General features: G+C 42.2%; 6 protein-coding genes and 4 long non-coding RNA genes across 15 annotated transcripts; 3 read left to right on the top strand and 7 right to left on the bottom strand.

The window, feature by feature from the left end:
- Positions 1 to 74,057: 74,057 nt before the first annotated feature.
- Positions 74,058 to 74,983, bottom strand: LOC120443145. Its single transcript, XR_005615183.1, has 3 exons — positions 74,953 to 74,983; positions 74,743 to 74,831; positions 74,058 to 74,077 (listed from the first exon to the last, which is right to left on the bottom strand). It is a non-coding gene; the product is annotated as an uncharacterized LOC120443145 (long non-coding RNA).
- Position 74,984: 1 nt separating this feature from the next.
- LOC120443144 lies at positions 74,985 to 75,990 on the bottom strand. The gene is made up of 3 exons (XR_005615181.1): positions 75,902 to 75,990; positions 75,691 to 75,813; positions 74,985 to 75,018 (listed from the first exon to the last, which is right to left on the bottom strand). It is a non-coding gene; the product is annotated as an uncharacterized LOC120443144 (long non-coding RNA).
- Positions 75,991 to 83,153: 7,163 nt separating this feature from the next.
- Positions 83,154 to 83,689, bottom strand: LOC120443010. Its single transcript, XR_005615060.1, has 2 exons — positions 83,605 to 83,689; positions 83,154 to 83,261 (listed from the first exon to the last, which is right to left on the bottom strand). It is a non-coding gene; the product is annotated as an uncharacterized LOC120443010 (long non-coding RNA).
- Positions 83,690 to 117,173: 33,484 nt separating this feature from the next.
- sub1b (SUB1 regulator of transcription b) lies at positions 117,174 to 122,659 on the bottom strand. 2 transcript variants are annotated; one of them, XM_039621025.1, is made up of 5 exons: positions 122,516 to 122,659; positions 121,062 to 121,134; positions 118,442 to 118,561; positions 118,050 to 118,158; positions 117,174 to 117,903 (listed from the first exon to the last, which is right to left on the bottom strand). In XM_039621025.1, exons 2-5 carry the CDS (start codon positions 121,128 to 121,130, stop codon positions 117,824 to 117,826), a joined length of 378 nt encoding a protein of 125 aa, XP_039476959.1. In that variant the 5' UTR covers positions 121,131 to 121,134; positions 122,516 to 122,659; the 3' UTR covers positions 117,174 to 117,823. The 2 variants fall into 2 exon arrangements, with proteins under 2 accessions (XP_039476959.1, XP_039476960.1); XM_039621026.1 differs by having other exon boundaries at positions 121,062 to 121,131; positions 122,516 to 122,625.
- A 730-nt stretch (positions 122,660 to 123,389) lies between these two features.
- On the bottom strand, positions 123,390 to 125,164 carry LOC116331645 (ubiquinol-cytochrome-c reductase complex assembly factor 3). The gene is made up of 2 exons (XM_031754397.2): positions 124,894 to 125,164; positions 123,390 to 123,714 (listed from the first exon to the last, which is right to left on the bottom strand). Exons 1-2 carry the CDS (start codon positions 125,008 to 125,010, stop codon positions 123,586 to 123,588), a joined length of 246 nt encoding a protein of 81 aa, XP_031610257.1. The 5' UTR covers positions 125,011 to 125,164; the 3' UTR covers positions 123,390 to 123,585.
- A 10,799-nt stretch (positions 125,165 to 135,963) lies between these two features.
- Positions 135,964 to 194,299, top strand: zfr (zinc finger RNA binding protein). Of its 2 annotated transcripts, XM_031754392.2 has the most exons (20): positions 135,964 to 136,122; positions 136,271 to 136,352; positions 140,372 to 140,654; positions 149,760 to 149,898; positions 153,956 to 154,174; positions 154,573 to 154,808; positions 159,086 to 159,289; positions 159,601 to 159,913; positions 160,616 to 160,806; positions 160,889 to 161,008; positions 161,615 to 161,760; positions 172,842 to 173,007; positions 174,444 to 174,646; positions 175,119 to 175,269; positions 175,832 to 175,973; positions 177,921 to 178,018; positions 178,850 to 178,945; positions 181,935 to 182,046; positions 191,339 to 191,436; positions 193,284 to 194,299. In XM_031754392.2, the coding sequence occupies exons 1-20, from the start codon at positions 136,086 to 136,088 to the stop codon at positions 193,464 to 193,466; spliced, it is 3,219 nt and encodes a 1,072-aa protein (XP_031610252.1). In that variant the 5' UTR covers positions 135,964 to 136,085; the 3' UTR covers positions 193,467 to 194,299. The 2 variants fall into 2 exon arrangements, 1 of the variants encoding a protein (XP_031610252.1); XR_005615219.1 differs by lacking the exons at positions 177,921 to 178,018; positions 191,339 to 191,436; positions 193,284 to 194,299 and having other exon boundaries at positions 181,935 to 181,979.
- A 2,717-nt stretch (positions 194,300 to 197,016) lies between these two features.
- On the top strand, positions 197,017 to 208,137 carry fam151b (family with sequence similarity 151 member B). 3 transcript variants are annotated; one of them, XR_004200322.2, is made up of 7 exons: positions 197,017 to 197,165; positions 197,286 to 197,411; positions 198,407 to 198,566; positions 198,643 to 198,860; positions 202,840 to 202,975; positions 203,505 to 205,276; positions 207,953 to 207,971. XR_004200322.2 is itself a non-coding variant. In XM_039621178.1 (6 exons), the coding sequence occupies exons 1-6, from the start codon at positions 197,078 to 197,080 to the stop codon at positions 208,022 to 208,024; spliced, it is 750 nt and encodes a 249-aa protein (XP_039477112.1). In that variant the 5' UTR covers positions 197,017 to 197,077; the 3' UTR covers positions 208,025 to 208,137. The 3 variants fall into 3 exon arrangements, 2 of the variants coding, with proteins under 2 accessions (XP_039477112.1, XP_031610259.1); XM_039621178.1 differs by lacking the exon at positions 202,840 to 202,975 and having other exon boundaries at positions 205,191 to 205,276; positions 207,953 to 208,137; XM_031754399.2 differs by lacking the exon at positions 207,953 to 207,971 and having other exon boundaries at positions 203,505 to 206,049.
- A 29,010-nt stretch (positions 208,138 to 237,147) lies between these two features.
- On the top strand, positions 237,148 to 239,773 carry LOC120443187 (protein ANTAGONIST OF LIKE HETEROCHROMATIN PROTEIN 1-like). Its single transcript, XM_039621303.1, has 3 exons — positions 237,148 to 237,692; positions 238,400 to 238,505; positions 238,598 to 239,773. The coding sequence occupies exons 1-3, from the start codon at positions 237,148 to 237,150 to the stop codon at positions 239,015 to 239,017; spliced, it is 1,071 nt and encodes a 356-aa protein (XP_039477237.1). The 3' UTR covers positions 239,018 to 239,773.
- Positions 239,774 to 245,155: 5,382 nt separating this feature from the next.
- On the bottom strand, positions 245,156 to 249,793 carry LOC120443113. Of its 2 annotated transcripts, none has more exons than XR_005615151.1 (5): positions 249,754 to 249,793; positions 246,043 to 246,152; positions 245,794 to 245,853; positions 245,609 to 245,699; positions 245,156 to 245,441 (listed from the first exon to the last, which is right to left on the bottom strand). It is a non-coding gene; the product is annotated as an uncharacterized LOC120443113 (long non-coding RNA). The 2 variants fall into 2 exon arrangements; XR_005615150.1 differs by having other exon boundaries at positions 245,157 to 245,441; positions 249,749 to 249,792.
- A 34,500-nt stretch (positions 249,794 to 284,293) lies between these two features.
- Positions 284,294 to 286,068, bottom strand: ankrd34bb (ankyrin repeat domain 34Bb). The gene is made up of 2 exons (XM_031735966.1): positions 285,866 to 286,068; positions 284,294 to 285,767 (listed from the first exon to the last, which is right to left on the bottom strand). Exons 1-2 carry the CDS (start codon positions 286,066 to 286,068, stop codon positions 284,294 to 284,296), a joined length of 1,677 nt encoding a protein of 558 aa, XP_031591826.1.
- Positions 286,069 to 288,358: the final 2,290 nt, after the last annotated feature.

Below are 288,358 nucleotides of genomic sequence, written 5' to 3'. Positions count from 1 at the left end.
GCATGACCTGCGACACAGCCACCCTCAGACTTAAACAGTCCATAAAAGCATGCATCCCCCATGCCTTATACCACTGGTTCAGGCTTCTGCTGGTGTAATAGTGTTTGGAATATTTTCTTGGCTTTCTTTGGGCCCCTTGGTACTATTAGAGTATCATTAGCCAACCTGAGTACTGTTGCAGACCATGTCCATCTTTTATGGCCACAGTGTACCCATCTTTTAGTAAGTAAAATTTATTTATATAGCACTTTTTAAGCCAGGAATTTACTACATAATGCTTTACAGGGAGTTTAAAAATATATCAGACAGAAACAACACATTACACAATAACATTACCCAAATGCCTGTCTAAATAGATGAGCTTCCAGCTGTTTTTCAAAAGAAGCCACAGAGTCAATGGTGCGTAGAGGAGGAGGTAAATGGTTCCACAGTTTTGGCACTAAGGTTAGGAAAGCATGATCCCCCTTTATTTTCAGACAGGTCCGTGGAATAGCAGAAGACCACTATCAGTGGATCTAAGCATCTGGTATGGCCTCTCCTCCTCAGGCCATAAAAGCAAGAGTGAGGATTTGAAACTGATATCTGTACCTAACGGATGGAGGGATATGTGGGAATGTCTGACTGTGAGTCTTGCTGCAGCATTTTCGACAGCTTGAAGGTGATTTAAAGAAGCCTTTGAGGAGGAGGAGGAGATGAAGACATTCGATTGTTCAGATTGGGTGGACAGCCAGCTCTAGGAAGAAACCTGGTGATTCCAAACTTTTTCCATTTGCACATGATGGAAGCCACTGTGATTATTGGGACCTTCTGTACCCTTATGTCAGAAAATGACATTAAATTTCAGTGATCATAATATGTGCTGTACAGATTAGATCAATGTGAAATTAGGATATTAATATGGTCACTGACATGATGAGAGCTCTAGATTGGCATGAAGTGATTAATGAAATGATGTAAATTTAGCATGGAAGAACTTTGAAATTCAGTTGAAAGTTGTGGATGTTGTTGCAGAAAAGACTCAAACAAGGTACAGAATCATGGTTTTCTAGTGATTTGTTAAAACTCATCAGTGAAAGACACCATGCTTGGATAAGGTTTACAAATTATAATGACAGTTCATGCTGCATATAACAAATTAAGACACCCTACTTGATATGCAATGTGAACACTTAAAAAAATTATATTAAAAAAAATTTGAGGAACATTCACATTCTCCCAAAAAATTATGGAAAGTTTTCAAGAAAATAGGTATGACACACGCTAAAGGTATGTTCTGTAATACTGGTTTCCCACCAGGGAAATAAATGTTTGTCATTACGTTTTAGTGCTCCTTCTTCTGGTACTCATTGCATGCACACTATCATGGGCTTAATGTGTATGCATGTGTTGGTCTGTGATATTCTTTTGGTTTGGATTGAAATAAAATCAATGGACGAATCTGTGCCACCAAACAAGCCTCAGAGCTCTGCGGACGTGTCCTGGGAGTGTATGGCTGGTTTGTGCTCTGACATGCATGTCAACTATGGGACCTGTTATAGGTCAGCCTTGCTCAGTTTGGAGCAACATGGCAAAGGCTGTGCGTGCGTGCGTGCGTGCGTGTATTTAATTTGGAAGAATTTTAAGCATACCTTTTTTGATTTGGTCATTATGGGCTATTGTGTGTAGAATTTTGAGGAAAAAAAAATGAATTGAATCCATTTTCTAATAAGTTTGTAACATGATTAAAAAAAAAAAAAAGGAACAAGTTCAGGACATTTTCAGGATGCACTGTAAAGGATTTAGAGAGGAGTGGTCCAGAAACAAACCTGCTGACCAACTACAAGAGGTGACTTAAACCTTTGTTGCTAACAAGGGTCTCTCAGCCAAGTACGAAATCATGTTTTACTTACTGTTACGACCCGGCTCAAAAGCCACAACATAAAAAAGGAGATGAATACCAGAGTGCTAGTGAGAAGAAGTTTTATCTTAAAATGGAATCGCAGTTTGGCTAAAATGGCTGGTGCCACCAAGGCAAAGACAAGTGAGCTCTCCGGGAAGCTTGCCTCAGGTATGCTTTTATCCACACCTGCCTAGGTGTGGCCAATTAGCACCAGCTGAACACATTGAGATGATTAGGGGCTGCAGAGGGACGTAACACTTACCCTCTTAAGCCCCAAAGGGGTTTCTGAGCTTCCTGCTCGAAAATGAAATGTCCCAAATTAATTGATTATTTCTCTGCAATTACAAACTCTGTGCTTACAACCTTGGTATCAAAATAAAGCTAACACTTGTGAAATTTCATCAGAGGTGTAAATATTGAAGCAGATATTACTGTGTCAAAGTTACTGAGACTGGAACACAGTAAAAGTAAGTAGATTTTATTCTCGCCTAATTTTTTTTTATCTTTTAGCATATAACCCTTTTAAAAATATGCATCAGTTCACATATCATTCCAGAAATTCAGTAACCAACATATAAACATCATCTGTGCAAAGATTTATGTTTGTAAAGTGAAACAGTGAAAAATTACAGCACTGCCAATACATGAATATCCATGAATATCCAGAACAAATACTTTTTTCACCCAATGACATGCAAATTAATTTATAACTGTTTATATTCTTTGGTCTGTTCTTTTGGTCTTTATTAAAATTAGAATACCATGAAGAAATAGAGGTTGTTCGTTTATTTTTAAGTGAGCAAACTTACAGAGTGAGCACAGGATAAAATAATGATTTGCCCCCTCGGTAAGCTGTATTCATTCTTTGGACCCAATATGGCAACTGCAGCCTGCTTCAGCTGTCATGGGATGACCAGGTCAAATAGCCTGAATTAAATGAAAGTGCTACTGTGCATGGATTTTTCTGTGTAGTTAGTTATTTATTTGTCTAGAGCACGTGGTGCTTGGATTTTACAGTGAAAGATAAAACCCTCAGTTGACATTATGCAGTTGCATGTGAGGCTGAAAAACATTGGCACTGAGGCGGGATGTTTAGCTTGATAACTGACGTGTGATTAGTATCAGTGTTGTAAACATCCCCAAAGAAGCAACTCAGCATTGGCCTCAACAAAGAAGACTCATTTTGCCCATTTCCTTATCATCCTATTATGATGTTGATTCAGACATTTTCCATCTAGCCATCATCTGCCCACTTGGATGACGTCAAAAACCTTTAATCAGATAAAATTCTCACACTCTACATGGCCAAGTTGACGATTTGCGGCGGAATGCGTTCCCTCTCAGCTCTGGAAGAAATAGTTTCCTTCCTTCTTTACTTTATGCTTCCTTTCCCATTAGTCCTGTACAAGCCCTCATGCTTGTTTGAGGTTTTTTCCGTTGTGTGTGTGTGTGTGTGTGTGTGTGTGTGTGTGTGTGTGTGTGTGTGTGTGTGTGTGTGTGTGTGTGTGTGTTTGTTTGTTTTTTTTAGACCACCGTGCAGTTTCTGAGTTAAAATAACAAAACACCCGTACTTCTATGAGGTTTCACAGATTTGTTTTGAATGGATTATAATGAATATTTTTGTGAATCAGTAAAAACAAAACTATATTTGTATATATTATATTTATTTGTATATGAAATGTTGCTCCCTTTGCAACAGCAAAGAGAAGCCTCCAGTAAGCGTCTCTGGGCTTATACTGCAATGCAGAGACCAACACTCCCAGTGAACACAGAGCACCTGGTAGTGGTCTAACATTCACAGCTCCAAACTCAGCGGGAACTTCAATAAACAGCATGAAAATGCTGAGCTCACTGCTGCAGTACCGGTCAGTGTTAAGGAATTAGATGACCACCAACCACCTCTAAGAGTGGGACAACATGGAAGCTCCACTCAGGAGTTATAGCAGCTAAGTATAGATGTAAGCCGATTCTTGTTTTTAGTCATTTGTATCCAGAGATGTCTGCCCAACACGGTCACTTTCAGTAAAGACACAGTCAATATAATTTGGTTTTATATCTTCCAGCCCTAGACAAGTTGGACTGTAATGCCGTTCTGCAGTGTATTGTTGACCTGTCCAGGATGTGCAATGTCTTTTGCCCTGGGACAACTACAATAGGTTCCAGCTTCCCTTAACCCTTTAAAGCCGGTGTTCCAGATCAACTGGCGTTTAGATCAACTGGCGTTGGTCGAACAGATGTGTGGCAGTCTTGCGTTTCAGGAGCTGCTACCGACAAACCAGCAAAAAAAATGCCAAATGTGTCATCTGTGACACTTGTGAGGTTATCTCAAACACACTCCGTCAGTCTTGATGCTGTTGAACAACAAAAAGTTTAAAAATGACGCGAGTTTACCTGGTGATATCCTCATGCGCAACGCGATCGCAAAAACAGCAAACAATTAACACCACGCCGGTGTTGTTCACAGGACAGCAAGAGTAAACGATCGGGAGACTCTTGTCGTTGTTATCGTTCCCCTCGCACGTTTTATTTCTCCGGTTTCAGCATTTTTGCTTCACAACTAAAGCGTGCAGTTTACTTTGTGTGCACTAACATGGACTCGAGTCAACCAGCGCCACCTCTGGCCGAGTGCCACAGCCTACAGCCAGATCAACTTGTGACACACATCTGCAGCACGTTTGAATTCGTTTCATGCACAACACATTTGTACCTTTCAATTGTGTCTGTTTGTGCGTCATGCAAATAAACCTTTGAAAAGAATGAAATGATATCATATATTTATTATTGGCCTACATTTGTACAAAATTCCAAATTATATACACAAAGTCATAGAAATCACCACTCCAATTGGTCATCATGGTTTTAATATTCTCTTTTTCCATAACAATGAAATACGCCTTGGACAAATATGACACATCAATAGTTCATTGGTGTTGTCACATCACATCCTGTAAGCATCTTCTGTCTGTGTCTTTTCTCTGGAAATGAATATTTCCAGCCAATATAGGCAATCCATCAACATGGCTGGAGAGTTGGTAGTTACAGTCTGTATAAGTGTGGTTAATCTAATGAACATTTGTAAGGAGATGGCAGTTACTGTGAATTTACAGCAGTTACACAGTGATTAGTAATAAACAGAGCCAGTGAGAGTGAGTGGATTTAAGAAAGTCAGTGACTCGGGTGTGTTGATTGGTTTGTCATCTGTTTTTGAGGCTGGAGGAGACGTAGAAATCTTTTGTTTTAAATCTAAGTTTTAAAACAAGCACCTTTTGTGAGAAATGCAAGAAGTACATCTGCAGAAAGCACACAGTTACATTCTGTCCATGATGTGGACAAAATTGAAAATGTTGAACATTGAAAAACTGAGAAGGTTGGGCAAGTTCAAAAGAACTTGCCCAGAAATGTGTTTGTAAGAACGAAAAACCTTTGCCAAATTGTTCCTAAAATAGTTATGGAAAGTCTAACTGTTGTATGTCTGTGTTCTACATGTTTATCTAATCGAAAATAAAGTTGCTATTGTCATATTGCAGTTTCTTGAAAATTCTGAGTGGATTTCCACACCTTTGTAAAAATGGTATTTTCGTATCCAACAGTTAACACAAGCCATCATATTAATAAGCACACAATACACCAACTACACACTGATGGTATGAATAAAAAACACGCCTGGCTTTTGCTTTCTCTGTGCACAAGGTAGGCTATGTCAGTTTGAGCTCATACTTTTGTCATAGATCCGTAAGCATAGAGGGATCCAAACTTCAAGTACTGGTGTTTATTCACACACATCAAAACAAACACAAGTGTTTATTTCCAAGTATAGGATTATTTGCAATCGCCATATTGACTATATGGGTTTCTTGGTCTGCAGTGAACATGCTTCCTCTGCCCCCAGCATCTGGTCGTCTAGCAATTCTGTAAAGTAACAATTTCAGTATTTTTACATCTATGGTATTGTTGTGTTTCTCATTAGCATGGCAGTGCTACAAATCTTAGTGCAAAGTGACTGTACGAACCGACTCTCATTTCAAAATGTCCTTATGATGCTTGCTACAGTGTAGCGGCTCGAGTTAGGCTGAACCCGTTGGCCAGCTTCCCTCAGGGTCACTCCATGGTTGATTACATGGTTCACTGTTGTAGCTCTGATGTCATCAGCAATTCTATTTCTTACTCTTCTTACCCTTCTTCTCCCCCCTCCCCGTCTTCCTCTCCCCCCTCCTCGTCCTCCTCTTGCTCCTCCTTGTCCTTGTTGTCCTCTTCATCCTACTTCTTCACCTCCACGTCCTCTTCCTCGGCCTCCTCTACTTCTCACTCTTCCTGCTCCCTCCATTGTACTCCACACACAGAGCTTACCTGTATTATAGTGCTTAGGCTGATTGCAAAGTGAACTAACTATCTAAAAAAGTTTTCACGTGTGACAGTGTGCCAGACAGTTGGCAAAATAGTGTAAATAATGGCCATAAATGTGTATAGTTTTGCTAGGAGTGTGTTGATCATTTGGAAATTGAGTGTAAAGCAGTGAGTTGTGTTTACAGTTCTGCAAAAAGAGTGCTGTGCAGTGGATTGTAGCTACAGGTTTGCAAAGTGTATGTTACAAAATGGCAAACTGAGTGCAAAGCAGTGTTTGTGCTTTTAGTTTTGCAAACTCAGTGAGTGGTTTTGCTATAAGTATTAATAGTTTTAGAAATTGTGCTATAAGAATCACAGTTAGGGTTTAAGCATTCAGAAAAAACTGTAACTTGTGACACATCTGCACCTGCTGCTATGATCACATTGAGTAGAGGCTGAGTGGCTGCACTTACCCCTGGTGCATCCAAATCTACCCACAAACATGTTGAAAGATGCAATCCCAGCAATGTGGATTGTCAACACTAAAAACAATCAGTAAGCAAAGACAACACGGATCAATTTTTTCTGTTTATTTAGCACCCACAACATTTGTAGTCGCCTTCTGCACAGGGGAAGTCCACACACACTGTGTGGTACCACTTTCCGCAGAAGGTGCATTAAATCTGCAAGATTGAATGAGATTGTCAGGGTCATTGTCTGACTGTTTATTACTAATCACCTGCTGTACATTCACAGTAACTGCCATCTCCTTACAAATGTTTATTGAATTAACCACACTTATACAGACTGTATATAACTACCAACTCTCCAGCCATGTTGATGGATTGCCTATATTGGCTGGAAATATTCATTTCCAGAGAAAAGACACAGACAGAAGATGCTCACAGGATGTGATGTGACAACACCAATGAACTATTGATGTGTCATATTTGTCCAAGGCGTGTTTCATTGTTATGGAGTGTTGATTTCTATGACTTTGTGTATATAATTTGGAATTTTGTACAAATGTAGGCCACAATAAATATATGATATCATTTCATTCTTTTCAAAGGTTTATTTGCATGACGCACAAACAGACACAATTGAAAGGTACAAATGTGTTGTGCATGAAATGAATTCAAACGTGGTGCAGATGTGTGTCACAAGTTGACCTGGCTGTAGGCTGTGGCACTTGGCCAGAGGTGGCGCTGGTTGACTCGAGTCCATGTTAGTGCACACAAAGTAAACTGCACGCTTTAGTTGTGAAGCAAAAACGCTGAAACCGGAGAAATAAAACGTGCGAGGGGGACGATAACGACGACAGGAGTCTCCCGATCATTTACTCTTGCTGTCCTGTGAACAACACCGGCGTGGTGTTAATTGTTTGCCGTTTTCGCGATCGCGTTGCGCATGAGGATATCACCAGGTAAACACGTCATTTTTAAACATTTTGTTGTTCAACGGCATCAAGACTGACGGAGTGTGTTTGAGATAACCTCACAAGTGTCACAGATGACACATTTGGCGTTTTTTTTGCTGGTTTGTCGGTAGCAGCTCCTGAAACGCAAGACTGCCACACATCTGTTCGACCAACGCCAGTTGATCTGGAACACCGGTCGGAGCGGGCACGCTCCGTTTTGCGTAACTATTTTTAAATCCCTGTAAAACCGGAACCACATAAGCCTAGTGCAATAAATTTTTTTGCATATGAAACCGGAGGAGTTGTACTTACATCTTATGCCATCAGCTTGTCCTAGGTCACGGTTTCCTTCCACATATAGCTTTGCAAAAATTGCATAAAAACCACTTGCAGCAACAAAAACATAATATTCCAGAAACACGGTTTGTCGATCCGATCAGCTGTTCGTAACACTTCCTAGGTTGGAATAGACGTCAGCGCGAACTATCGCATGTCCGCCATTACTGTCCCCAAACCAGAAGTGACGTCATTTTCGCGGAAAATGTAGTTTTTTACTTCTAGACATTATAAGCCTGTACTGGTGTTTTTAAAAGTCATGTTTGACTTCATGCTTTTCTGAATACTTTCTGGGATGTTTAGAACTCAAATTGCACTGCTTTAAATAGTTTATTTTATGCACATGCTGTTTTCTTTGCAAATTTGCAATATAGGATTTGTCACGATGAGTTGTGTGGCTGTCAGTGGCTGGACCCACGTGCAGGACTCGGAGACAAAGCATTGACTTAAACGGCAGCTTTATTTGCTGGTGAGTCACGCTTGGCAATACATAAACAACAACTTAAACTAACTAGACTGGAGATGCTGAAGGTAGACGACAATGAATACACACACAACAAACATGGAGGACGCAACAACTGGCAGGGAAAAACACAGGGCTTAAATACATACAGAGGTAATTAGGGAATGAGAAACAGGAGGAGAGCACAGCTGGGACTCATCAGACATGACAAGACAAGGGGAGGCAAAACTCAACACACTGACATAGTACACAGACTTTCAAAGTAAAACAGGAAACTGAACAGAAGTAACACAGAACCACAACCTAAGAACTAGAACACAAGAAATGCCAAGGAACTAGGGATACTAGCGACAGAAATCAAAACACATCATGAAATCAAGGAAAACTAATACAAACAGAAAAACACTGAGTCCACAGACTCAGGACCGTAACAGGATTGTTTTTTGTTTTTTCTGCAGTATATAAAAATTGGTGTATCTCAAAAATAAAACTATGAAGACACTCAAAATAAATTTCCTGTTGTTGTCAACTATTTTTTGCAGCTTTTTTGTATTTAAAGTTTTGAGGGATAAACCTCTTAAATTTCTCTAAGTAGAAATATATATAAAAAACCCAAAAACAATTTTCAATTTTTTTGTAGTATATTGCACTTTTTTGCAATTTATGTAGTTACTATGGACTTAATGCATACATATTGTTATAATTTGCGCTATAACAGTTGTATTGATGTGTAGCAGCTTGAAATGCTCCCAAAAATGGCACTACAGCATGTAAAAATATAAAGTGAGCTCTGGCGGACTTGGTTCTATGGTAGGTCTTAAAGGGTTAATATCCCTGAACTGAATAAGCTGTTAGCCTGTTAGCCCAAACCCTAACCCATCACAGCTAAATTTTCAGGAGAAAATTAATGCAATATATAGCAGCTTTCACGACAACAGTTGGCTCATGGCACTTTATATTTTGAGACTCACCAATATTAAAGTCAGACAAGCCCTTGTGAGCAATCATTTGGCAACAGTGGGAAGCAAAACCTCTCTTTTAACAGGAAGACCTCTCTGACAAAATCAGACTCAGGGGGGAGCAACAACTAACTGTGACCATTTGGGGAGAGGGCAAAGACGAGGAAACGAGGCAAACTGTGGGACAAAGAGACAGAATGCGAAAATGACTGAGAGTCAAACACAGCAGTGGTGTATAAACACATGGAAAACAGATGAAGGAAAAACACTCTGCATCATGGGAAGCCCACTAAGAAAGTAGCCTAGTATTTACTCACTGTGCACACTGAAGGACCTGTCCTAGTCAAAAATGACTCCCGGGTTAATCAGTGTTATCGCTGGAAACCAAGGTAATGACATCAAACGTAAGAATCTGATTGGACACTATTGTTTCCAAGATTTTCAGGTTAGAGGACAATAACCTCAGTTTCGTCTGAATTTAGAATGAAATTAGATGTCAAGATTTAGCTAGCTGATCGGTATTATCTGGCTTCATTGATTTATAAATCAATCAATCTGGGTATCATCTACATAGCAATGAAATTGTTATGATACTGCATAAGGGAAGCATGTATAATGTAAACAGTACTACACACTGTGGAAAAAGACTCCCCATTTACTGTACACACAACCACACTGGACTCTATCAGATATGATACACACCACTGCAGCAGAGTTTCTTTAATACCAAAGTGTGTTCTACTCTCTGTAGTAAAATATTGTGGTAAACCTTCGCATACAGATCAATATTTAAGGTTTGACTCTCATCATCCACTGGAACATAAAGTGGGTGTCATCAGGACGCTACAACACAGAGCGAACACCATCCCCACAGACACAGTGGCCAGGGAGGCAGAAGAACAGCACATCAAGAAGGCCCTGAGTAAATGTGGTTATCCCAGCTGGACTTTTGTCAAAGCTGGGAAGGCTCCTTCAAGTCACTTCAAGTGAAGAAAAACTTTTTCCTTCACAAGAGTGTGAAACAGAAGCAAAACATATGTACATACAGATGTAGTTTGATACTGTATACATCCAGAGAGAGGATGTTCGAGTACCAACAGCTTCAGTAGCAGATGAGGATATAAACATCATTAGCACACGTTACTTTGCAACGTAAAGCCACTCCTTCAATGGTGGATGGCAGTAATATCCTTATAGAACCCACACAGCAGAGCCATTGTCCCCAGTGTTTCATACATGTCTCATACTCTAAATTCACTAAAAACTTCATTTTTTCCATCTTATAAATCTCCAGAGTAACTTCAGTCCGGCTGCTTGATGTTGGTGGATCCTGCGTTCAGTCGCCTTTTTACTTGCAGCCAGCAGCACACCAAGTATTTATTTATACCCTTTATGTCTGAGGGTGTGTATCCTACACATATGGATTTGAAGGGTAACTATGTGCTATAGATGTTTTGCATCACTTTGTGAACATCTCTCCAGTAATTTTTAATATTCTTACAGTCCCAAAATATATGGTAGTGGTGTGCTGCTTCGTAGCCATTCAGAGCCTCCATCATCAGAGTGCGCCTTTAGAGCTGGCCAATAAAAACACAGGTAAGACTTTTACAGCAGAGCTCCACTAAAGCACTAAATGTGATTCAGTGCTTTTCCAATAAAATGAACAAATGTCTGGCCATTCTTCTTCTGTGACCGCCAGCTTATTTTCTTTTATCACCATTTTCCAAATCTCTACTGTGGCTTTTACCTGTGGATTTCTTATTTTAACCATGAAGTCATGTAGATTTGTATCTGTCAGCACTGCCTGTATATGCATATTGGTTATTGTTTTGCATTCAATTTCCTTCCATGCTGCTGCACATCATGGATCACACCAGTGCAGCACTAATCATTGCTAAATTGTAGTACTTTTTTAAACATGGTAGGCCCCAGTCACCGTTCTCTTTGGGCAGTTGTAATGCTTTATATCGTATCCTGGGTCGTTTCTCTTGCCATATAAATCTAGAGCTCATTTTATCTCATTCAATGAAATCTTTTTCTTTAATCCAGAGTGCGATGGTTTGAAACAAATATAGAAATCTTAGTAAAATGTTCATTTTGGTGGTTTCAGTTCTAGAGCTTATTCTCAAACAAGAGATGTGATTCCATTTTGCAAGATCATCTTTGACTCTTTGATATAAATTGTTGTAGTTTTTATCAAATAGTGTTATTAGGATCTTTATTAGTATCTTTAGTAAGTTTTACCCCCCCCAGGTATTTAATTAATTTAGTGGGTATGCCTGTTTGAGTTTTTTGGATAGACTATAATTATAGGGAAGGGTTTCAGTTTTACTTAGGTTCAGTTTGTATCCTGTTATCGGGCCAAAGTTTTTAAGACAGTTTATTACCTCTGGCAAGGATCGGCAGGAGTATAAAAGTACATCATCAGCATAACATGCTATTTTGTGTTCTGCATCGCTAATTGTAATACTTGTGATTTTTCTGTTTTGCCTCATGTGTTGAACTAGCAGCTCCAAGAATATAGCAAGAGGAGACCAAGCACAGCCTTGTCTCACTCCTCTCTCGATGTCGAGTTATGTGACCATTATTTTCAGCCTTGCAGTTGGATTGTCATATAATGCCTTTACACTGTTTATCACCAGCTCATTAAAACCAAATTTATGCAGTACTCTGTATAGGTACTGCCAACTAACCGAGTCAAATGCCTTTCTCAGGATCACAGCCTGCTCTGTATGTTATTTTATGTTCTTCACAAATAACATTTTAACCATTAGAGAAAAAATTACCAATAATCATCCCACAGATGTAATATTATCTACAGCTACTTTTAGTACCATTGATGTTAAGTTAGACTCTTTTTCTCCAATTGATCTTTCTGAGTTAACTTCAATAATTAATTCCTCCAAACCATCAACGTGTCTTTTAGACCCCATTCCTACAAAACTGCTCAAAGAAGTCCTGCCATTAATTAATGCTTCAATCTTAAATATGATCAACCTATCTCTAATAATTGGCTATGTACCACAGGCCTTCAAGGTGGCTGTAGTTAAACCTTTACTTAAAAAGCATCTCTAGATCCAGCTGTCTTAGCTAATTATAGGCCAATCTCCAACCTTCCTTTCATATCAAACATCCTTGAAAGAGTAGTTGTCAAACAGCTAACAGATCATCTGCAGAGGAATGGCTTATTTGAACTCCAGCCATAACTATATGCTTTAATAAAAAAGTTTTAAGCCTAATCTTAAAAGTGGAAGAGGCTGTGTGTCTCCTTAAGATGTGTGTGAAGTTGCCCCATGCGACACCACCGTCTGCACCTCCTCGGACCAAAGGGTAGCAGCTGGAATGGCCACTCAGTTTCTGGCCACTTACTTGCCACCACTGTGGCCTCAAACGTATCCAAAAAGAAATGTAGGTGGTCAGAGTCTCCCATCTGATGAGTGTGTGATGGTAGGGGGACATGACGGCGGCTGAACCGTTGAACCACACAGAGCCAGCAGGTTTTCCAGCACTTGTGCCTCTCGACTTTGGCCCGAAAGGCCTGAAGCCGTTTTCTCTGCACTGCCTCCTGCTCTTGATGCATGGAGGCCAATTCTGCCACCACCTACCCCGGTGTTTGTGCTGGATACATGGGTTGGCCGTCTCTGTTGGGCACTGATGCTCAGGATAACTCTTTATTGCTAATTTGACACAATGTTTGTACTTCTGCCCACACATCTCCAGCTGTCATCTTCTCTCCTGCTGCCACACACACACACACACACACCAGTCCAGCACAATACTGCATAAAATATAGAGTCATAATTAGCTGGTGTCTACCAGCTGTGCCAACCAGCATCCCCTGCCACTACAATGTGAACTGGCTGCCCCCCCCGGTTCAAAGTTAGCAGCTGCAATAACTGCATATATCAGCCTTTATAATGTTTTGAATCATGATCAAAACAAGAATGGAGCCAGAGCCTTCGAGTAAAACAAAGACGACACGGACAACAGAGTTTTTAAGACCTCTTTGACAATGCATGTGAAGTAAGCATGACATGTAGATCTGCGGTCCCTAAAACAGAGGAGATATTTGAAAACATCTGAAATCTGCCATGGCAACACAAATGGCTAATGAAATCGATTATGTTTAATCGAAATCTATCGAGATATCTAGGTGAACATATAGCCTGAGATGGAACTTTATCTAATTTCTTGAACATAATAAACTGTGTTTATTTTGCATAGTTTGCTATTTTATGAAAGGATATGTAGAATCTTTTTCAAATGAATCCAGATTTATGTAACCAACTTAAATGAAACTATCAATAGAAAGCTGTTGTCATTGTGACTTCACTGTATTAAAATGCTGTTAAATGTATCTGAGAATTTTCCTTTCAAATATAAACTGAACGCATGAGCGCTCAGTTTCCATAGTAACCACAGAGCCATGCGGAGTGGCAGCTTGTTGCAGCAGCGTTTGTATTTTCTGTTATGTTTTTCTCTTTATTTTTCACTGACTCCACCATTCTTAATTACAGATAAATTAGTCGCTTTGTTACTTTACGCAGCTTTTCTTTCCAGCCTGTGGTGTGTTTTGTTTGATTTTTGTGTATAAATCTTGTTTTCTTGATGCTCAGATGGTGAAGAGGAGAGGAGGTCACTAAGCAAACTGTTATCTCATATGGATGGACAGGCAACAGAGCCCCTTCTCTAACAGATTGATTCAGCTCCACTGCAGCAGTGGCAGATACGAGAAATTTTCTATATCACATGCTATCACACTTTATAATGCATTAATATTATATCTGTGTGGCATACAGTATATTCCCAAAAGTATTCACTCGACCATCCTAATCAGTGAATTCACGTGTTCAAGTCAGTTAATCGATTGTGAAATTTCCTGTTAGGGGTTTTATAACAAAGTTGAAACGATTGGGAATGACAGCAACTCAGCCACAAAGTGCCAATGACAGTTTCTGGAGGGGTTATGATGGTGTAGCGTTGTTTTTCAGGAGTTGGGCTTGTTGTATATCTTGTTGTAATAAGAAACAAGCCTTTTGAAACTTAGAATATGTGGAGGACACAGGTAAGGCTTGCAGTTAAAACAGATCTTTGAATATCTGACTTAAAAATATAAAAACATTTAACTACATGTAAACATATACTACATGTATATGTGTATTCATGCATTCCAGTTGCCCTCTGAGCACTGGGAAGTACTTAAAGTCTACAATGAACTGCACAATGACCCAAAATTCTGACCCCCCACTAACTTCCTGACTTACTTATTCTCCTTTTTGGCAGAGAGCAAAATATATGGTCCCATTAACCACAGCAAGTTGTCCAGATGCTGAAGCAGCAGAGCAGTCCTAAAGCTTCACACCACCATGTTTGACTGTTGATATGATGTTGGTCTTATTAACAGCTATTAGTTTCAGGCGAGGTGACTCCAGCCGACAGAGTGATGGAGTCCAACTTTGGGCTTTTAGCTCACTTTGTTCCACAGGTTCCATTTAAGTGATCTCTTCTTTTAATACATTGTCCTGTGCAGAGATGGGCAGTAACGCATTACAAGTAATGCGTTACTGTAATCCGATTACTTTTTTCAAGTAACGAGTAGGGTAAGGGATTACTATTGCAAAAAAGGTCATTAGATTACCGTTACTTTCCCGTAAGAACGCTGCATTACTGCATTACTGAAAACGTGATTTTTTGCGAGAGTGTCTCATGACAGTGACGTAAGCGAGTGCGATGTTCGTGACAACAGCTGTCTGCAGATCAACAATGGATAATATATCGAGTGCGGGAGAGAGTATGAGCGTGCAGCGTTTAAAGCATGGAAGTACTGACCTTACTTTGAGTTTGATTCCATAAAAAGTGACAAAAACATTAGTGTCCGCTGTTCACTGCGTGGGAAGAAAACTTATTTTTACAGCGAAAAAAACCCCCTGAACTAATGGCATTTATTTCAATTGTCATCTTGCGGGGGGTTACTAGGGTTCCATTACTACGTGACTGCTGGTCAGCAAACCTGGGAAACCCACAGATCATTGGAACTATGCCGCGTAACCAATTCCAAGACATCATGCAACACCTACGCTTTGATGACAGGTCCACCCGCAGTGATCGAGCAAAGACTGATAAGTTCGCTGCAATTTCCAGTGTGTGGGGATCATTTGTCACCAACTGCATCGCGTGCTACAACCCTGGTCTACATATCACCATTGATGAACAGCTCTTCCCATCAAAGACTCGGTGCTGTTTCCTGCAGTATATTGCAAGTAAACCTGACAAGTTTGGGATCAAGTTTTGGGTGGCCTGCGACCTAAAATCCAAGTACATTTGCAATGTCCTCCCATATCTTGGCAAGGACCCCAATCGTCCCAGTGGGGAGAGACTGTCTGAAAATGTAGTGATGAGGCTGATGGAACCATTCCTAGACAAGGGCAGAAATGTTACCATGGACAATTTCTTCACATCGCTTTCACTTGCGCAAAAACTTCTTAGACGGAAAACCACCATCCTCAGCACAGTCAACAAGATTCGCCGGGAAATTCCTCAATCCGCTAAATACAGAGATCGCAATGAATTCACCACTCAGGTAGGCTGCAGGTCTTTTGTGGTTCTATGTTTATGTGTTTCATTGTGTGTAAAAGTGCTATGGAAATAACAATTTATCTTATTTCTTAGGTGTTTTCAACCTCTGCTGCCACGCTGACGGCGTATGCGGCCAAACGGAAGAAGACAGTCTATGTTCTTAGCAGCATGCACAGCGTGGTTCAGACTGATAACACCACCAAAAGGAAGCCAAACACTGTCACCCTTTACAACACCACAAAGTGTGGCATGGATGTGATGGACCAGATGGTGCGGGAGTACACGGTCCGCAGAGGAACACGGCGCTGGCCAGTTGCCGTGTTCTATAACATGATTGACATGGCAGCACTGAATGCACACGTGCTGTATCAAGCATGCACCGGGACGCAGGAAAGACGGGTGGACTTCCTGGTGGAGCTTGCAAGAGAGTTGGCTAACTCTCATATGGCTGGGAAGAAGGCAAGAAAAGAACAGTTGCTTCGGACACAACCCTCCACACCTAGCCCTGGAAAAAGAGCCACGTGTCAGGTCAAACACAAATGCAAGAACAATCATGCCACTGTGCGATGTGTTCACTGCTACAGATACACATGTGGTAAATGCAGACTACAGATACCATGGCAGTGCCAGGATTGTGAGTGATTGCTGAAAATGTTGAAATGTACTCACTCACTTTTTATTGTTATTTGTAAATATGTGTACAAATGGTTGTTTTTTTGTTTTGTTTTTTTTGTACTGTTTTATCAATAAATCTCAGCAACAAAGGAAATACACCCATGTGTGTTGATTTCTCCCTAAGGCAAACTGAAACACAAGTTTCCTTGTGGCTCAGGAAACTAACCACTCCAAGTGGTTCAGCATAGCCCCACCTTATTTACATAACAAAAACAGCTGTTCACAGGTGATTAAGGATATTAGCTAAAAGCCTACCAGCCATTTGGCTCGACGGCGGGTTTTAAAGGTAGAAAAGCCAAATGGCTGCTCTCTGGGACTTCTAGTGTTAACTTCTGAGCAAACACCGAGTGCGCTACCACAGAATGAGAAATTCACAGACAAACTCGCGGATTCTTCCACTGACCGGTGCGGCACACCTGCACCAGGGCAAACATCCGCCTGCTATACAGGTGAAAATAGAGCAACAGGACCGCTGAGTCTTTGATTTTATTTATTTTCTGCTGTGTTTCACCTGCATTTATTTGAAAGAGTGAGTGTAAACACAAAAAAATATTTTATTTTATGTGCTGGAATGTGCAGAAAATAGGTTTAAATGTTAAACAAATTTCTTCCAGTCAGAGAATGTTGCATATAATTTAATTTTTGCTTGATGCATAATGTTAAAAGATTAAAACTAATAAAACAAGTTTTAAAAAGAGACGTTTCCATTTGATTACATTTTGTATGATGGATTATGCAGAAAAAGTAGAATTGGGCTGAAAGATCTATCGCTTTATCACCTATTCAGGTTGTAAATCATGTTTTTAAAAAGTAACTAAGTAACTAAGTAATTAATTACTTTTGAAAATAAGTAATCAGTAAAGTAACAGGATTACTTTTGGGGGGAAGTAATCAGTAATTAGTTACTGATTACTTTTTTCAAGTAACTTGACCAAAACTGGTCCTGTGTCATCATTAATTAACCTTTCTGCCTGTACATTTGTAACCTTCTTTCCATGCACTGCTCAACAATATCAAAGAAGCACTGATTCATCAAGTTACACTTCTGGGATATTGATGTGGTCAGTTAATTAGCAGAGGGGGCATTAATCAGTTTTAGCTGCTTTGGCTAGGATCAGTTTCACTACTGACAGCGACATTTCCACCAAACAATGTGGCGTCCTTTCATTCCCAACACATCGTGTCAGTGTAAATATCCTGCAGGATTTTCACCCACTGAGACCTGATGTGTTTTCAGAGTAGTTCCTTTCCCAGACAGAGGACACAGGATGAGATGGAGGTGACAGGAAGTGTAAGAGGAACTGTCAGGGGAGGTTAACAGCTAAGCTAGAGACTACTATGTGCAGAACACCACTTCCATTATTTTGCTCGTTTAAGTCCACTCTCTAGAAAATAAACTAGACTATCTAAGATCTATCTGTATATCTATAGATCGAATGATAAAATGGGGGGGGGTGAGAGACTTCTGTCCGATGATCCCGCAACAAACTTTGCTGAACGTGGCTGTTTCTGATGCCGATAGCTTGCAGGGATAACAAAGTTTTGGCTAGATAGGAGCCAAGCTTCTTAGTGTGAAATCCTGTGGTGTTGGTTTATGCATGTATACCAACAACACATGATGTAACAACGAAGCAGTGGTCCTATGTCAGTGTTTTCCTGACATAGAGCTGCTGACTGTGACATGCAGACCCATTTACCACAATTATCATCACAGCTGTTTACATTCACCTAATGCAAACATAAATCAGAGTGTTGAGGCTCAGAAAGGTGAGAGCTAAGCTCAACCATGCGACGAGAACAGCAAAGCGTACCCATGCTGGTAGGATTCAAAATGTCTACTGTGACCACAGTAACACCAGACACATGTGCAGGGTAACAGATTATAGGGCTGCTCTTCCATTCTGTGACAACATTCTCAATGAAATGAACATAGTTTTCTGTTGATTTGCAGCAACAAACAACACCCCTGCAATAAAAGCCAGTCTTTAGCCTGCACCTAATCTGACTGAGCTTTACTGGCCAAAATGCTCCACAGAGTACACAATTTCCTCTGCTCTTCACCTGAGTTTGGCATTTCTGGAGGAGAACACTTATGCACAAATTTATTTTTTGGACTTGAGTTTAGTAGTAAGTATAATAATCCCTCAGTAGCTGTTGAGAAATCTGAGTCTCCTGGGTATCAGCATCCCCATTTCTAACTGGCTGCTAGGATTCCTCACCAACAGACCTCATCTGCTTCAAATCACATCACCAAGGATGGGGACGGGCCATTAGAGACAACAGTTATCCTATAGACAGGTGGTTAATGATGGGAGGAATGATGAAAATCTGATTCTGAAAATCACGGAGATCAGACAGATGATAATCAACTTCAGACATAGTCCTGAAGTGTTTCACCCCTTGCCACTGACAGCAGAGCTGTGGAGGTAGTCAGCAGCATTTTCCTGGTGGTGCAGATAACTGATAGTCTGTATGGGTCAGTAAACACATCATCAATGGTTAAATGGGCTCAGCAGCATCTGTACTTCCTGCACACCTTCTCCTCAGACCCTCACCACTCTCTCCTTTGGCAACATAGAGATGATCTGCTGAATCTCTCTCTAGTTTGGAAGTTCCAGTCTTTCGAGATATCACTACAGAGAGTGGTGAGGACCAAACACTGTCTCAGCAGAGCCCACAACATCAGAGTCCGCCCAGCCCCACCACACACTGTTCTCCCTGCTCCTAGAAAGAAGCATGAGGACCAGAAAAGCCAGCTTACCCTCTCATCCAAATATACTGAGTGCACATTTACTGCTCCTGGACTGTTTAAATGACTGAACATTTAGGCAGTGCAATATTTTTGGAATGGTGATGTACACTTTTGTTGTTTTTGCTATATTGTTGTGTATTTATGTCCAGTACAGTACAGTTAGTATAATTTTTTTGTATTTTATACTTTTAGATTTGGGTTTGTTTATACATATCTTATTAATCAGATGATGAAATTTTGTTAGGATGTGCGCTAACCTGTGTATATTGTAAATGACAATAAAGCAGGTATTATTTATCTATTGTAGAGGAAAATGGCTGGATGTGGCTTGTTGTAGTGTAGTACAGTGCATGTGGAGGGAGCTTCACTTGTTCCACTTTGTCATGTTACAGCTTTATTTTAAAATAGATTAAATTATTTTCTTTAACCTCAAAATTTCATAATAACAAAGTGAAAAAAGTTTGCTTGAAATTCTTGTAAATTTACTCAAAATAAATAAAATAAAACATGTACACATATATTCACAGCCTTTGCTCAATACTTTGTTGCAATTAAAGCCTCAAGTCTTTTTTTTAGTATGATGCTTTAAGCTCAGCACACCTATTTTGGGGCAGTTTGTCCCTGACAGGGGATTTCTTTAAATACACACAGATAGACATTTGCGCGCTAATTTGTCATGAAGTAATTCACAGTCACTTCTAAAACCACTCTAAACACAGTTCCTTGTGGCGAACTTAAACCTTATTTGTCACGAAGTATTTGACGGCTACTTCTAAAACCAACCTAAACTTAGTTCCTTCCGGCGAACTCAACCTATTTCACGTGTTTTTTCGAAGTAGTTAGGGTTACTTCCAACCTATTTTGCGCATTCTTCTAAACCCTTCTGGCGGTTTAAGACCAAACAGTGTTTTCTCACCCTCAGCTGTCTTTTGCTGGTTGTTCAGGTCATCTGGATCCCAGGGTCGTGGACCACGACCGGCCTGGATGCGAATTTACGCCCAGGATTCTCACCTCTACCTGGAGAGGGCTGTCGACAGACTTCGGTGCTGGTTTACCCACGACGTCAGGATGCAGAAGTCAGACCTTATTGGAGTCACAGAAACGTGTCTGTTGTTTCCATCGCTAGGCTCGAAGGACCAATTTAAATGACAGGGGATTTCTTTAAATCACCCTGCCGTTCTTTCTTTAGCCAAGACTCCTGAGTTTAGAAAACACAAACACTGCAGTTCTTTCGGTTGCGAGGGCAGCCATGAAACACAGGATCTGCGTCTCATCTCTGTCTGCGTTTTTTATTTATACTTCTGTGTCTCCAAAAGTTGAATCTGTTCATCTGGACGTAGCGTTTTGTGGGAGAAACGTTTCGTCACTCATCCAAGTGACTTCTTCAGTCTCAGCTGACTGCAGGTTTCCCCAAACCTTATAAACAGTACATTTGCATAATGACTGAAACCAGCCCACTGAAGGAACAATGGGCTGTGAGGTCAGTTCCTTAATCATAATTATGCAAATTCCCATGACCATTGATCAACAATCACTGACCAAAACCCACTGATCAAAGAACACTGATCAATGGCCATGAGTACCATTCACAGAGAGTTGGGGAATGGCTGCAATCACAGCATTGTAAGATGGTGATAGATGGACCCTTAGGCCCCCTCCTCGATTCAGAGATGGTCTTTCCCTTTTCACGTAAATGGCCTCCTTGACTCCGCGCTCAAACCAGTGTTCCTCCCTGTCCAGGATGTGTACATCCTCATCATTGAAAGAGTGTCCACTGGCCTGTAGGTGTAAATAAACTGCAGAGTCCTGGCCTGATGAGGTAGCTCTTCTGTGTTGTGCCATCTGCTTCGCTAGAGGTTGTTTGGTTTCCCCGATGTATAAATCCTGGCAATCCTCCTGGCACTTAACAGCGTACACTATGTTACTCTGTTTGTGTCGGGGGACCCGATCCTTGGGGTGGACCAGTTTTTGGCGCAGCGTATTTTGGGGTTTAAAAGCCACAGAGACCCAGTGTTTAGAAAAAATGCGTCTCAGCTGCTCCGATACTCCTGACACATATGGGATCACTGCAGGTTTTCGCCTGGGCAGCGGTTGTCCTTCTCTCCTGGATCGGCTGGAGCTTTCTTTAGGTGCCTTCCCAGCTTTGACAAAAGTCCAGCTGGGATAACCACATTTACTCAGGGCCTTCTTGATGTGCTGTTCTTCTGCCTCCCTGGCCGCTGTGTCAGTGGGGATGGTGTTCGCTCTGTGTTGTAGCGTCCTGATGACACCCAGTTTGTGCTCCAGTGGATGATGAGAGTCAAACCTTAGATACTGATCCGTATGTGTAGGTTTACGGTACACGTCAGCTTTTAGATGTCCCCCATTACTGATGGAAATCTCACAGTCTAAGAAGGCTAACCTGCCACTTTTCATATCCTCCCTGGTGAATTTGATGTGTTGGTCCACCGAGTTAATGTGATCCGTGAAATGTAGTACGTCCTGAGATTTGATTTTCACCCAGGTGTCATCCACATATCTGAACCAATGGCTTGGTGGTTTTCCAGGGTAGGATAGCAACGCCCTCTTTTCCACTTCTTCCATGTACAAATTGGCCACAATGGGTGAAACTGGGGAGCCCATGGCACACCCATGTTTCTGCCTGTAGAACTGACCCTTGTATGTGAAGTAGGTGGAATGAAGACACAGTTCCAAAAGCAAACACACTTGGTGGATGCTGAGAGTGGTCCTGTTGCTGAGGTTGGTGTCATCCTGTAATCTCTTACGGACTACCTCCAACGCTTCCGTGACTGGGATGCAAGTGAAGAGAGATGTAACATCGTACGAGACCATGGTTTCATCTGCCTCCATAATGACATCTCTCACCTTCTCAACAAAATCCAGGGTGTTCTGGATGTGGTGATCAGAGCTGCCCACCAGCGGGTTGAGGATCGAAGCCAGAAACTTAGAGATGTTATAGGTGACCGAGCTGATCATGCAGACAATTGGTCTTAAAGGTGCACCCTGCTTATGTATTTTCGGTAAACCATACAGACTTTGTGTAGACTCCCCTGGGTACAGCCTGTGGTATGAGGTCCGGTCGATAGCCTTGTCTTGTTCTAACTGCTTCAGACAGTCTATGACCCTCTTCCTGTAGCCACTTCCTGGGTCTCGTTTCAGGGGCTCATAGGTATTTTCATCACTGAGTAGTGACAAAATCTTCTCATGATAGTCTTTCTGGTTAAGCAATACTGTGCACCTACCCTTGTCTGCGGAAGGATGATAATGTTGTTGTCATCACTAAGTGATGTGAGTGCCTTCCTCTCCTCCATGGTGATGTTGGATGCTGGGGGCTTTGCATTGCTGAGACAGGCCGAAACTTTCGTCCGTAGTTGCTCTGCTTCCACTTCTGCAATATTGTTGTTACAAATTGCTGTTTCTGTGGCTGTGATCAGCTCCACTAGAGGGATTTGTCTCGGTGTGACGGCAAAATTCAACCCTTTAGCAAGGATGTTTTTCTCTGTTTGGGTGAGCTGTCTGTCAGACAAATTCTTCACCCACTTGTCCACATCCTCCATGTCGCATCCTTGTCTCTTCTGGCCACTGAGGACACCCTCCGTATTTTGTGGTGGTTTCCGACGTACAAAAAGTAAGTCAAACTTCCTTTGTTGCCTGGTCTTAGACTTCTTGTGCTGTGCTAGACGAGCCTTCTCAGTGAAGTCAAAGACCTTTGTAAGAGTATTCTCATCTAAAAGCATAGTCAGTCTCCGTCGGATCCGCTCCTCTTGAGATTTTAGCATGTCGATGGTAAAATTTGTCTGCCTCACCCGTTCATTAAGCAACTGATGCTGTGCCTTCTGGAGGATTTTTTGTTGCCCGGAAGCCTTTAACTGAAGAGCTCATTTGCAGACTTTTAGGAGTAATCCTGTTTTGTCGGCATCTGAGGCTGAATCTCAGGTGGTTCCTGTAGTCCGCCATGTTTCGTGCTGTTTGCTCATACTGACGTACAAGCTTTAGGCAGTCCTTGCCAAAGTGGGTTAAAACGTCTTGATGCATTCTCAATCATCCAGGAAAGTAAATCTCCAAAAGTTGAATCTGTTCATCTGGACGTAGCGTTTGGTGGGAGAAACGTTTAAGTCACTCATCCAAGTGACTTCTTCAGTCTCAGCTGACTGCAGGTTTCCCCAAACCTTATAAACAGTACATTTGCATAATGACTGAAACCAGCCCACTGAAGGAACAATGGGCTGTGAGGTCAGTTCCTTAATCATAATTATGCAAATTCCCATGACCATTGATCAACAATCACTGACCAAAACCCACTGATCAAAGAACACTGATCAATGGCCATGAGTACCATTCACAGAGAGTTGGGGAATGGCTGCAATCACAGCATTGTAAGATGGCGAAAGATGTACCCTTAGGCCCCCTCCTCGATTCAGAGATGGTCTTTCCCTTTTTACGTAAAAAGGGAACCTGCAGTCAGCTGAGACTGAAGAAGTCACTTGGATGAGTGACGAAACGTTTCTCCCACAAAACGCTACGTCCAGATGAACAGATTCAACTTTTGGAGATTTACTTTCCTGGATGATTGAGAATGCATCAAGATATACTTCTGTGTGTGTGTGTGTGTGTGTGTGTGTGTGTGTGTGTGTGTGTGTGTGTGTGTGTGTGTACAAAGATAACAGAGTTATTCTCAGAACTCAGAGCTGAGGTTTCACTTCTCTATATCTAAATGTTCTCTGAAGACAGGAAGCGGTTAGTAGCTGCACACAAGTTACTAGGTGAAAAGTCACTTAGACATGTGCTTAATAATGAATTAAGGAATACATTTCATGGAGCTGATCACATATATGTTCAATAATCTTTTAACAGTCCCATTCTTCTTTGCAGAACCTCTCAAGCTCCGACTGCAGATTTGCTGGGCAGTGTCGGTGCACAACATGTTCAGATCTCTGAGAAGTGTTCGGTCAGACTGGGCTTTGGTTCGGCCATTTGAGGACATTGTCTTTGTTATGTTGGCTGTGTTCTTCACCATCACCCCAGTCCCAGGTTCAGAGCACTGAAGCAGGTTGTCATCAAGGATGTCGACATTGTTGCATTCATTTTTTCCTTGACCCTGACTAGTCTCCTATTTCCTGCTGTCAGAAGCCATCGCCACAGCATGGATGGTACTGGCAGGTGATGAGTGGTGCCTGGCTTCGTCCGGCTTGGCATTTAGGCCAAAGAGTTCAATATTTGTTTCATCAGACCAGATAATTTTCTCTCCCATGGTCTAAGAGTCCTTCAGGTGCCTTTTGGTAAACTCCTGGTGGGCTCTCATCTTTTATTGAGGATTCGCTTCCATCTGCTCACTTTATCATACAGGTCTGATTGGTGTAGTGCTACATGGTTGTCCTTCTAGAAGGTTCTGCTGTCTCTACAGAGCAATGTTGGTGCTCTGTCAGAGTAACTATTGGGTTCTAGGTGACCTTGATGATTACAGTCCTTCCAAACCGCAGACTGGCCAGTCGGCCAGCTCTAGGAAGAGTCCTGGTGGTTCCTAACGTATTCCATTTACAGATGATGGGGACGCTGTGCTCACTGGGATGTTTCTATACAATCCTGTCTCAGAGGTCTACAGATAATTCCTTGGACTTGGTTTATGCTCTAACATGCAGTGGCAACTATGGGAACTTATATGTATACAGATGTATACATTTAATCCACATCATTTGGTAGAATTTACCAAAGATGGACTCCAATGAAGTTAAAGAAACATGACTGATGGTCAATGGAAACAGGATGCACCATATTTCAGTGTCATGGCAAAAGGGGTGAATTCTTGTGTATAGGTTTTTGTTTGGAATGTCACCTCTCTGGTGGGGAAGGAGCCTGAGTTAGTGCGTGAGGTTGAGAGGTACCGGCTAGATATAGTCGGGCTCACCTCTACGCATGGCTTGGGCTCTGGAACCAGTCTCCTGGAGAGGGGCTGGACTCTGTCTCAGCCTGGAGTTGCCCCTGGTGAGAGGCGGCGGGCTGGGGTGGGTATTCTAATATCCCCTCGGCTTGCTGCCGGTACGTTGGGGTTTTTCCCGGTGGATGAGAGGGTTTGTTCCCTGCGCATCAGGGTCAGGGAACGGGTCCTGACTGTCATCTGCGCTTATGCGCTGAGTGGCAGTTCAGAGTACCCAGCCTTCTTAGAGTCCCTGGGGGGGTGCTGGAAGGTGCCCCACCTGGAGACTCTGTTGTCCTGCTGGGAGACTTCAATGCTCACGTGGGTAACAACAGCGAGACCTGGAGGGGCGTGATTGGGAGGAACGGCCTCCCTGATCTGAATCCGAGCGGTGTTTTGTTATTGGACTTCTGTGCAAATCACAGTTTGGCCATAACGAACACCTTGTTCGAACATAAGAGTGTCCATAAGTGCACGTGGCACCAGGACGCTCTAGGCCGCAGGTCGATGATCGATTTTGTAATCGTATCACCAGACCTGCGACCATATGTTCTGGACACTCGGGTAAAGAGAGGGGCTGAGCTGTCAACTGATCACCACCTGGTGGTGACTTGGATCAGGTGGCGGGAGAGGACGCTGGACAGACCTGGTGCACCTAAACGCGTAGTGAGGGTGTGCTGGGAATGTCTAGCAGAGGCCCCAGTCCGCGAGATCTTCAACGCACACCTCCGGCAGAGCTTCAACAGCATTCCGAGGGAAACTGGGGACATTGAGTCCGAATGGACCATGTTCAGCGTCTCCATCGCCGAAGCTGCTGCATTGAGTTGCGGCCGCAAGGTGGTTGGTGCCTGCCGTGGTGGTAATCCCCGAACCAAATGGTGGACACCAGAGGTGAAGGGAGCCACCAGGCTGAAGAAGGAGTCCTATCGGGCTTGGTTAGCCTGTGGCACTTCGGAGGCAGCTGACAGGTATCGACAGGCCAAGCGGAATGAGGCTCGGGCAGTGGCTGAAGCAAAAACTCGGGTGTGGGAGGAGTTCGGAGAGGCCATGGAAAAAGACTTTCGGACTGCCTCGAAGAGATTCTGGCAAACCGTCAGGCGTCTCAGGAGGGGAAAGCGGTGCTCTACCTGCACTGTGTATAGTGCTGGCGGAGCGCTGCTGACGTCGACTGAGAAAATTGTCAGGCGGTGGAAGGAATACTTCGAGGACCTCCTTAATCCCACTGACACGTCTTCCGAGGAGGAAGCAGAGTCTGGGGATGAAGGGAATGACCCGCCAATTTCCGGGGGCGAGGTCACTGAGGCAGTTAAACAACTCCTTGGTGGCAGAGCCCCTGGTGTTGATGAGGTCCGCCCCGAGTTCCTGAAGGCTCTGGACGTTGTAGGGCTGTCCTGGTTGACACGCCTCTACAATGTTGCGTGGAGATCAGGGGCAGTACCCCTGGACTGGCAGACCGGGGTGGTCGTCCCCATCTTTAAGAAGGGAGACCGGAGGGTGTGTTCCAACTACAGGGGGATCACACTCCTCAGCCTCCCTGGGAAAGTCTATGCCAGGGTGCTGGAAAGGAGAGTTCGTCCGCTAGTCGAACCTCGGATACAGGAGGAACAATGCGGTTTTCGTCCTGGTCGCGGAACACTGGACCAGCTCTTTATCCTCTCAAGGATACTTGAGGGTGCATGGGAGTTTGCCCAACCAGTCTACATGTGTTTTGTGGACTTGGAGAAGGCATTCGACCGTGTCCCTCGGGGTGTCCTGTGGGAGGTGTTGCGGGAGTATGGGGTGTCTGGCCCATTGCTACGGGCCATTCGATCCCTATACAACCACTGCAAGAGTTTGGTTCGCAATAAGTCGGACTTGTTCCCGGTGGGTGATGGGCTCTGCCAGGGCTGCCCTTTGTCACCGGTTCTGTTCATAATTTTTATGGACAGGATTTCTAGGCGCAAGTGGCGGAGGGCCTTCACTTCGGTGGCCTCAGAATCTCATCTCTGCTTTTTGCGGATGATGTGGTTCTGTTGGCTTCATCAGGTGAAGGCCTCCAGCTCGCACTGGAACGGTTTGCAGCCGAGTGTGAAGCAGCGGGAAGGAGGATCAGCACCTCCAAATCTGAGGCCATGGTTCTCAGCCGGAAAATGGTGGAGTGCCCACTCCGGGTCGGGGATGAGTTCCTGCCCCAAGTGGAGGAGTTCAAGTATCTCGGGGTCTTGTTCGTGAGTGATGGAAGAAGGGAGCCAGAGATCGACAGATGGATTGGTGCTGCGGCTGCAGTGATGCGGACGCTGCACCGGTCCGTCGTGGTGAAGAGGGAGCTGAGTGTAAAAGCGAAGCTCTCAATTTACCGGTCGATCTACGTCCCTACCCTCACCTATGGCCACGAGCTGTGGGTAGTGACCGAAAGAACGAGATCGCAGATACAACCGGCAGAAATGAGCTTCCTCCGAAGGGTGGCTGGCCTCTCCCTTAGAGATAGGGTGAGAAGTTCGGCCATCCGGGAGGGGCTCAGAGTAGAGCCGCTGCTCCTCCACATCGAAAGGAGCCAGTTGAGGTGGTTCGGGCATCTGACAAGGATGCCTCCTGGGCGCCTCCTGGGTGAGGTGTTCGGGCATGTCCCACCGGGAGGAGGCCCAGGGCAGACCCAGGACATGCTGGAGAGATTATATCTCTCGGCTGGCCTGGGAACGCCTTGGTGTTCCCCCGGATAAGCTGGAGGAGGTGGCTGGGGAGAGGGAGGTCTGGGCTTCTCTGCTTAGGCTGCTGCCCCCGCGACCCAGTCTCGGATAAAGCGGATGAAGATGGATGGATGGAAGTTTTTGTTTTTTATTTTTAATGAATTTGCAAGAACTTCAAGGAAACTTTGTTCACTTTGTGATGATGGAGTGTCGTGTGTAGAAGTTAGAGGTGAAAAATGAATGTAATCCACAATCTACTACTGAGATCGTTCAGATTGGCTGGGCAGCCAGCACTTGGAAGACATGGAGCCCCCTGTTCTCATTGGGACCTTCAATTTTGCTGTAATTTTTTCTGTAACCTTCCCCAGATTTATGCCTCAATACAATCCTCTCTCAGAGGTCTGTAGGCAGCTACTTGAACTTCATGTTTTGACTTGTGGTCTCACATGCACCATCAACTGTGGGACCTTATATAGACAGATGTGTGCCTTTCCAAATCATGTCCAATCCACTGAATTTACCACAGCTGGATTGGAATCAACATCTGACAGATGCTGAGGGGAAGCAGGATGAACCTGAGCTCAATTCTGATTGTCCTGGCAAAGGCTGTGAATGCTTGTGCACATGTTATATTTTGTTTTTTATTTTTCAAGCAAACTTCTCTTTGACTTTGTGATGATGGAGTATCGTGTGTAGAATTTAGAGGTGAACAATGAATTTAATTTATGCTTGAATAAGGCAGCAACATGACAGGAGTCAGCAGAAGTGAAGTGCTGTGAATACTTTCCAGATGCACCATATAGTTTCGATAATATGAAAGCAGCACCGATTGTTGCAGAAGTTCCACAAGTTAAATTGTTTTGCATGTATGTTTCTACCAGGATTCATCTACTTAGACATGTTTTATTAATACATCAAAGTCTGATGTTTGCCATGTTAATCTCTGAGTGCATCAAGGATAAAGTGCTCCCATTTGTTCCCCAAATCTTAGAACATCAAATACGGCTCTGGCTGCTCATTTCCCTGCATTTAGCATCTCAAGGGACGAACGAGGAAAGGGAAAACAAGCAGTGCTCCACAGTCTTATCAGCGATCACCTACCTAAAGCATGCAGTAAATAGGGAGACTGTGACAGTCCTTAGAGCAAAGACCTGGATTGTATTTATAAGTCATACAGTAACTTCCTTTTCATTTGTGTATGGCTTTTTTGTCATGTTTGCTTTTCTTGTACTTTAGTGTTCTCTTTTGATCGTTTAGTTTCTGTTAGGTTGTAGCTCTTAAGTTCTCTTGTTGTCTCTGTGTTTCATCTTCCCAGTTACTGTGTCAAGCTCACGTTCATTCATCTGTCGTGTATCTTGTTGTATCTGTGTTTAATTTCGATAGTCCTTGTCCTGCGTTCAGTGTAATCAGTTTTACTTCCCCTCCTTCTCGTTATGTCAGATTAGTCCCAGCTAGTGTTCACACCTGTTCCCCATCCTCCATCCATCTGTCAGTCAGTTTTCCATCTCAGAGTCCTGCGTTTGGGCCCTATACTAGCCTGCCACACAGCTTATCATGACATTTTTTAATTAAGTATAAATAAGTAAAACGTAGGAACCATACTATTTAACCCTACTGTCAACAAATAAATGCCATGTCAAATGGGCTGCTGGTTGAATGCATGCTCTGTGCACACTGATACCTTGAACAAACAGACTCAATCCATTTAATTGTGCCAGATGTTCCATCATCAGATCCAGCATCACATTTTTATGGCCTTTGAAATCACAGAGTAATGACAATAAAGCAGAGTAAATAAGAGCTGTATTGTTTTGTGATGTTAGGCCTTAGGCTGCAGCCACAGCAGATTAACAGATCTGATAATTTCCATTAATTTTCTTTAGAATTATGAATCACCAGAATACACAATCCAAGTGGCAAATATGTAAAAGCTGTTTTTGGTTTTATGAAAAATACTTGAGCCACATTTGCAGTTGCAGCATCAAATGCAGTCTGAAAAAGATCAAACATGACTTTTTTTGTGTGTGTTTTTTTTTGTAAATAAAAAGCCAGGCCAGGTTAAAAACTTTTCCTTTAAAAAGTGTTCGTTACTCCATGCAACTAAGCTCCAACTGTTCTCTACAGCCCCCCTGCTTCCTGTCTCTCCATACATGTCTTCAACTTTCTTTCCCCTTTGTAGAGGAAATGAAGGGTCCCAAACCCACACCAGTCAACTTCACACTGTACTCAACTCCAAATAGTTGGCAGTTGGACTAGAGTAGCACTTCCACTCATACATGGTGTGGCCTGACACATAACCAAAAAAAGCATGCAGTAATTGAAACAGACAACAAAAATCATAACTGAGTCCATGTCTATGCGGTTTTGTTTGAAAACACATCTTTTTCTCTCCGTTTTGGCCTTCCGTCCCCATTGAGACGGCGTTTTTGGTCAAGGAAAACGCAGCGTTTTGAAAACGCTCTCCAAAGTGGATACATTTGAAAACACTTTCAAATGTACACTTTCGAAAACGATGACTTATTTGTAGTCATATGAGGCGATCATGTGACCAATTCAGCTAAGGTGGCGGACGGCAGTGTACAGCAGTTGCTTTGTTTGCTCTCAATTTTGACAGCCCTATTAAAGATTAATATCAGTTTGCACATATTCCAGATAGCTCCAGATAAAACTCAGTGCTTTTCCTCAACATTTTGCCGCAACGTTTCAAAGAGCCGGCAGATAAATAAACGGCAGACGGGAATGACGCAGTTTGAATCGTCTTAAGTTACATTTACATGCTACATTTTACAAAACCAATCAAAAACAAAAACAGGAGGTTGTGTCAGAGATGAATATGAGATTAGGAATTAAGGGATGTTAGTTCACCATAGCTAGGGACAAAATGTCCAGCAAGCCTAAAAAAAGCTCTAACATGCAGTAGGAGTGGGCCAGTTTAACCTTTGATTCAGTCGCTCTCACCATAACCTCTGGAATATTTCTTCCAAATGTGTGACGAAAAGTCAAGTGAGTATATTGTGTCAAATATACTATAAAATATAAATATACTAAAAGGGAGTATGCTAACTAGACACTCAAACACTGCTGCATCAACCACTAGAATCTTACAGGGGCATTACAGAGGGGAGAAGCACAGGTTCAAACTCAAACCCCCCAGAAGGGTTGCAATTTCTGCTCATCTCTAGAATGCATCTCTACCTACCAGTGCTAGGACCAATTCTGTTTACATTATACATGCTTCCCCTAGGCAGCATCATTAGAAGACATAGCATACATTTTCACTGCTATGCAGATGACACGCAGCTCTGTCTGTCCATGAAGCCAGGTAACACACACCAATTAGTTAAACTGCAGGAATGTCTTAAAGACATAAAGACCTGGATGGCCGCTAACTTTCTGCTTCTTAATTCAGATCAAACTGAGGTTATTGTACTCGGCCCTGAAAATCTTAGAAATATGGTATCTAAGCAGATTCTTACTCTGGATGGCATTACCTTGGCCTCCAGTAATGCTGTGAGGAACCTTGGAGTCATTTTTGACCAGAATATCCTTCAATGCACATATTAAACAAATATGTAAAACTGCTTTCTTCCATTTGCGCAACATCTCCAAAATTAGAAATATCCTGTCTCAGAGTGATGCTGAAAAACTAGTTCATGCATTTATTACTTCCAGGCTGGACAACTGTAATTCATTATTATCAGGATGTCCTAAAAACTACCTGAAAAGCTTTCAGTTGATCCAAAATGCTGCAGCAAGAGTCCTGACAGGGACTAGAAAGAGAGAGCAGATTTCTCCTGTTTTGGCTTCCCTTCATTGGCTTCCTGTTAAATCCAGAATTCAAAATCCTGCTCCTCACATACAAGGTCTTAAATAATCAGGCCCCATCTTATCTTAATGACCTTGTAGTACCATATCACCCTATTAGAGCACTTCGCTCTCACACTGCAGGCTTACTTGTTGTTCCTAGAGTATTTAAAAGTAGAATGGGAGGCAGAGCCTTCAGTTTTCAGGCCCCTCTTCTGTGGAACCAGCTTCCAGTTTGGATTCAGGAGACAGACACTATCTCTACTTTTAAGATTAGGCTTCAAACTTTCCTTTTTGCTAAAGCATATAGTTAGGGCTGGACCAGGTGACCCTGAATCCTCCCTTAGTTATGCTGCAATAGGCTGCTGGGGGATTCCCATGATGCATTGAGTTTTTCCTTTTCACTCACCTTTTTCACTCACTATGTGTTAATACTAGTACTTGTTATTAATCTCTGTCTCTCTTCCACAGCATGTCTTTATCCTGTCTTCCTTCTCTCACCCCAACCGGTCGCAGCAGATGGCCCCGCCCCTCCCTGAGCCTGGTTCTGTCGGAGGTTTCTTCCTGTTAAAAGGGAGTTTTTCCTTCCCGCTGTCGCCAAAGTGCTTGCTCATAGGGGGTCATATGATTGTTGGGTTTTTCTCTCTATGTATTATTGTATGATCTACCTTACAATATAAAGCGCCTTGAGGCGACTGTTGTTGTGATTTGGTGCTATATAAATAAAATTGAATTGAATTGAACAGTACCTTCTAGCAAGCACAAGCTTGGAAAACTCTCCTTTAGTCAGGTGGTTCAGAGTTTCCTTTGTCCTGAGGAAAAGGAATGTGTTCTTGTGAGTAGCAGCATTTATCTTCCTATAATGAACCCAGCCAGCAATGACCATCTTTCTTTTGTGCCAGAACAGTACGGGCAGTGGCTCTCACCTTTCTCCAATGTTCCCATCAGCAGTGTCTTTATCTCTTTATAGGAGAGTGAATTCATTTCATGTTGCACTAGGTGTGTCCTGCCAAAATCATCTTCACCACCACCACCTTTACAGGGCTTGAGGTTGGTTAGCTCTCCAAAGCCAGTGGCGAACCAGTGGTAGTAACCAGCCAGCCACAAGAACCGTCTCACCTCCTTTTTGGTCTTAGCAAGGATGCATTGGCTGTTGTTTTCTGACATCTGTCCACATCCTGGTACCCACACCCTGGGTGTGGTTTGTGGCTCAGCTGCAGGGGAGGGTTGGAGCAGGGGTTCGGGGGGCAATGCAAAGGGAGGCTGGCTGTCAGTTGTTATCCATCACACCAACTCTACCTTTTCTATTTCAGTGGCTGCCAGGGCCTGTAGAGGTGTGTGGTGTGTGCGAGCTGGAGAGGGCAGCTGAAAAGCTACATGTACATAAAAAGCACTGTAAATAAAAATGCACTGTTACCCAACCCTCAAGCACTGTGATCATTTTGCTTGATCTCAGCACAGCCTTTGATACCATTGATCACAAAATCCTACTTAACAGGCTGGAGGTTTTGGCTGGTATATCTGGCTCTGCCTTGGACTGGTTTTCTTCGTTCTTATCAGACAGGATGACCTTTTCTGTTAGGACTGACAGGTTCACCTCTACCGTTGCCCGCCTAACCTGTGGGATTCCACAGGGTTCAGTTTTGGGTCCATTATTATTTTCTTTTAACATTCTCCCTTTAGCTGGCATTATTCAATCTTTTAGTGACCTTTGTTATCATTTCTATGCCGATGACCAAGGGCGTAGATTTGGCATGGACGGAAGGGACATGTCCCCACCAATATCCAGCAATTATTGAATTGTCCCCACCAATAATTTGATCTCTTCGATTAAAGAAAAACAAAAACGATAGAAAGAAAAAAACGATCTGTCAACATGTCATTCACCTAGCGGTGCACAAAAAGTTACAAGTTCTCTACTGGAGTCCTACATCATGTGACAAATATGGCAAATGTGATTGGCTGTGCCTTTCCGGGAGCTCTGTTTAGTTTTAGCAGCGGCAAGCCTGCGCTGCGAGGACCTGAAAGGAAGAGAGGATGATGGCAACAAAAAGGAAGAACCTGGATATAAGAAAGTATTTTTCAAAGAAACCTGTAAGTCACTTAAAGTCAAGTTCACTCATAATGAACTGGACATGTGTCTGCTTAATAAACTGGCAAATTACAGCAGGATATTCCTATCCTCGGTCAGAAGGCACAGGTGACTTATATGATGGAAGAGAGGGTCCACAGCGATGATCATTTAGGTTCCTTTAATTCAAACATCTTCAGAAGTGAATTTGTGGGAGTATACATAAGTATGTGTGTGGTTCTGTAAAGTAACAGAAATTACAATTAGCAAACAAAGTCAACCAAACTGGTCTAAATAATACAGAAAGGGTTGAACAGAAATCTAATTCGAAAATGACTAAACACCACCCCTGGTGGACACAAATGGGCTGCTGCACAGGATCGACTCCATCTTTACTTTGGGCAGCTCAGTTCACAAGTGTGGCGCCATTTGGTCAAATCAGCGTGATTATACAGTGTCTCGTGGCTACACAAACCGCCGGAAAACTCTATAAAAGCATCACACAATGTACATGGGCAAGTATATGATAAGTTACAACCATAGAACAAACAAATACAAGGCACTTACTTATCATTCACGCACACGCACGACACATGTTCAGTACAACAGCCCAGCTCCACCAGCGCTATCACGGTGAACCAGCGCAAACACAAACAAAGGATGGGAGGAATGTACCATCTTAGCAGTGGTTAGAGGGGGTGCGTGGACCAGTCTATATACACAAATCACAGGGGTTTTATACAGCCGCCCCCTAATGTGTATAGCACATTAGTAAACATTAAAAACCCATGTGACTATAACTAAGGACATTCGGCTGACAGTTCAGGTAAAGTGATAAGTTTTGACACCGGCCGTTGGTATTTATGTTGCCCAATGGCGACTTCAGCCACTCGCACCTGTCCATCCGGGCTGGGAAACACCTGTGTTACCTGTCCTACGGGCCAGGAAGCCCGTGGGAGCTGATAGTCCACCACCATGACAGTCTGTCCCACCTTCAAAGGTGGAGTGGTCTGGTTCCACTTCTGGCGATGCTGCAGTCCAGGCAGGTAGCGCTGAGTGAACTGAGTCCAGAACTGATCCGCTATGACTTGGCTGTGACGCCATTTGCGCCTTCCAAGTTTTTCTCTGGTGCCATAAACTGCCTGGGGAAGAGAAGCATCACGCCGCCCCATGAGCAGCATGTTGGGCGTGATCGGATCAACATCTGCAATATCCGAGGAAACGTATCCCAGTGGCTTGGAATTAAGTATGCCCTCTACTTCAATAAGAACGGTAAGCAACAGATCCTCTGGCACCGCTTGACCTTTGAGAGCTACTTGAAGTGCAGATTTGACTGAACGGATCTCCCGTTCCCAGGCTCCCCCAAAATGTGGAGCATGCGGAGGGTTGAAGTGGAAAGTGATGCTCTGTTCACTGAGCTTCTCCTGCAGCCGCGGCTCCATCGCTTTGAATGCCTCCTGCAGCTCTCTGTCTCCTCCTCTAAAATTGGTGCCCTGATCACTCAGTAGTTCAAAGGGTTTTCCTCTTCGAGCAATAAATCTGCGCAGAGCCATGAGAAAGGAGTCAGTGTCCATACCAGTGAGAAGGTCGAGGTGAAGGCAGCGTGTTGTAAGGCATTTAAATATAATGCCCCACCTTTTCTCTTGTCTCCTGCCTATCTTTATAGTGAAAGGGCCAAAACAGTCAATTCCTGTGGACCAGAATGGCGGCTGATGTAATCGCAAGCGGGTAGCAGGGAGATCAGACATCTTCGGTGAAACAGGCTTGGCTCTCCACTTCTTACACTCCAAACAGCGATACTGATGCTTCCTTATGGCCTGTCTGCCTCTTAATATCCAATACCTGCGTCTCAATTCGGCAAAGACACGTTCTGGACCAGGATGCAGGAGACGTGTATCATAGTCTTTAATGATGAGATGAGTAGTAGGGTGGTCTGGTGACATCACGATAGGATGCAGAGTGTCAACATCCATCTGCTCTGCTCGCCGGAGACGTCCACCTACTCGTATGAGGCCAAGCTGACTGTCATATTCTGGAGAAAGGTTGCTCAGTCTGCTGTCTTTCTGCACCTCTTTCCCAGATTTGAGTGTGTGTACTTCAGCAGGGAAGCTGTCCTGTTGTGCCTGTTTGAGAATTTGAACTTCTGTCTCTAGTCGTTGTGCTGCTGACATAGGAGGGGCAGCCGCCCCGTGAGAAGACAGGTAGGTGGCCTGCACCAAATCAGCCCAGGTGTTGTATATAGGATCAGACTGAACCAAACCTGCAGTGACATAGGCACAGAAAGCTGATTTCTTTAACTCAGTGTTATCTTCAGTGTCTGTACTCACAGCAGGTCGTGCTGGCCACTGCTCGGATGCTTGTCTCAGGAAGGGGGGCCCATCCATCCACTGGCTAGGTTTTGACAGCTTACGTAATGGTTTTCCCCGGGTGATGTCATCTGCTGGGTTCAAAGCCGAGGGGACATACCTCCAGCTGGCGGCCTCAGTCAGCTCCTGTATTTCGGCAATACGAGTACCTACAAATACTTTATAGTGGCAGGACTCAGACTGGATCCAATTCAACACAGTGGTAGAATCGGTCCATAAAGTAGTCTCACTGATGGGCAGAGTAAGCTCATCGAGGAGGAGTCTAGACAGTTGTGCGCCTGCCAATCCAGCACACAGCTCCAAACGGGGAATCGACAGTTTCTTGCGGGGGGCTACACGTGATCTGGCCATGATAAAGGCGGTGTGGACCTCATGTTCTGCCGCTTTAAATCTCAAATATGCCACTGCTCCGTAAGCACTCTCTGATGCATCACAGAATACATGAAGCTGGAAAGTTCCCTCTTGAGTTGTTGAGGCTGTGTAACATCTAGGCAGACAGATTTCTGGTAGATACTGTAGCTCACTCACCCACTCTTGCCACCGCTGGAGTAACTCGCCCTCGATGGGATCGTCCCAGTTCCTGTCGTTCTGCCACAGACGTTGAACAATAACCTTTGCCCGGGTCGTAAAGGGGATGATGAAACCCAGTGGGTCATATTGAGAGGCGAGAATGCTGTAGATGTTTCTCATGGTCGAGTCCTGAGGAACCACTGGCCGACATCTGTAGGCGATCTGGTCTGCGGAGCAGTGCCATGTCAAGCCTAGGGTTGGTTCTTGAGGATCTGGTTGGTGTTCAGTCAACCACAGCTCACAGGTAGGGGACTTTGCTTCAGAGGGGAGATGAGCAATGGCCTCCGGATAGTTACTGGCCCACTGTCGAATTTCGAAACCACCAGTAGATAGCAACTCTCTGATGTTATCGACGAGTGGTCGCGCCTGCAAAGCAAGGGGCAGAGATTGTAAGCAATTGTCAACATAAAATGAGCGCAGCACTGAGTCTAGTACTTGTTCATTGCCATCTTTATGATCCTGCACATGGCGCTGAAGGGCATACGTGGCACAACAGGGGCTGCATGTGGTTCCAAAGGGCAGGACACACCACTCATAAATGTCCGGGCTCCGGTCTCTCTGCATATCTCTCCACACGAATCTCAGCAGAGGTCGGTCATGAGGAAGAAGCCGCACCTGATGGAACATGCCTCGTATGTCCCCACTCACAGCAACAGGGTGCTCCCTAAATCTTAACAGGACACCTATTAAGGATGGACCGAGAGTTGGACCTGGTAGCAGCTGGTCGTTAAGGCAGTCTTGCCTGTATTGAAAAGAGCAGTTGAAAACTATCCTAGGCTTATTGTTATGATGCACAATATGATGGGGAATGAACCAGGATTCATCTGTGCGGTTTGCCTCTTCAGGAGTGAGTTTTCTTACATAACCTGCTTGTTCCAGTTTGTGTATCTCTGCATTGTACACAGCCGCAAGATCAGGATCTTGAATCAGGCGCTTCTCTGTGGACCGAAGGAGAGCCATCACTGCTTCATGACCAGCTCGTAGTTTAGGGGAGTCTCTGCGGCGGAGCAGAGGAGTAGCATAACGAGCTATCCCATCCACCTGTACACGTTCTGTGGTTTTCTGCAGTAACTCCAGTGCCTCTTTGTCTTGTTTAGAGCGAGTTACCTCTTTCTCTGATCGAAAGGGGAGCACATCTAACTGCCACAGCTTCTCAATGTTCTGTCTTAGTGCTTGAGAGGGAGTTGGTAACAGGGATGTGTGCAGACATGAAGCTTCAGTAGGTTGATGTAGAAAGGTAGCCGGTCCCTGGATGGCCCAACCGAGGTTAGTGTTGACAGCAACAGGACTGCCTAGTGGACCAACTTTGACAGGTGACAGAGGGGTGATGAGCTGGACGTTATCTGAGCCTATGAGAAGCATAGGCTGCACATCCTTGAATGCTTTGATGGGAACGTCAGCCAGATGTGGATATCTCTGACGGAGTATGTCCACTGGACAGGATTGTTTTGCCAGATTAAGTTCTTTAGCAGTAAAAGCATGTCTGATGTGATGTTTGATTTGGGGAGAGCTGAGTGCACTTAGTTCAAAAGAAACAGATGCGCCTTGTAACTGTGCCACCTCCTGCCTGATGGTTCGTAGTTTGAGGGACTCCTCTGTGATATTTAATTGCAGGTAATGAACTGCTGCAGATAGAACAATAGTCCGCTCTGATCCATCGTCAAGAATGGCGTAGGTGGACAGAGATCGCCCATTATTGTGGAGGGTAACTGGGACCACTTTAAGCATAACTCTGCCTGAATGAGTGACTTGGTCTAAATACACCATACTGGAGGCTGTACTCAGTGTCAGGATACTCTTGTTTGAGCTGGAGGCAGCTTCATGAAGGATCTGCAGGTGTTGTTCTCCACAAGTGGCACAAAGTTTCTTCAGATTACAACTGTCAGGCTGATGACTCCGACCACATCTCCAACATCTCTTATTGTCATTAATCCACGTAATGACCTGTGTAGTACTCAGCTTGCTGAAGTCAGAACAGGAACTCAAGTAATGTTCTGTACTGCTACAAAAGGGGCAGTAGGGCTTGAATTTCTCTCTTTTCTTCCCTTTCATAGGTTCTCTACTCTCAGTAGGGGCTGAAGTGGTATTAGCCAACGGTGTTGTAGACTTGTCAGTGCCATAGTAGACTGATGAGGATGTCTTTAATGGTCTCGATGACTTATCTCTACGATCTGAGCGGGGTTTATCAGATATGTAGCTTTCTGTAGCTCTTCGTGATATCTGTATGGCCTGTGACTTCCTCTCCAACCACTGTGCAAAGTCAGGGAGAGTATAGGTGTTAGCTGAGTCACTCTGCAAGATGCCCTTTGCAAGACAATATTCAGCAAAACTGTCTTGATAGGAGAAGGGGAGTTTACTCAAAAGCCTGTCCACATGGGAGCCACACTCCAGTTCACTCTTGGCAGCTCCTTCCATGGAGTTTAGTAGTCCCACCAGACTACTAACTGATAGAGCAAAGTCTTCAAACCCCTGTGCATCTCCAGCTTTCACCGTAGGAGCTCTCAAAATGTTGTTAATTTCACCTTGGACTAGTTGGCGTGGCTGTCCATAGCGCTGCTGTAGAGCCTGCATCGCTTTAGTGAAGGGCATAGGGTCATGCACATATCTCTTTGCAAGCTGAAATGCAGGAGGGAACTTCAGATGATCCAGCAGTACTTGGAATTTGTAATCCTCAGAGAGATGTGGGTGTGGTCCCAAAACTCCATCCAAACCTTTCTTCAGTAGCAGAAAATCACTCTCTTTTCCTGTGGTGAAACGGATCAGATTGGGTTTAGGAATGCCATATGAAGAGGAAATAGCCATCTCCATCAAGTTCGGTCTCTGAGAGGAAGGCAGAGATGAGGAGTGTTGTGGGCTGCTCTGAATTACATCATGCTGTGAACTGACAGGTGGCGGTGCAGCTGGAGCAGGATGCTGATAGGGATACTGTGAGCTAACAGCAGGTGGCAGCACTTGTGTAACGTATGGCTGACCGAGAGGTGGGCCTGAAGTCCAAGGCGGATAACCTGGAGTGGGCATGCCAGGTGGCAGCGTGGCAGGGTAGTGCATAGTGCCAGGGATACTAAACTGAGCAGCACTGTGTGGCACAGACCACTGTGGGGTTGATGACACCCAATTCAGGTCTCTTTGTTGATACCAGGGAGGATGTGGCTGATCTGTTGCTGTAAATGCAGACCGGGGTACTACTGGTGTTGGCTGAGCAGCTGAGGGCATAGAAGAGTGGACGTATAGAGGAGGCTGAGGAACAGGTTGGTTAACAGGGAGAGCAGGAGCTGTTGACTGAAATATTTGAGGATTATCAACATGATGAGCTGTGGAAGGAGAGGTCTGCTGTACAGTATGAAACTGAGGGCCAGGTATTACTGGAGATATGGGAGGGATGTTTTCTAGTCCGCCCATAGGAGGATCTTGTGTAGGATTATTATCCACAGTTAGTAAAGGCATACTATGGCTCCGGACCTGGGTTTGTAACTGTACTTGGGGGGTTCTTTGGCCAAGGTTCAAAGATACTTGTATAGCGCTCTGTATCTCCCTCATCTGCTTCTGTACCTGAGTAACACACTGCTCCATCCTCCTTATTCTCTCCATGTCTGGTGAGCCGTCGATGACAGCTGTCTGGTGTATTGGAGTAGATGTTTGGAGCACTGGAATAGTTGCGTTAGTATTCGGTGGAACTGGGTTAGTCGGTTGGGGGGGATAGGTCCAGATGAAGTCATCCAGATATCTTGGAACCCTATGTGTTCTCCTGTGCCGGGCACCTTGTTGTTCTTCATCATATTTTGATGTCGCCATGTTAGGAAAAGCTGTAATTTATCCGGCTCGAAGGACCACTTGAACTGGACATGTGTCTGCTTAATAAACTGGCAAATTACAGCAGGATATTCCTATCCTCGGTCAGAAGGCACAGGTGACTTATATGATGGAAGAGAGGGTCCACAGCGATGATCATTTAGGTTCCTTTAATTCAAACATCTTCAGAAGTGAATTTGTGGGAGTATACATAAGTATGTGTGTGGTTCTGTAAAGTAACAGAAATTACAATTAGCAAACAAAGTCAACCAAACTGGTCTAAATAATACAGAAAGGGTTGAACAGAAATCTAATTCGAAAATGACTAAACACCACCCCCTGGTGGACACAAATGGGCTGCTGCACAGGGATCGACTCCATCTTTACTTTGGGCAGCTCAGTTCACAAGTGTGGCGCCATTTGGTCAAATCAGCGTGATTATACAGTGTCTCGTGGCTACACAAACCGCCGGAAAACTCTATAAAAGCATCACACAATGTACATGGGCAAGTATATGATAAGTTACAACCATAGAACAAACAAATACAAGGCACTTACTTATCATTCACGCACACGCACGACACATGTTCAGTACAACAGCCCAGCTCCACCAGCGCTATCACGGTGAACCAGCGCAAACACAAACAAAGGATGGGAGGAATGTACCATCTTAGCAGTGGTTAGAGGGGGTGCGTGGACCAGTCTATATACACAAATCACAGGGGTTTTATACACATAATGTGTCCGTCAAAATAACGTTACAGGCTATGCTAGGCCATACATGCCAACCCTCCCGATTTTTCTGTGAGAATCCCAAATTTCAGTGCCCCTCCTGAAAATCTCCCGGAGCCACCATTCTCCCCAATTTCTCCCGATTTTCCACCCGGACAACAAAATCGAAAAACCACATTCCAGATTGGCCCAGCCAATTCCAGTTTCCAACAATAGCTACAATTACCACAGCTACTTAGTTTTAATATTACTCTTATTACTCTTTCTGGGTTGCAAAATAAACTTTTAACATATTTTCAACCGAGGACGTAGCTGTGTAAACTTCAAATATCTGAGCCGACGAGAACAGCAAACTCCGGGCACATCGTTTTCAAACTGCCGCAGTCTTTCGCTACTCAGGTTAAATATGATATATAAGTTACTTAAATAACTTAAACATGTTATTGTTTGGCCTTTTTCAGTGTTTAATTTGTTTGTGAGTAAATCGGTTTGGCTGAGATTAAAGTTTTTAGATTAGATTAGATTAGATTACATAAAACTTTATTAATCCCTCTGGGGGATTCCTCCGGGGGTTTTCACACAGCTGAATAAACGTCAAACAGAAAACTGATTAAACAGAAGTGTGACATGGTTGAGAATTTACGCTAGCGTCCGGTTATATTTTAGATAGCAAGAAGCAGACAGCAGAGTTTCACTTCACCGAGAGAGCTCGTGACGTCATTCTGAAGGCCCACTTAGACCGCAAAGGCCGGGTCCTCAGAACGCAGCCTCTGAATTTTGACACCCCTAGCCTGTTTCCGGCCCGACAATAATAACGGTGAAATTTAACTTATTTTATCCGATAAATAAACAATGTAAGATTCACGGAATATATAAATATATATATATTAGGGGTGCAACAATACATGTATTGGTATTGAACCGTTCGATACAGTGCTTAGGGTACGGTATGCATATGTATCGAACAATACAAACTTTTACATTTATTTTATCAACTTTTCTTCTGACGATGCTGTCTGTGTTGAGAGCTCAGTGGATCTGCGTTCGACTTATCCGCCTAGGCTGCACTGTCAAGCGCAGATCCACTGAGCGCAGCGCAAGCTAGCAAGACAGAAGCTAAGCTCGTTGCAACATGGCGACTGCCTCAACGCTACCCGAAATTGAACCTCCCCCACCCTCATTCAGATCTGGCGTTTGGAACTATTTTGGTTTTCATGTGAAGCATGACCCTGATGGTAAGAGTGTCATGGGAAAAAGTAAAACAGTATGTCGGATGTGCCACGCAATCCTCAATTACATTGGTGGGAACTAGTGCATTAGCGCAGTTAGCTCGTTGACATGTTGACGCCATCCAGCCCCACGCACGGGACGATCCGTGGTGACTCGTTAACGGAGATTTGCCGTGTTGTGGCGTTGACGTCATTTTAACGAGATTAACGCTGACAGCACTAGTGGGAACACAACGAATATGACTGCACATTTACGCCGACATCATCCTGGTGCAAAGACAAGTGGAAGCAGACAAAAACAACAAGCACGCATGCTACAAAATTTACACGCGTCATTTAGACAGCCGTTAGCACATGATTCTCCTTATGGGGACCTGATATGTTTAATATGCTGCTGAGAATATAGCCCAGAAGAAGGGTATAGTATAGCTTTTATTTTGGAAAGAGCTCTTTCTCTGTAATAAACTCTCTTTTCTAAAGATGAGTGATTTCTCGATCAGATAGATTTATTTTTTTTAATTATTTTGTTGTTTCAGCAACATTAAATTTAAAAACTATACTTTTGAGTTACAATATATATTTATAATTTTAATAAATGACAAATTAAAAAGGCATGAACATTTCTTTGTATCGAAAAAATATCGAACCGTGACACCAAAGTATCGAACCGTACCGAACCGTGAGTTTTGTGTATCGTTGCACCCCTTATATATATACATATATGTATATATATATATGTATATATATAAGTAGCCCTCCGTGCTACTTTGATCTTGCCCTCTAGCCTCCTTCTCCATGGAGGGTACTGCCCCTTGTGGCTGTTCACCTTGTAGCCAAGCATCTCACTGATCACTGCTGCCGTAGTGTAGATCAGCTTGTTAGTGTCGGTAGGGAGGTTAGCCAACTAACGGAGTTGCAGAAAGGCGCGACAAAGAAGGTGCATAAGAAATACAGCAAGCTGTCCATACCTGAGGCCTTGGAAACTGCCAAGCAAAGACTCACAGCCTTGGCCAGCCGCTTGAGGAGGTACACCAGAGAGATAGAAGGCAGGAGAATAAACCAGCTGTTCTCCACAGAACCAGCAAAGGTGTACTCTCAGTGGCAAGGGAACAATAAGAGAACAGCACCACCAAGGCTGGAGACGGAGCAATACTGGAAGAGCATATGGGAGAAGGACACAACCCATAACGGCAATGCTCAGTGGCTAGTGGATCTGAGGGCAGACCACAGCAACCTCCTGAACAGGGTCCAGTAACCATCACAGTGGCAGATATCCAAGAAAGGGTCTCCAGTATGAAGAGTTGGACAGCACCAGGGCCCGACATGGTTCACGCCTACTGGCTGAAGAAGCTGACTGCACTCCACGAGCGTCTGGCAGCACAAATGAACCAGCTGCTAGTTAACGAGAGACACCCGAATGGCTAACTGAAGGTCGGACGGTCCTGATCCCCAAGGACCCCAAGAAGGGACCGGTCCCATCCAACTACCGACCAATAACCTGCCTCAGTACTACATGGAAGCTCCTGTCAGGCATCATATCGGCTAAGATGAACGGGCACATGGGTCAATACATGAGCGGGGCACAGAAAGGGATTGGCAAGAATACCAGAGGCGCAAAACACCAGCTACTGGTAGACAGAACAGTCAGCCGAGACTGCAAGACCAGACTGACCAACCTGTGCACAGCCTGGATTGATTACAAGAAGGCCTATGACTCAATGCCCCACAGCTGGATACTGGAATGCCTAGAATTGTACAAGATCAACAGGACCCTAAGAGCCTTCATCAGGAACTCAATGGGATGTGGCGCACAACACTAGAGGCCAACTCCAAGCCCATAGCACAAGTCACCATCAAGTGCGGGATCTACCAAGGAGATGCTCTGTCCCCACTGCTGTTCTGCATAGGCCTGAACCCCTTCAGTGAGATCATTAACAAGACTGGCTACGGATACCGACTACGAAACGGAGCGGTTGTCAGCCACCTCCTGTACATGGATGACATCAAGCTGTATGCCAAGAGTGAACGAGACATCGATTCACTGATCCACACTACCAGGTTATACAGCAATGACATCGGGATGTCATTCGGGCTGGAGAAGTGTAGTCGGATGGTAACAAAGAGAGGAAAGGTAGTCAGAACTGAGGGGATCGAACTACCAGAAGGCAACATTGCAGACATAGAGGACAGTTACAAGTACCTGGGGATCCCGCAGGCGAATGGGAACCATGAAGAGGTCGCTAGAAAAGCTGCAACCACCAAGTACCTGCAGAGGGTCAGGCAAGTCCTGAGGAGTCAGCTGAACGGTAAGAACAAGATCCGGGCCATCAACACCCACGCCCTGCCCGTGATCAGGTACCCTGCTGGGGTAATAGGCTGGCCAAAGGAGGAGATAGAAGCCACTGACATAAAGACAAGAAAGCTCCTTACCATGCATGGAGGGTTTCACCCCAAGTCCAGCACCCTGAGGCTGTACGCTAAGCGGAAGGAAGGGGCCGAGGACTGGTGAGTGTCAGCACCACAGTCCAGGATGAGACAACGAACATCCAAGAATACATTGGGAAGATGGCCCCAACTGACCGAGTGCTCAGTGAATACCTCAGGCAGCAGAAACCCAAGAAAGAGGAGGGAGACGATGAACCATCATGGAAGGACAGGCCCCTGCACGGTATGTACCACCGGCAGATAGAGGAGGTGGCTGATATCCAGAAATCCTACCAGTGGCTGGACAAAGCTGGACTGAAAGACAGCACAGAGGCACTAATCATGGCAGCACAAGAACAAGCTCTGAGTACAAGATCCATAGAGGCTGGGGTCTATCACACCAGGCAAGACCCCAGGTGCAGGCTGTGTAAAGATGCCCCAGAGACAATCCAGCACATAACAGCAGGGTGCAAGATGCTAGCAGGCAAGGCATACATGGAATGCCATAACCAAGTGGCCGGCATAGTGTACAGGAACATCTGTGCCGAGTATAACCTGGAAGTCCCGAGGTCAAAATGGGAGATGCCCCCAAGGGTGATGGAGAATGACCGAGCTAAGATCCTGTGGGACTTCCAGATACAGACGGACAAAATGGTGGTGGCTAACCAACCGGACATAGTGGTGGTAGACAAACAGGAGAAGACGGCCGTGGTGATCGATGTAGTGGTTCCGAATGACAGCAATATCAGGAAGAAGGAACACGAAGCTGGAGAAATACCAAGGGCTCAGAGAAGAGCTCGAGAGGATGTGGAGGGTGAAGGTAACGGTGGTCCCCGTGGTAATCGGAGCACTAGGTGCGGTGACTCCCAAGCTAGGCGAGTGGCTCCAGCAGATCCCGGGAACAACATCGGAGATCTCTGTCCAGAAGAGCGCAGTCCTGGGAACAGCTAAGATACTGCGCAGGACCCTCAAGCTCCCAGGCCTCTGGTAGAGGACCCGAGCTTGAAGGATAAACCGCCCGTAGGGGCGTGCTGGGTACATATACATATATATATATATATATATATATACATACATATATATTTAAAAAAACAACAACAAAAAAACACCCATCTCGCCCCTGAGGGCGGTTTATCCTTCAAGCTCGGGTCCTCTACCAGAGGCCTGGGAGCTTGAGGGTCCTGCGCAGTATCTTAGCTGTTCCCAGGACTGCGCTCTTCTGGACAGAGATCTCCGATGTTGTTCCCGGGATCTGCTGGAGCCACTCGCCTAGCTTGGGAGTCACCGCACCTAGTGCTCCGATTACCACGGGACCACCGCTACCTTCACCCTCCACATCCTCTCGAGCTCTTCTCTGAGCCCTTGGTATTTCTCCAGCTTCTCGTGTTCCTTCTTCCTGATATTGCTGTCATTCGGAACCGCTACATCGATCACTACGGCCGTCTTCTCCTGTTTGTCTACCACCACTATGTCCGGTTGGTTAGCCACCACCATTTTGTTCGTCTGCATCTGGAAGTCCCACAGGATCTTAGCTCGGTCATTCTCCATCACCCTTGAGGGCATCTCCCATTTTGACCTCGGAACTTCTAGGCCATACTTGGCACAGATGTTTCTGTATACTATGCCGGCCACTTGGTTATGGCGTTCCATGTATGCCTTGCCTGCTAGCATCTTGCACCCTGCTGTTATGTGCTGGATTGTCTCTGGGGCATCTTTACACAGCCTGCACCTGGGGTCTTGCCTGGTGTGATAGACCCCAGCCTCTATGGATCTTGTACTCAGAGCTTGTTCTTGTGCTGCCATGATTAGTGCCTCTGTGCTGTCTTTCTTGGACCCTTTCTTGGATGTCTGCCACTGTGATGGTTAATGGACCCTGTTCAGGGAGGTCGCTATGGTCTGCCTTCAGATCCACTAGCCACTGAGCATTGCCGTTATGGGTTGCGTCTTTCTCCCATATGCTCTTCCAGTATTGCTCCATCTCCAGCCAGGTGGTGCTGTTCTGTTATTGTTCCCTTGCCACTGAGAGTACACCTTTGCTGGTTCTGTGGAGAACAGCTGGTTTATTCTCCTGCCTTCTATCTCTCTGGTGTACCTCCTCAAGCGGGTGGCCAAGGCTGTGAGTCTTTGCTTGGCAGTTTCCAAGGCCTCAGGTATGCACCTTCTTTGTCGCGCCTTTCTGCAACTCCGTTAGTTGGCTAACCTCCCTCCGTGCTACTTTGATCTTGCCCTCTAGCCTCCTTCTCCATGGAGGGTACTGCCCCTTGTGGCTGTTCAACTTGTAGCCAAGCATCTCACTGATCACTGCTGCCGTAGTGTAGATCAGCTTGTTAGTGTCGGTAATCGTGGTTGTAGGTATCATCCGTAGTGCTGCATTAACATCATCTAGCAGACCTTCTGATCTTGGTAACCGGCTACGGGGGATCCAGGTTTCAAGCTTGACCATGATCCTATCTTTCAGGTCAGTTCCTCTCGCACTCAACGATCCTTCTCCTATCGCACTTGGGGCTATGTACCCAATCTCGGGTGGGGTGATGATATCTCCCCTGACCTGGCGTCCCTGACTCCTCCTTGCCGTAGCATTTATGTTGTACCTCGTCAATCACTAGCTGTGAGAGCAGTCCCTTCTTTCGAATGTTGGAACACTGAGCTACTAGTTGTTTCGCCGTCATTGTGGATGTTGGGTATCGAAGAATCCATAGGTCCCTCATCCTATTCATGTAACCCCTTCCGCCAGGGTTACTTGCGTAGTAGCATTCCAACAACGCCCTGTTTTCGTCTCTTGTCCACCGATGCCTTCTTGTTCCAGTAGCCCACTTGTCGTCAGGGTGCCCTGGTTTTTATCGGCCTGCTGAAGTTCTCATGACCCAAAAGCTCTGGAAGTAGCTTAGCAACGAAGTTGGTTGGGTTGCCTTTCTCATCCCCTTCCTTAACTCCCACAATCTTCACGTTGAGTCGGCGAGAGCACCCCTCTAGATCGTTGACCTGTAACTCTTTGCACGATGCTTCAAGCGTTGTTAATCGGCTATCGTTAGCAGACATAGCTTCATCAAGGTCTTCAAACCGGCGCTCAGACTCATGATATTTCTTCTGGTGAGAAGTTAGCGTTGCATCAATTGCATCGAGACGGCCCTCAACCGACTTCTTTAACCCGTCCACGAGCGAGGTTATTTTGGAAAGCTCAGCTCCATGCTTAGCGATAGCCGATAATATGGCATCATTACCGGCCGCCGACTGGCTCGCCTTGGACATATCCCTCTGGCTCTCATCTTTCTTCGGCATGATGACAAAAGATCGGCTCCAGCAGTCCACGAAACGAATTTTAAAACTACCCAGCTAGGAATAAACTTAAAGTGCAACTTTAAAAAAACACGTCTACTCCATAGCTGCACACGAGCCCCCCAACAACCCTGAATTTTGACCAGAGATTTGACTGTTAGTTTCTTTCATTATATCAACAGTTTGATCATCTAACACACATTAGTTACGTACATTGATTGTTCAGCGTCTTTTAGACCATGGAGTGCAGGACATACTAAGATGATATGCCAGTATTGAATACAAAAATTGAGGAAAATATTCATTGTCCTAGCAAAACATTAAACTCTGTTCATTTTATAAATTCAGGAAGTCATTTTACTATGCTTATTATGATAACTGTTTAATTGTGTGCCTATATTATTTTTACAGTACATAAAAGAAATTTATCGGCGATGTTGTATTATGTTGTACACTCAAAAAAATAACTCTTTAAATGAACATAAAAAAATCATGGAAAGAATTTCCATGTGATTAAATTGCTTTATTTTAGCCTTATGCAATTCTGTTATTCCAACTTATTGTACTCAAGTTGGACCAACATAATTAATGATTGATGAATCAAGTTATTTCCTGCATTTGGATCCAATATAATTTAATAGTGTTGATCCAACTTAAAGGGTTTTGTTCCAACTAAATTCAGTCGGTTTTCTCCAACTAATTTACTAAATTTGGTCCCAGCTTAAGTTAATTGAGTTGAACCAACTCATACAAATTAAGTTATTCCAACACAAGTGTTTAATAGAAAGCCATTTAATCACGTGGAAATTCTTTCCATGATTATTTTAAGTTCATTTAAAGAGTAATTTTTATGGAGTGTTAAACAAAGTCTAGAGTCTGGTTAACATACATTTCACTACATCTAAAACTAAAAAAATGGTCATACACATATTTTTGTTTTCTCCCATTTATTGGATTTATAGCAAATTTCACATAACATGTAAAGAATACATGAAATGCAAGTGCAAGTTAAATCACAGAAAAACAAGTAGTGGACATAGCAGAAACTTGTTAAACCTGTTAAAACTTTTTTTTTTAACCACGATGAATGGCTGAATCAGGTGATTTTCTGATTACCAATACTACAACTACTTTAAAGGTCAACAGATGCACTTTCAAAGAACAAAGAGCACCAATTTTGTTTTTCTCAAAAGGAATTAAAAAAAATGCATGGTATCATCTCTCTGCAGTTCTTTCAGGTTCATGGTCCAGATACATGGTGTAGCTGTTGTACTGGCAACATTTCTCAATGAGAAAGTAGTTTTGAGAACCTGTACATTGTTGGATAGTTTGTGTGCATCCAATTCCATAAGAATCTTCTGTAGAACCTCAAAGGTGTACCTGAGTGCCGGAGGGTAGCTCAGGTTCAGTGAATAGACCAGACCAAGCAACATTGCCACTGCAAAAGCTACATTGCCCAACTCACCCATCACTTCCACCCCCTCTAGAACAATCATAACATCCTGAGGGTCATCGCCAGGCTCCGCACCTTCTGATTGAATGACACAGATTCCAAAGACTGTCTCTGCTATGGCAGTGGCGATGCTTTTATCAACGTCCTGTGACAATAAAACAAAAAAGAGAGATAATGATTTCTCATTAATGTCCATTGCAAACAGTTTTAAAAGTACACATCTGTTTTTCCATTAATGTAAAATACCTAAAAGCTTTATTCATTCAAGCTTTATAATAATGTAAACTTATAGCAATGTAAATCAAAAATGACTGCCTGATATTTTTCCTGACTCAAGACAAGCTAATTCAATATCTCAACAGTGTCCTGTCTTTTAAAATCTTGACTTGAGATAGGTGTAGCTGTGGCTCAGGAGGTAGAGCAAGTCTACTGGTTAATCCCTGGCTTCTCCAGTCTGAATACTAAAACTATCCATGGGTACGATACTGAACGCCAACTTGCTCCTGATACATCAATCGTAGTGTAAATGTTACATAGAAATTCTTGTATGAATGTATGTATGAATGAGGTTATTATAATGATTTTATAATAAGGTTAGTATAAAACACTCAAGAATGGTGCATGTATTATCAAGTGAGAAAAATAAAGCTCATAATTCATAATTCCTATTTTAAAAGGTAATTTTTAAAGCCACTGGTAATTTACAAGAAAACCCCATCCCCTGAAACTTTTTGTGTGTATTTCAAGCCTATCTTTGATCATCTCCTTAGTTAAGGATACAAGCAAATTAACATACCAGGTAATCCTGCACCAGGTTCTCTGGATCTTCATTCAGGCACACGCAAAGACCTTTGAGGATGCACTCTCTTCTGATTTCAACAGCATCAGTCTTAATACACAGAGGGAAATAAATAAATTATATATACATACATATATATATATATATATACATATACATATATATATATACATATATGGAAATCCATCTCAACAACCTAGCAGTGGGGTTAAAGAACTTTTAGTTGAATTAACAGGAATTTGTGACAAATTTAGAGGCTATTGTTTTCCAGTCTTAATCTTTTGGAATAGTTTTTACGCATTTTAGACAAATCTGTCATTTTAATATTATTTATTCCTTTGTGTATCAATTTAATCATGCCATACCACCCCCAATTCAAGAAAGTTTGGATGATGTGTAAATGGACATAAAATCATAATGCAATGATTTCCTAGTCTCAAAACTATATGTCACTTATAAATAAACACATTAAATTTTTAAGCTGAGAAAATTTTATAATTTTTAAGAAAAATATTAGCGCATCTTGAATTTAATGAACTGGCCTGCCAGCTCTCCAGACCTTTCACCGCCTGGTAACATTTGGTACATGATAAAATGAAAAATATGACAAAAGACAGCGCCGGACTGAGGCCTACAAAGCAGGATTTGGGCTTATTCAGGTACCATTAGTTTTAACTCTGGATTTTTCGTATTACAAAGGTGGCTCCGTTCTTACTGGGGTAAATGACCAAGGTAAAATATGGAGGAGCAGGTTAGGTTAAAGAGGATGGTGTCACCATTCCTGGGCCACTCCTTGGATCTCAGGAGGAGAAGGGTCTACTGTTTTTCAGTAGCATCTAAAGTCTTAGTCACACTCATCAGGGAAACACACAGAAATATATTTTGCATATTTTTTTTGTTGGCACCAAACAATTTTATAATAATTTCACTGTATCTATAAGCACTAATATATGATCCTAAAACAGGACACCTATACTGTACATCTCATCATGATAAGCACTCACACAAAGTTGGTTATTAACTCATTAACTTAACCTAGGATTTTCCCGGCTCATTTCCATGAAAAGGGTGGTGGTGCAATATCTAACCAATCTAAAAGGAGGGCTTCATGGGTGATATGACTCTTCTTCCATAAAATAGTCCCTATATGTATACTCTAGAGCACAGGTGTTGAACTCCAGGCCTCGAGGGCCAGTGTCCTGCAGGTTTTAGATGTGTCCTTGATCCAACACAGCTGATTTAAATGGCAAAATGACCTCCTCAACATGTCCTGAAGTTCTCCAGAAGCCTGGTAATGAACTAATCATTTGATTCACGTGTGTTGACCCAGGGTGATATCTAAAACTTGCAGGACACCGGCCCTCGAGGCCTGGAGTTCGACACCCCTGCTCTAGAGACATTAACAGTTGGGGATTAAAAATCAAAATAAGACTAAAATAGAATAGTAAAAAGCACTAATGCTGTTTACAGACTAGCGACGAATGGTGCAGCAAATGTTGAATCTGATGTTTTAATAAACAGAGCAGTAAAATAAACATTGTAGTTCCAGTAAATTATTTTTCAGTGAAGTTGCTTAAAGTGCTGTTGTTTATTTGTAAGGTGACATCCGCACATTAGAGTCTGAACATTTAATCTGGACTCACTTAAACACTAAAGCTTACCATCCCGCAGCCTAATAAAGGAGACATGGAAATCACATTAGCTTATCTCCATATCAAAGTGAAATCAATGTCACTGAACAGATATTTTAGGTGAATTACAATTTTAACTGATTAGTTTTTTTAAACTGTTTTCTAGAGGCTGCAGTTCAAGCAGAGTAAAAACGACTCAGCAGCAGATTAGAATCAAGTACAAAAACATTTACAAATGTTTCTAACTCACCAAATTTCTTTTGGTTTTGAAATGCAAATCACTGCATTCTGGTTTTAGTTACACTTTACACAAATTCCAAACTTTCTTCAGTTGAGCTTGTATAAATATATCTTGTCATACCTGGGTTGTATATGTCATAATGGTCTTAATTTTTCTCCCTTGTACTTCACCCTTCTTGGCATATATCTTCATAAAGTTTGCCAAATAACTATCCAGCTGGGAGATGAACTTCGACTGCAAATGGAGTGTCGCAAGTCTTTTGAATTCTGCACTCACCTACAAAAGGCAGAATAATAATCCAATAGACAAAACTCAGTATGGCTAATAATAAGAATACATTTATAACTGAGATGTACACAGCACCTTTCAAAAACCCCAAGATACTTAAAAAAGGAAGACACCACAAATAATTAACTAAGGATTGTGTTGTCATTATTCAGTACACATTTAAAGATCAGTCAAGTCTGTTCAATACATGTGAATGCATAATCCATTATGTGGCAGTAGCAGAAATAATAAAACCAGCAACAATAAAGTAGAGCAAATGTCTACAACAAACCCCAAACAGAAACAATGGTCAGTCACAAGCTTTACATATTATAGTGTGTTTTTCATCTTATTTTACAATCATACAGTTTCGTAGAAGCAAGCAGATCCTTTATCATACACACACACTCACATGCCCATGAACTTATTGAGAGGCTATTTTGGGTTTAGTACCTTGGCTTTTACACTTTCATATGTGCGCTGGCGACTCAAGAATCAAACCTCCAGCCTTCTAATTGGTGTTCAACACACTTGATCTCCGTCACAGCCACACAACAGAAAACCTAAAGCCTAATTTGCAGTGGTATCACATCAGCTACCTGTCCATTTTAACATGGCTCAAACCCTACCTGTTTTAGTGTGGATAACAGGTATACAGCTTTATGTAGTTACTGACAAGAAGTCTCGGGAGCCCAGAGCCCTCTAATAGTTAGAAAAACATGCTGCTGTTGACTGGGCAGCCGAGGTTTACTGAAAAGACTCTTTTGTTACTACTAACAAACTGCTGTATGATCACACAATGGACCAGAAATAGCAGTAGCATCCTGATATAAGCTAATATAAGGTTAAAATATGTCAAGGAGGCAGGAAAGGCTTTTTGTTAACACTAATCCTTGAATATTTGACTAAAATCTACAAAACTGTGGTTGTTAAAAGTGTATTTTCATGTTTACATCATCCGTCATATTGCAGAGTTTTACAATGCATACAAAACTGCAAAATCTAACATCTGTCTGAGTTTATTTTTGACCTTTGAAATCCTATTTGGATATTTCACCCTTTTGTAGAAGTCTTATTACACATATATAAATACTGAGTAAAATTCCAAATATACTTGTGTGACATTAGTTTGCAGTTATCGACACATTACACTCACAAAGCTATTCAGTGTAAGCAAAAATAGCCCACTCATAAGCAGTTCAAACAGAGTTGTAACATGGTCATTATTGAGAATTGCCTACAGCTGCCTCCACACCAACCGTTACCAAGGGAACAGAGTGTTATGCTTGCTTACATGCATCAGTTTCCTCTTGACTTGTTACTTTGACAACAGGAATGTCAGTTGGCTGTGCTGACAAAGAAACATTTTGACCAGCTATTTGCTGTTCACCTCATTTCTTGTAAGGGTAATTGGAGCTGCAGGAACAGTTGATGTAAATCAACATGGTTTCTCATTAATATGGTTCAGCCACCTACTTTACACATGCATTCCACAGCCTAATGCTACGTGTTAACATGTTGCACATGCATGCATTGTGTTTATCTTGTTATCTGCTATCTGACTTTCAGTTGTGTTTACATTTCAAAACAAGTCATGCTTTCTCTTGATCTTTGATCCCCATTCTGTCCTTTCCATCTGGTCTTTTCCTTAATGAAATCTAAATTTAACAGCTACATAACTTTTGGCGTTTGTTTTTCTTGGTCAAATGTGTCAATCTCCTCTTTGGTGGTAAGGGAAAGAATAAATATACAAAGACAATTCCACAGAAACCTCAGTTAAAGCATGCTGCTGAGAAATCTACACTCTCACAATCCAAAGTGTTCTTTTTTATTTATACCTTTGAAACTACAGGAGGAGAATATTTATGAAACCCAAGGCTTAAACACCTTTAGTGCTGAGTGACCTTCTACTAATAAGATTACATTCCATGGTTTGTCATTCACTTGTGTTTGCTGCTCCACTAAGCCCAGAGAACGCTGACACCACAGGTGGGCGATGGATTCTTCAGTCTTTAGAAAAAGCTATTAGATGGCCAGCAGATTTTGAGACTTCTGGTCTGAAATCTGCTTCACCACTGAAAAATAGTGGGTTAGGTGTATGTGGGTGAAAACAATGTGCATAGAAGGTATCAAACACCAAGAGAAGCTTGGGGACTTCTTGTAATAAATGTTCACGGTTTAGTAAGTAGCGAGTATAATTGCTATCGTTCTTTTACTAAATTATTCAATTTACAACCCTGTTCAATCACTGTTTACATAGACAAGCTCTTGCATGCATGCAGAATCATCTTTGCTACAGTCATCATTTATTTCCATGAAGCAGGGTTCATTAGCTTGATACCTAGAAAATACAAGAGAGATTTGCTTTATGGTTCTCTACCAGTCGTTCTCAAACTTTTCTAGCATGTCTACCCTAAAAGCCATAAAAGGTTCATGCTCTTGTTATACTTGCACTCTAGCCCTCACATTAGTGTGTTACATAAACCTGTCTGATATTGTAGGGGTACATTGTAACTTTGATTTTCTAAGTGACAAGAACACCTCTGCAATTGGCTACTTACTCCATATGTAAGGAGAATGAAATCATTTTTAAGGGTGTAAAGCCACAGTGGCTGCCCATATTTTAGATTCCAGAAAGTAGCCACCCTTTGCCTTGTTGACAGCGCTGCAAACCCTCGGCCTGCTCTTAGTGAGCTTCATGATGTAGTCACCTAAAATGGTTTCACTTCACAGGTGTGCCTGTCAGGGTTCATTTGTGGAATTTCTTGCCTTCTTAATGGGGTTGGGACCATCAGTTGAGTTGTGCAGAAGTCAGGTTGGTACACAGCTGACAGCCCTATATGACTGTTAGAATTCATATTATGTCAAGAACCAATCAGCTAAGTAAAGAGAAACATCAGGCCATCATTACTTTAAGAACTGAGGGTCAGTCAGTCTGGGAGATTACTAAAACTTTGAATGTGTCCTCAAGTGCAGGCGCAAAATCATCAAGTGCTACAATGAAATTGTCTCACATGAGGACACCCCAGGAAAGGGAGACCAAGAGTCCCCTCTGCTGCTGAGGATACATTCATCCGAGTCACCAGCCTCAGAAATCACAAGTTAACAGCAGCTCAGATTAGAGTCCAGATAAATGCCACACAGAGCTCCAGTAGCAGACACATCTCTACATGTTCAGAGGAGACTGTGTGAATCAGGCCTTTATGGTCAAATAGCTGCTAAGAAACCACGACTAAGGAAAAGCAACAAGCAGAAGAAATTTGTTTGGGCCAAGAAACACAAGAAATGGACATTAGACCAGTGGAAATCTGTGTTTTGGTCTGATGAGTCCAAATTTGAGATCTTTGGTTCCACCAGCTGTGTCTTTGTGCAAAACAGAAAGGGTGAAAATATGGTCTCTATATGCATGGTTTCCACCATGAAGCAGGAAGGAGGAGGTGTGATAGTTTTTTCAACAGCACAATGACCCCAAACACACCTCCAGGCTGTGTCAGGGCTATTTGACCAAGAAGGAGCGTGATGGAGTGCTGCAGCAGATGGCCTGGCCTCCACAGTCACATGACCTAAACCCAATGGAGATGGTTTGGGATGAGATGGACCACAGAGTGAAGGCAAAAGGGCAAACAAGTGCTCAGCATCTCTGGGACCTCCTTCAAGACTGTTGGAAAACCATTTCAGGTGCCGACTTCATGAAGCTCATCAAGAGAATGGCAAGAGTGTGCAAAGCAGTAATCAAACCAAAGTTTGGCTATAACAGTCATGAACATAACAAAAAACTATTAAATAAGAAGGCGTATCCAAACTTTTGATTGGTAGTGTACATGTTCACACGCCAACCAGGTCAAGACCCTGCTAAATATGAAGTCCAAGCCTAAAAGGCAGAGAGACTTTCAGTCAGTAATAAGAACTATTAGCCTATTAGCCTGCTACTAGCCTGCCACGGGCTAATAGCAGATTTGGACACCCGCAGGAAATGCAGAATTGCCTGTGCCATGGTGCACTATGCAACCGAACCCAAACGTGGACTGTTGTTCTGCAAGGTTGACCTCTGCCCTTCCAACCAGATGCCAGATCTGCTCAATCACCTGAGAATAGTCTCCAGGCTCCTACAATAGGGCTTGTTCTTGACATGATGTCTCCTGCCAAGTTCAGTGACATAGGACATGTACTTCTCGGAGAGAACTAAAGAGAAAGGGAGCCCACTGCCACAACTTAGTAGCTAGCTTGCAGAGGACAGGAAAGTGCAGTCCCCGCTGCCTGATGAAAAATGCAGCGGTGGCCATGCTACCTGCCCTTACAATAACATAATAGCCTCTCAATATCAGAACTGCCAGAGCCAAAAAGGACAGTGCTTGGTCTCCCCAATGGCCAATCTCCAGAGCCCAACTGGACAGTCCCCCAGCCAATGGGGGATGTGTCTGTGAAAACCAACTTGTATTGAGTCACGGGTCCAACTGTGCATCTGCACTGTTGGTTGGATGGGTTCCTCCACCAGTAGAGGTCTTAGTGGAGTCCCTGTGAAACCAAAATCCCTGACTGATGAAACAGGCCCAGACTCAGCAGGCATCATTGAACTGGTGATACATGTAGGACAGCTAAAGGGACCATGGTTGCCACGAGGTCCATGAGGTGGAGGTCCAGTCCCCAGCTGGCCCAAGACTGTAGCCTGATGCAGTGGAGGCAATGTTTAAAGGCCTGTTGTCACTCTAAGGGAAATAGTGGCCCTGCTGCAGTCCAGAGTCATGCCCAGAAACATTTTTACCAAAGAACAAAGAAACATGGTGAGGGAAGCAACAATCTCAGAGGGTTTTTATCGTTAACTCGGTTTCCCTGGGTCTTTTCCCGTGTTGTAGTTGTGTGTCTTATTTTGAAAGAAATATTTACGCGTTACCATAGCGACCAGGGAACATTAAGGGGCAGAGAGGAGGATGTTACTCTCAATGTTGTTGGCACATTTCAAGAGGACGCTGCTAATAAACTTACACAATTACACAATGAATTTGCGTTTATTATTATATTTACAAAATACCACAGTTTTTGTCTTGGTCATTTTATTTTGTTGTATTTATCCGCCACACCTTAAAAGCCGGTCCGTTAAAATATTGTCTGACGTTAAACCGGTCTGTGGCGCAAAAAAAGTTGAGGACCGCTATAATAGAGGGTCACTTGATCCAGCCCTAAGCTGTATGTTTTATCAAAAAGGAAACTTGTTGTTGGAGAATGTCTCCAGAATCGAAACTGGGAGCTGGTTCCACAGAGTACCTACTCGGCTCTCACATCAACTTGATTTTTAGGATTTCCACATAATGTGGTAGTACTGGTACCCCTTTTTTAGCACCGACTCAGCCAGGGTTCCAAGCGAACTGAGTCAAGATGAAAATGTCACATCAACAGACTGTTGCAAGTGACTGGTCAGGAAGTGGCATCACTGAATGAGTCATGAGAGCAATGCCAACCATTTTTTAAAAACTTAGCAATAATGGCTAAACACGAACCATAGCTGTGGTCCAATGACCACATTTTGACATTTATCACTGGTTTAGCAGCAAGTATATCATTGCCTTGATGTATCTATTGGTTTATTGTTTGTGTCACCTGCAAATGATGTCACAGGACTTTGGGGCCATGTTGCTTTAACATCCCCACAAACACACTGTGGTGGTTACTGAACAATTGAAATTGAGAGAGTTGAGCCAAGTAGGTGCTAGTGGTGCTAATTCTAATTCCTGCTGCTTAACACTTGACTCCAGTGCAAGCTGGAGGCCTCCACCCGATGAAGGCAACAGAATCACATCATCTGCAAGAAGCAGAGATGAGATTGTGAGGCCACCAAGTAGCAAGGGATGTAGTCAAATACCTTCTCCAAGTCTACAAAACACATGCGGACAGCTCTTCAAACAAAGATTACTAAATACTTTAGGATCAGTGCTCCCTTTGTTGGGTTCCACAACTGAACATTGAACTACAATGCTGAACTACACTCACCTGGTTGCACTGACAAAATTCATAGTTGAAAAGTCAAAGAAGATGTTAAAGGCATAATGTTTCCTTTTTATCCTGAGTTAAATGCCACTTTGGGAGCTCCCTATTAGCTCCTGGGATCCTGTGCAGTGCTGTCCCTGTCTTACCTCTGCCTGCCCCTTCACTGCTGTACTAACAGGGAAAGTCCTAAAAAATTAAAATTATTTCTGTAGCCTGATTAAGCTGGAAACCTCAGGGAGTGACCTCAGGGACTTCTAGTAAAACTCGCAGCAAGTGAGTGAATGTTGTTTTTTCCTTCTATCCTTCATGTGTTCCATTAGACTCAGTAGCAATTAGCAAAACCCTAAAGTTTATTTTTTTTTCTTTGTAAATGTTTAGGAATTGGTTTGTTTGTTCAGGAAAAACACAATTTAGAATCTCTTGTGTTTTGTCCACTGTACTTCTGACATATCCACCAGAACTCCATGAACTGCACAGAGTTAAAGGCTGTACGAAGAGTCCCGTCAAGTCCACACTTTGATATATACAAGAAAGAATACACGTTTGCAGTACACACCTGCATCGCTATTATAAGTGTTGTTAGAATTTACTCTGAACAACCAAAATATCTTATGCATTAATAGTAACTGCACTCCCCTTTTCAAGATTGTCAAAGTATGGCATTGTGTTTGGTTTTGAAATATGCATAAAAAATTTAAAAAAGACTTTATTTTATTGATTTGTAAGAGATTGGAGGCTGGAAATCAACTGTTTTCTTAACTGCTTCGTTTGAGAACAGAGGCAAAATTATCAAAACTGTTGTTGTTTCCAAATAGGTATTGACCTAACTACTGTTCAGCAATATAAATATGCATACATATATAAAACATACATCTATAAAATCCTTCTTACATACAAGGGCCCATTTTATCTGAAATACCTCATAGTATCATATCACTCCAATAAAGCACTTTCTCTCAGACTGCTGGTTTACCTGTTCACCTGTTGATTCCTGGAGTATTTAAAAGTAGAATGGGAGGCAGAGCCTTCAGTTTTCAGGCCCCTCTTCTGTGGAACCAGCTTCCAGTTTGGATTCAGGAGACAGACACTATCTCTACTTTTAAGATTAGGCTTAAAACTTTCCTTTTTGCTAAAGCATATAGTTAGGGCTGGACCAGGTGACCCTGAATCCTTCTTGCACCGAGTGTTTCTCCTTCACTCACCATGTTTATACACTCTGCATGTAATCATTAGTTATTAGTTCTCTGTCTCTCTTCCACACCGTGCCTTTTGTTCTGTCTTCCTCCTCTCACATCCAGCCAGCTGCAGCAGATGAGTCTCAGTCTGCCTGAGGTTTCGTCTTGTTGTCACTAACTGCTTGCTCAAAGGGGGGTTGTTTGATTGTTAGGGTATTATTGTAGTGTCTTTATCTTACCTTACAATATAAAATGGCTTGAGGCAACTGCTGTTGTGATTGAGTGCTATATAATAAAACCAAATTGAAGTTGCTTTACAATATTGTTGTTTTTACAATATTGTGTTGACACAGTTCCCAAAGAAAGAACGACGACACTCAGTGTCTTGGACCCTGTAGCATAATCCCCTTCGTTAGTACTCTTTTAGTCAGTTGAGACAAATGAGCGAACGCACACACGAGTCAACAGTGACCAGAAGTCCTAACATCTGTAGAGTAGGTTTTTCATCCTGGCTTTGTTTGGTGTCATTCCTGTGGAAGAGACAGGTCCAGCCAGCAGCAAGTGCCTGGGAAATGTCAACAAATACTCTACACCCCCTCCATACTAGACAAGTCATTAGTAAACAGTTTGTTCAAATAGTTACCACCATGCTGTCTTCTTAGCAGGCATAATGATGTGAACTTTACTCAAAGTCGGGATGCAAATATGGTTGAAGAATGTGTTTAAAAAGAACAATAAGTATGTTAGCAGTCCTGCAATAGTTTCATGTGGAGAAAGGCTGATATGGACTGTGAAATACAGGCTTGACTTACGGCTGGAATGTCTCTGTGAACAAGTGGATTTCTAGCTTGAAAAGTTACTTTTCAGAGAAAGTGTGAGAGAAAGAGCTGACAGAGATTTGAACCTTCCTGCTGTAGAACAGCAGAACTACAGTTCAATTCTGTTGGCTAGAGTTGTAGATACGTTCTTCAGTGGAACGTAATTAAAGTCAAGGACATGGAACCTGTTGTCCATTAACTGGAAGGCCAGTTGTTAGAGCCTCTCAGATGTCTTTAGTGATAGTGAGTAGCACGATCTGATATCGTCATGTTGGTGTTGTTCCCAGATCAACATAATAAATGTTGTTCCAGGATCAACATTGGAAGTGACCAATCAGAATGTTGTGACGTCATACTTTTGCGACTTCGGGAAAAACCGCCGTAAAACAAAAAACTGTACTTAAGCTCCGCCGATCAACGGACTCCGACCCTAACCCTAACCCTAACCCCAACCCTTTAATAAACGCTAAGCAGAATTGATATTGTCCTTGCAACATTGGAATTTCATAAATGCACGAATGGCTTGGCGCACCAAAGAATAACATCACAACATTCTGATTGGTCACTTCCAATGTTGATCCTGGAACAACATTTACTATGTTGATCTGGGAACAACACCAACACGACAATATCAGATCATCCTAGTGAGTACTAAAAACATTGTGATAGAAACAGTGCTAGAATAAAAGCACTGTGTGAAGGCGTAACTCTCTTGGAGAGGTTGAGAAGACTACAAAGGTCCTACATAAATACCAGAGCACTTACTTTTCTGGCCAACCCTCATGAAAGGTTTCAAACTGACCACATCACCGGCTGTGTTCACTCACACACACTATAGTTCTGACCTCTTTTCTCAGTCGTTTTAATAATTTGATTTGATTGTAATTTGATCCCAGATCTCTTGGTTTTTCAATATATTTGGAGCATCACACAGCAACATGAAGGCAAACTAACTCAGGAGCAGGTGTATGATATTGTTGAATGAAACTATGGAATGGGACTGATGAGGTCAGTTGTGTAACATTGTGCTTCAGACTGTCCTTTCAGTAGAGCTCACCTAGGGTGCTCTTTAATTGCCACTTGGGACTAGTACTTATGTTACAGCTTTCTACTGAATTTGAACATTTAAATTGATATTTGTGCACCACTTTGCATTTTATCATGAGTTATTATTAACATCTGGCTCTCTTCTACAGAGTGTCTGTTGACCTGTCCTTCTCACCAGCAGATGGCTCCGCCCCTCCCTGAGCTGGTTCTGCCGGAGGTTTCTTCCTGTTAAAGGGAGGTTTTCTTCCCACTGTCACCAAGTGCTTGCTTGTTATCTGATTGTTGGGGTTTTCTCTGTATTTTTGTAGGGTCTTTACCTTGTAACATAAAGTGCCATGAGGCAACTGTTATATAAATAAATGAAAATTAATTTAAGCACTTTCTACTACAAGTCTCATTCAATCAGTCATACAGTACTTTTATCTATAACCTAAGCATTCACAGGCACTCTGCTGCTTGAATTCGGGGCAACTTGGGGTACGATGTATTTAATTACATCGATGTATTTAATTACTCCTGCCCATGCATTAAGAGGAGCCAGGGTTTGAGACACTTGATGACCCACGCTACCACCCCAGCCACAGCTGCCTCTAAGCTGTTGATGTGGAATTTCATGACATTCCAAACTGGTTTTCCTCCTCACTAAATAAATGCTGCTTTGCATTCCAGCATGTCTACTTTACCGTCTCTCGAGGACTTTGACTTGTCTGCGAAATATGGCAGGAATGTGCATCTGACACTGCATTCAAAACCCGTAAATCTGGTGAACACCAAGACTGTCACTACATTAATTTAGCGCTGTCTGCAACAAAGTGTAAGTACTTTCACTGAGAGCTGTTACCTCCCACCTCAGGCTAGATGATCACTGAAAGAACAGCAGGTACAGCTGAGGATGTTCACAGCCCTCAGTTCTGAGAATTTGCATTCCAGACAAATCTAAAAGTGCTTCGAGAGCTCAGGCAGTAGAAACGCTCCATATAAGAACCATTTCATTTACATTTGTACTTTTACCATTTGTAGTGTATCGCACAAAGTTAGACGAAAAAATCTCACAGTGGGAAAAGAATAATATGTTTTATATTTAAAATCTATGTTTTAAATACAAAGTCAGAGTCTAGTTTTTTATATTTTAAATCTGGACTCAACCTGTCACTCTGATTACTCAGGCACAGCTCTGAAAGTTGATCTGCATTACCCCAACATCAATAACGAACCACCACCATGGATCATCTCAAACCAGGGGCCAGTTCCAGGAAGGAGGTTTAACAAACTCTGATTCCAACCCTGCAACTCTGTTTATGACCTCCACCAGTCTCTGTTTGCAGCAGATTAGAAGCCAGTCGAGCAGAAGTTGACTCTGTGTCAGAGCAGACATTTACCTTAACAAATGCTAACACAACAAAATAAAAAGAATTTATTAATAAAAGTTATTTTATTGGAAAAATTGTGTTTGGCTTGTATTCGTTCGATGGTCCTTGGGTTAGTCATGTGTGTCAGCTGCAGGACTGGCAGTAGGCTGGGTGATATAATGTGTGTTTGAACATGGCATGTTAATACATATTCATAGCAATGCATGGATGATCTATGAGCAAAAGCCTTCAGCTGGGCGAGAGCTCACTCACATTCTGCAGGCGCCATCTTGTGATACAAGACAGGAAATTCCTAGAAAATGTGGCTGCTTATGTCTGGAAGTTCAGACAAGGTTTGCTGCACATAATAAACACAAGATAATTCATTTGTTTTTATAACACTAATGATAATAATACATTTTATTTATAGGCACCTTTTAAAGACCCTCAAGGTCGCCTTACATTAGTACAAAATAAATAAAAACATAAGGTAAATGAAAAATAAAAAGTATGAAAGTTAAAAAGCGAAACAAGGTAAAAACAGACTAAGACAGGATCCTTTTTCTGTCCTGTAGACGTCTCACACACAGCCACACATGCTTCAGTTAAGCAGGCAAAGGTAAACCTGGGCTATGCTCGCTCCTGTTGCAGTCTGGTACACTGTTTGACATCTGAGGACTAACTTCAGTATGTTTATGTTTAACATGCACTACCAGCTTAAACTGGCATAAATCACAACACACAATCATCTCATTAAGACAATGATTAATACTACATTCTAGGGTATTTATATTGCACCAGCACTGTATGCAATTATAAAGTCATTTGGTACCCTGCTGCTAATCTAATAGTTAGTTTCTGCTGCACTTCATGGTTGACCTGTCAAATGTTGCACCGTGGCTCTAAGAAAAGCATATTTCAAGATCCAACACTTGTACCCAAACCCTCAAAGCTTGATGGTTTTATAGTGTTTATTGTAGTTACTGTGACTTGAACTTGAGTCTTTCTTGAATTTAGCATAAAAGCTGAATCTCACTCCCAAGGAGTTTTTACTGACACAATGGTGTGAACATGATGCTATCTATCTGCAATACAGCCCTTTGCTTCCTCCTTATGTAGCATTAAGTGTGCAGAAATGGTAGAGAACAACAACAGGAAACTTAGATGAGGAATTGATAAGGACCTGGAGGGGAAGTAGTAGCAGGGCCTGAAAGTGTTTATCAGGATATCATGATAGATCTGGCAGTTTAAGTCCAGGAGAAAAAGAGCCCATTTACCAGAAGCCAGATACCCAGAGCACACAAAGAAAGCAATTCATGTACACGGCGACTTCTGTTTTTCTTAACATTGTGCGCAGAGACATTATAGCTCTGTGTTGTACAGTGAAGCAGTCTGCACCATACAAGAGTCAGGAGATGGCAGAACCCACTGAGATGATGCTGAACAAAAAAGTTTGAGATCACTACAGGGAACTGTGCGGGGAAGTAACCAAAAAGCAGCCAAGATTACAGCCACCAAATCATAATACATACATACATATATATATATATTTATATATATATTTTATTTTTATTTATTTATTTTTTTTACAGAAAACTCCATGTGCTGCAGTTAACAGTTAAATCTGTTATTCTTATTTGTTTGATAATGTTTTGTTTTATTTTTTTAAACACACCTTTGAACCTACTTAAAATAGATTTACTCTTAAAGAATTAAGGTGATATAGTAACAAAATTGTTAGTAATATATATATATCCTTAATTAGAGATGGCCACCCGAACAGCTGTTGGATAAATGTAATCGTACGCTTGTCTCGATGCATGTTCAGTCATCCAGGTTAGTAAATCCCAGTCTCTGAAGAAGTCACTTGGATGAGTGACGAAACGTTTCTCCCATTGAAAACGATACGTCCAGATGAACAGAATCAACCTTTTGGGGTTAATTGGACAGGACAATTAATTCGTAGGAGGTGAAGAATTGTTGAGACAGTGCATTGGCCTTGATGTCATGGGAACCAGGTCTGTAAGTAATAGGGAAAGTGAATTTTGTAAAAATTCAGTGCCCACCTGGCTTGCTGACTGTCATTTTGTCATTTTGCATGCTAGAGGTAGTCGAGGTTTCTGTGGTCCTTCCACAGAGTGTAAGGATGTTCGGCCCTCTCCAGCCAGTGCCTCCATTGCTCCAGAGTGAGTTTCATGGCTAGCAGCTGTTGATCCACAACATCATAATTCAGTCTGCAAGACAAAGACGACATGGAAGGAAGGCACAAGTTTGCATTTTACCTTCGCCTTTTTGAGAGAGACTCCCATGCCAGAGTTTGAAGATGTGCACCTCCATGATGAAGTGGTAGGAGGGATCAGGCTGAGACAGAATGAATGCAAAAGCAAAGCATTGTTTCGGGAGGTCAAAAGTGGACTAGGGTGAGGAATTCCAATGAAAGGTGAATTTTGGAGAGATGAGCTGGGTTAATGGAAGGGCGATCTTAAGAATAAATAAGACCCCCACCCACTCCACGTTTTGTTAGATTCATGTAGTTATCTTAAGCTCCTAAGTCTGTCAGGGTTCCCGGGTCGTTGACCCAGTGTTTTTGGTTTCGTCAGGTTCAGTTTATTTCTCACCCTTCACGTTGCCTGTGTGTTGTGTTCCAGTTATTTCCATGTATCATTAGTTAGATTATGTTCAGCTGTGTACTCACCGGTCCCTCATCATTACCATCAGCCTGTGTATTTAAGTCCTCAGTTCCCTCCTGTTCGTTGTCATGTCATTGTTGATGTTGTTAATGCCATGTGTTCAGTCAGTCAGCCATCAGATGTTCTGCTCATCCCACTCACTGTAATAAACTCCATCAACTCTCAGCGTGAGTCCTGCGTTTGGGTCCCTTCTTCTCTTCCTCTCATCCACACACGTCCCTGACAAAGTTGCTTAGTCTTTAGTTCTGTTTATTAGGTCACTTTGTGTCATCACCTTCTGTGTTTAGTTTTCCTTGTTGGTTCATGTCTTAAGCTGTCATGTTTCATGTCTGCGTGGTTCATGTTTGTCAAGCTCATGTCATGCATCCTGTCATGTTTCCTGGTTATTTTGAAGAGTTTTGTTTCATGTTCTGTGCTTAGTGCACACTTCCCCCGTTGAGTCATTATGTGCATTTGTGTCAGCTGTGTTTCCATTTCCCATGACCACCCCTTGTGTATTTAGTCCGTGTGTTTCCAGTTGTTCTCTGTGGCGTCGTCTGTGTTACCACCTCCCATGTCTTCATAGCCATAGTTGTCACAGTCTTAGTCTTTGTGTTCATGGTTTTCTTCGTCATAGTCTTCTGAGTTGTCATAGTTGTACGACAGTATTAGTTTCCCAGTTTAGTTCTAGTTCTGTTTCGCCACTGTGCTTTTTGCCTTGTTTGGACTCAGTGACACCAGCCATAATAAAGGTTCGCTTTTCGTTTAAACTGTTTTGTCTCCTCGCCTGTGTCTGCGCCTGGGTCCTCACTCACACACAGTCTGCCCCCGCAAGCCATGACAGCAATTAATACATATTAATACAATTATTACATAAACAAGCTTAGGGACCCACCTACAGGGAAGGTGGTAGCGGTAGGTAGCACGACTTCCTCCACCTGGCAGTGGTACAGTCTGATGGATGCTGGGCTCCAGGGGCAGCACTCATCAGGTCCACCCCTGGTAGTTGCAGCAAACCTGACATCCACTACAGGTGGTTCAGTCATCACTCCGGCCTCGTCCCCTTCTACTGAAGAGTCGAGGAAGAGCCAGAGGAAGAGGCCCAGGGACAGCCAGGCTATCCTACAGAGGAAGACAGAGAGAGCCAGGCTCTGGCTAGGGAGGAAGAGAGGGAAAGGGCAGCTACTCTAAGGGCAGAGCGATATCTGTCACTGTCTGACAAACTTGTGAACAAATTTTGAATAAAGAACTTTGAAATGTCAAAGGTCTGAAGTGAGGTTTTTTTCTCCGTGTGTAACAGATAAATCTCTTCAGTGAAAGTAAAACAAATAATTTAAACAAGTGTAATATACATGAACAGGTTCCTGTCTGCGCCTATGCTTTCTTCTTTTTGGGCTTCTGGTCCTGCTTGTACCGGGCTCCTCCTCCTCTCCTTCTTCTTTCAAGACATCATCTGTTGCCATTTTATGTGGTTCCCAGGTGGAAGAATCCAGATGTGGAATCCCATCAACTGCACCATCAGTCAATGTCATCAATGTCATCAGTGACATTGATTACAAAATGACAGACTCTAATCTCTACATCTAATCATGCCATGATCTTACATATTCATGGTAAAGTAGCTCTGACCTGACGTCAGAGCTACTGGCTGCTGCAGTCCTTTGCCCTGCAGCCATCCTTTGAACATCATTGAGTTTAACTTTGCTAAAATACCAGATAGTTGCTGTGCTATCAGATGATTAATCAACATTTACTTCCAGGTGCGAGAAGGACACAGAGTATGGCACAAACATGTGGGCACACCTCTCCTAACCCTGCCTGCACCAATCCCCGATTCTCCACAGACACCCAGGCTGGCAGTGGCAGATTTACCTGACATCAGAAAAATACTCTGTCAACTTTATTGTTATGACATGACATTAATGACAAATTAATGCCACATTTCAGACCCTACACTGTCAACAAAGTCCAAGTCAACAAAACATAAGATTTACGTGTGCTATTTCATTCGAGCAGCTATGTAGCACTTACTTTTGTTTTAATGATTAACAATTTCTTGTTCTTCAGATGAAAACTACATGTACAGAAGCTTTCAAACTAGTCTTTACTTGCAGTTTTCATCATGGCAGCACTGTGGCAGCACTGTTTAAGGTGAGAGATTCTCTACAGAATAATGCAGGTATCAGAAACTGGAGCTCTGTGAGAGATGTTGCCACTTTCAGGGATTTAAATAAAGCTGCCAGGGCAGAATATTTTTCAGTTTTCAGTTGTTAATTTTCTGGATGGTGGAGGTGTCTCCATAATTCCTTGCAAGTGGTTTACAGGAAGATTCTTGTTTCTGGCCACCAGGGAGAGTCAGTATCAGTAAGGCTGTAAAGGATGGAGTTACTCCAGATGCAAACTGGCCACAGTACAGAGTTCACATCTTGGGGAAAGCTGGTAAGAAGCATTATTGTTGCTACCAAATATTCCATCATTAAAGGCAGAACAAGACGTTTTGCTGTAATTCCCCTAACAACAATATGTTCATGTCTGTATGTCAAACATTTGGAGAAAACTATGAAAGCGCCAGCGTGAAACCCCCGAGGTCCGAACAACCTCTGATCTGCAGACTGAGTCTGTAAACAGTTTGGGAAAAAGGAAACGGAAAAGGAAAACACCTTTAAAGCAACAGTTTATTATGGAGATTATAATTAACAAAAACAAACTATCTGAGGCAGACCATTGTTGCTCACCAAGGTCAGATATAATCTTAAAAGAGCAACTTTAACTTTCTGACTTTTAAAAATGTTTTAAATGTTTAAACTTTTTTCAACTTTAACTTTTAAAACTCAGTTTAAAAGTCTTTTTGGATGCAGGCTTTACATTCATGTTTTTAGCTTGGAGCACTAAGCCAATGTGTGTGTGTGTGTGTGTGTGTGTGTGTGTGTGTGTGTGTGTGTGTGTGTGTGTGTGTGTTGGGCAGAGACCTCACCACCATCAGCAATGGAGAGTAGACATTAAAGGGAAACTCCCCACCTGAGCATCACTCATCCATTTGTTCAGCCGTGCTTTCACAGCCAGTTCTGAGATGACTTGTACAAGCCACCAGGACCAGCAGGTTTGGACATGTTCTGACCCTCCTGGAAGACATTAAGGAGACTCAGAGGGTCCACAGTCGAATGCTACAGTCTCTCCTCAAACAACGTGATGGACCTGTTGCTGCAGGATTACCCGAGGATGCTTTCCCCTCCAGATGTGGCAGCAAACATTGGCAGACCCTGTCTTCCTAAAGGAAGTGGTAAACAATGTTGATTCAGAATTTTTTTCTTAAGTATTTTTATTCATCTGTAGGCATAAAAATAGATTTTTGAACTTCGTTTTTTAAACATACTTTTCAAAGAGTTTGTTACATGTTCACTTAGGTAACACTGTATGCGGTGACACAGCAGTGTCCAGTATAGTGGTTTATGTGCAAGTATACCATCAACACTGACACAAATACAAGAAAACAGCCTTTGAACAGCTGTCCACTGTAGTGACCACTATGCATGAAAGGGTTAATAATAATAGTATCAATAATATAATATAATAATATTGAATATTCATTGATTGAGGCATTAATCAATCTTTGTTTCATACTAGCAGTCATGATCAAGGAAAGTTGCTGTTTGTTCAAACACGGTCAGTGAAATGAAGCAGTGGAAGGAGAGCTGCACAACAGCTGCTGTTTTTGAAAATAAGTCCTACAAACATTACCTGTTATGAGGCGTGCTGTGCCATTCCCAAATCTTAAGAACTTACCTGTGCAGGATTAATCTTTTAGCTCTTTGCATTTGCATCAGACAGTGTTTGACTTTGACACTTTCTCAGTCAGATAGCATCGATATTATTGAGCCTAATTACTGTGGAGCTGTATTCTTTTCGCTGTGACTGACGGTACTACGGTCAGTAAATTTTATGTCCTTGTGTGTCGTAGGTTGCTGTTGCAGAGACCAGAGGGAGCGCTGTTGATGAAGCCACCACAAGAATGATGGCCTTCATGGAGACGATGGATTGGTCAATGAGCTCTGGTTTGCTGCATTACTTTTTCTTTTAAAATGTATAACACTGACTTGTTAATTTTCACTATTTGTTGTGTACTGTGGACATTTTTGTTAACATGTAAACAAAAAAATGTGCCATATAACAAAAAAGCATAGCGTTTCAAAATTGTGTATGAATCAGTCTTAATAAAAAAATAACTGACTTTGTTGTACTTGTATCACTTTAGGCTGTTTTAAATATTAGAGAATGGGTATCTGTGATAAAACTGAAATGCAAGATTCGGTGTTTGTGGTCTAAACCAAGTTGAACTCATGAGGAAGCTCATGAAATTCTATACTGATGGTGTGAAAAACTTGGGGTCTAATATGAGGCCCATCCAAGTCTGGGCACACTTACTTTGGGCCACCATGGAAACTGTGTCCCAGGTCGGTAACCCAAGTAGAGCGTAAATATGAGTGCAGCTACTCCCCATTCGGGCCTCACATGTGCGTGTTGGCTGGGCTAGTTTTGCATATGACAATGTTATTTATTAAAATAAGTGTGTGTGCCAGTTTTTACATTTTGTTGATGGGCCACTAAAACCAGAGTTATGATGAAAAACATATGCGATGCTTTTCTCTGAATACTATCGTCACGTTTAGTGCAGGAAGACAGTAAAATCGACATTTTCTAAGGACAGCGCAAAAAAAGAAAGAAAAAAAGCCGCTGTTGTATCCTATTGGTGGAAAAATGTACCAAGTTGACCAAGCAAAAACTGATATGGCAACACATGGGGTTGGGTTGTTTAGGTATAAGGGAAAGTGATGGCAGCGAGAGAGAGCAATTCCGGCTGTGAGTGATTTGCAGTGTTGGGTAAGTTACTTTAAATTAGTAACTTAGTTACATTACTAGTTACTTCTCTAAAAAAGTAACTCAGTTACTTCAAGTTACTCGTTACTTTCAAAGTAACTAGTTACTGGGGAAAGTAACTTTGGTTTTACTCAGAATTCTCTTGTTAATGTGTTGCTTCCGTAACTGGATACCCAGCAAGATTGTCAGTCTTCTATCTTGCTTACTTGCCACAAGTGCACTGTTCCACCTACCAATAGAAAGGAAAAAATAATGTGCACATTTCCACGAGAGAAATCCCACGCCTGGACCGTCGTTGACCGCCGCCATGATTCTAGCCTGCTTTTTACATCCAACACAAAAACTGCAGTCGTGGTGCTTTTGATTGTACTCAGAACTTGGAAATTCTGCCTTCTGAATAGGAAGATGTAGGTAACACCAGACTGCAGATGAGCTGCATACAGAGCTGGACTGGGACAAAACAATCGTCCTGGGCATTTTGACTAGAGACCGGCCCACCATTATAGGAAAAATCAGAAAGCCTTTGAATGAAAATAAACACTGTTGTGACAGTGATGTACACTGTTCTGATGGTATATATGTATCAATCTATCAATTGTTTGTTGTAAGACTCAGATAATTTTTTTTTTTTTTAAAGCGAGACATTTTAAATGAGAATAATAAAGAAAAGTATTTCCTTGTGCCCCCTTTTCCTGTTAATGCCCTACCTGCCCCCTGGCAACACTTTGCTAGATCCGCCCCTGCACAGTTACCAGCTGTCAGCTACTTAGAAAAGGATCCTGGTGTTATTTGTCTCTCAGAAACAGTTCATAACTTCCTTCAACTCATTCATGTCACCTAAAAGGTAAACCTGTTTCTCCATCACCTGTTCAGCTCTGATGATTCAGTAAGGACATCTCCTGGTTTCATCTGCATGTTTCCTCTCACCAGATAACCAAACCGACATCATGACCAGCAGCTTTACAGCTGTGGCTCCAGCAAACATCAGCTGATACTAGAAATTAATATTAAATAAATTCTAACAACAGCTGATCAAGCTTAAACGTGCTGCTGTTGTTTAACGCGACATCCGCTGGTTTCCTCTTTCTGGCGCAAAGTGGGCGATAAATAAACAAGAGAGAAAAGCCGATCAGCTGATCATTGATCAGTTTCGTGATTGAAGTAGAAACGGGAGAGAATGAGAGAAGAAGAGGCAGCTGTGCAGCTTCAGCTTTGTGTCTTTTTCATTGTAGCTGAAGTCCGGGACAAACTGTGTTCCTTTTCACCTCAGTACGAAACGCGCGTAATATTTTCTCTGAATACCAGACGATTCTGTTTTTTACTGGACGGTTGGCAACTCTAATAATTAACCGTATGAACAAAATAAAGTTCAACATCAGTAACATAGCACCCACACAGCTGTATAGAAACTCCGTCATGCTAGCTAGCACGCAGTACGAAAATGTCAGCATACCGAAAATAAACTCCACCTAAACTTGGTTTATATCTGACTCAGATAGACTGCAGGTCATAACTTCTTAAATGAAGTTCAGTTCACCTGACACGCGGACCGGTGTTGTGCCAAAGTAGTTACCCCCGTCAAAAATTGTTTCCCCATTCACGGGAGCGCGCAAAGTAGGAGGAGCCACTTGCCCAGCTCCGTTCTGTACGCTACTTGTCACTGATCTGCAGTCGACGCAATAAAGAGTAAAAGCTGGAAAACAGCAGACTCGATGAATTTAATATTAGTTTCGTGACATTGTACTGTGCCGTGTGGAAGACAATTTACCTTAAACTGTACACTGAAATAACCTGCTGGGAATACTTTGTCTAGAAAAAGACTTTAAAACTATAATACGGTAAAACCAGACGCGATCATGGAAACACGTCGCTCTCAAGTGAATTTACACTGTTTACACTTTGTAGCGAAGTACAGTAACTTTGGAGACGATGTCTTATTCACAGCAAAAGTTATGGAGGGATACAGATTTTATCAGGCTCTGTGGCATCGGCTGCCAAAATGTGTGCCCCCCCCCATCTATAATGCACATTGGCTTTGCTATCACAAAACGTATATTTGCCAAATAAGTCACAGTATAACCAATAAGTACAGTAACTTTGGAGACGATGTCTTATTCACAGCAAAAGTTATGGAGGGATACAGATTTTATCAGGCTCTGTGGCATCGGCTGCCAAAATGTGTGCCCCCCCCATCTATAATGCACATTGGCTTTGCTATCACAAAGGGTGTATTTGCCAAATAAGTCACAGTATAACCAATAAGTACAGTAACTTTGGAGACGATGTCTTATTCACAGCAAAAGTTATGGAGGGATACAGATTTTATCAGGCTCTGTAGCATCGGCTGCCAAAATGTGTGCCCCCCCCATCTATAATGCACATTGGCTTTGCTATCACAAAGGGTATATTTGCCAAATAAGTCACAGTATAACCAATAAGTACAGTAACTTTGGAGACGATGTCTTATTCACAGCAAAAGTTATGGAGGGATACAGATTTTATCAGGCTCTGTGGCATCGGCTGCCAAAATGTGTGCCCCCCCATCTATAATGCACATTGGCGGTGCAATCACGAAAGAGTTTATTTGCAAAATAAATCACATAACTAATAACTACAGTAACTTTGGAGACCATTTTCCTTTTTTAGACTTCTTAATTTAACATCTACATATATATATGTAGATATGTGTGTTGTCAACAATGTGTGCCATAAGAACACTAGCTGTGGACCTTTAGTGTCAACTATGTACAAGCAAAACAAATGAACACGTCTTCTGGTGGTGGGCTTTTCACGCACAGCTGGTGGAACCACCGCAAACACATCTCACACTGAATCTGGAAAAAAATAAATAATTACAAATCCCAATGTTAAAATTTCATTTATGGGAGTTGATCATAACATATAGCAGTCTTTCATGATGACATTACCCATTTGTTGTCAGTTTCATGCTCTTCTTCTCCGCAGAAAAGACAGATGTTTGTCAAGTCATCTGTTTTAAAAAGTGAAAAAATAGCACATAGAGTATACTACCTACTGCACTTATTACTTCATTCAAACAACTATATGGTTTGTTTCTACAGCTATCATGATGAAAATATTCATGATGTCAGAACACTGAATGGGGGAAAATGAGTTACCTGTTTCTAGGAGGAGAGTGGTGGCAATTTGTAGCCTGTGTGTGTTTATGGCCTTTTTGGTAGACGGAAAGTCTATGGACTCTTTTCGCAAGATCTTTTCAGCAAACTGAAAAAGAGATTCTAAGATGACTAAATAGGCTAATATCGTATATGTTATTTTATAGAAATTTGTTTGCTGTGAATCAATTTCTTTCTTTTATTGTGTAATTATCTTATATTCCTTTTCCTGTCATTAACATTTATTACAACACAACATTTCCAATATTCTCGTATATATGTATGTATTACGGTTAAGACTCGTACTTTCAATGCAAAGACTCCACATGAGGTAGCGTCCACTTGTTTTGGGTGTTTGACTGTGTCACAAGTCCACCTTGAGACGTTGCATCCTTTTTTTTCGCATGAATGCCCTGAAAGACAAGTACAATAAAAACAAATAACATGTTTTAAAATTTTGGTGACACAAAAAGCTGAACACTATGGAGAGCTTAAGTGTCTGTTGAACATCAAGTTAAGAACACTGACCACACTGTTTTGTTAAAATCATTACTTTTTAAAAGTCTACAACACATTTTTGTGGACAATTACTTGTGCTTTTATTTTCCTTTTTCCTCCCATGATACAGAAATCAATCACTCACACAGTACACTTTGAAGAGATGTGGAGGAGAAGCAAAGATGAAATTCACATATGTATAACCTATGTAAAATTATTTTAGACATTTGTCTGATGTTTTATCGCTAAACCTCCACAACACTTTATGCAACTACTAAACATTATTATCCCTGTGCTATATTTTCTAATGTAAAAACATCATCTCATAAAGACATCAGGTCCTCAAATAAACATTGAAACATGGGGAGACTTCTCTTTAAAGGCAAAAGTAACCCATAACACCACAATATCACAAGGCCAACACAAACATTTAAACCTGTTGCTGCTAGTTTTTTAATTCTGAGTACCATTTATTTTTTGATTGACATCATACTTGTAATTGTCATAATAAACACAAAAATAACAACAGCAACAAAGAGTTTAATAAAGGGTCAAAATAAATTTGAGCAGTTATCCTTACCTTGTTGATTCCAAACAATTTTGGATACCTTGTTTAGTTTCTCCGAGTGGATCAAGATACAGCGACTTCTTTTCTTGTGGGTAAATGACCTACAGTAAAAGTATGTGGAGAATTACATGTAATAATTCAAGACTTAAGATTATCTGCATGCCATGCATTTTTCTTATAAAACTGATTTGATGAATATTGTAAATGCAATTATTTTTTTACCACTAATGTCCAGTGATGATGTTCATTTACAGTTCCCAGAATCACTTCATGCTCCATGGGTTTGATCTTAAATTGAAACAAAAGAATAAAAATATTAACTTCAGACATAAAAAAGAAATGCAATAACATGTTGTTTAGAGTCCTTTTTTATTAAAGCAATTTATGATATATTATATATCATCCACTTATAAAGTACTCTGTGACAGCCATGATTCACCCCTCATTTCTTTAAACTGTGTAAGAAGCTGGACTATCTTATATTTTTTATAAGTGGTTTTGCACATTACTTCCTCCAAGACTAATAAAGGTCTTTCTAAGGATTTTCTTTGGACATGGAGTTCATTTTCACTCATTTTCAACGCGATCATTGTACCATCTGCAGAATAATGTTTCATGCTTTCTTAAGCCTCTTTAACAGTGACGTATGAATCACTTGAGAATAAAAAGGTACCTATTAAAGAGATGAAGCAGTGTTGGTGATTTCAGAAGAGATATTAGCCCAAATGTTTGCAAATCTCAAATCAAGCATTGATTGGAGTGTGTACAAAAAAAGGAGGAAACCAGACAAGCAGAGAACAAAAGAATACTGGCAAGTCTAATAAACTATCCACATCTAACAACCCCAGTCTCAATTCATTCTTTCTGCACAAGCTGTTATCCAATGTAAATCTATCTAGATGTGGATATGATCCGAGGTACTTAAACAATACACACAAGATTCTTTCTAGAGATACCTACCTTGAGTCTTGGAGCTTTTCTCTTCCAAATGGCAGTCATTGAAAATGAATCAATGAATGCTGCTTTTGCTGAATTATGGCGATTGCATTGTCTCACCATGATCGCAAGATATGCATTAATAGACTGTGAATACAAATTGTAAACATTGTTTAACTTTTGTCAAGTAATAAAACACTGATAGTTGCATTGTTGTCAGTGAAGATCACTGTACCTCACTTTCCAACTCCATGTCCGGACCAATTTGTTGGATATCCCAGTAGAATAATTTGTAAGCACCAATTTTGGAGAGCAGAACGTGAGGACTCTTTCCAGCCCAGGCATCCATTATATCTACAAAAAGTAATGAGAAAAAGAGATAAGTCATCCGGAAGAAATGTAAATCAAAATTTAAAATGCATAATTTCTTATGTAGTTGTCAGACAAAAGACGTGTTTCAGGGTAAATACTTTTAAGATGCTGATAAAATGGGCACATGGTTTAACATTGTATTTTGTAGAAAAAAAGAGCACTTAAATGTGCTTTTATTTGGGGGTAAAGTTACACTTACAATGTCCTCTAAAGAAATTTAAATAAATTCATATTAATAAAAGAAAAGGAATTTAAATACATAGCAATAGAAATGCTCTTGCCCCCTATCAAATCTTTTTTCCAGCAGAAACACCTATTACAACAATTTTTTAAAATTATCTTTAGTTGAAGCTACATGAATATGTTTTAAAATATTCAGACTCAAGGCTTGCACCTGTGGCCTTTACTATTACATAACCATTTCTGGAAAAATGTTATTTTTCTCCTCCAAAACTAGTTTTATTGTCTTTAAAATAGAGTGTCAATTTCTGGGTGTCATGGTTCTGGGTCGGTGACCCAGTGTTTTTGATTTTGTACTGTTATTTTTGATATTATGAATTATGACAGTTTGTTTTGGTTTCCCAAGTGTTCATTCTGTGCTCCCTCTGTTTTCCGTCATCCCTGCCTGTGTATCCCCTCTAGTGTGGTCAGGTCCCTGTGTGAAGCCCGCGTCTCGGAGTCTGTGTCCTTGTGTGTGTGTGTGTGTGTGTGTGTGTGTGTGTGTGTGTGTGTGTGTGTGTGTGTTTCCTGTTTTATTTTGAAGGTCCGTGTCTTATGTGAAGGTGTCCTGCTTTGCTTCCCTGTCTCGTCAGTCCTGATTTCTCCCAGCTGTGCCCTCCTTCTGTGTCTCATTCCCCTCGTTACTTCCCAGTGTATTTAAACCCTGTGTTTCTCTGAGTCTGTGTCGCGTCGTCCCTCAAGCTGTGTGTTTCCTTGTGTGCCTCCCGTCAAATGTAAGTTTATATTTCCCAGTTTAGTTTTGTATGCTTTCCCCTGCCAGCAATAAAGCTGAGTTTTGAGTTCATCCTTCGAGTCTGAGTGTCTGCACCTTGGGTCCTACTCCTGCCTGCCACACAGCGTTTCATGACAGAACGACGCGACCAGACATGGACCCAGCAGCACTCAACCCACCAGAAGAACTGCGTCAAGACATTATTTACTCTGTGGAGAGACTCCTTAGACTCTGGTTAGAACATGAGGGGAAGGAGCTCCATTGCGCTTTGGAAACTAAGCTACAGAGATTGATTTCTGGTCTCCTTGGCTTCTCGGTGCGCTCCACCCGCTCGAACAGGATTTTATCCTAAATGAGCTCCACATTCATCCCCAGCTGCTACAACTCACCTGCCCGACAGGCCGGACGTGGAGCTGCCCGGCCCATTGGAGTCATCATCAAAAGGAAGCGGCGATCACGCCGCCGGCGTCCATCACCACAGCTAGACCCCGTGACCTCTGAGTCGCCAGCTGTGGTAAAAGAAAGAGACAATATCCAAGAGTTTCCTGAATTTGGGACTGTTCATTCTGGAACCATTTGTTTTCACTCAGCTGCCCAGCCTCCTGCAGCTCACTCAGCTGCCCAGCCTCCTGCAGCTCCCTCAGCTGCCCAGCCTCCTGCAGCTCCCTCAGCTGCCCAGCCTCCTGCAGCTCCCTCAGCTGCCCAGCCTCCTGCAGCTCCCTCAGCTGCCCAGCCTCCTGCAGCTCCCTCAGCTGCCCAGCCTCCTGCAGCTCCCTCAGCTGCCCAGCCTCCTGCAGCTCCCTCAGCTGCCCAGCCTCCTGCAGCTCCCTCAGCTGCCCAGCCTCCTGCAGCTCCCTCAGCTGCCCAGCCTCCTGCAGCTCCCTCAGCTGCCCAGCCTCCTGCAGCTCCCTCAGCTGCCCAGCCTCCTGCAGCTCCCTCAGCTGCCCAGCCTCCTGCAGCTCCCTCAGCTGCCCAGCCTCCTGCAGCTCCCTCAGCTGCCCAGCCTCCTGCAGCTCCCTCAGCTGCCCAGCCTCCTGCAGCTCCCTCAGCTGCCCAGCCTCCTGCAGCTCCCTCAGCTGCCCAGCCTCCTGTAGCTCCATTTTCACCTCAGCTATCGCTCCAGCCATTAATTCAGTATGCTCTTCAGCCTCCTTCAGTTCGGCCTGCCACTGAGTTGCCCTTAGCCCCATCATCCACACTACCACCTGCTTCTCTTCCACCACAATCATCACCACACTCAGCCGTCCAGGCTACCACTCAGTCAGTCATTCACTCAATAGCCCTGCCATTAATGCACTCGGTAGCTGAGCCATTAGCCGCCTGGCCCGCAGCCAATTCAGCCACCCTTTCACCCGTTGCACCTCGACCACAACCGTCACTGCAGTCTCCGGCAGTTCAGCCTTCCCCAGTGCAGTCTTCCACTCAACCACCAGCTCCACTTTCTCCCCAACCGTCACTACTACCTCTAGCTCAGTCTCCTGTACAGTCGCCTCTAGTTCGGTTCCCTGTGCAGTCACCCCTAGTTCATTCCCCTGTGAAGCCATCAACTCCACCACCCACTCCTCTTTCACCACCACCAGTAGCTCAGCTCGCACCTGACCCATTGGCCCAGTTCTCCGTAGCAGTTCAGTTTTCTGGCCAGCGTAACATTGAGCCAGGGGTCCCAATTCCCTCTGGCTCTGCATCAGCTCCTGCTGGAGGCTCTGATGAGCCCATCCAGCACTCCGCGCTCCCATGCCGCCACCTGCCTTCTCCGCTGGAGGGTCCGAGGGGCCCGTCCAGCCGCCTGTCTCCGCTGGAGGGTCCGAGGGGCCCGTCCAGCCGCCTGTCTCCGCTGGAGGGTCCGAGGGGCCCGTCCAGCCGCCTGTCTCCGCTGGAGGGTCCGAGGGGCCCGCCCAGCCGCCTGTCTCCGCTGGAGGTCCGAGGGCCCGTCCAGCCGCCTGTCTCCGCTGGAGGGTCCGAGGCCCGTCCAGCCATCCTCAGCCTCCATGTCCGCAGCAGCCTCCGAGTCTTCGTCCTCATCAGCTGCATCGCCATGCGCCGTCGCCTGCAGCGCCGCCGTCTCCGCAGCGCCTCCGTCTCGGGCGCGCCACAGTCTCCGACTTCCATGCCGCCGCCTTCAGCCTCATCTTCACCTGGTCCAGCCTTGAGCCTTCAGCCTCGTCGCCCGGTCCAGCCTCTGCTTCGCTTCAACGTCGCCCGGTCCAGCCTCTGCTTCGCTTCAACGTCGCCCGGTCCAGCCTCTGCTTCGCTTCAACGTCGCCCGGTCCAGCCTCTGCTTCGGCTTCAACGCCGCCCGGTCCAGCCTCTGCTTCGGCTTCAACGTCGCCTGGTCCTGTGGCTGCCACGCCCCGCCTGTTCCTGCCTCGTCAGCTGGAGGGCCGAGGAGCCCGTCCCAGCCACCTGCTGCAGCCTCACCTGCATCGGCTCCGCCGCCTGGCGCAGCCTCTGCATCAGCCTCTGCATCAGCCTCTGCATCAGCCTCTGCATCAGCCTCTGCATCAGCCTCTGCATCAGCCTCTGCATCAGCCTCTGCATCAGCCTCTGCATCAGCCTCTGCATCGCCTGGCGCAGCCTCTATCTTGCCTGGAGCTGCGGGGGCCTCACCGTTCTCAGGTCACCAACTGCCGCCTCGGCGTCGCCGGCCGCTTTCCAGGCCTCTGAGTCGGCATCATGGCCGCCGAGGGCGGCCCCGAACTGCTTCCACGCCGCCGCCGTCCGCACGGCGGCCCCGAACTGCTTCCACGCCGCCGCCGTCCCGCACGGCCGCCCCCGAACTGCTTCCACGTCGCCGCCGTCCGCACGGCCGGCCCCCAACTGCTTCCACGCCGCCGCCGCCCGCCCGCACGGCCGGCCCCCAACTGCTTCCACGCCGCCGCCGTCCGCACGGCCGGCCCCGAACTGCTTCCACGTCGCCGCCGTCCGCACGGCCGCCCCAACTGCTTCCACGCCGCCGCCGTCCGCACGGCCGCCCCCGAACTTCTTCCACGTCGCCGCCGTCCGCACGGCCGCCCCCAGAACTGCTTCCACGCCGCCGCCGTTGCTGTCCGCACGGTCGCCCCCGAACTGCTTCCACGCCGCCGCCGTTGCTGTCCGCACGGTCGGCCCCGAGCTGCTTCTACGTCATCGCGCCGTTGGTTTCTGCATGGCGGCCTCCTGACCGGCTCTGTCGCCTGTGCCACCCACCTGGTCGGCCCCCCGACCGTTTGACTTATGAACTTTTGTGCCGGCGACCTCCGGGTCGGCCCCCTGACCTGTTTTTCTGTTGCCGCCGTTGCCGTCCGCACGGTGGGGCCCCTGACTTCCTGCTGAACTGTTTTTTGTGCGCGTGTCGTTTTTGGGCTCCTGGTGCTCCTGTTTTGTTTCGCCTCGGGCCCTCCTTCCTGGGCCCCGCCGCCCGCCCTGGTCGGGTTGTTTTCTGTTTTGGTCGTTTTGTTTTTCTTGTGTTGGGCTGTCTGGGGCCAGCCCTTGTGGGGGTACTGTCATGGTTCTGGGTCGGTGACCCAGTGTTTTTGATTTTGTACTGTTATTTTTGATATTATGAATTATGACAGTTTGTTTTGGTTTCCCAAGTGTTCATTCTGTGCTCCCTCTGTTTTCCGTCATCCCTGCCTGTGTATCCCCTCTAGTGTGTGTCAGGTCCCTGTGTGAAGCCTCGCTGTGTCCTTGAGTCTGTGTGTGTGTGTGTGTGTGTGTGTGTGTGTGTGTGTGTGTGTGTGTGTGTGTGTGTGTGTGTGTGTGTGTGTGTGTGTGTGTGTGTGTGTGTGTGTGTGTGTGTGTGTGTGTGTGTGTGTGTGTGTGTGTTGTGTGTGTTTTATTTTTATTTTGAAGGTCCGTGTCTTATGTGAAGGTGTCCTGCTTTGCTTCCCTGTCTCGTCAGTCCTGATTTCTCCCAGCTGTGCCCTCCTTCTGTGTCTCATTCCCCTCGTTACTTCCCAGTGTATTTAAACCCTGTGTTTCTCTGAGTCTGTGTCGCGTCGTCCCTCAAGCTGTGTGTTTCCTTGTGTGCCTCCCCGTCAAATGTAAGTTTATATTTCCCAGTTTAGTTTTGTATGCTTTCCCCCTGCCAGCAATAAAGCTGAGTTTTGAGTTCATCCTTCGAGTCTGAGTGTCTGCACCTTGGGTCCTACTCCTGCCTGCCACACAGCGTTTCATGACACTGGGCTGTTAAAAGCAGCTTCTTAAAGAGTATTTGATCTTTCGAACTATTGCTGGCAGGCAGTCATCATCACAACATTAATATACTGCTTGTAGTGGGCATTCTATGTCACTAACAGCATATATGACAGCAATTTTAGAAAAGAAGAAAATGATGAACATACACTACTAGTCAAAATTTGGGACACACCTTCCCATTCAGTGTTTTTCTGTGTGTTCATGCTTTTCATGCAGTGACAATCATCTTATGTGACTACCCCATGAAGCTCACTGACAGAAGGCCTAGAGTGTGCAAAGCAGTGATCAAAGCAAAGGGTGGCTAATTTGAAGAATCTAAGATATAAAAAATATTTTTGGTTCTTTCATACTTTTTGGTTTACTACATCATTTGTGTTAGGGTTAGTGCTCCATATGTGTCCATTCATAGTTTTGATGCCTCGAGTTCTAATCAACAATGAATCTACAAAATAGACAAGGAAATTAAGAAGCAACATTAAAATGAAGGTGTGTCCAAACTTTTCCCTCTTAGTGTACATCAGATGTACAATATCAATCATTAACATTCTGGGTTACACAACAACAAAAGAAAGATTCACAGTTTTGAAGGACTCACTTTTTCATTTGTGTAATTTTACACATGTGGCTTACATCCTTTTACAAGTTTTCTATAATGTTTTGCCCCATGAAGGGTTTTTTTAAAGCATTAACATATTGTTAAATTAAAATATTCTGTTAGGAAATATACCTAAAAAAAACTTTTTAAAGGTGTAAAATTTGCTATGCCATGATCTACAGAGTACTGAAATAAACACTGTCATAGGAACAAAAGTCCTTTTTTAAAAAATAAAAAAAATATTATATTTATTTACATTTCTCTGCAACAGGTTCAGTGTATCTTTGAGGTGGTGATGCTGGAGGTGGTGCAGGACTAGCTTGTGCGGCTGTTGCTGGGGCTGGTGTCACAAGTGGAACTGTTGCTTCCATGGTTTGTGCTGTAGGTTGCTGGGCTGTAATCTGTGGAGCTGAGGCTTGTGTGGTTGTAGCATTTGGAGCTGTGGTCTGTGAGGATGGGTCTGCTGCTGTTGTGGTCCGTGATGCTGGTTCAGCTGCCGTTGTGGTTTGTGAGGATGGGTCTGCTGCCATTTTGGTCTGTGATGCTGGGTCAGCTGCTGTTGTGGTTTGTGATGCTGGGTCAGCTGCTGTTGTGGTTTGTGAGGCTGGGTCTGCTGCCGTTGTGGTTTGTGAGGCCTGGTCTGCTGCCATTTTGGTCTGTGATGCTGGGTCAGCTGCCGTTGTGGTTTGTGAGGCTGGGTCAGCTGCTGTTGTGGTTTGTGAGGCTGTGTCTGCTGCTGTGGTTTGTGAGGCCTGGTCTGCTGTTATGGTCTTTGAGGCTGGGTCTGCTGCTGTTTGGGATTCGGTTTGTAGAGCTGTAGTGTGTTCTGGTGCTGTAGCACTTGTGGCTGGTCCGTTCTCTTTCTGTGCTGTTGCTCCTGACTCTGGATCTGATACCGTTGTTGCTATACCTTGTGGAACTGGAGATGGATGTTGTGTTTGAACTGGTAGTGATGTAAGTGATGCCATTGGTGCTGTAGGCTGTGTAGCTCTAGGAGGAGGTGGTGGTGGTGCTACCGCCACTGGTGCTGCTGTAGCCTGTGAAGCTAGAGCAGATGCTGGGGCTGCTGCAGCTTGTGGTGCTGCTGGACCTGGTTGTGCTGTTAGTAATGTGGCTGCTGTTTTCTTTGAACCCCGGTGTGGCACTCTTGGCATGCTGTCTTTGCTTAACTTTAGTTGGTCAATATTTACTTTTGGAATGATTGTCCCATTGGAATCCTGAAGATCTGCACTTTTACCTTGGATTGCTGTAATAACGTAAGGGCCTAAAAAGTTTGCTTCAAGTTTTCCCCCTTTCCTCTGCTGGCTTCTTATGTTGGCTCTTAAAACTTTGTCACCAACTTTGAAGGCGACATCTCTCTTCGTCATTTTTTTATTTTGCCCTTTGTTTTTCCTGAGCTTTGACCACATTGTCCTTCACCAGTTCCAACAGCTTTTGATGCTTTTGAATGTCTTCCGACAGCTCCTCCTGCCCCACAATGTCTTCCACACTCTCATCAACCTTTGAATCAAAAGACATGTCTATCATTACTATAATTTGTGTAAGATACACAGATAATACATAAAAGAACTGAGAAATACAGTGAAAATTTACATTAAGTGTCTTTGGTAAGGTTTTAAGACACAATGTATTTCTGGCAAAGCTTCAGTGTATCTTGGGATTGATTGGACATGAAGAAAACTGTTATTGAGGGTTTGAACAATCCATAAAAATATTCAGTGGTGTAGTGCTTTTATGGCGGTGACATAGCATCCATTGAAACTGACCTGCCTGCCCCTGAAAAACTAAAAAAGTTTAGTTGTGTGGGATTTCCGTGTAGTTTGTCACAGACAGAAAGACATACCATGAACTCTTCTGGGATTTCGGAAGGATAGCGAGCCTCTCTGCCAAACATTAGGTAATAAGGTGAGTATTTGGTGGTCACTTGTTTTTAGTTCTGAGTCCAAACATTACAGCATCCAGATACTCATCCCACATTTCTGGTTGGTCGCCAACGACTTTACACAGGGCTCTGACAATGAAAGCACATAGAAGACATTCATATGAAAGATCATTTACATTTTTAATAGTTTAATGTCATGCATTCATGTTTTGGTTGAAGGAACCCCATAAATGTATAACATGTACTCCAAGAATTTACCTCTGGATGGTGCCATTCATTTTCTCCACCAGCCCATTTGTTTGTGGGTGATAGGGGAGCAGAGGCTTCTTTTAATTTTTAACAATCCATAAAACCCTTTTGTTGAGCTGCAAAAGAAAGTTATATACACTGACTATAAGCACATTACAATAAGAATTTAATAAAATAAATAAATAAATTAAATTAAATAAACAGCTGTCATACTAATATCTCAAAAACAGATTTATAAAGACCAGAAAATTAACCATTTTCAAAAAATTATTCGAATATGACTTCACAAATTTTTGCCAAAGACTAAAGTACTTACAGAATTGACAAATTCTTTGCCTTGGTCAGTAAGAATCCTTTTGGGGCTTCGAACTGGTGGACAAATTTTATGAGACAGTTTGTCACTTCCCGGCTGATTTTGACTTTAAAGGGTATGCTTGTGGCCATTTTGTAAAATAATCAATAAAACACATATGTATTGATGTCCATTGTTGGTTTCAGTAAGTTTTCCAATAAGGTCCATCCCAACCAGTTCAAATGGCTGAGAGACCTTAAAAAGAAAATCATAGTTAAGTTAATAATACTGAAATTACACAGAATGCTAGTCTACTGTAATAATTTTTTCAAGTATATAATCAGTAGGTTTCTAAGCAATGAAAACATTGTGTGATTAAATGTGATTATTTGCTATGGTCGATGACTAACCTTTATCGGAATGTATTCCGCTGGTTTTTTTAATTGTTGCAGCACTTGCCTGGCAAAGTGCACACTGGGAAACCTAATCAAAAATGAAAGCAATTCAATAAGAAACACAAGAGTTGATGATCAAGGTTTACATAACTTATTATGAGAGATACAGAAACATTGCTGTGTTCCTCTTAAAATAAATTAGCTGTAGTCGAATTACATAGAGTTTGTTTTGGAGTACCCACCCAATTATTGATGTCCACTGACATTCCTGGCCAGTAGAACCGCTTTGAAATGGCTTCTCTTGTTTTTGTTTGCCCGCAATGGGCCCCAGTAGGACTGGCATGAAAATCTGAAAAAATTGTGTTTGCCTCATCAGCCCCACAGACTACCGTTGTCTTTATGGTTTTGTCTGTGCCTTTGTAGCGCCAGTAAAAGAGCTGCTCCCCTAAACATGAACAAGAAAATAGAAAAGTTCATTATAGCTGTTTAAACCACGACAGGTCTATATGTGGTAAAAGTCATGACAATACATCTTCAATGTAATGACTCAATTATGTATGTGATATAATTTGGAGGTGACTATTGGACTGGTTCTCTATATTTATGACAGTATGACTACTTCAGAAACCGAAAAGATTATGCCACACACAAGACTGTATTAGTGATACTAAAAAAAGTGATGGATGTGTAAAGTCATTATAACTAATGGCCTTCAGTTATCATGGAGTTATCTTTTGTACAAATATCAATTCAAAATAGTTTAATTCCAAATTTCCTGCTGTCAGTAATTTTCCACATATGTAATTTAAAGACATAAAGACATAACAGTGGGTACACCTGCGTAAAAGGGTGTGGCACATACCACTCCAAAAGTAATTACGACGTAATATAATGTAGTAAAGCTAAAAAAGGACAAAAACAGTTCTTAGTTAACGCTGTCTTCTTAATAGCAAACCTTAAAACTTTTAATTTAATAAACGCCCATGTGCCTATTAACCGGGGTTAAGTAGGTCAAAGAAAGGTCAAGCTAATTAAATCGGTTAGTGCAAATTAAGACTACACATTATGCCATTGTACATGTGTTAAGATATATGTATTGATGACATTTATAAACGCTTCGAAGTTGCTGTTATTACCTTCAATGTCGTAAATAGCAGCTTTTCTTCGGAGAAGAAACTTCTCTTTCTTCGTGAAAAGCGCTGGATACTCGCCTTTCAGTTTATATGCAACCAAAATCTTGTACTCGTCTGGTTCCATCTTCTTGTGGTGTTTGTTATTTTCGAAAACAAATTGTAAAGTAATCTTCTAGTTAGCTCAGAGGCACTCTGGTTTTTGGTTCGTGCGCACAATGTGAGCTAATTTGCATAATTGATGAGGAAAACCCACGTGACCGGAGATTTTGGAAAAATTTGACAATGTCGGAGTCGAGTAGGCCTACGAAAGGTTGGCCAAAACTAACTTGCAAAATTTTGAAAAGCCCTCTTAGTTACAAAGACGATAAATATATATATTTATATGTTGTTTTAAATTTTATTTATTTACAAAGACAAACTCTGCCAATGTGCATCATTATAGATTGGGAGGGTGGGGGGGCACACATTTTGGCAGCCGATGCCACAGAGCCTGATAAAATCTGTATCCCTCCATAACTTTTGCTGTGAAGAAGTAATTGTCTCCAAAGTTACTGTACTTATTGGTTATACTGTGACTTATTTGGCAAATATACCCTTTGTGATAGCAAAGCCAATGTGCATTATAGATGGGGGGGGCACACATTTTGGCAGCCGATGCCACAGAGCCTGATAAAATCTGTATCCCTCCATAACTTTTGATGTGAATAAGACATCGTCTCCAAAGTTACTGTACTTATTGGTTATACTGTGACTTATTTGGCAAATATACCCTTAGTGATAGCAAAGCCAATGTGCATTAAAGCTGCAAGCAGCGTTATGAGGGCCCTCGCACCCCCGGCGCGTCGAGCCATGCCCAACTCCTACAACCAGCACGTCCAATCTGATGTCACATTGATGGAATTCATGCATTTAACCACCAGCTAACATTTCATGTCATTCAGACATGATTATAGTCGTCCCACTAGGTGGCGCTCTAACCATTACTGACAACCGGCATAGCAAACATTTCCGAGCTCGAGTCTCATCATGCCTGCGACCTTTGGGAGAGATTGGACATTGTGTTTTTGAGTAGACGGCAGATTACTGCTTTTTGGCGAGTGATTGAAACTCCACGTGCCGCCATGACCACCTTGTTTCACTGAACGTAAAAAGCTTCCCAATTTAACATCACAAAGGTCTTTAGATTCCCCACCCGGGAGATCGCGTCAATCTAATGAAATCCCTTGGAGGAGTTCGTCAAAGAACGGTGCCTGAAAAGAGGGGAAAATGTCGCCAAAATTACACATTAATTTTAAAATGGCTGACTTCCTGTTGGACTTGGGATATTGCTCCAAGAGACTTTTTTGTACATCTTCATATCTCCTATAAGCTCACCAGGTTTCAGACTCATAGATAAAACACAGAGCAGGGGCTGTTGATTTGAAATTTTGTAGGGGGCGCTGTAGAGCCATTTTGCACTATTCAAGGAAAGTGATCACATAACAAGAAAGCGTTCATCACAGTGGAGGTGTGCGCCAAATTTCAAGACATTTTAAACTTTCCAAGCCCCTCAAAAGCCACTTAATTTTTCATGGTGAACCGCCTTGCCACCAGGGTGCGCCATTCAATTTAAAGTCACAATTTTCTCACTGAAGCATCATGAGGGACTGATGGTGGCACTCACCGCTCTTCAGGTGGCCACGATGGACCCGTGAAAATCAGTACAACAAAGTGAAAGACATGACATTTCCTGTTGCTACTAGGTGGTGCTCTGCGTATTCTTGATAATGGGCACATCAATCTGTTCAGGGCGGGTCTGACATCATCCCTGTAAAGTCTGGTACTGATCAGACTGGATTTCATTGAGTTATACTAATTTGTTTCTTCATGGCGAGACATCAATGTTCGCCATGCTTCAGGGGTCACACCCTCTGACGAAAAGTCACAGTTTTCACTGTAACCCCAGACCAACTCCTTAAGGCTTTCCTGGAGAAATTTGAGGCTGCAGATGTCATCGATCACAATACTGTACCCCAAAGTGTAAAACATGACATTTCCTGTTGCCACTAGGTGGCGCTGTCCCTGGTGTCAAATATGGCACTTGAAATATGTTCAGGGGTAGAGCCTTATCATATGTGTGCTCTTTGGTCCAGGTCGGACCATGTATGACAGAATGAGAGGCAATAAGATTTTCATGGCGAGTCATCGAAATTCGCCGTGGCGCCGCCGCTTCACCGTATCGCGAAAACTCAAAAGCTCCACAATTTAACATGGCCCAGGTGTGTAGTTGACACTGACCAAAGATGAAGCTTATACGACCAAATCCCAAGGAGGAGTTCGAAAAAGTTCGAGGCATGGAAATGGCAAAATTAGAGCCAAAATGTCACCTTCACTTGCAAATGGCCGACTTCCTGTTGGGTTTGCGTCAATGGGCCCACTGACTTTTTTGTTCGTCTTGGCCTAATACACATGTGTGCCAAATTTCATACATGTAGCTCCAAGGATGTGTTCGTAGGGATGCATTTAACAGCGCATAGGTGGCGCTCTAGAGCCATTTCCAAGTGCTCATGTGTAAAACAATTAAAATACAAAATTTTTCACCAGACCTGGCATCTGTGCAAAATTTCATGAGTTTTTGAGCATGTTAAAGCCCTCAAAAAGGCAATTCATTTCGGTAAAAAATAATACTAATAATAATTAAAGCTGCAAGCAGCGATATGAGGGCCCTCGCACCCCAGCACGTCGAGCCAAGCTGAAAGGCTAAAACCAGCGCTTCCGATCTGATGTCACATTGATGGAATTCTTGCATTTAACCACCAGCTAACATTTCATCTCATTCAATCATGATTATAGTCATCCCACTAGGTGGCACTCTAACCATTACTGACAAATGGCATAACAAACATTTCCGAGCTCGAGTCTCATCACGCTTGCGACCTTTGGGAGAGATTGGACATTGTATTTTTGAGTGACAGCAGATTACTGCTTTTTGGCGAGTGATTGAAACTCCACGTGCCGACACGACCACCCCGTTTCCCTGAACGTAAAAAGCTTCGCAATTTAACATCACAAAGGTCTTTAGATTCCACGCACTGGAGATCGTGTAAATCTGATGAAATGCCTTGGAGGAGTTCGTCAAAGAAAGTTACCTCAAAAGAAGGGGAAATGTCGCCAAAATTACACATTAATTTCAATATGGCTAACTTCCTGTTGGATTTGGGATATTGCTCCAAGAGACTTTTTTGTACTTCTTGATATCTTCCATAAGCTTACCAGGTTTCAGACTCATACATAAAACACAGAGCAGGGGCTGTTGTTTTGAAATATTGTAGGGGGCGCTGTGGAGCCATTTTGCGCTATTCAAAGAAAATGATGACATAACAAGATAGCACTCATCACATTGGAGGTGTGCGCCAAATTTCAAGACTTTTTAAACTTTCCAAGCCCCTCAAAAGCCACTTCGTCTTTCATGGTGAACCGCGTTTTTTTTTTTTTTTTTTTTTTTTAATTTGTTCATTTCAGGCACAACAATAAAGTTGAACATAAAGTGCACAAAAAACAAAAACAAACAACAAAATGTACCTGAAAAGGAGTGGGATGAAGAAAACTTATTAAATCCCACCCCTATATTCACTTATCAACAGAAACAATAAACTTCCCGCAGCTACGCCCAAGCAAAACAAATAGAACCTTCATAACTGAATACAGAATATATTAATTATAAATTGCGTTACCACAGGTAACAGGCAATAATAATTACAAGTAACAAACACACATACATATACATACATACATATATATCTACACACACATGTACATATATATACATACATACACACAAACTTTTTTTTTTTTTTTTTTTTTTTTTTTTTTTTTTTTCCCCTTGGAATCCATACCAGCAATGGTAAGAGAACAGACATTTCAGAGCACACTAACACCATCATTGATTATACTGTGACCAGACCAACTGTTTGTAGAGAAATTTAAATCTATGAATATTTTTGCATTGTTTCAGTTGTAAACTCAGACTGTTCCAGATTTTCACACCACATACAGACACACAAAAACCTTTACGGGTTGTTCGAGTTCTGGGTAATTTGAATTGTCCAAAGCCTCTCACATTATAAGCCCTTTCTCGAATTTCAAATATAGATTGTAAATTTGCAGGTAGAAGTTTATTAAAGGCTTTGTGTAAGATTATGGATGTATTGTAATTAACCAGATCCTGGAATTTAAGTAACTTTGCCTGAAGAAAGAGTTTGTGAGTATGATCTAGATAACCAGCCTTGTGAATAATACGCAGTGCTCGTTTCTGTACTGTGACTAATGGATTAGTTGTGTTTTTATATGTGTTTCCCCACACTTCCACACAATATGTAAAATATGGAAGAACCAGAGTACAGTACAGAGTACAAAGTGCATCTTTATCAAGGTATGGTTTCACTTTATTCAAAACTGCGAGGCTTCTGGAAATTTTGGTTTTATGTGTCTGACGTGGGGTTTCCATGAAATTTTGTTATCAATTATGACTCCCAAAAATTTGTTTTCACTCACATTATCAATGGGTACACCTTCTATAGTAATTGGTAATTCTATATTATATTTTAAATTACCACAAAACATTGCCTTAGTTTTATTTATATTTAATGATAATTTATTTATATCCATCCATTTTTTAATTAATTTTAGCTCCCTGTTTACGGTCATTACAAGATCGGTATAATCATCGCTACTGAAAAATATGTTAGTATCATCTGCGAACAGTATGAGTTTAAGTACTTGAGAAACATCAAAAATATCATTTATGTAAACATTGAAAAGTTTTGGTCCCAACACTGACCCTTGGGGAACACCACATGTAATACCAAGTTTCTCTGAATGGTAATGCCCTATACTAACATATTGTTCCCGACCCGTTAGGTAACTTTTTAACCAGTTTCCAGCTTTCCCTCGAACACCATATCTTTCCAATTTATCCAATAAAATTGAGTGATTGATTGTGTCGAAGGCCTTTTTGAGATCAACAAAAATACCGACTGCATATTTATTTTTATCCAGTGCATTGGTAATTTCTTCTACTGCCTCAATTATCGCCATTGAAGTGGTTCTTTGCGTTCTGAAACCATACTGACCAACATTTATTATTTTATGTTTTTCAAGGAATTTTTCTAATCTTGAATTAAAAAGTTTTTCTAAAATTTTTGAGAATTGAGGCAGTAGTGAAATAGACCTATAATTGGTAAAACTGTGTTTGTCATTACTTTTGTATAGTGGTATTACTTTTGCAATTTTCATTTTTTTCGGAAAACAACCAGACTGAAATGATAAATTACAGATATATGTTAAGGGACTAGCAATGTTCAGAATAACCTGTTTAACTACAGACATATTTATGTCATGATAATCCATTGAAGACTTACTTTTACATTTTAATGTGATATTTATTACTTCTTGCTCATTTGTAGCTGAAAGGAACAGTGAAAAGGGATTTGGTTTTATATTACTGATATTTTCATTTTTTTGACACGGGATGTCCGCTGCTAGTTCAGGGCCAACATTTATAAAAAATTTATTGAACCCATCAACAATGTTACTCATGTTGTAATTTACACCATTTGCATCAATGAAATATTCAGGATATGATGTTCCAGAAGATCCTTGTTTAATTAAGTTATTTAACACATCCCAAGTTCCTTTTATATTGTTTTTATTATCATATAATCTTCTTCTATAATAAAGTTGTTTACTCGTTCTTATAATATCAGTCAATTTATTTCTATATGCTTTATATCTTTGTTCCACTTCTTTTGTTTTACTTTGATGAACTGTTTATACAGATTGTTTTTCTTTTGCAAGCATTGATAATTCCTTTTGTGAGCCAAGGACTTTTATCTTTTTTTTTTTTGTCCTGTATTCGTTTACAGGACAATGTTTATTGTACAACATAGTGTAAATATCTAGGAAATTTTCATAAGCCTTGTCCACCTCTGACTCTTCATACACCGAACTCCAATCTTGTTGTGCTAAATCGAAATTGAAGGCATGAATTGCTTCTTCATTTATTGTTCGCTTTGCTATCGTAATCTTGGTATCTATTATTTTTTTTAAATCACAGTCATACAAAGTAAAAACTGGTAAGTGGTCAGTTATGTCACAGACAAGCAGGCCACTATTAATTTGGAAATCCATGACATTAGTAAAAATGTTGTCAATAATAGTGGCGCTATGTGATGTTATTCTGCTTGGCTTTGTTATTGTTGGATATAGTGATAAGCTATACATCGTGTCAGAAAAGTCATCAATGGCTTTTATCCTTGTTGGGTTTAGCAAATCAATATTGAAATCCCCACAGATGAATAGTAATTTTTGGTTCACCGAAGAAAACACTTTTTCTATCCATTCATTAAAAATGTCAATACTTGAACTGGGTGTCCGATATATACAACTTATTATAACATTTCTCTTTTTTTTCATTCATGATCTCAATAGTCAAACATTCCAAAATTCCATCAATAGCCATAGACATAGTTGTTACAACATTATATTTTATAGAGTTATGAACATATATAGCAACCCCCGCCACCCACCTTATTTAATCTATTCATGTATTTTAAATCATATCCATTCAAACAGAAATCTATTCCTTTATCGACATTGAACCAAGTTTCAGTGATGGCTATAACACTAAAGGGCGAGAAAATTGTTGCAAGTAGTCCTTAATGAAATCAAAATTAGAGTACATACTTCTGCTGTTAAAGTGAATTAATGAGAGCTTCCGTCTAGGTTGATTTTTTTCATATATTGTTCCTGTGTGAAATAATTACAATTTTAACAAAAGAAGAGAGAAAATTACTTTCAGAATCTATTTCTGGGTCTATTATATTATGCTCCTTATATTCACAATCTAGATCAATTACTTTCTGTTGGAGAATTGATTTCAACGTGTCCATGTCATTTCCTGGTGTAATTAGAGATGTTGGTGTATTTATCATTTTTGATTGTCATTAGAGTTATATATTACCTCGATACATTAGTGTCAGTTGTACTTGTCCAGGTCCTCCATGTTCCTCACTATCAGTACTTTTGCCTCTTCTGGTGTCCCGTTTAGCTTGATGAAAATCTTGCAGTTTGTTACCCATGTATGTTGTATTTTACCGTTCTTCTTCAGTTGCCTTGCCTTCCTCGCGATGTCTGCGTTTTTTCGTGTCAGATGCTCATTAATGAAAACGTCCGTGCCTTTCAGTTTGCGTCCTTGTTTCAGCAGTGCGACCTTGTTTTTCCGATTGACGAATCTCATAATGACGGCCGGCGGTCTGTCGCTCCTCCTGGGCAGTGGGTGACATGCTTCTACATGCTCCAAGTCCATCTCTATCCCTTTGCTTTGGAGGAAGGACGCCACCTGTTGCTCCACCGAGCGGTTCTCCTCATCGCTTGGCTCCCCGACGTTCCCGGCCACCGCGCGCGCATACGAGCGCGGCTTGATTTTAATACCGCTGATGACCACGTCGTTCGTACGGGTGTACTGCTCCAGCTCATCCACCCGCCGCTCGAGATCCATGATTCGTCTATCCTTCTGGGCATTTTGGAGGCGTAGCTGTTTTACCTCCTCCAGAAGCCCCAGAAGCAGCTCCTGCTGCGCCCTGACTGCGGCCACATCTCCACACAGCGCTCCGAGGGAGGTTTTTATGTCCTCGACCTCCTCTGGTGTTGGGCCTTTCTTGGGTGGCATACTGGGTAACCAGCCTTTCCAGTCCAGGGGTCCTTTTTTATTTAACTGGCGAGCTAGCAGTTGCTGGTAGTTAATTCGTACAACTTGCTAGCTATCTCCCGGTTAGGGAGCGCAGCCCGAAACACTTCGATCGATAGAACTAGTAGGATGTTGGTTGTCCTCTTCTTAACCAAAGTCCTGTTTGCCGTTTTAGAAGTTACAAAAGTTACAAAAGTCATTGCCCGTTGATAAGCAGCGACTGTAGAAAGCTGTAGAAAGCTAGCAGTTCAATCCAGTGTCTTTTCCACAACCGGCCTCCGCCATTCCAGGGTGCGCCGTTCAGTTTAAAGTCACAATTTTCTCACTGAAGCATCACGAGGGACTGATGGTGATATTCACCACTTTTGAGGTGGCCACGATGAACCTGTGAAAATCAGTAGAAGAAAATGAAAGCCATGGCATTTCCTGGTGCCACTAGGTGGCGCTCTACCTATTCCTTACAATGGGCACATCATTCTGTTCAGGGCGGGTCTGACATCATCCCTGTAAAGTCTGGTACTGATCAGACTAGATTTCATTGAGTTATACTAATTTGTTTCTTAATGGCGAGACATCAATAATCGCCATGCTGCTGGGGTCACACCCTTTCGCGAAAACTCACAGTTTTCACTGTAACCCAAGATCAACTGCTTAAGGCTTTCCTGGAGAAATTTGAGGCTGCAGATGTCAACCATAACAATACTGTACCCCAAAGTGTAAAACATGATATTTCCTGTTCCCACTAGGTGGCGCTGTACCTGATGTCAAATATGGCAGTTGAAATATGTTCAGGGGTGGAGCCTTATCATATGTGTCCACTTTGGTCAAGGTCGGACAATGTATGACAGAACGAGAGGCAGTAACATTTTCATGGCGAGTCATCGAAATTCGCCGTGGCGCCACGGCCTCACAGTAACCCGAAAACTCAAAAGCTCCGCAATTTAACATGGCCCAGGTGTGTAGTTGACACTGACCAAATATGAAGCTTGTACGATGAAATTCCAATGAGGAGTTCGCAAAAGTTCGAGGCATGGAAATGGCAAAATTAGAGCCAAAATGTCACCTTCACTTGCAAATGTCGGACTTCCTGTTGGGTTTGCGTCAATGGGCCCACAGACTTTTTTGGTTATCTCGGCATGATACACATGTGTGCCAGATTTCAGACATGTAGCTCAAACGATGTGGTCGTAGGGCTGCATTTAACAAGGCATAGGTGGCGCTCTAGAGCCATTTCCCAGTGCTCATATGTAAAACCATTAAAATAATAAATTTTTCACCAGACCTGGCATGTGTGCAAAATTTCATGAGTTTTTGAGCATGTTAAAGCCCCCAAAAAGGCAATTCATTTCAATGAAAAATAATAATAATAAACGGAGCAGATACAATAGGGCCTTCGCACTCTCGGTGCTCGGGCCCTAATAATAATTAAAGCTGCAAGCAGCGTTATGAGGGCCCTCGCACCCCGGCACGTCGGGCCACGCCCAACACCTACAACCAGCACGTCCGATTTGATGTCACATTGATGGAATTCATGCCTAGAACCACCAGCTAACGATTCATCTCATTCAATCATTATTATAGTCGTCCCACTAGGTGGCGCTCTAACCATTACTGACAAATGGGATAACAAACATTTCCGACCTTGAGTCTCATCACGCCTGCGAACTTTGGGAGAGATTGGACATTGTGTTTTTGAATGACAGCAGATTACTGCTTTTTGGCGAGGGATTGAAACTCCACGTGCCGCCATGGCCACCCCGTTTTCCTGAACGTAAAAAGCTTCGCAATTTAACATCACAAAGGTCTTTAGATTCCACACACAGGAGATCGGGTTAATCTGATGAAATCCCTTGGAGGAGTTCGTCAAAGTATGAGGCCTGAAAAGAGGCGAAAAAGTGGCTAAAATTACACATTAATTTTAAAATGGCTGACTTCCTGTTGGATTTGGGATATTGCTCCAAGAGACTTTTTTGTACATCTTGATATCCTCCATAAGCTTACCAGGTTTCAGACTTATAAATAAAACACAGAGCAGGGGCTGATGTTTTGAAATTTTGTAGGGGGCGCTGTGGAGCCATTTTGCACTATTCAAGGAAAATGATCACATAACAACAAAGCCCTCATCACAGTGGAGGTTTGGGCCAAATTCCAAGACTTTTTAAAATTTTCAAGCCCCTCAAAAGCCACTTCGTCTTTCATGGTGAACCGCGCCACCACCAGGGTGCGCCTGCTCAGTTTAAAGTCACAATTTTCGCACAGAAGCATCATGAAGGACTGATGGTGATACTCACCGCTTTTGAGGTAGCCACGATGAACCTGTGAAAATCAGTACAACAAAATGAAAGACATGACATTTCCTGTTGCCACTAGGTGGCGCTCTACGTATTCCTGACAATGGGCATATCAATCTGTTCAGGGCGGGTCTGACATCATCCCTGTAAAGTCTGGTACTGATCAGATTGGATTTCATTGAGTTACACTAATTTGTTTCTTCATGGCGAGACCTCAATGTTCGCCATGCTGCTGGGGTCACACCCTTCAGCGAAAAGTCACAGTTTTCTCTGTAACCCAAGACCAACTCCTTAAGGCGTTCCTGAAGAAATTTGAGGCTGCAGATGTCACCCATTACAATACTGTACCCCAAAGTGTAAAACATGACATTTCCTGTTCCCACTAGGTGGCGCTGTACCTGATGTCAAATATGGCAGTTGAAATATGTTCAGGGGTGGAGCCTTATCATATGTGTCCACTTTGGTCAAGGTCGGACAATGTATGACAGAACGAGAGGCAGTAACATTTTCATGGCGAGTCATCGAAATTCGCCGTGGCGCCACGGCCTCACCGTATCCCGAAAACTCAAAAGCTCCGCAATTTAACATGGCCCAGGTGTGTAGTTGACACTGACCAAATATGAAGCTTGTACGATGAAATTCCAATGAGGAGTTCGCAAAAGTTCGAGGCGTGGAAATGGCAAAATTAGAGCCAAAATGTCACCTTCACTTCCAAATGGCGGACTTCCTGTTGGGTTTGCATCAATGGTCCCAGAGACTTTTTTGTTCGTCTTGGCATGATACACATGTGTGCCAAATTTCATACATGTAGCTCAAACGATGTGTTCGTAGGGCTGCATTTAACAAGGCATAGGTGGCGCTCTAGAGCCATTTCTCAGTGCTCATATGTAAAACCATTAAAATACAAAATTTTTCACCAGACCTGGCATGTGTGCAAAATTTCATGAGTTTTTGAGCATGTTAAAGCCCTCAAAAAGGCAATTCATTTCAATGAAAAATAATAATAATTAAAGCTGCAAGCAGCGATATGAGGGCCCTCGCACCCCCGGCGCGTCGAGCCAAGCCCAACACCTAAAACCAGCGCTTCCGATCTGATGTCACATTGATGGAATTCATGCATTTAACCACCAGCTAAAATTTCATCTCATTCAGCCATTATTATAGTCGTCCCACTAGGTGGCGCTCTAACCATTACTGACAAATGGCATAACAAACATTTCCGAGCTCAAGTCTCATCACGCCTGCGACCTTTGGGAGAGATTGGACATTGTGTTTTTGAGCGACAGCAGGTTACTGCTTTTTGGCGAGTGATTGAAACTCCACGTGCCGCCATGACCACCTCGTTTCCTTGAACGTAAAAAGCTTCGCAATTTAACATCACAAAGGTCTTTAGATTCCACACACAGGAGATCGTGTAAATCTAATGAAATCCCTTGGAGGAGTTCGTCAAAGTATGAGGCCTGAAAAGAGGGGAAAATGTCGCCAAATTTACACATTAATTTTAAAATGGCTGACTTCCTGTTGGATTTGGGATATTGCTCCAAGAGACTTTTTTGTACATCTTGATATCCTCCATAAGCTTACAAGGTTTCAGACTCATACATAAAACACAGAGGAGGGGCTGATGTTTTGAAATTTTGTAGGGGGCGCTGTGGAGCCATTTTGCGCTATTCAATGAAAATGATCACGTAACAAGAAATCCCTCATCACATTGGAGGAGTTGGCCAAATTTCAAGACTTTTTAAACTTTCCAAGCCCCTCAAAATCCACTTCATCTTTCATGGTGAACTGCGTTGCCACCAGGGTGCGCCGTTCAGTTTAAAGTCACAATTTTCTCACTGAAGCATCATGAGGGACTGATGGTAATATTCACCGCTTTTGAAGTGGCCACGATGAACCTGTGAAAATCAGTATAACAAAATGTAAGCCATGACATTTCCTGTTGCCACGAGGTGGCGCTCTGCGTATTCCTGACAATGGGCACATCAATCTGTTCAGGACGGGTCTGACATCATGCCTGTAAAGTCTGGTTCTGATCAGACTGGATTTCATTGAGTTATACTAATTTACTTCTTCATGGCGAGACATCAAACTTCGCCATGCTGCTGGGGTCACACCCTTCAGCGAAAACTCACAGTTTTCTCTGTAACCCAAGACCAACTCCTTAAGGCTTTCCTGGAGAAATTTGAGGCTGCAGATGTCACCCATTACAATACTGTACCCCAAAGTGTAAAACATGACATTTCCTGTTCCCACTAGGTGGCGCTGTCCCTGGTGTCAAATATGGCAGTTGACATATGTTCAGGGGTGGAGCCTTATCATATGTGTGCTCTTTGGTCCAGGTCGGAACATGTATGAGGGAATGAGAGGCAATACGATTTTCATGGCGAGTCATCGAAATTCGCCGTGGCGCCACGGCCTCACAGTATCGCGAAAACTCAAAAGCTCCGCAATTCAACATGGCCCAGGTGTGTAGTTGACACTGACCAAAGATGAAGTTTAGACGACCAAATCCCAATGAGGAGTTCGAAAAAGTTCGAGGCATGGAAATGGCAAAATTAGAGCCAAAATGTCACATTCACCTCTAAATTGCGGACTTCCTGTTGGGTTTGCGTCATATGGTCCCATAGACTTTTTTGTTCGTCTTGGGATGATACACATGTGTGCCAGATTTCATACATGTAGCTCAAACGATGTGTTCGTAGGGCTGCATTTAACAAGGCATAGGTGGCGCTACAGAGCCATTTCCCAATGCTCATATGTAAAACCATTAAAATACAAAATTTTTCACCAGACCTGGCATGTGTGCAAAATTTCATGAGTTTTTGAGCATGTTAAAGCCCTCAAAAAGGCCCTTGTTTTGCCTGAATAATAATAATAATAATAATAATAATAATAATAATAATAATAATAATAATAATAAGAAACGGAGCAGATACAATAGGGCCTTCGCACTCTCGGTGCTCGGGCCCTAATAATAAGAAACGGAGCAGATACAATAGGGCCTTCGCACTCTCAGTGCTCGGGCCCTAATTAAAGCTGCAAGCAGCGTTATGAGGGCCCTCGCACCCCGGCGCCGTCGAGCCATGCCCAACTCCTACAACCAGCACGTCCGATCTGATGTCACATTGATGGAATTCATGCATTTAACCACCAGCTAACATTTCATCTCATTCAATCATGATTATAGTCCTCCCACTAGGTGGCGCTCTAACCATTACTGACAAATGGCATGAAAAACATTTCCGAGCTCAAGTCTCATCATGCCTGCGACTTTTGGGAGAGATTGGACATTGTATTTTTGAGTGACAGCAGATTACTGCTTTTGGCGAGTGATTGAAACTCCACGTGCCACCATGACCACCCGCTTCCCTGAACGTAAAAGCTTCGCAATTTAACATCACAAAGGTCTTTAGATTACACGCTTAAGATCAGGTCAATCTGATGAAATCCCTTGGAGGAGTTCGTCAAAGTATGAGGCCTGAAAGGAGGGGAAAATGTTGCCAAAATTACACATTAATTTTAAAATGGCTGACTTCCTGTTGGATTTGGGATATTGCTCCAAGAGACTTTTTGTACATCTTGATATCTCCTATAAGCTTACCAGGTTTCAGACTTATAGATAAAACACAGAGCAGGGGCTGTTGGTTTGAAATTTTGTAGGGGGCTGCGGAGCCATTTTGCGCTATTCAAAGAAAATGATCTCATAAAAGGATAGCGCTCATCACATTGGAGGTGTGCGCCAAATTTCAGGACTTTTAAACTTTCCAAGCCCCTCAAAATCCACTTCATTATTCATGGTGAACTGCGTGGCCAGCAGGGTGCGCCGTTCAGTTTAAAGTCACAATTTTCTCACTGAAGCATCATGAGGGACTGATGGTGATATTCACCGCTTTTGAGGTGGCCATGATGAACCTGTGAAAATCAGTATACCAAAATGAAAGACATGACATTTCCTGTTTCCAGTAGGTGGCGCTCTGCGTATTCCTAACAATGGGCATATCAATCTGATCAGGGCGGGTCTGGCATCATGTCTGTAAAGTCTGGTACTGATCAGACTGGATTTCATTGAGTTATACTAATTTGTTTCTTCATGGCGAGACATCAATGTTCGCCATGGTGCTGGGGTCACACCCTTCATGCGAAAACTCACAGTTTTCACTGTAACCCAAGACCAACTCCTTAAGGCTTTCCTGGAGAAATTTGAGGCTGCAGATGTCACCCATTACAATACTGTACACCAAAGCGTAAAACATGACATTTCCTGTTCCCACTAGGTGGCACTGTCCCTCATGTCAAATATGGCAGTTGAAATATGTTCAGGGGTGGAGCCTTATCATATGTGTGCTCTTTTGTCCGCGTCGGACCATGTATGAGGGAATGAGAGGCAATAAGATTTTCATGGCGAGTCATCGAAATTCGCCGTGGCGCCACGGCCTCACCGTATCCCGAAAAACTCAAAAGCTCCGCAATTTAACATGGCCCAGGTGTGTAGTTGACACTGACCAAATATGAAGCTTGTACGATGAAATTCCAATGAGGAGTTCGCAAAAGTTCGAGGCATGGAAATGGCAAAATTAGAGCCAAAATGTCACGTCACTTCCAAATGGCGGACTTCCTGTTGGGTTTATGTCAATGGTCCCACAGACTTTTTGTTCGTCTTGGCATGATACACATGTGTGCCAAATTTCATACATGTAGCTAAAACGATGTGTTTGTAGGGCTGCATTTAACAAGGCATAGGTGGCGCTACAGAGCCATTTCCCAGTGCTCATATGTAAAACCATTAAAATACAAAATTTTTCACCAGACCTGGCATGTGTGCAAAATTCCAAGAGTTTTCGAGCATGTTAAAGCCCTCAAAAAGGCCCTTCTTTTGCCTGAATAATAATAATAATAATTAAAGCTGCAAGCAGCGATATGAGGGCCCTCGCACCCCCGGCGCGTCGAGCCAAGCCCAACACCTAAAACCAGCGCTTCCGATCTGATGTCACATTGATGGAATTCATGCATTTAACCACCAGCTAAAATTTCATCTCATTCAACCATTATTATAGTCGTCCCACTAGGTGGCGCTCTAACCATTACTGACAAATGGCATAACAAACATTTCCGAGCTCGAGTCTCATCACGCCTGCGACCTTTGGGAGAGATTGGACATTGTGTTTTTGAGTGACAGCAGGTTACTGCTTTTGGCGAAGTGATTGAAACTCCACGTGCCGCCATGACCACCCGTTCCCTGAACGTAAAAGCTTCGCAATTTAACATCACAAAGGTCTTTAGATTCCACACACAGGAGATCGCGTAAATCTAATGAAATCCCTTGGAGGAGTTCGTCAAAGTATGAGGCCTGAAAAGAGGGGAAAATGTCGCCAAATTTACACATTAATTTTAAAATGGCTGACTTCCTGTTGGATTTGGGATATTGCTCCAAGAGACTTTTTTGTACATCTTGATATCTCCAATAAGCTTGCCAGGTTTCAAACTCATACATAAAACACAGAGCAGGGGCTGTTGTTTTGAAATTTTGTAGGGGGCGCTGTGGAGCCATTTTGCGCTGTTCAAGGAAAATGAACATATAAAAGAAATCCTCATCACATTAGAGGTGTGCGCCAAATTTCAAGACTTTTTAAACTTTTCAAGCCCCTCAAAAGCCACTTTCATCTTTCATGGTGAACTGCGCTGCCACCAGGGTGCGCCGTTCAGTTTATAGTCACAATTTTCTCACTGAAGCATCAAGAGGGACTGATGGTGATATTCACCGCTTTTGAGGTGGCCACGATGAACCTGTGAAAATCAGTACAACAAAATGAAAGACATGACATTTCCTGGTGCCACTAGGTGGCGCTCTACGTATTCCTGACAATGGGCATATCAATCTGTTCAGGGCGGGTCTGACATCATCCCTGTAAAATCTGGTACTGATCAGATTGGATTTCATTGAGTTACACTAATTTGTTTCTTCATGGCGAGACCTCAATGTTCGCCATGCTGCTGGGGTCACACCCTTCAGCGAAAACTCACAGTTTTCTCTGTAACCCAAGACCAACTCCTTAAGGCTTTCCTGGAGAAATTTGAGGCTGCAGATGTCACCCATTACAATACTGTACCCCAAAGTGTAAAACATGACATTTCCTGTTCCCACTAGGTGGCGCTGTCCCTGATGTCAAATATGGCAGTTGAAATATGTTCAGGGGTGGAGCCTTATCATATGTGTCCACTTTGGTCAAGGTCGGACAATGTATGACAGAACGAGAGGCAATAAGATTTTCATGGCGAGTCATCGAAATTCGCCGTGGCGCCACGGCCTCACAGTAACCCGAAAACTCAAAAGCTCCGCAATTTAACATGGCCCAGGTGTGTAGTTGACACTGACCAAATATGAAGCTTGTACGATGAAATTCCAATGAGGAGTTCGCAAAAGTTCGAGGCATGGAAATGGCAAAATTAGAGCCAAATGTCACCTTCACTTCCAAATGGCGGACTTCCTGTTGGGTTTAGGACATGGCCATAATAGACTATTTTGTGCATCTCCGAACGTTAGATATGTGTTCCGAGTTTTATACATGTAGGTCATACCCATCTCGGGGCTCGCTTTCTCATTTTTCTAGGTGGCGCTACTGAGCCAATTTTAACTGGACATGTCTCACGGACATTAAAATACGTAAATTTTCATCGAGTCTCATCACGCCTGCGACCTTTGGGAGAGATTGGACATTGTGTTTTGAGAACGACAGCAGGTTACTGCTTTTGGCGGTGATTGAAACTCCACGTGCCGCCATGACCACCCGCTTTCCCTGAACGTAAAAGCTTCGCAATTTAACATCACAAAGGTCTTTAGATTCCACACACAGGAGATCGCGTAAATCTAATGAAATCCCTTGGAGGAGTTCGTCAAAGTATGAGGCCTGAAAAGAGGGGAAAATGTCGCCAAATTTACACATTAATTTTAAATGGCTGACTTCCTGTTGGATTTGGGATATTGCTCCAAGAGACTTTTTGTACATCTTGATATCTCCAATAAGCTTGCCAGGTTTCAAACTCATACATAAAACACAGAGCAGGGGCTGTTGTTTTGAAATTTTGTAGGGGGCGCTGTGGAGCCATTTTGCGCTCTTCAAGGAAAATGAACATATAAAAAGAAATCCTCATCACATTAGAGGTGTGCGCCAAATTTCAAGACTTTTTAAACTTTTCAAGCCCCTCAAAAGCCACTTCATCTTTCATGGTGAACTGCGCTGCCACCAGGGTGCGCCGCTCAGTTTATAGTCACAATTTTCTCACTGAAGCATCAAGAGGGACTGATGGTGATATTCACCGCTTTTGAGGTGGCCACGATGAACCTGTGAAAATCAGTACAACAAAATGAAAGACATGACATTTCCTGGTGCCACTAGGTGGCGCTCTACGTATTCCTGACAATGGGCATATCAATCTGTTCAGGGCGGGTCTGACATCATCCCTGTAAAATCTGGTACTGATCAGATTGGATTTCATTGAGTTACACTAATTTGTTTCTTCATGGCGAGACCTCAATGTTCGCCATGCTGCTGGGGTCACACCCTTCAGCGAAAAACTCACAGTTTTCTCTGTAACCCAAGACCAACTCCTTAAGGCTTTCCTGGAGAAATTTGAGGCTGCAGATGTCATCCATTACAATACTGTACCCCAAAGTGTAAAACATGACATTTCCTGTTCCCACTAGGTGGCGCTGTCCCTGGTGTCAAATATGGCAGTTGAAATATGTTCAGGGTGGAGCCTTATCATATGTGTCCACTTTGGTCAAGGTCGGACAATGTATGACAGACCGAGAGGCAATAAGATTTTCATGGCGAGTCATCGAAATTCGCCGTGGCGCCACGGCCTCACAGTAACCCGAAAACTCAAAGCTCCGCAATTTAACATGGCCCAGGTGTGTAGTTGACACTGACCAAATATGAAGCTTGTACGATGAAATTCCAATGAGGAGTTCGCAAAAGTTCGAGGCATGGAAATGGCAAAATTAGAGCCAAAATGTCACCTTCACTTCCAAATGGCGGACTTCCTGTTGGGTTTGCGTCAATGGTCCCACAGACTTTTTGTTCGTCTTGGCATGATACACATGTGTGCCAAATTTCATACATGTAGCTAAAACGATGTGTTCGTAGGGCTGCATTTAACAAGGCATAGGTGGCGCTACAGAGCCATTTCCCAGTGCTCATATGTAAAACCATTAAAATACAAAATTTTTCACCAGACCTGGCATGTGTGCAAAATTCCAAGAGTTTTCGAGCATGTTAAAGCCCTCAAAAAGGCCCTTCTTTTGCCTGAATAATAATAATAATAATAATAATAATAATAATAAGAAACAGAGCAGATACAATAGGGCCTTCGCACAGTCAGTGCTCGGGCCCTAATAATTAAAGCTGCAAGCAGCGTTATGAGGGCCCTCGCACCCCGGCACGTCAGGCCACGCCCAACACCTACAACCAGCACGTCCGATTTGATGTCACATTGATGGAATTCATGTCTAGAACCACCAGCTAACGATTCATCTCATTCAATCATTATTATAGTCGTCCCACTAGGTGGCGCTCTAACCATTACTGACAAATGGGATAACAAACATTTCCGACCTTGAGTCTCATCACGCCTGCGAACGTTGGGAGAGATTGGACATTGTGTTTTTGAGTGACAGCAGATTACTGCTTTTTGGCGAGTGATTGAAACTCCATGTGCCGCCATGGCCACCCTGTTTCCCTGAACGTAAAAAGCTTCACAATTTAACATCACAAAGGTCTTTAGATTCCACACACAGGAGATCGGGTAAATCTGATGAAATCCCTTGGAGGAGTTCGTCAAAGTATGAGGCCTGAAAAGAGGCGAAAAAGTGGCTAAAATTACACCTTAATTTCAAAATGGCTGACTTCCTGTTGGATTTGGGATATTGCTCCAAGAGACTTTTTTGTACATCTTGATATCCTCCATAAGCTTACCAGGTTTCAGACTTATAAATAAAACACAGAGCAGGGGCTGATGTTTTGAAATTTTGTAGGGGGCGCTGTGGAGCCATTTTGCGCTATTCAAGGAAAGTGATCACATAACAAGAAAACCTTCATCACATTGGAGGTATGCGCCAAATTTCAAGACATTTTAAACTTTCCAAGCCCCTCAAAAGCCACTTCAATGGTCATGGTGAACAGCGTTACCACCAGGGTGCGCCGTTGAGTTTAAAGTCACAATTTTCTCACTGAAGCATCATGAGGGACTGATGGTGATATTCACCGCTTTTCAGGTGGCCACGATGAACCTGTGAAAATCAGTACAACAAAATGAAAGACATGACATTTCCTGGTGCCACTAGGTGGCGCTCGTCGTATTCCTGACAATGGGCACATCAATCTGTTCAGGGCGGGTCTGACATCATGCCTGTAAAGTCTGGTTCTGATCAGACTGGATTTCATTGAGTTACACTCATTTGTTTCTTCATGGCGAGACATCAATGTTCGCCATGCTGCTGGGGTCACACCCTTTTGCGAAAAACTCACAGTTTTCACTGTAACCCAAGACCAACTCCTTAAGGCTTTCCTGGAGAAATTTGAGGCTGCAGATGTCACCCATCACAATACTGTACACCAAAGTGTAAACATGACATTTCCTGTTGCCACTAGGTGGCACTGTCCCTGGTGTCAAATATGGCAGTTGACATATGTTCAGGGGTGGAGCCTTATCATATGTGTGCTCTTTGGTCCAGGTCGGAACATGTATGAGGGAATGAGAGACAATAAGATTTTCATGGCGAGTCATCGAAATTCGCCGTGGCGCCACGGCCTCATAGTATCGCGAAAACTCAAAAGCTCCGCAATTTAACATGGCCCAGGTGTGTAGTTGAAACTGACCAAAGATGAAGCTTATACGACCAAATCCCAATGAGGAGTTCGAAAAAGTTCGAGGCATGGAAATGGCAAAATTAGAGCCAAAATGTGACCTTCAATCCAAAATGGCGGACTTCCTGTTGGGTTTGTGACAATGGTCCCACTGACTTTTTTGTTCGTCTTGGCATGATACACATGTGTGCCAGATTTCATACATGTAGCTCAAACGATGTGTTCGTAGGGCTGCATTTAACAAGGCATAGGTGGCGCTCTAGAGCCATTTCCCAGTGCTCATATTTAAAACCATTAAAATACAAAATTTTTCACCAGACCTGGCATGTGTGCAAAATTTCAAGAGTTTTTGAGCATGTTTAGGCCCTCAAAAAGGCCCTTGTTTTGCCTGAATAATAATAATAATAATAATAATAATAATAATAATAATAATAATAATAATAATAATAATAATAATAAGAAACGGAGCAGATACAATAGGGCCTTCGCACTCTCGGTGCTCGGGCCCTAATAATAATTAAAGCTGCAAGCAGCGTTATGAGGGCCCTCGCACCCCGGCACGTCGAGCCAAGCCCAACACCTAAAACCAGCACGTCCGATCTGATGTCACATTGATGGAATTCATGCCTAGAACCACCAGCAAACGATTCATCTCATTCAATCATTATTATAGTCGTCCCACTAGGTGGCGCTCTAACCATTACTGACAAATGGGATAACAAACATTTCCGACCTTGAGTCTGATCACGCCTGCGAACTTTGGGAGAGATTGGACATTGTGTTTTTGAGTGACAGCAGATTACTGCTTTTTGGCGAGTGATTGAAACTCCACGTGCCGCCATGGCCACCCCGTTTCCCTGAACGTAAAAAGCTTCGCAATTTAACATCACAAAGGTCTTTAGATTCCACGCACTGCAGATCGGGTTAATCTGATGAAATCCCTTGGAGGAGTTCGTCAAAGTATGAGGCCTGAAAAGAGGCGAAAAAAGTGGCTAAAATTACACATTAATTTTAAAATGGCTGACTTCCTGTTGGATTTGGGATATTGCTCCAAGAGACTTTTTTGTACATCTTGATATCCTCCATAAGCTTACCAGGTTTCAGACTTATAAATAAAACACAGAGCAGGGGCTGATGTTTTGAAATTTTGTAGGGGGCGCTGTGGAGCCATTTTGCACTATTCAAGGAAAATGATCACATAACAACAAAGCCCTCATCACATTGGAGGTTTGGGCCAAATTCCAAGACTTTTAAAATTTCCAAGCCCCTCAAAAGCCACTTCATTCTTTCATGGTGAACCGCGTTGCCACCAGGGTGCGCCGTTCAGTTTAAAGTCACAATTTTCGCACAGAAGCATCATGAAGGACTGATGGTGATACTCACCGCTTTTGAGGTGGCCACGATGAACCTGTGAAAATCAGTACAACAAAATGAAAGACATGACATTTCCTGGTGCCACTAGGTGGCGCTCTACGTATTCCTGACAATGGGCATATCAATCTGTTCAGGGCGGGTCTGACATCATCCCTGTAAAATCTGGTACTGATCAGATTGGATTTCATTGAGTTACACTAATTTGTTTCTTCATGGCGAGACCTCAATGTTCGCCATGCTGCTGGGGTCACACCCTTCAGCGAAAACTCACAGTTTTCTCTGTAACCCAAGACCAACTCCTTAAGGCTTTCCTGGAGAAATTTGAGGCTGCAGATGTCACCCATTACAATACTGTACCCCAAAGTGTAAAACATGACATTTCCTGTTCCCACTAGGTGGCGCTGTCCCTGATGTCAAATATGGCAGTTGAAATATGTTCAGGGGTGGAGCCTTATCATATGTGTCCACTTTGGTCCACATCGGACCATGTATGAGGGAATGAGAGACGATAAGATTTTCATGGCGAGTCATCGAAATTCGCCGTGGCGCCACGGCCCTCACAGTATCGCGAAAACTCAAAAGCTCCGCAATTTAACATGGCCCAGGTGTGTAGTTGACACTGACCAAATATGAAGCTTATATAATGAAACCCAAAGGAGGAGTTCGAAAAAGTTCGAGGCATGGAAATGGCAAAATTAGAGCCAAAATGTCACCTTCACTTCCAAATGGCGGACTTCCTGTTGGGTTTTGCGTCAATGGTCCCATTACTTTTTGTTCGTCTTGGCATGATACACATGTGTGCCAGATTTCAGACATGTAGCTCAAACGATGTGTTCGTAGGGCTGCATTTAACAAGGCATAGGTGGCGCTCTAGAGCCATTTCCCAGTGCTCATATGTAAAACCAATAAAATACAAAATTTTCACCAGACCTGGCATGTGTGCAAAATTTCAAGAGTTTTGAGCATGTTAAAGCCCTCAAAAGGCCCCTTGTTTTGCCTGAATAATAATAATAATAATAAGAAACGGAGCAGATACAATAGGGCCTTCGCACTCGAAGTGCTCGGGCCCTAATTAAAGCTGCAAGCAGCGATATGAGGGCCCTCGCACCCCAGCATGTCGAGCCAAGCCCAACACCTAAAACCAGCGCTTCCAATCTGATGTCACATTGATGGAATTCATGCATTTAACCACCAGCTAAAATTTCATCTCATTCAATCATGATTATAGTCATCCCACTAGGTGGCGCTCTAACCATTACTGACAAATGGTATAACAAACATTTCCGAGCTCGAGTCTCATCACGCTTGCGACCTTTGGGAGAGATTGGACATTGTGTTTCTGAGTGACAGCAGATTACTGCTTTTTGGCGAGTGATTGAAACTCCACGTGCCGCCATGACCACCCCGTTTCCCTGAACGTAAAAAGCTTCGCAATTTAACATCACAAAGGTCTTTAGATTCCTCACCCTGGAGAATGGTTCAATATGATGAAATCCCTTGGAGGAGTTCGTCAAAGTATGAGGCCTGAAAGGAGGGGAAAATGTCGCCAAAATTACACATTCATTTTAAAATAGCTGACTTCCTGTTGGATTTGGGATATTGCTCCAAGAGACTTTTTTGTACATCTTGACATCTTCCATAAGCTTACCAGGTTTCAGGCTCATAGATAAAACACAGAGCTGGGGCTGATGATTTGAAATTTTGTAGGGGGCGCTGTGGAGCCATTTTGCACTATTCAAGGAAAATGATCACATAACAACAAAGCCTTCATCACATTGAAGCTGTGGGCCAAATTTCAAGACTTTTTAAACTTTCCAAGCCCCTCAAAAGCCACTTCATTTTTCATGGTGAACTGCGTTGCCACCAGGCCGCGCCGTTCAGTTTAAAGTCACAATTTTATCACTGAAGCATCATGAGGGACTCATGTTAATATTCACCGCTTTTGAGGTGGCCACGATGAACCTGTGAAAATCAGCACAACAAAGTAAAATACATGACATTTCCTGTTCCCACTAGGTGGCGCTCTGCGTACTCCTGACAATGGGCATATCAATCTGTTCAGGGTGGGTCTGACATCATGCCTGTAAAGTCTGGTACTGATCAGACTGGATTTCATTGAGTTATACTCATTTGTTTCTTCATGGCGAGACATCAAAGTTCGCCATGCTGCTGGGGTCACACCCTTTCGCGAAAAGTCACAGTTTTCTCTGTAACCCAAGACCAACTCCTTAAGGCTGTCCTGGAGAAATTTGAGGCTGCAGATGTCACCCATTACAATACTGTACCCCAAAGTGTAAAACATGACATTTCCTGTTCCCACTAGGTGGCGCTGTCCCTGATGTCAAATATGGCAGTTGAAATATGTTCAGGGCTGGAGCCTTATCATATGTGTGCTCTTTGGTGCAGGTCGGACCATGTATGACAGAATGAGAGGCAATAAGATTTTCATGGCGAGTCATCAAAATTCGCCGTGGCGCCACGGCCTCGCCGTATCCCGAAAACTCAAAAGCTCCGCAATTTAACATTGCCCAGGTGTGTAGTTGACACTGACCAAATATGAAGCTTGTACGATGAAATTCCAATGAGGAGTTCGCAAAAGTTCGAGGCATGGAAATGGCAAAATTAGAGCCAAAATGTCATCTTCACTTCGAAATGGCGGACTTCCTGTTGGGTCTGCGTCAATGGTCCCATTGACTTTTTTGTTCGTCTTGGCATGATACACATGTGTGCCAAATTTCATACATGTAGCTCAAAAGATGTGTTCGTAGGGCTGCATTTAACAACGCATAGGTGGCGCTACAGAGCCATTTCCCAGTGCTCATATATAAAACCATTAAAATACAAAATTTTTCACCAGACCTGGCATGTGTGCAAAATTTCATGAGTTTTTGAGCATGTTAAAGCCCTCAAAAAGGCAATTCATTTCAATGAAAAATAATAATAATAATAATAATAATAATAATAATAATAATAATAATAATAATAATAATAAACAGAGCAGATACAATAGGGCCTTCGCACTCGAAGTGCTCGGGCCCTAATAATAATAATAAGAAACGGAGCAGATACAATAGGGCCTTCGCACTCTCGGTGCTCGGGCCCTAATAATTAAAGCTGCAAGCAGCGATATGAGGGCCCTCGCACCCCGGCGTCGAGCCAAGCCCAACACCTAAAACCAGCGCTTCCGATCTGATGTCACATTGATGGAATTCATGCATTTAACCACCAGCTAACATTTCATCTCATTCAACCATTATTATAGTCGTCCCACTAGGTGGCGCCTAACCATTACTGACAAATGGCATAACAAACATTTCCGAGCTCGAGTCTCATCACGCCTGCGACCTTTGGGAGAGATTGGACATTGTGTTTTGAGCGACAGCAGGTTACTGCTTTTGGCGAGTGATTGAAACTCCACGTGCCGCCATGACCACCCCGCTTCCCTGAACGTAAAAGCTTCGCAATTTAACATCACAAAGGTCTTTAGATTCCACACACTGGAGATCGCGTAAATCTAATGAAATCCCTTGGAGGAGTTCGTCAAAGTATGAGGCCTGAAAAGAGAGGGAAAATGTCGCCAAATTTACACATTAATTTTAAAATGGCTGACTTCCTGTTGGATTTGGGATATTGCTCCAAGAGACTTTTTTGTACATCTTGATATCTCCAATAAGCTTGCCAGGTTTCAAACTCATACATAAAACACAGAGCAGGGGCTGTTGTTTTGAAATTTTGTAGGGGGCGCTGTGGAGCCATTTTGCGCTGTTCAAGGAAAATGAACATATAAAAGAAATCCCTCATCACATTAGAGGTGTGCGCCAAATTTCAAGACTTTTTAAACTTTTCAAGCCCCTCAAAAGCCACTTCATCTTTCATGGTGAACTGCGCTGCCACCAGGGTGCGCCGTTCAGTTTATAGTCACAATTTTCTCACTGAAGCATCAAGAGGGACTGATGGTGATATTCACCGCTTTTGAGGTGGCCACGATGAACCTGTGAAAATCAGTACAACAAAATGAAAGACATGACATTTCCTGGTGCCACTAGGTGGCGCTCTACGTATTCCTGACAATGGGCATATCAATCTGTTCAGGGCGGGTCTGACATCATCCCTGTAAAATCTGGTACTGATCAGATTGGATTTCATTGATTTACACTAATTTGTTTCTTCATGGCGAGACCTCAATGTTCACCATGCTGCTGGGGTCACACCCTTCAGCGAAAACTCACAGTTTTCTCTGTAACCCAAGACCAACTCCTTAAGGCTTTCCTGGAGAAATTTGAGGCTGCAGATGTCACCCATTACAATACTGTACCCCAAAGTGTAAAACATGACATTTCCTGTTCCCACTAGGTGGCGCTGTCCCTGGTGTCAAATATGGCAGTTGAAATATGTTCAGGGGTGGAGCCTTATCATATGTGTCCACTTTGGTCAAGGTCGGACAATGTATGACAGAACGAGAGGCAATAAGATTTTCATGGCGAGTCATCGAAATTCGCCGTGGCGCCACGGCCTCACAGTAACCCGAAAACTCAAAAGCTCCGCAATTTAACATGGCCCAGGTGTGTAGTTGACACTGACCAAATATGAAGCTTGTACGATGAATTTCCAATGAGGAGTTCGCAAAAGTTCGAGGCATGGAAATGGCAAAATTAGAGCCAAAATGTCACCTTCACTTCCAAATGGCGGACTTCCTGTTGGGTTTAGGACATGGCCATAATAGACTTTTATGTGCGTCTCCGAACGTTAGATATGTGTTCCGAGTTTTATACATGTAGGTCATACCCATCTCGGGGGCTCGGGTTTCTCTTTTTCCCTGGGAATTGTCTACGGACATTAAAATACGTAAATTTTCACCAGACCTGACGCGTGTGCAAAATTTCATGAGTTTTCGAGCATGTTTAGGCCCTCAAAAGGCCGATTCATTTGCCGAAATAATAATAATAATAATAATAATAATAATAATAATAATAATAAGAAACAGAGCAGATACAATAGGGCCTTCGCACTTTTGTGCTCGGGCCCTAATAATAATAATAATAATAATAATAATAATAATAATAATAATAAACGGAGCAGATACAATAGGGCCTTCGCACTCGAAGTGCTCGGGCCCTAATAAGAAACGGAGCAGATACAATAGGGCCTTCGCACTCTCGGTGCTCGGGCCCTAATAAGAAACGGAGCAGATACAATAGGGCCTTCGCACTCGAAGTGCTCGGGCCCTAATAAACAGAGCAGATACAATAGGGCCTTCGCACTCTCGGTGCTCGGGCCCTAATAATAAACAGAGCAGATACAATAGGGCCTTCGCACTCTCAGTGCTCGGGCCCTAATAATAATAATAATAATAAACAGAGCAGATACAATAGGGCCTTCGCACTTTTGTGCTCGGGCCCTAATAATAAGAAACGGAACAGATACAATAGGGCCTTCGCACTCTCGGTGCTCGGGCCCTAATAAACGGAGCAGATACAATAGGGCCTTCGCACTCTCGGTGCTCGGGCCCTAATAATAATAATAAGAAGAAGAAGAAGAAGAAGAAGAAGAAGAAGAAGAAGAAGAAGAAAGAAACGGAGCAGATACAATAGGGCCTTCGCACTCTCGGTGCTCGGGCCCTAATAATAAGAAGAAGAAGAAGAAGAAGAAGAAGAAGAAGAAACGGAGCAGATACAATAGGGCCTTCGCACTCTCGGTGCTCGGGCCCTAATTATAGATGGGGGGGCACACATTTTGGCAGCCGATGCCACAGAGCCTGATAAAATCTGTATCCCTCCATAACTTTTGCTGTGAATAAGACATCGTCTCCAAAGTTACTGTACTTATTGGTTATACTGTGACTTATTTGGCAAATATACCCTTTGTGATAGCAAAGCCAATGTGCATTATAGATGGGGGCACACATTTTGGCAGCCGATGCCACAGAGCCTGATAAAATCTGTATCCCTCCATAACTTTTGCTGTGAATAAGACATCGCTCCAAAGTTACTGTACTTATTGGTTATACTGTGACTTATTTGGCAAATATACCCTTTGTGATAGCAAAGCCAATGTGCATTATAGATGGGGGCACACATTTTGGCAGCCGATGCCACAGAGCCTGATAAAATCTGTATCCTCCATAACTTTTGCTGTGAATAAGACATCGCTCCAAAGTTACTGTACTTATTGGTTATACTGTGACTTATTTGGCAAATATACCCTTTGTGATAGCAAAGCCAATGTGCATTATAGATGGGGGGGGCACACATTTTGGCAGCCGATGCCACAGAGCCTGATAAAATCTGTATCCCTCCATAACTTTTGCTGTGAATAAGACATCGTCTCCAAAGTTACTGTACTTATTGGTTATACTGTGACTTATTTGGCAAATATACCCTTTGTGATAGCAAAGCCAATGTGCATTATAGATGGGGGGGCACACATTTTGGCAGCCGATGCCACACAGCCTGATAAAATCTGTATCCTCCATAACTTTTGCTGTGAATAAGACATCGCTCCAAAGTTACTGTACTTATTGGTTATACTGTGACTTATTTGGCAAATATACCCTTTGTGATAGCAAAGCCAATGTGCATTATAGATGGGGGCACACATTTTGGCAGCCGATGCCACACAGCCTGATAAAATCTGTATCCTCCATAACTTTTGCTGTGAATAAGACATCGCTCCAAAGTTACTGTACTTATTGGTTATACTGTGACTTATTTGGCAAATATACCCTTTGTAATAGCAAAGCCGATGTGCATTATAGATGGGGGCACACATTTTGGCAGCTGATGCCACACAGCCTGATAAAATCTGTATCCCTCCATAACTTTTGCTGTGAATAAGACATCGTCTCCAAAGTTACTGTACTTATTGGTTATACTGTGACTTATTTGGCAAATACACCCTTTGTGATAGCAAAGCCAATGTGCATTATAGATGGGGGGGGCACACATTTTGGCAGCCGATGCCACAGAGCCTGATAAAATCTGTATCCCTCCATAACTTTTGCTGTGAATAAGACATCGTCTCCAAAGTTACTGTACTTATTGGTTATACTGTGACTTATTTGGCAAATATACCCTTTGTGATAGCAAAGCCAATGTGCATTATAGATGGGGGGGCACACATTTTGGCAGCCGATGCCACACAGCCTGATAAAATCTGTATCCCTCCATAACTTTTGCTGTGAATAAGACATCGTCTCCAAAGTTACTGTACTTATTGGTTATACTGTGACTTATTTGGCAAATATACCCTTTGTGATAGCAAAGCCAATGTGCATTATAGATGGGGGGGGCACACATTTTGGCAGCCGATGCTACAGAGCCTGATAAAATCTGTATCCCTCCATAACTTTTGCTGTGAATAAGACATCGTCTCCAAAGTTACTGTACTTATTGGTTATACTGTGACTTATTTGGCAAATACACCCTTTGTGATAGTAAAGCCAATGTGCATTATAGATGGGGGCACACATTTTGGCAGCCGATGCTACAGAGCCTGATAAAATCTGTATCCCTCCATAACTTTTGCTGTGAATAAGACATCGTCTCCAAAGTTACTGTACTTCGCTACAAAGTGTAAACAGTGTAAATTCACTTGAGAGCGACGTGTTTCCATGATCGCGTCTGGTTTTACCGTATTATAGTTTTAAAGTCTTTTTCTAGACAAAGTATTCCCAGCAGGTTATTTCAGTGTACAGTTTAAGGTAAATTGTCTTCCACACGGCACAGTACAATGTCACGAAACTAATATTAAATTCATCGAGTCTGCTGTTTTCCAGCTTTTACTCTTTATTGCGTCGACTGCAGATCAGTGACAAGTAGCGTACAGAACGGAGCTGGGCAAGTGGCTCCTCCTACTTTGCACGCTCCCGTGAATGGGGAAACAATTTTTGACGGGGGTAACTACTTTGGCACAACACCGGCGGCCGCTTCGGGTCTCTCCTCTTGCCTCCCTTTTCCTTCATCCACCTGCTGGCTTCCACCACTTGCTAATGTTATTGAATCTGTGGAAGCTCCGCGATATCCACCACACGGGCAACGAGTAACGAGCCTATCTAAATCCCAGTAACGAGTAACGCGTTCCTGGTTTTGGCATAATAACTAGTTACCGTGCTCGTTACCACAATAATAACGTAGTTACTGTAACGCGTTAGTCCCAACACTGGTGATTTGTGACTTTAGTAATAATGATAATGTATACTTTATTGATCCCCGTGGGGAAATTAGTTGCCCCATTCACTCAGTGGGCAGCCACTAAGCAGGCACCCAGGGAACCGTGTGTAGGGACGGTACCTTGCTCAGAGTAGCCGTTCAGTGGATTCAAACCCCCAACCTTGCGATCGGGGGGGGGCGACCACTCTACCTACTGAGCTATCCCAGCCCCTAGTTTAGTGTATCTTTAGTGGGTCATGTTGTGTAGTCAATGTGTAGTGTTTGATTTGCTTTGTGTGTCAAAACAATGAGGCGACTTCTGAGTGTCACTGTGCTAAAAACCCACCAAAGGCAGATTGTAATGTAAACAGGCGGAGTGATACGCCTCCTGCTTACAGGCCTGATTGTGCTCCTCTGCCTTTTGCTGGACAGAAACTATTTTTTGGAGTGGAACAAATATTTGTGCTTAAGCTTTCAAAATTTGCAATTTATATCTGCATTTCAAGTCATGAAAATCATTCAGTAAACATGTTTGTGGTTTTTACAGTAAGAAAATATAACTTTTTCCTACTCTAAGGAAAGCTCCTTAAACCAAGTTGACCTGGATTACTGAGAACCTTCACAGACATATTTGTCCTACTCCGTTTTTATGTTTTTTGTGTGATTTCAGATCAATTGTGTTAATACAGAATGTCAATGAAAAACATTATTGTAAGTTCAGACATGTGAGATCACTACAATACAAAGTAGAACAAAATCATCTGACCTGGACCCCACAGGGTCACGCCAATAAATCATGAAAAATGAAGTTTACATTTTTGGTGAAAATGTGTTCATAGTGCATGTAACACTTTAATTATTGCTAATAAAAAAAAAGAGTGTGAAAGTTATACTTGTGTTTGTAAGTTAACCATCCTGTGTAGCTTCCTTGATTTTATACTTACTGGGCTACATACAGAACTACAGGCTAGAACATAAAATCAAAGTTCACATATTTTATGTGACTGAAATGTTGAATTATGTGGACTAAAGTAAATAAAGTTGTAGACTACATTTATATGAAACGTGTATACTTCTATAACCATATATAATACATATTACAGAATGTAACAGGTGCATATGTGTGAAAATAAATGGTTTTTAATTTGCCACCCTAAGAAAATGTCTCTAGATCTCCCCGGTGGGCTGCTCTGTTATGTCCTCTGTCAAGATAATGACTGCTTCAGTGATGTGGAGATCCAGGCTGTGGGGCGGACCAATCAGTGACGCTGCTCTTCCTTAGTTTAGTTTTACTGTGTTGGCATGTGTTTGACATCACTGCCGAAAAACGAAGCCTTTGCCAATCAAGCATCATTGCATTGGCAGTTACTCTGATGATACTTCTAGATTCATTATTTCATTAATGATGACATCTCCTCCAAGAGCAGACTGAAATACAGATTCTGTATTTCAGGCTGTGGACACTGTTGAACCTCTCCCCTCTTCTGTACAAACCAACAAAATGTAAAACCTGGATTCATAACTCCAGACAACCCGTTGCCACTTTCCAGTCCGTACCTCACCCATCGGTTTCCCTTCCTTAGCAGCTTCTTGACAGCCAGCCTTAGACCCTTGATGAGGCTTCAGTTTAATGTCAGGAGCTTTCTGTGTCTGAAGGTTCTCAGTCATCCAGGTCATCGCAGTCTAAGAAGCTTGGAAAGACAAGTGTCTGGACTTTCTTTGAAGAGTTTCACCTCTCGTCTGAGAAGCTTCTTCAGTTTCCTGCTGGACACCTTCCCTTTCTCTTAAAGACATGACTTTCAAATACTGATTTATCTGCTGACAGTTTTTAGACCTGCCACTTTGTCTTTTATAATATGGCAAGTTTTCCGATCATCGCCTTGTTGGTGCAAAAATACTATTTCATACCAGTCAAACCAGTATGGCATTTTTCATTGATTCAGCTAAAGAAATGCTACAGATGTGTTTTTGTGAAAGCCTGCTAGTAACCTAAAGATACCATTTCAAACTGGGTCTGTGTTGAGTGGTTATGTGTAGACACAACAGTGGTCGATCTCTTGAGTTCGGTGGTTTTTATAGGTCGGTGTTACGCTGCTTAACATGGACAGATACAAGGACTGAAGTGAAAATGCAGTAAGTGTCCAAAGAAAAACATGGCACCCTCAGAAAGCCTGCAGAACTCAAGACCACTTTAAACAATTACAACAAAGTGTGAAACAGGATTGAGACTTGGCTCAAGACTTTTGCACAGCACTGTGAAACACGACAAACCAGGCTGGGTTTCAGAGATGAGACCTACCAACTAACAGCTGCATATGAAAAAGAAAAGCACATGAAGACTTCGACCCACGTGATCAATTCTGAACACGATCTTACACATTGACTGAAACATTAAGCTAGTCTTTGTTTTTATTCTATAATACAAAAACATGACTATTGGTGTACCCTACCCATAACCACATACTCTCTCCCACACCTTTACTACCATAGCTGAGAAAAAGGTTTCACAGACAAACCCAGAATATGCAGACAACTACATATATATATATATATATATATATATATATATATATATATATATATATATATATATATATGAACTACAAATTAAACAAACCCATTAGAAAATAATCCCAGGCTTTTTTCTTCTTTTTACAAAAGCCAACATATTTAGTTAGTTCAACAGATTCAACACTGGAAGGAATGCTTATATTCTCTTAATGGCATCATCAATTTCAGAGATTTGGTCCTTCAGTTGGTTCCACTGTTCGGGATTCAAGGAGATACCTAAAGAAAATAAAAACAGATTTTAAAGCAAAAAACAGTAAAATCATCAATAAGCCAGTCGTAGCGTACTTCTTCAGATAAACATGTCCTTAAGCTTTACACTGACCCTAATCATGAAAACACAGCTGCTTCACTCTGGTAACTACCTTTTTTCCCTGGTTTCATCTCTCCATCTTGGTTCATCCAGTACTCTCTGATGTCGATGAGGACTTTACCCTTGAAGTCTCTGACGCTGACATACCTCATCTTTCCAATCTGCAAGAAGTAAACTGACTGTCATGTTTCCATCTTCCTGGGTTTGTTTATCCAAAATATCCTAAAATTATTTTTACTATTCAATGTTAATTTTACAAAGGCTTAAAAATCTATACATAAGATGCTCATATTTGGGGCTTACATCCAAAAGAAGTCAATAATGAAGGGGGAATAAAAATAATAAAGACAACAATAACAATAATAACAATAACAATAATAACAACAACAACAAAATATATTTTTTCAACCTCAAAAATCCAAAGCTAGTACACGTGGCACCCACCTGGAACATGTTGTCGTCACCATTACTGCCACCCCTGGACGAGCCCCCGGGCTTGGAGCTCTCTCCACTCTTTGCTTTCTTGGCTGGTTTCTCCGGGGCACTTGGCTTCTTTCTCTTTGCCTTCAAAACAAATACTCTGAGCAACTTATCACAACTTATCAGCTCTGTTACTCAAAGGCACATTTGATTTATGGTCCAGAAAATGACAGTAAAACCAGTCAGCCAATGTCATGATTTCACTGGGAAGGTTTCAAAGGAGGTGATGCCGCACAGACGAGTGTCAGCACACATCAACAGGTCCACCCAGGGCTGTGTTTGTGTTGGCTTATAGCACTGGTGCTACAAAGGTTATTAGTTTTATGGCACAGACCAAAACGTTGTAGCACGAGCATGAAATGTGGTGGTGGGGTTTTTAACCTGTTAAACCCCAAGAGTCAATTCTGGGGTCCTGCTCGAAAATAAAATGCCCAAAATGAATCGAGTATTTCTGTACAATTACAAACTCTGTGTAAGCTATCTTGGTATTAATATAAAGTAAACAGTTGTGAGAGTTCATCAGACATGAACATTACAGCAGGTGCTACAGTGTCAAAGTCACTGAGGATGGAACAGGAAAATAAGATTTTTTTTATTTGCCTAAAAATGCCTAACAATGACAACACACTGCAGGAAATCATGAATCAACATATGGACATCATCTGTGACCTGTTTCACTTCTGCAGCAAAGTTACAGAGGTTTTAGGTTTTTAACCCTTTAAGACCTACCATAGAACCAAGTCCGCCAGAGCTTATATTATATTTTTACATGCTGTAGTGCCAATTTTGGGAGCATTTCAAGTTGATATACATCAATACAATCATTATAGCCCACATTTTAATAATATGTATGCATTAAGTGCATAGTAATAACATAAATTGCAAAAAAGTGCAATAAACTACAAAAAAAATTGAAAATCGTTTTTGTTTTTTTAACATATATTTCTAGTTAGAGAAATTTAAGAGGCTTATCCCTCAAAACTGTAAATACAAAAAAGTTGCACAAAATAGTTTCCCACCACAGGAAATTTATTTTGAGTGTCTTCATAGTTTTACTTTTGAAATACACCAATTTTTATATACTGCAGGAAAAACGAAAATAAATATTATAATGCACATTTGCAAAAAAGCAGCATATGCATCAAAATGAACTATTTCTAGCAGTGCAATTTGAGTTCTAAGCATCCCAGAAACGACACAGAAAGTCATAAAGTCAAAGATAACTTTTAAAAACACCAGTATAGGCTCATGAGGCCCTGATAGTAAAAAAAACAAAACAAAAAAAAAAAAAAAACTACATTTCCGCGAAAATGACGTCACTTCCGGTTTCCGCCAGGTAATGGCGGACATGCGAAAGTTCGCGCTAATGATAGGAAGTGTTTTACGAATAGCTGATCGGATCGGCAAAGCGTGTTTCGGGAATATTATGTTTTTGTTGCTGCAAGCGCTTTTTATGCAGTTTTTGCAAAGCTATATGTGGAAGGAAACCGTGACCTAGGACAAGCTGATGGCATAAGATGTAAGTACAACTCCTCCGGTTTCATATGCAAAAAAGATTATTGCTCTAGCTTACGTGGTTGCAGAGCTACCGGGATTTAAAAATAGTTACGCAAAACGGAGCGTGCCCGCTCCGACCGGTTTTAAAGGGTTAAGGGATGACCACACGTTCTGCAATTTGGCACATCTTAGCAGACTCTGTAAGAGTTGGAATTTCTTAGGTATTGAACACACAAATGATTTAACTTTATTTACATGCCTAAAACGGTTTGTTCTTTAATTGTTTTTGAAGAGTTTACTTCACGCATACATAACGAGCCCTGTTTTTGCACAGTGAAATCCGTCTCTGCCACCTTAAATTCTCTGGAGCAGTAACACTGGCTTCCATTTGTTTACATGCTCTTTTATTTGTTTGTTGTTTTAGCCATGTGGTGGATGCAGAAATGGTTTGTATGAGATTTTAGCAGAGATTCCAGCGTTTCTGTGGAAACCACACATGTACGTTTACATAACACACCTGGCGTTGTGGTCCATGAAACCAGGTATTCCCTCTTTGGCTTGGTATCAGGGGCGTTCAAGAAGTTTACATTATCTCTCCTAAATATCTTGCTTTCTATGACATAAAGATTGTCTGATTCACTCTGTTTTGCTGCTTCTGCGCAGTACTGACTTGCTCCAATCCGCCTGCACATACATCCTGCCAGCGGACTGGCGGCAAACACAAAGGAACTGCGGGAGTTGCCGTAGAATTTAAGGCTAATTACAAACTACCATGTCTTAGCAGAAAAACAAAGCGGCTTGCAAAGGTGTTGCACGAGTGCTATGTATGTAAAATACTTTATTGCACAGGCAGCTGGTTTTCATCGCAGGTGCGACAGCCCTGGGTTTACCCATTCCTAGCTGAGGTTATCACTTTAGCATCAACGTTTTTACCTTTTTGTCATAAAGGTCGAGAAGTTTACCAAGCTAATCTTTTGTATTCATTTAACCACATGTGCTTTGTGCCTTTGAAGACAGTAACAGTCAAATCATTTTCTAATTTCAAGACATAAGACACAAAAATCATAACTTTTTTTAAAGTACAAACCTTTGTCTCCACTTCACTGTCGGAGTCACTTCCAGATGTGGAAGACAGCACTTCCTTTGATTTTGGCATTCTTCTGAAACAGGGATTTAAAATATCCAGTATTAATATTTAACTTAAACACCCTGTGCCAACATGGAACTTGTTTTTAAAGTGATCTTAAACTTTAACAATAACTGAAACCAGATACACAGTGAGCACACTGCAAACATTAAAACAAACTCTGCCTCGCCTTTACAGCCAGTGTGGAAATGAAGGATTCATGTGACCCAGAATCAATGAAAACGTGCCAGGCTTCATTATACCTGGTCACGCACCACAGTAGTTTAACCATAAGAGGAGGCTCTTTGGCACACCACAATGTTCTTTGGGAAACAAAGTCTAACATCCTGTGGGAGAGGAAAACCAATCTAAAAATCCAATCTTCCATTTAAATTGTTCTTTGAAACAAACAAACAAAAAACAGTTTTACGTATTTTAAATAACAGTTTTCTACAACAAAAACTTCCCTGCAGTTACAATAAGGTGTTGTTTATACTGTGGGTGTGGGAGCTGCAGATGCCACAGATGAAGTGTCATTCCTAATACACTTCATGCGTAAAGTGCAGTGTAGCATGTGTGCAGTCACAAAAAAACAAATCATCCAGATGTCAGCTGAGAATGTTGTTTTCACCCTTTGATGACAACATACACAACACAACGTGGAGAGCAGAAGGCTCCTTTAAGCTGCCAGTGCCTGCTCCTTACTGTAGGGCTGAAGTTTACAAGGCTAACACGAGGCAGCCATCTCCCAGTTTGAACAAAACCCTCTGTTGGTGTGTGTTCTCAAAAAGCATGAAGCCAAACACTGACAGAGATGTGCTAGTGTTACAGGGACACACGCATGTGGACTGCTGTTGTCCAAATTTCAGCCCGAGGCTAGTTTAAATGCTTTCTGTGGCCCTTGAATGTGAATGCAACAGAAGCGTGCACTGAGAACAGTAGCCAGGATATATTTTAAAGACATTAATAAGAACTAGATGATGGTGCTCTGTCGCTGTGACGATTATCTGGGTCCAGTTTGTATACGGGGGCTTCATTTGGCCTTCGCACGTAACTTGCAGAGTAACATGAAAGGTTACAGCGGCGCCTGTAGTGCCACAAACGGCATCTACGCACATTTCTACGTTTGCCTTCAGACACTCCGGAGAATCTAGATCAGAATCCAGCCTGCTTATGAGACTGGACCGCGGCCGAGCAGCCGTCTGCACCGGGCTCCTCGGACACGCTAGCTAAGAAGCTAAACGTTATCTGAAGCGCGTGGCCGCAGTTAGCCGAGCAGGCTCGCGCGCTGTGTCGCAGGCTTCAGCTGCGTCGTGCAGCAGCGTCTATATCACAGCAAACGGCTCCTCTGTTCAAACAACACTGTCGGCTAACACGCGTTTTCAACATTTTCTATTCAAACGGGTCATGCTTACATTATCTGACGGAGCGCCTGGATCTCTTGACAGGAAGCGGAAAGCTAACCGATTTTTCCAACGCGACGCGAGAATGTTTTCGAGGGCGCGCATCTTCCTCTTCTTCACTCGGGGTCCTCACTGCAAACTCCTGTAGGGTGAGCGCACAGCGCCGCCTGCTGTACAAAAGCCGCCCGTCGTGCATTTTAACCCACGGAAAGCACAAAAGTAGCACCTACACGGGGACTTATTCAGTGTGCACATGCGAACCATTTCCAATTTCAGCTAGAAACAGGTCTTGGTAAAGAAACTGGACTTTAAACATGATCTTAAAACAAACTGTTCGTCAGTATTTGGCTGACACAGACAACAGTTTGTTTTAAGATATATTGCTCCACTGATGATTCATTTCTTTTATTTGGCTGTTAGTTTAAATTGAACAAAGATTGTTTGGACCAGCACTCTTTCTGCCCCTCCTAAAGGTGACCATGAGTTGAATTTTTAAAAAGGATACAAAGTTTCAAATTAAACTTGTCATTAAAAAACAAAAACAACAACACAAGTTTTATAAATAATCTGGAGAATTTAGGGGGTGAGTCTTGAGGCCACACTGTCCCGTGTCACCCTCTGCAGTAAGGTTCACCGCTGTCTTTCATTAATGCAGCTCTGTGGCACAGAGGAATCACATACTGCAGGTTTCTTTCTGTGGGTGTGTATCTGAGCTGTCATGGGCAACCATCCACATTCAGCTAACCCGTGGAAGGGAAGACGTGCAAACCCCACACAGAAAGGCCCAGGGCTGGACTGATCGCTGTGAGGTGGCAGTGCTAACCACACATGTCAACGTGTACCTGCTTATCACAGCAATCGTAAAGCTTTGAATAAGACTGATGAATTGGACGTTGTTTGGAGAGTTTAATAAACAATTTTAACATTTACCTCAATTGTTTTCATGTGCAATGACAACAGAATATCACACAACGGCTCCTCTGTACCACAACAGAATGTCTGTCTTTACCCTGCACAGGTTGCAGCCTGCATGTATGCAGGGTAAAGGCTTTGCAAGCAGGTCTCAGAACCACACAGTCCGTCTACTTTGAAGGTCCCAGTCCTCTCGCAAGATTCTCGCTGGTTTCAGCAGCATCCTTTAGAGCTTGCATCACCAGAGCGTTCCTCTGCCTCGTCTCTTCCATTCTCAACGGGTTTGACTCGGGCAGATTCTGATGGACAGGAGGAAACACGCGTCATCAATTATTCCATCATTTAAATACATTCATGTCTCAAGTAAATTAGATTTGCATAACAAACCTCACCTTGTATACAGAGTAACATTAAAGGATTTGATATTCCAAGAGTCCTTGTATTGATGCTTTGATTATTATTCCTTATATGATCATTTTTCTCTCACGGATACATTTAAAAACTGCTAAGAAAGTAGCCAGAAATGCACAGGAGCACAGTTATGCCTGATTCTACATCATAACCAGAAACCCCTTTAAAGCATACAGTGTAACCTGACGTGCACCTCCTGAAATGTAACTGCACCTTGCGAGTATTGTGATTGGCTAGTTCAGTATACTGTCCTGTGCATTTCTGGCTACTTTTTTGCTGCTGATTTTGAATTTATCAGTGAGAGACTAACAATCTTCACCTCAGTATAAAGAATTATAATCATAGTGCAAATCTAAGATCTCACAAATGCATTTAAATTCCTGGAGGGAGACTGCTAAAATAAATGTGAGGGAATGTACACAGGTGGAAAAACCTGTGGGATAAATATATCTTCCTCTGGGGGAAAAAAGCACAACAAAGAGCAAGGAAACAGCAGGGGAAAGGTCCAGCGTTTTTTCCCCAGGCATATAAAACTGAGGTAAAGTGAACTGTCAGTATGAGGAAATTCAGAGAAATGATCCTGGATCCTTGATAGCTGACACAACATTTCCCGTGGATTCATCTTCTGGGACACCTACACTACATCTGCGCTGAGTTTCATCTCAGTGCGTGTACCAATGACTGCAGGTGTGTAATCAGCAGGAGAAGAGGAAACACGACCGTGAAACTCCGTGTAGAAGCGCAAGAACATGTAAGCGGCTGATACGGGGCGGCGGTGGTTCACAGATGACGGCGGTCACATACAGTTCGCTTACCTACACAACAAGGAACTTAAAGATCTGGTCCAGCTACGTCAGTATTACAATCTTCCAGAAATACACGTGACTGCAATCGTTCACTTTAATGATGCTGATGGTAAATATTGCAAATGTTTTTATTTTAATCAGACACATCATTGTTATTTATGACGTACAGTTTCACTGTCTTTAATAAAGTTTGGAAAGACTACATGTTAACATCTACATCTGTGAAAAAGCGACCTAAGCGCAATAAAACTTGTGAATCACCTTTATCATCTCTCTCCGCCTCTCCTCTCCCGGAGATATCACAGACCACATCCCATAGCCGACCCCCAGAGCCCCGACCATGATCGCAGAGGTCAGCATGGTCCGCATGCCACTCATGCTGGAGAGCTGAAGGGCGCCTGTCACCGTATCTGTCAGATCGCTATCAGATTGTCCGCTGAAGCTCACCAAACCTTTTACATTCGGCTTGGTGTGTTGGATAACGTCGAGGAGCAGCAGTGCAGGATGGGAAAGCTTCTTCTTCTTCTTTCGTTTATAACGGCAGCCTGCATCCAGCATTGTTGCACTACTGCCATCTCCCGGTTTTTACTGCGACATCGTCGCCTAAATCCTCTTGATGAGTCCGGTATTTCTGAAAAACGAAACATCTTTCCTTTCCCTTCATCATGACTTAACTGATCAGCCACACTTTCAAACATGCACCACCCATTTCTGCCCTCAGCATTCTGCTTTGTCTCACATGCTTGCTGCAGCTGGTAACACATGTTCAGTCGTTTCCACAGCATCACCACTTACATAAACCAGTTAGATGTTTCTCCATCCCAAAGGGTCCCATTCAGAAAACAACGACCTGTTCCTGTTCTCTTTATAATGATCTCCTCCCTCCTACTCATTCCTCTGTTTCTACTTCAACTGTACTTTGTTCTCTCTATAAATGTCTCCCTTTTACTTCATTATCTCACGCCATTCTCCATAAAGATTTACACATCTGCATATCAATATCTACTTTTTTAATAGCTTCCTTAGCCAACCTATCTGTTATTTCATTACTCAAAATACCAACATGAGCACGAGTCCACATTATTACTAATTATTCTGTTTTGTTCACACAATCTATGACAAGCAAAAACAACTTCATACAGAATCTTCTGGCGATTACATGTACTTTATTTTTCAGTGCTAACCAATGGTGACAATGAATCACTTCATACTATTCATTTTGAAATTCTACTATTATCCACCCATTCTGAAGCCAGTAATATGGCACATAACAGAAAATAACGTTGGGCTTACTACACTTCTTTGAGGAGTTCCATTTTCTACTTTACATGGCTCTGAAACATGTGATCCTATTTTAACTTAGTTCTGTCACATAAAAAATCCTTTAGCCAACTAAACATATTTCATCATATTCCTGCTTGATGTAATTTAATCATTTAACCCTCTCTATATCAAACACCTTTTCTACATCACATTCACAGCAACTCCCATCTATTTATTCATCTCAGTTTTCCAAATATCATCCTCGAGACATAAAAGAGGATCCATTGCTCCTCTCCCTCCACGAAAACAACTCATATAAGGTGCCATTGTATTTCTTGACTCTAAATATTGTATTAACCCCTCATTCATCATCCTTTCCATCAATTTACACATATTGGCAGTCAAAGCAATGGGTCTATAATTCCCAGGTATCCCTATGGTCTTTCCCAGGTTTCTTTCTGGAGCCAACAAACTAGATACAAATGTTAAATCTAATACCAATTCCTTACCAGAACTAGTATCAGTTCTTGTTTTTTTCCCATCATTCAAACATAGAAGATTTTTATCATCCAGAAATTTCTCTAACGCTTCACCATTATAGTCTGTTTTCTCACTCCCTCATAACAAATGATATGCAGTCAAATCTCCACACCATATAATATTGCCTTTCATTTCCTCCAGCTCACTTAACTCGAGCTTTTTACAAGGATTGTTCAATGAATAACCATAATTACCTTCCCTCCTATCCAAACCTCAGTTCCTACATACTCCACATCCCCTTCAGTCAATCTCTATGGAATACCTTCCTTAATCAATTCAACCATGTTTCCTGTATATAAATTATGGCAGCATTTTCTGTCTGATCGTATATAAACTGTTTAAAATCTTGACCGTTTAACAAAAGACTCCTTGGTTCTACTGTAGGATTAACATGGTTATAAAAATTAACCACCCCATTATCCTACACCTGACTACTTAGTTCACCTCTTATATCCTCCCACCTGATATTCTTCATATCCAAACTATGACATGCTGCCTTCATAATAATCTGAATCCTCTCCGTCTTGGACTTCACATCCGATGGTGACATTTATTACTCCTGCAATAAATGTCACCATCTTCTTCTTCTTTTCCTCTATTTTTCTTCCAACTGTGTCCATAACCTTTTTGAATACTTGTTTCTCTCCTATCATGGCTTTTCCGATCTGTCTCTCTTGCTTGCACACCTCTGCACAGGTCACTTTCTGCAGTACCCTCGTTTAATGTATGCTGCCTCAGCACTTCACATCCCCAAAAAGCAACCCTGTGTTCTCCTGCACAACTACAACATTTTGGTTTTACTCCCACTCCACACTCTCCATAGTCATGCTCTCAAGCTCTCTTTGTGATTTATCTTGCTGACCTTACTTTCTTGTGCTGCAGTTCCTGGACTCACCTTGTGTCAGACCTCTGGCCTTACGCTCGTCTCTCGGACTCAGGAAACCAAACCACCATTGTGGAAATCGCTCTGTGTCTCACCTGCCTGCCCTCCTGCCACCACACTCCTTTAGGAACCTCTGGATCTCAGGTCAGCCTTTCCACACCACTCAGTTACATGATATACTCACCAACTTCAGAGCTCCACTACTTCTCTTACTCCGTTGTTCTCAGTGTGAGTGTTAACCACCCTGTTCCAGTCTGCATTTCCCCTCTCTAAACCTACGTCCCCCTAGCCACGTTACCCAGGCCACGTCAGGTTCTACGTTTCATTGTTTTTTTGTTCTTGCCACATTTGCTCCCCTCACCACACTCCCTGCCGGTGGCTGATGCCCTCAGACGTTGGTGTGTTGGTGGTTCTTGGTGTCTGGGGCTGGGCGCTCACGTATGTACCGGCTCACTCCTGGTGGCCACTTGGCGGGGACTGGCGCCTGTGGCCCAGCTGGGCCCCTTCCGGGGGGTGGGGCGCCCTCAGGCCTCTGGGCCTGGGGCTGCTGGGTGACCCCTCGTCTGGGGCTCTCCTCAGCTCTTCCCAGGAGGGTGGCACGGTTGTCCCTTTGGTGGTCCTCCTTGGGTTTTCGTACTCTGGGGCCTCTGGATGTCTGGGGCTTAGATCTCCTCCATACCTGCTTCATGCCCTGGGGGACGGGGCTATGGCTCCCCACAGTCCCTAGCAGATCGTTGCATGGAGAAACCTTTTGAATACAAGCGTGCTGATCCACACAGGTGTACGCACAAGTGTTCACAGACACAACCTACACCTTTCTTGGCTGCTACCTGAAAGCACATTGTGCGCTGTCGATCTTGCGTGCTGCACAATAACATTTAATATTTAGTATCTACTGTTATCTACTGTTAGCTAGTTTATTGTGATGGTGTTGTATTTATTATGTTGCTCTTTCTTGTTTGTTTTCTCTTCTGTTTTTTCTTCTCTCGACAGGTGAGCCAGGTGTTTTTTTTTCTCTTTTGTTTGTTTGTTTTTCTTTTTTTCTTCCCCCTTTCTCACTATCTCTTCTCCCCTCTGTTTTTCTTTCTCTCCTATCCCCCAGTCATGTCTGTCCCGTTTGTAACAACTGAAAATAAAATAAATTAAATACATAATTATAATAAAGGTCAATAAAATGGACCAATATGGCAAGGCCATGATCCACTTGGTAAAGTAAATCCGCTAGGCATCTTTTTTGGCCTTCAGACAACAATTCTGATGGCTAAAGATCCAAACGGGACAGGCAAAAAAAAAAAAAAAAAAAAAAAAGTACGACTATAAATGCCAGTCCAGACTTTCATCAACTGAAAACATCTGCCACTCAGTGAAATGTAAAATGTAAAAAAGCGAGAGTGGGGACTGCTGAGCAGCTACAGTCTTATATGAGACAAGAATGGGAGTATGGAGGACCACAAGAGCCACGCGCATCGAAATAAAAAATTCTGTGCTTAATTTTAATAAACTGCATTTCAAAATCCTTTTTTGAATTCCACTTTAATAAAAACATTTTCGAATTGCACTTTAATAAACTGCATTTCAAAAAACATTTTCGAATTCCACTTTAATAAACTGCATTTCAAAAACCTTTTTCGAATTCCACTTTAATAAAAACATTTTCGAATTGCACTTTAATAAACTGCATTTCAAAAAACATTTTCGAATTCCACTTTAATAAACTGCATTTCAAAAACCTTTTTCGAATTCCACTTTAATAAAACATTTTCGAATTCCACTTTAATAAACTGCATTTCAAAAAACATTTTCGAATTCCACTTTAATAAAAACATTTTCGAATTGCACTTTAATAAACTGCATTTCAAAAAACATTTTCGAATTCCACTTTAATAAAACATTTTTCGAATTCCACTTTAATAAACTGCATTTCAAAAACCTTTTTCGAATTCCACTTTAATAAACTGCATTTCAAAAAACATTTTCGAATTGCACTTTAATAAACTGCATTTCAAAATCCATTCCCCTTTCCTGTTCGCTCAGGGATTAACATATGGATTAGCAGTTGGATTAGCAGTTGGATTAACAACTTCATTTTTAAAAATCCTGCTGCTATTCAAATTAGCCACACCGTGGGATCAGTGTTGCCAACTTAGCGACTTTGTCGCTATATTTAGCGAGTTGTCAGACTCCCTAGCGACTTTTTTTCTAAAGAAAGTCGCTAAAAATAGACGTGAAAGCGCGTATCGCTTTTACTCTCAACAAGCAGCGGGTGCTGTAACGCAGGCAGTTCTTCTTTTACTCTTATGCTGTTTTGTGGATCACAAGGTTTAAAACTACTTATACACACACACACACACACACACACACACACACACACAAAGTAACTCCACCAGAGTGCCTATTTCGGGTCATTTTTGCCGGTCCAAGCCCAGATAAAGGAGCAGGGTTGGTATTGTGACATTAAAAAAATCAATAATTGATAAAAGAAATTTAATTTGTAGTTCTAAATAAACTCTAAATGCATTTAGGACGTTTTTTACTCACTTTATGTCTCTTCCACGATGTTATTTCTCTCTCCAACAACATAGGTTACAATTATATTAGCATGACCAATTATGCAAATTAGGTGATGACGTCATTTAGCGACTTCTAGCGACTTTTAGGACAACCAATAGCGATTTTCCTTACTGAGGAGTTGGCAACACTGCGTGGGATGTAAGGAGCTCTCTGATTGCTTGGTCAGACACAGGCTGTCTGCCAGCCTGGATTTTTCTAGCTCATAGCTTCGCCCTGCTAAGAAGCGTGTGTGCTTGTACAAAGGCCGTTCAGCCTCGCGATTTACACTCGGCTCGACACGGATATGTGAAGAATGAAGGGAGCCTGCAGCGAAACGGAGAGCCCAACCTCTGACTGAGTGCCCGTTTACTCAGTCTGACCACCTGTTGAAGGTAACGTGCTAACATGGCTAACGCTAGCATCACCCCACGTAGCCCCGTTATTTTAAGGTCATTTTAGCTTATGAAAATTTTACGTCGCAGCTGTACGAGCTAGCTACGTGTTTTGTAAGCTGCTGTGCTCTTCACAAATAAAGCTGGAAGCAGCTCAGACTGTTAGAACCAGCACTGAGGCCTGTTACATTTATACAGTGTTAGAGCAATGGCTGCAACCTACAGCCTTTAAACTAGCGATTAAAATGCTGACAGTAAACTCGTCAGTCCAGATGTTACCACATTACTTTGTGATACTTAGAGTTAAAACAACTGAGACAGGCTGATTAAAATAACAGCTGTCAGTTCTCTCATTCCTTATATCAAGACTGGAGATCACACTACTGATTTCAGTTCATTTAATATGTGAGTGCACAGATTCATTCTCAACTGGACATAAATGATGATCAAAGGTTGTATATATGATGAATTCATCAAATCCCAGCCTCTAACACAGTGCGCTGAATCTTAGCTTTGGATGTCCAGTATATTCTAATCAGTGCAATTTAAGCATTCACTGAACCTACAGTATCTACACCTGTGTGGCAAATGTGTGGTAAAGATACAGATAATGAAGTTTAATTATTAATACAATATACATCATGAAAAACAAAAGCTGAAATTGATTCAGTTCAGTACTTTTCTCTGTATGTTCTGTGATTATAAATGCCTTAAATTCTGTGATATATACTGTAAATGATTTTCACAGAGGTCTTAAAGTACTTAAATCACTGCTGATAGTCTGGTTGTTTATATTTTCATGTTTTTGTGTCTGTAGGGCTGTTTGATGACGATTTGGACTCCTCTGGGAGATGAGGACACACCCACATCTGTTCCATACTGCAGCCATGGATGGTGTTACAGCTCTGAGTCAGCTTTGGGCCATCAGACGCACACACTGGAAAACCAGCACCTGTACTTCATGCAGGAGAGATGACCTCAGTGATGTAGGTTCATAAGCGAGTTCAAACATTTCTGGCCTCTTATCACTTAGATTTCTTAATCTTAAAAGTGAATGCATTTAAAGCAGGAACTGCACACCTAGCCATCAGAAGTTTGGCAGCATGAGTACTGTAAAGTTTTGTAGGGCCCTTGTTAAAAATTCCACAAGCACCACACCACATTTGTCATATACTGTTCCATTTTGTACAGTACATTGTTGAAATTATAAACTATATATTCTAGTTATCCACTTGTCAGTAATTTTTGAGTAAATGGATGTCACTGATAAATCAGTGGTGATTCACCTGCAAATGTTTTTAACAAACTTTTTTTGTAGAATTCATCAGCAGCTGTGAAGAGATGTATTTGAATATCTTCTGGTTCCACTTTTCTTAACCTGGAAGCTGAGGATGGCTGATTCCTGACAAGGACACACACCTCAGCGCTTATCATGGGTGTTACATCCTCTGTGCCGCAATTCCAGAGAAAACGAGAGAGCAACGACCACTCATTAAGACCAGACAGAAATCTGTCACTTTCTGGCAGCTGTGGAAACTTCCAATAAGAAAGTTTGCATTCTTAGAACAATGCTGGGTCATGTGTGATGTGTCATTATATGAGGATATTACATTTTGACTTAATTCTGCTCAATTAAGTGTTTTGTTCGTTGATCCAATATGGCAGCTTTTTATTGTGCTCCAAGTTAAACCTCATTGTCCTCATGAGCACAGCATCTAACAACTCTCCTTAAAAAAGTCGATTGACTTTAACTGGACACAATGGTTTCCAGTGGGAGATACATTCATCACTCATCCGTGACACTGGAAAAGTCACCTGAGTGAGTGATAAAACAATTTTCCATGGAAAATCCAGAGCAACTAAACTTTGTTGTTTCTTTGGGCTCAATTTCAGCTCTAGCAGCATCTCTCAGAAGAAAACAGTTTTGCAAATAATCAGATAAAAAGATTGAACTAGGTGGTATTCTCTGGAGTTTAAGACCAAAACTGAACTCAAACAGTGAATTGACATTAGACTGGAATTCATAAGATGAATAGAAATACTGCTGAAGCTGAATGATTCATTCATGTATATATATGACTTTTTTTTTCCCCCAATTCACCAGGTCTGTAAAGTTCAGTATGACTGTGGCACATGATACAAAAGAATAAATACAGAAGAATAAAAACTTTGTGAATAACTTTACTCTTCTTAAAAATAACTCATAAAACAAGTAAAAGTACAAATGTGTACAAGTTAGAGACTTCCTCAGTAAGTTTACACTCTTTTGGAGTGATTTTAATTGTGTGTTAAAGAGAAAGAGATTAGGAGGTAAAGTAGAGGATGCAGAGTCAATCATCACTGAGGTCATCTCTCCTGCATGAAGTACAGGCGCTGGTTTTCCAGTGTGTGCGTCTGATGTCCCAAAGCTGACTCAGAGCTGTAACACCATCAATGGCTGCAGTATGGAACAGATGTGGGTGTGTCCTCATCTCCCAGAGGAGTCCAAATCGTCATCAAACAGCCCTACAGACACAAAAACATGAAAATATAAACAACCAGACTATCAGCAGTGATTTAAGTACTTTAAGACCTCTGTGAAAATCATTTACAGTATATATCACAGAATTTAAGGCCTCTATAGTCACAGAACATACAGAGAAAAGTACTAAACTGAATCAATTTCAGCTTTCGTTTCTCATGATGTATATTGTATTAATAATTAAACTTCATTATCTGTATCTTTACCACACATTTGCCACACAGGTGTAGATACTGTAGGTTCAGTGAATGCTTAAATTGCACTGATTAGAATATACTGGACATCCAAAGCTAAGATTCAGCGAACTGTGTTAGAGGCTGGGATTTGATGAATTCATCATATACAACCTTTGATCATCATTTATGTCCAGTTGAGAATGAATCTGTGCACTCACATTTTAAATGAACTGAAATCAGTAGTGTGATCTCCAGCCTTGATATAAGGAATGAGAGAACTGACAGCTGTTATTTTAATCAGCCTGTCTCAGTTGTTTTAACTCTAAGTATCACAAAGTAATGTGGTAACATCTGGACTGACGAGTTTACTGTCAGCATTTTAATCGCTAGTTTAAAGGCTGTAGGTTGCAGCCATTGCTCTAACACTGTATAAATGTAACAGGCCTCAGTGCTGGTTCTAACAGTCTGAGCTGCTTCCAGCTTTATTTGTGAAGAGCACAGCAGCTTACAAAACACGTAGCTAGCTCGTACAGCTGCGACGTAAAATTTTCATAAGCTAAAATGACCTTAAAATAACGGGGCTATGTGGGGTGATGCTAGCGTTAGCCATGTTAGCACGTTACCTTCAACAGGTGGTCAGACTGCGTAAACGGGCACTCAGTCAGAGGTTGGGCTCTCCGTTTCGCTGCAGGGTCCCTTCATTCTTCACATATCCGTGTCGAGCCGAGTGTAAATCGCGAGGCTGAACGGCCTTGTGCAAAGCACACACGCCCGTAGCAGGGGCGGCTATGAGCTAGAAAAATCCAGGCTGGCAGACAGCCTGTGTCTGACCAAGCAATCAGAGAGCTCCTTACATCCCACGGTGTGGCTAATTTGAATAGCAGCAGGATTTTTAAAATGAAGTTGTTAATCCAACTGCTAATCCACATGTTAATCCCTGAGCGAACAGGAAAGGGAAATGGATTTTGAAATGCAATTTATTGACTATGTGCACGAGAAAATGCTAACTTCCTGGTTTGAGGCCGGATGTGGGGTTGTACATTTCCGGTAGCTTTACTTTGCGGTAAATCGCTACTGCGAAGATATACTCCAAAATCATGTCCAAAACTCGAAAACGGAAAGATTGCGTTAAGTTCCAAAGAGCAGAAGTTGGGAACACTCACCACTGTTGTGTCACAAAAAAATCTAATGATAGATTTTGACGTTTAACCACTTAAGCCCCACGCCCCTGATACCGGGGGCAAAAAGGAGGAGATCACGTTTAATCGGTTATAACGCGGGTTGAGAAATATAAGTCAAGACATGTGTGGTATCCACAGAAACCTCAGAATCTCAGCTAAAATGTCATATAAACCATTTCTACAACCCCACCAAACACACCGAAAATAAGCCGCGATTAAACGAGCAGTTACGTAAATGCGCAGAAGTCCGCTAAACAAATAAAACCGAACCAGAAATTCTTCAGACTTCATGTAAGTAACCGGTTAAAGATAGGCTGGTTAGCTCCCAGAGCTATCACTGACTCCACACACCAAGTTTCACCACGATCAGACCAAAATTCACTGAATTAGCCGCAAAAGAAGACCACAAAAACACACAGCGGCGCAAATGCGCTAAGACAGAAATTGGCTTACCGTCCCGATTTCCTCCATTATTTTCGCCGGTAGCCGGTAACCACGTGATTGACGTTTAAAGAGTTTAGATCGATCGGTTGTTTGCATCACTCAACACAAGCAGAACTGCATCACTGCAGCATAAGACACATCGTCCACATTCAGAAGCACATCTCTGTATAGTGACTGGTCTTATTCTTTAAACAGGCAAATGTTCAGCATTCAAACTACAGGTGAACAACAGTCACAGATGTTTCCCGTTATGTCCACACCTACACAGCATGTTAACAAACCGTGAAAAAAGCCACACAAAAAATGAACGATTGCTCGTGAGGGTTTCTATACATTAGTATGTATGAAGGGTATATTGTGACTTACCTTCAAAATTACAGTGGTCCCTCGCTATAACGCAGTTCACCTTTCACCTCGCTGTTTTGCGGATTTTTTAGTGCAAGTTTTCATGCTTATTTTTACGTCACATTGTGTGCAGCTGATCGCTGCAGACGATCTCCTCCGTGACGTCTCTCCTGTACAGTACAGAATCGCTGCATCGATTGCTAGCAGTGTGACTCTGAAGTGCAGTACTGGGTGTCCACGATGTCCACGCATCAAAAAATAAAATTGGCTACTTGATTTCACCTATCGCTGGTTATTTTTAGAACATAACACCCGCAATAAACAGGGACAGCTGAGAAATATAACATTTGAATCCCTTTTCTCTTTTGCTCTGAGGCGTGGGGGAAAAATATCGACAAGTCGATGAACATCATTTACGGATATATTTCGTAAATGCCCAAGACATCTATAGAAATGTAAATCGCTGCTTGATTCATTCATTTGCTTAACTTGTTTTGGACCGTAAACAAGGCGCGAATAGGACACCGGAAACAAAGCTCCACACAGGAGTTTTTGCACCGGAAGTAGCATATGCTAACGTGCACATAGTCAATTAAAGTGCAATTCGAAAAAGGTTTTTGAAATGCAGTTTATTAAAGTGGAATTCGAAAATGTTTTTTGAAATGCAGTTTATTAAAGTGCAATTCGAAAATGTTTTTATTAAAGTGGAATTCGAAAAAGGTTTTTGAAATGCAGTTTATTAAAGTGCAATTCGAAAATGTTTTTATTAAAGTGGAATTCGAAAAAGGATTTTGAAATGCACTTTATTAAAATTAAGCACAGAATTTTTTATTTCGATGCGCGTGGCTCTTGTGGTCCTCCATATGGGAGCGCGTCCCTCCACGTCGTCCAGCTGCTGTCCTCAGTATGCACACATGGACTGTTGTTAAAAGACGATGGGACGCTGCACAGCGGGACTCGCGGCCCTGTCCCAACGTTATTCACACAAGTTACCGTAAACTGAATATGCGTGTGCGTGTTTCTGCTCACTGTAGGACCGCACCCTCCGCTAACGTTTTACCATTCTGCGCATGCGTCGCGACGCCATTTCCGGGTGCGACATGTAATATATATAGGTTGGTGTAGCGCTCCAGAGAGTGGGTAGAATATACAAAACCAATGATTCCCATATGTCCAGTAGTATCCTTCACCTATGGTAAGTATCGACGAAATGTGAATTTATATTAAAGGCAACTTTAAAAATGTTGATGTGTCTGCAGGCGTAAGAAAGGCAATAAAACCGTGAATAAATAGTTGTTGGACCGCTGCTAACGGTTAGCTTATCCTGTGTGTGTCCTCCGCAGTGCCTGGCCGGCTTGGTGAAGATGCCAAAATGGCTACCGGCAATTACTTTGGATTTACCCACGGCGCTGCCGCTCAGTACAGGTACGGGGATGCGGGATACCTGGCTGTTTGGGTTCCTGTGTGCTGCATAATGTTTCTGCGGTCGAACGATGGCTTGTTTTTATATGCTGCACGTACTTATTAAGGATTGTTGGTGCCCACTGATCCCGTTGTTCGCACTGGGGGAGGGGGCTATTGTTCCCGGTGCTGCGGTTGGACCTCCTCCGGAGTTCCGACGGAAAACTACGGAAATAAACGGGAAGCACTGCCGATCTATTCCAGACCAAGGCCGGCCTCACGAACACATGGGAGATTCCGTGGGGGGGTCGGGCATCCAAACACGGGACAGTCCCCTTATGTGTGACATTATTAGACTTTATTATAAGGATGAACTGAAATAGTTATTTGGTAGGAAAATGTAACCCGGTGCCTGTAGTGTCACTGCACGGCTGAACATCCAGCCCACTGTGTGCGTGTTCTGAACACACTACAGATCCGAGTCCACGATGCTCACAGGCCACAAATTACGATAAACCCAAAACATACATCTCATGGGAGAGTGCAGGATTATTGTAACATTTATTACTATGATGATGTTGTTGCTGAGCAGCACCTGCTCTCACAGGTAAGTGTGTGTGCTGGGATGGCGGTCGGTGTCAGAGCAAAGGGAACAGGGCTTGGTCCAAATTCAGCTGCAGTCAAAAAACCTCTTTTAAAAAGAGAACGCTTTATGGCCTAAATGTGGAGTTTCAGTGCTTACCCCGAGCATAATGGTATGGATTCAATCACTAACTCAGGCCTCTGAAGCACGAGCAAGCCACCTGCTAGTTTTGTATGAATTGGCTGATTTTAATCTACCATTATGTTAACAAAAGGGGGGGGGTGCATACCAACAGCCTCGGCCCTGTTCTAGTGAAGTGTTCATATACTTTTCTTTTACTTTTTTCTTATTCTTCAAACATAAACCGAAGGAGCTCCGCTTGCTCGCCGAATGTCGCCGTGAAGTTTCAGGACTTTGGAAAAGTTGGAAAGTTTGCAAACTGGCTTTTCCTGTTCTAACTGCTAAAATGTCCCACATGCCTGTTAAATGGTTTCTTTGATTGTACCTTGTATTTTCTACCTTTGACATTTTAATTTTGAACACTTACGGTGAAATGGTGGTGGTGCAGCTGCTGTGGTGGAAGCCATGGTCAGCAACATGACATCAGCTGTTTGTCTGATTCATTTTTTTATTTCTGAACAAAAAAGGCGGGAGCTTTGGATCCAGCCTAACCCATTACAACATTCTCACTACTTTGCATTGTTTAATATGGAGTAAACAGATAGTCAGGTCCTGAAATGAACTATATCACTGATGTTTTACATTGTCCTCAGATTGGATTGTGTTGCTCTCCTTGAGTATGACAAAGATTGTGTTGGTGTCACCATATAAACACCTAAAATCACACTAACACAAAGTTAATGGAAGCTGGAGAACCCACACAGAGCACACAGGTGCAGGCAGAACAAACTCCAAATGATGATGCATGCCAACGCAGACCCAGCTGACGGTGAAACAGCAGCGCTAACCACTGTGCTTAAAAATGGCTTTGTTCAAATCAAACTGCTTGGGGAGCGCTGGACTCTGAATCCTGTTAGTATCCTGTTTTGTGTGATGAATCCACATTAGCAATGTTTTCATGTGACTTGGCAAAGGATTCTTGGAAACTTATACAGTAACCCTATTTGTTGGCCCCGTCTCCATTTCCTTTCACTCTCAGCATCTTATTGATCTGTAACGGCGCCTTTAGTCCTTGTGATGGCTTTCTCTCTCGGCACGCCCTAACCCTAACCCTAAAGAACGTTGTTTGAAGCTTTGTACGATCCCAAAAGACGCAGGAATAAGTAGTAGGATTTAAGAGTGTAATAACGGACTGAAACAGAAGATGGCAGCACTGCATGTACAAGGATGCCAGCTGCTGTTAAACCCTGAAGAAGAAGCAGCAGAAGAAGCAGTGTCCGGTATCGTAGCTGTGTCCAAATTTAGGGGCCGCATCCTTCGGAGGCCGCATTTGTAGACCAATTACGTTACAGCAACGCGACGAAGACTGTCCAAATTCGAAGACTCCAACAAATGTGCCCTTCATTTCCCCAGATTTGAAGGATGGGTCGGGTGTATCCTTCGTGACCCAACCCATCCCAGAATTCATAGGTTTCCCGCCCTCCTTGTAACTGTTTCTTTTTATTCTGTCTTATGCTGTTGCTCTGACCAACTGTGAAGCACTTTGGTCAACTTTGTTGTATCATCATGTGCTATAGAAATAAATTTTGATTTGATAGGGCGGCCCAGCCAATTGCAGTTTCAACAATGGCGGCATCTACTTAGTTTTAATATTACTCTTATTACTCTTTCTGGGTCACAAAATAAACTTTTAACATATTTTCAGGCGAAAATGTAGCTGTGTAAACTTTAAATATCTGCTCGGTTTATGAAGACATCACACATTTGCAAAAGTGCGCCAACGTTTTCGGAGACGTCTGTTACCCACCAGCTCGATAGCTAGCCGGGGCGATAACCGTGAACTCCCCGCACATCGTTTTCAAACCCCCCGCGGTATTCACTACTCAGGTTAAACATGATATTTAAGTCATTTGGATAACCTAAAAACGTTGTTGTTTGGCTTTTTTCAGTATTATTTGTTCCTCAGTAAATCGGTTTGGCTGAGATTAAAGTTATAGTTTTTACACAGCTGAATAAAAGTCAAGCAGACAACTGATTATCAGAAGTGTGAGATGCTCGAGAATATACTTCGGTGTCCTGTTATATTTTAGATGGCAAGGAGCAGACGGCCGAGTTTATTAAACTCCACCGAGACAATCTGCAAATTTCAGTAAAAGTTTAATAAACTATCACTGGCTCTTTATTTTTAGTTAGCACATACCATAAACACTTCAAGTTATATAAGAGTAGTAAGCTGTATGTTTTACGTCCAATGGATGCATGATCTGATTAGTCGACTAATCGCAAAAATAATTGGTGACTAGTCGACTATCAAAATAATCGTTTGTAGCAGCCCTACTTTGTATTATTGCAGGGTCTTTACCTTACAGCAGGGGTGGCCAACTCCAGGCCTGCAGGTTTTACATCTCACCCTGGGTCAACAGACCTCAATCAAATGATTAGTTCATTACCAGGCCTCTGGAGACCTTCAAGACATGTTGAGGAGGTCACTTAGCCATTTAAATCAGCTGTGTTGGATCAAGGACACCCCTGCTTTACAGCAAAAAGCACCTTGAGACAACTGTTGTTGTGATTTGGCGTTATATAAATTGAATTTATCTGGAGGAGAGCTGCTTTATTTCAAATTAGTCCACAAAGTAAACCTGATATCTGTGTTACAGCTGACCTGTACATAAGAACACGTCAGATTCTGGCCTATCAGAGTTCTGCAGTTGCACCATAACTGTCATGCACATTTAAATAAATCAACCAAGAGTCTTTATATGCCAAATAATGCATGGTATTTATTAATAGTAGTCTATACTGCACGATTCAGATGATAATTTAAGGGACCTCTGATTCCCATTAGTTGTAGGATTTTTTTTTTTTTTTTTTTTTTTTTTTTTTTTTTTTTAAAAAAGCAGATAAATGTAAATGTAATCAGGTTGGCATCATCTCAGCAGGGTAAAAAGAATCTCCATACATGCTTTGGTAGTTAGTATAGCTGTAAAGTCTTGATGCATGCTCAGTAATCCAGGTAGGGAAATCCCCAGAAGTCGTTCACCTGGATGTTTCAGTGGGAGAAAGGTTGTATCATCATCAGGTGACTACTTCAGTCTCAGCAGGTTTCCAGCCTTATAAACAGGATATTTACACAATGACTGAAACTGGCACCACTGGGGAAACGGTGGGCTGTGAGACCAGTGTGTTGATCATTAATATGCAAATTTTCATGGGAGTTTGGGGATAGCTGTACAACTTTGGAGACACTGGAGTCTGAAAAAGATCTTTTAACATGTGCCAAGGCATTTCTCAGTTAGACTGTCGAGATAACCTTCATGTTTCCCTTTGTGTCTCCCAGCCAGCAGCCAGCAGCCGGGGTAGCATACACCCATCCAACCACAGTGGCCAGTTACACAGTTCATCAAGCACCAGTGGCAGCACACACTGTGGCAGCAGCTTACGCCCCTGCTGCAGCCACAGTTGCAGTAGCTAGGCCTGCTCCTGTTGCGGTGGCAGCTGCTGCCACTGCTGCAGCTTATGGAGGATACCAGCCGACCCATGCGGCCACCGACTATGGCTACCCTCAACGGCAGCCTGAAGTCCCTCCACCACCCCCACCAGTCACCTCACAGAACTACCAGGTACCACGACGTTTTTCTGTAGACTCACAGATTCCAGAACATTCTTTGGAGTCTCTTTTTTAAATTCCATCGTTCCCGAGGAATATGGGGAGACTCCAGATAATGCTACCTTCATTATATTTGTTGGAGCTCAGGTGCCATAAATGCATTTGCAGAATTCCATTAACTAGTTTCTAAGTGGACACTATCAGCAGGAATTAAAGAAATTACACACAGGTTAATACATTCTCTCCATAAGTGCTTTAAATCAGTCAAATTAAATGCAATTCAATGACTCTCAAAAACGTAATGATGGCGTTTTAAAATGAGGACGGGAGAAACTCGATTGAGTTACAGGACATGATTGGTTAGTTGGCAAGCAAGTGGGTCTGCTGCCAGAAAGCTGCTGTGGATCCTTAGCTTGGGGATCTTCCTACATAACCTCACCACAGTACTTGATGCTGTCCTCTGAGGGAAACATGTTGGACGTGGCAATCCTCTCCCTGTACACCATCTGTGTGGAGACCCGGAAGCAACCATCAACAGCAGGTACCTGAACTTTTTCTGATGAGAACTTATTAGCATCTGAAATGGAATAGATAGATTTTAATGAAACTGTACAATTTTAAACAGTCCAGTCGCTTTGCTTGACTAATAAGTGTTCAAACCTAGTATGGGCACCAGTTGTCAGCAATAGTTGGCAGATCAGACTGGGCCAAGAAATGGTTTTAGATTTGTTGTAGCAGGCTTGGTTTTCCAAAGGTTGTCCTTGTGTGACATGTTTAAGTTACTTCACAGCAGATGGCAGCACATTTATTTTTAGCTTAACAGCCTACAGACAGCTGTCATGTTACACTGCTGTCTGTAAGCTGCATGTATTCAAACCTAGCACCACTGAGGAAATCGATTCAGCATTTAATGAATCGATATCACATTAGTCAAGCTAAAATCAATTTGAATAAGGAAATGGTTGTTTTTGGTGTTCTTAAAACTACCCTACTGAGGTCTGTCAAGAGATTTATTTTAAATGACACTTCTTCAGCTGAGAGTCTAAGAGTGAAGACACACACAGACGCTGCAGTTTTAACTTGCAAGGGCGTTTCACAGAACGCTCACATCAGAGTGGGGGCCCTGTGAAGTGCGCGCTCTGCTCTTGCACTTGCCTTTATTTATACACAAGAAAAATGAATACATTTGTTCAGTGACGTGAGCATATGTGTATGTGATTGTGTGTGTGTGTGTGAGGTCAGAACTGCTTGTTTGACTTCTTACTATCGCTGTGGGAAGGTTCAGATACAAATATCAGAACACGTTTTATAAAGAACAATCAGTCCAAAACAATGAAAAGTACAATCAGTTCTAAGCTAGGAAATGATCATCATGCAGCATTCTGTCACAAGTAAACTTATATCATTAAAAGCTTATACTGACTAAAAACTACAATTTTCTATTGACAAGGTGCTATTTCAGTGTACTATCATGAGGACGTGTAAAATACAGAAGCTGTCTAACAAATAATAAATGGTATACATTGGTGGGGGAAGAAGGCAAATTGACTGATTTCCACCTTCGACGTGTTTGTATTAATATTTCTTCTACTTTCAACAGGAGGGCTCCAGAAACTGGACACAAGCTGCATTCATTCTTTCTGGACCTTAAACCTCTGCGGTTCTGTACATATTCTAATAATAATGATAATAAAGTCGACGGAATATGTATCCTCGATTTTTGCGACGGCGCACAATCTGGCCGTTACCAACACATTCTTTAAGAAGCGGCCATCGCACCTAGCCACCTACACCAGCGGCGGACATGCAACTCAGATCGACTATTGGATGGTTCGGCGGCGAGACCTCAAACAGGTCACGGACACCAAAGTAATTCCATATGAATCCGTGGCCCCCCCAGCACCGTCTACTCGTCATGGATACGAAGATTGTCAAGCCAAAGCTGCCCAGATGCCGGACAGGACCAAAACGATTCAAATGGTGGAAGGTGAAGGAGCACAAGGAGAAACTGACAACTATGCTCCTCTCACTTGCCGTAAACAATGACCAACCTGCTGAGAAGACGTGGACTGAAGCGGCGGAGCGCATTCACAACATTGCGGAGGACACCGTTGGTTCAGCAAAACCAGGCAGAAAATACATTGAGAAACAGGTCTGGTGGTGGAATGAGGAGGTACAAAAAGCAATAAAAGCGGAGAAGCTGGGCCTATAAGACTTGGTGGCGATCGCGAGCACATGAAGATCTCACCCGATACCGCGCTCTGAAATCGGCAGCAAAGAGGGCAGTGGCCTTCGCGAAAAGATGACACTACCAAGATCTTTATGACCAGCTCCAAACCCCAGAGGGGGCCAATAACATCTACCGACTTGCCAAAGCCCGCCACTGCGCGAAGCAGGACTTCGATACGAACCATGTTGTCCAAATCAAGGGAACCGACGGGCAGGTTCTGCGAGACCCCCGAGACATCCTTCAGCGCTGATCAGATTATTTCGCTGGAATCAGCAATGAAGAATTTACACATCCACCTATCCCGCCCGCGGACCCAGTCGCAGGGCCTGTCACACCAATCACCACTGCCGAAGTTCAAAACGCGTTGAAGAAAATGAAAAACGGAAAAGCCACAGGACCGGACGACATCCCAGCTGAAATCTGGAAGATGATGGGCGATCGCGGTACAACATACCTTGCGGCACTCTTCAACCATATCACGGTCGAAGACAAAGCCCCCCGAGCTTGGACATCGAGCATCACAGTGCCCATCTGGAAAGGCAAGGGAGACGTCACAGAGTGCACCAACTATCGGCCAATTCGTCTACTCTGCCATGCAATGAAGATCTTCGAACGTGTCCTGGAAAATCGGATCCGTCAACTGGTCACAATCGCCCCGAATCAATGCGGCTTTGTTAAGGGCTGTGGAACTATCGATGCCATACATGCGTACATTATAAAGAACAAGACGGTGCACATGATCTTCCTGGATCTGGAAAAGGCATTCGACAGGGTCCCCCACAAGCTTATTTGGCGATCATTACGAACTCATGGTGCCCCGGAAGCTTATGTGAAATGGACTCCGCTGCTCTACCGTAATGTCACAAGCGAGGTCCGATGTTCAGCGGGAACATCACCAGCCTTCCCGATTACCGTTGGCGTCCACCAGGGCTCGGCCCTCTTGCCCCTGCTGTTCACTCTCTGTATGGACACCGCGACGGCTGATCTGCAATCACCACATCCATGGAGCCTCCTGTATGCAGATGATGTGTGCCTATCAGAAACAGAAAACTGCCTAGCCCTGCAAACCCAAACACAAGCATGGAAAGACCGGCTCTCCGAAAACGGCATGCGCCTGAACATCAAAAAGACTGAGTACCTTGAATGCGACCCCCAGACCAACAGTGCCATCACTATCGACGGCGAGCCGCTGACTAAAGTTGCCCAATTCAAGTACCTCAGGTCCCTTGTCACCTCAGACTGCGAAACCCTACCAGACGCCAGACTCCGTGTCAACACAGCGTGGATGAAGTGGCATCAGGTGAGTGGAGTCTTATGTGACAAGAGAATGCCAATCTATCTTAAGGCAAAAGTCTATAAGTTGATTGTGCGGCCAGTGGCACTCTACGGGTCAGAGTGCTGGCCAGCGACGACCAAACATGAACAAGCTCTTCACACCATGGAGATGAAGATGCTGAGGTGGCCTCTGGGTCTCACACGACTTGACCAAGCGAGGAACGATGATGTCAGGAAACAATGGGGAGTGACACCGATCACAGACAAGATGCGAGAGGCGAGGCTCCGATGGTACGGCCATGTTGTCCGTAGCGATAAAAATTCCATCGCAAAGACAGCCCAGCAATTAGATCTGGAGGGAAAAAGGCCACAAGGAAGACCAAAAAAGCGCTGGATGGACCAAATCAAGGATGATATGAAGGCTGTGAATGTTACACCAGAAGACGCCCTTGATAGGAAGAAGTGGAGGAAGGCATGCAACATAGCGGACCCTGCGTCGCGGGATATAAACCGCTAGGAAGAAGAAAGAAGAATGATAATAAAGTTTAATAAAATGAAGTGTTGTGGTTATTGTCAGTTTTTGCTCTTACTGTGAGTGTAGTCTTTAAGAATAATGCAAAGTTCAAATTTAATTTTGTCATTTATTAATAATTAATTACTGCTTATAGCAGTCAAAGATGTGTGGGCAGGGCTCTAGAGTGCGACCAATTTGGTCGCAAATGCGACCAAATTTTTCAGTGGTGCGACTTTAAAAAAAAATAATAATAAAAAAAAAAAAAATTTGGTTGCACCGGTGCGACCAAATATTTTCGGGTAACAAAAAAAAAAAAAAAAAAAATCTCTGCAACTCTCCGTGTGGTCAACAGCAGACACACATTATGCCCCTATCGTGGACTAAACCAATCAGAGATAGTCAGGGGCGGGACCTCTCTGATTGGTCGTGGTCCAGTTGAAAGTGCAGGTGGAAGAGAGAGGTGAGTAGCTTGAATAGAGCGATATCAATTCATAAACGGATTCCACACAAAGACGTAAACACAGAGCGGACCTGACGCATCAGAATCAGCTTTGTCTTTCTCGGCTTTCTCACCCCACGGTCCGAACACGGACACGCTGTCGGAGCTCAGCGATTCTGATGCGTCGGGTCCGCTCTGTGTTTCCGTCTTTTTTGCGCTAGATTCTGAGCTGCAGGTTTTGTCTCTCCAACCAAAATTCCCCGAGCCAGCAGCAAAAGAAGCAGCAAACTGCGCTTCACATTTGATCAATGTCATCATGATTTCCCTCTGACTTTTGCTGTTTTGCTTCCACCACGATAAAAATCACACTTCATGCACAGCGCTCTCTCTCTCTCTCTCTCTCTCTCTCTCTCTCTCTCTCTCTCTCTCTCTCTCTCTCTCTCTCTCCCTGTGTGTACATCAAGAACAGTTTCCCATCTCAAATCTCTGTTTTCTGCATTATCCATTCGCTTATTACCCACCAGTCTACTGTTGTTTACAGCGCTGTCGGCCGCTGTCTTTTTCTTTTCTTTTTCTTTTTTTCACTTAAATGACCTCGGACAAGAAAGCCTAATTTCTGCTGTTCAATACTGAAGAAATTTAAACTTCTTAAAATTATGCAATATTGCAGAATATCTTTAAGGTTATCTGCTATAAAATGCCAGACCAGGAAAATCTCCTTCATGTTTTTCTGTGTTTTATTCTCAGTTACTTTGACACAAAGGCATCTGCTGTGATGTTCACAATTCTGATGAAGTCTCATGTGTATCAGTACTGATAAATGATCAGAATTATAGTATTTCTGACTGTCTGAGGCTAAATTGAATCGAATCAGGACTTTGAGAACCGAAATCGAATGGATTATAGAAATCAGTGATGATACCCAGCCCTAGTGAGCAGCCTAGGCCCGACAGAAGTGGATGTAGCTGTGGGTAATAAGAAAAGATGAAAAGAACTATTGATAACTTTTGTGTTAAGTTAAGGCCTGATCCGTCTGAAATTCATAGCCAGCTCTGACACGGAGCCATCAATCTTTGAATGCTGAAAAAAACAGCAGTGTATCCAGAAAACACATTATATGCTGTAATAAATGCACTGCCCAAGTGTCCCCTCTCCCCACTGCCTTTCAGCAGCAGGCAGCAGCAAACAGGTCGTCTGAGGAGGCCGAGATGATGATTAAGTTTAACATTTTCTACAATATTGACAAAGCAATTTAAGCACAAGTTTGTCTGTATGGACCCCCCAAAAAAGAAAGTGCACATGTAAAACTGCGGTGTTAAGCGATGCGGTTGAAAAATTGAGTGCGCCTAACTTTTGTGCCGGTACACCTAACTTTTTAAAGTTAGGCGTACCGGTGCGCCCATGTCACATTTTAAAACTGAAAAAGACAAAGTTTTAGGTATCGTCATAATGAAATTATGTTGGGACGTTGCGGTGGAATTATTTTGAGTGAATTCTGAGGGGACCATTTTATTCTAAAACTGAGGGAAAATGAAAGTGATAGGAACCGGTAGTTGTATTATGACCAGTATGGTATTCCTAGGGATAACATTATTGCCCAGCTAGTTGCAGGGCTCGCAAAATTTCAAAATCCCTGGTAGCCCTTTGGGCAGGGACTGTTCAGTTTTTGGTAGCCCAAAATAAATTTAAGTAGCCCGAATCAAAAAAGAGAGCAATTTTTTGGATTGATGTTTTGTTTCCTTTACAATGTTATACTTTAATGTATAATATTGTAACGGAAACAAAACATTAATCAAAAAATTGTTGAAACACAAATTACAACATCAACTCAAATACTTGGTTCTAATTGAACAGAAATTTCTATGAACTTGTAAGAACTGTGTAGAACATGAATCAGTCTGTGTCAGATCCTGAATTTGAAATTTCCACTGAAGTCACAGGTAAGAGGCAAATGGAACCAAGATCGAGGCCATTTGCTTTTTGAAGTTTGCAAAGACTGCTAAATTTTGCCAATGGTAGTTCACTCTTTCCAACATAGTACGCTGTTCTAAACAGATTTTTCAGGTTTATTTTTAGTGTGTTCTTTGCAATTGGTGTTTGTTCTGGGAAAGATATTGCAGACCGAGCAATAATGCATTTCTTGCATTTCTCATGGGTTCTAATGGGGGTCTTTCTTAAAATTACTGGTCCCAGTAACAAAGGCACTTGTCAACTCAGAAATCGAGGGAAAACCAACAACACACCCAGCAGAACATTATGTTATTTACAGGGGTGCACATAAGTGGTCCGCAGGTGCGCATTCGCTGTCAAAATAAAAGATGCACACCAGATAAGAAGTTGCAATGCGCGTTTGGGTGCGCGGGTGGAAACTTTTCTGTTCAAACAAGCCTTTTGTTGATCTACATATTTTATATTTTTTACACTATTTACATTTGATCTTTTACGTTGTGTATATAATATTTGTGTACAGCGCTTTGTGACTGTCTGTCTGTGAAAAGCGCGTAATAAATAAATAAAATAAAAGGCACTGTTTTTGTCCGCTAGAGTGGGATTTTCACGGCATATTCTGCACCACATCTCTGTGTGTTCATCATTTGTTTGAAGCCAGCTCACCTCCTGCAACCACTTTTCCGAGAATACGCGCTTCTTTTGCGGTTCGGACTCCTTCTGACATTTCTTTGGAGGTGGAGGAACACCAAAGTAATTGCTTAAAGGAGCTTGCTTCTTCGACATCTTTAAGAGTTCTAAACAAATGTCTGTCCTCCCCCAGAAAATCTTATGTACTCAAACGTGCGTTGCAACTTCTTATCTGGTGCGCGTCTTTTATTTTGACAGCAAATGCGCACCTGTGGACCACTTATGTGCACCCCTGGTTATTTAGCTTGTCATATTCCAGCCACAGAAATTCTTTTGTCCATGAAACCATAAAGCTGCACTTTCTTTTTGCCTCATAGTCTAATTTGTCATAACTTTTCCGTTTTGTGGTCGGCTTTTCTTTGGCTGTCACTTCTTCACCCTGACCTGTCTTATTTGGCTCTGCAGAACTAAAATTCCTGCGTAAATCCATCTGTTTTTACACACGTACTTGCATAACAGTCAGCGATTCTCTGCGCAATCAACCTTTCACATGTTTAAGCTTGCTGTGGGAGATTTCACTTGTTAGGTTTGAATAGTAAGCTAATGAGTGATAAGACGATGTCAGAGGAATTGGTTTGCAATTAATCGTCACTCACCAATCAGTGCTGCCGCTCTCTATACACAGTTCGCGCGATCGCAAAGTGAAAGCAAAAAACAAGCGCAAATTCAAACACGATTTCAACATGTCACATATTGACAGTGGCTCACCCGATGCCAATGACATAATTACCCAGCTACATTTCCGAAAGAATGCAAATGCATTGAAATATATTTTTCCTTCCTGTGATAGCCCGACGGGCAGGGCTGAGATAGGTTTTGGTAGCCCGACTGGAAAAATCGCTAGCCCGACGTCCGGCTAGTGATTTTGTGAGTCCTGAGTTGGTAGCAGTGGCTGGAGGGTTCTAGCTGTTGCTGGGTGAAATCACTGCACGTCATTCAGTAATATGGTAACACCTTTCATTGTAAAAGATTAGCACGGCAACAAATGGTTTTCAGAAGGTGAAAATTCTCTATTTACACTTTGTGTTGCCCTTTTTGAAGTTTAGCTGCTGCTTGACTAGCATGAAAACCAAAGACTGGAGTTTCACTACAGCTCGGAGACTGTAGTGTTTCTCCCTTCCATTCAAGTTTGACCACAAGGAGTACGCTAGGCCCCAAAACGATTTGGTCATTAACAATCACAAAGTAATTAGAACGAGGTTTTTGCTGCTGGGTTTCAGTCTGGGAGAATTGCATGTTTTTCCAATAGCCACCTACTGGTCTGTAAGCCTGTGTGATGGGGGCTTCAGGACTAATTTTCTCAGGCACTCCCATGAACCTCGAGCAACTATTTGAAAACTGTCATGAATACTTATTTTGCCCCCGTGACTGGTGGTTGCAGCCCTGTCTCCTGGCCTGTGTGACTGGGCTTAATCACTTTGTTCTACATTATCACAGTTATTGTCATGCATCCAAACTGGCGTGTTTAGGACAAGTTGAAGTCATGTGGTTCATGGTCATGTTTCTGCAAAATATTTGGAAAAATAAAACAAAGAGGTCTTCATTGGACTTAGTCTAGTGAACTACTCGTGCACCTGACTGAAACACCTCCACACAGTTCTCAGTGTTACAGCTAACTGCTGGAACCTCCCACTTCAGAGCAGCTACCAATGACGAAGAATCACTTCCAAAGACAGAATGAAGGTGGCCAATCTGCCCCTTGTTGCTTTTAAACATAGAACTCTGCTTCAACTAGGGTCTAATAGGAAAACCAACCCTCGTAGACTGTTTTTTACCCCTCAGCCGTGAAAGGCTGATGACCTGTCCATGGTGTAAATGACACTTAGTTCATGTTTGATGTCCTGTTTAAGAGCAGACAGTTTTATCATTGATGTGAGACTTATGATGAGTAAAGTATTATGACAAAAAACACAGTAGACCTCCAGTAGAAGTTTGGAGTTGATTCTTTTGGCACAGATGCATTGAAATATAGACTGAAACAGTGGAATGAACAACGATGTCTGAGACTGTGATCATTTTGCAGGATTCCTACTCCTACGTCCGGTCGACGGCTCCAGCTGTAGCTTACGACAGTAAGCAGTATTACCAACAACCCACTGCAACAGCGGCTGTTGCTGCTGCACAGCCACAACCCAGTGTTGCAGATACCTACTACCAGACAGGTACACTTAAATACACATTTTTCTACCCCATTACTACCAAATGCATTGATTTGCAATCATTTTCATTACCTGCTCATTTTACTACCAAGAAAAGTTTGTCCCTACTTGATCTTCTGTTTCCCCTCACCCCCACCCGGGAGATGGCCTGACCTCCCAGAGTCTGGATCTGCAGGAGATTTCATCCTGTTTTCCTTTCTACTGTCACCAAGTGTCTGCTCATAGGGAATGAGCTGCTTATTGGGCTTTTTCTTTAATATTGCAGGACAGTATAAAGTGCATTGAAGTGACCGTTAAGAATTGGTGCTATACAAGTAAAAAGAATTTGAACTTGTAAAACTTTGAAACTCTTTACACACTATATTGTCAAAAGTATTCACTCATCCATCCAAATAATTGAATTCAGGTATTCCAAGTACAGTGGAACCCTGACTTACGAATACCCCATTTAATGAAAAACTCAAGTTACGAAGGCACTGAACGGCAATATTTCTGCCCGTGTTACGGCAAAATGCCCGTGTAACGAAATCCGCTGACTCTGATTGGCTGAGCCTACAATGCACACAATGCCTTCCGAATCATGTGACAACCCCTTGGCTTTTGTAATTGCACTTCGCTGTTCCACTTGAACGACGTATTGTTGTTCTAGTTAGGCTATAGGTTAATTGCTATCGTTCAGCATCGCCTCACTCAAAAGGCGCGATGGGTGCTTCGACTTATGAAAATTTTCGACTTACAAAAGACCCTCGGGAACGAATTAATTTCATAAGTCGGGGTTCCACTGTAATTCAGTGGCCAGATGTGAACAGAATAAAGCAACTAGCCTTTCAGACTGCTTCTACAAACATTTGTGGTACAGTGATGAATACACCTGTGCAGAAAGTCTAGTTGCGAATTTTCCTCTTTCCCTCTGGAAATGAATGGGAACCACACCAACTGTGACACAAAATGATGGGCCACGTAAAATCAGAGTGGGTTGAGTGGATGCCAGCATCACTGTGAACCAGTGCCTGAGGCCATAAAACATGCACGAGCTTGACTGGACTGCACAGAGTCCTGACCTCCACCCGACAGTACAACTTTGGGATAAATTAGAGTGTGAGCCAGGCCTTGGCATCTAACAGTGTGTGTGTGTGATCTCACAAATGCACTTCTGGAAGAATGGTTAAAATTTCCTCCAGATACACTCCTAAAATGATTTTAAATTATAATGAATTTCCTAATGAGCCAAATGTTTACCGTGAGTTCTGGGACTAGACTACACACCTTAGGCTACGTCCACACGTACACGGGTATTTTTGTTTTTTTTAAAAAATCCCCTCCACATGTTAACGCCAAAGACGAAGGAAAACGCTGCCAGGAACATGCCAAAGGAACGGGTGGCGATATATTCCTAACTGTGTAGAAATGTTGGCCAATCAGAAGTCTAGAAGCCTGGGTGGGAAAGAGTAAACAAAGATGGCGCATAGAAGCAGAACTGAGTCCTATGTGTGGAGGGACAGAAACTGTGTGTATATGTAAGCATTTAAACACTGCAGAGAGTAAAATTAACGGTACTTTGTGTAAGTCCGCCATTGTAGAAATTCATTTCACCGAAACAATAGCGTGGCGCACACTGTGACGTCAAAAAAGGCGCCCACCTTTGACGCTGCGTTTTCTCAGTTTTCCTCGTCCACACGTAAACGCAAAAACGGAGTTTTCGAAAATTTCCACCCTGGCAGGAGTTTTTAAAAATCTCCGTTTTCAGTGACGAAAACGCCGTTTACGTGTGGATGAAATGTGCAAACGCATAGAAAAATCTGCGTTTTCAAAAATACCCGGGTACATGTGGACGTAGCCTTAGATTACTGACTCTTTACAATGAAGCCATGCAGAATGTGGTTTGTCTATGCAAGGCCTGCCATGAAGGTCACACTGTCACCAGAGAATGAATTTTAAGTTGACTGGTTACCCCACAGTATACTGCAAATTCAGTGTCTGTCAGCCTTGCGCATTGACTGCACCCACCCACCGATGTGTCTAGGAAAGAGGCTACGACTGTCGTATTCCTTCTATCAACCAACTCCTTAACCAGACACGACTAGGGCTGACCAAAATCTCATATCCCGATATTAAGACATCTATCGTCCGATAACGATATAATGGTAAATGGCCTGTATTTATATAGCGCTTTACATATCCAGTCATTCACCCATTCACACACACATTCTCACACTGGTGATGGCAAGCTACGTTGTAGCCACAGCCACCCTGGGGCGCACTGACAGAGGCGAGGCTGCCGGACACTGGCGCCACCGGGCCCTCTGACCACCACCAGTAGGCAACGGGTGAAGTGTCTTGCCTAAGGACACAACGACCGAGACTATCGGAGCCGGGGCTCGAACCGGTAACCTTCCGATTACAAGGCGAACTCCCAACTCTTGAGCCACGATCGCCCCATATAAATCACAAAAATGTAACATTTTCTGTAAATTCTGTGACTCTCGGGCAGCTCGACTTGCGTGAAGTGTTTCCAGCTGGGCGTCGCGTACCTGGAGTCGAGTGTTTTAACTGATGCATGAAACTATACATTTTTAGACTTAAGTTGCAATGGCCGACGTTTTCTTTGAGTATTTATTACACAGCGTGCTGCGGGGAAAAGCCTGTTCTAATGTTTGAGTCTACGGTTTATTTTTTAGCACCTGATGGCTCTTTTTGCTTCTCATCCGTAAATAATCTGCATCTTTCACATGATTCAGTTTATTTTGAAAAGTCTCAACAGGATCTTGAGCTTTATTGTGAAAGGTTTATGTGGAAAATAAACAAGCAGACACAGGTGGTTTTACCGTCGTTGTTGCTAACGACAACGCATTAAAAACAAGCGCTTGTCCGTCTGTAGTGTGGTTATATTAAATATAAGAGAAAGAGAGAACTTTAGGAAATTAATATAGCCACTACAGTGACCAGCAAAATATTGCCGTAAACAGTTTATTTTGCGACACCACGAAACAAACGATGGTGTAAAATGAAACGATAGACGTTTTTATATCGTCATCCGATATATATCGTTATATCGAACAGCCCTAGACACGACATCACAAAGTGTCCTACCCAGAGAGGAAAGTCAAAGTCAGATTTATTGTTATTACTGCCTTATATATATGGGACACAGTGCTGAAATATTGTCTTTCCTACTGTGTGGGAAGCAAAGATGTGAGCTGTGAATAACAGAGAGGCCTCTAAAAATATGGAGAACTAAAAAGTGGTAATAATTAGTCAAATATTAATTATACAAATATGGTTACAGTGTATGTAATTTATTGGAGTATGTCCTTTACAGTGCTAATAAGATAAGGTGTAAGACTGGATATATAGAAATCACAGGAGCAGTGCAGTGTGGAGTGGTTGCTTTGTGTTTGTGTGGGAGTGAGTTCAGCCTGGAAATGTAGCGGTTTCTTAGTCGGGTGGAGGAGGCACAGGGTGGTGTTTCATCTTGTCCCTGAGGGAAGCTGTGTGAGGGATGGGTGGAGTCCACTGTAATGCTGACTGCTTTGTGTGTTGGTGGGAGAGCTATCTTTACTAAGCGCAGCATGGTTCCTGATCTGGAGGCGGGGATGCTTTGAATGGCACCAAAGTAGAAGGAACACATTATGGGTACCTGGGGTCTGGCTTTCCTTGGTGTGTGCAGACATTGGAGACGTTCCTCTGTATCGTGATTACAGAGCAGCCAGTCCGATGTCAGACTGGCTGCTCTGTAATCACGTGATTGGATCATACGATCCACCCACACTACCGTTGTGATCTACCAGTGGATTGTGATCGACTTATTGGTCACCCCTGACGTACAGTAACACTGGAACGGTTTCACAGCATTTTTTTTCAGATGCACTCTTACAGGATATGGGGTTTAGCTCTGCTTGGAAGTGATTCACTTTGGAAGAAATAACCGGCATGGGCAAGATGTTTTGGTTGATTAATTGTCCCACCCTAGCTTGCAGTATTCAGTGAGAACAGAGGCGAGTACAGCAAAACGTGACCAAGCAGAACTTTGAAATTTTGCATCCATTTCTGTGTTTTCTAGCCCCCAAACCAGTCTACAGCCAGGGGGTGACATCATACACCCAGAGCCAGCAGACTCGACAGGTGACTGTGATAAAGCCAGCTGCTCCCAGTCCAGCCTCTTCAACGTTCTCCATCTACCCAGTGACATCTACTGTCCAGCCTGTGGCTGCTGCAGCCTCTGTTGTCCCGTCTTACTCCCAAAGTCCAACATACAGCACTAATGCTGTTACATACTCTGGTAAGCTGTGACACTTTATCACAAAAACACTGTTCCAGGAACAACTTTTCTACTGTAGTTTGTGAGTAACATGAAGGTGAATCGTAATGCAGCCGATCAGTTTTGTTCTGGATAACAAATGAGTATATGTGTTTATTTTTAGCCGTATGAGAGCGGCAATAACAATGGTAAACAATATGTCTAACATTATTTGATACTAGTAGTGCTGTGTTTACCTCATGGGACAGCTACAGCGCCTTAGCTCTGTTAGCATAGCTTTGAGACCTTTAGTCTGATTCTGTGACATGTTGAATAGAAATGTTAAATATGGTCTCATTGTGTAAATAAATGTTTTTTCTGAGAACCTTTTGAGAAGTTCACAAACAGAGCAGCAGTAAGTAGGTTTGGATGTTTTTCAGGAACCTCATACTCTGGCTATGAAGCTGCAGTTTACTCAGCAGCCTCCAGTTACTACCAGCAGCAACAGCAGCAGAAGCAGGCAGTGGCAGCTGTAGCTGCAACTGCAGCATGGACAGGGAACACCTTTACCAAGAAACCCCCCTTTCAGAGTAAACAGCTGAGGCCCAAACAGCCCCCCAAACCTCCTCAGATACACTATTGTGATGTGTGTAAGATCAGCTGTGCTGGCCCACAGGTGAGTTCACCGCTGAGTGCATGGATATCTAAAGCCATATTCAAAATCCATGTTTAAATGTAAAACGTCTTGTGAGATCTCCACTTCTTTTCTATGGAGTGCCTAATGTTGGCCACAAAGTCTTTCAACCATGCAAAGATAGTACATAAGTGCCTCAGACCCTGTCAGCCACTTAAAAACATCATGTTGACCAAAATGCATTAAGATTCTACCCATTTCAGTTGTTGTTGTTGCCTCATCCAGCTCATCAGCTGTCTGTGTGCCCTGTATGAGGTCAATGGGATTCAAATTTAAATGCTGCATCATGCAGTTTGTTCCATTTCAGCTACCAAACACTCCTTGATCAACTCATTAGTGAGTGGCAACTTTGTTGCTTTTTAAAATAATTTACGTACACAAGTTTGTGCAAGTCAATCAGTTTTATTTCTATAGCTCAAGACACTTTTTGTATTGTAAGGTAAAGACCCTACAATGATACAAGGAAAATCCCAACAATCGTTTGGGCAAGCGTTTGGGTGACAGTGGGAAGGAAAAACCCTTTAATCCCTTTAGCAGGAAGAAACCTCCAGCACGACTTGGCCCAGGGAAGCAGCTGCCATTGGTTGGTGTTAGGGGAGGAAGACGGGACAAAGGCCATGTCCACACTAATGCGTTTTCGTTTGAAAACATCGTTTTCTCTTAGTCTTGGACTTCTGTCCACACTGAGACAGCTTTTTCAGTCAAGGAAAACGCAGCGTTTTGAAAACGCTCTCCAAAGCGGATACATTTGAAAACGCCATTTTTCGCATCACAGTGTGGACAGGGAACCCGAAGCCTTTTCAAAAATGATGACACCTTTTAGTCATACGATGCAGTCATGGGACCAAAAAAACTAAGACAGCGGAGGGCATTACACGGCAGTTGTTTTACTTGACAGCCCTATTAAAGATTAATATCAGTCTGTACATGCTGCAGATAGCTTTTCTTCAAATTCTTTAATTCTCACTCGCTTTTGCAACTTTGTACTTTTGTGTTACTCGCAGCAACAACTCCACCTCATTGTTAGTCCATTTTAAAAACTCTGTGCTTTTCCTCGACATTTTGCTGCGACGTTGCAAAAAGCTGGAAAGTAAATAAACGGCTGACAGAAATGAGGCAGGCCGAATCTTCTTGCGTTTCACGCATGCGCAGGACTGAAACGTAAGCTTTTTTGGCTGTTTCAATGTGGACGCACAACTCTGTGAAAACGACTGAAAACGCTAGTGTGGACGCGGAGCGTTTTCAGACGAAAACGACGTTTTCAAATTTATCTGGGCTAGTGTGGACGTAGCCAAAGACACTGTGGAAGAGACTCAGAGATTCTAACAGCTAATACTTATATACAGAGAGGTGTATAAACACATAGTGAGTGAAAAAGGTGACTGAAGAAGAAAGATAAGATAACCTTTATTAGTCCCACGCATGGGAAATTAGTTTTGTTACAGCAGTGGGCAGTGCAAAGTTACATGGAAAATTAGAAAAAAACACTGTACACAACTGTACACAATAGAGTAGAATAAAATAAAATACTATATACAATCGAATAAAATAGAATACAAATGCTATATACAATTGAGTATAATACAACGATGCCAGAAAAGAGTATTGCACTTAGTGTTATTGCTATTGCACATGTGTGTGTTTGATCAGTTGAAGTCTTTGTTGTGGAGTCTGACAGCAGTAGGGAGGAAAGACCTGCGAAATCTCTCCATCCCACATCGTGGCTGCCGCAGCCATTGAAGTAACTGCTCAGTGCTGTCAGAGTCTCCTGCATCGTGGGAATCCCCCAGCAGCCTAGACCTACTGCAGCATAACTGAGCCCAGCCCGAACTGTAGGCTATAACTATGTTTGTCTGAGAAAGGCTGCAGATGCATATGATGTGCTCCACAAGCAAAAACTAAGACTCACAAATGTGTGCAGTGATATGTGTGTAACTCTTGAGGAGTCACACAGGCGTGCTCCACACACAAATACGAAGCAAGTTGACCAAACGTAAAACTGTTTTACAAGTACATGCAAATCTGAGGAAATACTGATCGTTTCTGCACAATTAGGTTCAGCTCATGAATCTGATAATTTTACCTTTCAGAAGCCTTTCTGTGCACACAATTCAATTCAATTCAATTTTATTTATATAGCGCCAAATCACAACAAAAGTCGCCTCAAGGCGCTTTATATTGTACAGTAGATAGCACAATAATAAATAAAACAATGTCAAACCTCCTTAAATACATGTGGACACAGATCACATCGCATGCTGTTGGGTTCATTTTTGAGAGAGAGAAGATAAATATGCTGAAGTGCATAGATTTATTAAGCAGTTAAAGGTTCAAGTTAAAAATGGCTGCTGTGTCTGTTTGCTCACTCAGGACAGCCAAACGATCACAGAGCACCACATGCACACAGTGAACACTCTTATTGTGGCTCACAGAAACTGAGTCTGATACCAGCTCACGTTTCTTCTTCTGCACCTCTCTGAAAATGACCCTTCTGAGCACTCCTGTTACCATGGCAACCAATGTTAATCTTAGCACTCTCTAATAACAGTGAGCTGACATTAATGTTGGCGTAATTTGATTTTATTTGATTCAAAGCCTGAGTGCTTTTAAAGTTTGTGTTAAAGGTGTGTTTACATTTGTTAAGCACTGAAGTAATCCCAAACATGTCAGTGGTCATCCAGGTCATAGTCTACCATTACACTGCTCAAACAAATAATCCCAAACATTCAGGGCGGTGCAGGCCACTGTCTGTATTTGGTAAACCTTTGTTTTCTAGTAAAGTGGTTATTAGCTGTGATGTTGATTTAGAAAAAGAAACATCTATTTTATTTGGAAAAATACAAAGAGATGCAGGCATACAGTGGAAGCCCAGATGTCCTACTTTTACACTGGGACTTGAAAGCAGCCTACATTAGTGGACCTGTGCAAAGCTGGCAGATTTAAACCTGTCTCAAAGCTTAAGTTGGCATGCAGCGTGACCTATTGGGCGATTCGTCCACACGTATGGAAGGTTTTGTGAGCGAGCATCTGTGTGCAAAGGAAGGGTTTTAGAGGGTAATATTATCAGATTCAGGAGCTGAACTTAATGAATTGTGCGTAAACAATCAGTATTTCTTCAGGTTTGGAAGTACGCGTTTGTAAAATAGTCTTACGTGTGGTCAAATTGCTTCGTATTTGTGTGGATCAGTCTAGAGGCCGCACACGTGTGTGGGACATCAACAGTTACACACAAATCATTGCACACATTTGTAAATCTTAGTTTACGCTTGTGGAGCACATCGTACACGTTTGCAACCCATCCATCCATCCATCCATCCATTCGCTTCCGCTTATCCTTTTTCAGGGTCGCGGGGGGCGCTGGAGCCTATCCCAGCTGACATAGGGCGAGGGGCGGGGTACACCCTGGACAGGTCGCCAGTCTGTCGCAGGGCTAACACACAGGGACAGACAACCATTCGCACTCACATTCACACCTAGTGGCAATTTGGATTATCCAATTAACAACCCTTTGGAGACAAATTTCTCTCCATAGCTTTGAGCCTAATCTTAAAAGTAGAGATAGTGTCTGTGTCCTGAATCCAGACTGGAAGCTGGTTCCACAGCAGAGGGGCCTGAACGCTGAAGGCTCCACCTCCCATTCTACTTAGTAAAGACTGACGACAATGAATGTTAAGCTAAATATGGTGTGTATGGATATGACGCTTGGGTTAATTTACTGATAACTAATGAACACGCAGGGTTAAGTTCAATGCTTTTCACAGTCAATTGTAAGATATTTCATTGTTTTATGGTTTTTAGTGGACATGGAAGTATTATGTGCTGAAGTCAGAGGTAAAGCCATGTGCTTAGTTTGCAGTGAGCAGACTGCTGTGAGGAATCACCGGCCTAAACACAAGAAGCTGCCTGATGCAGAGCAGGTTCAGACATCAGACCTTTGCTAGCAAAGCTCCAGGGATGGAGCAGTCAAGACCAGCTTTGAGATTTTCTACAAATCCCCCAAAAAACAGAAAGTCGTTCTTTGATGGGGAGTTTATCAGAGTTGGGTGGACATGGTAATATGTCCTGAGGAGGGAAAAAAACATGAGCCATCAGTAAACCAGAACAAGAATGATCGAGGACGTTTCTGTAAATGTACAACTTTAGTTGAAGAAGAGCGACATTTATGAAACATGCACATTTATGCAGTCGCTTGTGGGAATGTTGATTAGTGTTTTGTCTAATGAATAATTAGTGTGTCCCTCCAATTCTCACTGCATAAGACTTACAAGGAGCACCTGGAAGGCCAGAAGCACAAGAAGAAGGAAGCAGCGTTGAAGGTTTCTCAGAGCAGCAGTAACAGTGGTAGCAGTGGAGGAGCACTGGCCCGCAATGCTCAGAACCAGCTCCGATGTGAACTTTGTGATGTTTCGTGTACTGGTGCTGACGCCTATGCTGCCCATATCCGTGGAGCCAAGCATCAAAAGGTATGATTCACATTCCCATGGTATCTTTCATAGGCACAACCCACACACTCTGCTGCTAAACCCACAGATGAACAAACGTAGCACCAATCAGGGGAAGGAAACAGGCTTTGCAGTGGTGTAAGATTTAGCATTGTTAGAACAAAGAATGAATCACAGCAGTCATTTGAATAGGCAGCCTATACTTTGTGTCCACGATTATTGTCAGCGCTCAAGCAAACCTGGCTCTACACAGGAATCTGTTGCAGCAGAGCAGGTGTCTGCTGTATGTAGAATAATCAGAAAGCATCTGTACACTCGTTTCTCTTTTCCAGGTTGTAAAGCTCCACACCAAACTCGGTAAGCCCATTCCATCCACTGAGCCCAGTATGGTTACTCAGACATCGTCCACCACTACAGCTGCTCCAAGCAAGACCACACTGGCTACTTTCAGCAGTTCCAGTACCACCAGCTCTCCATGTGTGGCTACCTCCTCCTCTCCTGCCTCCAGCTCCTCCTACCTGAGGCCTATTAACCTGGTTAGCAGTGGTGTGGCAGGTGTTAAGAGCCCCCAAGCCAGCAGCCTTTCTGCTGCCAATGCTGCTTCAGTGGGGAAAAAAGTCAACACCCCCAAGATCAACTTTGTAGGTTAGTAAGCTGTTTAACAGCAGTGCTCTTTGGTCTCATTTGCACCTGTTCAAGAAAAATGTGAATAGTTGTGCTTAAATGTTTGGGGAGGGGGGGAGCAGGAAGTGTGGCTTTTGATTAAAAGCAGAGAAACTGAAGTTGGGTCTGAAAATGCTGGTAGTGGCAGTCTGAACAAATAGGCTGCCTCTAGGTTGATTTCCATCTCTTAATCACTCCTCTGCACAATTTAAAATGTTTTGAAGCGGGTGGAAAAAGCAGTTCAACTTGATCATATTTATAATCCAAACATTAATTAATGGCAGGATTGGGGTGTGATTGATAGTTAGGGGAGGGATTACTGAAGTTCAGTTGCAGGCAGTCATTTTTTAGGTTATTTAACAGAAAAACAATCACAGTAACTGTGTCTCATAAACTTAGAATGAATCCATTCTAAATACATAGGAGCAGGTTTTCAGGTTTGTCCCTCCACCACATTCAAAAATCTAAAGATTGACATCTTAATAAAATGCCTGGCTAATGTTGTCCTAAGAAATCGCACGTTTTCTCTGATAAACAGTTTGATGACATCATCACCTCTGTACCTTTAAAAGCATACATGTCCTTTCTAATCCCCTAAACACATGAGCTGTATACTTGCTGTGTGGCTGTACTTCACTTTCTAGGTTTTATGATGATTAAATACATGTCATTTGTGACATGCAGGTGGGAACAAATTACAGACCACAGTGAAGACGGAAGATTCCAGGGCAGAGGCCAAGGTCGAGGCCTCTAAGCCTGTCGCAGCCTCTTCAGGGTCCCAGGAACCCAAGAGTGACATTCCAGATCTTTCCACATCATCCCTTGCTGTACTGCAGAGTGATGTTCAGCCTGTTGGCCATGACTATGTTGAAGAAGTGAGTTTGAACAAATTGGTGCATACTTGGGAAGGATGCAGGAATTCAAACTTGGAGTGTAATGTGTTCCTTTCTTTTCCAGGTCCGCAATGATGAAGGCAAAGTCATTCGCTTCCATTGCAAGTTGTGTGAATGTAGTTTCAATGATCCAAATGCAAAGGAGATGCATCTAAAAGGTCGCCGGCATCGCCTGCAGTACAAGGTTCGTCTTCTAGCACTTCCCCAAACTGCTGTTGTCAGCAGGAAATGCTCTTTTGATAACACGTGTTCTTATGATACACATCTGAGGGAAAGCTGTCCCCTGATCCAGTCTGTGGGTTTGAGCACTGCACAGGTGAACTGACCTAAACTCTCCTATCTTCACATACAGTGTAGTGCAAGAAGTAGCAGCAGCTTCTCCTCAGTGACAGGAGGGGGACATTTTCCTGCCACACATTGTACTTTATTTACTTCGCTCCCCTTAGACAGACGCTCAGACTGCCCTGCTTTGTCACGTCGCACACACTCCTCTGGTCGTGTCACTATTATAAAACAAAGAGAGTGTAATTGATAACATTGGCTGCTTTGGCACTCGTTTTTGTCCCATTGTACTCGATGATTTTCAGAGCCTATCTCAAGGATGGAACCATTGTTGTCTACACAAAAAGACAACTTGGCCAACAACTAATTTTAAACTGTATGTCACAGCACTTTGTTACAGTATCATCATCATGTCGTCCCTCGTGGCATATGGTCAGCCTTGGGGCACAGCTGCTTAGCCTTACATTTATAACCGGTGGAGTTCTTGATTGCAGTTTTTGTTTTGTAGAAAAAGGTAAACCCAGACCTCCAAGTAGAAGTCAAACCCAGCATTCGAGCCAGAAAGATTCAGGAAGAGAAGATGAGAAAGCAGATGCAGAAAGAAGAGTATTGGAGAAGAAGAGAAGAGGAGGAGCGCTGGAGAATGGAGATGAGGTATGGCTATGATCTTGTTATCAGTGGGTGGAGATGGTGGAGTCATGTATGCACCAGTGCCTTATCAAAAGAGGCAACCCTCTGCAGGGAGGATGGTCACCTATGGCCTGTAATATTATGTCTGTTTGTGTAATTAGTGTGAATGCTTGTAAAAGCATTCACAGTATTGTTGTTGTAATCTTTATTATTAGTGTGAATGCTTGTAAAAGCATTCACAGTATTGTTCTTCTAATTGTGTGGATGCTTTAGGCATCCACACTATTGAGTTCCTGTTTCTCTTTATTATTAAGTGTGCCTATGCCAAGAGGCACACTTATTACTATTCCTCGGATTTATTATTATTATTAAGTGTGCCTATGCCAAGAGGCACACTTATTACTATTCCTCGGATTTATTAAGTGTGCCTATGCCAAGAGGCACACTTATTACTATTCGTCGGATTCATTATTATTATTATTATTATTAAGTGTGCCTATGCCAAGAGGCACACTTATTACTATTCCTCGGATTTATTAAGTGTGCCTATGCCAAGAGGCACACTTATTACTATTCCTCGGATTTATTATTGTGTGGATGCCCTAAAAGGGCTTCCACACTATTGTTTTCCTGTTTCTCTTTATTCTTTCAGGGTTCGTACGGGTGCTTGAAATCCTTGAAAATGCTTGAATTTTAATGTTGTCTTTTCAAGGTTGGGAAAGTGCTTGAATTTCAGATGTGGTGCTTGAAAGTGCTTGAAAATGTAACTGTATTTCATTCACCACAAATAACTATCTGATTAAATAGTTTTCTTATCAGATAGAAAAATAAAATGAGTCGCAAAATGTAAAAGCAAAATTTCCCTGCCTGGGATGCCTTGCGTCTGTTTCAACGTGTGTCCCCCCCCCCCTCGGACAGTCGGGGATGAGTGCGCTAACATACCTGTAGGTTGCTGTTTAAATGAGTGTATGATGGAAAACGACAGTGGCGGAGTTTGCGCTCTCCAGTCGCATGATAGGTGAGTGCTAGTAAATAATTTTACAGTACCTGTACGTTACGCATGCAATTTTTTAAAATTATGATTATTATTTTGCTAGCTATCAAACTCGCTGGAGAAATGATTGAAATGCACTGAGTGTGATGCAGTATGGCAGCGCTATTATGGAATATGCTGTGAACTTAGCTAACATTACTTAGCAGTGATATGAGTTAATTTACTCAAGTGAAAGCTTTAAACATTAGCCCGATACATAACTAGCTAACTTAAGGCTTTCTGATTAACCCTCTGGGTCGACCCAGAGTCTCCATTTCAACTTGGGTCGAACGTGCAGACTTCAAGCTATATACCAGTGTTTAAACTGTGTTGATAGGCCACGAAAACCGGTGTTTTTGTTTTAATAAAACAGTGGCGTTTACTCCGGAAGAAACGGTAAAAACGGCGTTTTGATGGAGAGCGCTAGCAAACACGCTTTGCTTGTGAGTGAAAAAGAAAAGAAAAACACTCCTTCCCTATTGGTGGAAAAATGTACCATGTCGACCAATCAAAAAAATGATATGGCAACATGTGCAATTTGGTCGTTTGGGAAGAGGGGAAGTTTTAGGAGTGACCGCGAAAGAGAGAGAGCGAGTGAGCGCGAAAGACAGAGAGAGAGTTTTGATACGTGAGAGATTTGTGACGTTTGCTGTGTTTGGAGTCTCAAGTTAGTGTGTTGTCTTGTGTAGTTAGTGTGTAGTTTTTGTTTTGTGTGTCAGTTCTACTAGTGAACGTCACAGTTGCTGCAAAAAAGCCACCAAAGGCAGATTGCAGTGTAAACGCTGAGTGACACACCTGCCGTCAAACCTGCAGGTTTATCCCTGTGCTGTTCTCATCTGTCTTATAGTGGACACAAACTATTTTTGGAGTTGCATAAATAATTTGTGTGCCTTCTTATTTGATGAGCAGCACCTGATTGTTCTGTAAATAGTTTTAAATGGTTATATAAAAAACGTCTGAGCCTTGGCTGCATTTGTTTTAAGGTAAATAGTACCATATAACTTTGTTGTTTGCAAAACTTGTGCATATTTTTAAAAAATGTACAATTTGCATTTCAAGTTATGAAAATGATTCCTTAAACATGCTTGTGGTTTTACAGTCAAAAATATCACTTTTACTTGTATTTTAAATTATGTCTGAATTTAGATAAATTGTGCTGAAATAAAGGTGAAAGGTAAAGGTGAAATATAGAGGCCAAATCAAAAGTAGTCAAAAACCACCAATTATACCCTGGACCCCAGAGGGTTAAAGGCTAAAAGCAAAGATGTCACCAAGTACTGTTTATATTTGTGTGTATTGCTGCAGCTTTTTAAGTATTAACTTGGTGCCTTTGGGTGAAACAATGGTAATATGAGGGACCGATCCATATGGTCACAAAGAATAACCACTTGTTTCTGTGCTACCAAAGTTCCCGCTTTCATTCAAAATGTGTTTATCGTCAGCACCTACACATTAAACTCCTTAAACATTATAAATGTCTTCAAGTTCACACTGAGGCCTGTGGGACACTATCAGCCACTCAGACAGTACACACATTTATGTGTATTTGTATATGAATATTTCATACTTTAAGGCTGCCTGTTTATTTAAGGGAGATGAACAAAATACATTGGAATTGTACATAATAATATCACGGATGATAAATTAGATTTTAAGTAGATGCTTGTGCATTCTTAAAGTCTTATATGTTGAATTGAACTATGTGATCTGTTCAAAGCCTCTCAGTCAGTGCTGTTCTCCATGCCTGTCTGACATGATGTTATTAGCACAAACACTTTAAAGGTGATCATTTAGGACTTCAGCAGTAATACAGACAGCAATGTAGTTAGCAATAAAACAGTTTTATTGGGAATTAACTTAAAAACAAACAAACAAACATCTATTTTTTTGTCACACAGGAAAGAAGCATCAATATCTGATGAGAAGACTTATTTCTGTTTTGTTTTGTTGTTGTTTTTTTTTTCAACAGGAGAAGAATATCTAACAAGTTGATTTGTTCACATTTTCACATCTTAATTTTTAAGTGAAATGTGCATTTTGAGTTTATACACTATGTATATAAAAGGGCGGCGTTTCCTTTTGCAGTATTTTTATGTGGGTATTTTTCTATGTCTTAACAAAAGGGGAGCAAAGGTGTCTTTTCACATGGTCTTACTGAGGTGATGCGAATTGAAACATGCATTCTTTTCTTTCTTTTTTGGGGCGGGCGGGGGGGTGCTGGAAAAGCTTGAAAAGGGACCTTGAAAGTGCTTAAAAAGTGCTTGAATTTGACCCTGAAAAAGGCGTACGAACCCTGTTCTTTATTATTCTTCAAGTTGCTTCCATACGTTTTTTGTCGTTTAACTACTTTCTCAGTTTTCAGCCGATTTTTCTCAGTTCAAACTCTATACTGTTCTGCTCTTTCTGCTAATTATTGCTATGACTTTTGGTTTTTATTACTATTATACTTTTTAAAATATTACACTTTTTTCCTTTATATTGTCCCATTGAAATGAATGGGAAACTTCCACAATTCTGTGCAATTAACTCAGAGTGTGCACTTGTCCTTTCTGAATTTTCTCTTCATGTCCGAACAACTTCTTGCTACTCGCTCAATTTCCACTCAACCCCCACAAATTATACATCAAAACGTAGGTATTTTTGCTGGCTTTCAGACAATGTCACTATCTTTATTGTGAGATTTACCCTTTTTTCGCAATTTGCCTCGAAGTGACACAAGGTCTAAAAACTTCCCATTCAAAGTCTATGGGGAGGTTTTGAAATTCAGACCTGAAATTCTGTAACGGGAGGCATTTTCAAATCGCCATATCTCTTTAACAAAGCAAAGTTAGGACATGAGGCTTGTGCCAATATATCTTCAGACACTGCTGACACTCACAGTGGAAGCAGTTTTTACAATTATCTTACCGTTAAGCAATGAATTACGTTTGTTTGAGGGGCGGAAATCTGTCCTTCTCTCAGTCTTCAAACTCTGGAAATGAAGCAGTTTCTTCTCTCGTCATATCTCCGCGACGGAGGTACAAAGAGCTATGAAAATCGCAGTCAAAGTACACCAACGTCCGCTGATTCACTCAGTACAAGAATTATGCTTCTATCCCACCTAGTTTTTGAGTTACACGACGTTTTGTAACACCGAAAAACAGCGTTTTTCGCCTCTCACCGCGATCTAATTCTGATTGCTCAAGTGTCTGTCTTTCAGACGCCCGCTCCCTTTCCAGGTGGCGCAATCAGTAATGACACGGGTCTGCAGCTCAAAGGTCGTGGGTTCAATCCCACCTTGTTCAAAAATTTTTTTTCCCTACAAATTTATACACTATCACAGACCTGTAATTTATATTGCTAATTTATTACAATTCTGCAAGTTCAACATTCTTTTTTTTCACTACAAATTTATACACTATCACAGACCCGTAATTTATTTTGCTAATTTATTACAATTCTGCAAAGTTATATGATTTTAGCAGCTTTTCTAATATGGACCTCAGATTCTTGTTAACGCTTCATGGCAGAAATACATACAAGTACACAGCCTGATGAAGCAGACAGACGCAGTACCTCTGATTGGTGAATTTGAGCAGAACCAAGTTGTTCTGCCTCTTTTCAGCAGAAATTCTGCTCATTCACCTCTTTGCAGCGCAACGTTCTGCTTCTTTGCCTCTTTTCTGCTGGAATTCTGCTGATTCACCTCTTTTCTGCAAAATTTTCAGCCTTTTCACCTCTTATCAGCACAATTCTCAGCAGCTTCTGCTCATTTCAGCATAATTGTCAGTCTGTCCACCTCTTCTTTATGAGAATGAGTTTGGCTGAGTGAGATGAGTAGCTGCCTTGAGTCCAAGAGGGCCAGGTTCGAATCCTGCTCATGGCAATGTTTTTTTTTTTTTTTTTTTTTTTTTTTTTTCACCATACAACTTTTTGCAACTTTTCTTCTGCAAAATTTTCAGCCTTTTCACCTCTTATCAGCACAATTCTCAGCAGCTTCTGCTCATTTCAGCAGAATTGTCGGTCTCTCCTCCCCTTTTTTGAGAGAGTGAGTTTAGCTCCATGAGATGAGCAGCTGCCTTGAGACCAGCAGGGCCAGATTCGAATCCTGCTCAGGGCGACATGTTTTTTTTCACCACCATGCAACTTTTTGCAACTTTTCATCTTTTTCAGCTTTTCAGCAGACAGCTTCAGCGTTAAGGCATCCACACAGCATTTTCACAGGAAATGCAAATTTTTCTAGTTCTTTATTCTACTTTATTCTAGTTGCTTCCGTACGTTTTTTGGCGCTTAACTACTCCCTCAGTTTTCAGCCGATTTTCTCAGTTCAAACTTTAAAAAATTCTGCTCTTTCTGCTAATGTGCGCTATGACTTTTGGTGCTCATAACTTTTATACTTTTTGAGATATTGAATTTTTTTTGCAATATTTTTTGCCCATTTCTGCCATATTATCAGTGGTGTCACTGATTTTCCTTGCCGGGCTGAGCTGTGTTTTAGCTCAGTGAGATGAGCATCCGTTCTCAGACTGGGAGGCCCGGTTCAAAATCCCACTTATGGCAACATTTCTTTCAGTTAACAGTTAAACTTTTTTAACTCAATTTCAGCTTTTTCACCCCTTTTCAGCAAAATTTTCAGTTTTTTCACCAGTTTTCAGCACAAATCCCAGCTTTTTCAGCTATTTTCAGCAAAAACATCTTTTCAGCAGAATTCTGAAAAGAGTTCTGCAGAACTCTTTTCAGCAGAAATTCTGCTGATTGAACTCTTTTCAGCAGAATTTGCACCTCTTTTCAGCCCAAATTCTGCTTATTCACCTCTTCTGCAAAATTTTCAGGCTTTTCACCTCTTATCAGCACAAATATCAGCTTTTTTCAGGAAAAACCTCTTTTGAGCAGAAATTCTGCTGATTCACCTCTTTTCTGCAAAATTTTCAGCCTTTTCACCTCTTATCAGCACAATTCTCAGCAGCTTCTGCTCATTTCAGCAAAATTGTCAGTCTCTCCATCTACTTTTTGTCAGAATGAGTTTGGCTCAGTGAGCTGAGTGGCCGCCTTGAGACCAGGAGGGCCAGGTTCGAATCCTGCTCAGGGCAAGGTTTTTTTTCCACCACTTTTCAGCAAAAATTTCTCTATCTTTACCCCTCTCAGTAGAATTTTTGGCTTTTCATCACTTTTCAGCAAAAATTTTCTGCTTCTTCACCTGTTTTCAGCAGAATTTTCAGTTTCTTCTCCGCCATACAACTTTTTGCAAGTTTTCAACTTTTTCAGCTTTTTCAGCAGGCAACTTGAGCATAAAGGCATCCACACAGCATTTTCGCAGGAAATGCAAACTTTTTAGTGTGAATGCTTGTAAAAGCATTCACAGTATTGTTGTTGTAATTAGTGTGAATGCTTGTAAAAGCATTCACAGTATTGTTCTTCAAATCTTTATTATTATTATCTTAACAACATTCCGTACGTTTTTTGGCATCTAACTCCTTCAAAACCGCTCAACTTAGAAAAACCATTCAAACACCGTTAGATTCCTCTTCTTTTGGACATGACTGCTTCTACTTTTCTCATTTATAACATTTATATTTTTAAAATTATTCAACTTTTTTCAACAAAAATTTCCCATGTATTTCAATGGGGAGACCCTTCAAATCCTCATTCAACTTACTCATTTTTAAACTGTATCTACTTCCACATACATTGACGAGAGCCACCATTCAAACTTTAAAACGAAGACAAGACATTCAACTATTCAACTTGTATTTATCTTTTCAATATCTATTATACTTTTCTTCAGTTCCAGTTTAAGTTTCATGATGTTTTTCAGCCGTTTCAGAGTTTATAATGGGTGTGTATGGGACGGAATGTTGGGGCTAGAGTGAGACAGCTCAACTGCTAGAGTGAGAGGAGCAAAAAATTAATCTTAAAATCTTTTTAAAACTGCTGCTGTGTCCATGGCGTTTGCTCTACCGGTCTTATTTTACCCTCAAAACGTAGCCATCGCTGTCCTCTTTCATCCAATGTGTTTACTATTGTACTAGGTGTTATGGTTCTTTCATAAATGTCACCAATGCACAGCCTCCTCCTCCAACTCCTCCATAGACTCCAATGTTAAAATGGCTCAGAAAGTTCCTTTGAAAATCAGAAGAGCAGGCTGTCTTTACATTGTCACCACGTCCATATAATAAAGTTCATAGGCATGAAAACTGAGAATTTGGTAGACTGGACATTGCTGACGCTCACGGTGAAAGAATTTTGTCAATACAAGTTATCGCTTTTTTTTGGGAACGATTTGTTTCGGACTGACTTTTCTGTTCATTTTAAGGAGCAAAAGTGAGGTGCACGTCTGTGTGCGTGTGTATGGACCAACTGGGTGCAGTCACTATAGCAACCAGGCTCACACCTGCCTGCCTAACGAGTTCTGTCTCTCACTGTGCCAAGATTCATCTTAAACACTTCTCTTTCAACTGCTGCTGTGTCCACAGTGTTTGCTCTACAGCCATCATTTTACCCTCAAAATGTCATCACCGTTCTTCTCATTCCAACACCGTGTCTTTCAAAGCTCAGACATTTAAACTTTTTAAACTGTGTGGATTCAAGTGGAGGGATCACATTTTAGTCATTCAGTGATTCAAAGAATATGAACTTTTAATATTCATTCAGATGTTTTCTGACTCTAAATAATCTTTTCTCATTTTGTAGGTTTTTCTATTTTACATTTAAAACATTTTCAGCTATTTCCCAACTTCTTCTCTCTTGAACGTCAGCTTTTCCCAGTTCAGCACTTTTGTTTTCAGGTTAAAAATTCAGTTTTTTTTCATCTCATTCAAAATTTTTAACTTAAATTCAGCAATTAATTCATTTCAGTGCATACATTCAGAATCAAGCATTCACACTGCAGTTTCTTCAGAAAATGCACTTTCTAGTCTTTCTTATTATCTATTATTCCATATTCCGTACGTTTTTTGGCATCTAACTCCTTCAAAACCGTTCAACTTAGAAAAACCATTCAAACACCGTTAGATTCCTCTTCTTTAGGACATGACTGCTTCTATTTTTCTCATTTATAACATTTATATTTTTAATTTTATTCAACTTTTTCAACAAAATTTCCCATGTATTTCAATGGGAGACCCTTCAAATCCTCATTCAACTTACTCATTTTTAAACTGTATCTACTTCCACATACGTTAACATAGAACCACCATTCAAACTTTAAAACGAAGACAAGACATTCAATTATTCAACTTGTATTTATATTTTCAATATCTGTTATACTTTTTCTTCAGTTCCAGTTTAAGTTTCATGATGTTTTTTCAGCCATTTCAGAGTTTATAATGGGTGTGTATGGGACGGAATGTTGGGGCTAGAGTGAGACAGCTCAACTGCTAGAGTGAGAGGAGCAAAAATTAATCTTAAAATCTTTTTAAAACTGCTGCTGTGTCCGCAGCGTTTGCTCTACAGGTATGATTTTACCCTCAAAACGTAGCCATCGCTGTCCTCTTTCATCCAATGTGTTTACTATTGTACTAGGTGTTATGGTTCTTTCATAAATGTCACCAGAGCACAGACTCCTCCCTCCAACTCCTCCATAGACTCCAATGTTAAAGTGGCTCAGAAAGTTCCTTTGAAAATCAGAAGAGCAGGCTGTCTTTACACTGTCACCACGTCCATATAATGAACTCCACAGGCATGAAAACTGAGAATTCAGTAGACTAGACATTGCTGTCGCTCACGGTGAAAGAATTTCGTCAATACGACTTGTACTTTTCATTTGGGAACGATTTGTTTCGGCCTGACTTTTCAGTTCATTTTAAGCAGCAAAAGTGAGGTGCATGTCTGTGCGTGTGTATGGAGCCCCTGGCTCAGTCACTATAGCAACCAGGCTCACACCTGCCTGCCTAACGAGCTCTCTCTCACTCTGCCAAGATTCATCTTAAACACTTCTCTTTCAACTGCTGCTGTGACCACAGTGTTTGCTCTACAGCCATCATTTTACCCTCAAAATGAAGACATCAATGTTCTCTTTCCAACAGCACGTCTTTCAAAGCTCAGAGATGTAAACCTTTATAACTGTGTGGATCCACGTGGAGGGATCACATTTTAGTCATTCAGTGATTCAAAGAATATGAACTTTTAATATTCATTCAGATGTTTTCTGACTCTAAATAGTCTTTTCTCATTTTTTAGGTTTTTCTAATTTACATTTAAAACATTTTCAGCTGTTTTCTAACTTCTTCTCTGTGGATGTCAGCTTTTAGCAGTTCAGCTTTTTTGTTTTCAGGTGCAAATTTCTGTATTTTTCATCTCATTCAACAGTTTTAACTTAAAATTCAGCAATTAATTCATTTCAGCGCATATATTCAGATTCAAGCATTCACACTGCAGTTTCTTCAGAAAATGCACTTTCTAGTTCTAGTTAGTGTGAATGCTTGTAAAAGCATTCACAGTATTGTTGTTGTAATCTTTATTATTATTATTATTATTATTATTATATCATATTCCGTACGTTTTTGTGCATCTATCTCCTTCAAAACCGTTCAACTTAGAAAAACCATTCAAACACCGTTAGATTCCTCTTCTTTAGGACATGACTGCTTCTATTTTTCTCATTTATAACATTTATATTTTAAAATTATTCAACTTTTTTCAACAAAATTTCCCATGTATTTCAATGGGGAGACCCTTCAAATCCTCATTCAACTTACTCATTTTCAAACTGTATCTACTTCAACATACGTTGACATAGAGCTACCATTCAAACTTTAAAACGAAGACAAGACATTCAACTATTCAACTTGTATTTATCTTTTCAATATCTGTTATACTTTTCTTCAGTTCCAGTTTAAGTTTCATGATGTTTTTTCAGCCGTTTCAGAGTTTATAATGGGTGTGTATGGGACGGAATGTTGGGGCTAGAGTGAGACAGCTGAACTGCTAGAGTGAGAGGAGCGAAAAAATTAATCTTAAAATCTTTTTAAAACTGCTGCTGTGTCCGCAGCGTTTGCTCTACAGGTATGATTTTACCCTCAAAACGTAGCCATCGCTGTCCTTTTTCATCCAATGTGTTTACTATTGTCCTAGGTGTTATGGTTCTTTCATAAATTTCACCAAAGCACAGCCTCCTCCCTCCAACTCCTCCATAGACTCTAATGTTAAAATGGCTCAGAAGGTTCGTTTGAAAATCAGAAGAGCATGGTGTTTTACACTGTCACCACGTCCATATAATAAACTCCTCAGGCATGAAAACTGAGAATTAGGTAGACTGGACATTGCTGCCGCTCACGGTGAAAGAATTTCGTCAATAGGACCTGTACTTTTCATTTGGGAAGGATTTGTTTGGGCCTGACTTTTCTGTTCATTTTAAGCAGCAAAAGTGAGGTGCATGTCTGTGCGTGTGTATGGAGCCATTGGGTGCAGTCACTATAGCAACCAGGCTCACACCTGCCTGCCTAATGAGCTCTCTCTCTCTCACTGTGCCAAGATTCATCTTAAACACTTCTCTTTCAACTGCTGCTGTGTCCACAGTGTTTGCTCTACAGACATCATTTTACCCTCAAAATGTCATCACCGTTCTTCTCTTTCCAACACTGTGTCTTTCAAAGCTCAGAGATGTAAAGCTTTAAAACTGTGTGGATTCAAGTGGAGGGATCACATTTTAGTCATTCAGTGATTCAAAGAATATGAACTTTTAATATTCATTCAGATGTTTTCTGACTCTAAATTTTCTTTTCTCATTACTTAGGTTTTTCTAATTTACATTTAAAACATTTTCAGCTATTTTCCAACTTCTTCTCTGTGCTTGTCAGCTTTTAGCAGTTCACCACTTTTGTTTTCAGGTGCAAATTTCTGTATTTTTCATCTCATTCAACATTTTTAACTTAAAATTCAGCAATTAATTCATTTCAGTGCATACATTCAGATTCAAGCATTCACACTGCAGTTTCTTCAGAAAATGCACTTTCTAGTTGGTTGTTAAATTTTCCTTCTATAAAGTACAACAGATGATACGCGCTTTTTTTTCCCCCCAGGAGCACTGAAGCATTTCTACACGGTGCAAGAAGCAGACAGATAAAATATTTGAGTGAGACCCGTTATTTTTCAGGCGTTATGAAGAAGACATGTACTGGAGACGCATGGAGGAGGAACAGCACCATTGGGATGAGCGTCGTCGTCTGCCAGATGGAGGATATCCACAAGGGCCTCCGGGCCCTCCCGGTCTACTCGGAGTCCGTCCTGGCATCCCTGGCCTGCAGCCTCAGGGGCCTGTGGTAGGACATGTCTTTGGGGTTTTTGTAATAAGACACTAATAGAGTAGCTGTAAAATGAATGAGCTCTCAACAGAAACAACTTGGTGTTGTTGTTGTGGTAGACGGTGGCCTTGGTGCCACAGACTGAACGCTCTGTCCCCCCAGTCTTTAGTCATGTACAGGGAACAACTAACAAAGTCTGAGCCCGTCACTGAAGACAGCGAGCATTCTGGACTTAGCAGTGAACAAAAGGAAACAAGAGCCTGGCTGATTTTAGGATATAGTTCTAGGAACTGTGCACCAGGAACTGTGGACCAGGAACTGTGCACATGGTCTGTCATGTAGGCCTTTAAAATAAGGCAGCTGCTGGAGAGCCAGTTAGTAACCTGAGTTGAACAGTGGACTAGAGTGGACAGCCTATCCGGCTGATATGCTGATATAAATATGCAGTTGCATTAACTTTATGGGTAGCTCTACTAACTGGCATACTGGGAAAGTATTGTAACAGTGCATGGTTTCTCATTTGGGGCTCTTCTTTCTGCTTAACAAATAATGGATGAATTCTAAAACTTTTTATGGGGAAGACATTCAGTCTGATGCTTGTGGGATTATGGCTCTTTTCACTGTCCAATAGTGGAGCAAAGTGCCGTGTACTGGCAAGCTAGTACACATGTACAAAACCCCATCAAGGTCAGATATATCCCTGTCTGGCTAGATCTTTGAGCTGTGCATCTCAGACTGCTGAGAAGTCTGTAAGGCAGCTGAACAACAAACCAGTGTCTGCTAAAAGGGTTTGATTACAATTGCCCTCAATTTGAACCGAGTTAACATGCCAGCATCTAAAGCTGAACAGCCATCCTCCTCCTCTCACTGACAGTGATCAGAGACAGCGATGCATCCTAAGACCTTCACAGCCATTACCACAGGTGTGTTAGCACAGGTACAGACATCTGCCACGTCAGTGTGTCAAGTTGGACACAGGTAGCACCATTCCTGTGTTTGTAAAGGTGTAAATCCCAGAAAACAACATATGCCCTGACTTGAATGTACACCAGCACTGCTTTGCAAAATACCACCAGTAATGAAGGGCTTCTAATGCACCAAAACATGCACATGTTGCGTGTGGTTCTGTTGCACTAACGAACATTTGAGGAAGATTAATGGCTTTTGCAGTGAAGGTTTGAGGCTCCAAGAACTTAGATTTTCTCTTATCTGGTAATGTATTCTGAGTTTGACTACAATGGCCATCTCTTGTTTGAATTAACAAAAAATACAACTGATAGTTATTGTTAAAAAAAATTGTTTTGTTTTTTTTTCCTGGTTTGGCTTTTAAGAGGTGAAATGTATCATTTGAAAGTCTGTTTTTTTTTTTTTTATACCTGTTTAAGCTTTTTGATCTTAGCGCTGGCATGTCCTTTAATAAACCCTAAACCTGTTTGAACTGTTCCATCTTACAGCCTCCACGCCGGCCTGACTCCTCAGATGACCGCTACGTAATGACCAAGCATGCAGCCATCTACCCCTCAGAAGATGAGCTTCAGTCCATCCAGAAAATTGTGTCAATTACTGAACGTGCTCTCAAACTGGTGTCTGACATAATTACAGACCAGGATAAGACCAAAGAAGAAGACAAAGAGAAGAAAGAACCAGCAAAAGACAGGTGTGTGGGTGGATGACAATCTTTAGTTTTACTGGTCAACAACTGCAAGTAGAACTGTCTTTGCATATTTATCCCTTTGATGAACCTCCTAACCCACCGAGACAGTTTCAAGATTGGTCAGGAGCCAGTGCCTAAGTGTGTGCTTGGACGATCTAATAGCCCTTTACCACTAGTATGTACTCAGCTTGACTCTTTTAGTGTGTGCGATTAGGTTGTAGTAACCTTGTGTGCACTGGGTCGGAGATGCTCTGAATCTCACTGTACATGTGACATAGTGACAATACAAAGGCATTTACTCCTTACACAGTACAGTCGGTGCTCTGGGGGGGGACCACTTACTCCAAGGTTTGACTCTCGTGTCCAAAGAAAAACTGATGTAGTGATATGGCTCTCCTGAGACAGGAGAACTACATCGCTTGCTTAGAGGGATTTCAAGTCTAATAGTTGCTGTTGTGCTGTAATCATTTCCCAGAGCCCTGAAGGGAGTGATGAGAGTTGGTGTCCTGGCCAAAGGCTTGCTGCTCCGTGGGGACAAGAATGTCAATCTAGTCCTGCTCTGCTCTGAGAAGCCCACCAAGAGCCTCCTCACCTCCATCGTGGAGCACCTCCCCAAACAGCTAACAGTAATATCTTCACCATGTCACCCCACACTTGACCTTTAGTGGCAGCTTTGACAGACACCACACTTAGATCACCCGCCTCAGTTTGGGCACAAGGCATACAAACTGCTTTTTTCATAAAGACCAACTTCTTTCTTCAGATTGCCTAAATATTTACTTGTGAATATGCCTCATAGTAATCTTTTAGATGAGAGTATTGATACGGCAGCCTGTCATGTGATCTGTTGTGTGCTTGCACCAGTATCAGTATTTTCGTGCCCCACCAGAGGCTTCCTGAGGGGTCCTCATGAACTGAATGAGGGGATGAATTGGATGGGTTCACCAGCTTCCAGGGATGAAGAAGCTCTGATTTTCTTGCTGTAGATTAGAGTTACCGTACGCACACACAGACTGAGGGTGGTATGCAGAGTAACCTCACCGCTGTGAAGCTAGTTTTCCTTCTTAATCATCACAGGGTGTAACTATACATGTGAAAGTGTCCACTGAGCTGACTAAGTACGCCTCTCAACTTATTTCTTTTGGAAATGAATTTATTTTCACGTTTTAAAAAAATGTTCTCCTCCAGCTGGTAACATCAGAGAAATACGAAGTCAAAGGATCTGTCCAGGAAGCAGCCATCATTCTGACGTCCTGTACCGAGCCAAAGATGCAAGTGACAATCACGCTGACTTCACCCGTCATCAGAGAGGAAAATGGCCGGGATGGAGGTTGGAAACCCATGACAGCCTTTCACGACCTTTTTTATATTTATCTCTCTGTAAAATCAGTTTCAGTATGTTGGTTGACGCTCTGAAGAGCACTGTCCTGCTGGCACACGGTGGTTTTGCTGGTGTAGTGGGTATAGTTCATGTTCCTTATTTGATTCAGTCAACATGAGAGATCATTTCTTACCTTTACTGTGTTGTGCACAGTGTGAACTGCCTTTATTTAAACAGCAAATTATTAGTTTTTAAAACGTTTTTCTAAATGAAACATCAGATTTCTATAATCTGCTTTATGAGATGTCCAACCTAAATATTTTCTGAGTCTTGTAATTGCATGGTTCTCATTACTACTTTGTTTTGTTTTAAAGAAAATGAAAAGGGCATGTGCCAGCAGTATTGCTCTCGTGCTTTTGCTCTGTAATTCTTACCTCTCAGATGCTATCGTTACCCTTTAAACAAAGCATGATCAGTGTTTGCATTGTGTTAAGTCTAGTTATTCCCAGGTGAGATTCTATTTTGTTTCCTGTGTTTCAGGGGATTGTTTCCATTTGGTTGTTGGGAGACGTACATTACTTTTTTTCCAAATTTTCATCAAGCTATGCGACAAAAGACAATTCCTGTAAGCGTCTAAGTGATAAATGAACAGACATAGGAGACATGTCATTTCTTAAAGCTGAATCTGAACCAGTTGTGCACAGGTGGGAACTTTGCATTGCTTTTTGTAATCAAGATTTGGCCGAGTCGGAGAAATTTGGTTGTGATTTTGTCACAGGAAACAAATGTTCCTTTTGTGTACTGGTGAACACTTCACCATGCTCAGGTCCCCTGTTCTAAAGTGCTCCCCTGAGTTGATTCGTGTTGTCTTTTTTACATAAACTGCACTCAAAATTGGGCTCAAAGTGGCTCATGTTTAGCTAAAAGCAAACGCTTCCCTTTAACCTCATGCATTATGGAAAAAGGAGGACAAATGATTTGAAGATGGTCAACTATTATAATGAATCAGTAACTGTGATGATTGCTCTCAGGATTATTCTTAGGGGAGTATTAATAAAAGTTCAGGAAAGGAGACTATGGCAGAGGAATCTGTGGTTGCACCTGAATATGGCTTTTGGTATATAATGATTGTTGGGGTCTTATTCCAAACTACTGATGTTAGGTTTTTGCATGCATGATATCCTAACCCTTTTGTTTTCTTGTACTTCTCCTCTTCAGCAACCATTGCTTCCTCTTTTTATATATTTTATATATATCTATATCTATATATATCTATATATAGATATATATATCTGTTGTAATATACAACTTGAGCACAGAGTTAAATTTTTCCTTCCCCCTCCCTTTCTTTCGACACTCGACACTAGTACATTGTCTCCTGTAAAAGGGTTGGTAGGGCCTGAGAGCTTCGGAAGGATTTTTGACCAAGGTTTTCTCACATCCCAAAAACTTTGCCACACCTACTGTTGCTGTGCCACTTTTTTTTTTATCAGGTCACTTGCTATTAGCCCATTCTTCCTAATTGTAACACAGTTCATCATTAGCTGTCAAATCCCTTGATTCTCAGTGCTTGAACTAGAAACATCTACAAAATGTCAATGTTTAATTTACAAGTTGCCAACAAATACAATCACCTGATAAAACAGTCTTGGCTTCAAACATTTGTGACCAAACACTCAGTGTAGCTATGGTATTGGTCTGTTTGTTTTTAGGTGAGTGTGTAAACATAATAACCTAACATGCTGTACACTGTCTGTAAACAAAGCTTTGACATTAGTGTTTTGCTGTGTTTTTCAAATGTCAGTAATCTCTTGGAAATTCTGAAAAAGCAAGTGTAGGATGTTACGGAAAGAAAAGCTGGTATGTGTGGCAATGTGTTTGTTCTCTGCCAGCCTCGCTGACCTGGTCAAACACCCATTCCTCATCACCATTTTGACACTTGAAATTCATTTTTAGATGTAACCTCGGGTATGGTGAAAGACCCAGCGGACGTCTTGGACAGGCAAAAATGCCTTGACGCTCTGGCTGTTCTGCGCCACGCTAAGTGGTTCCAGGTTCGGAACATCATTTTACTTTCTTCTTGTAGCCTTATGAGATGCATTATTTCAGTATATTCATTTGTTTGGTTTTTTTGGGTTATAATTAAACTATTTATAGCAAAAACACACACAAGCACACATACACATATATTCAAGGATGTCATCTGTGCCAACAAAAATCTGGTCAAAGTATGTTGTATGTAGAGATGGTAAACCCAAGTTCATTTGAATCTCTCACAAAAAACTTAGCAAAGAATTGGCATCCTTGTATTCCCAATCCAATTTAGATTGACATATAGTGACATGTGATTCCATAAGGCTGCACAGTAACCAGCACAAGGTTGTACCATCCAGAAGTGCTTTCATGTTCAATGTTTGTATTGTTTTTATTCTATATATTTTATACAATGAGGATTGAGAGAAAAAGGAACATCTGTATATTTTCCTTTGATTTTGCTACCAGGCAAAGCACAGGCAAAGTAAAACAGATTTCCTTGCCTCTTTCAGTCCTTATATTCTCCTCTCAGGTGGACTCTTGTACTTTTAAGTCCCTGTTTGTGAGATACCTGGACAAATCTGGGGTCAGGGTTTAGAAGATGGCAAGAAAAGTCCTCATTTCTTGTGCGTCTTGCAAACTGTGACTTCCCTTACTAACTGCGAGGTCCAAGACTACTGGGAATGGCAGCTGATTGCAAACAGTTATGGCTTATATGCAAATCGAACCATACTCAAGCTTCCATTATGCACAGTAGTATTTGGAACCTCTACGATGAAACTGATTAACATGTTTGGTCCATCTCTTATCACGCTGGGTCACTCCATAAACCTAACTTTATTGCATCAAAGGCTAGAGCCAATGGTCTTCAGTCCTGCGTGATCATCATCCGAATCCTGCGAGACCTCTGCCAGCGAGTTCCCACGTGGTCAGCCTTCCCTGGATGGGTAAGTGCCATTAACATTAGACCTCAACCGCAGTGCGTTTTGACACTTTGGGGTTTTTATTATGGAATTGTAAAATTCTGAGAAATTTCATTGGTGGTCTTGAGTATCCTTCAAATGCCCCTTATTGTGTGGGTTAATATGCTGAATGAAGTCTGTTTAGTGCTGGAGGAAGTGATTCATTTGTTGCTTTGCCTTCATGTACACTGATTTGATATTACCGTCACCAAAAGTGTACCAAACCCATATGATGTTGAATCTGATAAATTCAATCAGATTCTCAAAGACTAAACTGAAACAAAAATAGAAATGAAATTTACTTAATTTTGCATTTCTGATTATATAAAACTGTTCTCAGGAAAAATAAAAATCCAGGGATCCAGGGAAATTTACCCTACCCAGCATGGGTATACAGACCAGCATAGTGTGTTGAGCGTAGTACGTACTAGTGGAGAAGGGCTTTTAGAGCCACTGGGTGCAGTGCTGGAGAGTAACCATCTCTCAGCACTAATGTCCTGCTGAGAGACTTCGACCCTCATGTGGCCAGCGACGGTGAGACCTAAGGGGGCACGGCTGGAAGAAATGGCCTGCTTGATCTGCGCCTGAATGGTGTTTGGTATGGACAACATGTCATTAGCACACAAGTCCAATAACAGAATACCGTGTTTGAACATAAGGGTGTTCATTAGTGCACGTAGCACTGGGACACCCTAGGTCACAGGTTGATTTTGTAATCGTATCACCAGATCTGTGATCGTATCTTCTGGACAGAAGAAGGAAGACTTCTAGTTGGCCTCAGTCTGACAAACTGTCGGGCAGCTCAGGAAGAGAAAGTGGTGCACTAAATGTGGATTGAGTGCTGCTGAGCTCAGGACGTAATCCAGCAGGAAGGGATACTTCAAAGATCTCGTCATTCCCACTGACAAGCCTTTTGTAGATGAAACTGAGTCCAGGGATGAGGGGGAATGATCGATCCATCACCGGTGGCCTTGGGGGTATATCGGATCGTATTGTTGAGGAGCATCGGGTTTTCATTTTTGTCGTGGAATGCTGGACCAGCTCATTGTCCCCGTGAGGACATTTGAAATGACTTGGGAGTTTGTCCTTAATTCTTAAGGATATCACTTGTTTATCCACTGTAAGTTTTTTTTTTTTTTTTTTTTTTTTAAGGCCTGACACTTTTTCTTTTGTCCTCCACTTGTCCAGTTTCTTCAGATTTGTAGGGTTTTTTTGTCAGGGCACATTGTGCACCCTGGAGAAATATACCAAAAACCTACAGAGGTTAAAGCTGTGAGAATTCCTACTCTAAATGTCTTGGTGCATGCTCAGTCCATAAACACAGACGAGCCACCTCGTCAGGCCAGGACTCTGCAGTCTATTTACACCTACAGGCCAGTGGACACTCTTTCAGTGATGAGGATGTACACATCCTGGACAGGAAGGAACGTTTGAGCGCGGAGTCAAGGAGGCCATTTACATGAAAAGGGAAAGACCATCTCTGAATCGAGGAGGGGGCCTAAGGGTACATTTGTCACCATCTTACAATGCTGTGATTGCAGCCATTCCCCAACTCTGTGAATGGGACTCATGGTCTTTGATCAGTGATCATGACAGTTTGCATATTGATGATCAACAAACTGAGCTCCCAGCCCATTGTTAATTCAGTGGGCTGGGAGTAGAGCAGGGCGATATGACCAAAAATATTTATCACGATATACATTTGAAAATTTGCGATACCGATATAACTGACTATATAATTGACACTAGACAAAATACTTTACCACTCCACAACTTTATTAGTGCAAAAAACCCCATCAATGTATTTTCACTTAAACAAGCAGCTGTTTTTTTATGTACATTAAAGTTATATAAAAATGTAACACTGCAAATTCCTCGCTGACAGTTTAACCAAAAGGCATTTCCAGTGGAAAGTGGCCGACATAGCCTCAGCATAACCATGTATAATATCCACAAAACTTAAAAAGAGGTTATACACACACAATACGGTAATATTATGTTGAAGCACAGTACCGTATCACTCTGCGAGGCTCCTGCCTGCGATAGCCGTAATGCTCCGACAATCCATCAAGCGGTGCGGCTTCGTAGCTTAGCAAAGTCGTACTAAAACATCTGACAGATTTTTGAGCGCCGTGTACCACATAAAATCATTTCGAGGTCAGTAAACACAACCAGAATTAATACATAAGGCACGCGGGATTATAAGGGGCACTGTCGATTTTCAGAAAAATCAAAGGATTGATTTTAAGTGTGCCGTATTTTCCAAACAACACGGTAATAACGACGGCCCGCTAGCATGCGCTACCAAAAATAGTGCTTTGTTGTATATCTGACGGACGAAAGCTAAACCAGTTCCACACCACTGAAGTTGCAGCATTTTTGCAAACCAATTCTGGTTCATCCGTTTCATTTAACGATCCACTTTCGCTCTTCTCATTCTCCGTCGCCACCATGTGCGTATGTAAACGAAGGCACTGCCCATGCGCGTTTTACCCATATTCTATCGCGATATTTCATTTTCCTATCGTTGCCCAAAATTACACCGGTATTACTGTGAACAGTATGATATAGCCCAGCCCTAGCTGGGAGGTCAATGTCCTGTTTATAAGGATGGAAACCTGCAGTCAGCTGAGACTGAAGAGGTGACCTGATGATGATGATGAAACGTTTCTCCCACTGAAAACATCCGAACAGAATCAGCTGTTTGGGATACTGCTCTAAGCCATTTCAAACCTTCCACTGAAAGTCTGGCTCCTGACTGTTGAACTGTGTGTAAATGCTGAACTGAGCGGCTACAGCACTAAGAAAGTTTCATCAGTCAGAAACATTTCTAAAGCTTTGCTGAGATATTTGAAATATTTAAAGGCAGTGTAAAATATTAGTTACCTTAATTAATAAAAGTGATGTGAGGAAAGCCACAATGATGTTCCCAACCATCTCAAACATCTTCTGTTCTTCTGTGTGCTCTGTTCAGGCCATGGAGCTATTGGTCGAGAAGGCCATCAGTAGCGCGTCTGCCCCTCTGAGCCCCGGTGATGCACTGAGACGTGTCTTTGAATGTATTTCTTCTGGGATTTTACTTCCAGGTAAGGTGGTTTGGCTTTCTTTTACATTGTAAGTTTTGTACTTGAAGAAAATTGATTCCATTTCTGTTCTTAAATCAAAACGAAATGGCAGGTAGGTGGGCCAGTTTTCTTCGATTTGCACTCACTGCTTCTGTTCTTGCCTGTTGAGTTATTAAAGTTTTGTATTCTCCAGATTTTATTACTTTTTTTTCATTTATGTCTTGATGCATTCTCAATCATCCAGGAAAGTAAATCTCTAAAAGTTGAATCTGTTCATCTGGACGAAGCGTTTTGTGGGAGAAACGTTTCGTCACTCATCCAAGTGACTTCTTCAGTCTCAGCTGACTGCAGGTTTCCCCAAACCTTATAAACAGTACATTTGCATAATGACTGAAACCAGCCCACTGAGGGAACAATGGGCTGGGAGGTCAGTTCCTTAATCATAATTATGCAAATTCCCATGACCATTGATCAACAACCACTGACCAAAACCCACTGATCAAAGAACACTGATCAATGGCCATGAGTACCATTCACAGAGAGTTGGGGAATGGCTGCAATCACAGCATTGTAAGATGGCGAAAGATGTACCCTTAGGCCCCCTCCTCGATTCAGAGATGGTCTTTCCCTTTTCACGTAAATATTTACGATTCAGAGATGGTCTTTCCCTTTTCACGTAAATATTTACGTGAAAAGGGAAAGACCATCTCTGAATCGAGGAGGGGGCCTAAGGGTCCATCTATCACCATCTTACAATGCTGTGATTGCAGCCATTCTAACTCTCTGTGAATGGTACTCATGGCCATTGATCAGTGTTCTTTGATCAGTGGGTTTGGTCAGTGATTGTTGATCAATGGTCATGGGAATTTGCATAATTATGATTAAGAACTGACCTCACAGCCCATTGTTCCTTCAGTGGGCTGGTTTCAGTCATTATGCAAATGTACTGTTTATAAGGTTTGGGGAAACCTGCAGTCAGCTGAGACTGAAGAAGTCACTTGGATGAGTGACGAAACGTTTCTCCCACAAAACGTTACGTCCAGATGAACAGATTCAACTTTTGGAGATTTTTTTTTTTTCATTTATGTTTTATTGGTTTTCTTTTTTTATACATGTACAACAATACATCTTAACCACAGTGGGGGAGAAGAAAAGAAAAAGGAAAGACAGAAAATACAACGAGATTATGCAAAATCAGGCCTCCCATTTTGTACATAATTCAGTATTCGTCAAATGAGTCCGCCTGCAACTTTAGCCTAAAAGTTATGTTTTTCCATAACAAAAATGGTATACATCACGTCAATCCACTCATTTATAGTAGGAGTATCCTCATTAAGCCAACGACGGGTTATGGCCTTTTTGGAAGCCACCAACAGCATGCTGAGCAAATATTTCTCCGGTTTACATAGATTAAGACTCTCTAAGTTCCCTAGGTACAATACTGCAGAATGAAATTGTATTTTCTTTTTGAAGATTGTTTCCAGGACCTTATGTATTTCCTTCAAAAATGGAGCCACACGAGGACATTCCTAAAAGGTGTGGAAGTGATTTGCTGGTGCATGTCCACACTGCCTCCAGCAAGTTGTCTTATGGGAATATTTGGATTTTTGAGCCGGGGTATTAAAATAACGACTTACATTCTTCCAACTGAATTCCCTCCACGAGGGGGAGCTTGTTAGGGACCACTGCTGCCTACAGGTCCCATCCCATTCCTCTCTTGTTAGGGATAGATTACCCTCTGTTTCCCATCTTGTTTTAACATATCTTGTATCGTGACCCCTTAGGTTGGTCAGTGAACGATATAATTTGGAGATAATTTTTTGATAGGGCGCATCTCTATATGCATTCTCCAATATGTAAATAATTTCTTCATTCCCAGTCGGTAACTGGGGATGTTCTGGCTTTTTATTCAAGAAGTCCCTCAGTTGCAAATATCTAAAAAAGTCTTGATTTTGCAACCCAAACTTATTCTTAAGGTCCTGGAAACTCATCACTTTTCCCTCTTTCAACAAGGTACTGTATGTGGTGAGACCTTTATTAGCCCATGTTTTAAATGTTGAGTCAGTCTTACTAGGCAGAAATTCTGGGTCATATGCAAACCACCTAAGGAATCCGGCCCTCTGATTTAGTTGATACTTTTTAAGTACTCTTTTCCATGTCTTTATTGAGCTTACTATCCAAGGGTTGCCCGGGTCTCCCAGGAGACGTAATTTTGAGGGCTCTCCTATCAGTGCCCTAACAGGGAAGTTCCCTCCCAAGGAAAACTCCGCTTCCTTCCATCTTGAACAATATCCAGGTTTACACCAGCCCACCAGAGTCCTTATTTGGGTTGCCCTATAATAGTTATGTAGACAAGGGAGGCCTAGTCCTCCTCTATCCTTGGGAAGCTGACGTGTTTTAAACTTAACTCTTGGCTTTTTACCCGCCCATATAAATCTGGAGAGGATCCTATCTCATTCTGCAATGTATCCATCAGGCCTTTCTATAGAAACAGACTGGAGCAAGTACAACATGCCTAGGAGTATATTCATTTTTATAGTGTCCATTCTAGAAGAGATGCTAAGATAAGGAGTTAATGACCATCTGCTAATATCTACAGGGTTCGTACGGGTGCTTGAAATCCTTGAATTTTAATGTTGTCTTTTCAAGGTTTGAAAAGTGCTTGGATTTCAGATGTGGTGCTTAAAAGTGCTTGAAAGTGTAACTGTATTTCATTCACCACAAATAACTATCTGACTGAATAGTTTTCTTATCAGATAGAAAAATAAAATGAGTTGCAAAATGTAAAAGCAAAATTTCCCCGCCTGGGCTGCCTTGCGTCTGTTTCAATATGTGACCCCGCCCCTCCCTTGGACAGTCGGGGATGAGTGCGCTAACATACCTGTAGGTTGCTGTTTTAATGAGTATTTGATGGAAAACAACAATGGCGGAGTTTGCGCTCTCCTGTCGCATGATAGGTGAGTCCTAGTAAATAATTTTCCAGTACGCGTATGTTACACATGCTGTTTTTTAAAATTATGATTATTATTTTGCTAGCTATCAAACTCGCTGGAGAAATTGAAATGCACTGAGTGTGATGCAGTATGGCAGCGCTATTATGGAATATGCTGTGAACTTGGCTAACATCACTTAGCAGTAATATGAGTTAATTTACTCAAGTGAAAGCTTTAAACATTAGCCCGATACATAACTGGCCAACTTAAGGCTTTCTGAATTACCGTCTCCATTTCAACTTGGGTCAACGTGTGGACTTCAAACTATATACCAGTTTTTAAATTGTGTTGATAGGCCACGTAAAACCAATGTTTTTTGTTTTTTTTCTGAATAAAACAGTGGCGTTTTACTCCGGGAAGAAACAGTTAAAATGGCGTTTTCTAAGGAGAGCGCTAGCAAACACGCTTTGCTTGTGAGTGAAAAAAGAAAAAGAAAAAATACTCCTTCCCTATTGGTGGAAAAAATGTACCATGTCGACCAATCAAAAAATGATATGGCAACATGTGGTATTTGGTTGTTTGGGAAGAGAGAGAGAGCGAGTGAGCGAAAAAGAGAGAGAGTTTTGATACGTGGTAGATTTGTGACGTTTACAGTGTTTGGAGTCTCAAGTTAGTGTGTTGCCTTGTGTACTTAGTGTGTAGTGCAGTCGTTGTTTTGTTTTGTGTGTCAGTTCTACTAGTGAACGTCACAGTTGCTGCCTTAAAGCCACCAAAGGCAGGTTGGAGTGTAAACGCTGAGTGACACACCTGCTGTCAGACCTGCAGGTTTATCCCTGTGCTGTTCTCCTCTGTCTTATAGTGGACACAAACTATATTTTGGAGTTGCATAAATAATTTGTGTGCCTTCTTATTTGATGCAGAACACCTGATTGTTCTGTAAATAGTTTGAAATGGTTATATGAAAAACGTCTGAGCCTTGGCTGCATTTTTAGGTAAATAGTACCAGATAACTTTGTTGTTTGCAAAACTGGTGCATATTTTTTAAAAATGTCCAATTTGTATTTGCATTTCAAGTTATGAAAATGATATGATAAAACATACAGGCTATCCTTCTTACACAAGAAATATCCTGTAACTCACCATTCTTATGGACGCACACTCTCAATGAACCCACATAAACTGCTCCCGAGCATAACTTGTGATTCACACTGCCTCCATGAACACCATTTTTCATCCCAGTCAAACATTACTTACAAAACAGCCACGCCCTCTAGTGGTGAGGCAAAAAAACTGCATCACAGTCCTGCCTTCAGAACACCGCAGTAAAGCCATCTGTACCTGGAGATTTGTTTGCCTCGAGTTTACCAATCGCCAAGTGAAGTTCTTCCCTTGTAATTTGCTTCACTAACCATTTGTTTTCTTCTGCTGTGAGTTTTGGGACGTGTAACATGTCAAACAAACTTGATCTTCATTATTTGTGGGTGGTTGTAAATATCATTTTTCATAGTATCTCTTAAAGCAGTCCTTAATTTCCTCTATACCCAGCATTTCCATTTTGGTTTCCGGATCCCTTATCCTGTATACTGTTCTGTCTGCTTGTTGTTTCCTTATCTATATGCCAATTGTTTCATATATTTAGCTCCCCCCTCGTAATATCTTTGTTTGGTCAACATTAGTTTCGTTTGGACTTCTTGGGTGTATATCTCATCAATTAGATTTCTCCTCTTTGCTATTTCTAATTTTGTCTTGGTATCAATAGTTCCGACTGCAGCTTCTGGAATCTTGCAACTTTGGATTTTTTAATATTAGAGGTTATAGCAATAACTTTTCCTCTCATTACTGCTTTGCACGCATCCCACAAAATCTGTGGGAATAACTCATCTTTATCATCATATTCCAGGTAATCATCAATGTCTTTTCTCAACTGTTCACATGTCCGTTCATTCAGTATACTAGAATTTCATTTCCAATTGGTAATTTTTCTCCTTTGAGTAAGTTTTAAAGATACATATAGAGGGCAGTGGTCGAAAACGTCCATTGACCCGATGTGGCACTCTTGTACTCTGTTCATGTCAGTACCAAAAGTGAGGAAGTAATCAATTCTCCAGTAGGTTGAATGTGGAGATGAATAGAAAGTATAGTTCCTTGCTGTTGGGTTGAGATGCCTCCAAATATCCACCAATCCCGTCTCCTCTAGCAGAAGGTTCAGTTTTCTAGTTAGTTTTGGTGATTGAGATATCCCCGATGCGTCCAGATTTGGTTTTAATGTAATATTAAGGTCTCCTCCACAGACAAGTTTCTCCTTGTGCCTCTGTGCAAATTTTACTTCTTTTTCTTTTTTTCTTTTTGTTTTGGGGTTAGCCTTATTTCCCCTCAGTTAAATTATATTTTCAGTCTGTTTTTCTTTAGTTGCAGTCATGTTAAACATTCTAATATAGGTGGTATTTCTCAGGGAAACATGTAAGTAATGTAAAATGGTAGCAAAATGTCTTTCAGCTAACTTCACAATGAGAGTTTTCTGGGTTTAAGCTGTTGTCAGACGGCTCTTTCTGAGGAGGAACTGAAGCCGTTGTTCTGATCAAAGCTACAAGACTCCCCTGAATTAATTTAAGGCTATTTCACCACCCCCACTGACGGTCATTGTGTGACTGTGGTATGTGAATACATTCATTATGAATCAAACTTCCTTCCCTTGGTTCTGATCTGGGATCTGATTGCTTCAGTCAGGGAAGCTGAAGGGCTTCAGTAAAATATCACCAACAAAACCCAAACCCTTTCAGCTCTTCAGTGTCCACAGGTCAGAGGAGCGCTGAACATTTTCAGGACTGATTTTATAACCATGCAGAAGTACTGAGTGTGTTTCTGTGCCCATGTGCTTTATTGCTGCTAATTCAGCTAGGCTTCTTTTAGCAGTTAACATTTGTTTCCCTCGTGTTCTCTCCTGATACTTGGGTCGCATTTCAGTGCAGGCAAATGCAAAATACATGCTCCAACGTTCAAAATCGTCAGGGGTTCCACTACGTGAGGATAGTTCTCAATATAATCCACAAATGTGAAGTCACCTGATACTGCAATACTATCAATCGATGCGGAGAAGGCGTTCGATCGAGTTGAATGGCCCTAATTGAGGTGCTTAAGCGTTTTGGATTCGGTGACCACTTCCGTAGATGGGTTGAAATTTTACTTGCTGATTCGGTTGCAATGGTATCTACCAATAATCTCATCTCTCATCCTTTTGAGCTATTTAGAGGCACCAGACAAGGGTCTCCAATTTCACCTCTGCTTTTTGTACTAGCCATGGAACCTTTAGCAATAGCAATTAGATCACATCCTTCAATCCATGGTATTAAGATTGGGGAGACGCTACACAAAACAGCAATGTACGCTGATGATACTATTCTGTTTCTATCACACCTCGCAGAATCAATACCATCTCTCCTGAAGCTATTTGATCAATTTGGCAGTTTCTCTGGGTTCAAAGTGAATAAAGAAAAATCATCCATTATGTTTTTAAATGTAAATGAGAGGATGAAACCAGTTGTGTCCCATCCATTTGTGAATGCCACAGAGGATTTAAATATTTGGGCATCAGAGTAACCCCAAAGATAAGCGATCTTAGTTCAGCCAATTATGAGCCCATGGTAATAGAGGTGTCGGAAGAGATCACTAGATTAATATCATTGCCTCTTTCTTTACTGGGAAGAATAAACATAGTAAAATGACTATATTACCTAAATTTCTATATATCTTTCAGTCAATTCCGCTGGCCCTCCTCCTTCTTTTTTTTTTTCCAAGACCAGAAAGCTCCTCTCTAATTTCATCTGGAACAATAGGAAGCCAAGACTCAGACTCTCCCTCTTGTATTTACCATATGATAGAGGAGGGCTACAATTTCCAAATTTAGAATGGTATTATTGGGCTGCTCAGCTGAGGACCACTATGTTTTGGTTTTCAAACGATATTTTCCTTCCCTGGTTAGAAATTGAAAAAATGTCCTCAAAGGGTTTGTCATTACATAGCTATCTATACTCAGCACCCTTTAAAACTTTAAAGAAAACTACTACTAATCCCTTTGTAAAAAACACTGTTGTTGTTTGGCATGAAGTACAAAAAATGTTGAATGACTCTCCAAGGTTGTCCTGTTTCTCCCCAATTTGGGGTAATGAACTCTTTGCTCCGCTAAGAATGACTTGGGCTTTAAAGAATGGCTTAACAAGGGTGTTGCGAAATTACAGGACTTATATGAGGAATACTCTCTAATGTCATTCAGTGAATTAAGGGCAAAGTTTAATATTCCACAGAAACACTTCTTTAAGTATTTACAACTTAGAAGTTTTATTCTGGCACACTTAAACAACTCAGTGCATCAACCCCACTCTCCATCCTAGAAACTCATGTTACAAAAACTGTTTTGGTAAAAGACTGGTGTCCCAGTTTTATAGCATGTTAGTTGAAAACCATAAGGACAACTCTGATGGTAGAAGACGGGTGGATTAGTGACTTACAAGAAGATATTTCATCTACTGAATGGAGTAAAATATGTTTAAAAGCACACACTCAAACCATTAACACTCGTTTGAGAATGATACAATTTAACTGGATAATGCGAACATATATATCCCTGTGCAATTGAATAAATTTGATCCTAATATAATTGATCTATGCTATAAGTGTAATAGACATCAGGGTACACTATACCACTGCCTGTGGAAATGTGAAGAGATTCTAAAATTTTGGAGCTCAGTGTTACAATATATCTCTCAGATCACAACTTCCCTGTACCGCTTTGCCCTAAGTTATGTATTTTAGGCTTGTACCCAGATGACTGTACTCTGTTGTGTGAGGAAAGAAAAATGGTCGATCTTTGTTTGCTACAGGCCAAACGCTGTATTGCATTATGTTGGAAGAATGTTGGTTGCCCTCCTTTAACCACTGGTTAAACAACTTAACATCGAGTTTAGCTCTTGAGAGAAACTGACTTATATTGTTAGAAAGAAGGCTTCTGAATTTTACAACATTTGGAAGATATTTCTAGATCTACTGAGGAGTGGGGATTTGGGGGGCGGTGGGTGAATAAGATAACTAGGTAATGATGAATAATGTCTGAATTGCTGTTGGGAATATACTGTGTAACCTACGTTATGATTTTTTTTTTTTTTTTTTTGAAATTGTATTTATTTGTATTGTTTGCTATCTTAAATTATTTAATTATTCACTTATTTTGAATTCTTTTAGGATTAACATTTCAATTATTATTACTACTATTATTATTATTATTATTATTATTATTATTATTATTATTATTATTATTATTTTAATACCTGCCGTATGTTCATTATATTTTTGTGTTGGATACTGTTGAAAAAAAACAAAACAAAAAAAAAAACAAATAAACATATGTTTAAAAAAAAAAAAAAAAAAAATACATGCTCCAAAGGAACACTTTAAGAGCACACCAGATGCAGATGTCTAGGCGTGAACCTGTGTGCACCCATGGCTGTAGATCGGGAGACCGATCCAAATATCCTTGGGGGAGATGGCAAGCCCCAGTTTTTCTGTGATGCATCCATTGGAGCCGGGGTGTGAATGTTCGAAAGCACTTAGCACAGGAAAATGCTTGGATGAATGTATGAATGGAGCAAGTTATTTGTGGTGAGTTTTTACAGCAAGTGCCATCGTTCACTGGCAATCAGGATAAGGTGGTCCGAGTTTGTAGAGTAGAAAACTGCTGTGTAAGAACCAGCCCATTTACCGCTAACTTCAGCGTTTCAAGCTGATGAAATGTGGAGACACAACATGAAACTATAGTGAAGCACATTCAGTTGATTATCAAATCTCATATTTGAGGGCTGAAAATCACCTTGGCCAGCTACTGTCAGTCAATATTGTAGGAGTACTGTTCACAGGCAGCTTTCTTACACTGGGACATCTACAGTCATCATTAAGTTGCCCTATATGGAGGACTTCCACATTCTTAGCTTGAGTCTTTGTTATGTTGGCAGATTTGTGACAAATCTGTGACAAAACAAATTTCCCACGTGTGGGACTAATAAAGGTTATCTTATCTTATCTTATTTCCTTTGGTTAGTTTTGAAAGAAGCCAAAACACTAAAGAACATGAGAAGATACCTGCAAAGTGATGTTCCACTGTGGGTACAGTGGCAGTAAAGGCTGCACTTGGTTTAAAGACATGTAATGTTTTATGCAAGAAGATATGAAGAACCAGATCTGTGACTATCAAAGGGTTTGATGGGTGGTTTTATATTCCCATTTGAAATTGTGACGTATATTCAAACCTCCAACATCTGGCCTATTGGCTGGTTGGTGTGTTGATCAGTGGGATTTGAATCCCCCCTAATGAAGTGTGTTTTTCCCACTAGGTGGACCAGGACTGGTAGATCCCTGTGAAAAGAAGCCCGTGGATACCCTAGCAACTTTGGGAGAGCAGCAGAGAGAGGACATTACCTCGAGTGCCCAAGTAAAAAAAAAAAAAAAAAAAAAAATCTGTTTCTGTAAACATGCAGACACATTTAGCATTTGAAAATGTTTAAGATGAGTTGCTGCTGCTTTTGTTTGTTTTTTAAGATTGTGGTTACACGAAGCACATAAAGCATTTCTCCTTCAAAGATCTGAGCAAAACCACCTGTTAATTTAAGCACCTGGCAATCTGTTTGTTGTTTGGCATCATTAGCTTTAGAGATGAGGTTGGGTTCCAGAGTTGAGGGAAAGATGAGCAACTCTGTCCTCCCTTAGATGAATACAGAACCCAGTATGTGCTCTATCCCTCGTCTGCACGCTGTCCTGTCCATCCTGCGCGTTCCCAGGGAACATCTCTGACTCTCGTTGCTCCCACCACTCTCTTCCAATAACTCTTTGTCTTCTGACCTCCATCCTGCTGACAGCAGTGAACCCCATGATCCTGCTAGCCTACTCTGTACTAGAGATGGCACGATACCACTTTTTTTTTATGTCCGATACCGATATCATAAATTTGGATATCGGCCGATACTGATATGAATCCGATATAGTGTTTTTTAATCAATAAAACTGTTTTTTTAATATCTTGCTGCATTTTGTATAAGTTCATACTCAAGTTTAAATAAACAACAACACTAAAGCTATTTTGCTATACCTGTGTGTGTGTGTGTGTAAAAAAAACAAAAAAAAAAAAAAAAAAAAAAAACTGCACCCAAAATATTTCATAGTTCAGCAACACTGATCAATCTAATAAACTTAAACCTGCTCCATCCTCCCTATTCTGGTATTTTAAAGAGTACTCAGCAGAAATATTAAGCAACCTAACTAATAGGGTTGCAAACTCCCAGCAAAAAAAAAAAAAAAAAAAAAAAAAGGGAACCACCCCCCCACCCTCCACCTCATGATGCTTAATCGACGTAATCAACTTTAATCTGATGCAGGGTGAAAAAAATGGACTGAAATAAATTATTTTTCAAGAATAATAAAATAAAGAAAAGTATGTCTTTGTGCCCCCTTTTCCCTGTTCATGCCCTATCGGCCCCCCTGGCTAAACTTTGCTAGATCCGCCCCTGCACAGTTACCAGCCGTCAGCTAGAAAAGGATCCTGGTGTAGAAAGTAATATTAAATAAATTCTAACAACAGCTTATCAAGCTTAAACGTGCTGCTGTTGTTCAGCCGCTGGTTTCCTCTTTCTGGTGAGAAGTGGGCCAAAAACAAAGAAGAGAGACGGACTCGCGACAGAAAAGCCGATCAGCTGATCATTGATCAGTTTCATGATTGAAGTAGCGGCAGGAGAGGGAGAGAGAGGCAGTCGCTCCATATATCGGTTGTTAAGCTTAACATGGGAATGCTTTACAAACATTCAGAGATGAACTTACACACTTGCTTTACTTCTGTCTGGGATAACTTCCTCGGAGATGAAATGCTGGACGCACACTGCTCCGACGTGCTGCGGTTATGAGCAGAGTTACACGTGTAGCAAGTTTTGTCAGGTGCTTTTTTTTGATATTTAATGGATCGGATTACATTTTTTATTTCTGGCCGATATCCGATCCAGTAATTTAGGTCGGTATCAGACCGATACCGATACGTAATATCGGATCGGTCCATCTCTACTCTGTACTCTGTCCAGCGTGGTAGAATCCAGCTGCAGTGTTCCCAACCTTGCTTCCCTTCCTGCTGGTGCCCCAGTGGAATCACTGGCTTTCCCCCTGTGTCAAGTTTTTGCAAGTAGTTGATCAGGTCACACAAAGAGTAAATAAACCCCCCAAACGTGCACATCCGAGACTGTTGAAAGGTTTGGTTCTACTCTTTGACTCACATGTTCTCCAACTTTGTGTGTTTAGTTTGCTCTTAGGCTGCTGGCTTTCCGTCAGATTCATAAAGTTTTGGGAATGGACCCTCTGCCGCAGATGAACCCTCGCTTCAGCATCCGCAACAGCCGGAAGCGTCGCCGTGACAACAGCGATGGCACAGACAGCTTCGAGGGCGAAGGCAAAAAAGACAAGAAAGATTACGACAGTTTCTAAGCTTGCGTTACGAATTGAATCTACATACCAGCTGTACTAAAATGTCGTATGCTCGTCTCCTGTGTACTGGCTTCTTTGTTTTTAAGCTCCAGATGTACCAGTCTAACCACAGCCTGACTTTGTATGACACACACGTGTATTGTTTTTAGTTGTAGATTTCTTACCGTGGGGGCTGAGAACTCTGTGCTAGACGGACGTTTTTACCTGACGTGCTTCTTACATAGAATCAATACAGCAGAGCTTAAGCTTGTGTCACTGCTCCCATCTCCACCTGTGTGTTTAAAGTGGAGCCGGACTGAACTGTAATGTGGGTCAGAAGGAAGCGTGAGGAGATATCAATGCCTTCATTCATCTGTACAGTTGCATTCAGAGCTGGTCTGTGTTTTTGTTGTTATTGTGAACCTTTTATTTGGCCAACAGATATGTCAAAGTTCCTGTATTACTGTGCTTAATGCGAGTGCTGTTTGATGCTGTGGTCTTGTTACGTTTCAATGCTAATCTACACTTCAGATGAAGACCTATGGGATGCAGCAGACTCAGAAGGATATTTCAGTGTTGATATATCTTTGTTAGTAGTGACATTGTAAGCCCAGGTATGTAGTTTTGTCTGTTCATTTGCATATATAATAAGTATTTGTGTAATCTATAGATGTAAAAAGACAAGTTTTGATTTGTGGAAAAAGTGGCTATGTTGACACTGCCGACTGTTCTGGCTTTTAAATTAGTTTTCTTGTGTAATGGGGATTGTATTGGCTTGCTTGCCTCATACCTTGGTTAGGTGCTAAATCAGTTCTGTCCTGAGGAAAAGGAATAAAGATTATGACTGAATGAGAGATGTCTGTCCTGCTCTGAATGCTCACTGTGCTCTGCTCGCACTTCCAGCACAGTAAATGCATTTCCACCTGTTTCTCTGGAGTACATTTTTCCTCATGGTAGCCAGTAAGTACTGTGCGGTCTCTACATTTACTCACTGAGTGACCCGTTCAACTGCTTGGTAAGGCAAGTATGTGGTCCAATCACATGGCAGTAACTCGGCATCGATCAGAATCAGGAACTTTATTGATCCCAGAGGGAAGTTGTTGTATACTTGCTGCTATAACAACTCAACAAGCACTTGCAGAAACAGAGATAAAGATATAGGTATAAATATAAAGGACAAGTATGTGTGCAAATATGTTGTGTATAAAAGTGACGGTGCATGGAGGTGTGATTAATGTATGGTCAGGATGATCTGAAGCTCAAACAGCATGAGAATAGAGAGTCTCATGCTTTATATGAGTATATTCTCATATAAAGCACCTTGAGGCAACTGTTGTGATTTGGCGCTATATAAATAAAATTGAATAGATGGGGTAACTGTAGTGGTGTGCTGGTTAGTGTGTGTAGTTACAAACCACCTGTATGCAGGGCTAAGGGTTTTTCTCTCTTTGACTTTTCTGAGTCACAAAGAGAAGGAAAATGAACACACGTGTAACAAACGGTCTTAAGACATGGTTATTTCATCGGGCCTTCAGCAAAGATGCACAGGAAACGAGGTCAAACGGCAACTGGGGAGAAGCGGGGTGACAGACGAAACAAAGCTGTCATCTCCTACGTGGCAGGTTTGTCTGAGAAATTCAGAACAGTTTTCTACAAGCGGGACATCGCAGTGCATTTCAGACCCAGCCACACACTCAAGCTGTAGGTTGGCTCGACCGTGGCACATCCAAACGTGCACCAGAACCCTCGTCGCTGCTTGCAGCCTCAATTTTTATTTTATTTTAGGACCTCTTTGTTGTCTTCTCCTGTTCCACTCTTGTTTGTGGTTTTCACATGCACAGATGGCTTAATTAACAGTATGTTTCCATCCTTTTTACTGAACACTTTAACATACCAGCTGAATCTCTGACAAAAGCTAAACGGTGAATGTTGACACATGCAGCATGTTACAAACCCCGTAACTTGTTCATAGAACAAGGCTGTAGCTGGTAGGACCAGGCTGCATGAATGTGTTAAATGCCATATTCTATGTTCCTTTTTACTAAGCAGACTAGTCTATTTCACAGTCACATCTTTAACAAACAGAAGATTCATTTAAACATTTCCTGTGATTCTGTTCATGTTGGCTTGAAATCAAATATGTCCTTCTGCTGTTACTGCAGCTTCTGCATGCGTGTACGTTGCACATTTTGGAGAAGCAAAGCATGAAATGGACACTGTGAACGTGTCTTTTAGCTGTTTTACAACCACTCTTTCAAGGGTTTTTTTTTTTTTTAAATAAAGGAAGGTTGGACATTGGCCTATAATTAGCTAAGACAGCTGGGTCAAGCAACAGGTTAACTGCTGCCAGCTTGAAGGCCTGTGGTACACAGCTGTTTAATAGATTGATGGACTATGTTTACAATTGAAGCATGAATTAATTCCATTGCCTTACTTTGATGGGACATTTTTACCCTTATTTATACATTTACATTTTTTCAAAATAAATCAAGTCACTTTTGACCACAACGGTTTAACTTTACATTGAACTTTGACTAATAATCAATCTATCACACTGTCAGTAGGAGAATATTTGAATGAGTCATGAGACAGTTTACTGCAAATTACACAAACAAAACTAATACAGAAAAAAAAAATCAGATCTTGTGCCTGTTGCTACTAAGGATTTATTTTCAAGAGGGGAAGATGTTATCAGAATCAGCAAGTAGAAATCCACCATGTATCACCAACTGCTGCATCTGTAAGAGACAAAAACACAACAAAGAAACCCAAACATACAGCACCTGAAACACAAACATTAGAAAATACACAGATACATAAATCTAAATCATCTTATTGTGTCAGTGAGAGTGAGAATGTCTTTGTCACAAATGTACTTGATAATGAGGGTGGGAAGCTGCAGCGATGCCCCCCAGAAGCCTGGAGGCAGACTGAGGTGGAACCAGAACATGAGGTAGCTCCTTGCCTCGTGATAAATGGACTGGTTCTTCTATAGCACTTTTCTACTCTATTTGAGCACTCAAAGCACTTTACACAACAGGGGTGAGGGTGATTATAAGAAAGGTGCCGGACCAGCCCAAAACCACACGGGAGGAACTTGTTAAAGATCCTTATGCAGCTGGGATCACAGTCACCAAAAACACCATCAGCTACACTTGAGTGGATAGAAATCTGGCAGGGCCCACAAGGTCCCCCTGCTCAAGAAGGCACATTAGAAATACTGCTGAGGGAGTTTCTATCAAAGGAAAGTTGGATAGAAGTCTGTTTCTAGTCCCTGTCAGGACTCTTGCTGCAGCGTTTCGGATTAACTGAAGGCTTTTCAGGGAGTTTTTAGGACATCCTGATAATAAAGAATTACAGTAGTCCAGCCTGGAAGTAATAAATGCATGAGCTAGTGTTTCAGCGTCACTCTGAGACAGAATATTTCTAATTTTAGAGACGTTTTCTTTTAGAGCTTATATTTTATTGTCTCACGTCGGTTGGGGGGAATTGGCTCGCTTAGATTTTGAACTGTGAAATCTCGATAAATATTGCATTGAATCAGTAAAAGACTACCGGTTCTTTTATTTTGACAATGTCGGACAGGAAATGTGTTGTTATTTATCTTCCGTTTTGGATCGCGGAGTTCGGCAATGAAAACGAATCTTTTGCTGAGTTTTCACAGAATTGCCTTAATTTTAATCGGGTGTTTTATATTTTATGTCTTGTGGAATTTAAAGGGTAAAACAGGCAGTAATGTCGAGCTTTGCAGCTACGCTCACTTATTTTAGCTAGCTCCACTTTACTGTGACAGAGAGGAGCTAATGGCTAATGAGTTCGATCCTCGTGTTCTGTTCGCAGGTGCGATGCGTGACCAAACGCTGGACTATTTCTTCAGTCGGAGTTTTATAACGAGGATGGACGCTGCCGAGGTTAGCTGGTCGCATGCAGCGAACAGCCGGAGCAGGCTGGCGGAGGCGCTCACAGGTGAGTCCGTGACGTGGCTGTCAGTCCCGCTGACGTCAACATGAAAATTCAAACACCTGACATTTTATTTTTGTTTATGTTAAAGGTCATTTTGTCTAAATCAGCCCTTGTTCTGTCCTGAAGGTTGCAGACTTCGAACTATTTTTCGTGGCCGTGTTAAGTTTCTGTTTCCTTCACATTAGCATCCGCATTAACGTAACCGTGGCTGCGTCACTCTGATAAAGGCTGAAATCATAGTTTCTCCCTGCTGACTCATGTTATCATACTTTTCAACAGAAATACAAATTTTAGAGTAAAAATATTAGAATGCATTATAATCTTTGGCTGTTGTACAGAAATATGGGAACACATTGCTTCCTCAAGCATGGCTGCTGGGAGCTTCCCATGATGCACTCAGTGTTTTTACTCAGCATGTGCTGATACATTTAATCAGTAATTATTATTAATCTCCGGCTCTCACAGCGTGTCCTTATTGTGATTTTGTGCTGTATAAATAAAATGTAACTGTATCGTGAAGGAAGGAGCTTCATGATATGTAACATGGTTTAGAGGGCTGGTGTGTGAGCTGTGATTTATCTCAGGTCTGCCTAATAATCTGGACTCTGTAATGTTATTTATAAAGCACTTTTCTAGTCTTACTGACCAACCAAAGAACTTAAGATTAGAAGTCACATTTTAACCACGTTCTGTACACTTCGAGGACTTTATCCACCTCGCATCCGTAGCCAGCTCAGATTTTCCAGTTAACCTAACATTTAATCCATGTTTGGACTGTGGGAAGAGGCCAGAGTCCCTGGAGAAACCCGCACAGGGAGAGCATACAAACTCCCTGTAGAGGCCACAGCTGGAGGTAACACAGACCGACTGTGTGCTTGTCATACTGCGCTAACCTCCTCTGAGCTGAAAATAAAAGGATGGATTCAGTGATGTTTGCAGTTGGGATGATATTTAAGAAAGATAAGAGCCAGTTTCTAATAGGCAACAACTGTTTTCAGGTCCTTCTCTTATGATTGAAGCTGACATTGTCATGAGAGGTCGTGATCCCAAGGAGCCAATCATGGCACATCCCCCTGATACAGACAGTGACATCACTCTGAGGGAATGGCTGGAGGGAGTGAAAGAGTATGGCAAGGGGATAAAGCTGGACTTTAAGAGGTGAGAGGCAGTTTCTGTTCCACCAATGCTGTGTGGGTGTTTGTGACGCTAACGCTGAGCTATACTCTCCACATAGTATGGAGGCTGTGTCACCATCTTTAGTCCTGCTGCAGGAGGTGCTGACTGAGCCATACCGTCCTGTGTGGATCAATGCGGACATCTTCTCGGGTCCTGGGGGGCAGATCGGACCTCTGCAGCGTCACACCTTCCTCTCTGTTGTGACTCGTCTTCCCTCACACACTGTGCTGTCTCTGGGCTGGACTACAGGATGGACTGCTGGGACAGATAATCCAGGTAAACATACCTCATCACCACTGCCTTTGTGTACACTGAGAACTCAGTTTTATTGATAATAGAAGAATAATATCATATAAACAAATGTATTCAGATTAGGGTTGGGTATCGTCACTGATTTCTAAAATCGATTCGATTCGATTTGAATCGGGGAAATTTTGCCTCAGACAGTCAGAAATATTATAATTCTGATCACGTATCGGTACATATCAATATTTTTAAATCTTTAAAAAGAAAGCTGACACTGTGAGACTTTATCAGAGGTGTGAGCATCACAGCAGAGGCCTTTGTGTCAAAGTAACTGAGGATAAAACAGAAAAACATGAAGCAGATTTTCCTGGCCTGGCTTTTTATAACAGATTACCTTAAAATGTTCTGCAGTAGAACAAAAACTGAAGAAAACTATGAATCAACATATAAACATTACCTGATGCTGCTGAAGTGAAGCAGAGCAAAGTTACAGAGGTTTGATTACAGACACAGCTGAGAGTTTTGCAATTTGAGATCATTTTAAAAAGTTTACATTTCTTCAGTATTGAACAGCAGAAATGTGGCTTTCTTGTCAGAAGTCATTTAAGTAATGAAGAAAAAAACCACACAGCGACCCACAGCGCTGTAAACAACGGTAGACTGGTAATAAGCAAGCGAATGAGAAACTGTTCTTCAAATACACAGAGCGAGAGAGAGCTGTGCAGGAAGTGTGATTTTTTTTTTTTTTTTTTTTTTTTATTGTGATGGAGGGAAAACAGCCATAGTCACAGTGAAGTCATGACGATGTTTATCTGTAGTTTGGATCTTCTTTTGCTGCTGGTTCAGTCAGTTTTTGTTGGAGAGAGATCAAACCTGCAGCTTCAGAATCTAGCGCAAAAAAAGACAAACACAAAGCGCGGACCTGCCGACACATCAAAACGAGTGAGCTGTCGGCTTTCAGCCCCGACCGTGTCCGTGCTGTCGGGTGAGAAAGGCGACAGCTCACTGATTCTGATCCGTCGGCGGGTCCGCGCTTTGTGTTTATGTCTTTGTGCAGAATCCGTGTACCTGCACAAAGACAAAACAGCTACTGTTTTAGCTGTTTGGTGGTTGTTGAAATTTTGTAAGGTTTAACCTGAGATTCTGGCGTTTTGGGCAAAATACGTTTATATTTAAAAATCGATTCAGGATTTAATGAATCGATATCACGTTATCCAAACTGGAATTGATTTTAATCAGAAAATCAATAATCAGAACCCACCTCTAATTCAGATTAGTGGGAGAAGATGCCCCCAGCACATTTAGGACCTTTTAGTATTATGACCCATATTTGAGGGTTTTAGGATGATATTACTAAAAAGCCTAACTGCTGTTCAGTACTGAAGAAATGTAAATGTTGGGTCTGCGCTTGCAGGCCCCGCTGGTTCAGAGACTTATCACCCGTGAAGGAAGCAAGACATCGGCTTAACCGATTTTTAACTTGCGACGGAAGGGAAGCCTGGCCGGATCTCAGAGCTGCGACTCTGCACTCGACCTCAGACGACTCCGCCCCCAGCCTTCGCTTGCTGCCTTTTATTGAAATGCATACAGTTTACACAAGCACCACCCATTGTAAAACCCCTGTGGTGTGTCAGGCACTGTGTGTGTGTGTGTTTGTGTGACTTCCTGCTGATCACAAAGGGTCATCTCCCCTCACCCTGTATATAGCTTAATTCCTTTAACGATCCACCATACACAAGCACAGGTGAGGCCATAAAGGGCAGGAAGTAAACATCCTCACTAAATAAAGACACCCAGAACCTTACATGCAATGTCTGCAGTTAAACACTGAAACTAATTTCCTCCCCACCATCCTAGATGTGGAGGGGAGGAACAGAAAAATATCTGAACATGCAGTTCAAGACAAGGTTTATGAATTAAAGTACAACAATGACAACTATTATCAAAATCACCCTAACAGTAAACTTTTTAAAATGATCTCAACTTACAAAACTCTCAGCTGTCTCTATAATCAAACCTCTGTAACTTTGCTCTGCTTCACTTCAGCAGCATCAGGTAATGTTCATATGCTGATTCATGGTTTTCTTCAGTTTTGGTTCTACTGCAGAATATTTTAAGGTTCTGTGCTATAAAAAGCCACGCCAGGAACATCTGCTTCATGGTTTTCTGTTTTATCCTCAGTTACTTTGACACAAAGGCATCTGATAAAGTCTCACAGTGTCAGCTTTGTTTTATACACAGATATAAAACATGGATATGTACTGATAAGTGATCAGAATTATAATATTTCTGACTGAGTCAAAATCAGTTATAGAAATCAGTGACGATACCCAGCCCTGCTGTGGATGCCTGACCAAACCTGTCTGATAATTGTGAACTTTTTCTTGAATGAGTCTCAATTCAACTCAGTTTTATTTATATACCATCAAATCACGACAACAGTCACCTCAAAGCGCTTTATATTGCTTTATAATATTGGTAAAGACCTTACAATAATACAGAGAGATTCCAACAACCCACTATGAGCTGTGGCAACAGTGGGGAGGAAAAACTCAGTTTGAACAGGAAGACATCTCCAGCAGAACCAGGGTCAGGGAGGGGCGGGGCCATCTGCTGCGACAAGACCAGCCGACACTCCGACTGCGAGCCAGTCTGTGTCATATCACACAGCAAGAGCCTCCTTAATGGTTTATATGTTGTCTGTCTTGACCAACACATGACCAGCAGCGCCAAGAAATATTAGAAAACCTGCCGTCAGCTCCAGGGTTAGGACGTAGACCTGGGGCAGGTTAATGAAGAATCAGTGACTGTAGGTGGGATGGGATCTCACATCCAGAGCTGAGAATCCTACGTCCTCAACAGACCTGAGGGGTGACTGAGATGTAGTCTCTATTTACACGTATAAACCTGTAACATGGACAGTATGACAGTTCTCAAATACGCAGACAACATGGTGGTGCACCCGACTCTAATAGCCTGGCAGCATATTGTCAGCAAGTGGATTTACTCATTTACTTCTTAGAACTGAATGTTTGAAAACCAAGGAGCAGTGCTGCTGTTGAAGAGCCACCCCTGATCATGCAACAACTCACACGCTGTTTCAGCGCCTGGAGGTCAAAGGGCAGGTGGTGCAGCAGCTCGGTGCCTACCCAAGCAGTGAGGAGACTCAGAATACTTTATTAATGCCAGAGGAAACTATGCAGTCACAGTTGTTCCACGACAGCAAGGACAGTAACTAACAAGTTACAGTACCAATTAAATAATACAGTATATTACACAATAGTTCTAATAAATAAATAAATATCCCACTATCTTACATAAAAGTGAGTGTAGATAAAGCTGAAATTGAGATGCCCTCTTAGACTGACCCTCCTTTGTGCAGATGTTGCAGTGCATACTTGTAGATGGACGTAGCCACAGGCAGGAACTATTTTCTGTCTCATTTGGGTAAATCTGTCTCTCTCTGAGCATGCTCAGCACATCACGGACTGGGTGGGAGGTTTTGTCCAGCATTCTCTGTGTCTTGGACAACATCCGCCTCTCTGACACCATCTTGGCAGAGTCCACCTCCGTTCCCACAACGTTACTAGCCTGGTGGATCAGTGTATTTAGTCTCCGCGACCCATCCGGGTATGCAAAAGCTGCTGCTAGAAGAATAAATTCTCACCAGGAAAATACATGAATGCAACATAAGAGTTCATCCTGAGACTACAAGAACTCATGTTCATGGACTACCTTGACAGCCGAGTCAGCCAGCAGTCAGGCAGATAATGTTGGTCCAGAACTGCTGAGGAGCTCTTGCGATTTTTAATGGGGAAGAAGGCGAGAATGCCAGGCTGTTATACTGGGAACTGTGGGACCATGTGTCTGTCTCACCTGAGAGCACTTCCTGAGTGAGGTTAGAACGAGAATCAGTAAGTCCTCGGCAGACCAGAGTGACGCATCTCACATAACAAGTTTATGAAAAGTGAACTTGCATTTTGATTTGTTTTGTTTCGCTTTTGTTCAGGCTACAGTTGGGATATGGTCCATATGATGGAGAAGATATGTAGAGACCTTAAACATCCCGTCACGTTCCCCGTACGTGCAGCTCTGCTGGCCAAGTCCTTCTCCCAGCTGACATGGCTGCTGAAGCAGTCAGACAGGTGAATATCGGCCATGTCAGACGGTTTTCTCTGAGCAACACCGCAGACATGCAGTGGCTTCTTTGCTGTCTCCTGGTTGTCAGAAGAACCCATATATATGCTGGATATCAGTGTATTCATCCAATAAGTCTCATTGTGGATCAGAGTTAGTCATTAGGCTGCCAACAGTCACAGTAGTTTCTCCTTTTTACTTTGCACACATTGGTGTGGGACACAGCTGAAGCGTTATGTTACCATATAATCATAAAACGTTCTTTTAGCTTCTTAGGTGAGATCTCTGTCTGTCGAAGCAGTGAGAGAGAAAGTGTCATCATTGGACAGAAGCATGTGTGGATCACAGTTTACCTCGAGCCACACTCTTGTCTCATAGTTGTGATTTCATTGGACCATTTTAATGTTTCAATGCCACAAAGTTAGATTTTCATCTGTTGTTACAATAAAGTAAAAAAAATCAGAATAAAGTCAAATAGACGGAGTTTCCAAAACCATTCTGACATATGTTAATACCTTTTTTCCTTGACATTGACAGGTACACTCTAACTGTGTGGACGGGCCACAGTGATGAGTTCTCACTGCAGGACTTGCTGCCCTACAGAGAAGAGTTTGCCACGAGCAGGATTTACTTTGACCTGCCAGACTCTCTAAGAGCACAGATCATTTCAGCACAATAAGCAAATATGAATCCAGTGAGAAGTCTGGCTCTGACATTAACTGGTGCACCTGCAAGTAAAAACTAACTTTATCCTGAATTTATCTGAAGCTCACTTCCTGTTAAAACAGAGTTCATCCTCCCCACCGTCACCGACTGCTTGCTCATAGGAATCGTCTATTCATGACGATCCTCTGCGATACTGTAAGGTGTCTGCCTCACAGTATTAATGCCATGACATTAATGTTACTGGTGCTGGTGCATTTCAAATGAAAAGATGCTCTAAGCCCACTTGTATGTAATATTTTCTCACTTTTCTCTATCGATTCTTTTTTTTTTTTTCAGTTGAGTCCAGTCACGTTGTGTTTTTGTTTGTTTGTTTGTTTATTTTTTAAAGAGTCTTCGTCTATTTTCAAGTGGGACAAATCAGACAGTTTCGAGCAGAAGGGGCCTCTTTCCCACAAAAGTTGGACTTTCCTTCACTTACACGACCTTGTAGCTGTGTCTTTGTGTCTTTCAGAAGCTGAGGTTAAAATTATTTTCTTAAAAATATATATAGTTCAAGTTACACTGGATAACAAAGTGCATGTGGTTAAATCCAGGTCATAATGCTCTATTTGGTACTTTGATTAGTAAACCATGAGGAACATCTGTTGGGCGTCACACATAATATCCAGAATCAGTGTTCTGTTGAGAAAGGCGGCGTTGAAAGAGCTTCAAGTCCCCCCAGCTTACCTCTCATCACATCTTCACAGGGCAAAAGGTCTTAACATGTAGCTTTTATGTTAAAATGATGCCAAAACAGTCATTTTACTCATAGCACTGGGATAACATACTGACCACAATATAAACTTACACACTTACATTTCATATGGAGTGACTTCAGTGACCTCAGAGGCTGTCAGTGAAAAGGTGGGAGGAGCCACTGATCTAGAAGAATGTCTGACTTTAAAAGAAATGAGTATGTTGTGATTGACAAACAGAGTTTTTGAGAGGAAAAGTGAAACAGAATATTCTTTATTTGAAACAGGCATTATGCTAATGCATGTTCATGTAAAAATGAGCTCATGATAAATGTAACTGAAGATAATTTGCATGAACTGAATGAAACACTAAAGTTACTCGAATGTGACTGAATGTTCATATGCAACAGAATTCAGTTTGTAAATAATAACACAGAAAAGAGGAAAATTTAAGTGGTTTTAATGTTTAAACTTTAAATCATGTATGTGGAAAAGTCAGAGAGAGGATGGACATGGAGTGATGTTAACAGCGTGACTGGATGTCATCTCAGAAGATGTGATGTCCGGTAAGTAAGGGGGCAGAAAGGATGAGCAGGTATAAAAGCTTTGTGTAGAGGTCTTCCCTTTGTCGTCTGCAACATGAGCAGTTCAGAAGATTTGGCCTAAAGTCTTTACAGTTGGAAATTCTGGCAGAGGTGCCAGATGCATCGATGGCTGCCCGAACTGTGAACATGCAAACTGGTTTTGTATTTTTTGTCCTTTTCTCTGCTCATTTTTACTGTGTTGGATGATAGAATCAAGAGCATTTTTTATTTCCACTCAGCGCAAAAACACAGAGACAAGCGCATCTCCATGCCTGGCTGTGGTCGTTCCCGCTCCAACCTTTCTCCTCAAAAGGATCTGAACAAGGTTGGTATTAGCTTAGAGTAGGTTCATTAGATAAGTATAATTCAGGTGATTATTATTATTATTTGATTCTGCTTTTGCTTTGAACCTGTTAAATTGCTTTAATAAAATATCCTGCAATTAAAGTCTAAATTGTAGACGTTCTCTTTTTAACCCTTTCTGAAACAGTATTAGTAAAAACCCGAGTATTAGTATGAACAGTTCTTACACATTATCCAGCCTTTTAAAAGTAACAGACACTTAGGGCTTAGTTTTCTATGCCACTAAATGTACCCCAATTAGTTAACAAGTGCACCAACCTAGAGGAGAACTGCTGTTAACAGGTGTGGCTGGTAAGATACAGACCCTGCAAGGTTACTCGGGCTCCTGGATTTTCTTATCAGAGAAGGCAGAGTGGACAACTAGAGGGTTTTAAGGCTGTTAGTACAGTGCCAATCCCCATCTGCTCCATCTAAGCTCTACTGCCTATTGGGTAAGACTCATAGGATTAGAAGAGCTGATCCAGACTTACTGGAATTGGGGTGTTGGTCCCACAGAGTCCCACAGTTGTGCATGCTGTAACTTCAGTGGGCTACGAGTGATGTGCACCTCAGGTTTCTATCATTTAGGAAATCTAGTTGTGCCCCAAGACTTTGGACAGTCACAGGTCACTTTTCAGACAAGATTCAATTCAATTCAGTTTTATTTACACAGCGCCAAATCACAACAACAGTCACCTCAAGGTGCTTTATATTGTAAGATAGATCCTACAATAATAGATACAGAGAAAAACCCAACAATCATATGACCCCCTATGAGCAAGCACTTTGGCCACAGTGGGAAGGAAAAACTCCCTTTTAACAGGAAGAAACCTCCTGCAGAACCAGGCTCAGGGAGGGGCGGGGCCATCTGCTGTGACCGGCTGGGGTGAGAGAAGGAAGACAGGATAAAGACATGCTGTGGAAGAGAGACAGAGGTTAATAACAGATATGATTCAGCAGAGAGGTCTGTTAACACATAGTGAGTGAGGAAGAAACACCCAGTGCATCATGGGAATCATGGGAAATTCAGTGAAGGATGTTTCAAATGCCATATTTGGAGGCAATAACGTCACAGCGACGCAATGAAAGCTGTCCAAATTCAAAGAGTCCTCCAGATGTGGCAACAAATGCGTCCTTGTTTTTCCGAATTGCAAGGATTGGTCCGACGTATCCTTCGTGTCCTAACATATCCCAGGATTCATTGTGGGCCATACAGGAGATTTTTTGTCTGATAGCGATGGTGGTCAAAGCGGGAGAGGAAAACACTTTCAAATGTAAGTATATGAAAATCTGGTGGTACAAAAGTTAAATTGTTATAGCGGTTGTGTTGTTAGGCTTTGCGCATCCACGTAGACATTTTTCTTTTAAATTAAAATAACCGTAAACTAGCTTGTATGGTTGGTCCCACGGTTTTTCACGTATTGCTGCTTACATAAAGCTGATTTTGCTTTTTGTGAATTAACCTTTTTGTGATATGTTGTGGGGAACAAAGACCAAACGGCTCAGTTGATTAAAATGAGGAGAAAAGATCACCTCTTCACTGGGGTGAAGAATTCAGCCACTGTGGCGTGGATGTACAAGAATAAATCAATTTGCACATCATAGTCATATGAGGATGGTTTTATTAACCCTCATGCTGTACAGAACCTGTGATGTCCACACGGTATTCCTCTGGTGTTCTGCTGTGAAAACTCTGGGATTTAGGGATTAACATAGTTGCCATGGTTTCCTTTCTCCTCTTATTTGTTGTGTGTGATCAGGACAATAGTGGAGAAGATGGGCCTGCAGGGGGAAGTCACCCCCTTGCAGGCCAGAAGACATGAGATAACTTAAAAAAATACAAAGTACGTATGTGTGTTATCAAGAAGATAATTATTAAGAACACAAGTTGATAGATGTGCAATTACTAAGAGTTGTTGTGGTGTTTTTATTTGCCTGCTGTCATTTTTGATTTCCTCTGCCTTTAGGATTGCAAGTATCCAGGCTCAGGAGAGGGGGTCAGTGGGAAGCCCACTGCTGCTACCTGGCCCTGGTTTGCCACCATGGATGAGGTGATAGGACAGATGCCTTCCATTAGGAATTCTGTCCTAATTTCCTCTCTCCCTGAGGACACTCCAGGGCCAAGCGCAGCAGTGGGTAACCAAAACGAAAGTGACGAGGAAAGAGTCAGCCACCCACGACAGGGAGAAAGAGGAAAAGAGACAGGGATGATGAGCTGCTAGACCTCATCAGGGAGGACATGAGGCAGCAAAGAGAGGCTGAGGAGAGGAGAGCAGGGAGAGGACGGACAGACTGTTTTCACTTCTAGAAAGATCAGTTCCAAAATGAGAAATGTATTTATTCGAATATATTTGTTACATTGTTATATGTGTTGCATTAGTTTAAAGGTTTTATGTTATAAATAAATTGATTAAAACAAACATTAATTGTCACCGAACTCATTTTATTTACAGGTATTTGTAACATGTATGAACATAACGCTAACTCTGAAGAATGTTAAATGGATATTTATTTGATAGCAATAAAGTAAATAACAATAATAATTAAACATGAATATTTCTAATACACCAACAGTATGTAAAGATGAAAAAACAATATTTACAGTTGTTCACACAGGATTAACCTGAGTAACCTGTTCCTGGACTGTTTTTTTTAATAGATTACAGGAAGTCTGGCAGTGTTGCTGAATCTGACGAAGCAAGATCAGACATGGATGGGCTGCTGCAACTGAGACCTGCAGTTTGTCTTTTCTGGTCAGTGAGTGGCGAATCACACAGGGTGGTCTGCAAAGAGAGCTTCAGGATGCTTCCTCCCACTGTCCACTGCATCGTCCATCCACAGGGTTTGCAGGGCCGGCTCAATCGACGGCTGCCACACCACTAAGATGGATGCTATATTACTACTAGTATAATACTTGTAACTCTGGAGGATACAACAGTTTGATAAAGTACTATGAAAAAAAAGAAACCAAAAGATTAGTTTCAAAGACATTGAGGGGTCTGAAAAATGCTTTTGTCATGATGTAATCTGTAATTTCCACAAAGTATGCTGATCAGTGTAATTTTCAAATGATTGAACTGTAGTAGAGACGAGCAAACATATTGGTAGATCTGAGAAGAGAGAACTTTTGTTATGAAAATGATTTTAATCTTTTACACATGATTGCGTTTGAGCTTATTAAAGAGCTGTGGCTCCTGGTCAAGTGAAGGTCAGAAACTCTTGGCAGGCGTTAAGGATCAGCCAATACACGGTGAGGAGGACAGGAGCTCTGAAAGGAATGGCAACACACCTGCTTACATGACATACGCCTGGAGTGATTTTTTATCTTTTATTACTTATATCCTTTAGAGTTAAGATTTAAGTTTTTATCATTTACACCTTATATCTTTTTGAGTAAGTCTTAAGTTTCAGTTATGTTCAGTTTGAGTAAGTTTCCTTCATGGTTTGAGTGTGACATTTAGCCTAGAAATCACACAGAGTTCAGCTGTGTATGTGCACAGGCCTTATGTCTGGCTAAGACGAGAGGTGTGAGGTGAGCTGGCGTGCAGACGAGGTCATGACACATACATAGCCTACACAGCAGGCACCCACATACACACACACACTCACACACACACATACACACCATAATAGATCTATTTTGGTAGGTAAGAAGTGAAGATGTGTTTTTGCTGCAATTGCAAATTGTGCCGGCAGATTGTCAGATGCTTACAGGAAGTACACCTGATCTACGGGAAGATAAGGAGGCGTACGTGGGGCGACACCGGGATGGAGATGAGACGTAATGTTCTTTAAACTATGTTAAAGTTAGCAGGAACATTTTGTGGTTTAGACTGACGTAAGCTGTATTTTGTCTGTTTTTGCAAAAGAGGGGGGCTTTGTTGTTGTACCCATATAAAACCTTTGTCTAATTATGGTAAGTTCAGTTCGATTGCTGACTTTGCCCAGCTTCGGACTCCACGCGTGTAATCAATAAATCTTTGCTTTGATCACATCTTCTGGACCAGAGTTGTTATTTGCTTGTGAGCCCTCCGTACTCCTTTTCTCCAACTTTTGAACCTTAACAACATTTATATATTTTATATAATACAGTGAATGTGTACGAATGACCAGCAATAATTCATCCATCCATCCGCTTCCGCTTATCCTTTTCAGGGTCGCGGGGGGCGCTGGAGCCTATCCCAGCTGTCATAGGGCGAGAGGCGGGGTACACCCTGGACAGGTCGCCAGTCTGTCGCAGGGCCAACACACAGGGACAGACAACCATTCACACCTAGTGATAATTTCGATTATCCAATTAACCTATCCCCACAAGCTGCATGTCTTTGGACGGTGGGAGGAAGCCGGAGTACCCGGAGGGAACCCACGCAAACACGGGGAGAACATGCAAACTCCACACAGAAAGACCCCGGCCTGATGGTGGAATTGAACTCAGGACCTTCTTGCTGTGTGGTGTTACGGGTTCGAAATTGAGGACGAGAGTAAAACAATGATGGTCCAGAAGAGGTCAATCAAACAATTGATTTTAATGAATACACGCAGCGTGGAGAGGTGTAAACTGCAAAACAGTTGTACATCTCTACCCAAAATACACTCTAGATTGCTTTTATAACATCAGGGTATTGTAACGCCCCTTCTTGCGTTTACAAGCACATAATTTGCATGTACAGAACATTCATGTATTTTAAGAATTAAATGCAACATAGAGGTTCCTCCTTGTGGCATACTCTTCCGAATATGGTGATGACCTAAGGCCTTTGAGGTCACCATGGACTGGACATCCTTCCGTCACCTGTAACTAAGCAAACTCAAATGCAACAAGAAGCTGAATACATTCAGGCCTTTGCTCAGCTACTATTTTACTATACCAATATACTCAGCATATGAGTTATGATACATATATATTTAACTCAATCATTTTAAAGTAGTTATAACTGCACCTGTAATAAAAATGTTAATATTTGATTATAATAACCCCTATAATGTAAATTATAACATAATGCCAGCAGCTTCAATAAATGCTTGGATGAAATGATAATTAATGCAATGACAAGATGATGGTTATGTAAAATAATCCCTATAATTCTACAGTGGCAACAGTGCTAACCACCGTGCCACCGTGCTGCCCACCAGCAATAATTCAGTCACTGAAATTAAACATGAAATTAGCTAAGTAATTCCTAAATGCGTGTAGATTAAAGGGAATTATCTTACCTGGTTATGACTGTCTCTGGCCAAACATGCCAGCGACGACGATAAAGTTTTTATAGCTCCTTGAGAATTAAAAATGTAAAAACGGAGCGACAATTCTGGGTCCATTTTAAAGTTTTCTCATTGTGGCGTTAGCGACCAGAAAAACACGGAAGGGCGGACTTGAACGATGGCTAGAAGGCTGTCCAATTTCACAGCTGCTCATTTCCTTCCTATCAATCCGTCGAAGGATCCTACCTAAGTAGGTAAGATGCTTCGGAGTATCCTTCCCCTGAATTTGGACACAGCACTATTGTAGCCAGTGTTGGTCAAGTTACCTGAAAATAGAAATTAGTTACTAATTACTTCTCCAAGAAAGTAATCCCATTACTTTATTGATTACCTATTTTCAAAAGTAATTGGTTACTTTATTACTTAGTTACTTTTTAAAAACATGATACACAACCTGAATATGTAATAAAGCAATAGACCTTTCAGTACAATTCTAGTTTTTTTATGCACAATCCATCATTAACAATTGAATCAAATGAAAAGCCTCCTTAAAAATTGTTTTATTAGATTTAATCTTTTAACTTTATGCACATTGCGTCAAGCAAAAATTAAATTATATGCAACAGTCTTTGACTGAAAGAAATGTGTTTAACATTTAAACCTATTTCCTGCATATTCCAACATATAAAATAAAATAATGTTTTGTGTTTACACTCACTCTTTCAAATAGATGCAAGTAAAACAAAGCAGAAAATAAATAAAACCTAAAATTCAGCAGCAGAGTCCTGTTGCTCTTTAATCTATTTTCACCTTGTGAGCAAGTGGTCAAAAAGGGTTATATCAAAAAATGATGAAATGACAAGGCCACTGATAGGTTTGTAACATAAACCTATTCGCTGGAACATTCAGGACAATTTGCTACACAGCAAAAACAAGACACAAGTAGGCAAAGTTCTTTGTAGTACTCATGCATGAGGGAGGCCTGCCTGGAGCCAAGTGTCGTTCCACCCACTTGACCTCCGCCAGACTCTCAGCCAGGTTCCCCATAGCACTCCTTTTATTGCGGTTACATGAATATGCATAGGTTCATTAACACATAAAGGCTTGCATAGGTATACATGTGAACAAAGAATACCTTGTGTGTGTGTGTGTGTGTGCGTGTGTGTGTGTGTGTGTGTACGTGTGGGGTCAAAATGTGACCCCGTGAAGACTCCCCAAAGCTGGTGCCAGGAGTCTAGCGGTACATCTGAACAAAAGGCTCTTACACTCAAACAGATATACGCAGTGTTGGGGAGTAACGGAATACATGTACCGCCGTTACGTATTCAGAATACAAAATATGAGTAACTGTATTCCGTTACAGTTACCGTTTAAAAAGGTGGTATTCAGAATACAGTTACTTTGTTGAAATAAATGGATTACACGGCGGTACTTCCCTGTTTCATATTGTCGCGGGTCAGGATTGTTTGGGTTTGTTTGACAGCTACGTTCTGTTGTTCCAGGCGGCAGCGTTACGGTTGCCATGGTTACAGGGTGACGCGCTCTCTCTGCGTGTTTCCTGGGTGAGAGAGCGCTTTTTGTTGTTGTTGTTGTGCTAAGCTAAAGGCAGAATGCTACAGGCATGGCTCTAAAGCATGTAGCCTGATGGGCAGTGTAGTCCGTGCTGCAGGAGAATGGACTGCCATACACGTTATGTGTCTGTGAGCGAGGGAGGGAGAGAAAGGAAAAGTCCGAGCTGTCACGGAGCAAAAACGGAGCTGCAAGCATGTAAATATAATAATAACCACTGCAGCCAAGAAGAGTGCCTGAGGAGCCCATTTGTAAGTAAGCTATTAAGACTCAACTGTACACTGTGTTCGTGTTTTCCTCCGGAAACAATAAGTTCCGTCGGAGCAGCCTTTCAACGCCTCTCTCTGTCTCTGGCAAGCAAATTTGACCCAGACAACAAAGTAAAGCTAGTTTTCGGCTACCAGCCCGACAGGGAACCGGACGTATTAGCCAGAGGTCCCTTTACTACGTTTCGTACTACGTACCTTCAGTAACAGTAATAAATCACAGCAACAGGACATTCATGTAGCTGTAAACAGCATGATAATATATTAAGTATTCCAAAGTATTCAGAATACGTTACTCTCATTGAGTAACGTAACGGAATACGTTACAGAATACATTTTGGGGCATGTATTCAGTATTCTGTAGTGGAATACATTTTAAAAGTAACCTTCCCAACACTGGATATACGTATGTTTGCTATACCATATATCAGAAAGAGAAGATACGACCTCTCCTAGGAGGTGTGTGATCTATGCCAGAACACTCTGAAGAGGAGTGAACACACTCCCCTCTTCATGCTACACAGCGTTGTTACAGACCTCCTGGGATGAGACATTCTTTCAATATGCCATCAACTATATACTTCTAAACACAAATGATTACATGTTTCTTAATACAAATGACAATAATAAAATATAAACCCAACATCACCACCCTGTATTGTCATTTTATAAGGCTATATGGCGTATATATATCTCTTCAGCTCTACACCACTTGTCACCATTTTCAGTGCAGGCTTCATTCATACACACACATTAGCCTTAGCATCCATGTCACTCTGCTGCAACAGTATGTAGTTGGTAAAAGTGTTAGCAATCATTTTATTCACCATCGATCTTACACATGGCAAAATGCAACCTGTAAACAAGCAAAACAATGCCAACAATGTGAGAATGGGAGTCAAAAACTTTAAGAACATATTCCACCATGGTCCAGATGTCAACCAGGCTATCCAGCCTTGGGACGCGTCTCCTCCTGATGTGTGGTCCGCCACATATCTCTGCAGAGCAGTTAAGTTCTGCAGTGCTTCATAGATGTCTCCTCCAGTTGTGTATCCATCCGGGATAAATGTACAACATGTCTCTCCAATCAGCTTACACACTCCTCCTTGTGATGCTGTTATCAAGTCCAGGGTCAGCCTGTTCTGCAGAACCATCGTTCTGATGGCCTTCTGCTCCTCCGCTAAAGCTGTCCCCAGCTTCTTAGTGAGATTAATGTGTCGCAGTAGGGCATACCGGTTGATCTCCACGTGATCCCGCACCTCTGCAACTCCGATGTTTGGGATCAGACTTTGGAAGAACTTAGCTCCTCCACCCCAAATGCGGAATTCCCGCGGCACTCCAGTGTCTACTGTCACTCCAAAAGAGTTTGGTGAGGCTATATCCACCTCACGCTTCCGTCGGTTGCTAGGGTGATGTTCAACTCTGTCCATGAAGAAGACATGATCCGATAACTTCACCAAGGCACACAATCCTCCCCATCCCTCAGGGAGTGATAGATAGGCTTTATGTCCACACATGAAATACCAATCAGCCAACACTCTTGTTCCTTTACTGCTCGGCACTGTCTGTGCACAGCCTGTCCACTTCTGGCTCTTTGCTTTTACTGGTATTCTGTAAGCCAGGTTCACCTTGCATTCGATCCTCCTCAATGTCAAGTTCTCAGCACACTTCGCACTGGTCAAACATTTCATACACCTGCTCTCATTTTCTGGAGGGCAGTAGGAGTATATGTATTTACATAAGTGAAGCGGCAGCTCCCCCACTGACAGTGTTCCATTGTTCATCACACACACTGGTAGTTGAGCTGTGTCTAGCTTATTCAGCAATATTATGTCTGGCAGCGGGTCTGACACTTGAGGCCAGGCCAATAAGTCAGTTTGTCCAGAACAATTCACGTTCAGAAGTGGCGACTTACTCCAGGTGATGTTCAGAGGTGTACTGTAGTTGGCCTTGGACCAGAGGACTCTGTAGCCAGGATGAGTTGCTAAGCCTAACAGACACCAACTTCTGTCCTCTGTTATGCTGTACGGCCACAATCCAGATGTATATGCGGACAATGGCATATGAGCACACACATAGCAGTCCGTCCTATTGTTCAAGTGAGCAGTTGTATTCATAAACTGCCACCAAACGTTTGTAGAATAGCCATGAGGATATTGGGTGTGGTTTCCTCAGACATACAGGGTCTCCACTGCTGACCATGACGACATCAAAGCCAGTACACCCAGCAGGGTGGACAACACTTTTCCAGCCATTCTGATGAGTACCTGTGGCTCAGTTGGTTTCTTCACCGGATTGAGACGAGGGGCCCTGGAGGCTTTCCCCCCCTACCCGGGTCTTCCTGCCACTTACTCCGAGCTGGCCTGGATGTGTGTCACCTTTTTGCAGTGGCTTTGGTGTATCCAGGTGGGTCGTTCTGCGATTTTCACAGCTGTTGGTGTTGTCAGCAGAGCCTGGTACGGTCCGTCCCACCGTGGCGTCGACCAGCACTTCCTCTTTATGACCTTTATCAGCACCCAGTCTCCTGGCTTCAGACGTTCTTCCTGTACAGAGACAGAATCATCTGGCAGATTATTTGCACTCATGACTTCTTTGCTTTTCAACATTTTAATCACCCAGTCTGCTAGTGTGTTTTCTTCTTCTGCTTTATCATTATCAATACAAAACACTGGAACTCTAAATGGCCTGCCATATATTATTTCAAATGGGGTTAGACCATTATCAGTCGGCGTAATTCTCATATACATTTTCACCAGCTCAATGCAGTCTACCCATGTTCTGTCTGTTTCCTCCATTGTTTTCCTGAGTCTCAGTTTTACTGTGCCATTAGTCCTTTCAACCAGCCCCGCACTTTGTGGGTGGTATGAGCAGTGGTTTTTCAGTGTTATCCCCAGATGTTGTGACATTTTCTCAATTACTTCATTCACAAAATGAGGACCATTGTCACTGTATATAGTCTGGGGGATCCCATGCTCTGGGAACACATTTTTGCATATTGCCTTAGCCACTGAAATAGCATCTGCTCTCTTAGTGGGGACAATTTCAACCCACTTTGAGAACGGGCACACAATTACCAGGCAGTACCTGTAGGTGTTACAGTTAGACAACTCAATGAAATCCATATGGATTACTTCAAACGGGTAGCTGGGTCTGGGAAACCTTCCTCTTCTAGGTCTGAGGTTCCCCTGAGCATTATGTTTACAACATATTAAACATGCTTTACAAAAATGTTTTGAATAAGCATTGAATCCCAGTGTGAAAAACTGCCGTTCGACTGCTGTCACCATCCCGGCTGTGGAGACATGGCAGAGCCCATGGCTCAAAATTGCAGCAGTCCTATATAAGTTTTTAGGCAATATAGGTTTATCACAAAGATAGTAGACATCACCTCTCAGGCTTGCTCCTTTAGTGAGCCATAGTTGCTTCTCAGCTGGAGGTGAGTGTGACTGCATGTCTGCTAACACATCATGTGTAATGGGCATAGTTTGCTCCTGAGACGCCAGAATATGAACCCCATGTGTTCCAAGGGCTGCTTCCTTTGCAATTTTATCTGCAAAGGCATTGCCTAGTACAATGGGGTCAGTGCCACGTGTGTGTGCTGCACATTTACAAACCGCAACTTTACTGGGCAGTAATACTGCTTTCAACAGGTCCTGTAAAAGTGTTGCATGCTCCACAGGTTTCCCTGTCGAGGTTGTCATGCCTCGTCTTGACCACTGAGCGGCAAAGAAGTGAAGTGTAGCATAGGCATATTGACTGTCTGTATAAATAGTCACTGCCTGCCCCTCAGCTGCTTTGCAGGCTTCCGTCAGAGCCACTATCTCAGCTGCTTGGGCAGACATGGAATGTGATAACTGCCCAGCACGGATGACCTGTACATCATCCACAACAGCAAAGCCCGTTTTAGTCTTTCCCTCTGCCGTTTTAAAACTTGAACCATCAACAAACCAAACCCTGCCCTCAGTGAGTGGTATGTCTGTTAAATCACCTCTAGGTTTACACTGTGTTTCCACATGCTCACGACACACATGTGGTGTACCCTCTTCCTCTGTGGGTAACAGTGTAGAGGGATTCAAAGTTGTACACCGCTTAATAGTTACGTGTGGCTGGGAGAGCAACAATGACATTAAAGATAAGTGTCTTGCCGGTGACAAGAATGTCATTTTAGTCTGCAGCAATAAAACATCCACCTCATGTGGAACTAGCAGGGTCAAAGGGTGAAACAAAACAATTTCACCAGAGCACTTTACAGCTTCAGCGGCAGCGCACACAGATCGCACACAGTGAGGTAATGCACAAGCCACTGAATCCAGCCTCTTAGAATAATAAGCTACTGGCTTCATTCTACCTCCACATTTTTGTGCTAACATGGATGTCATAAAATGCCCTTTACAGTCAACAGTTTGAACAAAAGGCTTGTTATAATCTGGAAGCCCTAGAACTGATGCTCCTGTCAGCATCTGTTTCAGCATGCACAGAGCTTGCTCCCCCTCAGGGGTCCAACTCAAACTTTCTGACATAGCCAAAGGTTTACTGTACATCATATCTAATAATGGCTGCGCAACTTCAGCGTAATGGGGCATCCACGATCGACAGAAATTTAGCAACCCTAGAAATTGCATCATGTGTTTCTTTGTCTCTGGCCTAGGTGCTGCCAAAATAGCTGTTTTCCTCTCTGGGTGTATGCTCTTCCCTGCTGCACTAAGCAGATGTCCTAAAAATTTCACTTCTGTCTTTACCCACTGTAGCTTTTGTTAAGGTTCAAAAATATAGGGAAGGAAACACAGGAGGAATGCAAGTAACCACACTGGTCCAAAGGGTAAAGACGATGATTTTAATGAAATGACACGCGTGGGAGAATGAGCGGACTCTGTAAGCAGACAGCCCCACAATCTCATCCTCCTAACATCAAAATACAGTTTTATATGCATCAGAGTATATTTAGTGACGCCCCCTCATTGCGTCATCACATACATCAGCTTCAAAACCACAAATGTTCTATTTGACAACTTAAGGCACAATTAAAAGTACACTGGCTTCCATCTTCTCCCGGTGGTTTCCGTAAGCCAGCTCAGCTCTCGCATCGTGCATCTACTGCTTCATCAGTCAACTCTCACCTACACCCCAACAGTGTGTGTGTGTATGTGTGTCTGTGCGTACATCGCGGGGGTGCTGCATGCTGTGTACTGCATGACCTCTCACTATTTGTCTGTCTGTGCGTGCAGAGTTTGCATCTGCTTTTCTGAACCCTAGTTGACCTTAACTTAAGCAACTTGAACTTTCCCCTATCAGTGATTCCTCTAACTAAGTGTGCGTGTGGTTACGTGTATGTCCGAACCAAGACTATATATGTGTACTCTACTGAATTAATGTTTTGATCAAAAGCCTCTACTAAAAGCTTAAATCAAAGATAAATGCATACTAACTCTTTGGCTTTCACTCGCTCTGCTTTCGGTTTCGCTTCTGCAAAAGCACACCGTTTCCTGTCAGCCTGCAACTCAGCTTCTCCCCCACTGAAGACTATGTGTAAGAATATAAAACATTCAGAAACCTTTAACTTATAGATTCAACTGATTATAACTGAACCTGTAATAAACCTGTTAATATTTGATTATGATAACCCCTGTAATACAAATTATAACCTAATGCCCGCACTTCAATAAATGCTTGGATGAAATGATAATTAATGCAATGATAAAGATGATGGTTATGAACAGTAACCCTAAAATAATTCCTATAATTCTACACTTCCCTCTCTTGACCTCTTGACCACAAGAGGTCACCATACTGTGTGTTGGGTCACTCCTTGGCCCATTCAGCTGCTCCCCTGTCCATCCCAGACATCATGGACATTAGGATCACTGTTCTTAGCTCTGACCCTCTCTTGGCATCCTGTGACTTAACAAATCAGACAACCTCATGTCATCTAGGTGGTCTTAGTTATAAAATGCCCGCTCCCACTTGAGAACACTTCATGCTTAAGTGGTCTCTGCTCCTCTTCTGGGTCCCACTCTAGTGGAACTCTGGCCACCTGCAAAGGAAACAAAACACTTTCTCCCTACTATGCTCTAAGTTACTCTGTTCCTCGATTGTTCTCAAAACATGAACCTAATTTCATATTTGGTTTTTGACTTTTATTTTCAAATCTTAATCAACCGTACTCAGCATTTGTAAAACTCTTCAAGCACTGCCTTCAAGAGAATCGAAGGAAGCACGTCTCTGCATATGCTTCCTCTTTGCTCCTTATCTGATCATCAACATCCTGTGCACAAACTGTCACTGCTGCAAGGGCCTCTCATCTAAAGTCACCTTTCACAAGAAAAATCATCATAAAATCATTATAAGGGCTTATTCTACTAAAAGGATCAAAGAAAAACAATCACTTTAATCACTCAGTGTAAGCACATAGTTAATTGCTCCTAGATAAACTTCATCATAGCTAAAAGCTGAACTCTAACAGTATTTTGAACTCCCATTTCCTGGGTGATAACCTGTTTGAATCTATCATTTTATTTCATTTTGCTGCTTTTAATGTAATGGTACATTCTAATTATATTTTATCAGTCATTATATTTTATCAGTTTTAACCAAAATACATAAGCTTTTCCCCTTGGACCTGGTTTAAAGCAAAAACTTGATCCCTTCAACAAGTATTTGTTATCCTGTAACTGCATTTTATATAAGAGGACTAATTTAGAACTGCATGTGTTATCTCCATATTTTACATGTCACCCAATTTAGTTACAAACGAAACTCCTATTCAGTTAAATGCTAAATGGATTTCAGGCCTTTTGCCTGGAATCAATACTGTCAGGTCTTAATGAACTCTATATGTCTGTAAGCGTGTGCAATCCTTCAATAACTCAGGTCATTCTCACAGTAGATTGGCTAATCATAACGTTAACCAAAAGTTTATGACCCTCAAGAGACGACTCTCTGAGCCACAACTCCGTCAAAGGCACAAAAATGCAATGTGTATGAAAAATCATTTCTACATATATAATCTCCAATATTATTCATTTGAGTCAGCGAGACTTTTAACATAAATAAATCTATTTACTATCTGTTTCTAAAGCCTACATTATAACAACATTCTAGCATTATGTCACTGTGACATCTTATCCTAAAAATCAAAAAGAAATCCCACATTTTCTACTCATAAAATCTTCACTATTTTCCCCAAAGCATATCCTTTATTCCCACAGTTTCCCCTTTAAATTTGGTGTACAACTTCTTTTTAACCCCAGCAATTTATCTTCTAAACAGAATTCAGTTCATTTTACTCCTTTCTTTAGAATTAACAATCTCCGCCTCAGTTTTACTGTATCTAGATTATCAAACAACCCCAATCATTATAAAATCCTAGTAAAACCCTTTCAAATTAAACAAATTAAATCTTAAATCCTCTCTTTTTGACATCTCATGTGGCAAAAAACTCAACATGCTCCACCCAAGCTTAACAAATCAAAAGGAAAAAAGGTTAGTCATTTCATTTCTCAGAACAGCTCAGCAATTCTCCTCTCCGGTGTTTTGCTCCAGCCCTGAAAACCTGTGTTTAAGGAACAAAATCAATTTAATCATCATGTCAAATCTCCTTCAACTCGTTGCTCCATGGAAAGTCTGGATCCTTGGAATTTCCTGAAAACAAAACCCTGTACTTTACATTTCATATTCTCCCTCTATGATCCGGTCTGTGTTATAACACAAAATAAACTTAAACAGAACAGTTATTAATCATGTGTCACCTCAGTTCATGGTAACTTAAGTTACATCAAACAATGTTTCCCTTTTAGCATTTAGCATTCTATAATGTAATAACATGGTCTAACCCAAATCAACAAAGCAGAAATTCACCCAAAGGAACATCAGCATCCCCAGATTTAAGTCTTCCACTTCTCCTGTTTGTCAACCTTTTATTTATTTCCCCCCTTGGTCCAACCACTCACATTCACTCCCATGCATTCACACATGATATTTTTTGCTGATCTGCAGCCTTCACAAGACGTCATCAGATGCTCCACATCAGCAAAATGAGCTCAATCATTTGTTTTATTTCGTTTTCTTTTTTAGGAAAATAGTTCTCTATACTTTTGACTGGATTGAATCGATACAATCCATTTTTAGACAGAGACTTGCCGCCAATCAGTCTCTGATTGTAATCAATTATAATTCTGTAAAGCCCACCTGATTTTCGTACTTGGTAATTTTGTCAACGCCGTCCGTTCACTCTCTTCCAGGCCTGCTTAGAACAAAAATGAAAAAGAGAGCTGATTATTAGCTCATCAAAGTACAAAACAAAATCACCTGACAGGTTTTTTCCTGAGTGCACTACTACAAAAATTTTTGGGGCCCTCTCAGACATATCCATGTCTTAATTAAACACCCTCTCTGGAAATAAAACAACAGCCTCAAAAATCTGAAACAATCTTAAATTTCACCCGTTCAACACCGAAAACCTCGTCAAAGATCAAAGACCGTTTGCACAACGTCACCCTTCCTCACTTTGCCATGTGTTCATTCAGCACAAGATAAAGACCAATTTCAACCACATATCATCCTTAAATTATAAATTTCCTGTCCAAATCTGCCCCTCTGAACCGACCTGACCACCGTAATCAAATATCCTGATACTTTACCATTATATATTTCTCCCAATACTCTTCAACAGTCCCGATCTCTCTTGAACTGAAAGCCTCCGACACACACACACAGGAAGTGTCTTTGTCACTCACTCACTCCAGCTAATTTGCATAAACCCACAGCTCAACAGCCAACTTAACAAGAGGAATACATGTTTAAACCTTATCACATTATTGAATTATTTTCATTTTCTTTCTATACTAATCACTTACTTTGATAAATCAGTGCAAGAGCACTCCTAAGTCACCTTTTAAACTACTTTAAACACTTCTCTTTTGTTTTTTTGTTTTTTTGTTTTTTTTTCTCATAACTCACTCCCTTGTCATACAGCTTCGTTTGAGTTATTCCACAACAACTCTATTTTATCCAAGTGTATTTTAAGTGTATTTTCTTCAACATTCACACCATTTTAACCCTCATGAAATTACCAGGCTGATTTAATTACATATGTTTGTGTTCTTAGCCAAGTTTTAATCACTATCTATGCATTACTCTTCATGAGCTTATCTCTGTAAGGTTAGTGCATTTTCTGTTTGTATGTGTGATTTTTATAAATGTTTCTTTATGATCTTTGTGATCTTGTAAATGTTTCTTTTCCAGTGTTCCAAACTCCTTTTGACAGGGTGTGTTTTCTCTCTTTGGCTCATCACTGATCCTTGTTAATGACATTTCCCCTCCGCCTGTGCCCAGTGGCCTTACCTGTTAAATCCCGTCTCCTCCAGTGACTCCAAGGTCACTCCGGGACTTAGGTTCGAGCAATCGTGACTGCGCCTTGCCTTAGGTTGTCCCAGGGTTTCGAGGTGGGATCTTACCCGTCATGGGCTGTCCAGCCTTCCATGCCCGCCTACTACAGGGGCCAACTGGGCAAGAGTGTTATCAGATCTAGGGGACACACTGGTTCTGGAAATTAAAGGAGTGTAAACTGCTTTCTTTATTAAACTTTCCAACAATAATTTCACATGTAACAGTTTGTGTACGTGCATTTTCAATTCATTAATGTAATTGTTAGTTCCTGTATTTATTTCTCTCAGTCTGTCTCTTTTCTAAAACCTGTAATTAATATAATTTTATTACTTTATTACTTTTTCTTAAAACATGCATTCGCTTCATCTTCTTAGAATTTAACTCTGTCTATTTCTCTGGGTGCTCCCCTGACATCATCAGTCACACACACCTTCCTCTCACACACACACTTTTAAATATTCTAACCTCTTTCAGACGCCATGACTCGTCTCTCACACACACTGCCTTCTCTCTCAAACTTCCATTTTCCACTCACTCAGACAAATAATGCAGAGTCACTCAAATCACATACTGACAGCCTTCACACAATTAAAATCACACAAAATACGCTTTCATACGAGTATTTTGGACATGCCTTCCATGATCAGAAAGAGCAAGTCAAAAGAAAAAAGAAAAAGAAAACTGAAACCTCTCATCATCCTCACGGCTTCTCCCCACACACACACATAACTGAAAAATAAAACACACCAACATTTATGGCTCACGAAATATACATCTATCAAAATTCAGTCATTTACTATACATCCACACTAATATATTCACACTGTATTTACACTCTCATAATAAGCAAAACCAACCTCTTATATACAGGCATTTAGCAAAAAGCTCAGTCCTCTCGAAAACTGAAACCACCCTCTCTGCGCGTCACTACTGCTCATTTGCATTTACACACACCATCCGTGCACATCCGGCTGTGCATCACTGACACAGAGATTGATCCTACTCATAGATCTCATATTTTATATTACAGACGTCTTTAATTACAACTGCACAGATTTTTTTAGGCCTTGTCGCTCCTACAAATTTCGAAAATTTACCATAACCGACTCGAACGGGCAAACCTCAGGTTTTTTGCAATCAATTCACCAGACCAGACTCGAACTGCTCTGTCCAGATTTCTAGCCCTAACTTAATTTACCGGTAGCCAAAAAGCGCAGAATACCGTTCCAAACGGTAAAGTGGTCCAACCACTGGCTTATCTCAGGATGCCCTGTACCCCACGGTCAAGCCAAACCGAGCTAACCCTACTCGCCGATAGGTCAACAATGCGCGTCCGCATCGAGGAGGGATCGCAACGTCCGGGCTATGCGCTTCTTAACAGACGCCGCTGTCGTCCTAGACAAATTTACAATAATTTGAAACAACAATCCAAGCCCAAAACCGGATTAAGATTGAGGCAGGTCTACCTTTGTGGACATAGGGGACTTGAACCCACGAGATGACCATCACAAGATAGACCCAATGTCCAGCGGGACTTGAACCCACAAAATGACCAAATTCCTATCCTTCTAAAGTTCACTTCGCAGTCCAACTGCTTTAATTCTCTTTTCATTCCTTTATTCTCATTACTCAGTACTGTCACTTATAAACTTCCATTTCATTATCATTACTTCAACCTTCAACTTTTCACCAAAATCAAAGCAGACATCTACCAGTAGTTTCAGTGAGTAGACTTTCAATTTACACAGCCCAATTTGACACACTTTGGTTCATAAGATCAACAGGTGGTGCCTACCTTTTGTTATATGCCGGCTTGTCACTCACTTTGACCACTGACCAATGCCTGAGCGCCTGGCGCCTCGGACCTTTCTCCGTCCTGTCTCACTTCCCCCTCGGACGAAGCCCCCAAATGTTAAGGTTCAAAAATATAGGGAAGGAAACACAGGAGGAATGCAAGTAACCACACTGGTCCAAAGGGTAAAGACGATGATTTTAATGAAATGACACGCGTGGGAGAATGAGCGGACTCTGTAAGCAGACAGCCCCACAATCTCATCCTCCTAACATCAAAATACAGTTTTATATGCATCAGAGTATATTTAGTGACGCCCCCTCATTGCGTCATCACATACATCAGCTTCAAAACCACAAATGTTCTATTTGACAACTTAAGGCACAATTAAAAGTACACTGGCTTCCATCTTCTCCCCGGTGGTTTCCCGTAAGCCAGCTCAGCTCTTGCATCGTGCATCTACTGCTTCATCAGTCAACTCTCACCTACACCCTAACAGTGTGTGTGTGTATGTGTGTCTGTGCGTACACGTGCGAGGGCGCGTGCATGCTGTGTACTGCATGACCTCTCACTATTTGTCTGTCTGTGCGTGCAGAGTTTGCATCTGCTTTTCTGAACCTTAGTTGACCTTAAACTGAACTTTCCCCTATCAGTGATTCCTCTAACTAAGTGTGCGTGTGGTTACGTGTATGTCCGAACCAAGACTATATATGTGTACTCTACTGAATTAATGTTTTGATCAAAAGCCTCTACTAAAAGCTTAAATCAAAGATAAATGCATACTAACTCTTTGGCTGTTTGGCTTTCACTCGCTCTGCTTTCGGTTTCGCTTCTGCAAAAGCACACCGTTTCCTGTCAGCCTGCAACTCAGCTTCTCCCCCACTGAAGACTATGTGTAAGAATATAAAACATTCAGAAACCTTTAACTTATAGATTCAACTGATTATAACTGAACCTGTAATAAACCTGTTAATATTTGATTATGATAACCCCTGTAATACAAATTATAACCTAATGCCCGCACTTCAATAAATGCTTGGATGAAATGATAATTAATGCAATGATAAAGATGATGGTTATGAACAGTAACCCTAAAATAATTCCTATAATTCTACACTTTGAAAGTGAGGCCTTGTTACCCGTTTCAGCTAAGTGAGTTAGCAATGCCAATGATATGTCTCTACAATTCTCCTCTGAATTGGATGCAATTAAAATGTCATCGACATATACCAACATCTGTGAATGTGATGGAACTACAAAATCAGACAGACAATTTGTAATATTCTGTGTGAAAATTGTAGGACTGTCACAAAACCTAAGCGCAATCTGGTGTATGTGTATTTTTTGCCTTGATACATAAAACCAAACCAGCCTTGTGAATTCTCATGCACTGGTATGGAAAAGAAAGCATTACTTAAATCTACCACAGTGAAGTGTGTCTTGTCTGGTTTGAGCTGATTTAACAAAGTGTGGGGGTCGGGGACGCATGGAGCTATACTCTCCACTGCCTGATTTACAGCTCTTAAGTCTTGAATCATGCGCCACGACTGGGAATCAGCCTTCCTAACTGGGAAAATGGGTGTGTTACATACTGCTTGTGGAGCTTCAACTAGTATCCCTGCTTTAATCATATCCTCTATTACTGGTTTAATGCCTTGCACTGCATCAGGCTTCAAGGGATATTGCTTCACTCTTTTTTTTTTTTTTTTTTTTTTTTTTTTTTTCTTTTTTCTTTTCTTTTTTTTCTTTTTCTTTTGCCTTATTTCGGCGAGACAGTGCGTTTCTCGCCTGAAACACATTATGGGTTTTCATTTTGAGAATAACTTGAAAATCTTAGCTCAAACAACTGCAAAACCTATTTCCCCAGCATGGAAATGCTGAATTCTATAAGGCCAAGCCTGACATATGTGTGTCCGAGTCTCCTATCAAAAGTTACAGCTGTCTTTATGGACTTGGTGAAAATCGCCTTATTTCGGCGAGACAGTGCGTTTCTCGCCTGAAACACATTATGGGTTTTCATTTTGTGAATAACTTGAAAATCTTAGCTCAAACAGCTGCAAAACCTATTTCCCCAGCATGGAAATGCTGAATTCTATAAGGCCAAGCCTGAAATATGTGTGTCCGAGTCTCCTATCAAAAGTTACAGCTGTCTTTATGGACTTGGTGAAAATCGCCTTATTTCGGCGAGACAGTGCGTTTCTCGCCTGAAACACATTATGGGTTTTCATTTTGTGAATAACTTGAAAATCTTAGCTCAAACAGCTGCAAAACCTATTTCCCCAGCATGGAAATGCTGAATTCTATAAGGCCAAGCCTGAAATATGTGTGTCCGAGTCTCCTATCAAAAGTTACAGCTGTCTTTATGGACTTGGTGAAAATCGCCTTATTTCGGCGAGACAGTGCGTTCTCGCCTGAAACACATTATGGGTTTTCATTTTGTGAATAACTTGAAAATCTTAGCTCAAACAGCTGCAAAACCTATTTCCCCAGCATGGAAATGCTGAATTCTATAAGGCCAAGCCTGAAATATGTGTGTCCGAGTCTCCTTTTTTTTTTTTTTTTTTGTCTGTCCCATTTGGTTCTTAAGCCGTCAGAATTGTTGTCTGAAGACCAACAAGGATACCAAATGGATTTATTTTGCCAAATGGATCATCATGGCATTGCCGTATTGGTCCATTTGATCAAACTTTGTTGTTATTATTTATTTTATTTTCAGTTGTTACAGATGGGACAGACATGACTGGGGGATAGGAAAGGGAGAAAGAAAGAGAGGAAGGAAAAGAAAAACAGAAGGGAAAAGGGACAGTGAGAAAGGGCACTTATAAAGACAAAGAGAAGGAAAAAAAAAAAAAAAATCTCCTGGATCACCTGTTGAGAGAAAAAAGAGAGACAAGCAAAAAAAAACCAAACAAAAACAAAGCAACATACTAAACACAACACCATCACGTTAATCTAGCTGAGTGTGAACAGCAGTAAATACTAAATATTGAAAGTTGTTGTGCAGCACGCAGGACAGACAGCGCACAATGTGCTTTGAAGTAGCAGCTAAGAAAGGTGTAGTTTATGTCTCACGAACAGTGAACACCCGTGTGCACACCTGTGTGGATCAACGCTTGTATACAAAAGGTTTTCCCATGTAACGGTCTGCTAGAGGGTGTGGAGGCCCATAGCCCCGTCCCCAGGGCATGAAGCAGGCATGGAGGAGATCCAGGCTCCAGACATCCAGAGGACCCAGAGTGCGAGAGCCCAAGGAGTACCACCGAGGGGCATCCGTGCCACCTTCCTGGGAAGGGCTGAGGAGATCCCCAGACGAGGGGTCACCCAGTAGCCACGGAGCAGAAGCCAGAGGGGGCTGCACCGGCGTGCCCGCCGGCTCTGCCGGCAGCCAGCTGTGCCAGAGTGAACCGAGTTGCAGGCCCGAGGCTGGAGGCCCGAGGCCCCTTTGCCCGGAAGAGGCCTGACCGGCGACAGGCATCGGGCCCGCCAAGTAGCCACGGGGAGTGAGCCGGTGCATACCTGGCGCCCAGCCCGGACACCAAGAACCACCAATGCACCAACCCCTGAGGGCATCAGCTACCAGCAGGGAGTGTGGTGAGGGGAGATAGGCCTCCACACTTGGAGGGCCTGGGAGTACCCAGGGAGGTGGAGTCTAACGGTGTGTTCACACCGAACGCGATAGGCGCGAGCGAAAACGCCCCAAACGCCCCTAATTTGACGCGTGCACATTCGCACCTCGAACGCGTGTCCAAGAAAAATCCATCGCGTCAAAATTGCATATTTTGACGCGTGTGAACCGGAAATGTGGGAGGGATGTGGGAGGAAGTTGTGCCAGACAGTATCTTTGCTAGACGGCAGCTGTCGAGCTAGCGTTTCTATTTACTGTGGAGAGCAGAGCAGCAGCGTTAAGGACGTCCTCGCCGTACCTGGGTCCATCAAGTCCTCCAGACGGGTGAGCAGTTTGGTGAGTTTCACCACTTGCTCCAGGAGCTGCGCCTGGATGACAGCCGATTTCAGCGATATCGCCGTCTTTCCCCGCCCCAGTTTGAGGACCTGCTGTCCCGCGTTGGTCCAAGCATCGCCCGCGTGAGACACCAACTACAGGCGCTCAATCCCACCTGCAGAGCGCCTGTCCATCTGCCTGCGGTTAGTAAAAGTGTTTATCACGGTAGTCCTTTATTGATACCTGTGCTAATATGCTAAACTATCGTTTATACACTGCTAACATGGATGTGCTATGCTATCAATGAATGCCGTCGGTGTTTACTGATAGCAAACTGTGGTATGGAGACGACTGTTTATAATATTTCTAGTGATGCTTGAAAGGTCTCATCAAGTCCCGATTTAATTCAATTTATGCTGTTATCAGTGTTTGCATTGATAGCATGGCTGTGGTGTCTATCAGTGTATGCTCTCTGTGTTTGCTGATATCAAACTGGTACAAGGGCCACTGTGGGTTAATCTTTGTAGTGATACTCACTCCTTATTTACACCTGGTTTAATTCTGGTATAGATGAATATTTGTATGTAATCCTCGCAGCTGTCACTCTATAACAGGGGTCACCAGCCTTTCTTTAAACTGAGAGGTAGATAAAATTGTGAACAGTTTGGTTCATCTTTAGTTATATGGTTCTATCTTGATAAGCTATGTCTTATCACAGATTAATTTTTCAAAAATATTAATGATTTAAGCAAGGAAAGGGCTACATGTCAACATACAACTCTTTATTTCTATTAATGTCTTACTTCATTCCTGCCTGATTTACATGTTTAGGAATTATGAGTGATCGGCTCACTGTAGTGGTAAAAGTTGCTACCAATCAAATTATGATATGGTAAAGTTAAAACAAAACACAACTGACTGTTTTATATTATATCTAATATATATTATGTAATTATCCTTATAATTAGAAAATGTGTTATGTAAGATTTATGTTTTGTAATTTAAATCTGACATCACAAAAGTATTTTGAATTTGAATAATGTATTTTGTAACTGCAGTACACATAATACTAATTTTGAACACTTTGTCCAGGCTCCTTGCCACCGGGACTCCTTCAGGACCATCGCGTTCAGTTTCAGAGTCGGTGTGTCCACGGTGTGCCAGATCACCCCCAGGTAGCGACGGCCATCTGAGACTGTCTAGTGGGCGACTTCATGGCTGTGCCTTCACCTGAAACTGGCGGTCCATCACAGAGGGATTCCAGGAGCGCTGGAACTTCCCTCTCTGCTGTGGAGCTCTGAATGGGAAACACGTCCAGACAAAGGCGCCCCATATATCACATAGGAGACACACACATTGATATACACTAAATATTTATTTCATTTCTTTTTTGTGGTGCCCAAATTTATGCTCCTGCTTGATTTTGTTTAAACAATTATTGCACACTTTTTGTAAATCCAGTAAACTTCTTTTCACTTCTCAAATATCACTGTGTGTGTCTCCTGTATGATATATTTAACTGACATTTTTATTGTAACAACTAACGATTTATACAGGAAAATAATGGCTATTAACAAGGTTGCCCAAACCTTTGCATCCCACTGTATTAGTATATTCTGTCATTAGTGTAATATGAAATAAATTCTACATGTGTCAAGTCGTGTGCCAACATTTGCTGTGTAGTAGAACTGAGACATTAGTCATTATAAAAATTTATTTGAAATAATATTAAAATTCTCACAGAGAAAAACATTAAACATAAATATATAAAATATAAGTATTTACAGAGACACAGGAAAAAAAAAAAAAAGACCCAGCTGCTCTCCAGAGCAGGAACAAGGCTGAGGAGGGAATGCTCCATTGCAGACTGGCGTGGCCTCTTCAGGGACACCAGGATGGCCAGCTCCACTGCCGATGGACCGTCCTGGGACCCGTCCCTCATCTGCCTCGGAGCTGTCCTCCTCTCTGGGCGTGTAAAACACAGCACAAAACACAAAGAAATGAGAAGGCTGCTACTAGATTTTAATTTCAACATTGAAAAAACAAAACAGGATATAATCAGATTAGTTGTAGATATTTAGTAAAGGTGATCACAAGGCAATCCCACACCGAGTAAAAAGCTATCAGTGCTTGCTGTACATACCTGTGGGTGCAGCAGCAGGAGCTCAGGGACTGGGGAGCCAGGAGAAGCAACAGGGGATGCTCTGCAGCAGAATCAGTTGGTTCTATCAAGACAATATTAACTGTTAACAGGTTGAATACAATAATCATAGAGAAAGTATATACAGTGGTCCCTGTTTTATTGCAGCAGGGGTTCTCAGAATAACTAGCCCCTCGCCACGCACTTTATACACTTTTTTCCCCACACATGAACATTAGTCACAGTTCTCACAAGTTGATTCTCAAAGTGCAAACCTTTGTAGATTGCAAAACGTAAAAGTATTTTTATGCCGCGTTTGTCTTCATCTGCCTGCCACTTTAGTGCGCCTTTTCCTTTTCCTCCCGGTGCAGGTGTCTATTTCGAATGAGGGTCATAGTTATGTGTGTTTTTGTGCTGTTTTTTCTATTGGACGTGATGGTTATCAAAACCAAACATGATCAATTTGGCAAGCGCAGGAGACACGACACGGAGGAGATTTGTCAATCAGGCTGCAGAATGCAATGCTGTACGGTGCAATGAAAATCAGCGAAAAAAAGCGAGGCAGTGACGGATGAGCGGGACCACTGTGTGCTGTTTATTAATAAACAATATATTCCTATATGACAACATGCATAAAACCAGAACGGTATTTGTACATCAGTGGGAAAATAGCGGGACAGTAGGCGGGCTTGCTAGCTTTAGCGCGGCTTCATCGGGTCAGTCTGAAAATTAAAAAGAAGAACAAATGAACTTACCAGGTTGCCCGATCTCCTCACTTCTGTGCCTCCAAGCTCGGTCCTTTTATTCCTGTCCCGGTAGAAGTAGCAGCTAGCATCGTATAGTTCTGGACGATTAGCCACTGCGTTGATGAGTTTTTCCTCCATACTGAATGAAGAATGAAGGGCTTTGGTTTGATCTGCCCTTTGACCTGGTTACAGCCACGTCACCAGGCTCCTGATTGGTTGACGCGCGCGACTTGACGCTGGAGTTCAAATTTTTCCAACTCAAGCGGTAGAGGCGAAAAGACGGCGTATGCACAAAATGCAACACAAAAACTCACGCGTGGTTTTCCATGCGAGTCAAACGCAGCCAGACGCGCTACACTGACGCGCGTTTCAGGCGTTTTGGCGTTTCGCGACGCAAATCTGCTTCAGAATTTTTCGCGGACGCGCAATCGCGTGTCATCACCCTCTTTCCATTGACTTTACATGTAAACCTGACGCTCTGGCCGCCTCTATCGCGTTCGGTGTGAACGCACCGTAAGACCAGACCTGACATATAGACACAGACAAACAGGCACATACAGACATAAACATGCTTTCCCACCCTCATGCACACATATACAAACACTCAGCACTCACCCAACGTAGGGATAGACATACATAGACATGTACACACAATCATACTCCCCAAACATACTCTATGCCCTGGGTCCAGGTACCCTCGCCCCCAGAGGGGGAAACGGCACCCAGACCCAAGAGATGTGACCCTTTCCCCCGGGGTGGAGGCAAGCAGACCGCCCCAGGCTCCGCAGCAGCAGGGAGGCCAATCGGACAGCCAACACCTCCTCCCAGCCCCCCGCCCCGATGGCTAGTAGAGAACGGGGGTGTGTGAAGACCCCATACCTCTATTGCTTCACTCTTGGCCTAAAAGACGTTTTGGGCTTTATTACTACTGGACTCGCTGTAGTCATCAACCCCACATCAGTCTTCCCAGTAGACCAGAGCTTCTCTGGGACCTGTTTAAGCTCCGGGTGATCTCTGACATCTACAACATATCATTCTGCTGTGTCATTCTCACCCCCCTCTAAGTGTGTTTGTGGTGTAGTATGTGTCACCCATCCCAGCTTTTTACGAAAGATGCTGTGCTGCATGTCTGTCTCCCAACCCCCTCCAGCTTGCTGCCACATTCCAACACTCTCCCCCTGTCTCACCAAAGATGCTAAGTCTGTCCACTCAGCCATGCCACTCTTTGTCAGTGAAATATGTGGTGTTTGCCCTGTAAAAAGTTGTTGTGCAGCTTCAGAAAGGATCACACTACATCCAGCCATGGTTTCACCATCAGTATATATTGCTTTTATGGTGATTCTCTGTGGCCCTAATTTCAGCACTTTATCTGTGTAGGCCTCATCAGGCCCAGGCGTAGTCTTAAATCTCAGTGTGACATGCAAGTCTTCTGGCGCCTGTGTGTTGTGGCTGGTTGTCAACATTTCCTCAGCTGCAGCTAACAGTTTACAGTTTATTTGATCTGGTCTGGAGGCCGACAGGTCAAGTGTCCAGTAATAATGCAAATCCCCACTGTCCTGATGAACCATTGTCTCAGCAGTTTCTCCTTTTCCTGCAGCTATCATCCCAATGGATGTTGGAATTATTGAAATTCCAAGTTTCATCATCATATCTCTTCCCAAGAGGTTCACCGGACAAGTTGGGCACATTACAACTGAACCCTGAGCTGCCTCTCCTGTGGTAGGATCTCTAATCCACACTGGTTTAGAGAGTCTATGCTGGTTTAACTGACCATTTGCAGACTTCACATAAATTGTGCCATTTGAAGGGTCAACTCCTGACACATGATCTTTTAAAACAGTTTTATCTGCACCTGAATCACACAGAAATTGAATGGTTTTACCCTGCACAGTTAACGTGCGAACTGGTTTTACTTCTTTCCCTGACAGATTTAACAATACTTCAGTTAAATCTAGAGTCTGAAACACAGGCTGTTGTAAATTCTGGCAAACTAAGGGATCATTTGTACATGTATGTGTGTTAGCAGTGTTGTTACGTGTGCTGTTGGTTATCTGTTGTGTGACGTATGTATGTAAATTCACCTGTGCAGGGGCTCGGCTGTGATTGGTGGACCTAATGACCGGCCTGATGTGACTGGTTCCTGCGGTGGCCGTGAGCTACAAAAGGGCGACTGAAGAGCTGCACTGGTTGGGATGTGTGGCAGACTTCCCATGGACCTGCCTCTGGTCCAGGCAGCGTCACGCAGCTACAGTTTTTAGCACAAAGTCGGGCATGTGTGTGAGGTGCGGAGTAAGTAGGGGTGAGCTGCCGATTATTTTGAGATGCCTTCTTTTCTCCTGTGTTTTTAGACCAGGGAGGTCAGTCTGTGTTATTTCTTTGTTTTCTTTTCCGTGGACAGGTTAGAGGGGAACCGAAGCATAGGTTGAGTTTTGTTTATTGTTTTGGCCTTGGCTCACCCCGAAGTGTATACTCCCCCATTGTGCCATTAGTGTAATAAATTACTGTTAAAGATCTAACGCTGTGGCTGTGTCTGTTTGGGCGTGGGAAGTCGCGTGACATCCTGTGCTGGTTACGGTCATTACGAGCCGGGTCGTAACAAGTGTCAACAGGTGCTAGTCATTTATTATAATAAGGGTTTCTTGCATCAGGACGTTTATACTCTTCAGGTTTGTTCTCAGGGCACTCTCTGACAAAGTGGCCTGTCTCCCCACACCTGTAGCATGCTTCATCCCTTCGCTTTAGTCCACCTCTGGGCCTCCACCTATCTCTGCTTCCCCTATACTTGCCTCTGTTTTGCCCTCTTCCAGCCTGTCCCTGAAACAAAATTTCACCTGCTAAAAAGGCAGCGGCCTCAGAGCTTTGTGACTTCTTTTTTTTATTTTTAATAACTTCCTGCGCATGGCGGGCCCAATTCATGCATTCAACGGACCCGTCAGTGTTCTGATTAACATTTTGTTTTCTGATGAAAGCAGCAATGCGTGGATGGAAGCCATTCATCAGAGCATGCTTCAACTGCTGCTGATATGGGCTGGCCTTCTCCGCACTCTCTTCAAGGCCACTATGCACTTTGAAAACTTCCTCTAATCTCGCCCTGAATTTGTGAACATCCTCTCCTTCTTTCTGCACACATTGGGCAATTTTGTTGTAATCTGCAGAAGCTTTAAAGGTAGTTCTAAGACGCTCATAGACCCCATCAACTTGGCCTCTTAAATTTTCATGGCCATAGGGTAGGACGGTATTACCATCCCTCCCTGTGTAGGTGCCTTGCACCCGAGCCCAGTTATATGTGAGACACTTCCTAAAAGTGGCTTCTGTTTCCTGACCGTTTAAGCGGTATGAGGAGCAGAGTTGCTTATGTCGGGCGATAAATTCATCAACATTAGTCAACGGGTCTCCTAAACCTTTACATGCTTCTGCACATTCAGATTCAGTCCATGGCCTATAAACACAAATAACACGGCTTCGGTCACTTTCAACACCAAAATGGGGATTCGCGACCTCCACCATGGGAAAGGTATCTAGGACAGGGTAGACAGGCATACCAGCTGCACTCGCCTCATCCCTTTTGGTTTTGGCTCTAGTGTTATAAGGGCTTAAATATTGTGCTGCGGCTTCCCCAAACTCCTGTCGCACCCTATCCTCCTCCTCTCTCTCTCTTTTTTCCTGTTCCTGCTTTTCTTCCTCCTCTCTGGCCTCCCTCTCCCTCTCTAATGCTGCTCTACGCTGTTGGTCCCTTAACGTCAGCACCACTGAAGTAGACTGCACCGTCTCATCTTCAGGTTTCACAGCTAATGCCTGCAAAGCTGCTCTCTTTGCGTTCACCGCCTCCTGTCTTTTCTGCGCCTGCTCTAACCACAGTTTAGCGGACGCCAGTTGTAACTCTCTCTCCTGTTTCAATTTCCCTTTTGCACAAGCTGCCTTTACTGTCAACTGGTCAACTAACATTTGACATTGTCCTACAACCAATTTACCTTCAAAACCATATTTCTTGCGCCAATGTCCTAAATACCTCGCGCTGCCGGGAGCAAATTTCATCATAAACTTCTCATCTCCCTCTAACGCACTCTTGGTTGCTTGGGAACCCATAATAACAACAACAGCTGACGTCACAGACCGCGTGTTCTGCTCCGCACCCACTCACACGAACACACTCACAACCACAACAACAACAACAACAACAACAACACAAAATAGGCCTACAATTTTCCCCAGCCTGCGTGAACCCGCACGGCTGTTGTGCTCCTGGACTCACGTGTACCCGCGCAGTCACTGAGCTACACCTGCCTGCGTGAAACCGCACGGCATAGGCCCGCGTGAAACCGCGCGGCCGTACAATTAAGGAGCCGTCGCTCTCTTTTTAATAAGCCTGCGATTAACCGCACAGCTCAGGTCCGCGTGAAACCGCACGACCGTGCTTTCGCGAAACCCGCGCAGCTACAGTAATCTCTTTCACACAGTTATAGAGTCGTTCTCATTGAACTTACTTGGTGTTGCTTATTGCGTGCAGCATCAGTCCGTCAGATCCTGTCAATCGTCATCCATCGAGGAGAAAAACAGACGGCTAATCCACCGGCCCGATGACGAATTCTCACGTCTCGGGTCTTTGCTGCAGGACCTCTATAAGTCCTGGCTGACGTCAGTCTTTCGGCGTGTCCCTTTTCCCCCCGGTGAATGTCGATTCCAAGGATCCGGCTCGAAGGACCAATTAATGATAGGTTTGTAACATAAACCTATTCGCTGGAACGTTCAGGACAATTTGCTACACAGCAAAAACAAGACACAAGTAGGCAAAGTTCTTTGTAGTACTCATACATGAGGGAGGCCTGCCTGGAGCCAAGTGTCGTTCCACCCACTTGACCTCCGCCAGGCTCTCAGCCAGGTTCCCCATAGCACTCCTTTTATTGCGGTTACATGAATATGCATAGGTTCATTAACATATAAAGGCTTGCATAGGTATACATGTGAACAAAGAATACCTTGTGTGTGTGTGTGTGTGTGTGTGTGTGTGTACGTGTGGGGTCAAAATGTGACCCCGTGAAGACTCCCCAAAGCTGGTGCCAGGAGTCTAGCGGTACATCTGAACAAAAGGCTCTTACACTCAAACAGATATACGTATGTTTGCTATACCATATATCAGAAAGAGAAGATACGACCTCTCCTAGGAGGTGTGTGATCTATGCCAGAACACTCTGAAGAGGAGTGAACACACTCCCCTCTTCATGCTACACAGCGTTGTTACAGACCTCCTGGGATGAGACATTCTTTCAATATGCCATCAACTATATACTTCTAAACACAAATGATTACATGTTTCTTAATACAAATGACAATAATAAAATATAAACCCAACAGCCACCTAGGGGAATTTCACCGCCAGGAAATATAAAATCTTCTTAAAAACCAAAAAAGGTCACACAGGTTGATGGATGCACTACTGACGCAGATTGGCTAAAATACAGTGTTTTTCTAACAACAAGCCGTGGATAAATCCTGAAATTAAGGCTCTCCTCAAGGAGAAGAAGAGAGTCTTTAGATCTGGAGACAAACAGGAGCTGAGAGTTGTTCAGAAGAAGCTGAAATGGAAGATAAGGCAAGAAAAGGAAAACTACAGGAGGAAGATGGAAGAGCAGCTGCAACAGGACAACATCAGAGGGGTTTGGAACAGCCTGAAGACAATCTTAGGACAAAAACCAACCCCCCAGGCTGCAGGAGACTTGGGGTGGGTGAATGACCTAAATAAATATTTTAATAGGTTTGATCAACCACCCACCCCTCCCACAGCATCGTCCCCCCTGCTGCAATCTCCTTCATCTTCAGGGACTGCCTGTCCTTCATCTCAGGACTTCACACCTCTCAGCTCCCAGACATCACACCCTCCCCCAGCTTCTGTGGACTCCAACATACATCCCCCTCCCCCGAAATCCCCTCTCTCCATCTCAGCACTTCAAGTGAGGAACGAGCTTCACAAGATCAAGGTGCGGAAGGCTGCAGGTCCAGATGACATCAGCTCCAGGCTCCTGAGGTGCTGCGCAGATGAACTGTGTGGCATCCTAGGTTATCTGTTCAACCTGAGCCTGTCACTGGGGAAAGCACCACAGCTGTGGAAGACCTCCTGTGTGGTACCGGTACCAAAGACCTCCCATCCCAAGGACCTCAGCAGCTACAGGCCGGTAGCCCTGACATCCCATCTGATGAAGACCCTCGAGAGGTTGGTTCTAAACCATCTGCGCCCCCTGGTGAGGTCTTCATTGGATCCGCTGCAGTTTGCTTACCAGCCTGGCATTGGGGTGGAGGACGCCATCATCTACCTCCTGCACCGAGCTCTGACTCACCTGGAGAAGCCTGGAAGCACTGTGAGGATCATGTTCTTTGATTTCTCCAGTGCTTTCAACACCATCCAGCCACGACTTCTGAGAGACAAGCTGGAGCTATTGGGAGTGGACCACCACATGTCCCAGTGGACACTGGACTACCTCACAGAACGTCCACAGTATGGCTACGTTCACACTGCAGGTCTTAATGCTCAATTCCGATTTTTTGATCAAATCCGATTTTTTTGTCTGCTTGTTCACACTACACATAAAATGCAACAGCAAACATGCTGCAGTGTGAACGGTTCACGGCCCTCAAAGTGACCTGCATGCGCAAAAGAAGCACAACACGCTCTGTTTACGGAAGTAAAAATGGCGGCTACAGAGCGAGTAGGTGTTGTTGCAGCAGTTTGTCAATTTATGCAAAGTCGTAACCGACAGAATCTCGACAAATTAATCAGAGAAAGGAGGACGCTGAGAAAAAAGAGAGTCCGTGCTTTAACAATGGCCTTGTTTGGAGCAGTGGCTGCTACCTCCGTGCAGAGGTATATATGGACACGGAGTCGGAACCAGGAGTGGTGGGATTGGGATGTGAGAGGCTTCACTGACACGGAGTTCATCCACAATTTCAGGATGTCAAGACAAACATTTGAATATCTCTGTCAGCTCCTTTCAGCAAGAATGCTTAGACAGGATACTCATCTCCGCCAATCCATACCTGTGAGCAAGCGCGTTGGAATTGGGCTGTATTGGCTGGCAACAGGCGCATGTTATCGGACCATGTCAAACCTGTTCGGAGTTGCCAAATCCACAGTTTGTTCCATCGTCCATGAATTTTGCTTTGCAGTCCGCTATGTCCTCATGCCTGAGTACATTAAATGGCCTCGAGGAGATGACCTGATACAAGTTATTGAAGGCTTCAGACAGCGATGGGGGTTCCCACAGTGTGCCGGAGCAATAGATGGGAGTCACATTCCCATCACTGCTCCTGAGGACAATCAAGGCTGGCACTCTGTCATCCTTCAGGGCGTCGTCGACCATCAATTCTGGTAAGCATACTATGATCTACTAATTATGAAAAATTGAAAGGAAATAAACATGCATTTGAAGGGCTCAAATGTATATACAGAGCTGGACAAAAAGTAGTCGGCTAAAGAATTATGCAAGTAACCGTTTGATCATAAGTGTGATGAACATTTTGTGTTGTTTTCGTTCAGTCTCTCTGTTTTCTCCTAATTACCCACATCATTCCTGCTTCCAGTAATCGGTTTCCCTATGCATTTAAACTCACTTTACTTGTTTTTTTTTATGTAACATATTTTTAAATGATTACTATTAAATAAATGAGTGATCCTTTATAAATTGGCATAAGTAATCAACTGTTGCTCAATGTAGTAGTGAACTGTTACTTTTACAAGTAAAACTACTCTTAAAAGGTAGAACTTATACTTCCCACCTCACAGATTTCATATATTTTATTAAAATATATTGCATTTTCTGGCACCCATACCCAGACCAAAAAGTATTGTTTGACTGATGGCCCGTAATATAAAGACTTTTTTTGGACTTTACGTTTCGCAATTTTGCCTTAAGTTATGAATTTATTTTGCTGTTTACATATGTCCCGATAATAATCCTTATTGCTGTTTTAGAGAAGAGCAGTGCTTCAAAGTATACTTGCAGATTTCTGTCAGAATCTGCAGATTTACAGTAGAAATAAAATGTTCACGTTTCTCCAACGTTGTCTTCCCAACAGTTTCACTAACATCTACACTGGATGGCCAGGAACCGTTCACGATGCCAGGGTTCTCAAGAATTCTGAGATATACACAATGGCAGAGAGAGGGGAGCTATTTCCACCAGTCAGTATCTTTGAACACAGTGAATTGTAATTAAAATTGTTTTACCATTCTTCCTTGTTGATGTGTGTCACCTTGTATTCACATAATCTTAGGTTACAGAAGAAATCATGGGTGTTGAAGTTCCAGTCATGCTGCTTGGTGACCCTGCATATCCCCTGCGAAGCTGGCTGCTGAAGGGATACGCAGATACAGGAACCCTAACTGAAGAACAACAATACTTCAACCAGAGACACAGTAGAGCCAGGATGACAGTGGAGTGTGCATTTGGCCGACTTAAGGGTCGGTGGAGGTGCCTTGGGAAACGTCTTGATGTGGACATCCACACTGTTCCTACAATGATAGCTGCATGCTGCACACTTCACAATGTGTGTGAAAAACATGGTGAAGCCTACAATGAAACTGATAACGCTGATTTGCGTGATTCTAGAGGTACCGAAGGAGGCATCTTACCAGATGTTCAGCCAATAAGAATCAGAGAGGTGCTGACCCAATTTTTTCATAGTCAACGTTAAGGCACAAAAGCCATGCTTTCATCTCATTGTCAATAAATTTGAGCTTGATGTTTAAGTGATGCATTCACAAAATTTAAAGTAAAGCATTCAAAGTTATTTTTTTATGGAAAATATTTATTTTGACGTGTGTAACATGTACACTTCTTCCTCTGTGTACTGAAATTGTCATGTTGTTTGTCTCAAAACATATGTTTGCATATGAAAAGCACAAATTAAATCTGAAAGACCCACTGTCCTTCAGCAGTACTGAAAATCTCTAACAACAAATATAAAGCATTTTTGGATGCAACGATAAATAACCAACATTTTGCATTGAAAGTAAAGCCCCTCCAAAACAATATTAACATAACATTAACTGAAATATTTTTGGAGTATCCATTTAAAATACATTAAGTGAACCATGTGCAAAACTTGCTTTTTATAACATTTAAACTAATGCCTTAAAGTAGTTTAATCCTGTTCATCTGGAGGAGGGTAGGATGACATAAAGGCCTGGTTAAAGGATGCATGCTGAGCCTGGTCTCGAGGGTTTGGTCGTTCTGGTCTAAAGGGCTGACCCAGATTGTGAGATGGTGGAAGGGCATTACCAAAAGGAAGAGGTTGAGCTAAATCTTGTTGGAAAGACAGAGACTGATTGGACATCTCAAATGGTGGAGACTGAGTTGAAGCCATGGGGTATGGAGTGGAATGGATGAGTGAAGACTGTGTTGGGCAGTAAAGATGTGGAGCCTGTACTGCCTGCTGGTAGAAAGGTGGTTGTTGGCATATGTAGTTCTGGTACACACCTTGGAGAAATTAGAACATCACCATAACAGTACAGGTCAGAAATTAAGACTGTGGGGTATTTGATCATTTGAGTCAAATCATGGTTTTTATTTAAAAAACATTGTACAGTCTACAGTATGTCTTACATTACAATCTAACCCTTCCCTCTCATTGACAAAATGAGTAGTATTAATTAAAAGATATGTGTGCTTTATCCATGCTTAGGCATCTAGAGTAAAATTTAACTCATTAGTTTGCCTTGTGAGGTCTCAACATGACACTTTACTTTGAAAAAACGTTTTTATTCTAATGGGATGATGAAAAGTTTGCAACAACAATGTTCTATTTAATATATGGGTTATTTACTTCGGGTTTGTGCATTCTTCTTTATGGAATTATCTGCACTCACTGCAGATGAAGAACTTTCGTCTGATACAGAATCAAATGTCAGTGACACAGGAGTATCTGTCACGGCCCAGCGGCACTAAGTAACTGAGATGGACACAAGTGCAGAAACCAAACCGGAAGCGAGACGGTAAGTGAACAAAGGATTTATTTCCACCCACAAGTAAACATAAGCGAAAGCAAAACGACGCCACCACACTAGTGGCGCGCAGAAAAAACCTAAGGTAACTAAGAGTGACCTAGACAACTCTAGGATGTAGCTGAATTACAGAGGCAGTGGGGAGGTGGAAACTGGACTTGGAAGTGGCCGGGGCACTGTAATGAGAGGAGAGCATAGTCAACGAGATCCAGCAGACAATCAGTGATCCTCCACAGTTAAACTGAGACGCCTTACTTGGTTACAGGTGGAGGGGTCAGATAGGGCGGAAGGCCCGGATGCGGTCGTGACGTGGGGAGGCAGGCAAGCGAGTAGTGGACCAGTTGGCAACGTCGTTTCAGCAGCTGGTGGCCCAGGTCCAGGAAAGCGGGAATGAGGGAGGCGAGACCTCCACTCCAGAAGCTACCTCTGAGAACAAGAAAAACAGGTAAGTCGTCACACGGGTTTAGGACAAGCAATCACTCTCCACTAGACTAACATGGGATAGCAGATACTCAGGCAATGAACGGTTGAGAGCGCAGGTCTAATATGCTGCCGGAATAATTGCCCACAGGTGGTCAGCCAGGGAGGAGCAACCGATCTCCGCCTAAAGGAGGAGGAGCCGCCGTTGGAGGCCTGCAGGTACCCACCCAGATCATGACAGTATCCTCACCCAGTGTACAGGCGCCTTTCGAAAATACAATCATACAACCTATTAAAAAGTTATGTACATGGTTATAGCTGATGTAGTTCAGCCTTCATTTAGAATTACGCTATTGCTGTCTTAAAGAATGTTTTCAATTTTTGTTCAGTAATTTATTCAGTTCTGTTATGTGTTTAGACATGTGTTATACAGTACGTTTAATGTAACGTTACTTGTACTCAGTTTTATTCTCCACACATGACTACAACAAGGTACAAGTTAGCCTACCTTTTTCACTGTTGAGGCTGGGAGCTGGACTGGCGCTAGCCCCTGGACTAGCGCTAGCCCTTGGACTTTCAGGCTCCTCTTCAGCTGTTTCAATGGAGCTATCGATCAGCTCTATTGGCTGACAGCTGGGTTTGTCCCCCAAAATACGGTCAAGCTCATCATAAAACGGGCAGGTGACTCGACCACATCCGCTTCATTTGTTTATATCTTTAGCTTCTTTAAACTTGGCTCTGAGGCTCTTGATTTTCCTCTGACACTGTAGCCATGTTCGCCTGTGCCCTCGTTCAATCATTTCTTTGGCAATGCACTCGAACACAGCCCGGTTACGATACAACCCTTCAAGTTTAGCTTGGATAGAATTGTCTCCCCATATGCTAATCAATTCCGCAACCTCAGTTTCGGTCCATTGACTCGCTCCGTCTCCAGTTTCCGCCGCCATGCTTTTTTGGTTTGTCTTCTCCGGCGCTGATAATTGGCGTCTGTCTCGTGTCAGTGACGTAAAAGACGGATTTCATGCGACCTGACGGTTCACACAGCAGTCGCTTTCTAAAACATCGGATATGTATCGGATTCAGGACCACATATGAAAGTGACCCAGATCGGATTTGAAAATATCGGATTTGTGCTGTTCACACTGTCATACCATGATCGGATATGGGTCGCATAGGGTCGAAAAAATCGGATTTGATGCGCTTTCGCCTGCAGTGTGAACGTAGCCTATGTGAGGTCACAGGGCTGTGTCTCTGATACGCTGGTCTGCAGTACGGGGGCCCCACAGGGAACTGTGCTGGCACCGTTTCTCTTCACCCTTTACACTGCAGACTTCTCCATCAACTCCCCACGCTGCCACCTACAGAAGTTCTCTGACGACTCTGCCATAGTCGGCCTCATCACAGGTGAGGACAACTCGGAGTACAGACAGTGGACTCTGGACTTTGTAGACTGGTGTCAGCAGAACCACCTGCTGATCAACGCTGGGAAAACCAAGGAGTTGGTGGTGGACTTCCGGAGACGCAGACCCACCACACTGACACTGGTGAACATCCAGGGAGTGGACATTGAGATAGTGGACTCTTATAGGTACCTGGGTGTTCACCTGAATAATAAACTGGACTGGAGCCACAACACTGATGCTCTTTACAGGAAGGGTCAGAGCAGACTCTACCTGCTGAGGCGGCTGAGGTCATTGGGAGTACAGGGAGCGCTTTTAAAGACCTTCTATGACTCTGTGGTGGCATCTGTCATTTTTTACAGTGTTGTATGTTGGAGCAGCGGTTTATCGGCAGCTGAGAAGAAGAGGTTGGATAAACTCATCAGGAAGGCCAGCTCTGTTCTGGGATGCACCCTGGACCCAGTGCAGGTGGTGGGAGACAGAAGGACTCTGGCCAAAATAACATCTCTGATGGACAGAGTCTCCCAGCCTATGCATGGAAATGTTGCTGAACTGCAGAGCTGCTTCAGTGACAGACTGCTGCATCCTAGATGCATGAAGGAGCGTTTCTGCAGGTCCTTCCTCCCTGCAGCTGTCAGACTGTACAATCAGAACTGCTCCCAACAAACATAGAGGTTTACATCTGTGCTGTAACTTGCACTATTTTATCAACTGATTCACACTGTAACCAGGGTTTGCCTCTTATCTGAATTTAATTTTATTTAATTTAATAATGGTACAGTACTCTGTTTTTGGTAACTATTGTCCTTGATGTAAATATGTAAAAATTGTGTATGTTTCTGTTCTGTGTCTTGTGTACTGTTTGTTGTATATGTGTCTTTCTGGCTGCTGTTACACCCAAATTTCCCCTTGTGGGACAATTAAAGGATTATTCTATTCTATTCTATTCTATTCTATTGGTGGAGAGTCCCAGATTTTTAAGATCTACTGGGAGTGTCCCTAGAAGGGTCCTGGACCCCATATTGTTCTCTGCCTAATCACACAAGCCAAGGTGTGAAAAACGGGTATGTGTTACAATCAGCCAAAGTTTTGGGTGAACCTATTGTGAGACCTTTCTCCACCCTATCATGTGACTTATTGGGAACAAATGACCCAAGATTTGAGTGGGAGTTAAGGCATCTGGGAAAGATCTCAATACTGACACTTGGTGTCATAAGCCACCCCCTCTATTCAAAGAGGGTTGGCCTCGACCCTCGGCCATCATTAGATAGTTATAATACAAACCACTGCAGTGCAGTACTTGTAATCCGGTCTTTAAGTCTGACGTCATTAGCCGTTTCCGGGTTCAATCTCTGCTTCAGGTCCCAAAGTCAAACGAACACAGAGCATCACTGAGAGTTACAAACTGACTAAATTCTTTCATCTTTAATAAAATGATCAGCGTTGCTGCTTTACCAGGTGTAACAATTAAGTTTAACATCCAGGCATCCATGAAAACAGAATTTATTAAATTTAACGGAGTTAGAAGTTAGCAGGAAGTTAGCTCGCCAGCTTCCACCAAAACATGATATACACTGTAAAAAAAAAACTGTCAAATTTACGGTAAAATACCGGCAGCTGTGGTAGCCAGGAATATACCGTGAAAAAAATGTGGAATCTGTAAAAGACAATACGGTATACTGGTTTTGTAACCCTAAATTTTAAGGTAGACAACGTATTATTTTACCAAAATCATGATAGAAAAAAACAAATATATTTGTCAATTATACAGCAATTTAATGTAAAAATGCAACTTTCCATAGCTTTTACGGATATTTGCAGTAAAAAAAAAAAGGTTATGATATAATAATATTTACAGTAATTTGTTGTTAATTTAACAGTAATAGGATAGACCCTATTATTGTAAATAACTGTAAAAATAACAGAAATATGTTAAACCTTATTAAAACCTTTGACAGTAAAAACACAGTGAAATTGTATAACAAATTACAGCATTTTATTTTGACCAGATACATTTTACGGTAAATTCCTGGCTACCACAGCTGCCGGTATTTTACCGCTAAAAATACAGTACAATATGAGGAACATAAATGGTTTACCGTACATTTTACATTTGCAACCGCTAAATATAGAAAAACCTAAAGATGCTCATATATAGCCAAGGTAGTGAATATTACTGATAAACAATGAGAAAATTTGACATACTATTTGAAAACAGACTAAACATATCATTTTCTCTATTCCTACAAAACAGCATAGATCTTGAGAATACAGCATGTGTCCATATATATGGCTGGTAATCCATAGAGGAATGAATAAACATGAAACAAAATATTACCTGCCCCTGACCTATCAACAGTAATGAGTCACTGGGTCCTGCCTTGGTGAAGGAAAGGACTCAGTGGAGTTTCTAATGCGCATGGTGTCGAAGATACAAGCTCTGCAGGAGTACTTCAATGTCCATCAGGAGTTCACTTTGGACTGGCAGGATCCCTCTGCAGCAAAAATGGACAAAGTTTGATCAGTGCTTGAGCAAAATGCACAGAAATGAACAAAACGTGCTGCCAAAAACAGATCTAATGATAAATGATTTCTTAAGTGTAAAATATACAGTTCTTAAAGGATAGCTATTGTCAAAATGCAACCTGGGCTGTTTTTTTTTTTACTGTAAACGAGACAAACATATATCTAAAAGCATAATTACGACAAACAAGCCGCTTTTGAGATTGACCGTGATTTTGTTTTGTGGTCAATAGCCAGTGAATGGGAATACTAGGGGGCGGTGCATAAATTTGAGCGCATCAAAATCGATACAGTAAAAAAAAAAAAAAAAAAAACAGCCCAGGTTGCGTTTTGGCAATAGTTATCCTTTAAATCTACTTATGTAAAAGTGATACATAGACAACGCAGCCCTAATCACAATCATAATTTGTTGGAAAACGTATTTAAGTTTTCTGTTGATTTATCATAGAACTTGAAGTTAATGGCTGAATGCATGGTGATGAGACCTATCATTCAATCTACATTTTATAGCGTATGAAACTGCTCACCTGGACATGAACCTGAGCTCGGCTGATTAAGATTAGTGTCTCCTGTCCATCTTTCTTTAGCAAAACTTGAATAATACCACTGCTTACCTCTTATTGAATCTTTGGGTGCAGACTTAATTGAAGAGCCTCGTATAAACAGGCAGGGTGTGATGTTTAGGGAAACCAAAGAATACAGGCGCCATCATTTCTGCCAGAAGACTCATGGGGTGCAACGAAGCTTTCATTGTGGACTGGCTAGATACCTTCTGCATTCAGAAAGAAAACAAGAAGGGCATACACCATAAACAATAATAACTGACAAAAATAATGAGACAAGAAATTAAAGTAACAAAATAAGTGCAAATCAAGTTTCCCTGTGTTGCAGTGTAGCTGAATGTGTTTTCAACAATTTGATTTACAGTAAAACACATACCAAATATTTCCAGCCAAGGTTTGTTTCAATCTTCAGCATGTTTTTCCTGCCATTGTCTTGAAACTGTTTCATCTGTCCCTCTCATTTGATGCTGTTTACAAAAACAAAACAGCAATATTGTAAAGGGAAAAGGAAAATGAATTTAATGGAAAAAAAAAGAAAAAGATTATGACCTGAAATCTCACCATTTCCTGAGAGTCACAGGTCCTTTGAGTATCCTTATGGTTTCTGCTCAAATTCAGTGTCTGAAAAGGGCAGGAACAAAACAAACCTTTTAATCATAATAAAGACAAAATAAGATTTAGAGACAGACAACAAAGAAATGTGTAAAATATCTTCTTGAATCTGTTTACTCCTCAAAGATATCATGACCTAGACATGGTGGCAAGCCTGGCATACAAACGTTGAAGTATTTCAGTGAATTGAACACTGACCTGAACTTCACTCCTTCGACGTCTGGTGTATTGTCAATCTGGAGGCGATCAACAGCAGAGTTGTAGTTCTCTTTGGTACGTTCTGGTCCACACAGATTTGGGTCAGCACCCTGAAATTCAGATTTCGTTATCAGGCAGTACCTGCAGAAGTACTTTGAAGAACTAAAGTTTTCAGTGAAGCCACCAATACAGTGAGAACCCAGATTATCACCAGCAATGCAAAACAAAGTTCCTTTGACTCTAGTTTCATCTGATGCAACAATCCCACTGTCCTCCAATTCTTTCAAGTCTGCCAGTAATTCAGAGAACACATTAGCATGACCAAACTCTTTAAAATCTTTCTCCCTGCACAGTAAGACAAGAGACATGTGATCTGTGTCTGAGTTGCGTACATGAAGTGGCAAGTTTGCCACTGATGCATATACAAATAATACCTTGTGTTTTGTCCTTGCAGAGCCTAAAGGGTTAACGACTTCAAAGGCATCCTGGTAGAGTACTAGCTTGAGACATGATGGGTTTTGACCAAAATCACGTAGCCCCTTGATGACTGAACTACCTTACCAAGGAAATTACAGGTTAACATAACTCCATGTACTTTGGTAATTCCTCCCTAGCGAATTAAGCATATGGGCAGAAATCTGTGCCATCAGAAACTGAATTTGAATAAGTTAAATTTGAATTTGAATTACTCGGATTGAATCTGAATTGTAACTTGAATGAAAGCTTTTGAAAACTGAATTTGAATTAGTCTAATTTGAAATTGAATTTATGGTTTGAAAATGAATTGATTTGCTTTGAAACTGCATTTTATCCTTTAAAAATTCAGCTCTCGAATAATTTCAGATTCACTTCTCACCATTCAGTTTCAGTTCTACAATTCAATTTCAGTTCCAAAATTCAGTTTTTGGGACTTACATCCGGTTCGGTTCAAGCGCAGATTAATAGAACTACAGACTGATAGCGTTACTGACGGAATCTACAGCGTCTTGAGCTGAATTAAGACTTCAGAAGTCATTCGTCATGTCGAATGACCAGCGGATAAACTCTCAGGTTGGTAATAAATGTATTACATGTATAAGAACAAGTGTCATGTTAACAAATGATAGCCGTACAGTAACCTTTATGCTTATTGTAGCTGTTAGCTAAAAACGCTAATTTAGCGTGGTTTGCCCTGGATTCAGCTTTGACAAACAAATATGATCGACTGTTTCTAGTAGAATTCCAAAGTTGTCATCTTGTACCCTGTCAGAGCCCTGTATGCTTGCAGAGACCCCACAGTAAGGAAACATGCAAAACGCTGTCCAAACCTTTGTATTTGAGCTTTATTTATGTCTTACACAGCATCCCAACTCTTTAGCGAACTTAATAACTTTAGCTAAAGTGAATAGTTAGTCTAATTCATTAGTGCAGCATTACTGGATCACCTCTGTTTGAAGTGATATAATATGATATACAACTATCACTGAAACAGCAAACTTTGTAAATAAACAAACAACACTTCTCATTCTCTAAACGTTTGGCCACAGCTGTAAATTACACTATCAGTGCTTGTTCACTCTTGACAATAATTACATTTCTAAATTCTCTTTGTGCATTTACAGGTAAACAATATCTAATATTTTATCTAAATGACTGCTTTGTCTTTGAAAAGGTGAAGAGCCTGAGGCCGGTGACAGTCCAGTTCTACTCTTAAGTACATCCTTACGGTGGCTCACAGGACAAAGCCACATTCCTGTCCTGCCAGAAGAGAAGAGAAACTTCAGAGTCTCCATGAAGTTCAACCACACCTGTCATATGGAATATGACAGGGGTCTCAAACTCCAGTCCTCGAGGGCGGTGTCATGCAACTTTTCCATGCCCTCGAGGACTGGAGTTTGAGACCCCTGCTGTATGGTGTTCATGCAGTTTTCTACCCCACAGTTACAGCATGTCTGACTGCCTGTTCAGCATATGCAAAAATATATGCTGAGTTTAAGCATGTGATGACAAAGGCCTTCCATTATGGTGTTTGTCATCACATGTCACAGACATCTGGATGATCATTTGGAATAAACAAAAAAACAAAAAACTTGTTACTTCATCTTTTATCTTTATTATTATTATTGTTCTTATTTTACATTTTTCATTGTTAGGCATTGGGTTTATTTGTAGTAGTCCTTTCCAGCTTCTCTCCCATGTTACTGTGTCAGCATCTATTTGGGTTTGGGAGTGGAACAGGAAGTAAGGAACAGAAAGTGCCATTTAAACCAGGAGAGGTTCTTATATTTCAGAAGAAGGGATTAATTCAAAAGAAATGACCTCAATGCCATATTTTATTTAGGAACCCTAGAGAGCACTTTGCAAAATAACACATTCTTATAATTTCACCCTCAGATGAGCCAAGCTACGACTGTCAGGGAAGGTGATGTAGGTACAGAGCATGTGAGAGTGGTTAAGTTAATGTCTCTTGTCTAGATGAAGGCACAGGAGGGATCAATGGCACGGCGTGAGATTCAGTATCTTCAGTCTTCAGTGGACACTCCATTTCTGGCACAAAACACCTGTAAAAGACGGTCGATTTAGGAGGTGACCCGACAACTTCAGCCTGTCAAACATAGCAATGGAGCAGTATGTTAAAAAAAAACCCAACTAATTAAGCATGCACTCAGTACCCTAAGAATTATCATGGTAGTTAAACACAGTGATAGTTGTATATCATATTTTATTACTTCAAACAGAGGTGATCCAGTAATGCTGCACTAATGAATTAGACTAACTATTCACTTTAGCTAAAGTTATTAAGTTCGCTAAAGAGTTGGGATGCTGTGTAAGACATAAATAAAGCTCAAATACAAAGGTTTGGACAGCGTTTTGCATGTTTCCTTACTGTGGGGGTCTCTGCAAGCATACAGGGCTCTGACAGGGTACAAGATGACAACTTTGGAATTCTACTAGAAACAGTCGATCATATTTGTTTGTCAAAGCTGAATCCAGGGCAAACTACGCTAAATTAGCGTTTTTAGCTAGCAGCTACAATAAGCATAAAGGTTACTGTACGGCTATCATTTGTTAACATGACACTTGTTCTTATACATGTAATACATTTATTACCAACCTGAGAGTTTATCCGCTGGTCATTCGACATGACGAATGACTTCTGAAGTCTTAATTCAGCTCAAGACGCTGTAGATTCCGTCAGTAACGCTATCAGTCTGTAGTTCTATTAATCTGCGCTTGAACCGAACCGGATGTAAGTCCCAAAAACTGAATTTTGGAACTGAAATTGAATTGTAGAACTGAAACTGAATGGTGAGAAGTGAATCTGAAATTATTCGAGAGCTGAATTTTTAAAGGATAAAATGCAGTTTCAAAGCAAATCAATTCATTTTCAAACCATAAATTCAATTTCAAATTAGACTAATTCAAATTCAGTTTTCAAAAGCTTTCATTCAAGTTACAATTCAGATTCAATCCGAGTAATTCAAATTCAAATTTAACTTATTCAAATTCAGTTTCTGATGGCACAGATTTCTGCCCATATAAGCACGCCAAACACAGAAACTAATCCAGAGCAATGCTTCCCTCGTGACACTAATGCTAACTCAACTCACAAATGCTAACTAAATTCACAACCTCACTCATAAAAAAACGAACTGCTAAAATTATCTATAAACGCTGGGCTGGTGGATTTTTATAACAGAGATAACTTGAAGTTGCATGTACTCACCTCACCTCGAACTAATTGTAAGCTGCCAGGATGTCTACAAATTCGAAGATGCTGTGGTCCAAGCAGCAATAAATGGCGCTAATATACGAGTTCAAAACTGTGTCCGTTAGCGAAGCCAACTTGAGTCTCCTGCATGAAAAAAAAAAGAGCGGTTGGCACACAGCTCAGCAGCGCGCGCGCTATTGGTCATTTTCAGGTGACGTCATCCCGCAATGTAATGTCGCTCTTTGTTTCTTTAGGAGGAGATTCGAATTTGATCAGAAGTCACGTCTGCAGACCGCTGCAGCCACGTCTTGCCTTGCTTCCCTTTTTTGGTGAAATGGTTCGCTCATACTGCACAATGTTGCTACCAGAATTTTTTTTCTCTGCAATTCGAACGTAAAACGTCTGTACACAGTTTACCAGCAGTTTAGCTACCAATCAACAGCGATCACACAAACTCAAAATTTAAGGCGGACCCACTTAAGGTGGTCTGATAATATGGCGTGAAACACAACAACATAAAGTTGTTTTAAAATAATAATTAAAAAGATTATTGAAATCAATTTTATTCACAACCATGAACTTTATTTTTAACATCTTCTTTTGCTGTTGATTTTTTTTTATCAGAAGGTTAACAATGATATACTACAGGCCTAACTTTTAATCTGTATATCAGTATCTGAATTTTAAAATAAAAAAAAAAAAATACTATCAATTTTATTGTCTTTCACTGCTGATATTTGCTTTTTTTTTTTTTTTTAATGGTATTTACTGGTTGTATTATTACGGTGGACCCTATTTTTAACATCTTGCTTCTGTAAAATGAATGTTTTGTTTGCTTAAAATCTACAGCTTTATACTGTGAATTCCAATGTGCACAACCCCAAAAGATGTAGTTTTACTCAAATAATACCGTAAAATCTAAGTTTTTCAGACATTTTCAACATTACAATATTTAATTGTAAAATGTATGCATATTTATTTGTTTTCACAGACAATATTTATAATTTCAACATTTTATTACAGTAAAAAACAAAGTTTTATCCAGTCTCACAATTAACGGTTATTCAATCTATTTAATACAGTAAAAGGAAGTTTTTGGTTTTACGCTCCATTACCGTTGGAATTTGACGGTGTTTTGCTGTATATTTTACTGACTTTTGTTACAGTGTAGCATGTTCTGACTGAGAGATTTCTGAAATAAATTAAGACGTACAGCTCTGCTATCACTTCCAACATAAATGAAGACAGAAAACTAAACAGCAGTGACGTTTGTAAGGTTACTGAAGTTGGGCTAGCTGGTATATAATAATGTGCTACGTGATCGCTAGTGACACAGCTATGTTAGCATAACATAAACACAGTAAAGCTGGAGGATGAACGCTAACTCTTTCCACTCGATAAAAGTTAACATGAGGGATCCTGATGATGAACCACTTCGCATCCAGCGGCGTCGGTGACGAAGTGGTTCCCGGGGCCGCCTGCGCCTCCAGCGGCAGCCCCAGAGCTGGTCTGGGGGCCACCCATGTGGCAAGCAGTGGTGGCGCAGCAGGCGTGGAAGTGAGCCAGGGCTCACAGGCAGCTGCGCAGGCATGATTGTAGACCACACAGACCACGGCCTGCCACAATAATAAAGCATTTTCTATTTAATGATAAACTTTGCCCTAATTATGTCCTGGGTTTTAACTATTTAATAATAAAAAAGGAAACATCACAAAAAACACTTAAGGTCATGAAAATTAATTGAGATTCAGCAATTTAATGACGCATCCACCTTATTTATTGAAAAGTATCGGTATTGACAATACTGGCCCGTATTTACTTGGTATTGGATCGATACCAAAATATGCAGTATTGCACACCACTAGTTTTATCTATAGATCACCAAATTACAACAACAGTCACCTGGAAGTGAGACTGTTAGCCACAAGAATGGTGGACAGAAAGCAATTTTCAAATTTAGAATAAATCAAATGACTCAACATTTTTGGTTGTATTTATTATTACATCTTTTTTCAGTCCTCTTACATCTATGACAAAGTGTCTACAGGTTGTATGGAGGACCGTACCTTACCTGTTTCTAACACGTGATGTCTGTGTGAAATACTGACATCACCATATCAAGGACTTTATAACTTATCTGTTTTTCTTTTATGAAAGAAATGACAGAAAAAATCATAATATGTGAAGTTACAGCACAGTTTCTCCAAATGGGTACTTCTCTTTCAGTGAGGGTACTTTTACAGCATCAGCAGTAGCTCAGGTAATAAAAATACAAAACCTCGGCAGACAGGAAGTGAACTTTAACATTCGAGGTTCTGTTCCAGTCTGTTTGTTTAGATGATGTGAACTATCTCATGGATCCTTTTTTTTGTGTTTTGCATCAACCTTATTGCAATTCACTTGTACTTTATTTGGACAAATGTAGGGAGAAGCAGCTCCTTTTTAGCTTCTGTGATGCACTACTTTTCGGCCTATTTCCAATCTTGGACACATTTTCCGTAAATACAATATCCAGTTTCAGTGTTATGCCAAAAACACCCAGCTTTATCTGTCCACTAAACCTGATTCTGCTCTTCCCCCGTCCTCCCTCACCCTCTGCTTAGCTGAACTAAATTCATGGTTCTCTTCTAATTTTCTTAAACTCAATAGTAATAAATCCGAGCTCCTCTTAGTAGGCACTAAATCAACATTATCCAGAACCAACAGTTTCTCTGTTACTATCAATAACTTGCCGATCTTCGTTTCTTCCTCTGTGAAAAGTTTGGGTGTCATCCTCAACAGTACTCTATCTTTCAATTCACACATTAATAATGTCACTCGGTCTGCATATTTTCAATTGCGCAACATTAATTGTCTCTGTCCTTTTCTCACCCCACATGCCACTGCCATTCTTGTCCATAGCCTTGTTACTTCCCGGATTGATTATTGTAATTCATTTCTTGATTATTGATTATTGTTATTTTCTTTCTTGGTCTTACTCAAAAATCCATCCACAAGCTTCAACGCGTCCAGAATTCTGCTGCCCGTATCATCACCAGGACTCCTTCTATCCACCACATCACTCCTGTCCTGCAGCAGCTTCATTGGCTCCCGGTCAAATTTTGTATCAATTTCAAAATACTCTTGTACACATTTAAGGCTATTCATCATCTCTCTCCTGCATATCTCTCTGATCTGGTTCAGGTCACCATTCCATCTCGGTGTCTCAGATCTTCTTCTTCTCTTTCTCTCTCCGTCCCCTCCCCCCGTCTTGCCACCGTGGGGAGCAGGGCTTTCAGCTGCTCTGCTCCTCGACTCTGGAGTTCCCTAGCTCCTGATTTAAGAAATATCTCTTCCTTCTCTCTCTTTAAGTCCCAACTCAAAACTCACTTGTTCAAAATAGCTTATCCCACATAACCTCTCCACTCTGCTATTTTAAATTTGTTTTATGTCTTATGCTTTTGATTGTGTAAACTGCTTGCTTTTATGTTGCTTTTATTATTCTACCATGTACAGTGTCCTTGAGTGTTCTGAAAGGCGCTTTCAAATAAAATGTATTATTATTATTATTACTTCTCACACCTTAAACTACATGTTAGTGTTGATCTCAAATACTAATTATTCTGTGATTTTCCAAATGTGTGTGGAGTAACATGACCTTTCTCTGATAATGTAAATGTTGTGACCAGGAATCATTCAGGATTTACAACACAAACAGAAACAGTCTGTCTTATAGTTCTCAGAGGTTACTGTTAGTTTTACAAACACATTTTCTTCTTCATGTCTGTTTACGTGGTTTGGCAGTTCATCAAAAAATATCTGACACAGCGATGTTTTAAGTGGAAAAATGGCTGAATGTGGCGAGGGGATCTGAGACACTGAGTTGTGGGGCAGCTGGTAAGGACTTGTGTATTTCTGGAGAGCCTGCAGAGTCTGCACAGCTGTCTTGGTTGATTTCAAAAGCCCTGCTCGCTTCACTCTTCACAAGACCGTAAATTCAGCTCATTGGTCAGATCAAAACCGGTCTCTCTCAGCCACACTGGCTGATGTGTGAAGACGCACCTGACACTCTTGGGGATGCTCGCTTAGGTACGACCGTCTCACGCTGAGGTGGAGCGTGTGTCGATCTGACTTTGATTCTGATTTTCCTTTTTTGGATTAAACAAACACAAATGGTTGATTCTCTGTTTGCGGCAACATTTCATGTCCACATAATTTACTTACCCTGATTTTTTCTAAAATGTGCCAAATGTGTACCGCAAAGTAATTAAATTATGTGTTTAAGTGTTTGCCATTATTCAAACATAAATGAAATGCATTTCAAATAAAATTTTTTTATTTCACACACCTTTTTGGTGATACACGCTCAATTTCATTGTGTCCCACAGTGCCGTTATTAACTTCCTCCAGAAGTATATGTCATAAAATTATATATACATATATAAACATAAATATATCAATTTGATAGACTATACTAAGCTTTATTTTATTATGCAATTGAATCTGATAAAACTTATTTACTTATTTACTTTTTTCTTCATAATGTACTTGTCCCACCCTGTTAGAATGTGCTTTATTGCCTTAAAAAACACTACAATTCTATAAAAGCCATTTACAGGAAGTGGCATCATTTGTTTTTGGAGGGAAACTGTGGAACGTGAGGTAAGCTTCCACCCTGTTAGGTCAATGAAGCTAACAGGGTCAAACCTGACAGGATGGAATTTTGGGGGGAACTTAGTAGGGTGGAAATTCTAAAGAGAGCAATAATTATTATTGTTATCATTAATTAATAACAAAGAGAGGGAAGATAGAACTGAGGGGATCGAACTACCAGAAGGCAACATTGCAGACACAGAGGACAGCTACAAGTACCTGGGGATCCCACTTGGGAATCATGAAGAGGCCGTTAGGAAAGCTGTAACCACCAAGTACCTGCAGAAGTTCAGGCAAGTCCTGAGGAGTCAGCTGAACGGTAAGAACAAGATCCGGGCTATCAACACCTACGCCCTGCCCGTGATCAGGTACCCTGCTGGGGTAATAGGCTGGCCAAAGGAGGAGATAGAAGCCACTGACATAAAGACCAGGAAGCTCCTGACCATGCATGGAGTGTTTCACCCCAAGTCCAGCACCCTGAGTACACTAAGCAGAAGGAAGGAGGCCGGGGACTGGTGAGTTTCAGCACCATGGTCCAGGATGAGACAATGAACATCCACGATTACAACAGGAAGATGGCCCCAACTGGCCGCGTGCTCAGTGAATACCTCAGGCATGCACAGGTCCCCAAAACAGTTGTCTAAAAAGTAAACTTTTTGGCTTAAAATGACAACAGCACGCCATTTTTAATTCAAGCAACTTATTCATCATCATAGTCCATCACCATATTTTCATAATCATATTTTATAGTCGTATGATTATTGATTATTACCGATTTATTACATATTATTCCTAAAAATTATGGCTGCCATTAACTTTTATTACTTCCTTTAATACTTCCTTAGTCAAATCATTTCAGAGGGGGCCATACATCACTGGTTTGACATAAAGTCCTTTTTCTCCATCCTCGTGTGTTCATTGTGACACTTCCTTCTTTAAACTTACAGGCTGAGTGTGATTGTACCTGTAATGAGTTAAAAGTATCAGTAACTGACAAGGGCGAGCTGCTTTATATTCAGTTGTTTTGTCATTGCAGCTGCTGCTGCACATACTGTCAGTAGTCTTTTTGTTGTACATTGCAACAATGCAGAGAGAGACCATGTGTTGTGACAGCACTGGATGAAGATCTCTTAATCACCTTGGGGCAGATTTTCTTGTTGTTCTCTGCAAACATACATGCTGAGGAAAATTCAAGACATGCTTTCAGTACACCTACCTGCAAGATAGACATTATGTTCCTCCATAATTTGGCAGAAAAATGATTAAAACAGAAGTGCAATATAATGCAGTATAATGGTAACACTTTTGAGTCCCTGAAGTGTTGCTACTGGCAACTCAGTGTGATGAAAATAGAAGCTATAAATGTTTTAGATTTTCAAGGATGCAGCGTTATGAAATGGCAATTTAGATAAAAGGTTTTCAAAAAGTTCTTACAAAAAGTATAAATGTTGTGTTTTTCTGGGTGTGTAGTTGATGTTGAATAGTACTTTTCTTTTATTCAGTTCAGTGTAATTTATTTAAATCCAAATCACAACAATAGCTGGCTCAAGGTACTTTATATTGTAATTTAAATACCCTACCATAATAGAGAGAAAATCCCCAAAAATCAAACAACCCCCTATGAGCAAGCACTTGGTGACAGTGGAGTGGAAAAACTCTCATTTAACTGGAAGAAAACTCCAGAAGAACCAGGCTCAGGGACGGGCGGGGCCATCTGCCCCCACAGGCTGTGAGTGATGGGAGGAAGACAAGATAAGACACACTGGGGGAAAAAAACAGATAATAACAGAGAAAATACTATTATAATAACTAATGATTAAATATGGAGTGGTGTATAAACACATAGTGACAGCTAATTTGCTCCATTTATAAATGACTATGGATTTAATCAAATAAGAAACTGCTCTTCTTATAAAGCAAAATCCATACCAGTTTTTGTTTTTCTTCATGGAGATTGATTACCTTTAGCTTTCCACCTTGTGCGGTTGTAGCAGCCTGAGTCAATGGATGTGAATGTGCTACAGTACTGTATGCCTCTACAAGGAGATGTCTCTTTTATTGTGTATACTGGACTGAGAGCCAGTGCTATCACTTATTTGAGTTGACACCTACAAATGTGTGAAAAAAAGCACACCTTGTTTCAGTTCCAACATATCAGGACAGAAATAAAAAAAGGTCCTAAAATTAATTATATATACCATGTTATCATTATGTAACAAAACTTACACCAAAATGCAAACTAACTACACCCTTACTGCTTCCACGGGAACTAAAAGAGTTAGTAGGAGCCAGCAGGTGCTAATTAAATGCATTTCATTAACTGATCATCAGCAAGTGTGAACACCACTATAAAAGCACCATGTCAGGTTTTAGTTGTTTGCTGGTTTATGTGAAAGAGTGTGTTAACATGGAGAAAACACATTAGCAATGACCTAGGCATTTCAATCCGGTCTTTAAGTCTGACATCATTAGCCATGTCTGGGCCCAAACTCCGCTGCAGGTCCCAAAGTCAAACGAGACTCTTAGCATCACTGAGAGTTAAAAACTGTCTAAATTCTTTCATCTTTAATAAAATGATCAGCGTTGCTGCTTTACCAGGTGTAACAATTAAGTTTAACATCCAGGCATCCATGAAAACAGAATTTATGAATTTTTACAGTTAGAAATTAGCAGGAAGTTAGCTCGCTAGTTTCCATCTAAATTAATATGCCATGTTCTGACTGAGGGATTTCTGAAACAAATTAAGATGTACAGCTCTGCTATCACTTCCAACACAAATGAAGACAGGAAACTAAACAGCAGTGACGTTTGTAGGGTTACTGAAGTTGGGCTAGCTGGTACATAATGATGTGCTACGTGATCACTAGCGACACAGCTAGGTTAGCATAATATAAACAGTGAAGCTGGAGGATGAACGCTAACTTTTTTCCACTGGATAAAAGTTAACGTGAGGGTTCCCGATGGTTAGGGACAAATGCAATCGCATGGCAGGATGCTGTAAACGGACCAAACTTCAGTCAGGAGAACAACTGAGATAATCCATCCACAATACGAGGTTATTCATTAATATACTGCTCCATGGGCTGGGCTGTAGTTACATCGTAGGGGTTTAAAAACTGAGTTTTAAAATGAACAGTGGTAATAAAAACTGAGAGAAGCCGACAGTGATCACTGACTGTTGTTAGGGGCTTGTTGAGATTAAATGGCACAAGATAAAAAGCATTAAAAAATGTTAAAAACAGATCAGCCTTATTAAATGCAGAGTACTTTGGGCCTGGAAACAGGATTCATTACGTCATCACTTAAAGGCCGGATTGATGCTAATCTGAAGTCTTCACAAGCAGGAACATTCACGAGACTCTAGCTGCTATTCTTCCTGGGAATCCTTTGGAAGGATACCCATGAGATCGTGTGGTTACTTTGTACTTTGGTCCTCTGAGTGAGAGACTCTCCACTACGTTCCATATGTATCGAGTGATCCCCCACCCCCCGCCACACACACACACACTTTGGCATGGTGCGTGGATACTTCAAGGCATCCTGGCTAGCCCAGCCACCCCCCACAGTTTATGTATAAAACAGCTGTGCAGATGTGACATCCAGAGCAGCCTGAAGCTGTAGAGATAGCCTCTCACTAAGAGAACCAAGGTAGCAAAGTAACTGCAAGTTCTCTATCACATCAAGACTCTCTCGCCACTTCATTAAATATTCCATATGTATGGGATAACTCTTTAAGGTACCCTGCGAGGAGATGATGGTACCCAACCCCAAGTGTTGCAAAAGAACTTTTTACAAATATATATATATATATTTAGAAAACTAAGCCTTAACTTACTTTTAAAGGCTGGATATCATGTAAGAACTATTCATACCGACCATTGATACTAGCAAAGGCTGAGTGGAAGGCATCAGTTACAAGACTGGTCTGAGCAAGCCCCACAAGATGCAAGGACTGCAATGGAGCAAGCTGCTATCATCAGCCTGAAAGCCTAAAGCTAATCGTGGACATGAAGGCTGCCGCTGAGGAGCACCCACTCCCAGAAAGAGGAGAAACTGAAAGAGGAGTGAAAGAAGCCATCTATGTCCACTGTGAACAACCATCCTTGAACAGAGGAGGCGATTTACGACACCGTTTGCCAACTATAATCCAGTTTTGAGATCCCTTCCATCCCTTCCAGAATAACAATGGAGCAACAAGCAAAAACAAAACAAAACATAGAGTCCAAAAATACAGTTCTGGAGGTCGGCCTGAAGGTTCATGGCTCAATTGTCCAAAACCAAGAATCTCCGGGGGTTGACCAGGAGGGCAACAGCACAGTTCAGGGGGCCGGCCATGTGAGAAGCGGCAGCGACTCAACAGGTCAGGGGGCCGCCTATGACAGCAAAGATGTCCAACCAACAGCCGACAGAAAGTTGCCGATGATGGTGAGGAGCTGACGAGGTTGAGTAGGACGTGCAGGACATGGACAGGCAGGCCGTACTGGACGCTGCTTATGAGCAGAACTTTGTGCCATCAGAAACTGAATTTGAATAAGTTAAATTCACATTTGAATTGCTCAGATTGAATCTGAATTGCTCACCTTGAATAAAAGCTTCTAAAACTGAATTTGAAATAGCCTAAGAGTCATTCCATGAAAATGGCACAATTTGCATCCTTCTCACCTCTTATGGTGTATTTCATCTATTGGGTCATGTTGGGATTTAGAGATTCTTTTATTGCTGCCATATACTCTGCCTTATGATAAATGCATTAATAACATGGTTTACAGTATTATTTTATCAGTAATATTGTTTACAGGGTTCATATTGCATTGAATATGTTTGTCATCACATTCATTCTATTCACAGGTTGAGTTCATTCTATACACAATGCATAACTGTGCTTGTTTAGAGTTGATGTTCTATCCAAGAGGGTTTTAAGCTTCACTGGTGAGAGTGTCCAGGTGATACATGTTGAGGGAAGATGAGAACATAGCAGGTTAATTGCATGCATGCTTACAATACACATAAATCTAGTAGCAGGCCTGAGCGAAGGCCCAAGTGTCTTCTGCTTCTTATTTGAGACCTGCGCCAATTCAGTCTACTTAGTGATTGAGGACGAGGGTCCATTATTAGCCCTTAGAGGCCCTGAAGCTTGAAGTTATTACCTTAAAAGGAAGGTGTTATCAAAGAGAGAAGTTATATGTCTGTTTATAGTTATTAGAGATGTACAAGATGTACCCTTGTCTGTAAACAATGACTGGACATAATGTATTTTTGACCTGTATTGACGTGTATGTGGGGGTGTGATCCTCTATGCTATAAAACCAGAACTCAGTGTATTTTTGTCAGAGCAAAACAGGCCATATGCTGATGGTTGTTCTCCGTTGTCAATAAACTCATCGTTTGATTGTACTTTTCTGGGCCTCCGTCGTTTGTTGTCTGGTCTACAGTTGACCGATCTCGCTTCAGTCACCAAACTTTCAATTTAAACAGCTTTACATATATATTGAAATGTACCCTTTAATACAGTGTAAAAAACTGAACTAATTTGTATCTTTTTCTGGGAAATAATACAGTTTTTTCATTTGACACCACCTATTTTGTCATGTCCCTCATGGCCTTGATGAAAGTTTACTTTGAAAATACCAAATAAAACTATTTGAAAAGTCAATAAATTTTGGTATCAACCTAAACATCTATTTGTGCTCTTTTGTTGTTAATATTTTTCAAATTTAATTGTTAATTATTCATTAAAATCACAATTATTTCTGTACCTGAGTAACCCCTCAACCCCGTTACACCAATGATCCCACCCCTATAAATACAATGGTGTGATCCAGAATTCCATATACATCAGGAAGTGACATCATTGAAGTCTTTTGGACAACAGGACCACAGAGACAGGCAAGTTGCTCCCATCTTTTCCTTTATTTTAGTCATTTATCTTGTGATATTGTGGTCGTCAACCTCAATGACTTAACACCGTAACATGAAAAAAAGATAGAAAACTATTACTTATGGAAAAGTTTTTTGTTGTTTCATGAATATATGGTGATTTCGAATTTCATGCATGCCATGTGCTCTCTGTCTGGTATTCACTACATTGAGCAGCGGCCAGTTTGTGCAAAAATCTCAACCCTGTTATGTTTTTGATTGTAACGGGGTTGTGAGATTGTGATAGGGTTGAGATTTTAATACCTTGGTTGTTAAGTTATCCAATTATTTAAATTAATTATTATTATATTCAATCAACATTCTTATACTGCATGCATGCTGAATGTGATTTATGTTCCATGTTAAGGATGCGAATAAGATGGCACCAACAACAGCAGCAGAAAGGCAAAGGAAGTATCGTGAACGCCTGTAAAGCTGATCCTGAAAGAAGGAGAGAAACCTGCAGAGTGAGCGTGAGAGATGGAGAAAGAATGTAGAGATAGGGAAGAAGAAAGCAATTAATGAACTGAGTAAAAGAGAACAGCGTAAGAAAAGAAAAATGTGGAGAGCAGCTTATCATAGGAACAAGGAGAGGAAAGAAGTGCTCAAGAACTTGAGCACTCCTCCACAGAGTCCTGATCAGGGAGATCACCCAGAGCAGCCTTCACAGCCAAGATCTTCAAGGTTAGGGCAATGGGTACTTAACAGTGTTATAGTGAAAATGTCATTTTATGTCACTTTCACAATGTTATTTTAGAAACAGGAGGGCAGGAGGAAAAAGGCATAACTTTCCAAACCCAAATCAACTTTTATTGCTTTGTTTTGTAGGCAACGTCTGGTGGCTCAGAAAAAGTACAGAACAGAAAAAAATAAGCTCAAGAGGCAAATAGCGGAACTCCAGGAAAAACTTGGAAAAGAAAGGAAAAGCAAAGAAAAATACAAAAAAAAGGTGCCAACGTTCAAAGAAATCTTCGGATCTTCGGTAATAGAGGAGAAGGAGACAAAAGGGAAAAAGGCAACTGTCAAGGTGACAGTCAAGAAATCTGTGGAGGGCACACAAGAGCACCTCATTGAGCTCTTCCAGAGCTTTGTAAAGAAATTTAAAATGCATCACTTTAATATCAAGCAGCAGTATGCCTTCTGCCGTGAGCTGAAGAACAACATGTCAGGGGAGGAGGCTTTGATACATGTTGACTTCTCAGAAAACTACAGCTGTAAATACAGTTCTCAAGTTCAGGCGGTCCACTTTGGGGCTTCACATCAGCAGGCCACCCTTCATACTGTTGTGTTGTATGTTGGTGGACTCTCAGAGCCTCTGTGCTTTAGCACCATCTCCCCCAGTAGACATAAAGGCCCTCCAGCAATATGGCAGCACCTAAATTCTGTGCTAGATTACCTTCAAGGCCAACATCCACAAGTGTCTGTGCTGCACTTTTTAAGTGACGGACCCTGTACGCAATACAAACAACGAGGAAACCTCTACTTTTTCACTACAGAACTGGACAGAAGAGGATTCAAGGCTGGTTCTTGGAATTTTTTCGAGGCTAGTCATGGAAAAGGAGGACCAGATGGTGTCGGGGGAGCCTTAAAAAGAGCAGCTGACATGATGGTAGCAAAGGGGCATGACATCCCAGATGCAGAAGAGTTATTCAGGGCCTTGTCTGAAACAAACACAAGTGTGAAACTGTTCTTTGTGAAAAGTGAAGATGTTGAGGAAGCAATGGAGAAAATGCCAAAGCAGATACCAGCTGTTCCTGGAACCATGAGAATTCACCAGGTCATTACTGTAGCTCCAGGAGAACGGATGGTTCGTGATGTAAGCTGCATGTGCACAACACGAAAGCAGTTTAACTGCAAGTGCTTCAACACCAAGTGTTTCACTTTTGGCCAGAAGACAGAAATGGCTGTATCACAGACAGGCAGTGGGGGGAATCCAGAAAAAGAAATCCAGTGGGAAAGTCCAGAGCTGATTGGTAAATGGTGTATTCTCAGATATGACGATGATTTGTATCCAGGCATCTTTCTAAACATACAAACAACACAAGTCCAGGTCAAATGCATGCATCATGTTGGCCGCATAAATAAATAAATAATAAATAAATTTTTATTTATATAGCACCTTTCAAGACAGATTCACAAAGTGCTGCACATAAAATTACAAGTCATAAAAAGATTTAAAAAGACTAAATAAAACAGGCAAAAAAATTAACCAAAAGCAGTTTTAAAAGGTGAGTTTTGAGTTGTTTTAAAACAGCTACTGAGTCCACAGTTCTTAATGCTTGGGGAGAGAGTTCCACAGTCTAGGGGCCACAGTGGCAAAAGCTCTATCACCCTTAGTCCTCCTCTTAGTATTTTTTATAGCAAGTAAGCCCAGATCAGATGACCTCAAAGACCTGCTAGGGATATAGGGCTGTAGCAGATCAAAGATGTAGGCAGGTGCCAGTCCGTGCACAGCTCTGTAGGTCAAGACCAGGATCTTAAAATTGACTCTAAATTTAACAGGAAGCCAGTGTAACTGAGATAACAACGGTGTCACATGTGAGTACTTGGAGGATTTTGTCAAAAGCCTAGCTGCAGCGTTTTGCACAACCTGCAGACGATCCAGAGAACCTTTGCTAAGACACATAAACAGCGAATTACAATAATCCAAGCGTGACGAGATAAATGCATGTATAGCAATCTCCAGTTCAGATCGACATAAAATAGGGCTTAGCCTAGCCACATTTCTTAAATGATAAAAACAAGACCGAACCAGAGATTTCACATGCCCATCCAATGTGAAACTGGAGTCAAAGGTGACACCTAAATTCCTGACAGAGGATTTAACATAGAGTGAGAGAGGACCAAGGGCTTTCACTATCTGCGATAGAAATCTATCAGGGGCGCATACGAGGACTTCGGTTTTCCCCTCGTTGAGTTGGAGGAAATTTGCAGCCATCCGATCAGCATCAGGATGATATCCTCTGGTACCTGTTTGATGATGTCCTTGAACTCATTCCACCCACACAGGCTGTGACAAGGCGCCATGTGGAAGTCTTGAAAGAGGTGTGGAACCGACTCACAAGATGAATTCATGAAACAAAAGGCACATTCATGCATATATACAGACACACACACCGATGCAAGCACACACATGCAAAAACACTCTGACATGGACACAGACACAGGCACTGATACAGACAGACACATTGAAATCGTTAACTGGTTATTATTGTTATTACTTCAACCAGTTCATCAAGTTTAATTGTATGTTATCGGAGCAAGGATGAGGTGACTTTTAGCACATCTCATGAGGCTCTCTTATGCCTAGACACACACCCACCCACTTTCACTCACTCACACACACACACACACACACACACACACACACACACACACACACACACACACACACACACACACACACACACACATTATGTTACATTTGAGCAATTCACTTTACAATGTTTGTTAGTTGTTAATATGCTGTTGTGGTTGTTTTTACTTGAGATTAATAAAACTTAATTCTACTGCAATTTGTATCTGGTGTCCTTCCTATGGTTACAAAGTGAGATATAATGCTAATGGAAAGCCCTATACATTGAATTTGAGAGTAAACAACTGTTTATATGTAAAGCTCTATTTGTCTCTTCAACCCTGTTACCGTCTTCAACCCTGCTAGTCTCAACCCCGTCACACCTACATTTTCATATATTATTTTCTTAAAATGTTGAAAAAATAATTTAATGTTTGCTGATTTCTGTCTAAAATATTGAGTGCTATCATATGATCATTGATTTTGATTACAATTCTTAGTTAAACTAAATTTTTGATGAAAAATGACAAGATTGCTTTTACTTATTAGTTACATTTCAGGATTTAAGAGAGTAAAAATGTGTGATTTTATGTATGTAAAATTATTGAATTAGTATGGGGGACATCTGGTTAATGTAAACATATTGATTTCTTTAGAAATACATTTTATGATAATATTCAGAGAGCCTTCAAAGTGTCCATAACGGGGTTGAAGAATTACAGTCACTACATCTTGAAAATTTGATCAATAATAAAAGAAAACTAATGCCTGAGATGGGAAAATGCATGTTTCTGATAGTTAAATATATCCTTAATGATGTGGGATATACATATAAATAATATATTTTGGTAAAAAATGTGAAAATATCCAAATCCAATTTTAACCATTCTCATGGAATGATTCCTAATTTGAAATCCTGTGTATTGGATGATTGTCACTAAATTGAAACTGAATTTTATATTTTGAAATTGAATGATGCGAAGTGAAACTTCAGTTTTTGGCGTCATACATCTGGGTCCTTCGTGAAAGCTGCACAGCAATAGAGTGCTGGTTAATAGTTGTACCTATGGACCCAGTGTTACTGAGCGGGCCTACAGCATCTTGAGCATTTTGGGAGGGGCAAAGATTAAGTATTCAGAAATCATTCGTCATGTCAAATGTCACGGTTCTGGGTCCGTTGGACCCAGTATTTTGAGTTGTTATGGTTTGGTTTTATTTTGAATGATGGATTATTCTTTATGTTTCTCTGGTACTTTGTGTTTCAGTTATCTTGGTGTTTTGGATCGTTTTCTCATTCTCTTGTTGTGTTGATGATGATGATGCTTATTAGAGTTACAAGTTTCTGTTATCCATGTTTTAGGAATTCTGGTTTCATGTATAGTTCAGTTCCATGTGTCTGTCTCTCTGTGTTTAGTCCGTGTCTCTGAGTTGTGATTCATGTTTCCTGTTTTATTGTGAAAATCTGTCTTATGTTAGTGTGTGCAGCCTTGTTCCCCCTTTCTCGTTAGCCCTGATCTCTCCCAGCTGTGTCTCCCTCCTGTTGCCTATCCCCTTATTACTACCCTGTGTATATAAGCCCTGTGTTTTCCCATGCTCGGTGTCGCGTCGTACCATCAGATTGTGCCTGTGTTTTCGTGTTCAGTATTTTCATGTCAGTACCATTGCTCAGTTTATGTTTTGTTTTCTGCCAGCGAATAAAGCTGAGGGTTTTGAGTTTCAAGTTAGTGTCTGAGTCCTGCATTTGGATCCACCTCTTCATCTGCCTGCACACAGAGCCCTGACAGAACGACACGACCAGTAATGGATCCAGTGGACTCACTGTGGAAGCGCAGCTCCCGTTTTGACGGGACCCGGCTAGCGCTTGGAGGGCCTCCGTGCTGCGGTTCCTCGCTAGCAGCCTACCCTTCGGCCCACTCATCTGCTTCCTCCCTGTGGACGCCCCGGTCTCGCAGAAAATGCTCCAGCCGGTCCCGGGAGGATTACTACGAGCCTGCAAGCAACCAGCTTACGCCTGCTCAGGCATTCTATAAGATGTTAGGGATTATTATCGTGCCACCCGACTCACCCAGCGTTTCCACATCGCCGCAGGAGCAGCCACAGCAGAGTCTTCCCTCGTCACATTCCGCCAGCGCCGCTCCCTCTTCAACAGGGAGGCAGCGAGCGCGCCGCCAGCACTCACAGCTCCAGCAGAAGCCTGGGATTCATCTCAAACAACCGCCTAGGGTGAGTGACAGAGTTTCCCTTCATATGCCTTTTTTGTCAAGGGATAGACAGACTGTTTCCCCCAATGCTGCGAACGCCAGCTTCATGAACACTACAGCTCATGTTTCTCCGGTTCGGGAAAATAAAAGTTTTCGTTTTGAGAACGATTATTTTCCCATTGGTTCAAAGGATTGTGCTCCTGATGTTCCTTCAGACCCAGGAGTTAAGACTGTTTCGTCTGGAACTGTTTATTCTGGGGCTATGTTCATTCAGTCAGCTGAAAGGGAGGTGGTTAATGTTTCTGAGCCAGCCTTTCAACCATGTACTTTTTAGCAGGGCCACAGGCAGTTGGTAGGGACAGAAATTGCAGGCTGTAACTTAGGCTCTCTGAAGGAAGAGGCTGTTTGTTCCCCAAGGACATGTAAGGACTCTAGTTGCACCTCTCTACAATCTATTAAGACTGTGGATCCTCCCAAGGACTGTTCAGTTGAATGTTTCTGAGGTTGCCCACTCTGCAAAGACTATATGCCGAGACCCAGTTTGTAATATTGGGCATCTTGAGACCATTCCTGAGCTTCTCCCTCCTCTTGTTCCTGCTCCTAGGGTTGCTTGAGCCCAGCATTCCCCTCCACCCATTTCAGTTCCTCAGGTGGGAGGAGTTGGTGTTCAGCTGGTGCCGGCACCCATTTCTGTGTCAGCTGGAGGATCAGGTGAACCCTTCCAGCAGTTTTTCTCGTGTTCAGAAGGCTCAGGAGGATTAGCTCAGTCACCATCTCAACCACCATCACTACAACCTTCATGGCAGTTCCCAGCTCAGTTTCCAGTGTCCCCTGCTCAGCAGCCACCTGTAGCACCGTTTCCAGTGTTTCCTGCTCAGCAGTCGCCCGTAGCTCAGTCTTCACCCCTGCAATCCATAGCTCAGTCGCTACCTCAATCAGACTTTCTGCAGACTTTATTATAGTCCATAGCCCAGTCAGTAGCGCAGTTAGTAGAGGAATCATTAGCTTTGTCATCCGCTCAGTCAGCCACTCATCTTCACCCTCGGCCAGGGGTCCCTATTGCCTCTGGTCCGGCATCTGCTCCAGCTGGAGGGCTCGAGGAGTCCGTCCAGCCTCAAATCTCGTCAGCTGGAGGGCCCGAGGAGCCCGTCCAGCCTGAAGTTTTGTTAGCTGGGGGTTCGGGAGAACCCAGCCAGCCTCAAGTGTCGTCAGCTGGGGGTTCGGGTGAACCCAACCAGCGTCCTGCCTCGTCGGCTGGAGGGTCCGAGGAGCTCACCCAGCACCACGCCTCGTTAGCTGAGGGTCCTGGAGGACCCAGCCAGCACATCCTCGCATCTGCTGACGGTTCTGGGAAGACCGTTCAGCCACCACCTGTTCCACCACCTGTAGCATCCACATCGCCGCTGCCGTCAGGTTCCGCAGCCGTGTCTTCATCCACGCCTGGCCCAGCCTCTGTGTCTTCATCCACGCCTGGCCCAGCCTCTGTGTCTTCATCCACGCCTGGCCCAGCCTCTGTGTCTTCATCCACGCCTGGCCCAGCCTCTGTGTCTTCATCCACGCCTGGCCCAGCCTCTGTGTCTTCATCCACGCCTGGCCCAGCCTCTGTGTCTTCATCCACGCCTGGCCCAGCCTCTGTGTCTTCATCCACGCCTGGCCCAGCCTCTGTGTCTTCATCCACGCCTGGCCCAGCCTCTGTGTCTTCATCCACGCCTGGCCCAGCCTCTGTGTCTTCATCCACGCCTGGCCCAGCCTCTGTGTCTTCATCCACGCCTGGCCCAGCCTCTGTGTCTTCATCCACGCCTGGCCCAGCCTCTGTGTCTTCATCCACGCCTGGCCCAGCCTCTGTGTCTTCATCCACGCCTGGCCCAGCCTCTGTGTCTTCATCCACGCCTGGCCCAGCCTCTGTGTCTTCATCCACGCCTGGCCCAGCCTCTGTGTCTTCATCCACGCCTGGCCCAGCCTCTGTGTCTTCATCCACGCCTGGCCCAGCCTCTGTGTCTTCATCCACGCCTGGCCCAGCCTCTGTGTCTTCATCCACGCCTGGCCCAGCCTCTGTGTCTTCATCCACGCCTGGCCCAGCCTCTGTGTCTTCATCCACGCCTGGCCCAGCCTCCTGTGTCTTCATCCACGCCTGGCCCAGCCTCTGTGTCTTCATCCACGCCTGGCTGCCTCTGTGTCTTCATCCACGCCTGGCCCTGCCTCGCCTGGCCCTGCCTCGCCTGGCCTGCCTGCCTGCCTGGCCTGCCTGGCCTGGCCTGCCTCGCCTGGCCCTGCTGCCTGGCCTGCCGCCTGCCTGGCCCTGCCTCGCCTGGCCCTGCCTCGCCCCCTGCCTCCTGCCTCGCCTGGCCCTGCCTCGCCTGGCCCTGCCTCGCGCCTGGCCCTGCCTCGCCTGGCCTCTGCCTGGCCCTGGCCTCTGCCTCGCCTGGCCCTGCCTCGCCTGGCCCTGCCTCGCCTGGCCCTGCCTGCCTCGCCTGGCCCTGCCTCGCCTGGCCCTGCCTCGCCTGGCCCTGCCTCGCCTGGCCCTGCCTCGCCTGGCCCTGCCTCGCCTGGCCCTGCCTCGCCTGGCCCTGCCTCGCCTGGCCCTGCCTCGCCTGGCCCTGCCTCGCCTGGCCCTGCCTCGCCTGGCCCTGCCTCGCCTGGCCCTGCCTCGCCTGGCCCTGCCTCGCCTGGCCCTGCCTCGCCTGGCCCTGCCTCGCCTGGCCCTGCCTCGCCTGGCCCTGCCTCGCCTGGCCCTGCCTCGCCTGGCCCTGCCTCGCCTGGCCCTGCCTCGCCTGGCCCTGCCTCTGCAACACAGCCGTCAGAGCCAGCTCGACCTGTTCCGCCTCGCCTCTGCTGGCCATTTTCCAGGCCTCTAAGTTGGCATCATGGCCGTCGAGGACGGCCTCCGGAAAGAGTCTGTCGCTGCCGCTGGCATCGCGGTCGACCTCCGGACCTGCTCAGTGGCCGCCACTGCCTTCCAAGTGGTCGGCCTCCTGATTGGTTTTGCCTGCGCTGCCGCCGTTGCTATGTGCACGGTCGGCCTCCAGAACTGTTTGCCCGTCGCCGCCGTTGCCATGTGCACGGTCGACCCCCCCGAACTTTTCGTGGACTCATGGTTTGACCCGGTCTAGTTTTGATTATTCATGTACATCTGGACTCTCTTGCTCCTTGCTTTTGTTTGGTTTCTGTCCCTCTGTCCTGGACCCCCTCCGCCCGCCCTGGTCTGGTTTTGTTCTGTGTTGTTTTTTTTTTTTTTTTTTTTGTTTAGGGCTGTCAGGAGCCAGCCCTTGGAGGGGGGGTACTGTCACCGTTCTGGGTCCGTTGGACCCAGTATTTTGAGTTGTTATGGTTTGGTTTTATTTTGAATGATGGATTATTCTTTATGTTTCTCTGGTACTTTGTGTTTCAGTTATCTTGGTGTTTTGGATCGTTTTCTCATTCTCTTGTTGTGTTGATGATGATGATGCTTATTAGAGTTACAAGTTTCTGTTATCCATGTTTTAGGAATTCTGGTTTCATGTATAGTTCAGTTCCATGTGTCTGTCTCTCTGTGTTTAGTCCGTGTCTCTGAGTTGTGATTCATGTTTCCTGTTTTATCCTCCTGAGACCCAGTAATTCATTTTTGTGCACTGTAGTACACATTTAGTTTTTGCTTGTACCTCTCATACTCTACTTGCCACTCTTCTAAGTCCTGATTTTTCTTAGAGAGGACAACAGTACCTTTAAAATGATATCACATGTGTGGGGGTGTGGCCTTGCCAATTGTCTTTTTCCTACCTTTTCAAAATGGCTGGCATGCCCACAAGCACATTTTATTGAAGAAAGAAAGGTAAGCATGATATTTACATTTAAAATATTTTTTAAAATCAGATTTTGATTAATTTTCAAAAATAAACATCTAGTAAGTAATTTGAGGGGTTTTTAAGAATTAAGCTTATTTAGTTTCACAGAGGAAATGACTAATTTATTAATGTGTACTCTAGTGCACGTCGGGAATTTGTACTTATATTTATTTCACTTTTTCCTAATAGACAACTCTTTGACAAAGGCAGAGAGAATTCTTAACAGATTCATTGAGGGAGACTCAAACATAGATTTTTCAGAAGATGAGAGTCATGTGAGCCAGATAGGAGAGGGTGAGAACCCAGGAGGAGCCACACGAAGATTAACAAGATGCAGTGGCAGATGTAATAGAGAAAGACACAGGGCCACCTGAAATCTGTCATCCTATCTGGTCCAAAACGAACATGTAGGAGAATCTGGAATTTGATTTTGAGTTAAAAATAAAATATGGGTAAAATGCAGAAGTGTTTTCCAGTAAAGTAAAAAAAAACAAGAGTCGCAATTATAGCTGAATCCATGACACCTGATTGTTTCTACAAGATCACGTCTTTGCTGAAAGTTGTCAATGATCTCAATGTGCGAAAAGAACTCACAGAATCTGGAGTTCAAGCTCCTCTTGGCTAAGAAACCAGGGACAAACATGTGAACAAGACCTGAATAATACCAGTAATGAAGAGTTCTCTCCAAAAATCAAGAAAAGGAAGCCCCAACCAGATGAGAGTGTAACAAAATATGGTTCACTCCACTTGCCTGAAATGGTTAACAGTCCAAGGCATTTCAGTTGTGGAATGGTTGGGTGCAACAGTAAAACATGTGTGAGATGTGCCAAATGTTCCTTTGTGTCCCCAAATAAAAAAAATCACAGTACTTCCTCAGATATCATAAATGAATTGACTTTTGTGAAATAGAAAGCCCAGTGCAATCACTTGTTCCTGAACCAATGGCTTACAGCTAGTGAAGTTTCAGTGACTTCTAAGTTGACCCATGATCTACATTTTTATGATATTGTTATATAAATAAGTTTTAATATCCTGCTTACAAAAATTTAAGTGGAGCATGTAATTTTCTTAAATAGCTCTTGAATTTTGTTAGTTTCACATTCGTGATCAACGAACTCCCCTTGTGCACTGAAGTACACATGTTGTAAAATTTAAATAAAATTAGTTTAAAACAATTTTGTTTTTGTAATGTGTTTTTTACCATCCCAACACTTGATTTATCTGAAAAAAATTAAAATCAAAATACTTTTTTCCCCCTGGGTCTCAGGAGGTTATTGTGAAAGTCTGTCTTATGTTAGTGTGTGCAGCCTTGTTCCCCCTTTCTCGTTAGCCCTGATCTCTCCCAGCTGTGTCTCCCTCCTGTTGCCTATCCCCTTATTACTACCGTGTGTGTATATAAGCCCTGTGTTTTCCCATGCTCGGTGTCGCGTCGTACCATCAGATTATGCCTGTGTGTTTTCGTGTTCAGTATTTTCATGTCAGTACCATTGCTCAGTTTATGTTTTGTTTTCTGCCAGCGAATAAAGCTGAGGGTTTTGAGTTTCAAGTTAGTGTCTGAGTCCTGCATTTGGATCCACCTCTTCATCCGCTTGCACACAGAGCCCTGACATCAAATGACCGGTGGATAAACTCTCAGGTTGGTAATAAATGTATTACCTGTATAAGAAAAAGCGTCATGTAAACAAATGATAGCTTAACAGTAACTGTTACACTTATTGTAGCTGTTAGCTATAAACACTAATTTAGCGTAGTTTGCCCTGGGTTCAGCTTTAACAAACAAACATAATCGACTCTTTCCAGTAGAATTCCACAATTGTCATCTTGGACCCTCTCAGACACCTGTATGCTTGCAGAGACACCTTCAGTAGGGAAATATAAAATATGTGTGTATGGTATATATATATATATATATATATATATATGTGTGTATGGTATATTTATGCTCATATCCTTACTCTCATTCCCCTTTATTGTATCTGTAACATGCAACTTCTGTCGGTGCTTTGCTACTAAATGTGCAAAACAATGTCCAAACCATTGTATTTTAGGTTTATTTATGTCTTACACAGCATCCCAACTCTTTAGCTAACTTAATAACCTTAGCTAAAGTGAATAGTCTAATTCATTAGTGCAGCATTACTGGAACTAGGCCGCAAACGATGGTCGGAGTCAGACGTGGAAAGAGTTATTCTGCGGCAGCGGCGTCTGGGCCATGAATCTTCCGGTAGCCAGTAGTTGGGGGGTGAAGATTCAATGTATGAAGTAGAAAGTCCTGTGTGAGCGGGTGAAGAGAACTCAGTAGCCAGGGGAGAATGGAAATCAATCACTGTAGCCAGCTAGCAACAGCTCGACGATACTCCTCCTCAGGAAAATCCAGCCACTGGTTACATAGCTGGTCCACGGAGTGAATGAGATCCTCCTGGAGTTCTTCAGATTGGGCGAGTGCTGTTGGTTCCATTGTGTGGTTGTGTTGTTCTGTCAAGGTATCGCTGTGTGGCAGGCAGGATGTAGGACCCAAATGCAAAACACTCAATGGAGGAATAAACATAAAGAGGCTGCTTTATTGCAGTTGAGTAATTTTTAACTGGAAACCTGGAAACTAGGGAGATCACAGGGAGCACAAAAGGAGAAACGCACAGCATGGTGAGTGGACGACACGACACTGACAGAGAGAAACACAGGGCTAAAATACACTGAGGGAAACGAGGGAATGAGACACATGAGGGGAGCACAGCTGGGAGCAATCAACATGAAGAGACCAGGGTGAATCAAAACTAGACACACTAACATAAGACAAGGGACCGTCAACGTAAAACACTAAACAAACGGAGTACAGCGCACAGAGCCAGGAGTTACATAAGACACGACTGACCGGGGAACAAGAATAATATTAGTAATAATACTACAAAAATCAAAACACTGGGTCACCCACCCAGGACTGTGACAATTTCATAGTGTAATCGTCACATGCTTTAGCCAAAGCACACTCTTTGTTGAATCATCCCCTAATTATATTCACAGTATTCAACTTTCTAGGGAAAGCCTGGTCTTGTTAGGAAAGACATCTGTAGAAATCTGGCCAAATTGATTAAACTCCCCAAAATGCTACTGTAACTACAAGGGTCCAACAAATGGCCACCGATCATACTGATCAGAGGTTATATTTCTCTCTCTCACTTTTTTTCAGACACCATGAAATATATTTTTAAATTTTAAAAGGACACGAGTTTACAACTTAAATATCTCAGACCTTTTCAAAGTTTCTCATGTAATATACATAAACAGTCTCAAGCTAGCACAACATAAATTGAAATGCGAAAAATAAAATATATGAAAAATATCGTCTTATTGTAAACGTAAAGGCATTATACAACATTAAATACAGTATACACAAAAAATCATTACCACGAGTGCCTCTTGGACCACATGCAGAATAACTTTTCTGGCTTTGTTTCCTCTGTACCCATGCTAGTTCTGACCTACAGTGACTGTGCTCTCAGCTAAACTCTGGTCGTGTGCCTCGGGATGTTCCTGGCTACTAATTTCCCTTGTTTAGTCGACTAAACAAGGGAAAAAAAATTGACTAATCAACTAGTCTAAAAGTAAGAAATACTTGGATATAGAGCTGGGCGACAAAACGATAACGATATGTATTGCGAAATAACTTTTTCTCGATAGAAAAATTAAACTATTGCGATAGGCCTCATCTCTCTTGTCGTCTTAAAAAAAAAAAAAAAGAACAGCCAATCCAAATTAAGTAGCGCAGAGCCGAACCAATTACAGCCGCAGCGTCACGTCACGTGACTTGTTAAGTACAGCACAAGCGCCAAGGTGCACTTGTGTATTTGTTTTTGCAGCCGTGCAGCCCGGGTAATGAAGGAAATGAGTTTGCCGACTACAGAAAAATCAACTGAGAGCGTGAGCGAAGGTTACCGAAGAAAAAACAGATGATGGTTCCAATGCCGGAGAGCTTGTCGAACGGAAGGGCCACAGAAGTTCTGTAGTGTGAAGGTATTTCGGCTATTTCAAGTCTGACAAAAAACAGAGTAGCGCGCACTGTAAATTGTGCCGAAAGCAAGTCTGGAAATACAATAAAGCGGTGCATGCTCAATCTCTGACTGAAAGCGCTAATTCGTCATTCGGCTTTTGTCAGACTAAAGTAACTGTTAAAACTGTTTCAAAAGCTAAGCTATACAACAAGGAGAGATTGAGAATTTCCTTTTAGTTCTCAGTTTATTTGATATTGACTAAAGTTAGTCAATTTTGTCTGTTCTTCTGTAAAACGACCTAAGATTTATTTTTAGAATTAATATTTTCTTTCTAAGTGGAATTGACAATTTAGTGGTCTGTTTTGTTTGTTCTATTTTGAAACTTAAACGCTTTAGCGGCTGCCTTTTGTGTAGTTTGCAATATTTGCCTTTATTTATCTGAAACTGAAGTCTCATGTTCCTTAAGTACATCTGCCCTGTTGAACTTATTATGGGAAATAAATATTTTAATTAAAACAAGCTGCTAATTATTTCACATTTTAATTGTGAGCAACGGCACATTTAAATCTTACAAATATAGTTATTTGGCTTATATTGTGATATATATCGTTATCGCCTGAGATGAAAAAAACATATCGTGATATGAAAAAAATCTTATATCGCCCAGCTCTACTTGGATATCAAATTACATTTAAGAACTATTTCATGTCAACAATCCATTAAACAAAGGCATTTTAGAACCATTAATCACACTCTTAAGTAATAACTCATACTGCTTAACTGTGCAGCATGTCTGTACGGCTGTCCTCTGTATCCATGCTAGTTCTGACCTACAATGCCATGGTTGTGCTCGCGGCTTCATTCTGGTCATATGACCATTACATTGTACCTCTAACAAACTTTTCCTGAAGGTTTACAGCACTTTTCACCAACCTTGTTTTATAATCACATATTTTAGACAATTTTTAAATCAACAATATACTTTTAATATCTTACTTAATACAAATTTAACAATTTTCAACAAATATATGAACTTAAATGCAACTTATGACAAAAACAGGGGTTAGGACAAGGAAGTAGAGTTGCAGTCTTCAATGCCTTTCTACAGCTTCTTCCCCCCCCAAAACCCTATCCCCTTAATCCCACATAGCAAAATTGGTGTGGCTCGGATCTGGCCCACACAATGTGCTTACACATGGCCCACATACCGCAAAGAATGACGGCCCTTTGGTGGCCCAGATCTGGTTTGCCAGAGGTGGCCCACACATGGACCAGTTGCAGACACACTGGGGGTCCTGTACTGGCCCATATGTCAGCCTAATGTGTACCTTAATCAAGCCATGTAATAACAACATGTGCCAGAACATAATAGTGCAAAAGTAACATGACAAAACTCTGTTCAGACAATGAATGGACTGATTCTTTTATAGCGCTTTTCTACTCTCCCAGATTACTCAAAGTGCTTTATCCAACATGCCACATTCACACACTTTCTCTAAACTGAGGGCTTTCTAACTACATTCATACACATTCACACTCTTGACATACAGACTGGAGGAGCCAGGGATCAAACCACTAACCTTCCGATCAGTAGTTGACCTGCTCTACTGCCTGAGCTATAGCCACCCGGCAGTAAACATGAGTAAACCCTCACTAGGTTTTGGATACAGTGTACACTCACAAACCTGTCAAACCTGCATTTGAAACACTGGCTACCATAGCAGTATAGTATTGTAACATGGCATTTGGGTCTTCTAACTAAAATAGGAAAATAGAAACATAAATAGTGCCATCATTGCCAGACCTGGGCCACATCTGGTTGACATACATCCTGCCATGACACCAGTCAGTCAGAAGTGCTGGCTTGATACCGGATCCGGGCCAGGAAGAGACTGTGTCAACTCCCCCCCCCGAAAAAAAAATCACCAAATAACTATTTAAACATTAAAAAAATCACAAAGAAAGGACAAAAATACTGGCAACCTCCCGTGCTACTCCTCTGCCTCCCAGTAGATACATGTATGGTATCACTTTGAAGCTCCTACAACCCCCGCTCGGTGCGGTGACTACAATACCTCATCAGCCTTTTACAGCTGAGTAAAGTAATAAAGTAATAAAGTATCCAAACCTGCAGTAAAGAGCACAAGAGTGACATGAGGATTATTCTTTTTGCATTCTTTTTGCATCAATGCATTACACAGCAATGGGGAATTTCATCACAGTACGTATCTTTCTGAAAGTGCTGTAACTAAGTTTAAGGATATAATTCCTCAATGCCATGTGTCAACACAGTGCAGAGAATCTACCTGAACTCTACTTCCACAGAGGTTGATTATCTTAATAGTTTTAGTCTTCTTCACTGCATACAACCCTGGATACTATGGTTCTCCTGAAAAAAGAAAGCCTTAAATCAGAAGTACTTGATGGAAGTACTTGACTTTCAAATGTGGACCTTAAACAGATAACTTGTTGGAGAGGAAATGGTGTCTCACTAATTCAGAATTTTCATTTAGCCTTGAACTATAGTTTGTAGCCCTAGAAAATAAAGCCCTCTGTAAAGCTAGAACATCTTACTATTCATCACTGACGGAATAAATTAAGAACAACCTTTCTCTTCAGCATCTAAGGAGAGGCGTGCAAAAAGGCTGAACGTTGGGGACACGTGAGAAAAGACCCTGCATTAAGGCTCAGGATGCTGTAGGCCAGTAATGAGGACAGACCATAATGAGGATGAGAGTTGGCAGAGCGGGTGTAAGAAGGTAGACTTTGATACCACCACCAGCTGTATGCCAGCTTGTCATGAGTTTAGACTTGTGAGGAAGAAAAGGTCACTGATGACCTGCAATCCATTTGGAGACAGGTAGGGAAAAGCTGTTTATGATTGATGTTACATTACAGCATTAAGCCTCCTAGGCAACTTTGATGTGATTTGACATTATACGAGTGAGGTTGGATTGAAAGGCTTATAAAGCTGACGAGGCAGTACTTACCTGCCTATGATTTACGATGGACCTACGATCTTTTCACTATGAAACAGTAGAGGTAGAGAGCGACTTACTAATTCTAAATAAGGTCCCTTTCGAAGATGCACCTTTAGTTCGCGATCAGCTAAGAATGGAAAGTGCTACTGCATGGATTTTAGGGAGATGCTACTATAATAGATAGAATATAGGGGTGCATGTATTGCCAATTTGACCTTATAAGAAGCAGGTTTGAATCATTCCTGTGGAGGACAGGAAACAGCAGAAGCTCAGGAGGGCCAATCCTGCCAACTATTACAAATGCTAATACCCCCAAATCCTGAGATGTTTAAACGTTTCCTAAATGTTTAGCACACTGAAAACAGAAGACTTACAAAGACAGAAAAGGAGAAACCCATCAAAATATTGAGCAGGTATGATGAGCCTTCCGTGGCAGAAAGTAGTAGAAGTTCCACAGAGAGCCTATCAGGAGTTGCTGTGTGGATGTGAAGAAGAGAGGACCCCAATGCAGGACTCGTGGTGAGGATTAAGGTTGTTTATTGCAATGGCAGGATGAACAGAACGGGGAAGAAGATTGGCTGACTGGCTGAACTGAAAGACAAACATGCAGAGTAGACAGCAGTGACAACATCAATGATAAGACAGTGAGCGAGTGGAAACTGAGGACTTAAATACACTGGCTGAATAATGACTGATTGGAGACTGGTGAGTGAACAGCTGAACATAATTGAACTAACACACAGGGAAAGGCTGGCACAAAGAACGTGGAGTGCAAACAGAGAATAACATGAAACAAACTGAAAACGCTGGGTCCACGACCCAGGGACCCTGACAGAGCCCAGATGAATATTTGAAAGAAGGCAAAAAAACCCGACTTGACAAAAGAGATTCAGATGGCCAAGCATTACTGATGATTATTATTTAGGATACCTTAAGTGCTCAGAACCTCCACACACAGTGCATTAATTGATTCTTCATCTGAGAGGAGAAAGTTTATGAGACGGCCTAAGATTGAGTGAAAAGCCTGAATTGGCTATTGAAGAATCAGTAAGCCGATAAGTTTCACTTATTCATAACTTTGTAGTGAAAAACTTAAAACCCTCAGTGCCGATGATTAGTGCAGTGCAGTTGGCCTATGAGGGTCAGGCTTTGGGAAATATACCTCATGACTCTAAGAACTAGAAAAACATTTATCTGTGTAGTTAGCTTAAAGCATGATCCTACTGAAAATTTCAAAACAAACAGGGTATGAACGAATACTGCGTGCACACAGTTAGTGTGCTTTAGGAGATAAAGGCTACTCTGCAGGTGAGATAATGACTAACCTGGAGACAACTGCTTGTCTCTAGAATGAAGGACAGGGACTGCACTTTCATAACTGTGGCATAAATCGCAAAGTGACTTGAGCTGAGTTTCAACATTTTAAGTGGGTTACGCATATGGAACGTGGATTATGGCCGAACCTAAGGCTGAGCTGAATCATCACCTTCTGCTTACAGGTCAGCATGCAATGAATGTACTCACTTTTGAATGTGATGCTGCGAGCTTATGGGGAAGAAGCTGCGGAGAGTTAAGTGCAATTGTTTTCGCTAGAACTGATGCAGTTGATTTGGTCACACGGGATGGAATAGCATGCTTAAAATAATTAATTAACATGCTGCAGGTTATTGTGATTAATGTGGACAAATTTAAACTGTAGAGCATATATTCTTTGATTGTAATAAATACTCAGCAGATTTAACTCTAGATGAACATAAATGATTGGGCTGAGTGATTAAACTGGTATGTTGCACTCGTTAACACGGACTGGTCAGCTGAAGCAAGTATTAAACTGATCGGAAACATATGGAGCCTGGATTTCATGTTGACCAAAGGAGATTGCAGCCAAAATTATAAGATGATCGCTAAACAGCAATAGATAAGAGACTAATCATAGCTACATGCTCAGGGTAAACTGAAGGGAATGGGGACGACACTAAGATTTAAAGTTGTTTTGGTTAAAGGCGAGGCATTTTTTTCAAAAACAGATTTTAACAGTGATAGTAACATGGACTAAATCTTCATATTGACTGAGACATTAGAGCCTAATCTAATTAAACTGTCAAATGTCCCCAATCTTAATCAAACTTTTCCTATAACTACAATAAAAAATAAATAAATAAATGTATGCATTGTAATTTTATTTATTCTTTTCTAGCTTTGTACTTGTGTGTTGCTTTTATTCCCTAGTGTTCTGCTTTAATATTGTTTATGTGCCTCCTGTATTCTATTGGATCACAGATTCCAGTGTTTAATGTATTTCCTGAATGTATTAACATCAACGTGTTGCGTTGTATTCTTTTTGATTACAATGGTAACACACCACAACAACTGCAAATCAAATGTTCCTTCTGCATGTTCTCTACTGACGTAAACGTGTCTCTTTTGTTAGCATATATAAATATTTTTGTATTGTCTGTCAAGAAAATGAACAAGGTTGCAAAATAAATTTATTGGTGCTGTCAAATTAATGCGTTAACGCAGATTAAGCCGTCATCACAATTAACGCGATACAAATAATTTAACGCTATTAACACATCTGGAGTGCAGAATTACTCAAAATCCCTGAAATGTTTCTGTTAACGCATTTTTGGCAGTTTGTCCAAGTAGAGTTACCTTCACACATGGACTAATGGCCAGTTGATCTGATAGTGACGGGCAGCTGTACCAATCAACTCAATCTGGAAGATGATAAACGCACATTGGCCCTCTCGATGGGAAATTTGAGTATTAAAAAATAGCAAGACAGAACAGTTGACCGACATAAAGTATTATGCGCATTGTGCAAGAAGGAATTTTCTTTTCACCAAAGCACTGCCAGCTTAAAATATCACATTGACGCGAAGCATATGTTAGCCGGGGATGCTGCTCAGACTTTGGCTAACGCCTCACCCAGCTTGCGACAAACCACTCATGGAGCATCGGGGACTCAGTAAGTTGACCCCGGACATATTGACCGACACAATTGCCAAGTGAACTGCAACAAACTGCAGACCTATTAATATCATTAAGAACACGCACTTTACATCGCTGTGGTTCCTTGTTTCAAGGACTTTAAGTGCCTCCCTAAGAGTGACAGAGAGAGAGTGGATACATGTTTACAGAGATTTTTGTTAACATGAATGTTCAAGATGTTCAATAAACATGTTAAATGCGTATATTTTCCCTTTTTTCTCGAGCCTGTTTGCTCATGCAAAGTGAAATGCGATTAATATCAATAAAAATGAATGATATTTAATCGTGATTAATCAAAATTAATCCACATTAACCCTGTGATGAATCTGATTAAACATTTTAATTGTTTGACAGCACTAATATATATTATATATTAGTGTATACTTACCTATTAGTATAGAGGTTTTTTAAAAAGTTGCATTTCACAGGAGAGAATCTGCGCTAAAAGACTGAAGAAAACTATTCAAATTCTCTTTGAATTTAAGCATACAGTCTTTGTGTTTATTCTCCATTTACTTCATTATATTGCATAAATGTCTGTTACAAGCTTAAATATAAAGTTGAAAAAAAAAAATCTATTGACAGCACTAAAATCTATACCTATATCAACTTCAAATGGATCAAAAGTCTGCTGGTGTGTAACCATCATGTCACTGATGGAAATGTTAATTGATAGAATGACAACCTTACAATATTGATTGCCTCCAGCTCTGACAGTGGTCTGTAATAATCAATACCAAAGACAGTGGGTTATGTATTTATGCATTGCTGTCTCTGCCCCTTTCCCACAGCTGAAGAGGGGTTTGCCCTTTTGTTGAAAGTCCATAGCTATTCCACCAGTTCTGAAATTCTTCAGCCCTTTGAATTCATGGCAAATATAAATAATAAAGACAAAATAAATGGGTTGATTTGGGTTGAATTTGATTGCTGAAGAGGAAAACTCTGAACAGTGTAGAAATCCAAGGAAAACAAACAGGAACACTGATTTGAGTGTGCATTCCAGGAAGTAGTGACCATACTTGTGCCTGATTGTGAAAATACAGTGGGATCAAAGATTTGAAGTTAGGGGCAGATGGCATGGGGTTGAAGGGGGTGCCTGGTGTTGGAGACCTGTGATGAGCAGCGACAGCTGAGTTAATGTAGAGGTCAAACAAGGTGAACCTGTGAGTATTTTGATGAAGAAATTGATGTCACTGAGATTAGCCCTGATTGTGGGGATTTTTAAGGCCTGGAAATAACCTGCAAATGATATGAAGCTAAACATGGCAGTTATGTCAAAGGATGGAAAAAGAAGGTTGAAGCGGTTGTGGAACGAATGGAACATGTTCCAAGCGGTAGGTTTGGTAAACGGTTGAAGGCAGGAACCGCTCCTTAAGAGAACCACCTTCTGCCATAATAACCCACAAAGCTGGCAGAAGGAGCAGGATCTGTGTAGAGCTGAATTTCATCAGGATGGGCTAGCTGATCATCATAAAAGAAAGTGATGCCATTCCAGTTGGCAAGGAGAAGTTGCCAGTTCAGCTTTGGAAGAGCTGTCAGGATGGTTTAAATGCATTCCGTGAGATCAGGTGAGAAATAAAACTCATTTAGAACAAGAGGGAAAAAGGAGAATGTTTTGAAGGAGGAGATTAATATGATAATATGAGTTTTTAAATGGGCAAAGAAACCTAGAATTGCATGGTGTCGAGGGTTATGCCAAGGAACTCCAGGGATATCGAAGGGCCCTCTATTTTCTGGACCGCCAAGTTCGGTGAAAACTGGCTTCAGGAGGGATAACCCATGAGCCAGAGGTGCCTTTCGAGGAGAAATGACCAGGAAATTGTCAAGACGATGGACCAAACATGGCAGTTTATGGTTGTTGGAGAAACTCCAAGACAAGGCTTCAGAGAGTGAGCCAAACAGTTCAGGGCTGTTTTTGCTACTTGACTCTTTTGGCAGAACTTGGAAAGCACTTGTGATGTCGGCTTTTGAAAGCCAGGCATCTCTGGTGGGTTTTACAAGGAAAGTGGCATGGTTCACTGTGGAGTATTTTAGAAAAACATTGCAGCTGGGAATGAGGCTATTTATGTTCGGTATATAGATACCATAAGGCTCTTCAGAATATGTTCTTGGTGCTAAGCCCAGTGGGCTGATGATAAAAAGGAAGAATGGCAGTTAAGGAAAGGGCCCAATCATAAATCCCTCCCTAACTAATGAGGTAAGAGTGGATGCACGGCTAATTATGAGGTCAGACACTGATCTTGGACGAGAAAGGACGAGAGAGCCTTGCAGCCCCACACCAACCCCCCCACCCCCCCGTGCAACCTCTGTGCACCTGTGGCCATGGACATGATTGGAACATGTGAATTCAATGAGTTGGCGATGGGTGAATGAATACTTTTGACAATATAGAGTATGTACGTGAACGAAGAATGCATGTACATGAGAGTGAGATAATTCATTTTGGCCCTTAGCCATCCCTTATTTATTCCAACATCTTTGCACCACTGAGATATTAATATCACTGTAGGGTCTTTAACTTTCAATATCAGTGCATCAGGCCAGGTGGTTGGTACATAAGAGATAAAATAATTTTTTTTTCAGTTTTCTAATTAGTATGTACAAGGCTAAAGGCCATTACACATCTAATGGGTTGCAAAGCTATATCTGAATTTGCCATGTAATGGAATGCCATGCATTTCTCCTGAAAATTCATCATCAAAAAATGCACTGTGAAAAAAAGTTGACGTCAAGTGACGATGAGCTGATCCTGATCTTTCTAAACAAGAACAGGAAGAAACAGATTCTGGGTCTATCCAATCCTCACAAGGCAGCAGCAAGAGGGAGAATTTCATGCCTTGATCCATGATCTGAAGCTTTCATATATATTCAGGATGTCAGTGGGGCGATTTGAGCTCTTACTGGGACCACATTGACCCCAATCTGAGGTAAAGTATTATTTTACTATTTCCATATCAGTACCAGTGCATGACTTGAGTTACGAGTGCACTTGTTGCCAGATGGAGGGATCTGTTTAGTTGGATCCGGAAAAAATATATCTATATATACATGTATACCACTTCAACTGGACAAGACTCGGCAGTCCATCTGCATCTACAGGTCAAAGGTCACTCCTTCGAGGACACCAATGTTCACATTTTGGACAGAGAAGACAGATGATTTGAAAGAGGAGTGAAAGAGGCCATTTATGTCCACTGTGAATGACCATCTTTGAACAGAGGGCGGGGCTTACGACACCAACTGTCTGCCATCTATAATCCAGTTCTGAGATCCCTTCCCAGATGCCTTAACGCCCACTCACATCCTGGGCCATCTAATCTTAGTAAGTCACATGATAGGGTGGGGCTACGTTTCACAATGAGTTCACCTGAAACCTTGGCTGATTGTGACCTACACCCATTTTCACACCTTGGCTCATGTGATTAGGTAGAGGAGCATTAGGGGGTCCATTGTCCCTCTTGGAGGGGATACTCCCACAGGGCTTAAATCTGGGACTCTCCACCATTTGACTCTAGAACTGCAGAAGCCTCTCAGATGAGAGGTGAAATGTCTTCAAGCAACAGAAGTCCAGACGCTTTTTTCTTTCCAAGCTCCTTAGACTACGATGAACTAGATGACTGAGAACCTTCACAGACACAACCAACACTAGCTCCTTAGGATGTTTTACCAGTCGGTGGTTGCCGGGGTACTGTTCTATGCTGTGGTGTGTTGGGGGAGCAGCACAGCAAAGAAGGACTCATCCAGGCTGGAAAAACTAATCAGGAAGGCTGGCTCTGTGGTCGGCATGAAGTTGAACACTCTGGTGACAGTGGCACAGAAAAGGACATTAAAGAAACTGCTGGACATTATGGACAATGCTGGGCATCCTCTGCGCACGGTCGTAAATAATCAGCGGAGCCTATTCAGCGACAGGTTGCTTCTCCCAAAGTCAAGAACCAGCAGACTTAAAAACTCCTTTGTCCCACACGCCATCAGACTGTTTAACTCCTCGTTGGAGGAGAGAGGGAGGGGAGACAGGGGGACAAAGGAGGGGGGAACAACTGAGCTGTAGTGCTTTTTTCATTGTGCAATATTTGCAATTTTTTTTCTTACATCCGACTGTGCAATAATCAGTGTGCAATAGACTCACTCAATTGTGGAATCCACTGGTATTTCTATTTATCCCTATTATATATTCTGTATTTATATATGTGTATATGTGTATATATGGTATATTTATGCCCATATCCTTACCCTCATTCCCCTTTATTGTATCTGTAACATGCAACTTCTGTTGGTGCTGTGCTACTAGAAACGGAATTTCCCGGTGGAACCCACCCGAGGGATTAATAAAGTTTCATCTAATCTAATCTAATCTAATCTAATCTAATCTAACACTAGTCACTTTTCTCAGAACAGACTCACCAATAAACATACAGCATTAATTGATATGATTGGATGGCCCAAGTATTAATGAAGAGGGCTGTTCTGTTTACAACTGTTTACAAGTTTAAATACATTTGTTTTCAAGGTATTTGGAATGCAATGTTTCATGTTTCAAGAATTTATAATTATCATTTCCAAACTGCCCTGGTGATAATTGAAATGTTACTCTAAAACAACACACTGACACAGGTGAGCACATCTAATCTATAATTACTTTTAAAGCACATATGAATTGGCATTAGAGATGGGGTTATAGCTATAATACATCTATTGCACATGCATTTTCTCCTGAGAGATTTTTTTTTTCTAGTGCCCAAAAGTTTTCTCAAAGTTGGCAAGTTGTTTTATTTGGTCACTCTGCATTGAGTGACGCCTCCACAACATTTTCTTAGCTTTCAGATCCTTGGGGAAAACAGGTGCACAGGGCAATACAGGTTTTGAGCCTATAAGAACACTGTTCAGTGTCTTGGTACTTCCACTCAAAGGGCAAGAAGAGTTAGAGCTAACCCCAATATCTGGTATGGGAATGTGAGGATTCAAACGAGGCAGGTATCCGGGGCGTGTGTGGGCAATGTGATCCAGAAGAAGAGCTCCTGAGCCTCTTCGCTCCAGCCCTATAGTGGCTCGCCTCTGGACCAAGCTCTCCAAGGACTCCCTGGATCCTGACAGATTGGAGGCTCTGCTGGTGACCAGCTTGTGTCTTTCCACTGCCGATCCAGCACCACCACTGCTCTTTGAGGTTCTGTCTCTGCTGCTGAGTTGCTGCAACTGAGAGTCAGAACTGTAGTGGCCAATACCGATGTTCCGCCGACGCACCACATTTTGCAGACTGGAAACATTCAGCTGTGTAAGACAGTCTTCATCTGCAGGTCTGGATTCATGGGAAAAGGCAAGACTGTCTTGAAGCAAATTTGGGTGTGAAACAGAATATAATGAACTTGCAGCACTGTCATATGACATCTTTCTGCCAAAGCCTTTTCTTCCACCACCTCCCCTGTTGTCATTTCCCGATAAGATCTCTAATGCTTTCACAAGTCCTTTTGCATCTTTGACATCAATGCTCTGGTGCCGTGAAATAGCAGGAGGATGTCCTTTGACTCTGAAAGACAGCACCTCCTCAGGAGTAATTTCCACTGGTTCCTCAGTCAGAGAGGATGTCTGACTCTGCTGGAGTAACAGGGAAGGACTTTTGGACCAGGCTTCTGAGTGTAGCTGATGGAAGTTAGGTCGCTTATCCACATCGGGAACGCGTAGAGGACTTAGATGTTGGATTGGTGAACATGGTTGAAATCTGATCAGGCCATGCCCTAAGCTTAAACACTGGGGATCCTTGAGGCCACGAAGGGGGCTGCCAGGTTGAGGAGAGGTTGTTGCTGAAGAGCCCTGAGGAGGAGTTCGTAGCTGGACCTCATATGGCGACATGCAGCAAGATGCTGGTATGTAATGCAGATTCTCTTCAAGTTCAGGAGATGGAGGAACATTAAGGTACTGCTTTGTCACCTGATGGCCAGAGGGCAGTTTGTTGGTGGTGATGATGATAACTTCCTTACCCTTGGCTTTACAGGCATCTAAGAGTACACTGAGAATGTCCCTGTTACCAGAATTAACTGCATAAACTAATGCAGATAAACCTGCATGATCCTCCAGGGTTGGATCAGCTCCGCTGCTAAGAAGAAGTGACAGAATTTCAGCCCCCATTTGTTGAAGACATGCATGCATTAGAGCCGTTTTCCCAGTCTTGTCTTGGATGTTTGGATCGGCACCATTTTCAAGAAGATACCTTGTAGAAAAAGGTAAAGTAAGGTAAAGTAAAGGGTACATTTATTTTATCAGTTATCTCGAAGATACTAATGCTCAACAAAAATGTATAAAACCTACCGAACCATCTTGTGCTGGGGTACACTCTGTGAATCTGTATAGCGTGTCTTGCAGGCTACCATGAGTGGTGTCTCACCATGCTCATTACTCTCATTAATGTAGGCTCCTCCTTCCAGAAGCAGCCGAGTCAGACGTAGCCGACATAAATATACAGCCTTCAACAGGGAATTGCCATCTGTTCGAACCTCTGTTGACTCATCCATTGTGAGGACCTTTGATGAAAGACTGTCACTTCAAAGTCTGAAGGTGCACCCAAACCATCCCTGCAACAATGTAAGAAGAAGTTTTTAGGTCTCCATCAAGTGGGCAGCTGTTGGAAGCTTTATACTGTGAATCCTCAAACCATATCTGAGCATCAGATTACCTACAGAAACCATTTGTTTGATACAGCGTTTTCTTGTCTGACAGCGCATTCAGATATTTGAACAAAATTAAGCATTTGCTTAATTTTGCTCCCTTACACTCAGTATTCACTTCATGATATTTCCTAAACTATGTCATATCAGGAAAAAAATTGACTTGAAGTACAGAGTACTCAGTAAGAAGAAAGCAATAGTTAAATTGAAACCACCAAAATATATAAGGTCCATTCTAATTGCAAGTATTTTAACTCTTGATACTTAGGGTAGGGTAAGTGGCTACAGAAAGCATTATGTCAATTAGATGTCCCCACAAGATATGAATACCCAACGTGTGTGTGAGAGAGAGGGAGAATTAATTTTCCCAAAATTAAGCAAATGCCTAGACAGCAGAAATGGTTAGACAGCAGAAATGCTCTATGTGATTCTCCCTTACACTCAGAAAATATCATGAAGTGAATACTGAGTGTAAGGGAGAATCACATAGAGCATTTCTGCTGTCCAAGCATTTGCTTAATTTTGGGAAAATTAATTCTCCCTCTCTCTCTCTCACACACGTTGGGTATTCATATCTTGTGGGGACATCTAATTGACAGTTCGTCAAAAAAAAGTGCCACATTAAAAACAATTCAGCAGATCCTCAAAGTATGGATACAGACTGTTTTCAGCTATAGGGGTAGAGGTATATGTTATATTGTGACAGGGATTTGTCCACCAGGGGGCAACAGTTGTTGAAGAGTGGTGTCAGTGTGTGTGGCGCATGCCCCAGTTCATAATAATAAAGAAGTGACTGTGAGGTCAACATGGTCTCCGTGGTTCCTTAGTTCTAGGATATCACATATGGCGACGAGGGGAAAAGCCCGGTGTTGCTGTGAAGTTACACCGTGATAAGTGGCTTGTAAAGAGGTTAGCAAGTTTTGCGGCACTGGCATCTGTTGGAAGTGGATCATAAGTCTCGGTGAGGAATGATGGCTACCACAGTGGGCTCGGTGGTGCCGTTCGACAGCCAGCTGCAATCCTGGGAGGAATATTGTGAGATTTTGAATTACTTCTTTGTGTTGAATGATATTAAGGAGGAGGAGAAGAAGCGAGTGGTGCTGTTGAGTTGCGTGGGTGCACAGACCTACGCCCTGATGAGGAACCTACTCAGTCCGGTTAAGCCGGGGGATCATTCTTATGCTGAGATGGTGGGATTGTTGAACAATCATTTTCACCCTAAACAGAGTGAAATTGTGCAGCAGTGGAAGTTTAACACACGGAATAGGAGGCCGGAGGAAAGTGTGGGTGATTATGTGGCAGAGCTGAGGAAGCTCGCACAGAACTGTAATTTTGGAGATTCCCTGACGATGATGCTGCGGGATCGTTTAGTATACGGAATAAGCGACGACAGGATACAGCGCAGATTGTTAGTAGAGGATGCACTAACATTTGAAAAGGCACTCAAGTTTGCCCAAGCAATGGAGGCAGAGACATTGTGGACTTGAAGAGCATGACAGAACAGTCGCGATTCACTAAAGGATTAGGAGCGGTGAACAAGATGGAGGACGGCGGCTCGATGTCACAACAGGTTGTCAGGAAGTGCTACAGATGTGGAGAGATAAATCATGTGGCCAAGGACTGCAGGTTTGTTTCAGAAAAGTGCCACAACTGCGGCAAGGTGGGACACATAAAAAGGGTCTGCCGAATGAAAATGGAACAAAAGGAGGGTGTGGCAGACAAGGTAAACAAGCACATTTCTTAGAAGAGGAGAATGTGGAGCGTGAGGAGGAAAGAACTGAAATGCACCACATAAAGGCAAGTAGTGTGACTATGTATAATGTGCATGAGGAGATTAGCATACCAAGAGAGGAACCCATCAGACAGAAGCTAAAAGTAAATGGACAGAATGTGACATTTGAAGTAGACACAGGCTGTGGCTACACTATCATGTCGAAGGAGACATTTAAAAAACTTTTTGAAGGCAGTAATGCACCCAAAGTAAGCAAGTGTGGAATCAAACTGAGAATGTATGGAGGCCACAAGGTACCCGTGTTGGGAGCAGCCAAAGTGCAGGTGGAATTCAGAGACAGTAAAAAAAAAAACTGCATGTGGTGGTGGTTGAAGGGGCTGGAACTAGTTTAATGGGTCGGGGGTG

This window comes from Oreochromis aureus, linkage group 12 (genome assembly GCF_013358895.1).
Source record: "Oreochromis aureus strain Israel breed Guangdong linkage group 12, ZZ_aureus, whole genome shotgun sequence".
Lineage (NCBI taxonomy): Eukaryota > Metazoa > Chordata > Actinopteri > Cichliformes > Cichlidae > Oreochromis > Oreochromis aureus.
The sequence above is the reverse complement of the archived record's forward strand: the minus strand, read 5'-3'. Positions and strand labels throughout refer to the sequence as shown.

What these genes read in the sequence shown, in the direction of transcription:
- sub1b (XM_039621025.1), bottom strand. Translation starts at nt 121,130, where the DNA reads ATGCCAAAATCAAAGGAAGTGCTGTCTTCCACATCTGGAAGTGACTCC. An exon ending in GTGACGACAACATGTTCCAG is followed by an intron (nt 118,159 to 118,441) that starts GTGGGTGCCACG and finishes TACTTCTTGCAG; the next exon opens with ATTGGAAAGATGAGGTATGT. An exon ending in GATGAAACCAGGGAAAAAAG is followed by an intron (nt 117,904 to 118,049) that starts GTAGTTACCAGA and finishes TATTTTCTTTAG; the next exon opens with GTATCTCCTTGAATCCCGAA.
- LOC116331645 (XM_031754397.2), bottom strand. Translation starts at nt 125,010, where the DNA reads ATGAGTGGCATGCGGACCATGCTGACCTCTGCGATCATGGTCGGGGCT. An exon ending in GGCGGAGAGAGATGATAAAG is followed by an intron (nt 123,715 to 124,893) that starts GTGATTCACAAG and finishes CCTGTCCATCAG; the next exon opens with AATCTGCCCGAGTCAAACCC.
- zfr (XM_031754392.2), top strand. Translation starts at nt 136,086, where the DNA reads ATGATTCCCATATGTCCAGTAGTATCCTTCACCTATG. An exon ending in TAATGCTGTTACATACTCTG is followed by an intron (nt 154,175 to 154,572) that starts GTAAGCTGTGAC and finishes GATGTTTTTCAG; the next exon opens with GAACCTCATACTCTGGCTAT. An exon ending in ACCTCCCCAAACAGCTAACA is followed by an intron (nt 175,270 to 175,831) that starts GTAATATCTTCA and finishes GTTCTCCTCCAG; the next exon opens with CTGGTAACATCAGAGAAATA.
- fam151b (XM_031754399.2), top strand. Translation starts at nt 197,078, where the DNA reads ATGAAAACGAATCTTTTGCTGAGTTTTCACAGAATTGCCTTAATTTTA. An exon ending in ATAAAGCTGGACTTTAAGAG is followed by an intron (nt 198,567 to 198,642) that starts GTGAGAGGCAGT and finishes CTCTCCACATAG; the next exon opens with TATGGAGGCTGTGTCACCAT. An exon ending in TGCTGGGACAGATAATCCAG is followed by an intron (nt 198,861 to 202,839) that starts GTAAACATACCT and finishes GCTTTTGTTCAG; the next exon opens with GCTACAGTTGGGATATGGTC.
- LOC120443187 (XM_039621303.1), top strand. Translation starts at nt 237,148, where the DNA reads ATGGCCTTGTTTGGAGCAGTGGCTGCTACCTCCGTGCAGAGGTATATA. An exon ending in GTCGTCGACCATCAATTCTG is followed by an intron (nt 237,693 to 238,399) that starts GTAAGCATACTA and finishes TCTTCCCAACAG; the next exon opens with TTTCACTAACATCTACACTG. An exon ending in GAGGGGAGCTATTTCCACCA is followed by an intron (nt 238,506 to 238,597) that starts GTCAGTATCTTT and finishes ACATAATCTTAG; the next exon opens with GTTACAGAAGAAATCATGGG.
- ankrd34bb (XM_031735966.1), bottom strand. Translation starts at nt 286,068, where the DNA reads ATGGATGAGTCAACAGAGGTTCGAACAGATGGCAATTCCCTGTTGAAG. An exon ending in CCCCAGCACAAGATGGTTCG is followed by an intron (nt 285,768 to 285,865) that starts GTAGGTTTTATA and finishes TTTTTCTACAAG; the next exon opens with GTATCTTCTTGAAAATGGTG.